At 41.9% G+C, this 249,719-nt stretch overlaps 8 protein-coding genes across 22 annotated transcripts; 3 read left to right on the top strand and 5 right to left on the bottom strand.

Annotated features, from left to right (window-relative positions):
• The first annotated feature begins 1,616 nt into the window (after positions 1–1,616).
• On the top strand, positions 1,617–12,026 carry CUTA (cutA divalent cation tolerance homolog). Of its 2 annotated transcripts, XM_054221038.1 has the most exons (6): positions 1,625–1,842; positions 4,339–4,487; positions 8,107–8,166; positions 9,409–9,454; positions 9,798–9,847; positions 10,419–12,026. In XM_054221038.1, the coding sequence occupies exons 1-6, from the start codon at positions 1,762–1,764 to the stop codon at positions 10,519–10,521; spliced, it is 489 nt and encodes a 162-aa protein (XP_054077013.1). In that variant the 5' UTR covers positions 1,625–1,761; the 3' UTR covers positions 10,522–12,026. The 2 variants fall into 2 exon arrangements, with proteins under 2 accessions (XP_054077014.1, XP_054077013.1); XM_054221039.1 differs by lacking the exon at positions 8,107–8,166 and having other exon boundaries at positions 1,617–1,842.
• On the bottom strand, positions 12,009–21,923 carry PHF19 (PHD finger protein 19). 3 transcript variants are annotated; one of them, XM_054221037.1, is made up of 15 exons: positions 21,869–21,923; positions 20,455–20,655; positions 20,115–20,196; positions 19,908–20,003; positions 19,710–19,810; positions 19,445–19,593; positions 19,033–19,128; positions 18,671–18,739; positions 17,546–17,666; positions 16,422–16,489; positions 16,159–16,329; positions 15,986–16,073; positions 15,448–15,533; positions 15,197–15,292; positions 12,009–14,857 (listed from the first exon to the last, which is right to left on the bottom strand). In XM_054221037.1, exons 2-15 carry the CDS (start codon positions 20,644–20,646, stop codon positions 14,506–14,508), a joined length of 1,767 nt encoding a protein of 588 aa, XP_054077012.1. In that variant the 5' UTR covers positions 20,647–20,655; positions 21,869–21,923; the 3' UTR covers positions 12,009–14,505. The 3 variants fall into 3 exon arrangements, with proteins under 3 accessions (XP_054077012.1, XP_054077009.1, XP_054077010.1); XM_054221034.1 differs by lacking the exon at positions 21,869–21,923 and adding an exon at positions 21,610–21,713; XM_054221035.1 differs by lacking the exon at positions 21,869–21,923 and adding an exon at positions 21,397–21,602.
• A 7,541-nt stretch (positions 21,924–29,464) lies between these two features.
• On the bottom strand, positions 29,465–61,744 carry TRAF1 (TNF receptor associated factor 1). 3 transcript variants are annotated; one of them, XM_054220711.1, is made up of 11 exons: positions 61,573–61,744; positions 46,160–46,381; positions 44,414–44,498; positions 41,503–41,601; positions 39,760–39,921; positions 36,174–36,245; positions 35,329–35,394; positions 34,173–34,610; positions 33,499–33,676; positions 32,769–32,917; positions 29,465–31,615 (listed from the first exon to the last, which is right to left on the bottom strand). In XM_054220711.1, the coding sequence occupies exons 1-11, from the start codon at positions 61,728–61,730 to the stop codon at positions 31,400–31,402; spliced, it is 1,845 nt and encodes a 614-aa protein (XP_054076686.1). In that variant the 5' UTR covers positions 61,731–61,744; the 3' UTR covers positions 29,465–31,399. The 3 variants fall into 3 exon arrangements, with proteins under 3 accessions (XP_054076686.1, XP_054076688.1, XP_054076687.1); XM_054220713.1 differs by lacking the exon at positions 61,573–61,744 and adding an exon at positions 47,874–48,094; XM_054220712.1 differs by lacking the exon at positions 61,573–61,744 and adding an exon at positions 46,494–46,825.
• A 3,400-nt stretch (positions 61,745–65,144) lies between these two features.
• Positions 65,145–93,363, bottom strand: C5 (complement C5). Its single transcript, XM_054220710.1, has 41 exons — positions 93,222–93,363; positions 92,018–92,210; positions 90,904–91,066; positions 90,218–90,288; positions 89,499–89,590; positions 87,331–87,413; positions 86,774–86,864; positions 86,353–86,458; positions 85,476–85,602; positions 85,023–85,138; positions 84,594–84,794; positions 83,798–84,001; positions 83,130–83,339; positions 82,800–82,949; positions 81,808–81,937; positions 81,451–81,516; positions 80,657–80,857; positions 79,904–79,994; positions 79,442–79,518; positions 78,647–78,786; positions 77,745–77,966; positions 77,110–77,170; positions 76,444–76,533; positions 75,961–76,173; positions 75,735–75,810; positions 74,702–74,861; positions 74,129–74,224; positions 73,656–73,827; positions 72,573–72,778; positions 71,638–71,790; positions 71,226–71,288; positions 70,323–70,404; positions 69,614–69,665; positions 69,138–69,240; positions 68,339–68,413; positions 68,137–68,242; positions 67,854–67,940; positions 67,391–67,480; positions 66,791–66,874; positions 65,829–65,967; positions 65,145–65,554 (listed from the first exon to the last, which is right to left on the bottom strand). Exons 1-41 carry the CDS (start codon positions 93,284–93,286, stop codon positions 65,425–65,427), a joined length of 5,037 nt encoding a protein of 1,678 aa, XP_054076685.1. The 5' UTR covers positions 93,287–93,363; the 3' UTR covers positions 65,145–65,424.
• Positions 93,364–94,959: 1,596 nt separating this feature from the next.
• Positions 94,960–130,670, top strand: CNTRL (centriolin). 8 transcript variants are annotated; one of them, XM_054220600.1, is made up of 43 exons: positions 94,960–95,217; positions 96,657–96,900; positions 97,319–97,452; positions 97,996–98,126; positions 99,464–99,605; positions 100,468–100,654; positions 100,751–100,944; positions 102,670–102,789; positions 103,711–103,936; positions 104,405–104,514; positions 105,669–105,863; positions 108,394–108,547; positions 109,232–109,452; positions 110,170–110,346; positions 111,371–111,505; positions 112,337–112,482; positions 112,959–113,166; positions 114,118–114,297; positions 114,604–114,783; positions 115,346–115,462; positions 115,886–116,030; positions 116,278–116,417; positions 116,879–117,065; positions 117,329–117,639; positions 117,972–118,180; positions 118,378–118,570; positions 118,947–119,077; positions 119,211–119,351; positions 119,469–119,595; positions 120,083–120,247; positions 121,020–121,179; positions 121,923–122,038; positions 123,099–123,316; positions 123,728–123,885; positions 124,151–124,224; positions 124,652–124,840; positions 125,836–126,061; positions 126,374–126,579; positions 126,880–127,035; positions 128,163–128,438; positions 128,535–128,597; positions 129,146–129,349; positions 129,674–130,670. In XM_054220600.1, the coding sequence occupies exons 2-43, from the start codon at positions 96,690–96,692 to the stop codon at positions 129,767–129,769; spliced, it is 7,059 nt and encodes a 2,352-aa protein (XP_054076575.1). In that variant the 5' UTR covers positions 94,960–95,217; positions 96,657–96,689; the 3' UTR covers positions 129,770–130,670. The 8 variants fall into 8 exon arrangements, with proteins under 8 accessions (XP_054076575.1, XP_054076568.1, XP_054076567.1 ...); XM_054220593.1 differs by lacking the exon at positions 126,880–127,035 and having other exon boundaries at positions 129,674–129,777; positions 130,190–130,670; XM_054220592.1 differs by lacking the exon at positions 126,880–127,035.
• Positions 130,671–131,509: 839 nt separating this feature from the next.
• Positions 131,510–148,720, bottom strand: RAB14 (RAB14, member RAS oncogene family). Its single transcript, XM_054220591.1, has 8 exons — positions 148,448–148,720; positions 140,046–140,104; positions 138,656–138,709; positions 136,962–137,139; positions 135,811–135,877; positions 134,826–134,913; positions 134,472–134,502; positions 131,510–133,598 (listed from the first exon to the last, which is right to left on the bottom strand). Exons 2-8 carry the CDS (start codon positions 140,095–140,097, stop codon positions 133,421–133,423), a joined length of 648 nt encoding a protein of 215 aa, XP_054076566.1. The 5' UTR covers positions 140,098–140,104; positions 148,448–148,720; the 3' UTR covers positions 131,510–133,420.
• An 8,764-nt stretch (positions 148,721–157,484) lies between these two features.
• GSN (gelsolin) lies at positions 157,485–184,409 on the top strand. 3 transcript variants are annotated; one of them, XM_054220790.1, is made up of 17 exons: positions 157,485–157,505; positions 172,137–172,338; positions 173,300–173,454; positions 174,568–174,729; positions 174,940–175,089; positions 175,359–175,448; positions 176,393–176,525; positions 176,988–177,076; positions 177,892–178,107; positions 178,914–179,047; positions 179,870–179,960; positions 180,446–180,616; positions 181,537–181,711; positions 181,993–182,117; positions 182,664–182,741; positions 183,448–183,508; positions 184,017–184,409. In XM_054220790.1, the coding sequence occupies exons 2-17, from the start codon at positions 172,146–172,148 to the stop codon at positions 184,184–184,186; spliced, it is 2,193 nt and encodes a 730-aa protein (XP_054076765.1). In that variant the 5' UTR covers positions 157,485–157,505; positions 172,137–172,145; the 3' UTR covers positions 184,187–184,409. The 3 variants fall into 3 exon arrangements, with proteins under 3 accessions (XP_054076765.1, XP_054076764.1, XP_054076762.1); XM_054220789.1 differs by lacking the exon at positions 157,485–157,505 and adding an exon at positions 158,124–158,171; XM_054220787.1 differs by lacking the exon at positions 157,485–157,505 and adding an exon at positions 170,721–170,938.
• A 256-nt stretch (positions 184,410–184,665) lies between these two features.
• STOM (stomatin) lies at positions 184,666–198,795 on the bottom strand. The gene is made up of 7 exons (XM_054220791.1): positions 198,525–198,795; positions 192,845–192,948; positions 191,934–192,006; positions 191,094–191,176; positions 189,019–189,222; positions 188,378–188,512; positions 184,666–186,551 (listed from the first exon to the last, which is right to left on the bottom strand). The coding sequence occupies exons 1-7, from the start codon at positions 198,571–198,573 to the stop codon at positions 186,357–186,359; spliced, it is 843 nt and encodes a 280-aa protein (XP_054076766.1). The 5' UTR covers positions 198,574–198,795; the 3' UTR covers positions 184,666–186,356.
• Positions 198,796–249,719: the final 50,924 nt, after the last annotated feature.

Raw genomic sequence — 249,719 nt, forward strand, 5'->3', positions numbered from 1 at the left:
CAGGGGAAACAATTCAGTGTAGCTAATAACACAGCTGTTACGGTACTGCAGAGCTCTGGGGTGTTTCACGCCTCCCTGAGGCCTCCAAGCAGGCAGTGCGTCTTTGGCTTCTTCCAGTGCCTGCCCACCCAGACAGTGCAGGGAGGTACAGCCTTCCAGCCCTCGGCTAAACCCAGCCTCAGGCTGCTGCACCAGAATGCTGTACTCTGCGGGCTGACAATAAATATATAGTGTTTAGCCTGGGGAAAAGGAGACTGAGGAGACCTTATCACACTCTACAACTACCTGAAAGGAGGTTGTAGCAAGGGGGCATTGATCTCTTCTCCCACAAAGAGGAACCGGACTCAAGTTGCCCCAGGGGAGGCTTAGATTGAGTACAAGGAAAAATTTCTTCACCCAAAGGGTTGTCAAGCATTGGAACAGGCTGCCCGGGGAAGTGGTAGAGTCACTATCCCTGGAAAGTATATAAAAGACAGGTAGATGTGGCACTTAGGGACATGGTTTAGTGGTGGCCGTAGCAGTGCTATGTTAACCGGTGGACCTGGTGATCTTAAAAGTCTTTTCCAACCTAAACTATTCTATTATTCTATATTTTCCTAATAGCTTATGAGAACTGACAGTAATGTAATAAAATTACAGTGTGAGGCAGAATGGAGCTCTCTGTTCCTTTGCGCTGGAGTGCTTACGGGAGCATTTTTAGGCCCAAACACCCCAACAGGACTTACCAGCTTTCTAGGAGTTTTGATCCAAAGAGTACAGAGCCCAAATAATAGTAAGTCTGAGAAAAGAACTATTTTATGGATGGGAAAATGGAAGCAAAAGTGCCAAAGGGTATCAGCAAGTGTCTCAGAGCACTTGTCCTCCCGGTGCTTACACTGGAGGGAGAGATTTCTGCAGCAGACAGTGGTGCAGCCGGTGTTGGTAAGCACACTGATGCTGCTGGCAGGATTTCTTTGTCCTTGCTTTTGGCCGTGCCCGGGCATCTGCCCACCCCAGCTCTGCAGGAGGAGGCTGCAGGCAGGCAGAGATGGATGCTGGGGCTGGTGGTGGCAGGGAAGGGGCTGGGGGGAGGCAGTGCTGTCCCTAAATAGGGGTTCTTCACCCCCTGTGCGAGAGCCAGCCGACACGCTGAGTCGAGATCTTTGTTTTTATTTCAATTGTGCAGAATCAGGTGCCAGGCGTTTAACAACAGCCAGCACATCGCATGTTTCCAACCGCCCAATATTTAGAACGAGAAAATACAGCTGATTGGTTAATAATGATTCATTCACCACTCCTAACTATACATATGCATCTAAGCTCATGTTTAAACATTAGGGAGGCTACCTGATTAGCATGCTTATTATTCACAAAGAGGTGAGTGATTTAGCATTACAATTACCCAAGGTTAGTTTGGGATATACTTTTGGCTCGACGTTCTTATCTTGTGTCTAAGTCAGCAACTGCAAAAGCACATTGTTCTGTTTCACATCGCATTCAAGGTTAGGTATTTTCTGCGATGTCCCAACTGAAACTTCTTGATAAAATTTTAACTTTTCTTTCGACATCAGCAGGAGTGCCGTGGGGACGCCGCGCTGGCCCACGGGCCCATCCTCATCCCCATGCTGGGGCAGGCAGCCGGACACCAGCCCGCAGGCAGCTGGGGAGGAAGAGGAGGAGGAGTTAGTGCTCGTTGTGGGCAGCCTTCCCAGGCAGCCTTCCCAGCTTGGGCAGAGCAGGTGGAGGGACGGAGGGGACGCAGGCTTTCGCCCGGCCGAGGAGATGGAGTGGCTGAGCCAGCGTTGTCCGCTGCTGCCTGCTGCCCAGGGCTGCCCCCGGCCGGGCCGTGGCACCTTGCTGCTGGTAAGTGGGAGCCCTCTGGCGCTGCCAGGGCTGGCTGCCTTCTTGGGATGGGGGGACGTGGGTGACCTGCTGGGGAGCGCGGTGGGTGCCAACCCAGGCAACCGTGGAAATGCCTCTGTCTATACTTTCATAAGGGAACCTCTGCAAAATAAATAAAAAGGAAGAAAAAGATGCAGGAGGAATGTACTCTCTGTCTCTGCAGAGCAAAGCAAATTTCTTAGGAGTTTTTTTCCACTTCTGCTGAGGAAGCTCACAGCCTACTCAAAATTGCCACGAGTTGTGTTTGGGGTGTTTGTTTTGGGCTTTTTTTTGTTTTGTTCAGAACCTCATCAAAACTAGGCAAAAAGTCCTAACGTGGTCATTTTAAACCCTAAAGCTGTTTTTAGACAGAAACAAATCTTGCAGAAATCTTATTCTCTCTAAACTCATCTATCATTTTGCTGGTCAGTGCTTTTCAGTGAAATACGTGAAATCTCACAGCAGATTTTTAAATGTTGTTCACTTTAACATTTTGGCAGTCATGAGTTTATTCTGTTTATCAGGTGGGAATCCTGAAGTTTCACTCCTTCACTTTTGTACCATCCCTTGGCAAGTACAATTCTTCTGAAAAAAAAAGGAGGCTTTTATCTTTCTTTTAAAAAAAAAGGGGGGAGGGGACCCTAAAAAAACAAGAGAGTGGTCACTCTGTACTAATATTCAATCACAAATGTTCATAGGGATTTCCTCATCACATGCACATACATCTTCCAAGAAGATTAATGATTGCTGTGCTGAACAGTTTGGATTTTTTTTTCCTGAGCAGGCAGCATGATTACATTCTAATCTGGAAAAGTATATACACCAGCGTATCTCTGTTTGGCTTGTAACTATCTGGGTAGCTTCTGGGATTTGTTGCATAATATTTGCTAAATGGCTTAGTGGAAAAAAAGAGCACAAAAGAAGCTCTAAAAATTATGATGAGAAACCTTGTGATAACAAAGAATATTTCCTCAAATGGATCGGAAAAGAGGACACAACCAATATAGCACATCAGTCATTTTCCAAACAGAAAGAAGCTCCTGTCTTTGTGGTGACAAGAATTTTTAATTCAATTTAATTCAATTCAACAAGAATTTTTTTTTAAAAAAAAAACCCAAACCTCTGACATTGGCCCTGTAATGGGAGGTTTTTCAGAGGACAAAGTAGGGTGGAAATAAGGAACAAAAGAAATATATTCTTAGTCTTATAAGCATTTTTTTATCACTGTGGTTGAATAAGAGCCAGATGCTGTTTATTTCTAAAACAAGACAAAAGACAAAGAGAAGAGCAGCTGTGCAGAGAGAGCAAGCGCTGCAGCCCCGGGTACGGGCACCATCCTTCGCCTATTACTCAGCACGCCAAATTAACCTTGCTATTCCAGCAATGTCCCTGCTGAGATAATTATGTATTTTTATGTGACTGTGTTTATGGCATGTGAGTACAAAGAGCAGCTAAGGGTCTTGCCAGGAATAGCGTCTAATGTACAGCAAAACCAACTTGTTGCCTCTGCACTGCCAGTCCATGGAGAGGGTGTTATTGTTTTCTGCAGCCTCGCAGGACAGACAGCCCTACAGACCTGGGCTGTGTCCATTAGGATTTCTGTGCCCGAAAGGATACGATGTCACTGTCCTATTAGTATCAGATAATTAAGATGAAATGAACTTAAAACCTGCATCTGAGTCTTATCCCCCCTTGCCTGCCATGTGAGTCTGTATCGTAGCCTGGGGGGCTGCACAACATCTGTCAGCATAAGAGAATAATTGTCCCGGGCTGGCAGGGCAGGACAAAAGCTCTCCAGGTCCCGGCACAGGCTGTATTACCCCAGGCTTCCCAGGGCTCCGCTCCTGCATCAGGCTCCAGCCCAAATCTGTTTCCCATGGTCAGATCCCTTCCCCTACCTGACCTGCTGCTCTCCTCCTTTCCACATCAGTGGGGAGGCAGAGGGTCCTTCCCCACTATTTCCCAGAGGGGTGGACATGCCTCGCCTGGGCACACAGCCAAAGGATGGCTGCGAGATGTGTCCTCAGAGGGAAAGAAGATCCGCTTGGTGTGGCGGTTCCCTTCTCGCCCCTTTTTGCAATAGAAATGTATTTTAACAGAGGCAGCCAGTGACTTACCTCCTTATTCTTCTTCGGCAAACCAGCCCTGGCTGCTGAGGCCATGTGGTGGGGTCTGTAATCCCCGTTAGTCTGGGGTGGGAGCTCCTGCAGCAGAGGTCTGGGCACCTCTGAGCTGATACAGCCTCAAAAACTGACCCTTTCCTGCCCCGAGCACTTGGCACAGTACTAGATTGACCACATTGGAGGGGACTGAATCTCCCTAGGAGCATGTTTTCACTGAAATTACGAGTGTTACTGTAATGTTGAAAGAAAGAAAGAAGACTGGAGACTTCCCTTGAGCCACAGATAATGTAAATGCTTAGTTTTACAAAATGCAGTATTTCACCCAACATCATCACTCATATATTTTGCATTTTAGGTGGTGACCCTGTCTTTGCTGATGTACCCAGTGCTGAGGAGCCTCGCTCTTCAGCTGCACTCTGCCATCACCGGCAGCTACGTCTCCGGGACCCACTCCATTGCCTTCATCAACTGTCTCAACGAGCAGATTGCCAAGGATATTGCAAGGTACAGAGACACAGCCCCTGCTTGTCTGCTTGAATTGCTCAAAAGCAGCTTCTTGTTCACGAAAACCTTTCCTTGTCCCTCGAGAGGATCTGTACTTCTCTGTACTTTGCACTTCTATCCTAACGGTGCTCCTTTTCTCTTACACTCTCTCTGTACCACACATCCACTTACCGAGAGCTGTGCTTTCTAAAAGGCTGGCAATTGCCTCTGAAGTCAATGCCACAGTAACATCAAGCCAATTCTCAATTTATTCCCCTGCCTTTCATTTTCAAGGCCCATTTTAAAGCCATGGCCCTAAATCTCTGGGTCCTCAGATGGATTAAGCCCCAGGCCCGTGTTCTCTGATCTGCCACAGTCTTTCTTCTTCTCTAGAACAACAGAGATAGCAAATGCCCGGAGAGGTGTTTATAGAGAGGGACAAAGCACAGTACACTGCCATGAAAATAAATAAAAGTGGTCCACGGCAAACACAGAACAGGCACTTGGGGGATACCACCGGCGAGCCTGCACCCTTCCCACCAGACAAACTTCAGGGAATGAGGGCTTTACCTTGATTTTTTTTTCCTCTTTTAATGTATGAAATACTTTGTGTGATATTTTGCATGCAGAGGATTTTTTTCACATATCCGTCAGTCCCTGACTCAATAGATGGTTTGTTCAAAGTACTGAAACCGTGTTGACTGGGGAAATGTTTATGATGGACCATTAAGTTTCCTGCAACACCTCTTACACTCTTTTCCCTGCTGCTTGCCAAAAACTCTCCGTCTTCTGTAACGTGTTCCTGAACAGTCTTTCAAGAACTGACAGGCTACTGAAAGGGATCTTGTGTCACCTTAAATACTGCAACTGTATTAAGAAATTCAAATAGAATAATATCTGTACCGCTTGATGTCTTCTGAAAAAAGGAGTAACTGTACATGGCCGGTGAAAAGAGCCTCAGTTCCTGAAAATGCTTCATTTTAACAGCTTTGAAAGTGTTTTCCACTCTTTGTTCCTTATCTTGCAGGGAAGGGAGAGGAAATAAATCACTCCCCATTGCTGAGATATATGTACTCTGATTGCATTTTTGCTGGTGGAGTAATTATTCCTTTGTTTCAGAATTTGGATGAATAAGCCGTGGTTGTAGAGATGACACAGGGCTTCTACACGTATTTTCCCACCCACCGTTTTCCTGGTGCTCTCGTGTTTATTCTTCCTTTACGTTGCTCAGTGGAGCACTCACTTTGACGGATCAGACTGCAAGGAAATTTTCTGCTGGTTTTAAGGAAGAGGAGTTCAGGGCAGATTAGCTGCATGTAGAATTCAGCATCTGGCTTGTTCATTGCATCACTTCTAACCCAGCTTATCTGGATTACTATTAACTTAAAAACACACAGAAGAAACCCCAAGTCGACACAGGAGATCTAGTCTCTCCCCTGTGCCTGCTGGGAGAAGTTGACCCCTTTGGGCTGGATGGTATTGCCAATTGCACCTCATATAACTTACCTAACACGCGAGCAGCCTGTCAGCCTCCAGTTCTGCCTTAGATTTCTGCATATCATTTTCTTTGCTTTTCTGCTTATTAATATTTCATCTGTCTCAATTCAGATCCTATTGTGAGGCAAGGACAAAGAAACACACATTAAGTACCCAACCCAAAGATATCATGTATTATGCAGACGTTTTTCCACAGATCACGTTCAACTTCTTATAATGTTTCCCGTTCCCATGGTGGCCGCTTGTTTCCTCTCAGCTTGCCAGAACAAAGTTCAGGATCTCAGTTAGGATCACAGTTTGGGACAGAGCAGAAGCAATTAGAAGGTACTCACCCAAATCAAAAGGTTCCTGCGATAAAGCAACTTGGAAGTTGCAGGCAGCAAAACCAAAATGATTTGTGCCATGTGTTTGACATGATAAACACAGCGGGGATATCTCCGCTCATGCTGCTGCAGTTTGTTGGTCTACAGATTAACTCAAGATGCTCTACAAGCGTTAAATGCCTAGAACTGGCTACACATGGTGAGAGTAAAGAACTCAGAGCCTCCTTGGATGGCTGTCTTCTCAGGCCATGGTCCCTCAGAGTCATGAGCAGAGAGAAGTCCATCTTCATTGCCTTGCTGTGCTTAAACATTAAACCGGATCTTGCGAGTTAACTGGGTCCATGCACTGGTTCTCCAGTGCACTGCTGGAGTGACAAGATGTTGTAGGATCGTCGGGAAGGGCTGCTTTCCTCCCCGTGCCCAAGCTGCTCTGGATTCCTCCCTGCCCTGCACGAGGACAGATTTGCCTTGCACGCATAGTCGCAAGGTATAAACCTCTACAAACAGAGAAAGCAGGGCTGATAACGAAGATGTGCAGAGGAGCTTATGCACATTCAAACAAGAGCACATCTTTCCTTATGGGTCAGAGGCCAGATCACAAGGCGTGATGCAGTTGCACATTAGCGCCTTGGCCGGGGTATCTTCAGGTCGCTGCCGTGGGGGAGGCACCTCTTGTGCTCCTTCTGCTCGTCTTCGGAGTCACACCGGCCAGTTTGTTTTGTAATCGCCTCCAGTCTGTACCATACCCTGGATGCAAGGATGATAAATTTTTAACTTGCTCTGAGCTAAAAAGCATTCTCAAGAGCATTTTGGAGTGGAGTGGTAGTCAATCAGAATGGTTTTAATTTTTTAGCTCACTAAGGGTTAATTTTTGCAAGTTGTTGAATCAACCTTTCCAGCGTCTAATAACTCCTGCCTTCTCTGCAATTCAAGGTCAGCTAGAAGTTAAACATTTGCATTGCCAAAGCACTTGGTACAAAATAGAGCCTGGTGATGCCAGTGTTAAAGAAATCCGAAGGTAAAATCACCAGCACAGCTGCCGGCAAGAGGGACAGGGCTGCCATTTCCATGAGAAGGGCCCAGACATTGCTGTGGTCAGAAAACACAACATTTGACCTAGTTCTTCTAAAAATCCACCCTGAGATTGTTTCGATACTCTTTAATCACTTAAATATCACTTCTGCTGGCAGACCCAGACCAAGCCGCTCTGCAATAACAAATCAGCCCACAACTGAAGGAGGCAGCCAGAGAGAAGGAATTTATTTGGGCTTCAGATTTCTAGGACGTTTTGGGTAGAAAAACCTTGATGTTGTTAATTTAACAAGATTCACATTTAGTCTGCTGTGTGAGGAAGAGGCACGGTTTGACAGCATAAATACAGGACCGGGAGACAAACCCCTTGGTGTCTGTCGCAGCCCTGGTTCTCACAGCCCCACAGCTCAGCCCCTGCCCTCGTGTCCCTGCAGCGAGATGGGCAACGGGGCTGACGCTGGGCAGAGTCCTTGTACCATGTGAGGCGCAGGTCCCATGTGCTGCTCTGGGACAGGAGCAACAGCAAACCTTCCTGCTTGGTGGGGGTGGACAGTGAGGACAGTCCCAGAGCTGTGCCAGGAGGACCTGAGCTGAAGCAGCTCCAGCTGGAGGTCACCTTTGTCTCTGCTTTCTGAGGGTAATGATTAACCCCAATTCCCCCATCTCCAATGTCAAAGCCGGTGCTGGTAGTCAGGGGCAGCACGAGGGAATGTCCCCGTGGATGGGGGCAAGCGCTGAGCCGCAGCAAGCTGGGGACAGGCACTAACTCCCCCTCCTGTCTCACCCAGGGCCATCATGGATAAGAAGCTGGCTGCCTACGTGAACATCCTGCCAAAGAGCTCGGCCTTGTAAGTTGGGCTGAATATTCCCCAACAGAGGAGGCAAACCCAGGCTCCCAGAGTGGGGAAGGAGGAGATGGACACCCCACGGCCCCGGGGGGAGGAGGCAGTTTCCAGAAGGCTGCTGGGTCTGTTTGTTGTTGCAGATGGTAGAGATGATCCTGACCCGTGCAAAGTGCGCTAAGCTCATTAAGGAGTGCAGATGCTCTGACTGCCGGTGGGGACCATTTATTTATTGGTTACTTAGCTACACGGAGATCAAGCAAAGAGCAAGGTGATTTATGGTCCTGAGGACATGATGCCTGCTTTTAGAGGATGTAAAAAGAAGCCAAGATAGGGACCAGAAAAGGCCTTTACAATATTAAGCAGCACTTTCAGGAAGGAAGAACAGTATCTTTGACCTTGAAATATGACCAGCCCTGCTGTGCAGGTATCCTCAGCCATCTACGTGAAGGGATTGCACTTTTTAGAGAGGTTACAGAACAAATCCCCAGAACAACTGTTTGCTCTCAAGAGCACCTGGCCTGGCCCCACATCACAGCCTCCCTTGCAGGAGGGGCTCCTTCATCCGAGCACAGCCCCCCCAGCTCTCCCATAGTCCAGCTGAGGCTGCTGAGACAGGGCAAACCCAGTAATACCCATTTTCCCCTTATACTTGGCCCCCTGTGAGCCACAACACCTGAAACCGAGTTGCTCATGCACAGCCCTGCCCGCTCCAGCTGGTTTCCCCTCCATGCCCCGCTCAGGAGACACCGCAACGCTTACAAATGCCTCCTGGCACAGGAACCCAGCGCACAGATGAAATCACGATGGCCTTCTGTCAACATAAATGTTTTGAAAGGTCATATCTGACTCATGAGAAGTACATCTCCTCTCCTGCAGGGGAAAAGAGGAGGAAAAAATCATGATGCTGCCATGCTCAGCTTCCCAGCTGCAGCCATGCCACGGTCCCTGCAGACACCAACCCCCAGGCACTGCTTGGAGCAGGGCCACCACCACAGAGCCCCCCAGACACCCCATTCCCAGCCCCTTTGCTCTGCCATCCCCCCTGGGCAGCTCTCTCCAGCCTGGCACAGCCAAGGAGGCTCTGGTGTGTAAATCCAGGGTGCTCAATCACATGCGCAGCAGACTTTGGGGGCCGGTGATGCTTCTTGTAAAGGAATGGCCACGTGCAGAAAGCATCAAGCAGGGGAAGCACCATGTCTGCACACAGGGCCATATTTGCTGATGCTTCTTTTCTTTTAAATCTAGGTACTTCTGGAAAGGGGAACTGGAAGAATCCACTGAAATACTACTGGTAAGCGACAATTCCCCACGTCCTGAAAATCCCCATCCCAGACAGCCCCAGCCAAAAGGGGCTGCAGGGTGGTTTGGGGAGGATAGCACCAACCTGCCCGAGATTGGGACAGTATCCAGGGACCCTGAACACCCGCCTGCAGGCATGGCAGTGATGGCTGAGGGTGGGAGTCTGACTCTTCCCCTCATCCTGCCACCACAGGGGGCATTCCATAGGAAAGGGCCCAGGAAGGGCTGCCAGGCACCAGCCATGCTGGATGGGCGCAGTAGAACTGTGAATACAGGATTGCTCCGTCCCCTTTACTGCTCTCCTGGCTTTTGTTTTGTTTTTTCACTCTCCGCAGATAGTGAAAACAAGAACATCCAAAATAGGCGAATTGTCCAACTACGTCAGGTGAGGCTCTGGCTCCATGGGAGCACTGGGTTTCCTATCCAAGGTACGCTGCCATCTCCTGCTCAGGCTTTGGGAGTTAAATTCCTTGAGCCACTTCCTACCCAGGGAGAGCTTAAGTGCTCCTGATGTACCTTGTGAGCCACAAAAACCAGAGATGGTATCAGCAAAAAAAAAAAAAAGTGTCGGTGGGAATACCAACTGTTGGGCTTCAGCGGCCCCTCCGTACTGGGTACAAGGAGGGATTGTCCTTCTCCTAACACAGGTTATTCCCTGGCTGCCTCCTGGCAGGATTTCCTGTGTTTCCCAAGCACTGTGTGGTGAGTGCAGCCAGCTTTGGGGCAGGGCCCCTGGCGGTCAGCTGCTGGCTGTGGTAAACCCCAAACTCAAGCAAAATTCTCACATGGCAGAAAGACGATGCGGGTGCTTTGAAGTTATTGGAGAGCGTGGGGCAGGGCTGACGCGCACGGCTGGGAGCAGAGACCTCTGCTTCCTGCGCCTGCGAGCGGGAGCGGGTGTGTTCTGCCGCAGGACTGTTGGTGACACTGTTCCTCTGTGTCTGTTTCCACTTTAGATCCATCCACCCCTTTGAAATTCCTGAAATCATCAGCCTGCCTATTGACCAAGGAAACCCTCTCTACCTCAAATGGATAGAGGAAAACGTCCCACGGGACTAACTGAAAAGTGCAGAAAGCACCTCACTTTTGGGGAGACCAGGTGAAACATGCTGGGCCACAGTGGTCTGCCCGTGCGGGCAGGAGTTACGCACACGCGGGGAGGCAGCCGATGTCTTCACGGGTTTGCTATAACACAGAAGCTTGGGATTGGGAATTTCATTTGCACTTGAAACATCCCCTCCTTGGGGATACTTGCCCTCGAAGGGCTACATGCACCAAGGGCTGTTGCAGCATTGCAGATGAGGGTACACAGAGATGCTCATGTCAGAACACTGCAGCACATGGCAGCTGTCTCAGGCCCCCAGGAGCAAGTGCCAGCTGGTAGCCATGGCCTGGCAGCCCCCAGCGGCCCCTCCAGTGCCGTGCATCCCCACAGCCAGCGCCTGAACCCCTGCGTGCCCCCCCTGCTCCCCCGCAGTGGCTGTTGCAGCATCCTGCCCTGCTCTGCCTCCTGCTTCCCCAGCCCCGAGGCAGCAGGATGTGGCTGGGCACCCCACGATGCATCAGCTCACGCCCTCTCCTGCTGTCATGCAACGTGCTGATTCGAGACTTACAAAATCCAAGGAAACAGCAAACTTGAACAGGCGCTACAAGCATTTACCAGGAGCCATAAGCAGCGCACGCACTGACCCTGACCAGTCTGCCGAGCTGGGAAGAGCTGGGCAACATCCACTGCCAGTTCCGGGAAATCAAGTGCCGGCAGGTCCAGGGCATCGCCCGGCTGTATGGCATCACCCCGGCCCTGCACCCCTACCCACGCCTGAACGGTGGCTTTCTACCCAGGCCAAGTTTAACCTTGTAAATAGACGCTCATGTTAATAGTTCAATGGGATATAACTTATGGAACAATATTGAGTTATTTATGTGACTGGGAAGGGAATAAACAGGAGCGTTTCTGACCTGGGCAGGCTCACGTGTTGTGGCAGTTGCTGGGGCAGAGTCCGCAGTGAGCTGGGCAGGAGGAAGGGCCTGTTGTGGCCCTTTCAAGCTCTGAGAGTAGGAAACTTCAGTGCTAAGTCCAAAGAAAGAGGGTACCAGTTATGCACCTTGTCTGGCAAAACGGAACAAAAGCAGGTGAAGCGGGCACCAGTGCCCCCAGGTGAGGTCTGCACCGCACCCAAAGCTGAGCTTTGTTCAGTCCCCTCAGGGCTACGTTGTGCAACGGGCAAGTTTTAGGCTAAGATTAAGTGGATGGGGCCATTTGGGACCTCACCAGTCGGTAGGACTGTGAGTGAGGGCAGCCCCTCTCTACAAAACCCATCGTTGCAAGGGGTGTCCCTGTCCCCTGCTTGCTCCTTCGCATCCTTCTGCTGTTCTTGTGCTTCGAGGCAGCATCTCTCCGGCCGAAGGCACATGTCACCCTGGCACGGAGCACAACCCAGCAGCACCAGCTGCATCGCGGGGAGGACCGGCCGCCTGCCTGGGAGCACACACTGACCCCCAGCACCCAAACTCAATCATCCTGACGCTGCAAAGAACCAGTGATGTTAAAAAAACAAGGCTTTTTAATTGTACATCAGACATATTAGTTACAACTTGGGTATAACAAGAGTTGGTTATTACAAGCAGCAACCTGAACTCATAGATCTTTAGAAGGTGCACAGAGTCATTATAACATCTATTACAGCTAATGCAAAATATACTCTGCAACAAAAATATTTTTTAAAGGCTCCACATTCAGTTCTCTGCAAGAAGCCAGGAGAGGAGAGGAGAGGGAGAAGAGAGGGAGAGGAGGGGAACCAGGGCCACGCAGTGCGGGTGCTCCAAGTGCAATGGCCATTGGCACATCCCATGGGAATAACCCTGCTCAGCCGTGGTGCGGCCCTTGGCAGCCCCCCCCAGCCCCAGGCAGCAACTCGGACAATAACACGGACTTCACAGGCACTCGTGAAAGGGAAATACTTTGGTGACAAGCCAAGGCAGGATGGGGAGTGACCCGGCTGGCTGCAGGAGCTGATCCCTCTTTGCAAGGATTGGAGGTCCTACAGCACATCTCCCAAAAGGACGGGACCCCTCCGGATGAGCCGGGATGCAGATCCCGAGGGTGCCACGCACCTCTCCCCAAGGCGCGGCTGACCCCGCTCGGCTCAGACCATCTCGTGGTTGGGGTTGGACAGAGGCTCCTCTCCCAGACCTCACGCCAGCAGCTTCTCCACCGCGCACGCCACCAGCTGCACGGCACCCGGCAACTCCTCAGAGAGGAGTTAAAATGCTTTTACCTGCTGAGCCAAATATTCACACTCTTACTGCGGGCACCAAAGCAGCTCACGGCTGGCCCAAACCATCGGGGCACATCCCGAGGCTGCAGAGAAGCTGCTGCTCTGCACCACGGCCCCGTGCGAGGCGTCGTCGCTGCCACCGGCACCTCACAGCCACGCAAAGGCCTGCTGCCTGCTAGATGAATTACAACAACCAGTAACACCCCCTCCGTGGGTGTCCCACTACATGATTTTAGCCGCAGCTGAAGCAGGAGTTTGTTTTTGAGGACCATGCTTTGGCATCTGGTTTGCAAACACCACCTGCTCCCTCATGCCGATCACACCGCCAAATTTTCCTAGGTACTTTTTCAATGAAACATTTTCAATTCACCATCCGGTCGGCAGGTCCCGCAAACACACGTATGAACAACGACAGGGCTACAGGGACGGGGTGTGCTGATAGAGCAGGACCACACAGCCCCCCCAGCATCGCCCACCCTCCGTCCCCATGGGACAGCCACGGTGGTGATGGGGGAGAGACGAGAAGGACAACATTAAAAATATATATCTCTCTCTCTCTCTTAGAAAAAAAAAAAAAATCTAACAAATATGTCTGATGATACTAGAATTTTTTTTAAAAAGACAACTGCTTTGCTCCTGCACAACCTGGCAGTATTGCTTTAAAGAAAGGGGCTGCTCCTTCTCTTCTGCAGACAAACCGACCCCACGCTCTCGCAGACACTGACGTTACCCCGGTATCAGAAAGCCTGGCTGCCCTCCAGCGAGACACAGCCACGAGGCCACGGGGATGGCCGCGGGGACCTCTGGCCCCACTCTCCTCTTTGGCCTTTTTGGTTTGTCTGCTTGTTTGGCACGTTCAGGATGAGGATTCCTGCGGGAATAAAGGCCTCGGGCTCCAGTCTGTGAAAAGCCCACAGTGGTTTTAAGGCAAGGGCGTAGCTTTTGGCTGATCTCTTCTAAGACCGTGATTGTCAGAAGAACAGGGAGATGAAGCTGGTGCATCACCACACACCATCCAGGTCGCAGGACAAGAGCAACCACATAAAGTCTGCCCCGTGGCCGCAAAACCCGGCCACACGTGGGCTGTTTACGGGGCATCTTCCCCTCATTTAAAACAAACCACATTCTTTTAATGAACGGATTTGGGAGGAGGAGGAGAACCTTGCACACCGGCTCTGGCGAGAGTTGCCCACTGTTCCCTACGGGCAGAGGGACGGGCTGCGAAAGCTCAGGTGAGGGAGCTCCTTTCTGCTTAGCAGCAGGAATCCCTCGAGTCAGCTCTGTAGGGCTTGGACGTGGGGATGAGTCAGGGTGCGCCAGGCACCGGCACGACGTCCATCTGCGCGACCAGGCTGTGGTCTGCCCAGCCATGCCGGGGAGACCCTTCTGGAAAGGCCAGACCCGCTCACTGCTCTTTCCACCACCGTGATGGCGCCTCGGGCTCGGCCAAAGGCTCCATCAGGAAAGCGCGGCTGGGCCACGCTCTGCATACACACAGCCAATAAAATAACAATTGTTAAATTAAAAAAATACAGCGGCAAGGCTGCGGGTTTCACCCCTGGGCAGCACCGCTGATGGCACTGGTGACACTGCCTCCACCTGTGGCAGTTCCCAGGGAGCCGGTCCTAGCCGGGACCCTTGAGCACGGAGGGGTCCCAGCCCTCCCCGCCGGCCAGCATCCCTCCTCCGCTTCGTGGCGAGGGTTTTCCCGTCATCCTGATCTCCTCTGGTTTGGCTCTGGGAGAGGTTTGGGGGCTGGCGGGGCTCAGTAGGGGGTCGTGCCTTCCCACTCCACCAGGTACTGCACCTTCCCCTCCAGCGTCACCCGCCGCGCCAGCACCTGGTACTTCTCGCCGCAGACCAGCCTGCCCGCCGCCCCGAAGTAGCTGCTGATGGAGGACTTGAGGTGGGAGAGCGAGGAGTCGTCCTCGCTGATGCTCTCGAAGGTGTGGCTGTCGATGCCGTCGTCGGGGCGGTCGGGGCCGCAGGCTGCCTCGCTGCCCTCGGGGGTGCCCCCGGCCGGGCGCCCGCCCGCCTCCCCTCCTCTCCTCTTCGCCCCCGCCGAGGCATAGGCTGGTGCTGCCAACTTGCGCTTGCGGCTGCCCACAGTCCTCCGGCTGCCGGGGAGGGGACAGAGCCGGGGGTGAGAGCAGCACCCAAGAGGTGCCCCCCCACCGCACTGCCTGTGCCCACCGCCCTGCGAGCCAGGAGGGAGCTCGCCAGGAATCCGGGAGAGCCCAGCAAGGACCGATGGCTCCGACCCTGTGTGCCCAGCGAGGCAGTGCCGCTTTGGGACCACCAGCCCATGTTGGGAGGCAGGGAGGAAAGGGTCCCTGGTGCAGGACATCCCTGTGCCAGGATGCGAGGGTGCAGCGGGGGCAGAGGGGCAGCCCCTCGCCCCCCTGGCTGTGCCACCAAGACCCCTCTGGAAGGGGGCGAGCGGGCACAGCCCTCACCTGGACTCGTAGGAGAGGCTCGTGGTGGCCGAGCCCGAGGTACTGGCAGCATCCGTGGAGTCCACGTCCGATAGGAAAGTCTGTCCCGAGCTGGCACTGGGGACAGGAGGCAGCATCAACCCCAGCCCAGTGCAAAGGGCACAGCGGCTGGTCCCCTGTGTCCCCAGCCCTGCCTGCACACTTCGGCGTTTAAACCACCCCCCCACACGCCCACCCTTACTGCCCACACCCCCGGGCCTGGCCACACGGACCTTTTCAGGCTTTGAATTTCATCCAGTGTGAAGTCAAAGATGCTGGCGAGGTGGTGGTTGGTGCTCCAGGCGGAGGTGAAGTCACTCTGCCCCATGAAAACAAGGGCACTCGTCACTGCCGAGCACAGTGGTGCTGCCTGTGGCCCCGGCATTGCCACCCTCCGTCCCGGCACCACTACGCTCCCTCCCATGGCCCCCGGGAAGCGGGCTTGGAACAGAACATTTGCAAACCCCAGGGCAAGGGATGGGGGCTCTCCTTGCCCAGGGAAGTGGTGGAATCACCATCGCTGGAGGTATTTAAACGATGCGTAGACATGGTACTAAGGGACATGGGTTATGGGTTAGTGGTGGTTTTGGCAGCATTGGGTTGATCATTGGACTTGATGATCTTAAAGGTCCCTTCCAACCGAGACAATTCCGTGATTCTATGCCCACTGGAGCAGGGAACCTCGTGGGGAGCCCCAGGGACGGGGGCTGTGGGGTCCCACCCAGTGCCAAGCCCAGGCCAGTCATGCAGAGGAGGGGGCGAAGGACTCACACTGGGAATGGCGTCCTCCAGCAGGAATTTGGCCCTCTTGCGCCGTGCCGCTCGCCGCTTCTGCTGCTGGAGCTGCCGCGGCAGCAGGCTGCGGAGCAAAGGGGGGTGAGGCTGCGGGGCCGCCCCAGGAGGACGCGGCAGTGGGGGGTGCCTGGGTGAGTTTGGCCACTCACCTGTCTTTATGCACGTATTTGCTTTTTCCCCTCTTCTTCAGCTCGCAGGAGCTGCTCTCGCCCACGCCGGGGGCTTTCTCTGGCAGCACCTTGCTGGGGGGGTTCGGCGGGACGCGGATCCGCAGGCGAAAGATGCATTTCTTCTTTTTGATTTCCTTCCCACACAGAAACCTGGGCGACAGAGGGGAGGAAACAACCCTCAGCCGGGGCGGGGCGCACAGGAGCATCCCGCATCCCGTCCCGTCCCTTGCCCCGGGGCTCACCTGCTTTTATAGCTGTTGAGTGCGTTGAGGAGGTGGGGGCCCCGCTCGGAGATTGGGGTGCCCGTCAGCTGCGGAGAGACGGCGGAGGTCAGGCTGGGCTCGGCGCCCGCTGCCGTTATGCAAAAACTAAACAGATGGGGGAACCCGAACTCCGGGTTTCAGCTCCCACCCAAGGTCAGGGAGCGAAGGACGCTGGAGCCGCCCAGGTTTGGCACCAGCCGCCCTCGGTGTAGGGGACGGAGGCGGCTGCGGAGAACGGAGCCATCCCAAGGCGGTGACAGGCTTCCAACACGCCTTGCTTTAAGCACTTCTCCCAGCTCTAGCTCCAACTGGGAAACTTGTCACGTACAACACCCAAAAAAAGGGAAATCCCAGCACAGAGGAAGGGGATTACGCTCATTTGGAGCGGGAGCCGCCCGCACCGAGTGCTGCATGAACCGGGGTTTTGCCGAGATGCTCGATGCAGCCGGGCTGCTGGCGCGGGGGCACTGCCAACCCGCGGGCATGTCCCTTTCCACCACCCACCCTCTGCCTGCCCCAGCCCCAGGAACGGTCCCTCAGCTCTGCCCAGGGGCCGACACCATTCCCGGCTCAGGGAGCAGCACCCTCCACGCTGCCGGCTGGGGATGCCCCGCTCCGCTGCCATCCCAGGGGTGGGTGAACAGCACACGGGAGATGCCACGTGTTCCCAGTGGGTGCAAATGCTGCGGGCCGGGTGCTCCTGCCCACCCGGAGAAACCGGGATGGTGTTTGAAAGCTCCTTCCCCGCAGGGGACCGGCCGAGGAGTTGACAGCTCGGGCCGCGGCGAGCGGGCGCTCCCAAAGCTCTGACCCCTTCCCAACAAGAAACAGGCAAACACAGCGTGGGGTCGGCGGCCGCCCAGAGGGGAAGCCAACCCAGCCAAGGGGCAGAGCTCCCTGCCCCACCGTCTCACTGCCACCACCACCCTTCACCGGCCAACCTGCCCCATCCGCGGGGGCTCGGCTGCTGCGGGGAAGGGAAGGAGGATCCATTCCCTCCCAGCCGAGGCTCTGGGGACAGCTGGACATGACTTACGTCCCCGGCAGCACCTCTCCCTCCCCACGGCTGCTCTCCAGCCCGAGCCCAGGCTGCGCGTTTTTACCTTCCCGAGCTGCAGCGGATCCCAGTGGTGGTTCACGAAGGCCAGGATCTCCTCGAAGTCGAAGTACTTCTTCTTGCTCTGTACGCCCAGGTTGTAGAGGGCAAGATGGACGACATCCACCCTGCGGGGGCAAAGGGGTGAGCGGGTCGGCAGCCCACCCTTTCCCCGGCAGGACGGAACCCACCACGACACTCTGCTCTGCCAGCACCACCCGAGCGCAGCCCCCAGCACAACCCTCCCAAAACCTCGCTGGAAGCTGGGACCATTCCCACACCCACGGGGGAAGCAACCCTGGCCCGGACACACATCCCAGTGGATGCTGCCACAGCCAGGATGGCATCCCCGGAGCTCTGGGGAGGGGTGGGACGCTGCCCGAAGCCAGGGGGAACCCCAAACACCGACAGCCCCAAGCCCAGGAGCTGGAGGACATGCTGCTCCCAGGACAAGTGCCCAGTTTTCCACCTTTTAATAAGCCCCAGCCGTGTGCTCCTGCTGCAGTAACGTACAGGAGCAGGACGGCTCTTACTCACATGAAAATACACAGACTATTTTAACAACCCAAGCTATCCAGTGGGATTTTACACTTCTGTCTCTGAAAATGAAAGCCAAGCAACATATCCTGCAGGATTTCCCTTCTTCCAGCCTGCCACGCTGCTCTGTGCAATGTCCCCGAGGCAGCCGCGGCCCAGCATCGGTAGCACGTCTGACACGGCCGAGCACGAGGGGAACAGCAGGGAAAAGCTGGGCTGCTGGCACTGTTTATACACTTTATAAAGTGCTTTCAGACTATCGAGGTACACTAGAAGGTACCACTTGCAAACTTGTATTTAAACTCAGAATTTGATGACTTTGTCACCCGATTGCTTTTTGCAGTTATCTTCTGGCAAACGTGTGCCTCGGCTCCCGGACAGACAGTCGGTTTGGGGCTTATTGAGAAACAGCTTCCCCGGGAAAGAGCCCCGTGGGGCCGGGCGGGAGGAGCAGAAGGTGCTCCGTGAACTCATGCCGCTGAAAACAGCTCTGGGGCTGGCCCCAAGGCCAGGGCTCGGCAGCAGCGGGCACCGGCTAGCCTGGTGCCCCACAGCCACCCCGGCATGTCCCGAAGGAGCCAGCCACGTTTCTTACCATCTCAAGGGCAGGCGCTTGATGTATTCAGGTCCCTGGTTGCATACGGAGCAGAAGAACACATAGAACCTGGAAAACAGGAGGGAGGGAGAGCACTGGGGGTGGGGGTCGTCCCCGCAGACCTGCAGGGCCTGGGGACAGGTTGGGGTGAGGAGAGTGCTCCGGGTGCCGATAGGCACAGCTGGGAGGAGCAGGGCTTTGCAGGATGGGGCCACCCACTCGTCCCCGGAGCGGCTGATCCACACCAGTGCCACAGCTGGATCAGGGAGATACAGACTGGGGATGCATCCGTGCACGAGTGCCCCCCGGAAAGCCAGCTCCGACATCCAGCACCAGCCCAGCAAAGTCCAGCGGGGACGTACCGGTCTCCGAACATCATGGGGTCGCTGAGGCACTGGGTGCAGGCTTCGTGGAACCACTGCCGGCAGCGGTAGCACTGCAGCATCTTCAGGTACCACCTGGGTGGGGGACAGGAGGCGGGTGATGGCGAGAGCAGCGTGCAGCAGCCACCACCCTGGCCCCCTCCCACGCACAGACCCCCAGCCAGGGACAGAAAGTCTGGCCCTAACTTCTATTTTCCACAGATGCAGAGGTGGGTGCAAACGGTGCCTCCGGCAGCGAGCGGAGACCCAGATGGCAGAAAGCCTCCGGCCCCAGGGCAACGCCCTGCAAACTGGGGGGAAAAAAATCCCCACCCCGATCCCATCTTCCTTTTGCGAATGCTTTTCCCCACAAAACCAAACGCGACAACCCCCCCAGCAGGCAGGGGCTTACTCTCCGGGGCCCCCGCAGTAGCAGTAGCACTGCTGCTGGTTGGTGCGGTGGGGGGAGTCCCACTCCAGCAGGTCGGGGTTGTAGGACAGCACCATCTTGACGGCTTGCAGCGTCTTGGCGATGGCTCCCTTCTTCAGGGCACCCCCCTTCTGCAGGACCGAGCGGGATGGGGGTGAGCACAGCCGCCTGGGGGGGACGCATCCTGCACCGCCGTGCCAAGGGTGGGCAGCACAGGGAGCTGGTGACCCCCCGCAGCCCCACTCACCCGCACGGCCAGGGCAAATATGCAACGGCGGCAGAACCACGGCGTCCCCAGCGGGCTCTCACCACCGCTCGCCACCGGGACGTGGCACTGCTGGTGATAACCTGCGGGAGGACTCGGGGTCAGCACCGCTGGGCTGGCCGGACTCTCATCCCCAGGGTGGGATGCGGCAGATCCCGGGGTGACACGTCCGCAACTCACCCAGCCCGCACTTCCCACAGATGAGGATTTCGTTCATGGGGCCTGACGTCTTTCCCAGGCAGACATTGCACTTGGGCTCCTCCCCGGGGACGCCAGCTGCGGGACGGGGACAGCAGTGTCGGAGATGTGCGAGGCACAGCCACATCTCCGCGGTGCCAGGAAGGACCCCCAGCATGGCGTGGGAAGGGAGGATGGGGCGGCACTCACCATGCTGGATGTCCTTCCAGAGGACCCAGTACTTGGAGTTGTCCTCAAACGTGACAAGACAGCTCTGCTTGGAGCCACTCACCTGCGGGGAGAGAGTGGGAAGAACCGCCAAGCATCAGCTCCCATTCCCAGCCCTTCCCTGTATTCCCTACCTTGCGGGGCTGCGGGAAGTTGGGTTTGGGGTGTGATACCCAGGGACAGGACATCAATCCAAAATGCCCTGCTGACCAAACACACAATGCAGCCCAGGCCAGCACCTGTCCAAGCTGTGAGCTGGCCCAGGGAACGGCGCTAGCTACACTTTGGGTGCCCACGTTACCCTTTTGGGTGCCCACGTTACCCTTTTGATCTTTCCGAGGTAGTAGAGCCCATCGGTCCAGCGGCACAGCACGTACTGCCCCTCCGTCAGCTTGACCATGAGCTCGCGGCAGCTGCTGCCCCTCCGTGCCACGGCAGCAGCCGGTGGTTGCTGGACACGGCCGGCGGCCGCGTAGACATCCCGGATGATAGGGTTGAGCTTGGCGGTCTCCATCAGCAGAGCCTGGAGGGGATGCACACGTCTGTCACCCTGCCCTCACATCGCGACACAACACACCCATCGACCGAGCACAGCATCCCGGAGGGTTCTGCCCAGGAGCACCGAGCGCGGGGATGGTTCAGCCCCACCAGTGGGTGCCCAGGACCCACAAAGTAAGTGCTGATGAGCCAGGTCCATCCACGTGTAATTTACGTGAAATCAAAGGGAGCAGCCGCAATCTTTGCTACTGCTGAGCAAGAGCGGATTAATTCCCCAACTGCCCTCGGCTCCCGCGGCACGGAGCCACCTGGCCGTGGGGCACGGGGACACGCCACGGGCCTGCACAGGGGAGGGGCACGTGAGGGATAGCAGTTTTAAATTTAACGTGATTTTTAATTCACAACTTCCTGGCAGCTCTGCAGGCTCCCAAACCACGGAGGCGGCAACGCGACCCACAGCGAGTGAAACCGAGCAGCCGAGTTTGGCTGCCGTTGGGTTCGAAGCGCAGAAGGCAAAGAGACGGTGCCCGGCCGGCAGCGCCGTCCCTGCACCCGCGATCCCAACAGCCAGCAGCAAAACAACTTAAAAAGTTCTTTTTCCCTCCTTTGCGCTCCCCTCACGGCGACACGCGTGACCCCACGCCGCGATCGCAGCACGAAACCTCACCGCGCCGGAGGCGACACAAACTCCCTCTGCCCGGACCCTGCTGTTAATAACCGCCCCCCCCTCCGCTTCCCCCGAACGGGCGGCAGCAATTAAACTTACGGTAAACCGGGTGCGACCGAAAAAAAAAAAAAACCCGGGCGATCTGCCGCGGGCCGGGGGGTGGCAGGAGCGGCGGCAGCGAGCTGCGACATGTCACACGGATCCCCGCCCGGGGAGCGGTTATGAAAGCGGCGGCAGCTCCGCGCCCACCCAGCCCCGGGGAGCCGCCGGCGAGGCCGGGGGCGGGGGGGGACACACACGGGACACACGCACCTCCCGCCGCCCCGGGCGGGCGCTCCCACGCCGCATCCCCCGCCGGGAACCGCCGGCAACCGGCGGCGGGGGGCACCGAGCCGCGTTTCCCTCCCCAACCCCGGGGTCCGGCGGCACCTGCCGGGTCCGTCCCCCCCCACCCCGCCGCGGGCATCCCCGGCCCCGCCGCCATTGGCTCATTCAAAGGCGCTGCGCCGCCGTCCCGCCCGGCCCCGCCGCCCCCCGCGCTCCCGGCCCCCCCCCGCGGCGCTGCCCTTACCGCTGCCGCCGCCGCCGCCGCCGCCGCGGGGCCGGTCAGAGCCCGCCCGCCCGGGGGCCGCGGGGGGGAGCGGCGGGGAGCGGCGGGGGCAGGGCGCGGGGCGCCATCTTCCCGCGCTTCCCCCCGCGCCTCCCGCGGGCATTGACGTTCCCGCTTATGCAATTAACGCGGGGCCGCCCCCGCCGCCTCCCGCCGCCCCCAGCGCAGCGGCACGGCCGGGCACGGCCCCGGGGGCGCAGCTCTCCGGAGCCCCGCGGGGCGCAGGCGGCACCCCCGGTGCCGGGGCACAGCGCACGCGGGGGCGGGGGGTACCTGCTGCCCCCCTCCGTGGGGTACCTGCAACCCCCCCCGCTCCCGTCGGGTACCTGCCACTGCCACCCGTGGGGTACTTGCTGCCCCTCCTCCGTGGGGTACATGTTCCCCCCCCCAACTCCCCATGGAGTACCTGCTACCCCCCCTGTGGGGTACCTGCTACTCCCCCCCCCGTGGGGTATCGGCTACACCCACTGTGGCATACCTGTTACATCCCCCCACCCCATGGGGTACCTGCTACCCCCCCTGTGGGGTATCTGCCACTGCCCCACGCAGGTACCATCACACCCCAGAGCCCCTCCGGGGCGCCCCATGTCCCCACATGCAGCATCACCCCACCCACCCTCTGTCTGCACCCACACACCTGGGGGTCCTCAAGACCCTTGGGGTCACCCAGGGCCGTCCCTGCACCCACTGCCCGTGGGGAGGGCACCGTCAGCGTGTGCCACACACAGGGGACAGCCCTGCCTGTCCTGCCCCTGGCTGGTGGCTGCAGCCAGGCAGGGGCATCCCCGGGTACCCCAGGACGGGGTGCGGGCAGGGGTGCCCCCCCTGTGCAGCACTGTCCCACGCAAGGGAACAACCTGTGCTCGTCGGGATTCCTAGAAACGGGGGTAGCCTTTCTCCGAATCTCCACAGAGAAAATCAATCCCTGCAAAAATGCTTCGGATGATGCCAAGACAAAATCTTAAGGATTTGCTGTTTGTTGAAAAGTGCTGCCAAAAATGAAATGTTTTCAGGCCTGCTCAGGCAGCAGAGGATCTGATTCCTGGTGTTGGGTCTGGGCCAAGCACAAGCAGAGTTGATATGAATTTTGTTGCCCGTAATCGATGAGCTCTGTGCAGCACCATGGGGCGGCTTCCCCCGTGCTGGGGTTCATGGCGCACCTGCAAAAATGAGTGGCTCCCCTGGTCACCAGGAGTGAATGGCACAGGGCTAAATGCCTTTTAAACAACTTTGTGTAATTCTGCAATCTCAGAAATCTTTTTTTTTTAATCAAACTTTTTCATAAAACACCGGCGCCTGAGCGTTCCCCGCACTGCGAGTGGCCCTTGGTGGTGCGGGGGCGACACCGCGCGTGCAAACCTGATGGGAAATGCGGTTCCCCGAGCGATGGGCACCGTAAGGCTCTTCTCCTCTTTGCTTTCCAGCTCTCTGCGTGTACGGCAAAGCCCAGCGCAACGTGAAGACGGTGGCGGGCAGGGGCCCAACATGCCATGCCGCGCCGTGCCAGCCCTGCCAGGCTGTGCCTCTGCCTGACTGCCCAAGCCCGAGCCCGTGTTTGCAGAGGTTTAGGCAGCTGAAAAAAAAAAAAATGGCAGCTCATTTGCCCAGCGTGAAACATCGTCCTTCGCCTTCACGGGAACCTGACGCATCTTCAAAACAGCCGAACGACCAAACGCTGCGGTGAGTCAGGATGTCTTAGCCGTGAGTCACCGCAGGATTAAAATAGCTCTTGCACCATAACTCTCCCCCTGGACAAACACCGCTGCTCACTTCGCCGCCGTCGCTGGTGCTGGGTCTGACCCAAAGCCAGTCGTTTGCTGGAATGGCGGAGCCGCTCTCCCGTCCCAGCCTGTCCCCGCGGGGGGCCGAGCAGCACACGGGGACGTCCCCACACCCTCCTCCCAGCCGCCACCGTTCATGTTTGCAGCATCTTGGTCATTTGCCATATGGGAATGCGGATGACGCGACACGTAAATCAAACTTGGGATCAAGTTCACCATGGGTGTAAGCGGGGGTAACCTTACAGAAAACCCTCCGACACAGAGAGGGCAGCCCAAACCCAGCACCTGCCAATGGAAAGAGCACAGTAACATCGCCCTGGAACAAAAGTCCCAAACAAAAAGAAAAAAAAGAAAGGAATTTGAGATGCATCCTCTATTTCCTAACACAAACAGAGCTGCACGTTCTCATTTAACACTGGTTTCTTTGCGGGTGCTCCTGCCACGCCATCCCCATCGAGCCTGGCCCCAGCTCCTGCTGCAGTGAGCTACTGGGTGCAGCCCTCCTCCTCCTCCTCCTCCTCCTCCTCCTTCTCCTCCTCCTCCTCCTCCGCACACCTGCCCAGCTGTTCCCACACACCCCTGGGGAGCCGGGGGAGCCGCTGGAGACCCCGTTTCTCTGTCGCGGTGTGGAGCCCCATGGCCTCTGGCAGAGGCAGGTGCAGGGCTGCTGGCAGCGCCCAGTGGTCAGACACGGCTGAGGGACTGGTTTAACTCCGGTGGGACTCCAGGGACCTCGGTGGAATGATGGCTGACACACTGGGCTGGGGAAGGAGCACCCACCTGGGACCATGCCAACATTAATATTTCCATGGCGCGCTCACATCGCCGTCTGAAGAGCCCCCGGTGCCCGGGGTGCAGAGGCGGCAGAAGATGCTGCCCTGCTCTCCCTGCCAGATAGGCACGGAAGCCCTGTTTAAATCAAGCCATTGGAAGCACACTGTTCCAGATCAATAGAAATGAGTGAGACCCCAAGCGAAGTGCAAAGCCGAGTGCCGGTGATCCTCCGCTCTCCCGGCCTGGGGAGTGGGGCCAGCGCGGGCTCCCAGGGCTGGTCCCTGGGGCTCCTTCCTCGCCATTGAATTTCCAAACAAAACCAGCATTTGCAAAGCTGTTTGAATGGAGCCCCGGGCAGCTCACTACCCCAACATCCCCATTTGGTCCTTAAAAACTTCCCATTGCTCCTCCGCACCCTGCGCTTGTGAAGGTGGGGAAGGCACTTCCCTGCCCTGCTGGCAGGAGCCCCCGGAGAGCAGGGGCCGGGAGCCCTGGCCGGAGCAGAGCCTGCGGCGAGCGCGGGGCGAGCAGCTCCCGCCGCTGCCTTTCTTTTCTGCTTTGAAAACCGCCCAGAAATCGGGTGGCTTCTTTTCACGGTGTTTTTCTTTCTTTGAAAACAGGAGTGGGAGGAGGGGTTGTATGTTGGCTTGTAGTCTTGGAAACCGAAGGCAAGAAATATTGAATGGAAACCCAAACATGAAGCTGCCTGTGAGCTGCAGGCCCGAGGTGGAGATAGGATCTGCAGGAACGACTCCCGCTCCGGAGCCTCCGGCGGTCGAGTGACGCGGGGCTGCGGAGCAGGGACCGCGGGACCCGGGGCAGCTCTCGGACGCTGCTCAGAACAAGTTGCGAGTGCCATTTCCATCTGGGGATTCAGCTGGTAAAATGCAACACATCCATGCCAATAAAAGTAGCTACAGCTGCAGTAGCTTGCAGCCCTTGACACAATTTTCTCCCTCCTGGCCAACGCTTCCCTCTGCTCCACGGGTCTCGGCCACCTTTTCTCTGAAACCACCCGACTGACCAACACAACCAGGTTCAGCTCAAAGCAACCGCGTGCGAGGTTCTGAGCTCTTTTCCTGCCCTGAAGAAGGGCTTATAAGCCTGAAAGTTTGCCTGGATTTTTTCAGCTTTATTAGTTGATTCAAAAAAAATATTATCTTTCCCTACAAACCTTGTCCTTGATTATTTTAGACGCTCGTAGCTACCGAAGCACTATGACTCTCTGCCAACCTGGCCATTAAACACGGAGCAAGCGGTCCTGACTTAGCTCACTAAAACTCTTTGATTTTTCTGCATCGTTTGATTCGGTCCAGACCAGAAAAAAAAATTCACTTCAGCTCTTTATTTCTGCAACAGAAATGATTTGTGGGATTAGAGAACTCTTGCTATCGCTCCGATTTCAGCTTCTTTCCCGGTAAGTGTCATCCGTTTCCTTATCAAGACGGTTTTGTGGCTGAAGGTTTTGGAGATGAAAATCGGGAGACTGTTCCAGGAACACCAGAGCCCGGCGCAGAGCCCCGTGTTTGGAACGTGTGGCGGCTGGACGCATTCCTCACGGACGCGGTAATGCTCCGGCAGCGCCGCCTGCGCCGCGGCACAGGGGGAGTTCGCTCTTCTTCGAGCCCTTTCGGAGAAAAGTGATATACCAAAGGGCATATTCGAACAAAGGTATGGTTGTAATTAGCATCAGAGTCGTTAAATCTGACATTTGGCAGTTTTATGCCAGCTGTGCCTTTAAAAGGAAGAGCATTTAGGCATTGGGTTTCATTTCTTTTTATTGTTTATTTAGCGTGAATTTAATCCATATCCTTCTTTTTTTTTTTAACGTAACTTTCTTTGCGTGCTTCTATGCAATTGCATAAGACGTGAGGAGCTTGTAAGTGTTCTCACAGCTGTGCACGTCTTATATTAATGGAGCCCTTACAGAATTTTGACAGAGATATGTTATGTACACGTCTGCAGTTCCTGAGCACGGCTCAGAAAAGACATCCCCCGAAGAAAGGAAGAAAGGGAGAAAGAAAAAAAGAGAGAAAGGGAGAAAGAAAGAGAAAAAGAAAGAAAGGAAGAAAGGGAGAAAGAAAGGAAGAAAGGGAGAAAGGAAGAAAGGGAGAAAGAAAGAGAGAAAGAAAGAAAGAAAGAGAAAGAAAGAAAGAAAGAAAGAAAGAAAGAAAGAAAGAAAGAAAGAAAGAAAGAAAGAAAGAAAGAAAGAAAGAAAGAGAAAGGGAGAAAGAAAGAAAGAAAGAAAGAAAGAAAGAAAGAAAGAAAGAAAGAAAGAAAGAAAGAAAGAAAGAAAGAAAGAAAGAGAAAGGGAGAAAGAAAGAGAAAATGAAAGAAAGAGAGAAAGGGAGAAAGAGAGAAAGAAAGAAAGAGAAAAAGAGAGAGAAAGAGAGAAAAGAGAGAAAGAGAGAAAGAGAGAAAGAAAGAGAAAGAAAGAAAGAAAGAAAGAAAGAAAGAAAGAAAGAAAGAGAAAGAGAGAAAGAGAGAAAGAGAGAAAGAGAGAAAGAAAGAAAGAAAGAAAGAAAGAAAGAAAGAAAGAAAGAAAGAAAGAAAGAAAGAAAGAAAGAAAGAAAGAAAGAAAGAAAGAAAGAAAGAAAAAGAAAAAGAAAGAAAGAGAAAGTGGGGCAAAGTGAAAAGCAGCGAGTGAAGATCGGTATTTACGGGGGGGTGTTTGCATTGCTGACCCAGCTACAAAACTGCAATAAGCAGATGCCTCTTAGGGCAACTGTAATTATTGGTCTTCAAGAATTTGGGCAGTGTCTGCGCGGTGCGATGCTGCGCAGACAGGGACCCCCTGTGCCACCAGACCCCTGAGTCCAGGGCACGGCCCCACGGGTGGCTCTGGTAGCCCCTCGCTTGCTTTGGGGGATTTTGCTCCCCCTTTCCTCTAGCAGGGTGTCCCCGACCCGCCCGCCAGCCTGCAGCGTGGCAATGACAGGCTCCAACTCCTTGCTTTTGCTCTCGGGGAGGCAGGAGGAGCCCCCGAGGCATCCCACGGTGCTCCATCCGCTGCTCCTCCAGCCCCTGATGCTCCATCCGCTGCTCCTCCAGCCCATGGTGCTCCTTCAAGCTCCGTGCCGTGGTTTCAGGCTGTGGCCCCAGGGCGCCTCGCTGCTGTCTGGGGCCTCGAGTAATCTCAAGACTCTTCCATCAATTGCGCGCAACACAGAGCCCACGATAAATGAAACTTTCACAAGTTTCACGGCAGTTCAGCTTGCCTCTGCGACCTGCTGGAAATGAGCAACGCGTCATCTACATCCCGTCCCGGGGATGGTTTTACACCAACAAACTGTCGGCCCCACGAGCACAGCCAGTAATTCATGTCCCCCCTTTGCAGACATTCACCATCCAGGCCTGAGTGATCCCAAAATGTGGCTCCCTGCGATGCTGCTCTGGCGACTTCCAACCGAAGCGGGCAGAGGCACCCCAGCCCCGCGCGGTGGGACGATGAGCCCAGCGTCCTGCAAACCCTGCAGCCCCGCAGCTCTCCTCCCGGGATCGCGTCCCCTCAGGGATTTCCCCTTTGGGAATCCGTGGGAGAAAGAAAATGGGAACTACAGCGCTTCCAATAAACTTTTATAATTGATTTTTACCAAGCGGGTCCCTTTTTCCATCCTCAGCCCTGTCCTCCCAGGAGGCTGCCCCGGCGGGGGCTGCGCGGGCTCCCCCCCTGCCCCCTGGTCTCCAGCCCACCCCGTCCTGGTGTCTGGGGCAGGTCAGGCACAGGCTGGTATCGGCCACACCAGGATGGACGGAGCATCCTTTCTCCGGGATATTCATCGGGCCAGTGTGGAGGCTCCTGCTTCCCTGTGGCTTGTGCCCTGACCTCTCCGGGCTCCTGCCGCAGCGAAATCCCGGCTGGGCACAGGATTTGAAGGAAATCAGTGTAATTGTTCCCGGTAGAATCCAGCTAGAGAAAAGCACAAAGGCGTCAGGTCATTCACTCTCCGCTGGATGTACCTCTCACCCCGCGCAGGCACATCCGCACACACGTACATTTGTGCTTCCCTCGGTGCAGACACTTAAACAGAAATATTCTCTCGCACACACATATTCACATCTTCCCTCCCACACACTTTCTCTCTTTCCCCAGCTCCCACCCACGCACGGTTTTACTCATTTTCTCCCACACCTTCTCTCTCTCTCTCTGTCTCTCACACTCAAGGAAAACCCTCCTAATTATTTTGAAGAAATAACAGCTCTACATGGAAAAGGATTTTGCACAGGAAAAGTAAGAGTGGAGCAAAGAGGCAGCCGAGCCGCCCTGGGCAGTCAGTGCCCACTATGATAAAAGCAGCTAATTAAAAGCACCCAGTGGAAAAGCATCTCCACGGCCAGCGAGGAGCAGGGAAAGCTCACACAGGTGTGGAGCAGCGCCCACCCCCCTGGCACCCGGGCAGAGCACACACCGCTAGCTTAATCTCCAGTAATTCTCCCAAAATCGGCCGCCGCCTCCCTCCTGCTCCGGCTGCAGTAGCCAGACGCGGCTGTGGAAAGCAGCTCGCTGTGCCGACCGTGCCACCATCCCTGTGCCCACATCCCCCCACGCGCTGAGCCCGGCCGGCGGGGGGTAGAGCCGCGGGGGTCGGAGTCGTACAACCCTTCGCTCAATTTTATGGGTCAAACCCCCATTTATTGGGCGCTACGTCTGCCATACAAACACCAGCTTCCAGAGGCAGCGACAAGGTGACGCCGTGGCACCGACAAGAGATGCTTTAGGGTTCCTTCCCAAAGTTTCCAGGGATTTCCTGCAGGACCCAGGCGAGGCGCCTCGTCCCCTGCCCGCCGGCACCGCCAGCCCTGCGGGGCAGGGGGGTTATTTCGGGGGCAGCAGCGCCCAGCACAGCCGGGTCCCCCCCGCGCTGGTGAACCCCCGGGTGCTGCAGAAATGAATGGGTTCTGCGGCGCCGCTCAGCTGCTTCTACAGCAAACCGCCCTCCAAGTCGCCCAATGGCCTATTTTGCAGTGAAAAATAACACACAAACTTTTTTTTTAAGTTAGTGAGCTTTATTTAGGAAATAAATAAAATTGTAAGAAAATATGAATGATTGTAATAAATACAGCACTTGTCAAAATTACACAGCCATGAAAAGCAGAATATTTTTAGTCATATTACTCCAGTGTGGTTACAGGGTCTGGAACATTTTTGGAAAAATAAATTTCTGTCGCTGAAAAAACATTCTAAACATGGGAGAGAGAAAAAGAGAGAGAAAGAGAGAGAGAGAGACTGTTTCTGTGCGATGGCAAAGAATATCCAGTTCTTTCCCAAACAAGCCTTGATAGATGTTTGTTTATGGGGTGAGTTTTTCTGAAATTTGATACTTTATCACAACTAATTATTTTAAAGGATGCTGTCAAGATAGAAACGAGAGATTTGCAAAATCTCTTCGTAGGCCAGCCGTCAGGCTGGAGGTTAGTCCCAGCACATGGCATTTCACCAGCTCTGTTAGACGGCGGCGGTTTCCATGGTTTGCAAAATATAAGTGGACAAACAGTTTCTCCTCTCCCTCCTCGCACAGCGGGCACAATATTGTCTGTCGGCTTTGTGTTTTCAGTTGAGCCACGGGAAATACTGCAAAGGGAAAATGAATAAAGTAATTGTGGAAAGGTCTTTAAATACACACCTGCCTCTCTCTGCAAGATCAGGCCCTGGGTTTGCACGCTGCAGCCCGCGGAACAGCTCGCAGCCCAGGACACACGAGCTGTACCGCGGAGAGTTCGCTGGAAATTCAGAAACTGCTGCACCAAACCCAAGCTCATCTCCACCGATTCTGTCAAACAGTGGTTACGCGGGGAATGAAGGGGGCAAGGCTCGCTGCTTTTGGGGATAAAGTGTAGCATTTGAACTTTGCACGCATCCAGACATTTGCAAGCTGGACTTGCTTATAAAAACAAAAAAAGATAAAATCATTCCTTACCTCTATTTTTAAAAGAAGACAAAACGATTTCTAGTAGTTACTTCTATTTTAGCGTGTGAAAAGACTTAAATATCAGAGCACATAAAAAGAATTAAGCAAGAAAAAAAAAATCAATAGTTTCTAATCACTTGCCTTGAAGGTTCAGGAAGTGACCGAACACTTTAAAACAAAGCTACTGAGGGGTCCTTACCGCCGCTTGGACTGGCAGCTCCGGAATTCCCAGGGTTAACGACCCTCAGAGCTCCAGGTCTGAAATGGGAAAGTCAAACGACCCCTTTGGAAATACCAGAGGCGATTTTCCCAAGGCACAGTGTTATCTGGTCACCGATTGCTGAGGCAACAGAACATCTCTTTACAGAGCACATAAATATAGGTCTAAAATAAATAGCAAGAAATAAAACATCCAGTATAAGGAATTCAAGCTACAAATGCTTTCCACAACGCACTGCTTTCAAGGTCATCAATAAGCACAAACAGAGACACCCGATCGGTGCTCCAGGGGAAGGAATCTGCCCTTGTCCCTGGTGGGGGAACAGCCAAAGTCCCCGGTTAGGGCTGCCTGCCAGCGCCGTCGCGCCGGTGCTCGCCCCGCACCTCCCGGGAAAGGCAGCTGCTGGGGAAAGCTCAGCTTCATCCCTCGCACCCCAGAAACACACCGACCCAGGGAAGGGAGCTGGAAGGGAGCTGGGCCGGGCGTTAGGAAGAACAGCGTCTGCAGGGGGGTGACTGCAACCTGCATCTACACCGGGAGCATCGGCTGTTTTGATGAAATAACCACAGTTCTCACTCGCAATAGCAGACTGGCGGGGCGCAGACAGCGTACTCGGCATGCTCGGCAGCAGCTAACTCTAGCAGGCAGATCCCGGCTGACGTGAACTGATTCGGTGGAGCACAGGCTCAGGCTCTCTGCATTTTGTGCACATGAAAACTAATATAAGGTCTCAAGCTGATGGGTTTTTTTCTTGTGAACGGATGAAGCTCAGTAGATGATTTAGCAGATACTCCTATTTCAAGATTCACTAATTTGTTTCTATAATGCATTTAAGGAAAAGCGTGTCTTCTTTCACATAGGCATATTTAGGTGACTGTAACTTGGACAGAGGGAGGAACATGGGGCAGCCACTCGCAACATTCATATCATTCACTGGTCTCTGAAAAGAAGCAGAAGTCAAGTCCGGGCGAAACGCATCAATAATATGTTCCCTGTTATTTTGGTCAAGCAACATAAATGTAACCTGAAAAACAGAACACGGCAATGATGAGTTATTGAACTGAAAAATAAACCAGAAAACATCAGAGACAGAAGTGCAAACCTCCAGCAAAAGCAGTTGGATGCTCTATCGATAATTAAGTACAAATTATAATCAATGTTTTGCAACCTGCAGGTTCTGTTAATGTGAACAAGGGGGACTGTACCAGTTCCCAGATGAAGTATTTAGAACTCTGCCACCCATAAAATAAAATTAAATAAAATAAAGTAAAGAATTCTTTCTTGGTAGAGAACTGCACAATCCAAAGACTTTTTTTCCTCTCTCTCCTGACAACTTAAACAAGCCCCGAGTTTGGTTACAGTCATTACATTCATTCTGTTATTGGGTTTGGAATCAAAAGAAACAGCTCAGTGGCCTGTATGCAAATATGTAAAAGACACAACCTAAGTATCGGTATAGAATCTCCCCATCTCATTACCACTTTTATTAACTCCCTGTTCTTTAGGTTTAAATGTGAAATCCGTGTAATAATTTTTAATACATTGAGGATTCGGGACTTTGATTTCTATTTTTTTTGGCCGCTAAATGCTAGCAAGGCTATTTATATGAAAGGCTTACGGAATTATTACCACACGAAGGCAAGTGCTAGAACAGAGATCAGAAGCCCGTGCGTACTTTCACTGCTTTTTTAACCATTGTTGCCATTATCAGATTACACTTATACGATGAGAAAAAACAAGACCAGGATCACGTAAGACATCTATGGCACGTTTGTAAGTAGAACTCTAACCTCACGTTTCTGACACCTGTGCTTCAGGCAGCAAATCATAATTCCCTCATAAACTGAGATTATCTATGTATAGCAAGGGCCAGGAAAAAATGTGTCTCTGGCTTTAGCCCAGGTGGACGCAGGTTGGGAGATATCAAACAGCAGTGTTCTGGGGCTTGAAAATCCTACAAGGCAAAGCATGGAATCTCGGTAAAAGCAGCTTTCCCTGGGTGTAGATCACTCCATTCAGAGAAAAATTATTACCCAAGATGGCTAATAGCCATCAGAGAGGAAAACGGGAAAACGCTCCAACTTCCACTAAATTCCAGAGAAAAAGTCCCCTTGTGTTCAGTGGGAGAAGCGGTGGGTTTGTGCTCGGATCAGACACCAGAAGGTTGTCCTCCTTACCTTGTGTCTGAAAGGCCACGGGAGCAGAGCATCGTAGTCTCCTTTCATGACAACAAAGAACAGGGACACGTGGGTTCCTTTTCCCGTCCCATCCCCGTTCAGATAAACCCTCAGACAGACCTTGTAGCCATACTTCGCAGTGTAGAAAGCTGAAAATCAGAACTCTTCATTAGCAAAGCCTCCTTTGAAAAAAAGACTTAATGAGTGTTCTGACATATGGGAAAAGATAGCGTATGAGGTGTTTTGCTATCACAGAGATGAGAACAGGCAAATCAGCACACCCTGGAGATTAGAAGCAATGAAAATCCAGTGGTTGAAATACTTTTAGAGCCTCACGCCTCAGTGAAAATTACCTGTTATTAGCCACACAAGCATATTTTACCTAATCAAATTACTTCTCACATGGGAGATTACCGCAGCAGACAGCCACTCGGTACCGCAGGCACCAAGCCGTGGGTTAGACGAGGCGGATCCAGCAGATGTCACTGCAAGTAGCTGTGGCGGAGGGCAAATTGCAAAAGGAAAGCCCGGAACAGAACACAACCCTGTGGAAGAGCACACCACAGCTGCCCTGAAATACAGGCAGGACAGCATGAGGGCTTTGCATAAGCAGCATCTTAGTTTAAGGTGCTATTTTAAAGGATCTGTCCACACGAGCACCGTTGTAGAGAAATCAGTAGGTTTTCGAAAGGACTGGGTTTTGCTAACAGATGCATATGTCTTGTTTTACCTGGTGAATACAAACTGACTGCTCTTCCAGTCACAGAGTCTTGTAACTTCCTGCCAACATCCGTTATTTTCCACAGAAAGACCCCATCATAGGAAGCTTGCTCAGAGAACAGAAGAGTCTTATGAAGACTGCTCAGGCCTGCATCCTTCTGCGTCAGGCACCGGTGCAACTCTGCAATCTAGAAAAAACAAATAGCTTTCAATCAACCCCCCTCTCCAGGCTGTTGTGCTGCAGAAATAGCAGAATCGTTCTGGAAACCTCACGTTCTGGGGAGTCTCCTTTGATTTCTTCTTAAGCGACAGTTACATATCAACACATAAGGCAAACACCTGGAGAGATGGTTGTTTGGTCCTCCAGGCATAATGCTGCTTTAAGAGGATTTGTCAATTAAACAACTGTCGCTGGCTCACAGTACGATCATGGCAAATTGTGAACATTCAAAACTCTCAGGAATATCTAGGTACCTAAACACAGATTTAGGTAACAAATATTAGAGATCCTCATCTATCCAAAACAACAAAAGGACCTGTAGATGTGTCCAGAACTTAACACTTCACAGCTCAAATTCCTGTGCCCATCCCTGTCCTGATCTCTACACCACCTCTCTCTGATATGGGTAAATAGTTGTTAGCTATAGAACAAGCACACAGACAATGCTTATCTTAACTATTTACCTTCAGTTCAAGGCCTCGTATTACATTTTGATCGAGTTCACTCTGTCTCCGAAAGGCTGTGATTTCCAAATTAGAGGTCTCCACCTCTTTATTGAGCACTGCCACAATATTCTCAAACACATGCAGCTTATTTTCTAGCTCAGAAATCACTTTCTCCCTCACAAGTTGTTGCAGAACAGATTCATCTTCAGAAACAGAAGATTCAGGAAAACAGTCTACTTCCAGATCCCCATTGATTTCCAGCCCCCCCGGGATCTGCAGATCAGAGACGCTTTTTCCGGCACCATTCACATTCAGGTCTGACCGTGGGATGAAACCGTTTGCAGATTTGGCAGCAGTGCACAAGCTTGCCTTCAGTTGCTTTATGTGCTGCAGCAGAAGCAGCATGTGGGCCCCAACTGCAGTTTTTTCATGCTCCTTTATCTTCTCTTTGCTTCCCTGTAAGAAGAAGACGCTGTCAATACACTCTGCGTACAGCTACCATAATGGGCCTGGGGCCAAATCAAGCAACGTTCCCGTCCACTTCTTGGGAGAGACAGAGATGGAAGAACTGCGAGACAGAGGTCCAGCTACATAGCAGCCGACTCTCAGAGGAGACACGGAGCGAGCAAAACCAACAAGCCCTCCAACGATCAGTCTAGGCTACGTGTTAGCACATGTACACGTGCTACATAAAAAGAAAACTGCCTACAATTCCTGTGTTAAACAGGGTGCCAGGCAGAGTCCCAGCAAGATTCTCAAATAAGCCAATATTTAATACACCAGACAAGGCATCAGATGCCAACTGAAATGCAGAAAAGACCCGTTACTGTTTTAAGTGGCTTTACCCTGGAGGGAATATCCAAACCAGAGCAGAACAGCACATCTGATAAACCAGCAGAATTGTAATAAACATCTATTTTTATCTGAAGTGAATGCACAGTGCGAGATAAAAGAGTATCACAGGCTGAACTGCACCTTACACCCGCTGTGTAACCATGGCAGTTCCAACATCACCTCTGCTGATCTACTAAAAGTGGGCAGACTTTCTCTCTTTCCTTAAAGATCTATTTAGATGGAAGCCTACTACCTTGAACACAAAGGCTGGCTAGACCGGGGGCACAGTGCGGAGTTGTACACCATCTGAGACCTTCCTGAAGGCGGACATTTCACTCACCCTAAATGAACAGCCAGCTTCAGCAAAACGACATCCATCCTTGCTGATTAAGGGTGTGGGGCAGTTCTGTTGGGAAAAAAAAAGGAAAGAAGATAATCAAATAGCAATTGAAAAGGATTCTTTTATTTATCTGCAAACAACTAGGCCGCAATCCCAGCAGCTATAAATCAGGTTAATTCAACTCAAGGCACTACCGCTGCTTACAGTATCCAACCAGCTTGAAAATTCATTAGTAAATCAATCAAGAGTGTGGTTGATTGCAAGTTTCTAGCATGCAGCCCGACAGTGAAGTGTCCATCTAACAAACTCCATAATGATTTCACAAACCACAGTGATCCCCTAGTAACAACCTCTCATAAATAAGACGTCAATAAGCAAAGCATCCCGCCGCAGTGGATAACACCATGCACACAGCCACTCCAACCCTCTTCCTGCTCTTCCAGAACCCACAGAAGAGCTGTGTCGTACAGCACGTCCTGGGAATGAATGGATCTATCAGACCAAATGCTCTGAGTGATATTCAGATTTAGGCCCCTTCACAACAAAAAGCATGTCTCTTCAAATATGTTGCTATACAGCGTCTTCTTGTGGGTCTCCGTGAATATTTGAAAGGAAAAAAACATTTCCACATTTTTGTAAGATTAATTGAGAAGGTGATTTAATAAAGTTAATTGTGGGAGCAGGGAAGAGACGGTAGTCAGCAGAGCCATACTGGGATGTAAAAAGCATCCAGATACACTGCCATATCTGAAGATGTTCTCGGATGTTCATTTAATCTCAATGAACAAGTGATACTTTTATGAACTGAAATAAAGCCGTATTGCATTCACTCATCTTTTACCTACCTTTTCCTTTGATGGTGTTTCTGTTTGCACATGTTTTTGTTCCTTACACAAATTGCCTTCGCATGAATGTTCCTGTCATTAAAACAAGAAGAAAATAATTCAGTACATTATTAAAATCATTGAGCATCTTTATTTAGGAGTCTTTGAAACAAAGCTTTTGTTTGAGAATGCTATTCCTATTTTAGAGAAACTTGGGGGTTTGGGAGGCTTTTCTAGAAGAAATTCTGTGTTATGGAAGAAAAAGTTTACAATAAATTTCCTACTTTCTTCCTGGAAGGTGTGGATTTAAGGACGAGTAAAGCAAGGAAGGAAGGATAACTTCCCCAGGAATGCTACAAGCCCCACAACACGCAGTGCAAAATCCTGTACCCCTGTCCAGAGAGTGCCCGCTCTGGGCATCACTACACAATGGGCTGCAGAGTTCTCTGGCTTCTTTTTAGAGGAAATAATGTTCCGAAATTTGGGACTGAAGCACATCTGCAAAAAGCGGGTGCTGCTGTCCCCTGTACAATGAATTGCAGACTCGGAGGTTTCTCAAGCTAAGCCTCTAAACTGATTACTCTCCTTCTCAGCCTCGCAGGCGTGTTCAGTGACGGATCTCCAGATGCAATACCTGTTAAGTGAAAGTACAAAGTGTGATCTTTGGCTTATGGGGCCCAAAGCTTTTGGAAACTACTTACAGATGCTCTGCAAGGTCACCCTGGGAAATCTGATACGAGATTGGCAATGTGCAAGTCTTGCCCAGTTCAAACCATAGTTATGCGCGCACACGCACACATATGTACGCACACATATATACACAATGACGTGCAGGTGGATTACAGAACAGAACGCAAATATACAGGAAACCCAAATATAAACTCTTCTTGCACTGACTTCATATAGTTTCCTTAATGTGCAGACCCTTCTTGCATCCTGCTTATTAATATTTTGAAGGCTGGAATCCAAATTTTCCATCATGATGTGCTAATGCAAAATGCATTACCGCTAACACGGGACTTCCTGCCATTTCTGGCTCCAAGAAGGGTAAAGTAATCCTCCTGCCATTGGTTCATACAACGGTAATATGTGTACGTAACACAGCAACTGTCAGCTTTCAATTCATACTGTTCAGGGGAGCTGTCTTTAATCTTTACAAACGCCTTTGCATGCCAGTACATTTCCTATAGCAGTCTAGAAATTTTTTGACAAAGCCGTTGCAGCAACCCTCAAGTCTCCCCTGCAAAGAGTCCTAAGGTTTCTCTTTCCGTCCTCAGAAATACAGCCATAAGTTTTTCTCACTCATTTTTAATAGCCTGTACCTCAGCTATTGCACAAAGTATGCCTTTATTTTCTTCCTTTCTGCTATTTGACTCCTTCAGATCGCTGATTTCTTGAAGGGGGAGAGGGGCTGCTAAGAAGTTTCTTTAAAATATGGAAATACAAAAATCACAAGACCAATAAACGATTGGCTAAGAGGGAGAGAGCAAGAGCAGTGCTCAAAACTTACTATTTGCTCCCAGAAGATTGTGGATACATGGAACACGCACAAATAATCAAAATTTTTATGCCACGTAACTGCAGATTTACTAAAGCAGATCATGTAACCAGCAAAATTCCAATTTTACAAATCCTAACTAAGGCAGGCAGAGAAAGATCAACATCTCAAGGCCAATCCCCTGCTTGGTTGCCAAGGTTTCCTAACCAAAAAATTAATTAGATGATAGCTAGCCGGAATGAGTGGGAGGAAAACAGTTCTTTATTGCAGGAAAATGGAGCCCGCTGAGGTGGATCTGCCGTATCACAGACCTCTGAAAAGAGAAAGGTGCTCAGGGAACGCTCAGGCAGCTCAGGTTTCCTCCTCCAGTCTCCCTACAGCACTTCCAGAAGGCTGAAAGATTAAGTGTTGCCACCTTCTGGTATTTACAGTCTCTCTGAAACATACGCTGAATTTAGCACTGGTAAAATGTGCCTGGGTCCAGATATTCTTCTCTCTGTAAGAGTTAGTAAGATACGAAAAGCACAGGCAAAAGCTTCCCAAGAAGCGTGTTTTAGCAAGAGCACCCTGTTCTTACTCCAGAGGGGCTGTTACCCCCATGTTGAGTCACTCTTACAGCTCAGTATTTGGAAAGGCATAAATTTGTGACAGTTACGACGTGCAAAGCTATCCACTACTACTTACTTCAGGCTAGACTTACTTACTTCAGGCTAGATTTTTGAGATACTCACAACCCTCCTGCCACATAGGTCTTATATCACTATGCCCCCATTCCAGGACAAAACCCCAAGGCTGGCAATTATTCTCTTTAAATCATCTGGAGGAAACAATATTCACTAGGTTACACCCCAAAGGAGTGTTGCCCAACAACATTTTCTGTGTTAACAGAGCCCACAGGGTCAGAAGTTATGTGGGTTTGGGACGAGAACGTTTCAGAGCTTTCAAATGAAAACACGCACAGCAGCGTTAGCAGGTGTGGGGCATCTCTCATTCATGCGGCTATTGCTTTGGTCCAGGGGTTTTTAATCACAAAACGTCCTAAACAACAGATGAGGCACTTGCATCGTGAGGCTGAGAAGTGGTGCCACTGAAGCTCTATCTTTGGTAATCTCTGCATATAAGAACAGATATTTTTCTATCATTTCTCATCTGCCCCACCACACCGCTTCCTCCTTCAGCAACACAGAAGAGTTTCTACTCGCTCACTTTATGCCCTCAGACCACTCCCAGAATTTGTACCGTGCTGCATCTACAAAAATGGGTAAAAATAAAGAGCACCTCTTATTTAAGTTAAAATGAACGTACAAAGGTACTTACAATCTGCAAGTCAGTAACACGTAACATTGTTCTGCTACCGTAATTTCAAGCATTGACTAAGAAAGTCATTACTTTCAAGGAAGAACGCAATAAGTTTAGTAACACAAACTTCAAAGTTTTATGATCAACTACAATCTTGGGGGCAAAAAAGGTTGCTTTGAAGAGGATTTTGAGCAAATGCTGGGGACAGCCCAGTGTTACCCTGTGTGTATATATGCACATACATTTTGCAAGTCCCTGTCACAACCGTGGGAAAGACAACTTAACACAAAAAAATATAAAGTAAATATGTTTAAATAGTCACTGAGAAATTTCTGACAGATTCGGAGTATGCTCTTCCTGGTCTATATGGACACTGCTGCTAATTTGGAGAGTCATACCTGCTCAGATCTAATAGAAATACTATCTGACAAAAGCATGCCTTACAAATTTGTGGGCAGTTTTAGTCTGAATAAAACTCCATCCACTTTCAAGATCTCTTCCCTGCCACTGTCTGTGCTTCTTACCTACCTGATATTGGGACACATGCTTTGAGAAAGGAGCTAGAACCTGGGCTGCCCAAGCCCTGGATGAGCACACAGGTATCTCCCTCTCCGTTTTAACATCACAAGCAGACTATCAAATCCAGCTCATTTTCCCCTCCAACACACGTGTGGAAAAATTCGCGAACTCAGGAAAACGAAATATTCTCCAAGTGCACTAGCATTCATGAAATCAGGATGAAAAATGTCATGATAGATTATTTAAGCCATTAATATAAAGCCCTCACTTGAAACAGAGAAATGTTCTTACTTGGTATTCACTACTGGATAAGCTCCGCTTACACTTCTGACACATTGTCACATTATTAGCACATCCATTTTCCAAATGATCTGCAAGTTTCTTTCTCATCACCATGTGTCCACAACCAGTGTGACAAGGGATTAAAGCATATTCACATAAACTCTGATGCTCCTGGAAGTAAAAAGTTAGAAACCACAACGTAAACTGCAGATACACATTTATCTATCAATGCTCTCCATTCTGCCAGCCCAGATCTTTGCTTTGCATTTCTTCTAAGCTTAGGTAAAGTCCCACTCCACAGTGTTACAGAGATTACTGGTGAAAAATTCACCAACTTTACTGGGGCTTTTTTTTTAATTTTTAACTTAAAAAAACCCCAACAACAAACAAAACTTGATAAATTTAAACATATGGTCCCCCTTGAACTGTTTCTCTCTAGTGCTTTTGTTTGAAAGTAACATGATCCTGGTCCCAGCTTTTTCCCTTGTCTTAGAGGATCCCTAACTTTTAGCCTGGGGGGTTTTGGGGTGGTTTTTTGGTTTTGACTTTTTTTGTGGGGTTCTGTGTTGTTTTTTTTGAGCCCCGAGACCATCCTGCTCTGGCTGGTAGGATGAACGCGGTTCGTCTGCTGCCATCTCTGCAGAGCATAAAAGAATGGACATCTGACAACTTCCACGCAACAATTAGGATGCAACGCTTACCTATATTCAAAATAACTTTAAAACGTTTCCTTTCACTATTTTCATCCTCTCTTCTCAACAAAGAAAAATCTCAGCATTACTTCTTTCATAACTACATCTAATGGGTCTACTTTCAGATTCTTAAAAACACAGTATTTCAATAAAAACTATTTACACAGACCTCTTTACCGAAGCTTCTGCGGGCACTGTGTCACAACTGATTTTGTCGTTAAAGGGAGATGACTGTCCCCTACAGAACAGGCTCAGAAATGCCAATTTGAATCACACGCCCAACTCTCAAATCAATTTTGCCGTGTATTCATGCTGAGAGGGGCTCCAATTCTCAAAACTATGAAGCTAAGCAAACTGAGTAGATTTTTCCTCAGAGGAGTAAACTCAAATAAAAAATTTGTGCAAAATTATCAAAGAAAAGGCAGCAGCACCTCAGATGCTTATTAGATACGCAGTCACACAAGGTACATAGCAGACTCCCTGTTATAAATGCAGAAAGACCCTCTGTTCCTGCACCAGGGGACCAAAATAGAGCTGCTTTAGTATCAGAATTATCTGCATTTTTTCATTATTCTAATTTGAATGGCAGATTCACAGACCTAGCTCATTTAAATATTTTACCTGAGGCACTTCACATCAGTCTGAAAAGAATGATGAACACATTCAATCAATAGGAGTAATTTACGTGGGAGGAAATGATTTCTTCTATAAAAGCACATTAAGGATATTGCCTATAACAAAGTCCTGGAGACTGAAGTATTCTGGTCTGTCAAAATCTACTTGCACTTAAAAAATAAGTAAACCCACAGGGAAAAAAAGGCATAGCTGATGTAAATTTGTGCAACATGAACTTCACAGTCATTCAGGATGTTCTGGATTTGGTCAAAGCCCTACTAAAGTTAATGGCAAGTTTTTAGAGACTCTGTTGGTATAAATCACGATACCTTTGCTGATTCTAATGACACATTAATTTGTGTTTGCTGAGAACCTAGTTTCATTGTCTTTCTGTCCCCATTCAACTAAGAGCACGTTAATTTAAATAATCTGCCTTTAAACGTACCTCAAAATTTTTCATGATACCAGACCAACTGCATCCAAGGGTCACACAGTGTACTTTGAGTTCAGAAATCTCTTTATTAATGGCAGCATCACCAAAAGCCTGGAAAGTAAACACAGTAAGGAAAAAAACACTGGTCAGAAAGTACTCCAGCATGTATTTTTGACATAGGAATAAGATGACTGTGTCAAAATTTCAGATCTTGATAAATCCCTATTTTTTTTTAAATTTACTGTACTGCCATAAGACTCTCTAACCTAGCAAGTTAATCTTAGTGTAGTAGAAGCCCAAATAATTATTAAATAATTTCTTTCTTATGGTTCAAAAATAAACTATTTGATGTGATATAAATTTACTGAAAATATGCCTAGTCAACCAACTACAGCTATTATTTTAAGTTTCTTTTCACAGAAGCCTGAAATATGTCACATGCAATGAACGTGCTGACAGGACCCTGACTACAGGGTGCTGCCATGTGCCACTCTTAATGACTGCATTTCATTATTGGGGTCATTAACACCTCCTAAACGTGCTGCAGAGAGGACTCCAGACTGTTCTGCAGTGAGAGTACATTTCTCAGACCATGGCTGTTTCTATTTAGTATGGCACTGTGCGCTGAAGAAATGTAAACCATATGTGAGCGGGGGTTTTTTGCAGTACGTAGATTTTTTTTATTACGTTAACCACGAAAAATTGTACTATTATTATGTAAATTATGAAACACTACAGACTTTTTAAGATTACATCTTGCACAATCAAAATAGGTACACTGACACAAGAACAAGCCCTACTAAAGTTAAGAGCATGGTTTTAGATACTCTGTTGGTAAGTACTCATCCCAGAGGACTGCAGGTGTCCCACGCAACAACACAGAGCAAGGCAAGAACTCGGGGTGGGGGGAAGCCTTACAAATAGAGAGAGGAACGTATTTACAAATGATGCCCACATTTCAATAAAGTTACTGAAATTCTACACAACGAGCTAAAAAAATAAGCAAACAAAATTATCAGAATCAACATTCCTGGTTGTTTTTTTTTTTATCTATATACAAGATGTTTGTACTTACCTATATTTGTCACATTAAATCACACAAAAGAAGCACAGCCAATTCTACGAATGGGAACAACGAGACATATTTCTGCATGCAGAGTCTCATAGAAACTCATTTCCTAATCTCAGCCTGCAAGCAAAGTCCACAACTTTGCACACAAATTGCAAACAACTCCACAAACAAGGAATTAAAAAATAATCATGTATGTTGCACAAAACCATGTATGGCTCCATCTGCATGTATGGAAGAGTTTATGTAAAAAGCTAGCAATCAATGTACAATTAGTGAAAGCATACCAGCCCCATCCTCTAAAACATTCTAGTCTAATTTATGAGTAAAATCAAAGAAAAAAGAAATTCAAGTTATCAGGCATATGGTGGCTTTTCCCCCCTGTGTCATAAGAGAAAAACTCCAGGAATTTCCTGACGTTACAAAATAGATCATTTAAAATACATTTAACTACAGGGACAGTCCCAGCAGAGCATGGGTTTCTTACAGCTATGTGCATTCCCTGTGCTTTTTGTTTCACATTTGTAGTTGCTAAATCATTACGGACACTACTCCATAAAAGACAAGGCAGGAAATCCACATCTCTTCTTTGATCTGCACAGGTCACTGCTTCGAAATCTTCACCTGCGCCTCTGCCTTCTTACCTGGGAACCTGAGGTTGCACAGAACTTCTTTAGGGACCCGAGTCAGACCCTCATACAGTAAATGGGATAACCCTCACTGACGTAAAAGTGCTCTGGGTCATCTGGACTCCCAACAGGCACAAGAACCTGCTCAGGCAGACCAGGCTGCAGAAGCGGGGCCCTGTTTGCAACAACCCACCCACAGATTTTGCAGAAAGTCCCGGCAGACTTAGTGAGAATCCCACAGCCGAGAAATCCCAAAGTTATAAGAGAACTGACAGTCAACATAGAATAAGTTCATAAGGTTTTAGCTGTACCTATTTGTGGTTACATGATGCATGAACCTGTTACTGGGAAATATCTGCAGAATTGAGGATTTTTTCTGAGATATTACCAAGTTCAGCATCAACTACAGATTCATTAGTTTGCTGCAGCTGCTTTCTAAACTTCACCTTTTACCTCACTGCCAGATGCCTAGTGGGTTTCGGTTTTCCCTAACAAATTTAGACAGAATGTGTGTCTCTTGGTATTCATGCATGTAGTCAGAAAGGCGGGAAAAAGACAAGCTGGGACTGAGCCCTGCGGTCCAGTTTTATTCAGGATATAAAATAGTGCAGTGGTCTGTCTGGAAAACCACACAACATCAAAAGAGATCTGCACTGCTGAATTACAGATGAAACGTTTGCCAGTGCATAGTTTCTATCAATTATTATGTTCAGCTCTATGTCTTCCATGATTTCCTCCAGATACCCTGGCTGTCACAACACTTTCTAGGCCGTTCAGCTGGCCAGCCGGCCGACACTCTTTTTTTTGCTTTAAGCATTTTGCTCCACCTGTAAGTTTGGTAACATCTTTCAAGGCTAGAGAGAACCATGAGATTTGAAAATCCACTAGGATACTTACTGAGGGTAGTAAGTAACAGCTAAAACAAATTATTACAAGTAGGAAAGCACTGGTTACTTTGAGACAATAAAAAGATAATTATATGGAAGAGTGCGGGATTTTATGCTGCAGAACCTGATGGGCTTGGAAAGTCCTCGGGCTGCCATTATACTTTTTTAAATCAAAAACTGTGGGAAATCCGAATGACTAAAGCATAAGTTAGAATGTGTAACTATCACTTGCCATCACATTTTATATTATTCCCTCCCAAACTGTAGTCCAAAAAGGATGATAGAGTTGCCCAGAGAATGGTTAATGATAAATTTATGAACTGTGAACTACAACTTACCCTTTCTTCTGCCAATAGGCTTCCCTCGCTTAAAGTGCTGGGATCTTCCTCTTTACATTTCTGGCAAATCGCATTTTTATTGGTTCTGGCAAAAAGAAAGAAGAATGAAATGACAATCAGTGTACTGTAGTTTAGGATGTCTTTGTATAGACACTGACACAAACAAAAACACGGAAATTGTAATTTCCACTCAGAATCCATAATCCTTGTTCATTAAAGGGCCAATTCTTGAACACACTGATGTCAAAAAAACCCCGCTGTTCTATTCCTCAAGAGTAGGACTAGGCCCATAAATCTTATCTGTATTGCAGCAAAATAAGAGCAGCCTGGGAACCTATTTATCTCATGAATTATGCAAAAACACCATGTAGGAAAGGTAACATGAAAACTAAAGTCTTTTAAAACACAGAAAATGCCCATTTTCCCAAGATAGATATATGGACTTCAAAGTGCAAAGATCTAGTAGAACCAGTGCAGAATTGAGTTCTAGACAGTTAACATCCTACTGCACCTAAAAAAGGTTTTGATCTACTCTCAAAACATTTAGCATAGAGTTTTATATAGGAAAAGCAAAAAATAAAAGTTTACTAGAGGTGTTATTTCATTCCCAGTGCTGTTTAGCATCCAGGCAAATAATAGACCAAGAAGTTCATCAGAAAAGCATCAAACCAACCAGAGCGTAACTAATTTCAAACTGTCCTAATTAGCTTGTTTGAGCCATTAGACTCGTTTGAGTCCAACTATAAGACTCTAGTGGGAAGATGTAACAATTCTGGTTATGTTCTGCTGACAGTTTTCTGAATTTACAGTTTATGGAGCTTCACTAAGGGGCCTTTTTCTAGATTTACAGTAACAGATTTACAGTAAGTTGGTGAAATACATAAATTTCAATACATTTTTACATTAATATACATTGATCTTCAAATCACAAGTGGCCAGTGCATTGACTCAGCTTTTCAGGTGCCCCACACTGTGATCAGAGCTGGGACTGCACAAACTAGCTTACTAATAACGTGAACTGGACTACACAAACTAGCTTACTAATAACACCCATGAGAAAGCACAGTTAACAGGCTTTAGACTTACTTAGCCAGTACTAAAACCCAGACCCTGAATCTTGACAGCTGCTGTTTTCCAAAATTTCACAGCTAAAGTCAGCTCATATTCATGGCACTGTACTGCAGTTTCACCTCTCACCTGCAGGGCAGACAGAACCTTTTCCAAAGGCTCTGGGTCAAGGCATAATTGTCGAAAGAAAAGGCAGGATAGAAGCAGCTAATCAATCACAGCAAATTTCCACCTAGCCCCTGGTTTTGGGGTTCTCCAGGACAATGGCTGTCATTGTTTGTCACTAATGGCAGCAGCACCTTAACATGTAGTGACCCAGCTGAGTTATTAAAAATAAAACTCTAAGATAATGTTCATTAAAATCCTATAACATCACTTAGCAAAGGACTGTAAAGTCCCATGGAAGTATTAAGTCAGCCTTGCACTAGTTCTTCAAGGTTAAATCCGTATCATTATCTTACACTTACACATAGAAAGACTGACATCTGTCAAACCCAGTAACGAAGGAGGTGGAGAGCAGCCTGCCGTCCACCACAGGCAAGTACCACCAGATGGTAAAGTGACAGTGATCCAGCGGGCCAGGTAGCCACAGAGTCATCTACTGAGCACAGTGGCACAACGCAGCCCTCAGGAGCACTTGCAGCCACAGGGGTGTGACCCTCTGTAGCAAGGACCTACCGTACGATCCAGGAGAGGCAGGCTGAGCAGTACCTATGCCCACAGAGCGTTTGCAGGGCTTTCTTCAGAATGTTGTTACAGTTGCTGCACAGGTACTTCTGATCAGGCACATCCTCACAGATGTTAGTGGGATATCCAAAAGGAAATTCATTTTCATCAGGAGAAGAGCCGGGGATGTCCTGCGGGCCTCTGGTTGTTTTCTCAGCCATTTGAAGTAAATTACTGTCAGAGATAAGAAAAAAAAATAATAAATAGGAGCTCAAACAAGCAGGCACACGCTCACCTTAATCTGAGAGAATATATCAGGCATCAAAGTCCACAAGCAGCTCCAAACCTGTGCAGTAGCCTAGTGATCTGTTTAATTGAGTCTGTAGCTGACATGCCTGACTAAATGTCACAGTGGGGTTTGACTATTACCAGCAGGAAATTACTGTACAGATTTAAAATTTCCCTCAAACACAACATGAAAATGGACAATATATTATAATGAAGGGTTGGGGTTTTCTTTCCAGAGTTTTTTAGCTTGTAGAAAGTTGAAGTAAATACTGACATCATCTCAGAGTTACAATCCCAGTGGTCCATACCACAGAGAATTATTTCCTGAAGGGTAAATCCCCAACCACCTTCAATTCCCAGCAGCCAAAATTCACGATTACACTTTATAGATGCAGAAACTAAGCAACCGAGATGTTTCAGTGGCTTTCCTGAAGTCATAAAACTAGTGGTGAAATGAAAAAGGAAAACTCAAGTCCATAGAAAGCTTAACGCTTGTGCTCGAGCCAGATACACCTTGAGCCGCACACGCCAAGGTGTTGTGCACATTCAGTATTGGTTTGGTTAAGAGCTGTGCAGTTGAATATTTTCGGACATACAACCCAAACTGATTCCGGTGTCTCCACAGTCGCTTGTAAAGTTCAAAAAAAGTTTTCACACAGGGACCTGGCGCGGTTTGATCCTTTATAAATCTATTTTTTCCCATAACAGTACTGACACACAATAACCTATCTCAGTGTTGTCAAAAGTGACAATGGCTACCTAGTCTCTCAAAAACTGAAGGCAGACTGCCTGGGCCAGGCCAGGCATGGGGACAGGGGTGTGACTGCCACACGGGGCACGGGGCATCCCCCGCATTTACAACACCCCTCTTTGAACAAACAGCATTTTCTGCCGCCTGGCTTCAGCAATTCCTTGGCTTCTCCAGGCATGTGACGGGTAGCTTAGCAACAAACGCAGGGGCTGCTCAGCCTGCCAGGAACCATAAATTAAAATCTAATGTACGCTCAATGTGCACCCGATGGTTAATGAAGCCATCTCAGAGATGTCGTTGGTTGGTACCCAGGTGAGGACGGGGCAGATGAGAAACCGCCGGCCGGTGTCGGCTGGCCGCGCTGACAGGGCCCGTCGCTCCCGTGGGGCTGGACGCCCCCGCGGGTGACACCCATAACGCCCGGTAAAACGGCCGCCCCGGGGCAGGGAGCGGCCGCGGCGGGCCCGGCACCCTCCATCCCCGTCTCAGCCCCGGGCAGGCAGCACCGTTCCCGGGGCCGGACACCCCCCCTGCCCTCCGGGTGCTCCCCGGGCCGCGCTGCGGGGACCGGGCCCCTGCGCGCGGGGAGGCCGAGAGGGGCCGCGGCCGGTGCCCCCTCAGCAGGCGGGAGGCGCCCAGGCCGCGGGCGGCTGAGGCGGGGCCCGCTCTCCCTCCCGCTCCCCTTACCTGAGCCCAGGGGCGGCCCAGGCCGCGCCGGGCCCCGCGGCGCGGAGCGGAGGGAGGGTGACGGGTGAGCGGGGCGGCGCCGGCCCCGGGGCGCGGAGCGGGGCGGCCGCGGCGGTGCTGAGCGCGTTCGGGGCCGCCCGTGCCGCCGGCAGAGGAAATGCAACCGGGCGGCTCGTCTGAATTTCGGCGACTGCTGCCTCGCTCAGGCCGGGAGGAGCGGGAGAGCCGAAATGCGCCTCCGGGGCACGGGCGATGCGGCCTGCGCGGGCCGCGGGGGAGCGGCCTGCCCCGGGCCGGGGGAGCACAGCCCGGCTCCGGGCGGCCGCCGCGGGCTGTCCCCAGTCCCCGGGAGGGGTGACCGGCACCGACCCAGGGGGATAGGGGTGGGGAACTGACTAAGGAAAGGCCCGAGGGAGTAAATTCCCCCGAGGACAGCTGAAACGGAGAGTCTGCGCGCGTGGCTGGTTCCTGAAAGTGGTGTGATTATGGCTATCCGGCCCTTTAACTCAGACAGAAACTCCTGCCTACCCAGAGCACTATGGCCATGAAAAATGTCCCCTCCACGCCTCTGCCTGCTCGGGGAAACCCGCCACCCCCGGTAAAGCAGCGGGAGGCTTGATTTTCCTTCTGAGCCCTACAGGAACCTCCAGTGAGCCTCTGCCTCCCGCTCCAGCTGCCCTTAGCCGCAGATCATATTTACAACCCAAAGCTAACACAAGGCAAGTTAAGTAATGCATGCAAATCCTTTTAAGATGCTCGCAGAGCAGTGAAGATTTCTGCAAAGGGAGGTTTCACTATCAGAAGAAGGTCCTCTTTTCCCCTGAGAAATTCGCTATGAAATCACATGCGGCAACCTTGTCTACTAGGATTCGGTCAGAAGAGAGAAAGTTGCAGATGCAAATCTGTTAGCTCTTCCTTGTGAAACAAAATTGGGGAATACCACTGGGGGTGAGTCCTAGCTGAAAATTAAAAAGCGGAGGTGGTTCCCTAGATGGTTCGCTTGGCTTGTTACTCTGCTGCATTTACAGGAGTGTTCACATCCAGGCACCTTGTGACTGCGTGAAAGTTGGCGAGGAGGTTATTATTCACCACTGTCTGCCTGAGGTCCAACACATTCCTGCGTTGTGTGTGCACAGATACTAGTTCCACATCTGGAACAGCTGCCCTGGGTGTCTGCACCCCGACATGGTCACAGATTAGCAAATACAACACCAGACAGACTACAGCTATATTGAATAATTGATGGGAAGGAGGGCAGTGCCTGGGATGGAGACATAGCCCTCCTTCACGTGAGTGAAGTATATGCTGTAGTGCTTTGTTGCATTGCTAAGAGAAATGCTGGAATTAATTCCAGAACTTTTTTCTCCTCACATTGTTATAAACAGCTATGTTCATGTTTTCATGAAGAAGCAAAGAATATCCATAAACTTTGTTCACGCAGCTGTTTGTTTGTGTGATTCAGCTCTTTTGTTTGCCTCTGATAGAACATCATTCTTTTTCATGCGTCCCTCTGCTACACACATACTGTGCTTATTGATGATTTCCCAGAAAAAAATATCCATTAAACTTCTAATTTTTTGGCTCATAAAGGACAATGTCAAACAAAGCAGGAATAAACATCTTTCTAGGCTTCAAAAGGGCAGTTCAGTTTAAAACTAAATACACCTAAGGAAAAAACCTCTAAAAAGATAGCCAGGTCCATGGGTAGGATATATATTTATCCTTTATAGAGCTGATATACTCAAAGTCTTTGTAGACACAGTAAAAATTAATCTTGTCAGTATACAGTACTGTGAGGATATTAAAAGCACCAAGCCTGGCACTGTTTGCAGAACAGAGGCTAAAGAAACCCATAATGCTACCAGAAAACAGGATGAAAAATGTTTATACAAAATAATCGAGATTGCAAATTTCAATCATTTTTGCGGTAAATTGAAAATAACAGGAAGTATTAGAAATATCCTCAGAACACAGTAAGACTGTGCCTGGTCTCGTTAAGGCTGCGGAGCTTTCTCTGCCCTTGCCAGCTCTGCTGTCTGTAACAGAACAGACTTCACTGCTGTGCTGCACGGGCAATGGCTTGTCGCAGCCGTTCGCTACTTCATTCGTGGGACTTGGAGCCAAATAATGATCATCTTCTGGTGGATTTTTAATAATAAAAATCCCATTCTTGCAAGCAGTTTATCCCAAAAGTTTCCTACATTTATGTCCACAATTTCTTTAACTGTTTTATTAAAAATTCACCTGTGCATCAAATGCTATTTTCCACCCTGTAGTCCCACAGGAACCAGGATGCAAGACCGTTTCCAAAAGAAGAATTTGTTAGAAAATCCTTTATGTACTTTCCCGTGAATTAGACAGGCTTTTGACAAGTGACAGGATTTTCTTCTGAAGCTTTAACAGTTTAAAAATGCTGATGCAAAGGAAAGTGTGGTTATAGAGGGAAGCAAACATAAGGCTGATGGAGCCAACTGCAGAGTCAGTGTTAGGTATCCCCATCTGGCTCACTGCCATGCATCACTGGAGTGCTGCTGGATAAACCGCTCACCTAGTAAACGCTTCCACCTTCCTCTGTAAAGAGGGAATAACATTTGCTTCCTTTTGTAAAACACTTAGATCTCACCAGATGAAAAGCATCGTGTGCAGTTCAGTAACGCTGTCACAGCACAAGAAAATGACTAATTTAGCAATGGGGGTGTGCGGTTATCTCATCGTGTACAGCCACGGTACCTGCCTGTGTAACCTTTTTTAAGAGCTAGGTTGTTAATATGATTTGGCGATAAAGTTGTGGAAGAGGAAAAGGATGTCAGTTTTATTAAATTTATTATTTTATTCACCACTAAGGGTGCTGAAACCCTGGCGCAGGTTGCCCAGAGAGGTGGTGGCTGCCCCATCCCTGGAAACATCCCAGGCCAGGTTGGATGAGGCTCTGAGCAACCTGATCTAGTTGAAGATGTCCGTGCTCATGGCAGGGGGTTGGACTAGGTGGCCTTTAAGGTCCCTTCCAACCCAAACTATTCTATGATTAGTACAGTTATTTTTAAGGCTTCCAGTTTAAATGTCAACATCCACCTATGCGAGCGAGAAGACGTTCCCTACCAGTACTTGCAGAATCACATGTAAAGTCTCCTCGTTTCCACTTCCTTCTCTCTACTTCTCTGTGCTATAAATATATTTGTAGGTGCTCTAAGTGCGGAGTCATCAGGGCCATGTATTAACTAGAGTTAAAAGTCTATGGGGAAAGTGGGATACAGTCTTAGTAGTCCTTATGGCCTGACACATTTGCTTCAGTGTTTTATGATTAGGGTTATTAAAATTCATGGCAAGTTAATCTGGCACAAGCAGTTTCTGCCAGGATGTGAGTTAACGTCTGAAAAAGTTTTAAAAATATTTCTGGATATGGCTTTTTAAACATTCAGAATATAAAGATATGTAAGTTAATAATTTCAGAAAGATCAGTGTTACACCAGTGGGTCAGTTTCTGTTCTGCACCTATGTGCCTCCTGCTCTCTGTGCTGTTATCTTGCTCCTTTTCTTTTGCTTTGAGACTTCTCGAAAGTATTACACCTCTGTCTTAAAAGGTGCTGAATTACACAAAGAAACTAAAGATAAGTTTTTGGTACTTTCCAAACTAGAGAGATTTCCTCTGGTAAATTTCCCCCATATGAGATCAGTTAACCGAAAACAGGATGTGGCTCAGAGAGAGATTAAAATGTGAAGCTTAACTTTATGGTAGAGCCATTCCCCCAGTGCTTAGCATTGCAGTGCACCGGTTTACTATTTAAGGTGAATGATGATTTTTACATCCAAGAAAAAAAGCTCATAAGAGAATATATTTAATATGAGTATTATCTTTTTAAAATAGTCCAAGAGTTTGATTTTTTTAATGAAACGGATTTCTTAGTACATTTAAATATGGAATTTAGGCTCAGATGCTAAGTGTTTTAAAGATTGTAGTCAAAGCGCAAGTAGTATTTCCAGGGCTCAGAATCTCTTTTCAGAGAGATCCTTGAGATAGGGATGTCTCATTCTATGAAAACATAATTTTCAGTTATTATAAGTTATCTGGAAATGCGCACATGTTCTAGGAAACCCTGAAAAATTGGTAAAACACAGGAAGGCAAACTTGTTAATAAAAGATCCAGTCCCCATGAGATGCAGTACTTCTAGGAACTGGAGCAGAGTGCTCCAAGTCAAGATTCGTGCCTGGTCATAGCTCTGATATTAATTAGTTCTTTAACCTCTAGGCTGTAACTTCTTTTCTGACTTAAGCTCCGCAGGAAATAGGAGTACAACAGAGTAGCTGTGAGATTTCATCAATTCATCTTCAAGATTAAAAAAAAACCATGAAGAATCATGAAATTTGATATATTGTTATTCTCAGCAAACTTGAGAGCTTTGCCAAAATTCAGTCTCTTGTCTACAATAAAATCTTTTAAAATGTTTTTGTTATATCTGCCTGTGCCTACTACCAGTTGTAGCTCTGCTTTGTTATGGTGATATCCCGAGGACCCAGCCCAACTCATATTACAGGAGCTGGAAAGTTTTCCACTAACTTCCACAAGAGTCGGACTGTAATCCTCAAAGAGACATCAGGAATCAATTTTATTTTTTTTCTTCATCCCAGCTCTGCCTCAAGATTTTTTCCAGAGTGTGTTCCCTGTGACATAGTAGTATCCTCAGCTTCCTAGTTAGTTATTTATTTATTTTTCAAATAATAGATGTTCTGGAGCACCTCTTCAGCATTTGTCAGAAAAAAAGCACCCATAAAATGGACACTATATACCATTTATCTTATTTCAGTCACTCACTAAAGCAGTTCCCACAATACAAGCCAAGGAATCACCCTCGAGAGAAGAGTCTGGAGAAAAGTAAAGTGTTTCTCTCTCCCATAGTGGCCTTGATAGTTTCCTACAAGCAACACTACTCCAGAGTAAAATATCAGTAAGAGATTACTGGGCCTGCCTCTGACTTCAGGCAACCTAACTAGGCAGATCTTCTTTACATTAAGAAGCTTCTTGGTGGCATACCTGTCTCGGTCACCCTGTCTCCGTGTCAGGACAAAACACAGGGTACAGACGTGTAAAGCCGACACGGACCAGTTCATGACAGTTTCACCAGATGAAGCTCTGTTGCAGCCCGTCTCCGTTAAGGGCTTATGCTGGTACTTGTGGTTATGCTTCTGCTTCTCTTAACCTACACAGAGCCTGATCTAAACTGGAAAATTCTTAGCTGCTTATTTCCATTCTTAATCCTTTGGAGAGAACGCTGGGAATGGGAGCTGTGCCCACCGGGAAGCCTGCCAAAACACTCTTCCAAAGCTCTGGATGTAACATGAAAAAACAAGGTCAGATTCAACATCTTTTGAGTGTAAAACAGCTGGCAAAATATGGATATTCTATCGATAGCTCAGGTCACTTGTCCGGTGTGCTATAGAAACCCATACAATTATCCATAGAACCCCATGTAATTATCAGAAAACTCAGTATATTTGAGTAGGACTAATTAGTGGAAACAGAAAAAGGAAACAACAGGTTTCTTTAATATTATCTTCATTGATTCTCATTAATGACAAGAACTGAGGGGAGAGTGAAGGCTATGGTAAATTTCCACCAAGCCTTTCAGAAGTTACTCATTTTAGTAATGGGCAAAAAAAATTGAGAAGTTTAGATGTTCTTTTACATGTGATAGAAGCAGAAGGAGACTGACTACGCACTAACTTGCATCTCTCTCCCACTGAGACCATAATTCACTTTGCTATTGTAGAGTGACTAATAGCATTGGGCTTATATTTCCAATAATATTTTTCAGTATGGTTCATAAACCTAAATAATTTCCACAACACGACTGACAATGTCTATTTGTACCTGTATTTTATGGGCAACAAACTCAGGGAGCACAGAAATTCCGAGCGTTACCCAAGGTTTCACAGGAGGAAAATGATATTGTAAAGAAAACCAAAGCCCCCATCAAAACATTGCCACAGAAAGGAAACTCCCGAGTGTTCACAAAAAGAGATGTTTTTAAGGAGGAATCTGAAGGAGAAAGGAAAATATATTTTAAACATAGGAGAAGCCTGTATGAAAAGGATGTGGGAGAAAGCAGGCATAGAGAAAGAGAGGTCTATATTCTGAACCAAGGAAAGGAGACTTAGTGTTTAAATTCCTGAACAGAAAGAGTCTTCTCATGAGGCCAAGTATCTTGGCAGCATTGCCAGTGATGGGACTCCAAAAGCACATCATCACATACAAAATCCCAGCAGTGTCCTTGGAATTCAGCCAAGAAAACAAAACTTGTAACTCCGTGTCGAACATCTGCATCACAAATTGGATGTCGAAACCCCAAAGCAAGTAAATGGGGCACAAAGCGCTTAGGAAATGAATGCTCCCATCTGTTCAGGTTCAGTAACAATGGCTCATCCTGGAAGAAATCAAAATACAGACTGGCTTCATAGTGCAAGAGTTCAGAATTGTGGCAAGTTTTCACAAGCTAAGGTTGTATTTTCTTTGTGGCAAGATAGGCGCAGGAAGGAAATTCAGCATTTTTTAATCTGGTTATCTAAAAATCACATCTAGCGCTTTCCCTTATCATGAATATTTTGCTTCAAAGCCCAGGACTGGCAGGCAGGGCCTTGGGGAGCGTTTCTGGGCTACTGCCCTCTGCCAGGACTTGCCCCGGAGCAGTTTGGGACTGGGCATAGAGATCAGCAGGACCACGGCCGACATGGGGCCAGTGGACACAGAGGGAGGATACGCAGGAGCACGGCTTTCTAAGAATTTGCTTTGAACTCATGTGGGTTTAGATACATTCCCCCAGTTTCTGGTATGAATCCGTGGAAACCTGTTAAATTACATCACGGATTAATTAGACTCCTCATGTTTCCCTGGGAAGTTTTGGATCCCAGCTTATTTTTGAGATTCCTGACCAAAAGAGAAGTTTAGCTGATCCTGCCAGGCTGCTTCAGTGTCACATGGAAACTGTGAAATGGTGAAGTTATTTAGCTTTGATAGGAAGCCACAAATGACACCAGGGACATAAAGAAGATTCCCCCGACAGCCTGGGTTGAGTAATTGTGCATAACCACAAGCTGGGCAAGTTTCATGGAGTTCAAAGTTTTAGCATGAAAATACATCTCTGACTATGTGTGGGTACTTGGTGCAGGAAAAAAAAAACCCGCATGTGCTGCCTTTTCAGTCACTATGTACAAAGAGATTTATCCCAGGAATTGAAATCTCTGTTGTGAACATATCTCCAGACTTCTCTTGTCAATGGGAGCACAGGCCTTTACAAGAGTCCTTGCCCCCTGTTCGAAATGTCACCAAACTAATGTTTTTTATTGGCTGCTTTGAAAGCTCTTGTCTGCCGGCAGACACTAAACTCTGGGGATTAATGCTGTGATTATCACCCAAGGGGGTTCTCCCAAAACCGTCGTTGAACCTGGCAAGAAGGGGAAAGTTTAGTGAAAATCAGGACCAAAACAGACCTCCTGACTTACAGTTCCACTTTATAACTGTGTCTCTGGCTCACCCCCTTTGCACCAAAAGCAACTGCAAATGTTACTTAAAACAGTTATTCAATACATGCTATTCAAAGATATCCCAACTAACTGGGGCTAGAAACAAAACACCTTGTAATATTGCATAGCCTGGTGACTCCAAATTTTTGGAATTACACTAATGGTGGAAACTAATACCTATTTCTACCTAGCTGTCAGAGCCTGGGGCTGAATATTCCCTAAGAACTTACAGCAGTAGGCTTTTATGGAAAATTTTATGATTTGGGCAGTGAAAATGACATTTTTATGGCATATTGCTTTTTATAAATAATGAAGGAACACTGGCTAATCAGATTCTGGCAGAGACAGACAATGCAGGCACGCAGTAAGCGCGAGTCTGCAGTTACAGCTGCAGTTTATGCCCGGTCTGTCACCAACACTAGCATTTACGTCTATATATTGTAAATCACATTTCAGCAGGTATAAACTGGCATAGTGAGATGTGAATTTCCTTGTTTGTGGATACGTGAGATGTTTATACAATATGTTCTCTTTGGAAAGAAATGTTGATATTTACTTTTTGTGATTCAGTTAAAGGAATGCTGCATCTACAGATGTAGATATCAAGTGTAAAAAGTACAGCTCCTCCGCAATAATTGCAACAACGCTGATTTGCATTAGCTGAGGATGTGCTCCATGGCCTCACAGTATAAACTGCAGAGAACATATAATATCCAGTGGAAAGAATGCACTGTTGAGGTTACTCTTGTAAAGCCAAATTAGACAATGCAAGCCCATGACAGGGCTCCTTGAAACCAGCTTGCAGCGTACAAAACCCAGACTCTGAACCTCTCTCTGTTTCTTTTGGAGTACTTTTAACCGGCGCCAGTGGGGCTGCTGTCATTAAGAAAAAATTGATTTTCCATTGTAAACCCCAATTTTCGTGGTTTAATATCTCAGCTGATTCAAAGTGCATCAAATATAACTTTTTGTTTGTTTTACTTGCAAAAGAAATTGCCATTGTAGTTGTCAAGTAGCAAATAAATAAAGGAAACATAGTGTGAACTGCAGCACCTTAGGAATGAGCTACATTTCATGACTTCTGGCTATGAACATGGGTAAATATAACTATTTTATAAATAACCACCCACGTGTAACAAATATTTCTTGGGTTAGAAAAGACAGGGTTGAGTACAGCAGCCTTCACTCAAGATTTCCCTGCTATTGTTTTCTAACCTTGAATGTTCTTTTTATGATAGTTGTGGTGTTTAATTCAGCTTTGTATTTTCCAGGAAATCAGTTGCTGCTTAATGTGTATCCAAATTCTAAGTTCATTCAGAAACTTGAAAAGCAAAATTTAACGTGAAGAATGGAATTTTGTAATGACCCAGCAACTGGCAAAACCAAACTCTTCGTTCCCAGGAGAATGAAAGAGCCAAACCCAGATATTTCTCCTAATTAGAGGTGAAAACATTATTAAATATCTTAAAAATTGGAAGCATATGTAACTCCTATAAGGTGGTTTTTTACTGGAAAATAACTGATGGCCATGCCAAATTTCAGTGTGTTCTGATGTAAGAATTCAGCAGGAGATTAAGAACACATTTTGCTAGGAGACATGCATAAACATTAACATTTACATAGACTGCAAATGAGCCTCTGTAGGCAGGGTCAAGTGAGACAACTCCTGAGGGATGAACACTCTCAGAGAGAGAGTGATTTCTTTACATTACAAAATAATATTCACTCAAAAGAAAAAATGGATTTCCTTAGTATGTTTTCACTTATCTCTTCCACACCCCTACTGTAAATTAATCTACTGACCACTGCCAGTAGATTCCACAACTCTTTGTGGAAATGAGAGTTTGAGATTATTTATGAAAAAAGATTTTTGAACTTGAAAGGAATCTTACTACGGATACAATTCTAGGATTTCGTATTGCTCGCCCCAATGCAGGATCCCACCTGCTGACTCAGAAGAGTGGCTGTGCCTATATTTTTGTCACTATACAAAGACAGAAAATCATTTTGGTGTGATATTCTGGGGTTACCTTTCCCAAATACACTGAACAAACAACTCAGTGTGATGAAGTGAATATTTCTCCGTTTCCAGATGATTTCAGATTCTGAGTGTACCATCATAACAAAAGATGTGGTAAGTGGGACTTGCATTTGCATTCTACCAGCTCACGTTAGCAATTTTCTCTTTCACCTGGTATTTAATATGATATATTTTCAGGTCAGCCAAGACAGAATTATGACAGTGACTTAAAGGTATGGCTGTATTAAAAAGCAAGAATTTTAATCTGCTACAGGGATTTAGCATTCCTCTTCTAAAATTGTAGGATATTCCTAATTAAAAAAAAAATTTGACAGAGCACCCGTCTGGCTAAGGCTACTTAGAGCTTGTGGCATATCCTGAATGATTATATACACAGCATCATTTCTGCACTGCTAGTAAAGCAATGGCCAGCTAACGGCACCATTTGGCGCTCTTCCTAAATTAGTCACAGTAGTTAGATCCAGCACAGCGGCTTTCATGACCAGACCAAAGGAGTGCGAGTTTCATGTGTCACTATGCATAATAGGGTGGAATTTGTTCTATTCAAGTCACTTACTGGCTTGAATCAATAGATTAATTTTTAGTTGCAATGAAGTGAAGACAGAAATCAGTTCGTTTTATGGCACTCAGCTATCTAAAAATCAGTATAATACAAGTGGAAACTTACAGAAATAAGTATTTTAAAAAATAACTAAAAGGTTTACATTGTTTTAACCCTTAGAATTGTTGTTATCTCAGGAATCCAACTAATTCAGGTCTTACATATCTGCCAAGAGTATTCAACGAGAATCACATTAGAATGGCATCTGGCGAATTTTCTTATTCAAAGGCTGATCTGGGAAATACATTAAAAAGGAATAAAAGTATAACGACCAAACTCACTTATTTGACTTTAGCAGGTCCTGCTTTCAGAGATTATCTGTGCATATCACTAGGAGCAGCTCTGAAGTTCACCTCGGAGGCTAGTTTGACTATGATACGCTATTATGCCAATAAATGACATTAAAAATCCTGTTTATACATGGCCCTCGGCATCTTGCCAGAACTGACAGATGAGGCCACTCATCTCTATTCTAGGAGATGCGAGAATAAATTTGGAGTAAAGTACACAGCTTTCTGGGCAAATGCATTAATATGTAGGCAGACCAGTAATCCCACATACAGAGGCTGGCTGGCCTTTGGGTAGACTGCAAAAGTGTAGCAGTCGAATGCCTGTTTTTCTGCAACCACTGAAGCTATTAGCCTGTGATTCAAAGCCTGGAACGTTTGGAGACTTGCACACCATGTATATAAACAACCAAGAAATAGAAAAACACTGTGTACAATTCACATATAAAAGGATCTTTCTGATGTCCAGGATCCCCAGTAAGCATGGAAGTACAGAATGTGTTTTGAAATAATTTCCATTTCATAATACAGATGAGTCATCTAAACTGTGATTATTCCAAGAATTTCCATTTTTGCTGGGATTAATCCTGAGAGTTGCTTAGTACCTCAGAACTCTCCGACTACAAGTCACTAAGGTTAGCATGGCAGCAGATTCTAAAATCAATCCCATGTCATTTCCATCTTGTCTTGTCTTACTAACTAGACCTGCTGGAAATCTGCCAACATAATTTACACGTGTGAAACAGATGAAGACATGGATGTACCTTTCCCCCACGGGGTTTTCATATGAAAGTCATGCCACGCCACATGAGGAAGGTAAATCTTCCTACACTGGTATATATACACACCTCCATACCACACATGGCTAACTATCTGTAAAAATATACACATATAAAATACATGTGTTTTAAATATTTTAATGATCTCAGTGATATATTGGATAGATAATTCTGCATAGAAACCGAGACACAACAAATAAGTTTAAAGACATTTTTTAAACTAATGACTGCCAATTTGATATTTAAGTGCAGCATTTTTATACGTAATTTTTAAATTAGGTTCCCAGGTCTTCAGGAGCAATACAGCCTTTTTGTAGTCTGTCTCACTAAAAATCAATAGAACTTAAATTTCACAAGTCACCTGTGAAAATAAGACATGCCCCTTGTCATTTAAAGTTTCTAAAGTGTAATTTACATTTCAAAAATTACACTTCTGAATAAGCTAACAGGACCTAAGGTTTGTTTTGCACAACCCATGAAGAACATATCTGTCTCTGTGATTTCATCTATTTTAAGACTGCTTGATAAAGTCAGCAGTCTTTCAGATGTCTCTGCTTTGCCATTAGCAGTTAATAGGAAAATGTATTTGGCCCTGCTATGGGAATTATTTTAACTAACTGATATCTTAGAAGTGTGACCCACGGTTACAACATCGGAATATAATTTGATCTTTTTCATACAATGACACCATTGTGCTTTAAAGAAATCTTCAAGTTCCACCTTACCAGGGATACTTGAATCAATATCTCTGTGTTTATAATTAGATGCAAGAAACAGGGGTTTATAAGATGTATCACCCTTGAGAGATAACTAGGGCTCATGATACACAGTTACCCTCATAACAATATTGTACAGTTCAGAAGCAGAAGCGTTTAAAGGTGGGCTGCTAGACAACCTCACTAAGCATAAGTCTGCAGTTTGAGTTTATGTCCAGTTATTATTGTATACAGTTTATCGTCTTACGCTTCTTAGAAAAGTTTGGAGGATTAAAAAAAAAATTACAGAGCCAAAATTAAAAATTGCATCATCTGTGACTATCTTCTTTCCACATATTAAACACTCTGGATCAAGGATGTTCCTAAGAGAGAGGGAAAACAGTAATTTTAAAGTTCTTGGATGTGCTGCTTTTGGGCAACTATTCAATAAAAATAAAAATGTGTGCAACTGTACTTTGTATCAAACTCGCTTCTCGGTTTACTGGGAACCAAGCTGATCTGTGCCAGGAGCTATGAGAAGAAAATTTGGCCCTTCATCTGCCACTTTCCTGGAGGGAAGGCAAGCTTTTTAACTGTCAATGTCAGTCATCAAATACCAAAGTAACATTTGTTGTAAATCTGCCTCAGTTACAGTAGACATTGGTTCAGTCCACTGTTTCTTAAAATACAAATAATGAATGGCACGCATATTATTTAGGATTTTTTTTTTAAACAAGAAAGCAGAGCATAAAAATAGCATCAGATAGTGTCGGGAATGGCAATGCAGGAATTAAAAAAAAAAAAGGTACAAAAGGAAAATCTAGGTGATAAAATAATTTCTTTCACAGAGAGCATATGAAGTGGCTGCATATATTTACAAAGCTGTACAAACAGAATCATAGAATGGTTTGAGTTGGAAGGGACCTTAAAGATCATCTAGTTCCAACCACTGTGTCCTGGGCAGGGACACCTCCCACCAGCCCAGGTTGCTCCAAGCCCCGTCCAACCTGGCCTTGAACCCCTCCAGGGATGGGGCAGCCACAGCTTCTCTGGGCAGGCTGGGCCAGGGGCTCACCACCCTTAGAGTGAAAAATTTCTTTCTGATATCTAAACTAAATCTACCCTCTTCTACTTTGAAGCCATTACCCCTTGTTCTTTTACTACATGCCCTTGTAAAAAGTCAAGTCCCTCTCCAGCTTTCTTATAGGCCCCCTTCAGATACTGGAAGGGGCTCTGAGGTCTCCCCAAAGCCTTCTCTTCTCCAGGCTGAACCCCCCCAACTCTCTCAGCCTGTCCTCATAGCAGAGGGGCTCCAGCCCTCGTACCATCTCCGGGGCCTCCTCTGGACCCGCTCCAACAGGTCCATGTCCTTCTGATGTCTGGGGTGCCACATGCAAGACCCTGCTGTCAGAGTTGGGATCGTTGCTCCAGGGAGACCTTATTGCAGCCTTCCAGAACTTAAAGGGGGTTGACAGAAAAGACAGGAACAAACTTTTTAGCAGGGCCTGTTGCGATAGGACAATGGGTAATGGCTTTAAACTAAAAGAGGTAAGATTTAGACTACATGTAAGGAAGAAATTTTTTACAATGAGGATGATGAAACACTGAGGGTCATTTGGTCAGTTGGACGGGGCTCTGAGCAGCCTGATCTAGTTGAAGATGTCCCTGCTCATGGCAGGGGGCTTGGACTAGATGGCCTTCCAACTCAGACTATTCTATGATTCTATAACTGACGAATACTGGAAATATTTAATACCATTGTTTTGTATAATAGAATTACCTTAATAACCAGATGACACAGGACATACAGTAACTGTGCCCACGTGGTATCTGTGCTGGATTCTGCGGAAACATTATGCACGGAGGACAAATGTATATGGAAGAAGAATTATTTGTGTCCTTTTCCATAGGTCCTTCAGAAGCATGTGAGCTACTCATGGCTTATGCACTGACGCTTGACACCAGATCTTCCAAACAGAGGTGCTGTAGTATGTTCTCTTATGAAGAGAAACTGAAAACTTCAGTCTAAAGGCATCACTGGTTTTGCTGTTCTACTTGTAGTTAAACTGCAGATGTTAAGATAATCCTGAAGAAAAAGAAAGAAAAAAAAAAAAAGATTTAGCATTGGGCATACACTAAAATAAATTGCCAGTCAATCAACATGCACTAACATCATACTTAAATTCAGATCAAAAATTTAAGGACTGCAGTAAGAATTTACCTAACCAAACCAATGAGAAAGCTGGAAAAATAATGACTTGTTCATTCCCAAACCATACAAATTTGAATTGTGAAGTCATGAACTGAATTAAGAGGAAAGATGAAAAAAGCAATAATTGGTATTCTTGAATAGGCATCATTCCATATGTTGCCCTAAATATAGAGCCTCGGGGGAGCTGGCTCAGAAATCTTGTTCTGATAAATCCTCCAGTGCTACAAGTTTACAGGAACAGAGATTTCAAGAGAGAAGAGACAGGCTGAAGGAGTGTAAGAGCAAAAAGAGCATTGCAAACCAAAGACTACTATGGTTAGCGCTTCTGAATTTAGAAACAAGTTGCCCTTCTATGGTTCTAGATTTTGTTTTATTGTTTTTCATTTCCCTAATTTCTGTTCCTCTTATCTATTTCACACAGGTTTTGTTAGTTTACATGTTGTTTCTCTGGGCTGCTACTGCACATATTTTGCTAACAAAACCTTTTAGCATCGCAAGATTTCTTCACGCAAATGAATTACATTAAGCATCCCTACTTGTGCTTCTAGATCAATGTCTTTTACTGCAAGACTAACAATTTGGAGAAACTCACAACGTCATTATCAGCACAATGTACACAGCGGTAAGAAGTTTTTGAAGCGAGCTGACCGTCTAAAATTAAACCACCCAGTAACCTAGAGTCTGCTAAAATACCGTCCATGCTAAAATCACAAACTCCAGGAAATTCTAAAATTAAAACATCTCCTGTTTCATAAAACATGTTTTACCTTGTAGCTTAAGTATCACTCACTACATGCTACCGGGTACGTGATGCACTTGCCAGAAAATGCCCAGGTTAATTCAAGAAAAGGAGGTCTTTGTTAGGCTGAATTTCCTTATTTCTGTGGTTTTAAGCTGCATTTAAGACTACATTATCTCTGTAAAAGGCAGGAAGCAGCACTCAAGTACATTTTCTAAGTTCTCAAATATCACAATTCTCCATGGGCAGAAATGGGGTAATTATATGATTCTTAAAATGAGTAGTGCACCCTGACCAATTGGTTCCATCGCTGCTTGCAGCCTCTCTTATGGCCAGAGCTCCAGACTGACCAGAAGGCACTTTTCATCCTCTGTCCGTACTTTATCACACAGCCCTGACTATGACACCATCTCTGGTAAATCTAAAATTTATCCAAGAATCTCAGAGACCATGGGGTGGTTCCTCTCCCTCAGGCAAATTTCTTTGACAAAGAATTTGGGTGACAACAAGAAAAAAATTTTGCGAGCAAACATTAAATTAATATTATGGCACTACAGATGAAAATATGAAAATGACTCCATCACTTTCAGTAGCTCAGCTTTTGAAAAATGTCTTTTTAAAGATTGGGGGCAGGGGAGGGAAAGTAAAGTACTACTCTGTATAGGGCCTTTATGAAAATAATGTCCTTGTGCTCCCTCTGCTGTTTTGGTCACAGTGGAAAACTGGGAGTGTTTCAAGAGCTGTGTATACTTCATAGACAGTAAGAAATACTCATGCCTAAATAAAAAAGGGAGTTATTTCTCCTGGCAAAAGACTTTTCAAAAATAAAGAGGCATGGTGTAAAAATTAAGGATAAAAAGCACTATCTATCTGGAAAGCAAGGTTTTATGCATGATACAATACCATGGACGTACCTGGGCTTTCTTTAAACTAACATCTGTTCCATTAAGAATACTAACAAAATATTATTCTATGTGAGTTCTGAATATTATTGTAATTTAACTTATGCTATTGTTACTTACTATCGCAATTATTCAAACAAATTTTACCAAGACTGGAGGGTTAACAGCCAAAATATGGTGTTCATAAATACAAGCAGGGAGAAATGTACTGCCTGTTTTAAAATAGTCTATTTTCTCTACACAGATGGATGACATCCCAGTACTATCTATCAGAAGAAACACCAAATCCAAGAACATCAAAAGTATTAAAAATCGGTTGAAATACCTCATATAAGAAATAGTAATTAACAACGCTTGGAAAGAGGACTTACCAAACTGGTTAATGACTGAAATTCTTATCACATCAGCAGCAAGGGGAAACACTAGATTTAATCTCTCTCACAGTGGGATTCCCCTGTATCACATGCTTGTTTTTTCATTGTAGTAGCGTGGCTCTCTTCTTTTTAATACTCGGTTTAACCCTGCCTTCTTTTAACCTTAGACTAACAACATTTATATTAGTGCGACGGGATTTTTCTCATATTATTTAGATACTGAATCAGCTGCAAGAAGATATAATTTTTACTTTTGAAATCTAAAAAATCAAGAAAAGATGACATATTCTTGATAATAGTTTTGCAGAGAAATATATCACCAGCAGTTCCACTTTTACAAATTACAGAATAGTTACTGCATTCTGAATATTGGTATTAATTAAAAAATACCTCTTATAAAGCAGAAGCACATCAATTTTTTCCTCATAACAGGCCTGATTTGGAGGTGACATATAAGCAAAACAATTAGCACTCTTCTAACATGAGCAAGGAAGACAGGGTAGCAGACTGTCCAAGTTGGTTTAATATACATAACAGACTTTGCAAAAAAATCCTTAAGTAAACTAACACACCCCTTAAGATCTTCCTAAGTTTGAGATGAGTGGAAAGTTATTGTGTGACTTCATTATTTGTAAAATATCAAGGTTTTTATGAAAAATACCTTTGCTTTTGCAGCATACCTATGCCACACTTCAGAAAAATGCTTTTTGTTTCATCAGAGAAACTGTCATGGTATGTCCAAATCATTCTGTTGGCTCTTCTCAAAAAAATTCCTTAGAAAACACTATTAATCCTCTAAATATACTACTGCCACTTCACAAATAATAACTGCCTGTACAGATTCAACAAACTTGTAATGAAAGTAAGTTCTCTCTTTCATACACAAGTAATATTTTAAAAAGCTTCCTATTGAATGTTTTACTTATCTGGAGATAAGTAAAATGCTCTGCAAAGGAGAGTATCTTCAACACATATAAGCATTACTTCACAACTGAAATTCCACCAAGTACAGTTAAGGTGTTCCTGACTGTTTTTTAACATCTTTTTTTTTTTTTTTTTGAAGGAAGGGTTATGTTTCAATAAGACATCAGATTTTAATGCTTCTGAGTGTTATTCTGGCACAAGCCAGTACTTTACATGTTTGTTTTTACAGTCAATCCACTTCATCTGACTTCAAATGTCTTTGCAGTATTCTGCATTATTCTCCCATCCAAGCTTAAAAATCATAACTTGAACGTTACTATGTTATAAGAACGTGGCTATGAAATACAACCAAAGACCATTTTTTCAAGATGAACTATTAATGAATGTTAAGTTCGGGAAAGAATTACTAAACAGGTGAGTTTTTTTACGTATATGACATTTAATTGATCTGTATCTTTAATTTTAAAATTGTCCAAGTAAATCAACAGCCACTGATGATGAGATCTTCGGCAAAATCTTCCATTGTATTTAAAAACTCCTGACAAAATGTACACGCTGTATTTGAAGGCCACCACTCAATCCAAGTGCTGGAGTCCAAAGGGTACTGGAATCTAAGAAGACAATAGAAAATGATCACTTGCTGCTAAGAATTGGGGAGGAAGATGTCAAACAGAAAAAAATTACAATATGAAATTGCTTGCTTTGTGTTCATAATCCTGTTTAATGGTATACATCTGAAAACACATTGTGTAACTATTGGTCAAACTAATACTTAAAAAAAAATAAAATCATATATTACATAAGAATTATCACATACAAACACTTGTCACTTCACAGCACATGTTAAGATTAAATCTCTGCACATTCTGATGGTAAGTTACTTACTTGAAATTGTAACCAACGCTTATCTTTAAGGCTTCTTTTCCCATGATCAAATACTGCTCCCCTGGGCTCAATTCAACATCTGTACAGGTCTTCTTTTTAATAAAGGTTATTTCATCATTTTTTTTTGCAAAAGCCTGTCCTGAAGTAGAATGTCAAGAATTGGAAAATTTCACAAAGAGAATTTCCAGTCGCTCATATATTAGACAGAAAACACCAAAATGTTTTACAGTACAGCTCAGCCAAGGGAGCTCCTTGCCACTAGTTATATAACAGGAAAAGTTGAGATATAAAACATATTTCTTGTAAAAGATTTTTAAAATTAAATCTGAATGGTAAATAAGCCTCATGCACATTAAATGATTTTATATTATAGTAATTATAAGGACATAATAGGTGCTTAAAATGAGAGAAAAAATGAGTGCATATCAGCTTCCGTTCCCCAGGACCTATGAGCAGCTGCCTCTCCCAAAGGTAAGACAGTGAGTGCCCAAGAACATTGTAAAGTTCTTTCTCCCAGAAGCAGAAACATGCCCAACCTTAAAAAATCTAAGAAGAGTCAAGGCATGGTATATCCTTACACAGTACCCCACTTTAATCGGTGTATACACAGTAAGGGAGAGCATTCTGTGGAATGAGAGAGACACTTAAACAACACCTCACAACTGTATTAACTGATTATGGAATATGCTCACCTTATTGTGTCACATAACTGCTTCCATTTAACTGCTTACCGTTTACGTTTGTTAGCGACAGCTATAATACAGAAAAGCTGTTTAAAAACATCAAAGACTGTACTTCTCGGGGCACAAAAGAATTCTCAAAGGCTGTATTTGAGACTACGATTTTCTACTCATGAAAAGACTAGGTTTGATTGCTGATTTTTGTCAGCAGCTTCAGTGGTCTCAACCAGACAGCTTTTACTCTAAATAAATTGTTAAATGTATTAAGAACAGGACACTCACCTCTTTTATAGAGGTCCAGAAGAGCTGCAGAATACTTTACGAAAGAACCTTCTTCACTGCGAGACAAGATGTTCACTTTATAAACTGCAGAACAACACAAAACAAACTTTTTGTTATTCCTTGTTCCTGCAATACACCCCAAATGTCTTACAGATGCTCAGGTGGAGAATATGATGTCCCTTTACAATATTAATTTCTGGGAAAATGATGGTTATAGCCATACAAGGTAGGGTTAAGAAACATTAAGTCCTACCCATGCTCTCATCTGATGCCCCACAACTTCCTCTGACCCCAAAGCCACTTAATCACATTAGAATGGTACCAAACAAGAGAAACAGAGTGTTTATTAGCAGAACTCATCAGATGAGGCTCACTGGTGCACTAACCCTGGTTATGTGACTTTTATTCAGCAGAGGGTGTAGGCAGCATTTATTCTTCTCTGCTCCAATATGTCACCATTATATACTGTATGCCACTGCCAAGCCTACTGAATTTTAATCACTAAAGATCTAATTGGAACAAAATGTTTTGCAGCAATAATAAACAAGTAAGCACTTCAGTCAGAGCATGTGAAATAGCTAACGACAATTCAAATATTACCATATGCAATATCATTCTGGCATGCAGCTTCTCTCCTGGTATCTGCAGTTATTGACCGATCTAGTCTCTCTTGCACTTTACTACACTCGGCTACATTGAGAAAGAAAAAAAATGATGATAAGACAATGTTATCATATGTCCTCAAATAAAACATCATGAACCTCTACGTGTTCGGGATAATCTACTGTAACTGAGAAACACCATAATTATGGGATAGCGTGCTGGAACAACAAATATTTAAAATACAAAATAACACCTTCAATCACCTGAACTTAATCTAGTCAGACATCCACGACCATATTGCATACATTTTAAAAAAAAAATTTAAAATGTAACATTTGGAGAGGACAACAGCTGTGTTCTTAGGAGGACTTTTTCATTGTGTTTAGTGTGGTTTTGTCCAAAGCACTACACTGCATTTTTCCACCAAGTGAAATGGGAAAACATCTTAAAAAAAGTTTACCTTCCATGCATTTGCATTCATCTCCTTCACACAATCTCACAAGCTTTTCATTTCCATAGGGATTATAAAATATAGTGCACCTTTTATCTAGAAGATCCAAAAAGAAATAATAAACACATATAGAAAATCAAAGTCCAAGAAGCCACTGAAACTTTATAAGACAAAAGTTACTTAGCTTAAAATAACAAGGATTAAAAAGCTGTTGAAGAAGGAAAAATGTACTTTTTAGGGAGGAATGAAAAGTTAAAAGACAAATATGAATTTGAAGACGTGGAACACATACCTGGTGCGTGATATTCGTATACAGTGAATGTGGCAGGATTTAGCATTCCAACCTGGAAAAGCTCACCTATTCGGAACTCAACACAGAGAAAATTATCAGCCGGCACCTATTAGAAAGACACATGAATTAAGGACCTCTAATGGAAACAAAATTATTCCAAAGAGTTAAAGTAGTGCTTACAGTTATGAAAAGGGTAACATACAGAGTCTATCTGCAGAATAACATGCCCATCTTTAATCTCATAATCTGCTATCAACTGATCAACTCCACTTGCAAGCTGTAGGGGAGAAAAACAGAGAAAAATCTTTTATACAAGTTAAACATTTTTGGATGATCTTGAAGATATTGTAATCAGTAGCTTTAACATAATTCTGAGATGTAAAACCCCCTTGTTTTAGGGTTTTCATAATGCTCATACTCTCACTTGTTTTTCTGGCTTTCTTTTAAGGAAATTATCCTTTTACTCATTACACAAAGATAACAAAGAATTAAAGAGCTAATTATCCTCAAAAGAATACTTGAGTCCACGTACAGTATCCTATTTAAATACTATAACTCTTAACTCTGATTGCCTTTAACTAAAACTCACATGCTTTTCAATAGGAGCTGGATGAACACAAGCACTACAGTTAAGATTCAGTTACAAACTACAGCCAACTAATCGTCAGGTGTGTGCACTAACAGTGTTCCCTTTGCAGTTGGCAGATACAGCGTCTCCAGCGGCTGACGCACACTACCCAAACACACATGACAACCACTCTCTATCCACTCTTGTCTTTCCACTAACACCAGAGGATTTTGACTAGACATCTAGCTTCCAACTCTATCAAAAATCCATAATCTAGATTTAAGTAGGTTATTCTCATTAGCATTGGAAGTGTTTAGAAGCAATGAGGATATAAGGATATGAATCTGCACTACTACTCTAACAGAAAAAGATGTGAATATTATAGCTCCGCCAAGAAAACTTTGGTAAAAGAAAAAAGTTCACTAATACTTACAGTAGATAAGTCTTCTCTATTTGCTTCCAACCCACTAACCAAACCTATGTCCATCACAGCATGAGCAGACCCTGATTGTGGTTCTCTCGCGCCAGGCCTGTACCTAAATAATATTAAACAAACAAAAACATTTTAATCTCTTGAAAAAATAAAATAAATTTAATAGAAACATGTCAGTTAACGTAATATTAAAAAAATAACTAAAAAACCCAAAAGACCAGGAAATCCTTTGTAACATTATTGGATTAATTTCATAATGTAGACCCACAGTGCATTTGCTTTGCACTGCTCCATGTCCTTAACATGTCAGCTGGGAATTACATCTTTGCAAGAAGGAGTGTTGACTGTTAGGAAATCCAGGACATTTAGAACCATCGTTTAGTTAAATTAAAGCTTTAAATGCAAAACATTGGCTCAATCACTGGAGAAAGACAAAAACCAATCAACCAAACAAAAACCCCACCAGCTGTACTTACTTTGCACAAGCCTCTAAGCGCCCAAGTGGCTCCCCATCTTCTTTTCTGTAACCTTTTCATATCAATTAGAGACAAATAAGTAATTTTATAACTCTTCAGATGCAGCAATCCAAAATTCTCATAAAGCCTTTTCATAATTGAAAGATAATTCTTTAAATTGTTTTGGTGGCTATTTTTGTAGGAACTCATTGTTTAGCCACAAACAAGTAACATTACACTTCTTTTGTAATTCAGGTGAGATGACAACTTTAATGCTTTATGTGCTTTTTTGTGTACTTATGTTATTAAAAATACTTCATGGCAAAAAACTTAGAATGTCATTATATACCCTGTTGTAACTGGACTAGAACTCTTGGTACCTTGTAGAACTCACTGTAAACCGCCCCCATCCCCCATAATATTTCTTTCTTCTGCTGTAAGTTTGTATTCCTCACTCCCCCAACTGCAAAAACTCCTCCATAAATGAGTAAAAATACACCTAACAGAAAGACATTGAAAATTACTTCTATTCACAATAAGGCAATAGTTTCAAGAAGGGCTAAAAAGGCTTCTAGCAATTTCTTTTCCAGTTTTGCATTTAGAAAAGGGCAGAATTTATTACAGTTTCATTCTCAACAAGAAACACTTTGTTAAACCAAGTAAGGTTTTTTTTCCTCCTTCCCTTGCAGTGCCCCGATTAGTAATATTTAAAACCATATTAACACTTTACCGTCATCTCTCTTTGGAACAATCTTCAATTTGAAGTTACACGACTCTTCAGAAGTACCGATTGTGTTATACACTGTCCTCACCTACACATGTACAAATGAGACAAAACAGAAGCAGTAAAAATTGCTCAAAACTGGCACAAAACTGTGAAAACTCATAATATGGAGAATATAATACCAGTAAAAACAAGTCTGTACAGCATCATTAGCTTTGATGGACACAAAGTAGAGTAAATAAATGATCTGCACAGAAAGAAATGGGGAATTCTCGAGCAAAACCACACCATTCTTGCTGATCATATTTACAAGACTAAACATATTATCCAAACAACTCCTGATATTTTATAAATATAAATGCTAGCACACAAGAATATGTACATTTCACATGTTATTAATTTTGATGCTAGAAGAGGCCGTGAAAGATTAGAAGAAAATAAATCATGGCAACAGCTTCATATTTAGACACTCAAAATTTTTTTCTGTTAAATATTGCAAGAAAACAGTTTCTCAATGACATTGCTTAATTAACTAAGAGTAAACACCGGAATAACAGAGAATTGAACAATTTGTCAAAATTGATCACTAAGTTGGGTTTTTTCCTGTTTGGCTGTCTAAGTAGAGACACAACAATTGATGAGCATTAAAACTAAGTTGATCATCTATTTGGATTTCTGTAACAGAAAACCTCCAATGAAAAGGAAGAAACTTCACAACTTCTCTCTCATTAGCCATAAGTCATACAATGGCTTGTACTTAATCTAAAATATAGCCATAATGACATCCATCACTTCAGTCTAAAGGTACGGGCAACAAATGGAATAGTTTATGAGACATTTCAGTCTCTTTTTAAATGTTGATGTTAACAAACCAGAGATTACATTTAAGAAAATTGGTTGCATGCTTACATTCACTGTAGCTATGCCAGTGCTGCTTCCAGTGCTTACATATATGTCATCATCCAAAGGTACCTGAAGGATTGATGTTAAACAATAGCCTGTTAGCAACAATTCAGGTCAGATGATCTGCTTGTCTTTTCTACATTTTACATGCATATTAAGGCCTGATGCTACAGATTCTACAAAAAAAACTTCATGGGAACAAGCAGAGATACTTAATTTAAATGAATATTCAAATGCATTAAATTTAGCAGATAAGCAAAGATAAACATTAAAAAATGTTTAACATTTGCTATACCAAATTACTACCAATTCATTGAAAGAAAAAGCTACTTCAGTATCAACTTCAAAGTCAAATAATTATTTAACAAGTTGCTAAGAATTCTGCTTTCACTTTTCAAAAGGAGTAATATTCACTCACTGTCATTGTACTTCCCACAAAATTATCTTCTGTCAGTTTAAATAGATGAAGGTCTCCATAGTTTTTGTATGCCACCTTAACACTCATGTCCAAATCAAGCCGTTTGACAAGAAGGGAATATTCAGTCAAGGCCTCAAGGGCATTAATTGTGTCCTGCCAGAAATCAGTTACGAACAATTTCATAAGAAGGGAAAATGTATTATAAAGCAATTTATCTTCTGCCACTTAAACATGATTACAAATAACAGTAATCATTACTAGATAAACAGCTTAGCGTTGTCTCAGCAGCACACTTAACATGGTGGAAACATATTTAACACAGTGGTAACATATTTAGCACTACACTCACCAACATATTTGTGCAACTTAAAGAAATGCATGCAAGTGCTGAAAGGAAGCAAGCAAATAGCAATAAACAAGCACAGCACTTATCAGTTTCTTCATGGATTTTTAATTATTTTTAAAAAGGGAGGTTGCATGAATTGGAATACTTTACATAGTATGACTAGTTGATAGTGTATTAGAAATCTGGCAACTTTCACTTTACTTTTAGTCTATTCATGCATATTAACATAGTTTTCACAATGAAAACAGGCATACTGTCTTACACTGCGTTCCATTTTTGTGGAAAACAAGAAGAAAAATCATGTCATGAAATGAAATATTCTGGTTTATAACAAAGTTGGGAAAACAGTTTTCCTCCTATGATTCTTTTCATTCAGTGGAATCATCCTGCAAATTTCTATTTACAATGGACTTCATGAAAAGAAATCATATTTCCCAAAGACAAAGAGTATCACGGCAACAGTCATTTGATACTAATCTGATACCGAGGACACTAAAGTTGTCAATGTGGTCATCTAACAATATTAACCTCTTAAGACATCTCAGATTTTGCTACTTGAAGAATGAGAACAAAACACTGAAAAGCTCACCTGAGTTGAATAAAATCCTCCACCATATCTTTGTTCTTCAGACAACCATTTGATGATTGGATTGGCATAGTTTTTGTCCCCTCTTAGCAAGGTAGTAAGCAAGGCATATGCTGTAGTTTCAACCATTTGTGCAGTAGCAGAGCTGGGAGTGTGTTGGTCTAGTGTTTTCAAAGTATCTTTCCAAAAACGATAAATAGGAGGGTCACCTTCAAAAGTACAAAAGGAAGGTTTCAGATTGAAACATAGCAACAGCTCTCTCCAGACTACACAAGGCGAGCTATTGCCTACTCAGGTCAAGAAGAAAAGGAGGAAATCACTCTGCATGTAACAAGAGATGAAGATCTATTTCTCTTAAAGTAGTAAGTCTGATGTTTATACTAGAAACTGATCACGATAAACAAACATGATGCAAAGCATCTGATGCATATCTGAATATTGCTGGTCCTGAACAGTGATAGAGCGGCCAAACAAATAGAATATAGACTTTAGATGTTATTTTTTTTAAGCCACTTTCAACAGATAGGACAAAGCTTTTCTCTTCCAGTAGAAATCGTTACTTGGCAGAGAACAGTCTGAGTCATTTTTGTGACAAAAATACACTAAAAATGAACAACATTCACAAGAGACTACAAAGTCCCTCATGAACCAGTGAGAAATTAAGAAGAAAACCCAACACAGCAAAAGTGAGGGCAATGGCAGATATTTTGAAAAAATTCCACTCAGAGCCAAGGAAGAGAGTGGATGCATCATAAGGGTAAGGAGGCAGACAAAAGTAATCCACTACGGACACCTGCATAAAAGGAAAGCCTTTAGATAAAACAAACGTGACACAATGGGAAGTGACAGATGCCTGGCTGACTTGCGTACTGCTAATGAAACGGCACTGTTGAACAGCTGAAAGCAGGATTCAATCTAGCAAAAATACGAGGCCACACAAGGCTAAAAATTCACTTATGCCAAAGCAAGCGTCACTGAAATTCACTCTCAAAGTAGCGCCATCACATTAGCGAATTTAAAAATACCAAAAGAACAGCCTATCTGAGAGCCAACTACAGTACAGACTCTGAGAGAATTTAATAATACCTATGACAGATGCTTCCTTCTTCAGTGCCAAGAATGCCGATCGTGCAGTGGGATGGTTCAAATCCACAAGAGCTAAAGCATATGAAGTTATTGCCATAGTAAAGGGGCTTTGAGCAGACCGCACATTTTTCATTAAATAATCTCCTGCTTTATTTTTAGCATCATGGATTTTCTGAAAAGATGAACAGGCTACAGCTTACATCCATTTGATTTATTTTTAAAGAAACACATCTATCAAGACAATATAGGTATATATAGTATCTTCTACAATATATCTTACAATAAAGTGATCTGGAATTTCCTTATTGTTCTTTTATTGATTTTGAAAGACAAAGACTAACAAAGTAAAGTAAGTAATTCTTAAACTTCGAAATTGAAAAAAGCCTCTTGATTTCTTTGAAAAATGTTAAAGAAAATGGAAGACATTAGAATCCCAGAACATGACTGCTGGCAGAAATGAAAATACTATTTACCTGAGTAGGACATATTTTAATTGACTTTTCAATTCCAATAACAGAAAATGCTGTGAGATACAAAGATTGTTCTTTAGCTTCTCTGGGTAGTGTACCCTACAAAACCAAATACGTAAACACAATTAAGTAGAAAGAACAGTTAATGTAAATGAACAGAACTTTTTACAGTTTAGGTAAGGAAACAAATAGAAATTCCTGTAAGAAATATCAGTTTATTTTAACCTGAAAATATGTTGACTCTTTTGAAGGTAACAGCATATTTGTAAAAAAGAGACAACATTATATAAAGTTACCGGTAAGCCAGTACTACTATACTGTAAAATCAACCTACTACATATTTTTTTTCTGAATATTAAGAAGTGGCAAGCAGCTACTTTTAGTGGGAAAACAGAAGGGTTTGCAAAATTGTGCATTTCTTTAAATGAATTTAGAAAAATGCAAATTTAGCAAAATTGTCTTGAATAGGTGTTCTGGTGAAATGCAGCCTAAAATGCCTTACATTCCTAAAACACATTATCTCCCAGTGACTTCAGCTTTTACTGTATATGCACAGAAAATGTTTGGTTTTCATACCTGTAGTTTCACTGGCTGGTAATCTGCAAATTCACTGAATGACCCATCTGGCATTTGACAGTTATCAATCAACCACAGAAGTGAATTACAAATAGAAATTTCATCAAGATTTATATATTGATTAACTTGTCCGAGAATCTTTAAAGCAAAAGCTGTCAACCTGCCAAGGAAATTAAACAGATCATATTGGTTTTGATTACCAGATATTGCCACATTACTAGACGGCAGACACAAATTTGCACTATTTATGATTTAGGCATGCTACACACTGTCACAGTTCCAAGAGATACTGCAGGTGAATTTTGAACTTAACAAATGGGCAATGATTACCCATTTTAAACTAGGATCAAATTCCATGTTTCAGGATATTAACTCATTACATCCCCAAAAGATTACTCTTTCTTATGCACAGAACTTAAGGAAGATGCTTTTGCAGCATCTTATTTCTCCCTTCTATAAGCCAACTGCATTCACCATTGCTAAAGGCAAGACAGTGACTATGTAATTTGCCTAATTTGCAATTGCAGATTCTGTTTTCCATAAACAGTACTATCCTCCTGTTTGATAGCCTTTAAATATCATATTCGCGTGAACAAAAGGTATGACTATTTTGCTCTTGCTCATGTGCCTGTACTTAGCTTTCCTTCTTCAAAGTTGGGGCGCAAACTTTGAGCTTATGATTCTGCAGGGAACCAAGGTCTCCACAGTCCTTTTGTAAAATTCCAAGCCCAAACAAGAGGTTTCAGAACTAAACAAAATCCTTCAAATTATTTCAGGTATGTCTACTCCTAACCGTTGGGCTAATATGGTTGTAATGGTGTGAACTACAGACACCAATAAAAGATTTAACAAGTGAAAACAAGGAATCAAAAGATATTATACAAAGTTGTAAGCACCATTTACATCTACCACCAGGTTTACCTCTCCTGCTTATTAGAAAGCATTACACTTTAAAAATTAGTTAAAATATTAAAGCAAAGGAGTGAAACAAGCCTTTTCCATCCATTCTAATCAAAAGATCTTTTTAACTCACCATGTGCTAGCTTGCCCATCCTTCCACACGCTATATGAGAAGTCAGAATTTCTGAATGACAAGATGCTTACAATTCCTAAGGGACATAATTAGGCAGAAAGCAAGTTATGAAATGAGATTTATATTAAAATTGCATTTGCTCACTTAGATATATTATCTTTCTCATTCAGCAAAGTTTATGCATCTCTACAACTCTGAAGCAATAGAAGAAGCTATATTTTTCTACCTTCTTTCATTTTCCTCCTCATTTGAGTCCTTGCAGTTAAGGTCTCAGGACCTAGTACGTGCCAGTTATTTGATTCTTCCAAGTAGCGAAACACATAAAATACTGGGGCGATACTCATAAATTCTGCCTCTGCACTGCCCTTTGGCAGATTAGTAAGAACACTAAAACCACTAGGATTGAGGATTGTGGCAATCACTTCACCCATAAGATGTCCTGTGGAAAGAAAAAAACAAAAATTATTTAAATAAGAGATCATGAAAGTGAATCCAAGAGCAGAATCTGGCTGATACTTATAAGCAAGCATTCTATAGGAAGTATATATAATTCTACATGAAAAGGTGATCTGCAAAGCCTTTTCTCAAAAGCAGGAGAACCTAGGAACAAATTCAGGCAAATTTAAACAAAGGAATAAGAAATAGGAGAAAATGAACAAATATTCAGAAAGTACACATGCAGTAGACTAAAAGTTTTAATGCAATTTACCTTTTACACTGACACTTCTATCAATTTTTGTTTTAGGGACCAGATTTAGTGGGATTTTATATCGAAATTCTTGTCGTCTCTTGATTGAACCTGTAATTGAAGATGTATATATATCATACTGCACAATTTAAATCAATAGGTCACAACTATCTGAGAAGTCAACAAAAAAAAATACCTATGATAACATGAAAACTAGAAATATGCCCAAATGCACACGCAAACATCAACCTTTGAAAAAGAACAGATGCAAACACTTTAATCTTTCTTTTGCCTTTTTTGTTAAAAAAAATAAAATCTGATCTGGACCTAAACTTTGGGGGTTTAGATTCACCTCTGGTTAAATGAGAACATATTCTATTTTCATTATTAAAGGACTTGCTGACTTGTTTTCAAGCACACTGAGAAAAGCTTAGCATTATAGCATAGCAAAAGAAACATATAAAGGTTCCTTTAAGGAGTTAATCCAGGTACTTTTTTGAAAGAATAGCTATTTTGAGATGGATTTGTTAGTCAATGGAAGGGCAGGAAATCCTTGTAAGGGACGTATGAAGACTATTTGGTGAAGGAGAAATGCCAATTTTTTCACATTACAGAAAACTTGATCATCACGAATCAAAAACATGAAGAAATAAACAAAGTAAAGACATATATGATCACTTCTCTTACCATAAACACCCTGTGGATCCAAAGTGAAACCCGCATGAAGTTCTTTCTTAATACCTTCTGGCTGAAATCATTAAGAGGAAAGAAGTAGAAAATGAAAACACGTTTCCTTAATCAAATATATTAACTGACAGAACAGTTAACCATAGTATTTTTGCCTTCTACATCCTTCTCTGTAGTTGAATTTTACTTAACTGTTCTACATCTATTCTACATACATTTAAGCTAGTGTTCTATCTCCCAAAATTCTTGAGAAAATTTAACAAAAGATTTAAATAAAAACTCAGAAAAGTATAAAATTACAAAAAAAGTGTCTTTCAATGAAGCATGCTTAAGCAGTTGAAAATCCAAACCAAGTAACTTAGAACACAGTATTCTTCTTCCTTACTAAGTTATAGTCTGTCTATTGATCTAATCTTTCTGCCAATCCTTATACGCAAGGTTTAAAAATGTGCATACTCAAAATACTCAGTCACGCATTTTTCCACTGCATACACCTCACTGAATTCAATGATATTATGTGATATTTGGATTCTGCTAATATTAAAATAAAGCAATATTTATATATTGATTTAATATATTTTTACTACTTGTGACTGAATCAAAACCACTACAAACATTTTGATTTTTTTTCTTACCATTACGCGTAATGTTTTAACTACAGTTTCACTGTTCTTGGCTGTCAGCAAGGTAAAGTTGATAGTGTGAAGACCTAATTCCAAAGGAAGTATTCTGAATGTAACCGGTGACAAAGAACTGCCATCTAGATTCTTAAAATTACAATTGTGCATCCTCAATCCAGTAGTTGCAGAATCTCCAAAAGAACAGATTCCATTTCCAGCTGCTATTTTAACACAGAACTGAAATGTTGAAAGATTTTAAATGTTTCACTTCCATGACATGTACAACACCAGAGAAATATTAAAGCCACTGAAATACTATAATGAGCATTCTATTACTGTAATATTACTTTTCTATTTACAATGAGCAAGTGTTACTACCTTTGGAATTACTATTACTTCCACTAGAGACACACAAACAAATGTTCATTAGCAACACCAGGGAGCCACTATACTAGGCTTCATACACATACCTGCCTCATATACATACTTTTGCATACTTTTGTTGAATTTTTTCAATAATAATTTTGCACTCTTGTTTGAATGTAATTCCTTAAAAATAGTCCTTCCATATTATATCCTTAGACAATGCGATCTGTGAGCTCTGGAGCAGGTCATTGAATAAAATCCTATCACTTTTTGACTCTGTGTCCAATTGGAATAGAAAAATTGTATTTTGATCTTGGTGAGGCAAAGTTGCCAGGCAAGAGCGTGACAACATTGTAATCAGTGGAATGGCTGGAAATGAAGCAATGATTAGATGTCATTGTTACATAGTTACGCAAAGCATAAATAACACTAGCTGAAGGACTTGAGAAATGTGATCCAAGAATCTGTTTATACTGGATACTCGCGTGGGAAATATTTTTTTAGTTTATTATGTTAATCTTTCCATAGAACTCCCTAAGACCACAAATTACCTTAATTGCAGAAGCTTTGTAGTTATAAACTGATCCTTTAAGCTCAATTTGTTCTCCTCGCACCACTGAATAAGGAACATAAATGCTCAGGAAGACATCTTTTACAACTGGCACTTCCAGCGGCGCAGCAACACATATACCTAAGAAAATTAAAAACATAAAAGCAGACTATCTTATCCACCCTTCTGATAAACAAGTTTGAAAAAAGTCTTTGCATACTTACCACCTTTACTGATTACACATAATTTTTCAATATGTACTTTGAAATTTTCCAAGTTTTCTTAAAAGTGACCAGGCTTTTGCTTCCTGTCCCAAGTTGCTGTCTCCCACTCTTCACACTTACTTGCCAACATACCAACCCTGTGGGCTTCTTCTCCTTCTTCCCAAAGCAAGAAACAAATTTGCTGTTCGGACTACCGTATCTATCAGAAAATTTGTTTGTTCCTCTCCTCAAGTCCCTGAGGCATTGACAGCAGGACACTGTAAATCTATGCCAGGGAAGAGCCACTGATGATTTCTTCTTATATTCCTCTTAGTCATTTATTACAGGCCACTGTCAAACACAAGATAGGCTGGACAGACCTTTGTTTTCCCAGACACTTACATTCATAACAAGAAATTAAGTAATTTCCTTTCCCTAAAAATATGTATTTTGATGTTTTCTTTTCCTGTTTATCAACCAGAAAATGAAGATTTTAGAACATATGTGTCAACTGCAATGAGAGCTTCTGCAAAATCCAAACAGAAAAGCCCCCTAATTCTTTAGCCACAACCTAATCAGGTTGCAGTACCTACCTTTATCAGAAATGCCAACACCTTGTACTTCCCAGGTAGTCAGTGAATCAGGCAAGGTGATAGACAGAGTCTTTGACCTGTGTTTAGAAGTCTTACATTATCAATAGGCATCTCTTAACACCAACAGCTAATCAACACAAAGACCTTGTGACTTAGGTAAGACAAGATAAGGGAGCATATTTAGAAAACAGGACTTTTGTTTGAATAAACTAACTTTTAGCTGACTTTACAAAAGCTGGTGTATTGCAAGATCGAAAGGAAAGGCGACTCAACAATCTGGGCACCAGACAGCATATCCTGCATGGAGAGAAACATGGCAGGAATAGTTTGTTTGGCTAAGACTGCATTTTAGCAGTCTCGGGTACAAGTAAGGCTACCCAGCTTACCTTAAGTTTAGCATTTACTTCCTATAAAACTGATGACTAAGTCAAATGTTGGTAACTGATATGAGAAAAGTAGTACCTTGGAGAAACTTGGTGAACTTCCCATAACCAGCTTTCAGGGAAGTAGCTACGAACTTCTGCCTCATCCAGTTCCAAGAAAGCCTCAAAATCTGAAGAACATAAATAAAGCAATTTAAAAAAAACCAAAACAAAACAAACCACCTGCCAACAGCCTTCCACCAAAGGCTGCAAAATCATTATATTTTTCTTTTGTGATACAGTGTTCTGCTTACTTACCTTTTTTCTTGTATCAGGCCTAACCTGAGGCATCTGAATAACCTCAATCAAAAGTCTGTTAATCCCACCTCATCTATTTACACATGTGAATACCTGTCCGATATCCAGACAGATTAACTTGGTAACAAGCAATTATAGGGAGAGTATGGCAAACAAGAAATTTCATACTCCCACTGGTCTTTCCTGAGATGTTACGCAGTGGCTGTTTTGGGCCTGGGTAAAGGACTCAAATTTAGCATTCAAGTTTAGCATTGCCTTCACAGGCAAAGATGCTCTCTCATTGCGCTTCTGCTTGCTCTAAGTATGGCTGAATAGAATAGAGCTCTTAACAGAATAAAGAATTGCTCTCCTACCCCTCTTTAGGGATATATACAACCAACATCTTTGGAGATTAGTAAAACTCTTTCTGGAATAATCCTGACAGGTAACAGGGAGGGGTTAATAGATTAACAAAGCTATGACCTCTATATTTACCCACATTCTGGTGAAGTCTTTCACCATATGCCCACAGGAGAGTTAAAGCTCTCATACTTACGCATTCTTGCCAATATTAGAAGTTTATTGGGCTCTTCCTCCCGCAGTCTGTTTGCAAATTCACAGCAATCTCTGAATGCAGCAATGCACATTTTACTTTTGCGAATTCGCTGAGCTCTATCACTGCAAGTCTCACTGACCGGATATGCTTTTACTCCAGCCATACAGCATCTTCGAATTTCTGGCTGTACGTACTTGGATGCTGAAATAATAATAAAATAATTCCCTTCCTTGAGATTAAATTTTTATTTCCAAATGCATCTTAACTCCCGATACTGAATGTATTTTTAAAATTTGTGGAATTTCAGAGAAGGTACAGATTTGAGGATGAACACAACCTTGTAATTTTTCAAAAGCTAGTGACACACACTTAATCATTACTATTCTGAATTAAAAATATAAATTAGATAAGAGGTGTTGTATTACATTTTAACATTTAACAGTCAAATGTTCTTCTGACAGGCTTGGTCCCTGGCAGGTGGTCACTGGGTAAGATTGCCATATGGCAGTACTGGGAGTTTTTAGGCTTTTTCTCTTCAAAAAAGGAAAAGATCTTAAACATATACTGTATTTTCAAAGTGTACTTAAATCTTGCCGACTTCAAATTCGGCATACAGCTAATAGGCTTTATTAATGGAGTCCTCTCTAAAGTCATCTTCCATATTTGTCACTCTCTCTCCACTACATGAAGTTAATGACAATAACTAAAAATAGAAAGCAAACACTCAGATCCTTGACATCTAATGAATGGGATTTCTTTCATAATTATATACCTTTAAAGACTTTTTTTAATACCTTCTTTGAGTATGCGCTCCTTGAAGTCCGACCGTTTGGTTCTTAAAACTTCATTGCAAGTTTCATCTGTTCAAACCCAAATAAAAAAGTACAAAAGACATGACCTTTTCTGTAATAGCATAGCCCACTTAAAAATAATTCCGTAAAACAACATTCAAAATTTGGGAGACTTTTTCTGTTTACTATTTGAATTACATAAAAGTATTTTCATTTCAGTAACAATAACTGATCCACAAGTCATAATGTTTTCCTCCCTCAAAAATCATTAGTATATGCATTCCTAATAACTGAGAGCCACAATAGAATATTTCAGAAAAAGAAAATCCACAATTTCGTGCTTAAAACAAAGGAATATACCTGCTTCATTGGAATCATCAGCATTTGCATTGGTTAAAAATGTAAGCCCAGCCATTCGAAATACATCAACGTTGTTCCGTCCTCCTCCAGCACCACACCCAAGGTCGCTCTTTTCCAAACGTAGCATTATCTGAGGAAAAAACACATCAGCAGCTAACTAAAATGTGGAATATACCATATGATGAATGAGAGAGTTAGACTTGCAGAAAGGCCCCTTTAACTGGAGGTGTCCTCACAACACACTGAAGAATACCATTTAGGGATATTTGAGTTAATTCAAGCACCAGCACCAACACAGCCACTTCCTTGTAGCCCACGTCAGAGTTAGAGTCATACAGACAAATCAAGGTGGAATGATTCACTAATGTGTTTATAACAGTTGATACTCAGACTAGCTTGTTTAAAACCAATTCTATAGTGCTGTAAACCAGATTCAAGTGATTCAAGGTTGGTGCAAAAGCATTCTCCTATTCTTCTTCTATGTGTTTTTTATTTGACTGTTCTGAAGTATTAAAAAACCACCATGTTTTCTCATAGGAATGGAATTCTTTCAGTCACAGATGATATGTCGGTTTTACTTACATACACGTGTATCTAAAATTCTACAAGAATCGAAAACCTCTGTAACCCACTGAACATAATAGCATTTGCCATACCATTCTACCAGTATGCCTTAAAAATATAACCTGAAAATATTACAGGAAGAACTAAGAAGGGTAATGCAGTCTCCATGCCTCTTTGATCAAGGAGCTTTCTAACACTGCAACCTATTTTTGGTGCAGTCTGAGGGGTTCTGATGAGATAGTTCAAATCTTCCCTTAAAACCACAATTTTGAACTGGCAGATTTAAACCAGCAACTTTTATCCTGTGTTGAATTGCTCTTTTGCCTGAATTCTTCTTTACTGAATGCATGACACATAATAGCTGGCTGAATATGAACATGAAACAAATAGCAACTTGTTTTTCTTTTGTGGTCTTTCTATTACTTAACTTTTTCCATTGCTCTCTTTCCTCTTCCCGCGACTCCATATACTGCCTTGTCAATAGATGACAAAGCCACAAAGGAGTCGAATTGCGTTTTCATGCTAAGTGATACAACTTGTGCTGGATTCAGTATCTCTCTGCTTGATTGTAGCTTAATCTATAAATTGAAAACAAATATTGGTAATTTTAAAAGCACCATGTTCCAAAATAAATGCAACTGAAGGCAGACACTTTAGTAAGTCAAGGAAGTGTTAAAGAACTTTTGTCATTGCAAGTTAAAGTCTGATCATAAAATGAATGCACACCCACAAATTTTAGTGCTTATTTTGCTACTCACATCAAGACTATTCCCACATTTCTGTTGCACGTTCAGCCAAACTGAATCAGCTACTAACTCGGCAGTTTCTTCTCCCATGACTATGTAGTAAACAATAAGACGTGCTGAAGGAACCATTTCTTGGGTTATCTGAAAAGTTAGATGTTCATATTCCAAATCCTTGATTCTCTTCTGAGTTCCAAAGCTTACTATTTTCCCCTTTGATGTGATCTATAATAGAAAAATGATGGAGAACAAAAAAAGTCAAATTTTATACTTAATATGTTTCTTACATATAATAATTACTTGCATTTAGATATAATCCAACACACACAAAAATGCACTTGGGACCAGTGAGGCTAGGTCAAGGGAAGGTAGCGCTCTCTGTCATCCCTTAAAAAGAAGTGCTGTCTCTGCGTGTCTTGCCGTGCCTCTCTATTTCAACTCCTGACTAGCACTACTTGTTCTTAACCCCAGTCTATGTCAGATGAGAATTCAAAACAATAGAGTTTTTATACATAATTTAAACATGAGACTGTTAACAATTTTTTATGGTAAGACTGACAGATCGTATGTCTGAGCTTTATGGATTCTATGTTGAGGATAATTCTTGATCGTTGAGGTTTTTTACCTAAGACCATATTTTAAATCACAATTCAGTATTTTATGCAGAAGCATCTGTTACTTACCAAATAGCTGTAGTGATGTATTTTATGAATATACCGACTATGTGGATATACATTAATATTTATGAAATCCCCTACTTCTAGTATTTTGTGGTTTGAAGCCCAGTCAATATATAGATAACTCTGACTTAATGATGAATAAGCTTTTGCTTCATAGGTTTTACTTGCTTGGTTTTCATCTGAAAGATGTGGATCTGCAGTTTTTACCTGAAAAGATAATAAAATGTCTGAAAAATTTCTTAGTAAAGCAGGAAACAAAAACTGTGTGTTCTGACGTCTGAATAGTTTAAGTACAGAATTATACTTAAGAAAAGAAATAATTACAATATTAAAAGCATTCTGCAACATTTTATTCAGAAATATTCATAAATTAAAAGTCAACTCAAGACTTCCATGTTTTCTTTAATAAAAAGATCTATAAATATCAAGTCAAATACGAAATGGTAGTGTAGAAGCACATACATAAACAAATAGGTTAATGATATGTCTTCCTACATAGTGGGGGAAGCACCCTCAGAGATCTGTTTTCACACAATTCATTTAGAATTTTTGCTTAATAATTATTATGAAATAAATATGTGACAAACTAGGCTACTTTGTTTCATAACAATTTAATAAAGAATTTAATAGAGAAGTAATGTTTCATTATAGCACGTGCATTTCATAACTGATTATTCGCAATCATCTCCAAGTTTTATAAACTCTTTTGAGTGTAAAACCTTCCTATTAGCATTGTATATTTGCAAAAGTACAGAATTAAACCCTTGAAGAAATAAATTAATGGAATTATTTAACTCACTTGAAACTCCAATGTTTTGCTATCAGATGGGATATTAACAACAAACAAAGCAGTTCCATCATTCATGCTTGTTTTTCTTTTCCCAGATTCTGAACCCTCTGATATCAACTCAGTCTCAGCCATTTGCTCACTAAATGATTTTGCAGTGACAGTTACAGGGATGTTTCCAACAAAGTCGTCTACTGTATCTTTCACCTGCACCTGTTCATCAGAGCAGATAACATTTCCTATAGAGATGGTGACATTTTTCAAGGAGAAAACTTTAAAGCTGCTAAGCTTCTGTTACAATAGCAAGTTAAAAAAATGTAAGAGGTCAATGGAAATTAAAAGCCTGTTAAGATCTAGAGTAATACATACTAAAAAGACTAAGGCTTCTGCATTATGGATTTTATGTTATAATGTGCAACAATACTGCTTATGTTAACTAACCTTAATGAAGAACGGAAGTCCAGGCTTCACAAAGAGAGGAGTAGCAATCAAACTCAATTTGTAAGGAGACACAGCAAATTTGACTCCAGCAAATTCTGCTTCACTACTGAGGCCACCTAATAAAATATTATGCCCCTTTTAATAACCACATCCTAGAGCCTATGTTTTCTCCAATTTTCTTCAAAGTGCAGCATAACCTGTCTGTTACAGTGAAGTCCTTGCATCTAAAGAGTCAACGTCTAGCGCTGTTGCGAAAACAAATAGCAAAAAAAAAACCAAACAGCTTACTCTCTAAACATTTTTACAGTGATGGATGGGCTGTTCTGCCTTATAAGTTTTTGGAAGAAGGATTTCTGAATATTAAAGAAAATCTGATACTAGGAAAGTTGTCCATATAGTTCTGTTTACATTTGCAGATATGTTTAAAAAAAAACTGATTAAAAAGCAGCTTACCTGTAGACTCCAACACTGATGCCACAATATATAAATAGGACCCATCCAATTCTTCTAGACTTTGAAACCCTATAAAACTCACTGCTTTCTTACAATTAAAATTTATCTCAGCAACTCCATTTTCAATCTGGAAATGAAATATAAATCATTACTTAATAGTCAATAGTTTATAAATAACATACATATACACTATATGCAAATTCTAACTTCAACATGTTTCTGTTCATTGTCTGTTTTCAGAGTAAACCAAAAGTGGAGACATGTTAACGAAGAATTCTTTATTCCTTAAAATTATTGATAAGTAATCAACCAATGGCACAAATCACAAATTCTGCATGCAGGCCCAATAATAGGTAGCAATAACACAGAGTTGTCTTCACTAAATGAGGAAAGATAATGCCTTTTATCATTTCTCAATGACTAAATTAAAAAGGCCAGACTAAATAAGGGAGGGATAATTGGTGGAGAACAGACTCCCCATAGTACATCAATGTGATTTTGATCTCCCATCATGATTTGGCATTACTACATTGATCCTATATTTTATTTCTTTTGGTTTTTTTTTTTTCTGTAATAGACAGCATAAGAGTTATTTAGTAGATATTTCAACAACACAGTTTGCTCAAGTGAGTAATTGGACCAGATTAAAATTACATTCTGTCTCAGATGCTGCCTCTGAGTTTCATTTTCAAGTGCATTTCTATGACCACAATGATAGGATTACACAGGAAAAGCTGACACTGAATTGCTGTTGATGCCAACTAGGAGTTGGAACCTATTCTCATCAAATTTAATGGGAAAACTTGAGTGGAATCAGATCAATCCTGAACTAAGCATATGGAACCTACGCAAACTAGATTGGCTTGCTGCTTCTTACCCTAGTTACATGCATTGCACGAGGCATCATTCTTTTTTCAGTTTCTTCAATTATTCCAAAACGAAGAAAAACATCAGCGCTTGCAAGCCTCTTATTATAAAAATAGCTGAGAACAAAACAACAATACAAATGCTTTTAAGATTACTTTAATGGCTGCAACAAAGCATTCATTTTTGAAGAAGAGTAATTTCATAGGCAAGAGATAGAAAACAAATGTCTGTGTAGCTTTAAACACTTCTATTGAAAAATAATCACTTTGTAAGGATTTTAAAAAAGGTGACAATTCTCTTATGGAGCAGAAAGGACTGGGATACAGGGGTTCTTGAGAAAGTAAAAGAGGAGACTTCTGTACACGAGAGAATCATTCTTCAGGTAAAAGGAGATGCACACATATTCAGAAATCAAAGCCAAATTTCCTTACCTAGCTTTCACAACAATCCTGAAGTTCTCAAATTTATCAGAACTAATAAAGTTGCTTTCTGGCTCTATGAGGATGGAAAAGCTTGGCATTGCTGAAAATGGAGTAAAAAAGAAAGCTGCTTAGATGTGCTTTTTTACATTAAGCCACAGGTACTCAGAAAGACGCCCCTGTAGAGCCATCAAAGAATCACAGTTTCAAGTTATTTGAATTACATTATAGCTCCAAAATATAGCTGGCAGCTCATCCACAGTGAAGACCAACTTACAAAGCCCGAAGTTATCTGCAGTTGCCTTGGCTCCACATTTTGCATCAGGGCAACTATGTCAAGATGACCCAGTATACTAAAGAATACCTCTATTTAGAGGCAAGTTGTATTAATACAGTCTTACACCAATGTTTACAGTGGCATTACACTGCATCTCCTTGCTGTGTATAAGCAGGCCAATGTTACCTCAGGCATTTCTGCATTTCTTCCTCTGTGTTGTGTAGTTGTCCTCTATAAATTTCTCTGAAAAAAACATTTAAAACTGAAGGTTCACAGTATGGGCACACCTTACCATATTCCTTAACTTCAAATTTTGCAACAGCTGAGGTTATGAAATTCTTCTTATACTTGGCTTCAATCTTCCAAATTCCATACCTATGAAATGGCAACAATCACTTTTTAAGATGATAAATAATGTCACAGACAAAAGTTAATATTACTACTTAACAATACTTTATCTTAATAATTAGAGAGAAAAATCCTGCACCAAGTTTTTGCACATGTTCAATGCCTATTTTGAGAAGATTCTGCTTTGATATATTAACAATTATTTGAAACTTATTTTAAAGCATTGAAATAAATTGGAAAAGAATATGCCATTATTTGTATTATGACTATTGTCAGAATTATTGTTTTATAGTTACAAGCAGAGACACATTTTGAAGACTGTAAATGTAACTAGGGTCATTAAGACGTTATTTGCTACCTTCTTTCACTTGCCAATTACCACTCCTGGGGCTAGACAAATGCCTGTTTGTGGCTGTAAGTCTGTTTCAGTGCAGTCAGCAGGATGAGTATCTATCACCTACCCGATTTACCATAATTTGGATTATTTTTTTTTTGCCACTAGATGCACTCAAAAGGTATTTGCTTCATTTCAAATTGTTTTACATAAACCCACAGAACTTCTACGTGCAGAGCATATCTAATTGTGTATATCTTCCTATCTTACCATTCAAAGAAATCTGATCCAGTTTGCTTTAATTTACATACCACATCCATTTCATCTTTGCCAGTTTTGTAACATAGGTAAATTTGCTCAATGTAAGTGAAAAACGCAGTCTTTTCCCCTAATAATAGACACATGGCCGGAGGGTATGACCAATTATCAATTGTTTCGTTAAATAAAGGAAAACTCAACACACTTAGCCATTTATAAGGTTGTAAAGCACAGTAATAAAGAATTCAGAAAATCCACAAAAAAAGCAAGTTTGTTATAAGGAAACATTTAAAGTTCGAGTTGGATCAAGGATTGAATAATAATTTGACATATATATACTATAAAAAAGGATTAAGCATGTTAGTTAACTTCTTGCATAGACAATCTAAGTTGTAGTTCTAACATGCAGTACCTTGTACTTAAAAAAAAAAAAAAAATTAAAAAAATGAGTCTTTCAGTGCATCACCATCTTAAATTACATCAAACAAACCAAGAAAGCTCTACTAACAAAACTTTGTACGATGGCCAAAAGCAGATGGTTCACAGTGATTGGATCCATCAGAAGGGTCATCTTGAATGAAGACATACAAGCAGTCAGATCTTGACTGAGAATGGGTATGTGTATCTACATTCAAAAATGTAGATTTTGGCCAAGAAAATGCACCAAAGGACTCATGCAGACTTCAATTAGGGTCCTTCTCTCTCTTACTACAGCACTGAGGCACAACTGCAATTTACATAATGATTTATAGAAAATCAGTTCCTACAATCTTTCGGCTGTTTAGACCATGATAAAAATTATGCAAGTCTACTGATAATGGATACTCGGGTTCAAGAAGGATACAAAATTAATTTTTACTTAGACTGAAATTTTTGCCAATTTCCTAATGAAAAGTAAATCAGTCAAAAATCATTTTTGCAAGCACCTGCTAGCATCCTTCTGCCAATTCAGTGAATCGTCAGCACCCTCTCAAGACTAAAAGGAGAACTGCAGAGTTATTTATTTTGTATGCTGCTGTTTCTGGAAAAATGCTGGTGATTTCTATGAATATATGTATGAAATAAGAATGTGTCCCCTCCTTGAAATCAATACATCTTTGACACTGTTTCTATCTCTACAGTAGAAAGCTTTAGGTTTTGTTAATATTCCTTTTCAATTGAGCACAACAAACCTACCACTAGCTGTTCTTTAATTTCAGTTTTATCACCCGTATTTCCACTCACTACATCTCTTCATTTTCTCTAATTACAGTGAGCATATGTCACCTATTTGAAAACGCAGAGAGTAAGCTTCCCACTTGCCTTTAGGAGACAAATGTTAGTTTGGAAGTCAACTTTAAAGGAGAATACTTGGTCATAAGTTCTTTATTTATACCATGGTTACACACTATGTGAAATGTTAGAAAACTCCAAGTTTCAAGTCATGCATACTCTGTGTATCAAGCAAAAGACACTCTGACAGTCTGTAAGAAAAGTCAGTATTATGTTAATAACTCTCAAAAAGCATTAAATAAATCTACTTAGGATTAGGAGGAATCTTGAAGTCAGGAAAAGAAACTATTCCAGTAAAATCATCTTCTTCTACAATATCCACTTTTACTCCTTCAGGATCCTTTAAAATACAACAGGAAAGAATCAGCAGTTACAGATCATTCTTCTCAAAAGGAAAATCTTAACTCTGTGATTTCAGTGGGAACCTGGCTGTAACATATTTTTCTAAGAGTTTTGCCATGTTCACAGCATGAAAACACAAACATTTTTAGAAATAACTTAGACTGAAATTCCGATAAACCATTTTACTGTGGTTCCAACAATTAAAAGCTGTTACTACACAACGCTTTTAAAATTGCTAAAACGTTATTGTAATAACAAGCCAACAACAAGTTAACAGCAAAAAAAAATAGTAGATACAGATTATTTTTATGTCTTAAACGAAATAGACAACAGTATGAAACCCATATATTATTAAAATTCCCTCAAAAATCCTTTCCCCAGGTATTAAAGATAATTAATATTTTTTTTCTTTTTTTCCATTCTGGAACAACTTCAGATCTGGGACATGAAAATCTCTATCCAACTGGACAAAGTAGTTTTTAGATCCTGTAAAAGATTTCTGGCTATGTGCAAAAACATCTAACAGTTTTATTAAATATTCATTGCGATACTGATCTACCATTTAACCACATTTATTGTTTTTGTGATCTACAGAATATTAATATTAAATTAAATTACAACTTACCACAAACGTTAGGACAGTTTCTCGCCGAGCTGGCTGCAGTTCTTCATTCAGGGAGTAAACCCTGACTTTCACTGTAAGAATTATTACAATAAATGTCAAAGACATACCATTATAGAGATTTAAAAAGCAAACAAGCAAAAAAACTGCCCGAACCCCAACCTTTTGTCCATATTAATTTTTTAACCTTTTGGTATTTACAGAATGCTCTTGACCTTTTGTCAGTATGGTGTCCAAAGAGTATTTATTCGTGCTAGCAACAAGAGACCCTGCACCACCACCCTTTCACATTGAATCATTACAGTGCAATATTATTTTTTACCATCACAATCCTACTATATCCCTTTTGTAGGAAAAGAGCTCAATCTACATGAAACCAATGATTCAGTCATCATTTCTTCACAAATATTTTTAACATATTCTCAGGAAAATGTTTCACTCTTTGGGCCATGGATCAGTCATTTAGGGTGTAGAGGACAGGGACTAAGACAATATTGGGAGAAGTGATAAATTTCCACAGTGTGATCAAATAGTTCAAAATATTATTCTGATGATTAAAAAATTAAATAGCAGCCAATGGCAATACAACATAACCCAAGAGCTCAAAGGACATTTAAATCCTAATTCCTTGGCAAAGTCAACAGACTTTAAAAATTAAATAACAGCCAAGAGAAATAAGCATTATTTACCTGACTGATCAGGAGTATAAACTGGTTTGTCTGTATGAATAAAAAGAAATCCATTCTCATAGGAAACACGCATTTTTTTTAATCTTGTAAAATGTGGAGAAACGGCTTCCAAATACACATACTTGACTGAATCCTCTGTTCTTGGTAAATCTGTTGGCTGAAGCTGGACGAGATGAAATAAAGACTTTTAGCAAATATTAAAAGATTTTTAAAGAATATTAAAATATTTTTCAAGTATATTTCCCTACACATTTGGGGGGTTTGGGATTTTTTTTTTAGAAGAGTATCTGAATAGCAATTACTATCGTGTTGTTAATTATTATTAAATAAAAATATCAATACCCATAAGACTTTATTATTGCTTACATCATAGATGATGGTCTGGAGTACTAAGCTACAAACAGATATTTTGAAATTTTGCATTTTATCTATCTCCAGAACTACAATAGCAAAGTGCAAAGCCCAGTTGAGATTATGAGAGTACATATTATCAGACTTCCATTTATACACATGATAAATCCCGGCCACACCAAAGCTGCTGTTGTGGTTGGTAGTTTGGTGAAATAGCTATCTTGGCTGTAAAAGGAAAACTGGGCAAGAAGGATCTCTGGAATGCATCACTCCAAGTAAAACCTTTTGGTCACCAGCTTACAGTAAAAAGCACTCTTTACTTCAAGCAAATTAGTTAAATAAAGCTTTATGGTGAAATCTGAGCCCCTTTGGAGCTTGTCACTGACATACAAGACCAAGTTTTGAAACTCGGTTTAGTTACTGTTTCAGCTTACTCTGAACACTCAGTTGACATATCTTGTCCATGTTCAAAACGTCTTCATTCTCCCCCTTTTTATTTTTTAAAGTTACGCGACTATGAAGTTTCTAAAATAGTTTGATTATACATTTAACTTTGGTGTCACTCCTTTACACTAATTTTAGCCAACATAATTTCAATTTCAGACAAACTAAAATGAAATAATCTACATGTGGCAAACTGAGAATTGAGGCAATAAGCTTCCCTTCACAGTTTAAACAACAGAAAACTTACCATAATATTTTTTTAACACTTATAACTAGATGTCACAATAAAAACACTGCAAGAAAAGTTTGAATTCCTTACTGTTAAAGTTACAGCATCTTGGAATTTGTTGTCTGGAGTTAAAGAAATATGGCCAGAAGAATAAACAGCAAGCTTATCTGGAAAGCTTCTTAAGGCAATATTGACTGGAAATTCCTTCTCATAACCAAAAGCTTGCACTACAACTTTCTCAGATGCCCCAACTCGGAAGATCTTTGGTGCTGTTAGGACATATCTGTATATGGAATATAAAACAATAAAAGGGTAAGGAACTATATTTTTTTAGGATTTACTACTTCCCTTTGTAATTCACTTACGTAAACACTGATAAAGCAAACAAACTAATCAGGCTAAGTTATTCTAAGACACTAAAACACAGTAGAGCTCCAGTCGGAATAATTTTTACAAAAACTGTAATGTAACATTACCAAATAACAGTTTAGGTGATGTTTGATTGTGCAGACACACAAAAGCGTGTCTACGAAAACAGGCTATTTACATGGAAGTAATTATTCCTTTTGCCAAATTAAACCCTGAAATACTAATCTTCCAAATAGTATACTTGTGTAGTTTTCACACCAGTAAAGTTCTTACTGAAACAGATGGTGCAACTTACAGTGAAGGCAAATGTGAATAATTTTTTGCAGCATTACTCTAATTTCTTCAGTGCTTTATGAACTGAAATATGTATCATTCCACAAAAGCATAAGCCAGGCTTTAGTAACTGACCACTTAGTGTATCTAAAATATGTATGATGTGCTGCTGAACAAAACATTTGATATATGTGCATCTTCTTTGTCTGAAATGCCAAAAGCACTTAGGTTGGCCACTTTCTATACACCATTAACAGATTCAAGAATCAAAAAAGCACTGCCAAGTACAATTGTAAAATACACATTTAAGTAAGACCTTTCAGCAAACTGTAACAAAGTATCTGTCTTCAGAAACTATGAAAAAGCTAATGAGCACCACCCTTATTTCTTAACTTTTTTGCATGTTTATCTTGTGACACGTAAGAAAATGACTCTACCTCTTTCTTTGGCAGCAAATACAGTAATTCCAGAACCATCAGTCCTTTTTCTAGCATTAGTTCCACATACACTAGTGAGAATTTTGTGAGTGAAAACACATCAATTTGGATAGTGCCTTTTGTATTGGCTCTACTTAAATTCTGTGTCTATTTACCTAAAATAGCAGATAACAATCAAGTAACATTTACAGTAAATTGTGTATTTAATTACTTACGTTTTCTCTTGGCCATAAGTTGTTCCAGAAAATAGCAAAACAAAAAAATATACTAAAATTGTCATAGTGTCTATGACAACAGCAAACCATAGATGCTAATGATTCTGGATTAAACTGTGTTTGACTTTTGCTGTAGATGAACAGAAATACCAACACATTTCACACATAGTTAATAATTAATTGCAGATCATGTTTTACTAAAATGTTATTGCCCCCTCCCAAGGAAGCCAGAACAGCTAAACTTAGGAATTTTTTCATTTAGGATTTCAATTTTTGAATATGTCCAGAGCCATCCTATGTCAGTCCTAACTTTTTCTGTTTGACAGCTCCATTTAAAAAAAAAAAAAAAGAAATCTGAGGTAGCAAAAACCCCTCCAACATAGAAAAGTTTAATTCAGTTTGTCCTTCAGAAAATAATTTTTATTTAAATCAAAGTGATTTTAAATTTGCATAAGAAAAAAAAGCATTTGAATTATATCAAACACAACACACTGATGTTTAGACAAGAAGTTTCCTTTTTTTATTTTGAAATAACCCTTCACTTGCAAATTTCTTTTAGCCATTTGTATTCCTGATTATGACAACTTTCTGAGTACTACCATTACAAATAAAACTGCAAAATTAAAATATTAAGGCACAATACATCTATAACATGTACTATTTTAAACAGCATTTGCTAAAAACACATTGGTGACAAAACCTTTGCATGCCTGGTACCTAAGCATAGGACCTCAACAAAAAAGTTTATGAAAAGTTAAACTAAAGTTGTGCAAGACTTCTCCAGTTTAAACAAATACCGTAGTCAACCTTTACGGGAAAGACATTTACAAAACTATTGCTGATCAATAGAAAATTAGGTTACAAGAAGACCAACTTGGGCTTCTCAACAGATGTAATATATTACAAGGGAGGCAACAATATATAGAATAAAATCTTACAAAAGTGTAAGGTGCTTAATATTATTAAAAAATAATGGCCCAAATACCTATCACTAAATACCAAACAATGAGAATTCATAGAGTAAGTTTACATAGGTGGTACCTAAACATTAAGGGGCAAACAGTAAAGCACACTGGAAAACATTTTAAAAGTCTAACAATAGTCTATAATGATGATTTTTAAAGCTAATTATGTTCCTTCCCTACGTTCTTTTTCATATTTGGTATACTAATTTTTCAACCTTATGTTTCACACCTAGTTGTATGAATTCCAAAGCAACACACACAGCCCAAAACCATTACAAGAGATTTATTTCAACAGCAATTGCAGTGGCAATTTAAGCCTACTAAATGGAGTTTCTCATGATCAAATATAGTACATATTTCCAATGCAACATACAATGTTCCAGAGTAAAACCCATCTACATACCGCTTTACGCTGAGACCAATATGTATATACAGATATAGAAAAAACAGACATAAAAAAAAACCAAACACAAACATCAAAAAACCCAAGAAAATCCCTATCACCAGAGAAGACTTTGTTACTTATACAGTGACATGGGCCTCAATTATAACAAAACCTCTCAGAATCCACCCTCCGGCAGCTGAGGGCCGGGCAGAGGCAGAGCGCCCGCCCCTGAGGCAACGCGGCGGTTGGCGGCAGGAAAAGAAACCACCGCCGCGCACGCGCCGGAGCGGGCCAAAGCGGCGGGAAAGCCGCGCGGGGAGGGGCGTGGCCTCGCGAGGGCCGGGCCCGCCCCGCCCCGCCCCGCCCCGCCCCGCCCCGCCCCCGGGCCCGGTCACCCGTCGCCGGCCAACAACCAGACAAAATGGCGTCCGGTTGGCTCGTAGCGCCGGGCTCTTAAAGGAGCCGCAGCACCTCGGGCCTGGTGGCCGGTAGAAACGACGAACGGCCGGCGGAGGAAGGGAGGCGGGAGAGAGGTGTGCTGAGAGCCGGTGCCTTCACGCGGGGTCGCTCGGAGGCCGCCCTGTCCGCTACTGCCCCGGTGGCGACGAGCGGGAAGCGGTGAAACAGCGTTACCATGTCAACGCAGGTAATCAAAGCGGAGGCCTGAGGGGAACCGCCCTCGGCGGGAACCGGCGTCCCCCTTCAGCGAGCACCGTCGCTCCCCAGCTGCCTCGCTGCGGGCGCGGCGTTGCACCACAGCCCGGCCCCGCGGAGGGGAGCTCGGCCCGGGGCTCGGCCGGCAGCGCCGTGCCGCGCCGGGTGGTCGCCATCCTGTCAGGTGTGGGCCGGCCGGGGCGGGAGGGCGGGGAGAGGCCGGTGGCTCGGCTGAGGCAGCCGTTAACCGGGAAGGGAAGGAGGCAGTGGCGGCACCGAGGACTCCTCCGCTCCCCGCCGGGGCGCGGGGTATCCCCGCGGCAGATCGCCCTGCCTGGGTCCGCCTAACGCTCCCCCCTTCCCCACCTCTTCTAACGTGAGACTTTCGTCCTGGTTTTCATTGCAAAAGCACAATCTGTTCTCAAGAACCCGCACTAAAACGTCTAACTGCGCTCCTTAAAATATCAAGAAACTTCCCCAAAGTAGCTTCTCGCTAGCTCCCCACCCCTCTCCTGCCTCAGTTTCCTGTCCCTGAATGAGTTGTGCCTCCAAGTATGGAACAGAGCGGCTCCTTCTTTCTCCTTGAAGATTCAGGGGGAAAAAAAGAATATCCATTTTAATGAAGAAAATCTTCTCAACTTAAGACACAATGTGATCACTCATACACCTCCAAGTTCCCTTAAAAGCATATGTTTCTATCATAAAGAATATCTTAAAAGGTGCATTTTGCTTATTAGGTCTAGGTTTTAGTAAAAACCTGTCCCTGAAGATGGTCACTACAAGTGCTTTTGTGCATTGAACGCGTACATGACAGCTTCTACACTAACCTCTAGGGAAATATATTCGTCACTGGGCGAAGTTTCTGTTAACATTCTCTGGAAGTTCCCAGGCGGTCACGGAATAACTTGTTTGTAGAAAAAGGAACGCTGAAGGAATGCCAGTGCTAGACTGATTTTATTTTTTTTCCCCCTATTGTCTTTTTTTTTTTTTTGCTTGCATTTGCTCTTCTATTTGTAAAGTGGGTAATTTCTAGCTTTAGTAAAAACAATTGGGATCCTAGCCCTCTCTTTCTGGCCTCTGCCAACTATGTTAAGCTGAGGTACGAGTATCTGCAGACCTGACAGACTTTGTGTAAGCCATAAATTGCAGGACAGTTACCAAGATGAGTAGCAAAACAGAAAGCAGTTCAGCCAGTTCCTGGTGTCACGCTGTAGAGTGGTGTAAGCAAACAGGTATACCATTCCTCCCAATATATGTTAGCCCATGAAAACTGGAAGCTGTCACCCGTTGGAGAATTGGCTTAGGTGTAGGGTTTTGGCACCATATCGTTGCTGGAAATATTTTCTTGTGCTAAAAAGGCAATTTTGTTGGCATGCAAACCATTAAGATTTAGACATGTGTACAGACTGATGTTTATTTCTGTTCTTCCAGATATTGGTCATATGATATTCTCTGTTCCTGGCAATGAAGAAGGGCCCAGTAAGACAAGCATTATGTAGAAAAACACAGATGTCAGCTAGTCCAATGCCTCCTGGCAGTTCAAGTACCAGATCGCCATCTCCTCTTAGCCAACAGGCATCTCTATCTCCTTGCAAAAGCATGGAACGGAAGCACCAACAACCTGATATTACAGCAGAAAATGCAGAAGCTGCTTTTGAGTATAGGTTTCATAAAGGTATTGTATAAATGACTGCAGGTATAAAAGTACATACTAAAAAGCCAATGTTCTGTGAACTGTGTGATTAAAGATGTGTAATCTGTTGCAAAGAACTCTGAAAAACTTGCTTTCATCTTTTGGTACTCAAATGTTGAAGTGATAATAATGAAAGATGCGTAGAATAATGAGACTTTGACTCTTTCCATTCTGTGCTGGGTGAAGACTGGCAAAAGGAGATGCATACTGTGCTTTTTTCAAAAGACTATACACGCTTACGTGTCATTTCCTGTAAATGCTTCTGGCATTCTGTTTCTTCTCATCCTTTGTGTGGAGAAATAATTTTCAATGTTTTCCCAGTATTCAGTGTCAATAGAAGACTAGTATAAAAATCACCAATTCTTTTGCTACTAAAGGTAGTTTCTCTGTTTTATTTCAGATGAAAATGGTGTTAGCGCAGGAGTTAGGTACATTACTGACCCCCTTATAAAAGGTCTGTCAAAACAGGAGAATTTGGCATGTATAAGCTCACTGAATCTTTCTTCCCCAAAGGATGGGGACAAGAAATTTAAGGTAAGTTATTGAAAATAACTGGTAATTAAACAAAGTTAAACATTTATTTTGATTTCTTTTTTGGTAAAGTTCTATTTTTAAGTGGATGTAAACAGCTATATTCTAATTATGCTAGCCTAGTTCTACAAGCATGTTCTGTTTTAAAAAAAAAAAACAACAAAACAACCCATCAGTGGAGACTTATGCAAAAGAAAAAATTTTTGATCAGTCAGTCAGACTGAAATTTAGAACACCATCCATTTGTGTAATTTTTTATCTTTTGGATTGTGCTGGTTTGCTTTGTTGTTTTTTTTAATGTCAAGATCCCTGTTGTGCAGATGAAACTGGTCCACTGTAAATTTAAAATCTCGTTTTCCTCCTCCAACACTATAGAAGACTGTACCTAAACCAAGGTTTTAGAATGAAACAGTGAAACTGTGATGAATAAAATGTTAGAATACTTTCTGTTTTTTAATAGGTGGTTGTTAAAAACAGAAATCTGCCTTTCTCTTAAAATAAATTAATAAAGGTGAAGTGCTAATGGATTAATTTTCTATTCTATAGTACATAGAAAACTTGGAAAAGTGCTCTAAACTAGAGACACTAAATCTTAGTAACAACCAAATAGAGAAGATTGAGAAGTTGGATAAACTGATGAAGCTGCGTGAACTCAACTTGTCTTGCAACAAAATCAGGTAAGCAGAAACACTGACGTTTGGTAAACCCTGATACAAGAAAGCTGACATTCTCTCCTGAGGTCTCTCACAGGTGTGAACCGTTAAGGTGAATTTCTCATCAGTTGTATGTCAAGACTAACAGGCTTTGGTGAGATCTTCTTAAAAAGCACAAGGTCTTAGGTATTAGAAGGATAAATAGTTTGGGGAGGTGCTGTTAGTGTACCATGGTTACAGTTAAACTTGTTTCCCTAGGAAACCAAGCCAGAAATACAAGTTTCCAGATACCATAATTAAGAGTATACAATAACCCAATTACATGCATTAAAAATTTAATTAAACTTTTACTGTATATCATTACAGGTAAATAAAGAAAGTTTTCTTTTAGGAGAGGAAGCTGGATAGACTTAATCAGTCTGTAAACTCACTAAATTGCTTTTTCACTTTCACTTTTTTAAGTCTGGTGTCTTTTCTAAGTAGTATAAAAATGCTGAAGGGCAATGGTTCAGGCAACAGCAAAATTCTTTGTTTCCATTAATTTTTCTGTTAGCAAATTATGATCTTTACGTGAGACTTACTTTGCAGTAGAGAAGGTGCGATTTCAGTTAACAATAGGAAGTAAGAAAGACACTGTCATTTCTACACATTGCATTCTCACAACTTCCTCTCAACAGGAATTGAAAAGGTCAGAGTAGCTTTTAGCTACTGCTATATCTTTTCAGACTTTCGTTATATACAGTTGGTTCCTACTCAAAAATAGCATGGTCACAAGAGCACATTCTACTGTACTTTGTTATAATACTCATACCTTTAGGTAAAAGCCCAAATAAACTAAAACTTAATTTGTTTTCCTTGTTAGCTACATAGTGTTTTAATAAAAACACTAAAAAAATGTAGTTCTGCATACTGTCACTTTACAGCTGGCCCTTCCTTTGTACAGGGAAAAAAACCCAACCCCCCCACATCTTTATTCTGGTTCATTTGTGTCCCATAACATTCTCAGGAGAAAAAGAAATAAATTTTGCATATTAAAATGGAATTATCACACATTAAAATAATGTTAATGTTAAAATTAAGATATGTAAAAGTAAAGGTTTTGCCACAGTGAGCAAGAAAGGCTTGCTGTGATTTTTTTTTTTTTTTTTTGGTCTTAATGTAGTACTTGGAAGTAAACTGGTGTAATTTAATTTGAATTGTGAGTCCATGGCAGTAAACAACTCTTTTTGGTAATCTCTTGGGTGGTAATTATTTGAGACAGATTTTGCTGTAGTTTATCCATAATGCCTCAGTTACACTGTAAATTTGCTCTGGTTCATGATAAGTGATGTTTTTGTCCTTTTTTTCCCCCCCCGCCCCAGTAAAATTGAAGGTATAGAACATATGCAGAATCTACAAAAGCTGAACCTTGCAACGAATGAGATTGAGCACATTCCAGTGTGGGTAGGGAAGAAACTGAGATCCCTGCGCATCCTTAATTTGAAACAGAATAAAGTATCATCAGTAAGTGATTATCATTAGGAACAGTAATTGCTCAGAATCTTTTAATGATTTTTCATGATTTTCATGGTACATTTACTTTGACTGACTAACCCTGAATAATTGCTGTGTGTCTTTCCACAAAGTCTGTTGCGAAACACAGCCATTGTGAGCCTAACAAAGTTGTTTATCAGAAAATCTCTCCTTCTGTGCTAGCTATTCAAAGCATAATATAGGTTATATTATGTTGTTCAGGAAATGGTAAGTTTTTGAAAACTTAAGGAAAACTCGGTTACAATGTGAAGAGTTTTGCATGTTACTGGTGGTGTTCCTTATGATAAGTTAATTGTATGGGTTTGGAGACCTGTAAATAATCATTTGCTTATATTTTGTATTTAGGACATGAATAGATTTACTTCTGTGGTCCAGGCTAATTTCCATGTTTTTCAGCTACAAAAGGGTGTCTATGAAATGAAGTCACTTAATAAAATCCCTGAAGGAGTCATGCTACTTAGGAGGAGAGATGAACCAGCTTTGGGTACCCCTCACGATAAAATCTCCCTTTTCTTAGGAATAAGTCTGGGGGAATGGAAGGTTATATATATCCACAGGCCTTGTTATTCTGGAATTTCCAAGGTCAAGCTTGATGTAATTTGCCCTCTTTGCAGTGGTATTTTTTCATAGAAGAAACAATTTGATTTTAGGAAGTTACTTTAGTCATAGTACTGTGTATGTTTCAAGAGATTACACTTTAGCATAAATTTTAAAATTAGAGCCTTTGAGATGGACCAAACGTAAAACATTCTATACAGTCAGAAATTCAGTAATGGGGGTTTAATTGTTTTTGAAAGGATGTCTAAAGTTGTTCCATTTGTCTTTGATTTAGCTCCATGATATAGCTAAACTAAAGCCTCTGCAAGATCTGACTTCTCTGTTCCTTGCTGATAATCCAGTTGTAAGTCTGCCTCACTACCGCTTGTACACCATATTCCACTTGCGAGCGCTGGAAAACTTGGATGGACAGCCAGTGACAAATCGCGACAGGCAGGAAGCTCTAGAGAGGTTTAATTTAGGTAATAGTAATATATTAGAACTCAAGTGAGTGACATAAAACTTCTTAGAAGGAGAAGATTTTCTATTTTAATTTTTCTATTATTTTGGTTTTTCAGAAGAGATAGAAAAATTAGAAAGAGAGTTGGAAAATGCAGTAAAGGAGATAGAGAACCTTAAACTTAACCAGTCCAAAGTGCTTGAGCAACTTCGCCATCAGGATGAGGTCAACAAATCATTAAAAGAAAAGACTTTGCAACAGAAACAAAGCTATGAAGACCTACAAAGGGACCTGGGCACCAAAAATGAATTGGTAAGATAATCACTTGCACTAGGTAAATATTTGGAAGTTTTGATGTCAGAAACAGAGCAGTCAATGTGGGAGTTCAAATGGCTGGTGGTTTATGTTTAAAATTGAGAGACAGAACTCAGGCACTCAACTTTTAGAGATTGATTATTCCTTCATCACTTCTTCGGTATTCTTCCTGTGGATAAAGTAAGTATATTGAGCCAGTAATCAGTATCGCTTTTGTAATATATACTTCATAGTAACTTATTTGTTTGTCTCTAGTAATTTTTTGTTGTTGTCGTTTAAAATTTTGTCAGTTGATGAAAGGTTAAGGATCCTTTAGCTGCTAAATTGCCAGTGTACTGAGTCTCCTGTGTTGCTTGGACTTTAAAGTGCTGCTGCAATAAGGGAAAAGATTAAATGCTTTTACAAAAGCAAGGTGTTGTATGTCAGTAATACCGCTTGATTATTGTTCTGGTAATGTCCATTAGTTTACTTGTACTTTATTCACATCATCCTAAGATCTTAGGTTTGACAGGTGCCTTTCAGTGGTAGCTATAAAATGCAAGAGAAGTCCTGTTGGCTTGAGAGTGCTCCGTTGTGAATGACCTGATTGGAACTTAACATATAGCTTTTATCTTACTTGTTAGACTTGTCCTCTAAAATTTTTTCCTTCAGAATCTCTATATCTAATATTTCTATAGCTGTTTATTCTGTGGACACGCACACTAAACCAGCAGCTTATTTCTAAGATGTAGTTTTCAGTATAGTGAGATTTAGCAGCGTATATTTTGCAACTTAACCCACTCTTACCTTTTGGATGACAAACTTTGCTTGCTTCTTTCCTCCTTTAGCTGGTGTATTGGTTTGTCACAGTTCCCTTTCCGCAGAGCCTTTATTCCTCACTAAAGGTAGCCCTACTGTGCTCCTGGGTTGCATGGTTATTTTTATTTCTAGGATTTATTTGCATGTTTACTGCAGTAGGAGCATTTGTATAAAGCGTTCCAGTAAGGCTGTATATTCACTGTGGGTTTTGGATGCAACTTTCTTGATTTTTTTTTTCGTATTTTTTTTTCTTTGAAACACAGATAATTTTTGCTTGACACATATTGGGTTTTAAAATCTTCCTTTAAGCCTTTCCTTTATTCCAGTCTGTTCTATTTCTTTTCCTCCATTAGTCCTGCTTTCCACTGTCTATTGGAGTTTTGCTGCATGTTCTCCTTCAGGTATTCAGCGTGAAAAGTTGATTTAAAAAGAAATCACATGATGGACTTTTTATTTAAAACAAAATAGCACAAAGTTAAGCCAAAATGAAATGCATAGGCTCTGTACACTTGAGATGTTTTGTTTCTCTTACAGACAGTAAGTGTTGAACTGCTCATGAGTAGCAGAAAATATATTCATTATTTGGCATTGATTTTTCTAAAGGATTGTACCCAAATTATTTTTTTTTATTGTGAGTTAGTGACAAATTTATTTTCAAACCTTTGATACATGTAAACTTAAAAGGCCTTTCATGTGATCATTTGTGTTATATTAATTGTGGGGTTCTTGTCTACTGTTAGTCGTCATATTGTATCTTGTAATAAAGTTGCACTTTGATAGTCTTGATCCAAAATACACCATCTTTTTCTGCTGTGAGCTTTGTTTCAAAGTTAATATCCTTGCCTTGCTCTCTGCTGAACTGAAATGTATGTGACAATGATGACACTTGAATGAACCAACTTACTTTGTTTACTGGTTTATTAGTTAAGGCAGAAGACAACGGAACTAACCCGAGCTTGCCAGAAGCAGTATGAATTGGAGCAGGAACTGGCATTTTATAAGATTGATGCAAAATTTGAGCCATTAAATTACTTTCCATCAGAGGTAATAATTTTTTAAAAAGAATGGATCTTTTCATTGTTGTTTCTCTTGCTTTTCAACTCAGAAAACAGAAAACTTAACAGTTTTTCTATCATTCCAATAGATACTGCTTTATTAAGAGTTATTGTTTATGAAATATAAAAATCTAATTTTAAAACCATAAGTTACAAGATTTGAAATGAATCTGAGTGACACTTAATGTGTTGAATATTAGTATACATACCTACACATGTATGGTTTAGCTAAGTAGAGTCAGTGAAGAAACATTTAATTCTTATTATTAACCAAAGAAATGGTAGTCCATAAATGACAGTCCTTTCTTCTGGCTTAATTCTGGAGGCCCTTTCATGTGGAGAAGTTCCACAAGCCAGAATGTTCTTGAGTTAAACGGTATTAGAATTTCAGTCCTTTTTCTGTTGTTTTTTTCTCATAGTCGAGCTAACCTCTGTCATACTTGCAAAACAATCGCAGAGATGCCTGAAAGAAAGGGGTCTGCACAAGAAATGTAAAGATCAGTAATCATTAACTATGAATCATTTTTTTAAGTTATGTTTGAGTAAGGTTTAAGTGCAACAATATGATGGACTAAGTATCATCTGTATTACTAAGTCTAGTATATTACTAGTCTATACTATCTTACTAGTCTAAAATATTATAAAAAATGCCTCCAGTTAAATATTATCTGGCGTTACCCATTTGCCACAAACTGATCATACCCTAATTGGGTTGGTTTTAATTCCATTATAAAATAATAAGAATGTTCAAGGCCAAACAAGTCAAGTGTAGTCTGTTTTCTTCTAATTATTTGAATTTCATATTGGTTTTCCTTTATATGCATGTTAAGAGAGTCAAATGTATATTATGAGTTGACTGCAACCATATTTCTGAAATACATATAAAGACATATTGCTTCATACATTTCAGGATGTTGAACTTGATAACTTACCTGGTGAAAGCCCATACATTGGTAAAGCTAGGTATAAAAGAAATATGTTTATAGGAGAAGGCTACATTGCTAGCAAAGCTCAGCAGATGGAGATTGGAAAAATGCAGCTAGATGAAAATGACTTCTGTCAGAAACCCCAGATGAAATTGCAGCTCCAAACTCTAGATGAACTACTAGAGGGCAAAGAAAAAAAGATTCACTCAGGTAAAATCTTAATTTTTATCAAATAAAAGTTAAAATAGGTATATCAATGTAGTGTATTCCACTGATTAAATGCTTGACGCATACTTGACATGAGAATAGCAATAGTGTGTCAAAAGCTGTCAGTGCTGTAATTTCTAAACACTGTACTTGATGCATTTTGGGTCAAAACCATTACAATTTCTTTTTGATATTATTTTAATATTACTCAGGATGGAAGGATTAAATATTACTGAAAAGAGAGTGCTAGGGAGGTTTCATATTTGGTGCACTAATTTAATTGTATGAGATCCATTAAAAAAACTTTAGATGTACTTTTTGAGAAACCAGACTGTATTAGCGTTGATTATCACTGTCTTAAGAAAATGCATTCTTATTAATGTTTTAAAAGAAAATATGCGTATTCTGTTATACAGAATACTGTAAAGTATTTTGTGGGGTTGTGGGTTTTGTTGTTTTTTTTGCCTGCAGCACAAAGAAGATTAGAAGAACTGCAAAGTGCAATAGCAAATGCAGAGCAACAGGTTTTGAAAGTAACAGGGGAACTGCAACAACTGGAGGATTCTCTGGCTCAGAAAAAAGTATGCAAAGAAGCTAAGTGAATGTTTGAAGCAGTGTTGATGTAGAAAATGTAACTGTTTTTCTCCCTATTTTTTTTTTTAAAGGGGCCATTGGACAGATGTAAATCTATTTGTCATGCATCAAAAAAAATCTTACAGGTTTTAGATAGCTTGTTTATAAATAAGATGTCAGATTTGTAGTACAATTAATTGTATCTAGACATGTTCCACATGATGCTGCTGCTGATTGTTAATTTTCTCCAGAACGCTCTGAAAGAACATAAATACAGATTTGAGTACTGCAGTAAGTGGGCAGTTAAGGGTCACTGCATTATGCAGCAGGAGATTTAGATTTGCATTTGAACTTATCTTCTCAGTTCCGATAACCAGAAGCTTATAGCTCCTGAAAGGCTTAGTAGACAGAGCAGAAAGTAACAGAGCAATGTCACAACACCGTTAAGCAGTGCTTATGACATGACACACACGTTCATGAGAGAGGAAGTTTTACCTGAACCTCTCAATATAATTGTGTGGATTGAATATATCCCAATTTATCAGAAAAGGCCTTTCAGGAAGGACTGTAACTGTGTAGGTTTAGTTGTGCAGCTAATAATAAGCAATGTAGCTACATAACTGACAGCAATAATTAATTTAAATATTTATAAGCATTAAACTAAAACTGCATCTTCCATTTCTTCAACAACTGTCATAAATTATTGCTATTTTTAGTCTTTAAACTTGCCTTAAAATCAATGACCAGAATCTTCCATTTTTTACTTAAGAAGCCGTAACTGTGGGAAGGGAAAAAAAGGCAATCCGGATAGTCTTTTTAAGACTGCAAGAAGGAATTATACAAGAGACTTTTGAAGTCTTGTTTGGAAACAAAGCACAAGATAATGGTCAAAATGAGGATTCTGGCATTTCCTTGCATGGTAGACTAACATTACAGAGTTTCTAGTTGCTATAAGCAAACTGTCTTTGTATTTTCTAATTTCTTTTGAGAAAATCCTATGAGTTTTTTTTTTTATCTTAAGAAGATTCAAATCCATGAACAGATCATTTTTAGGCAACCTGTTAGGCTAAACTAGCAGTCTGATTTAACTTTTAAAAATGTTCTTGATCAGCTGTGTATTTTCAATTTGGCTTTTTACCCAACCTCCTAACGCGATCTCCAGTTATCACAGGCCAACAAGGAAGGTCTTGAACAGCAACTGAGTGAAAAGATACAAATCCTGCATCAGCTACGCAAGGAAGCTTTAGAACTGGAAAAACAAATGGAGAAACAGAAAAGAGAAATAGGGAAAAAACAGAAAGAGCTTGCAGACTTGCAGAGTTCTCTTGCTTCTGTAAATCCTGAAGATCCAAGACACGTAAGTAAAAACTGAAATCTTTTTATGTTCTGCATATAGTCATGTACTGAGAAATGTAGTAAAGACTATTTTAACAGATTACCACTTAGTTGCACCTATCTTGTGAATTACATATTCTTTAGCTATTTATCAGTTTCCTTAGCTGTTACCATTTGAAAAACATACAACTCCTCATAACTCAAAAACAAACAAACAAACAAAAACCCAACACAAAAACCAATTTTGGTTAAGTGCTTGGGCAACTAATTTTCAGTGCAGTTGCTTTACAGCACGTTACAAACTAGATCTGTATGCTTTGCAAAAACGTGCTGCGCAGACCCTCAGAGACAACTTCTGTGTATGAAATCCTTAACGCATCTTTTTGTACAATCTGGCCTTAAAGATTTTCAAGGTGTGTGTAACTGCAGCAGGCCTATAGCTGAAGCTCTGCTTTGTCAGGGAGCTCTTGCATTGGCACAAAAGTCTGTTTGCAAGAGGTCGGCCTAGAAAAACTGTCTGGAGTAGCAGATGTGGCTGCCCTGGACCAAGTGGTGACAACTTTTATTAATGTTCCAGCCTGAAAACTGCAGACAGCTTGAAGGCAGCAGCAGCTTTGGCTTTCCATGGCAGTCCAGCATCCAAAAAATAGAATCACTTTTCAATAAAACTTTTCATAATTAGAACTATTTGTACTGCCTTTTTGGTGGGGCGTAATGCCCTTTCTCTGCTGTCACATAGGGTCCTGTCATTACTGACCAATTCAAGGTGGTCTATGAGGTCCCATCTTACAGGGTTGGGGCAAGGCTGGATACACCAAGAAGAGCTCGAACTTGACAGTCTCATTTATTTTGAGCTCCAGGGAAGCAGGACCTTTGATTTCTGAGTTATTAACTATGTTTGGGTACAGCAAATGTTTATAGAAATTAAAATGAACTTGAGTTACTTTTAAAATAGTTTTTAAAAAAGCTTGTGTCTTTTTAAATGAGAGCTTTTCAGGCCAGCTTGATGCCTTTCAGTATGCAAAGAAAGAACTTTTATGCTTGGCTCCTGTTCTCTGCTGAGGCCTGCAAACACTTTTAAAAAATGCATTATTTTTTTTATTATTATTATTTTTGACTGAGCAGTTAAGTACCAGCAGGGCTGTGCGCGTTTGGGGCAGGATCCCTAAACTCGGGGCCCGGCCCCTCGCCGGCACCGAGCCCGGCCCTTCCCGCTTCAAATCACAACACAGGAAGCGCCGGCCGCGGCCAACGGCCCGGGGAACGGCCGGGGGGCGGCCCGGGGAGCGGGGAACGGCCCGGGCGGCGGCCCGGGGAGCTCCGGCTGCTGCCGGGGCAGGGGCGGCCGGAGAAGATGGGAGACTCCGCTTAACGCCTTCTGAGCTGAAGATACCGGTTCTGTAGTCGAATGAATTCTAGCTCGGGGGTGGGGCGTTTTGCATGCGGTACCGGAGGAAGACCAGACAAAGGCAAAGCTGTAAGTGTTTGGATTTTTTTAAACAGCTCCCGTGTGACATTCTGCAGCTGCAGCAAAATGACTCAGCAGCAGCGCCTCTGCTTGGGTTTTACTTGTTGAAATTTCACTTTTGAAAGCCGAATGGCTGGTTGTCTTTAACAAGGTGACAAGTTGAATTGTACTAACGGGAATGTTAAAAATAACTTCAGGTTTAATACATTAAAAATACAGAAAGCTATGGTTTTATCCATTACTTTTGTTACAGAAGCAACTTTATAAATTACTTTTTGTGAACTTGTATTTAAAATTTCTACTGCTGGCTTGATTTTTTGATTAGTAAGAAAAAGGCGCTGCTTGTCATGACAGTGTAATTCTGTGCTTTTTTAAGTTTTCTGGCATTTGAGGTATTTGTGAGTAATTTCATACGAGTGAGAAACAGATAGCACTATATTGTGTTGATAACCTAGTTTTGTATAGTGATAACCTAGTTAATTCATATTAAATGCATGAAGTCCTGACGAGAATCTGTGTGAGTTGCAGGTACGGTGTATTTCCCATAAATATTTTTTTTAAAAAAAATACCTTTTTAAAATCTGCTTTAAGTAAATCTTTGCTGTAAAGTTAGCCTGACTTGCTGGTTGTTCAGAGTATTTTTCTTTGGGTGGTGACCTGACATGTTCTAAAGCATCACCTGATGTGAAGGCAATGCAGGATGACAGGATTAAAGCTTCTGTAGGAAATCATGTTTGTTCTTGACTGAAAGAGGAAATTGTATAACAAAAAGTAAAGGCAGGAAGAAAGGTAGTAGCCATGAGTAATAATTTATAAATGCAGGCCTTGTTCATCATGCCTGGGCAAGGGGCAGACTACTAACAATGCTGCTAGTCACATAGATTGCTTGCCTATCTGGGATTCTTTGTGGGGCAGTAATGAGATAAAAAAACAAAAAAACTCCAAGCACCACAACAACACAACATGCTTGTGACTTTTACTGCTGGTGGTAAGACACTGCAGAACTGAGCTAAAATATTAATTTGACTTTTTTTAATCTGTATTGACATTGTCCCACTTTACCTTTCCAACTCTTAATTTACAGGCTCACATGAAAGCTCAAAAAGCAAGTAAAGAACAGCAGTTTGATGTAATGAACAAACATTACAAACAGCTTGAGAGTCGCCTGGACGAAATGCTCTCTAGGATTGCTAAGGAAACTGAGGAAATCAAGGACTTGGAGCAGCAGCTCACTGATGGTAATTTTTTCTTCATATCTTACAGTGTTTCTTGTAGTAAGGATAATGTAACAATTGAACTAAGGATTCAATTGTGTTTATCTTTGCTTAAATGACATAAAGAATGCGTAGGAAAAGGTCGAAAAGCTATTCTTAACTGATCTAAAAGGAGACTTGGTGTAATTTTTTTTTATTTTTTTTTTATGTTCATCTCACATGTACATGGTTGGGGGAAAGTTGTTTGCGGGGTGGGTTCGTGGGGCTTTTTTGTTTGTTTTTTCCTTGAGGTGGAGAGAAGTTTTGGAAACTGATTTAATAAAGTCAATGAACTAAATTTTTGTATACATTTACTATATGTCTAGTTCATATGAAAGTAAATATCCCAGAAAAGAATAAGAATATAAAAACTAAAACAAAACTGATTTAGGTGTAAAGGTAGCAAATGTCATCTTAGGTGGCAGGCAAGAGGGCACAAAGAACTGCAGTTTCTTTTAACTCTTTCAGTGGTCAGGTTAAGACGGTAACATGGGAACTCCTAGCCTTTAAAACACAGCACAGGCGTGTTCTGGTTGAGTTCTGGTTAGTTGTTGTTACTACATATTCCAATAGGTGAAAATCTTAAAGAAGATTAAGAAAGGCAGGTTTTTTATTTTGTAAATAGGTGTGTTTCCTTAACTATCTCAAATTTGTTTTGCATTTCTGCAGGTCAAATAGCAACAAATGAAGCACTGAAAAGGGATTTAGAAAGTATTATCCTTGGATTGCAGGAATACCTGGAAAGTGTTAAGTGTCAGGCAAAACAGGCCAATGATGAATGTAAGGAGTTGCAGAAGGATAAAGAATCTTTGCTACAAAGATTGGCAGATCTAGAAAAGGAAAGAAATAACCTGGAAATAGTTGCCATGGATGCAGAAAATATGAGACAAGTAAGGCTTAATACGATGTTGCTTCCCAAATTCAGATACTGAAGAATAAACCTTAAAAAAAAAAAAAAAAGGGGGGGGGGCGGGGCAAATGACCAAATTGGGAATAGCAAAGCACAGTTTCTTGGATAATATAAATTTTTGATATGGTAACTTCAATTAGATGTGTCCACGCACCTTTAGAACAGAATTTGGCCTTTAAAACCAGTTGCAAGAGACACTCAGTAAATCTGTACTTTATGGAAGATGTCTCAGAAATGCAGGCTTTGCCTTTCAGACATTATTAAAAATGGACTTGCAGTCGATATCATAATGAATTGCATTAGTGAAAACTGTCTGGACACTCGCTGAGGATGTGCATATTATTATCTTGCATCTGTGCTATCAGACAGTTACTGAGAGAGCTGTCTTAGTAGCCTGGTAAGTTTTACGTAAACCTTAGTACCAAGGACAAATGCGTATCACTTCAAGCTACACCTTTCCAACTTAAGTGTAGATTTTTGTACAGTCTGTCACAGTAGTGTCATTGACCTGAGCTTTGAATGTAGTAGCGCCACCTAGCTTTAAGTTTTAATGTTTAGTGATCGGGGTTAGTTACTTCGATCTACCTGCTGTCACGGTGATGGTGAGCTCCAGAGTAACAGAGGAAGAGAGGCAACATACTGTAAGAAATCTTGGCTCTCCTGTGTACATACTTCTAAAATGAATGTAAAATTCCAGGAAATTATAATGCTGGAAGGTGCACTCCAAGAGCAGCGAGAAATAAATGAATCGCTTAGAGATGCACAAAGGGACATCAGCGCCTATGAGGCTGAACTGGAAGCTCAGCTAAGAGACAGAGACACCGAAGCCAATCAGCAAAAAGAAGAATTGGAAAGACTGAAACAACTTAGCCAGGTAAGAACAGAGCTCTTACGCTGCCAAAGGAATAATATACCCTGGGATAAGGGACAACCAAACTTTCCTCCATACCACATCTCCAGCATTGACTTGCAGATAATTGTTGGTTTAGGTGTGCCTCCAAATGGAAGGTGGTATCAGTTTGCTGGGATTTATAACTGTGCATTGAAGGTACAGATCATTTGGGGACCCTGTAGAGAATATTCACTGTATGTAAAGGGAAAATAATAATCTGTGTCTCTTTGGAAAGAGAGAACCATGCACAAGTCAAAGAAACGAAACTAAAGCAGTCCTGTGAAAAGTAGTAGGTGAAAGTAGTAGGTGCCTTTGCTCTTTGCAGGGGAAATTCAGTTTTATAGCAGTCTTTTTTGATTTTGTAATATATTATAAAGTAGTAGCTTTCTGCTGGGGAAAAAAATGTATACTTTAATTTGTGCAGTCCCATTTTATCTTGCTGTTGGGGATCCTCATTTGGATTTATGTATGATGATGATGTACAACTACTATCTCAGTTCAGTTTCCATTCATCAGAAATGAACACGCTGGGGTTTTTTTGCAAGACATATTCCAACTGCATATTCCAGACTGCAGGCAGAAATGAAAATGCAAAATAGTGAAGCGTGATGTTTTGTCCCCAACCCCTCCAAGTCTTTTGGTTTTGATGTTTCAGGAAAAACTTGAAAGCTTTCTGTAGAGCACTGATAAAATGTATGTCTGTCAGTTACCTGGTGGGTGAGACATACTCATGCTAGGTCTAGATTAGAATTTATAGTACCAGTGATGATGGTGATGATCAAGGTGACGTTTTAGGAAAAATTCCGGCTGCCTACGGGGATGGGTTAATTTGGGATGGTTGGGGTTGTTTTCTTGGATTTTGTGGGTTTTGTTTTGTTTGAGGTTTTGTTTTTTTTTTTTAGGAGGTGTTGTCATATTGTTATAAGAAATACAGCTGTTGTGTATTTGGGTGACAGGTTGGGGTTGGGAGTGGGGATATTAATCCGAACGTTTTCTGTGTTTGTAGATGGAACTGTCAGCCCTGCAAGCTGAACTTGAAAAAGAAAGGCAAGCATTAGAGAATGCTCTGACTAAAGCACAACTAGCAGAAGAGAAGGAACAACAAAATTATAAGCTCCTTTCTCAGTTCAAACAATTGCAGGTGAAGTATTTGTTGCCTTTAAAAAGTTACCTGATAACATGGTGTGTTTCCCACTCCCCCAAGGGGAAAGTTGTAAAAATTTTAAAGGATTCTGTATGATCTTGTTTTGAAGTTCAGTAGTATTTATGACTTCTTGATTTCAGTTTTCTTGTCCAGAAACCCTTTACCATAGTCTTAGCTGTCTATTTTAGATATTTAGATTGACCTTTAGAATAATTTTAGAGCTGCTCAGTTATATTGCAGAGGGATTGATAAATTGTTACATAATTTCCCACAAGCTTCATCCAGTACATGTCAGTAAGAAAACTATTTGGATGCAGAAGAAAAAGCTGATCCGATACCTGGAGTAAAGCTTACTGTCTCTGTTTAAACCTGTGGTCCTGAGGAATCTTACTTAATTGCCACAAAACAGCAATGGCATCCAAGTATAATAGGCAACAGAGCTTGTGATCCTTGAGCTGTCTGGCATTTTATGAAGTGCATAAGTGTACAGAGCTGCTGAAGGGCTCAATCAACAGGATTTCTTTAGGCAACAGTAATATACTGGGTTGAAGATCTTCAAAATATGGCTGGCAAAGAAACGCCCTTTTCTCTCACTCTTGCATACTTTCTCTCCCATCTCACACACTCCTCAGAGGGTACAATGACCACCAGAATAGAAGAGCCCGTTTGGAAGGGACCTACAATGAACCCCAGTCCCCCCCAAAAAACACCACCACAAACCCCAAAACACATCTACATATTAAAAATTCTAGCTTTTATCGTTTCTATGTTTGTTTGCTTATGGTTGTGTAGGTGGGTTTTTTTGTCTATGTGTTTGTTTTTTTTTAGGGGGACAACAATCTCCTGAAACAACAGCTTAAAGATCTTCAGAATCAGCTAAACTATGCAGTTGGTAACTTAATTCATCCTGAGGAAGTCTTAGCTTGTATAGATGAACTCAAGCAAAAGCTTCAAACAGGAGTTGGAGAGATTAAGTGAGTAAAATAAAAGTACAAACAGTGTTAGATTTGTGTATGCGAAATTGGTAAGTACATGAGAGCAGCAAGGTACATGTGCCGCATCCTGCTGCGTCCAGCTTGGGGCAGTTCAAACCTGAACTTCAGCACCCAGTGGTTGTTAAGAGAACACCACCTGAGCTCAGTAACTGTATTACTGAGGGGAATATGCAGTCCTTTTGGGTTTCACTGCAAGGGACAGGGTAAACTGTTTTTCCCCTGTTTGCCCCTAGCAACAAAGGATGGTAATAAACAAAGATAGAACGGTATAAATAAATAAAGCCAGGATAGAGGTCTGTCTGTGCAGTCTAACATGTTCAGTGCTGCACCTGAACTCATTTACATTGGATGTCTTAAATTTGCACTGTTGTCTTAGGTTTCATTATTTCAGTATCTGGTATCACAATTTAAAACTGCTATTTTCTGTCTTGGAACTTGGATTGTTTCTCTTTCAGATGTCAGAATTCAGCTGATGTTTTAGGGAAAAGCCTTGCAAATCTGCAGAAAGAAATTAATGACATCCTTGCTGATGCTCAGAGGGAAAAAGAGAAGGCATGGGCTAGACAGAGACAATTGCAGGAAGAAATGGTATCCCAGCAGGAAAAAATGGAAGAAGTACAGGAGAAATATGGACAGGCACGTATCAAAACAATGAAAGCAAGAGTAAGACAATTTCAATATAGCCTAAAAAAATGTAACTTGGAGCCGAAGGATGAAGTTTCACTCTGGATGTGGCTTTGCTACGCTCTGTCTTTCAGAGAGATATAATTTTACTGCAGGTAGACAAATTGAATACATTTACTTGTCAGAAACACACCAACATCTTGCATCAGAGCAGGATGCTGTTACTCGTAATTAGAACAGGAATATGAACTCTTAGAGTTTTGATTTTCCTGTTGTGCACAAATGTATGTCATGTACTAATTTTAGTTATAAAGAAACTGTAAGCCAGAAAAAGCTTTGAAGAGGAAAAACAAATAATTGACTACTTCTACGCTATGTATACTGTGAAATTCTGGTTAAAGTAAAGTAGCGAAATACATCAGTCATCCTTGCTTTCTCTTTTGATAAGTGTTCAATGGGGTATTTGACAGGACACATGCTTTACAACCTTTTGTTGGCTTTTATTATATAAAGCTTGCAAAAATGTTGCTTGGAGGAGAAGGGTTTAACGTACATTAAACCTTCCACAAGCAGTCTCATAGCAAATTTTAGCTGTATGATAACAAGGAGAGACCTGCTTTTTGGTGTTCGTGTAACAGTAGTTTGAAATTTTTTTTTTTATTAATAGTCTTTGATTTTTGCCTGATTATTTGCTGAATTAGAATTTAGACTCAATGATATGTCTTGGAGGCAGCAATGATTTAATTATAGGTACAAAAATATTGCTAGTAATCCCCTCAAAAAATCACTATACATACCACTACCAAAATAACTCGGGCACTTTTAAAACGTAATAGTCGTGGTGGCAAAGCAGTTCTTTTTCCTTTCTCTTCTGGCTGCTGGTGACTACACTTGCTAAAAAGTTGTTTCTTTAAATCATTAAAATAGGGTGGCTTTTGGTTGAAAAAAAAGATATTTCTGGCTACTGATTCTAACTTATTTCACTTACAGGTTAAAGCTGAAAACAGGCAGAATAAGAATAAGGTCCATCAGTTAGAGAATGAAATTCAGCATTTACATGAAAAAATAAAGAGCATGGAAGAAATTCAGGGCCTTGCTGATCAACAGCTCCAAGAGGCAGATGAAGAGAAAGAAACTATTCTTGCTCAACTGGAAGATTTAGAGAAAAGGGTAGGAATGAGTAAGAATAATTCCAGGGACTGTGTTTTCTCCTGAAAAAGAAGATTCAAAAACTTATGAATTATTTTGCTTTCTAAGATAGATCAAATACGGGAGGGAACACAGAGGTTAAATGTAATGTCTTTCTTTTCCTTAAATTTTATTGGTTGTCCCTGCTTTAGTTTTTTATGTTACTCTTATGTATGCAATACAAAATGGGATATGTATGGGTGAAAAAAGTCATACCAACAGAAAGTCTTTTCTTCTGTGCTGATTTTTACTTAAAACCTGTAAAACCTATTGTTTTCCTGGTTTCAGAAAAAAATAGAAGATGCCAGGGCACAAATGCAATTTGTCAGTCTAGATAAAGAACTGAAGGAATTAAAGAGAGCAATCATCACTTCAGATAAACTGGCAGCCACAGAGCTCTCCATTGCTAAAAATCAGCTAAAGGCTCTTCATGGGACTGTTCTCAGAATTAATCAGGAACGAGCTGAGGTAAAACAACATTGATAATTATTGCTTCTATATGAGTAGTGCTTTCTCATGCCATCATAATGGGAGCAGTCCCGGTGACATCTTTTAAATTCAGCTTCAAAGCTTTATTCTGAACTGTCCTGCTGCACCGCTCTTGCTTTGGACAGTCTCTTCTTGAAATATAGTAGATAAATGCTTGAGTAAATTTGGGTATGGAGAGGTGTTCTTGCCATGTGTTAGAAGGTTAGGGAGAGGCACGTTTAATCTCTTATTAACTGAAAGTTAACTAATAGATAATACATTGTTATGTAAGATAGCAAAAAGAAGGGACTATGGAAGTTTGTTCTTACGTTTCAAGCTTTTAAAACTGGGAACCATTTTTGGCTACATTCTAACATCTCCTCGGTAGAAATACCGTAAAGTTAAAAAAGAAGTTAAATTTACATAAACTTTGCCTGGAATTCCAGAACAGACAAGTGCTGATGCTTCTTATTAGTCAGCTTTTCACAAAGCTGAAGGAGACATCTGCAAGATTGTGAAGTATTCTTGCAAACTAAAGCTCAAACTAAAATTTCAATTTTAGGAGATTGAGGAAGCCGAAGAGTTCTGTGCTGAGGCAGCTCGTGCAGCTCGGGATCTTGCCAGAGCAGAAGCAGAAATAGAATTCTTACAACAACTCCTCAAAGAGAAGGAAGAACAAGTAGGTTGCAGATCTGTTTGCTTTCTGTTAGGATAAAATAACAATATATTGCTTCAGTAAGTTTCTGAAAATGCCATATTTAAAGGTGTCTGCCATACCTTTTTTCCTCAGGCTTTCCCTAGTCACAGTGCTCTTCCCTCCCCTGACATATGACAAAGAACAAAATTAAAACCTCACTGACTAGAATAGCTGAATTTTAAGAAAAACTATCACCTGTTCACTTAAATGCCTTTATGTGGCTGTGTCTGTAAGTCTTAGCCGTATGAGGGGATAGGAAGAAGAATTTTGTTGCATCGAAGTGGTACATGTGTTTTGCTGAATGAGCATTTTTGTAGGGACAGATGGGCATGTTTGAAAAAGTTTTAACACAGTCTAATTTAAACTGAAGTGCTTTGCTATGATTTAAACTTATATTTTAAACAGTTTCAGCTTGAAATGGAGAAAGCTGGTGAGAAGACTGTTGCATTAAGCTCTCAAAAGTTTGAAATTGATAAATTAAATGAAGTTATGGAGCAACAAAAAGCAGAAATTGACCGTTTGAGATGGTTGTTGGATAACATCAGGACAGGTAAGTTCTCATTTCTCTCCATTTCTTGCAAATAAGCATGGGTGCATAAGACTTCACTTCCTTCTCCATGTTTCTCGCTGTTTGATCTGAGAAGCTCTTCAGAGCTCTAGAGGCTTATTCCAGGAGAATAAACTGTTCAGGATACCTTCCTGTACAGCTTTATACAGGATACATTCAGTCCTTAAATCACTGTGCTTCAGGACTATTATTTGCCTTATAGTCCTGTAAAACTGTGATTAATTTACAGGCAACAAAGATGAAATTGACAACTTACAAGATGAAATTGCAGCGCTCAAAAATGTGCTTTCGCACCAGAATGATTACATCACCAGCATAGCAGATCCATTGAAAAGAAGGGGATACTGGTATTACATGCCATCATCACAGGTCAGAAATAAAAATCCTGTTATGTGGGAAGCAATTTAATACGGGAAAGTCCATTATAGAACTGCTAGGTCTGGGAGGAACTTAAAAAGTACTGGCTGGCATATAAGAGAAATACAGAAAGAACATATGCACAAATGTTCCCCGATAAAGCTTATTGCTGTGTAGTAACAGGATTCTAGTTGTTTTAGACAACTATTCAAAATGCAGTACTGTAAATTCATTTAGGTAAAGGTTTAAAAGAGGACATTACAGGCATACGTTTATTGCAAAACAGTGTTTGTCTGAATTTAAGAGAAATACTGTTAAAACATATTCAGTGTTCTCTTTAAAGCACTTCTTTGAAGTGCAAGCAGAGTATGTATAGCCTGTTCGTGAAAAATCAGTGCTTTGGAATGTCTACAACAAAACTTATTTTACATGATTTGTTATTTCTAGATTAACGCATATTATTTTTTCTTTAGGCTTCAACTCCTGTTTCCCGCAGCACAAAGGATTCTGGAGTTTGTTTACTGTGTTCTGGCACATTTTCCCCCAGAAAAGGGGGTGGCCAGGACAGGCAGAGCAGGAAGGAAGACTTGCCCGCTCAAGGAGGATGTTGGGTTTATTCACCAGTCAGAAATAGGTTGTACGAAACAAATTCTGGTAAAGGTAAGTCAGTCTCACGCTTTCAGAATGTTTAGGAGCATCCTAAAGATGGACTTGCTTAGAGTTCATAGTGAATATTTTTGATGTGCATGAATGAATTCCAAATGTTTATTACTGTTGAACTCATTATTCAATTTAAGTAGTGGTTATAGATTTTTGTATATTACATAAAAGGTGTGTTATTTTAAAATGTGCATTTGCATAATATCTTTTTCAGTAAAAGTGATTAAAAATAACTTAATTTTTCTTTCTTTCTTTTGGTAAAGATAGGAGAACGAAAGAAGATAGTGAAGGAAATGAAGAAACTCGTGTTCCCAAAGAGCCTCCTTTTGTACCACCACCGGGTACAGTTATTTACACAGTCCTTCCAGATGGTGCCCCTGTACCTCAGGGAACTGTGGTCTATGGCCCTCCTCCTGCATCAGCAAACGGAGGTTCAGTTGCTCCTGGATCTGTCATCTATGGCCCACCTCCTGTGGGAGCCCCGGTTGTTTATGGCCCTCTTCCTCCAAACTTCACTGTCCCACTCATTCCTGTTGGAGTGCTTCACTGCAATGTGCCCGAACATCATGCTTTGGTAAGATACAGAGCTGTAAGCTGCAGGTTTAACCACGGGCAACTGATTTAGGAATGGATTACGAGCATCTTTTAACATAGCTTTCTCAAAAAAAAAAAATGCAAAAACCATAAGCGCATTTTCACAGATTAGATTAGTCCAGTGTTTGTTTGTTTTTTAAAAAAAAAAAGTCTCTGCTAGGAAAGTTTTGAATCTGCAAGAGCTTGCTGATAAGAATGCTCTGTCTTCAGTGCTAATAGTCCAGCCTTTGCTAGCTGTAGCTGCTCTTGTGTCTCAGGAGGACTGAAATAGAAAATAGGTCTTGATTTTGTTGTTCTGTTTCCTGTATGTAGGAGAACGAAGTCTCAAGGCTAGAAGACACTCTGTATTATTTAAAGTCTCGGAAAGACAAAGAGAAATGGTCAGAGGCAGCTGAGCATAAATGCAAAAAAGAGGTGGAAAAATTGCATCAAAATGTTGAAGAACTTCTGCATGAAAGAGAAGAGTTGGAACGTGAAGTAGAAGAGCTACGAAAAGCAGCTCAAAACCATAACAAACGCAAGTAAGAATATTGCACTAGACTGCATTGAAAGTAAGCATGTAGAAATACCTAAATTTCTTCCAATAAAAGTCAATTTTGATTTGGTTATGATTAATATTCCTGTCTGTATAGTGTGTGTAATGGACTAGAACTTCAGGAGGCTTGGGGTCTCTGGTATTTTTTATTTTAATTCCGTGTCTTTCTTCCTGATCTTTTAGGGACTTTATTGAAGGCTACACTGACAACCTTATTGCAGAAATGCAGTTAGAAAAGTCTCTTAAACATCACAAAGATATTGCAGATGAAATTGAGTGTATAGAGAAGACACTTCTGAAACGACGAGCAGAGCTTAGAGAGGCAGACAGGCTACTTTCAGAAGCTGAAGTGGAACTTGAGAGCACACGGGGGAAAGTAAGTAAAGCCGTAACTCTTAAGTGCAGAAGGATTTGTGTGTTGCATTAAGATTGTTTTAAGCAGAGAATTTTTGTTTGTGTAAGCGTATTTTCACTTGGATAACCTGCAGCCTCTTAAAATGCTTCTATTTGAAAACAAGTCCTGGGGTAACCTGTGCTAAAAGAAAATGTTTCAGTCTGCCAAAGAGGAGGAAGCTTTTCTGCTCTGGACAAGAGAGAAGAAAAGGCTGTACTTCATGGTATACAAAGGGAGAAAGCTCAGGTGGAATATTCAATGCAGGAGGAGTGCATCTTTAGACAGCTAACCTGCAGGTTATGGATGTGGAAAGCATAAGATGGGAATGTATTGTCTCAATCTTCAATTTTTGCTCTAGACTAAAGACACCATTCAAAAGTACAATCATGCCAAACAGCATTTATCCTGTACTGAAGCTGAGGCAAAGGAGCTGGAGCAAAGGGCTCAGGAAATGGCCATTAAACTTGTGAAAGCAGATCAGCAATTAAGGTACACTCTTCCTGGGAATTCCTGTCAAATGGGGATGAGGAGAAGAACAAGATTCTTTCAAATATCAAGATAGTGCTTTTGGAGAGGGAGGGCTGTTAAAATGTTAATATGTAAGGCATAAATGCTTCTTTAGGTTATTACAGGCAGATACAAAGGATTTAGAACAGCATAAGAGGGAACAAGAAAGTATTTTGAAGGAAATCAACAAAATGCTGTCTGCAAGAGACTCTGAGTTCCAGTCATTAAACCAGAAAATAGGAATGCTAACTGAAAGGTAAGTGTTTTCAATTTACTGTAAACTATTAGATAAAATAAAGATGTCCTCCTCCAATAAGTTACTGCCTGAGGCATTCTTGTTTCTTCTGACTCATGTTTTTATTCTCCCTGTCAGTCTTCAGAAACTTCAAGGAGATGTTGAAGTTGCAAAAGGTAATGAAGAACATCACCTCCAGATCCTTAAAGAAGCAGAAAACCACCTTCAAGGCAAGAAAACTGAACTGGAAAGATTAAAAGATCAAGTAAGGCTTGTCTTACTAAGTCTGGACTATCAATTTTGTTATTTTTGAGGTAACTGAAAGCTGAGAAGAGTCTAAGGTTCTGAACTGCCTTCTCTGAAGAATTTAATTCTTAAGTTTATTTTAATGTTGTTAATTCAAATTCTCCTTGTTTTGTCTCATAATTGAGAATGATCCCAATCTCCCTGGCATTTCTGTGTAATAAGCGTTACTGCATTCTCTATGACAAGTCTTAACTGCGTTTCAGAATGAGACACTTACCTCTCTGAGGTACAGGACTGCACTGTCCAGATCAGAACTTAGTCTTTAGTATTAATTATATTATACGGGTTTAACAAACGAAGCTCATTGCTCTGATGGGATCTTTGTGTTACGCAGTTCGGATGAATCTCTGGCAGGGAAGAGCGTACTGCGCTTGTTCTTGTGTATGTGTGTAGCTACAAAAATAAAAGCCTTCAGATACTTCTTCCTTTGAAATTCTGCATTGTAGATGACCGCTCAGCAACGAGAGCTCTTGTTTCTGGAGCAACAGTTAAATCAAAGAAGAGAAGAGCTCCGTGTCCTTCAAGACTGTATTTCTCAAAAGAAAGGTGACCTCAAAGAAGCTCTTCGAGATGGAGAGACTGAAGCAAATGAAAAGCTGCGCCAAATAAGAGTAACTTTTCCAAATGAGTTTTCAATTCATTATATCTCTGAAGAAAAGCAAAAGAATAGAAATATCAAAAACATCCCATAAAGTTTCCACAAAATCAGTTTTGCTTCCTAGAACCTCCCAAAACCCACTGAAAAATAGAACAAGCAAGTTTACAGTTTTGCGTAGCTAAGACCTTGGTCCAGAAGGACAAATAAGAAGTAGAACTCCCTAGTTCCAGTAATACTTAGAGAATTGGTATCTTGAGAACTAGATTATATTAAATAGAGGTCTGTGAATGATTTACAGTTGCTGAGACAAGGAGCTTCTAAAGCAAATCAGTCTGATCAGTGTACGTAAAACAGAACAAAGCTGGTGTACGTCAGCTGTCTGTCTCTGTCCCCATGTACTTAGGAAGGATTCTGTACTTCTTTTCTTTCCGAAGTAAAAACAGTATCAAGGATCATTATATTTGGGGAGGGCTTCTCGTCTGATTTCCTGTTTTAAGGCCTACCTAGTGTTCACGTGAATGATGGTGTTCTGGTCAGACTTGCAGATCAAAATATTTGTAAGATCATTACTTTAAACTGTCAACAAGCAAGACTAATACAAATATTCCCTATTTTTTGTTTGGTTACACCATTAACTGTAACTATCAACTCTGTAATTAAATTGACCCTAATATTGGTGACAGACTTCTTTAATTTTATAAATATTTGGAACTTCCATTTAAAGGAAAAATTTATTTAAAATGGCAAATAATGGCATTCCTTGTAACACTGATGTATTTCCACAGGAAATAAAACTACTTCTGGAAGAGCTTAATGTTGAGAGGAAAGAACTAGATGTCCAGATCAATGAGAAGAGAGCAGAGCTTTTGATCATAAAGAAGGATATTGGAAAAGAGGAAGAAAATCTTCAAGGAATACTTGGGCAAATTACCAGGCATAAGATAGGTATGTCCCTGGCTCCGCTAGATAGTATTTTGTGTGGATTGGAAAGACGCTCTGAGCTCGTAGTTGTACATCACTGCAGTCTTCTGTTCCTCACTCCTTTTTAAACATTGTGAACAACTGCCGAGGAGGAGTTCTCTGTAATTCTCGTAGTTTATGGAGAGCTGACGAGATACCCTCTGCTTAAGCTGAGGCAGTGCTTGCCGCTGCTTTGTATTTGGGACGGGAGTTTTTTGTGCCAGAGAGAAATGTAAACAAATCTGCTGTCGGGACCGCGCAGTTAAGTTCACACTCAAGCAGTGTGTGGCTGGGAGACATGAGCCAGTTGTGCCACATCCACAGAAGAATTAAACGCTGGGATGTGGGGAAATGGAGGAATCTCCTTCCAAGCAGTTACATCTTGTCAGACTGTGGGAAGTATAAGCAGCGGCAGTTTGTAACTGTTGTACTTTTTCTGAAATATTTTCCTTCATTGTTTATCAGTCAGATACTCTGTCCCAGACTTACTCCCTAGGCAGCAGGAAGAGCAGGAGACTTGAGGACCTGCAACTTGCTGGTAGAACAGCATCAGAAATAACGCCTGGTGTGTCTGACACAGCAACTGGAAACGTGAAGAGTTTTTACGGGGATGATACCAATATAGTATCTCTTAATTTTTCCTTGGTGCCTTTTTTTTGCCAATAGAATGCATTTAACGTGCTTGTAATAACCTTTGATTTTTATTTTATTTTTTGCATCTTACCTAGAACTGAAACATGTTCTGGAAAACCTGGAGCTTGAAAATAATGAACTTGAAGGTTTGAAACTACAGCATGACCAAAAGGTCAATGAGCTAGAAAAGATTCAGGCTGCAATTCTAGAAGTAAGTATGTCTTCTGTAGCTGATACAGTAACTGGAAGAAGAGCTCTGCATATTGAGTGCTTCTGTTAAGTTCTGGGTAACAGAGTCCCTACACTTCTAAATCAATCAATTTCTAGCCTGATTGCAGCTTATCGCAGAAAAGTCTTAAGTCTGCTCACGCCCTTTAAAAGAATGGGATTTTTTTTGTGCATATGATGGAGAGAGGGCAAAAACCGGAAAGCTCTTCTGTGGCTGTTTTCTCAGCGTTAGCTACCAGAGTCTTTTTATCTGGATTCTGTTTGTGTCCTCACTTGCAAAGAGTAAGTATGGAAGACAGCTTAACTCGGCTGAATGATCTTCTCTGCCATTGAAAAGGTATTTTAGCTCAGCTAGTCTCTTTTCTTTTTGACGCAGACAGACACTCAACTTTGCTACTAGTGGGCAGAGATCAGCAGCATCCCTTTGGCAGTCTCATCGCAGCTACAGGGTTGTTAGGTCAGAGGCCGGGACAGCCCGCCTTTACTCAGCTGTGCAATTCCAGAAAATCTAACATGTGTTTGCTAAGACAGCATTTATAAGCATATGTAAGCAGATATCACCTGCTGCTTTTAAAAGACTTTACCTCTCCTCTCTGTACTCTTTCTGTGAAGGACAGGGAAAAGAAGGGACTAATTGATACGCTTGGTACCTTTCTGTTACCACACTCTAAGTGGTCACCTTACTACGTTACCTGAGCATCTCGCAGCCCTTGAAGTGGTGGTTCTTTCCAAATCCCTGCGGTGAAGGGATGCCCTGCCCTTACAGATGGGGGGAAACATGGTGGTTAAACTACGATGGAACAAAGAGTTGCACCCCTATCTTCCAGTCCTCGTGCTCTTAATTATCATAATAAATACACTCAAATTAACTGGCACTTTAAGCAGGTATCCCTGTTAGAATGCGGTAGTTGTAGAGGGTTCTCTTGCCTTGCGTATGATCTCTGTGAATGAAAGGTTTTTAAACTGCTGCAGCTACAGTTGTTAGTAACTCGTTCTACTCCTTGACTGTATAAGTGTGTTGTTCACAATGCCTTCTTTTGTAGGAGAAGTTAAAATTGGAGAATATTCAGAGATTATTTCAGTGTCAGCAAGGGGAAGTAGATTGGCAGGAACAACTACTTGAGAAAGACCGTCAGGAAAATGAACATCTGGTTTCTCAAATGCGCGCTTTGCAAAATAATATCGAGTCTTTGCATAAAGAAAAGGAAAAGCTTGAAGACGACTGTCAGAACTTTGAAAAGAAATTGTCACAAACCAGAAGGTGGGGGGAATATTTTTTTCTGCCAAGATCAGAAGTGATGGGAAGTGCTTTGAATGTCTGTTTATCATAATTAAAAATAGAGCTATAACTTTGAGGTGTCCAGTTATACAGAATATGCTGTTTCTTATATCCTGTGGAGGTTTCATTTTAAGTGTGTCTACAGCAGCCTTACAGAAAATACTCAGCAATGAAGCTGATAAACGCAACAGCATTTGTTATATCATGGCAATGCAATGAGAAACGTTATGAAAAGCAAAACGTTAAGTCTTGGAACAGGACAGCTGTCTTGCTCCCATGACTACTCGGTACCATCCCCTTGAGCTGAGAAAACCTTAACTGAAATGCAGCTGGTTTTTAGAGTCCTTGCCAAGTACTTCCAACAAACCGAGAATATACATTCACATTTTACAGAGACTTAACCGCTACTGAGGATAGCAGCAGAGCTGCATTATCCAGTGTAGAAAAATTGGAATTGGATGTTAAAAACCTGCAGCAGGAGGTACATCTACTGAACAAACAAAAAAAATCACTGAATGGAGACATTATTGTTGTACAGAAGGATCTTCAAGGTAAAGAACAATTTTTGGTTTCAAACTGTCATATATGTAAGAGAAATGTTTTTAAAAGACACATTGCAACTGTACTGTATGATATTAAATATCCAACATACTCAAATATCTACAGGCAGAAAGTATTTAACGTGTTGAAGAGATGGAGGTTTTAGAAATTGTATTTCTGTTGTTCACTTTTCATTTATGAAAAGAGATAATTTATTTGTATAGGTATTTCAGATTGCTGACTGAAAAAATCTCTTGTTGGCAAATATTTTTCTAGAAAAAAAGGAAGAACTAGAAACACTGAAAGGAGAATTAAATTACTCCAGGCAACAGCTTCAGCTGGTAGAACAGGTTAGTTTGGGTGAGATATGTATTTATTTTCATGTAGTGAGTAGATTGTTGGGGTGTCATTTATCACAACAACTGACATGCCATCACCTGGTTTTCGTCCAGGCACCCTGGCTCAAAACCAGACACTGCAGAGCTAATAAACAACGAATCGCTTCTTTCCTTGTTCCTGCTGAGTTTGGAGCGCTTTGGGCTATAATAGGTGCCGAACCAAATGAGACTTCTGGTTTGGGTTTTCTGTTGAAGTGGCAGCTGCGATGACTCTCCTGGTCAGATTGTTATTACCAAATTAGAGTGTGTGGCTTTTTGGTTTTATTTTTGGGTTGTTCTTTTTGGTGGTTTTTTTTTTTTCTGTGTATTTGTTTGGGTTTGAATTTACCTTCTTTCTAGAAAGCAATGCAGACAGACATTTTATGTCTTCATATTGCAGGATTTGAAAAATAATACAAGGCGTCAGGATGAGTTGCTTAGAGAGCAGGCAGCCCTGAAAGAAGATATCCTACAGTATTTAAGGAAACGTAAGGATTGCCAAGAGAGACAGAAAAAGAGGGAGAACCAATTGCAGCAGCTCCAGAAAGAAATTGAAGAGAAGGAAATGGAACTGGCCAAGCAAGAAGCGGTAATGAGCCTGCTGCCTTGCCTTGCTTTTGCCTGACCTCTAAAAATAATGCAGGCCAAAAAGATTGGGTGCAAGTTTTCAATTAATAAACTTTAAGAAATGCTTTAAGAAGTACTTTAAAGCACTTTAAGAAGTGCCTTAAGAAACATGAAGCCTCATTTTTAGAGGAATAACAGTAAACAAAAAGCTTCAACATTCAGTTGTGGTTTAGTGAAAACTAGTGTGTCACAACGAAGGACTGTGGCTTCCCAGTTAGCGGGGTCATCTTCTACTGAACTGGTAACAGAACTGCTGTAAAATCCGCACTGGCCAGGGTGCGAGAAGGGTTAGTGTGGTGGAGGGCACTGTGCAGTGCGGTGTCTCACCTGCCGAGGAGGCGGCGAGGAGATGGACTAGCACAGATTATTCTCTGTAATGCTGTTCTGTCAGCTGCCAAGATAAAGCAGCTGGGTACAGAGAGCTCGGAGAACTTCTTCCCATGCTCGTGATTTCTCCTGGGAGACGAGCAAACTACGTAGATTACCTGAAATGATACAATGGATTTCAAATGAAACTAAGCAAAACTTAACTCCAACTGCATTCCATAATTCCAAAACTAAGCGGAAAAAAAATGCAGGGCTTTTTATTCTGAAGTTTCTGTTTGATCTTGAGTGGATCGCTATGGCAGCTAGCTCTTCTTCTTCTTCCCTACAGTACTTCTGTGCAAAGCCCATCAGCTGTTCATGAAAATCAGGGCTTAATCATAGATTCCTGCAGTAAAATTCACTTATGTTGGCTGGGCAGTTTCAACAAAGTGTTAACCAAAAAGAAGAACTTGAGGGAGCTGTACTGAGAACGAGGGGCGAGGAAAAACTGATGAACTTTTATGTCAGTAGGGAATATTAGACTACGGGTTTTTCCAACTTATGCTGCTTTAAGTTCTGTAATGTCTTTTGGCGATGGTATTTCTCATCGAGTTGGTACTAGTTAAAGCTTGAGTGGTGTTTTTTTGGCAGATTCTTCATCACCTCAAGCAAGTTTCAGAGCGTGAAGGAAAGAAACTGGAAGAATGTAGTGCTAAAGTAAAAGATCAGAAAATACTATTGGAAAAGGAATTAACAGATAAACAAAAGAAGCTGGAGCAGGCAATAGCAAAACTAAGGCTGGCGGAAGAAAACATCAGGAAACTGGAAAAGGAGGAGTCACGATGTGCAGCACTTGAAGAAACTGTCCGAAAAAGCAGTAAGATTCAGTGCACAAATAAATTGTTACCATTTAGGGGTTCTAAGTCTAATGAAACCAACAAATATTTCTGTTAATCTGGCTGGGTTACTAATGCAGCGCCTGGATTGACTCACGGTTAAATTGACTTTTCCAAAGAACTGAAATTCTAAAGCCAACTGGTGTTCCGTCCCCTCTCACCTTCTGTCGGTGTTTTTACAAACCACGGCTCAGCACATAAATGTGTTTGAAAAATATCTAATGTGTATGAAATATACCGAGATACTTGCTATTTCTGCTAATCGGGATTGTTTTTAAAAATGTTAATTACAGAACATCAGGTCTCAGAAAAAGAATTACAATTGCAAAAAAAAGATAAAGAAATACAGTCTCTTCAAGAAGAACTGGAAGTCTCCAAGTCTGAGCTGAACCATCTCCAAGATCAGATAGCGTCAGAGAGGAAAAAAGCAGAAAAACAAATCTTGAGCCTGAAAGCGGCAATGAAAATGCAAAGGATGCAACTCGAAAGACAACTTCACGTAAGTCCTGGCTGAGATGAGGATATTTGGGGATCTAGGTTATTTTTAAACAGCAAAATGATAAAACACTCCTTTTTATCATAGGAGGAACAAAGTAATGCATGAACTTCATGACTAGACAAAACTTGAGGTGACCAAACTCTGGTATTTCTAGATTGTGCTGCAGAACCCCTCTGGTTACACCTGTTTAATGCTGTTGCTGCCTTTTAACTTGAAGAAACTGTGTTCTGTGGGTTCTCTTGACCCATCTTTCCGAAGTGGATGCTTACAGTAAAAGGCAGTCCTCCTGCGCGTTCCTAGGAACAAAAGCGTGAAAATACCTGTTTGCAGAGTGACCCAGCAGCTGCTGAACAAGTAGCGCGCGGTAACTCTGAACGAGCCAAGCACCTCGGAAAGGACATTGGCCAGATCCGACAGGATCTCCAAACCCAGCTGTGGCGGAGTGGCCAGACACAGGTGGTTTGAGGGAAAGACGTCCCTTCCAGACAAGTTCATATTGTATTGGTTTTGAATCCCTCCTGTCTGCTGTATCACAGTTAGAAATGGACTACTTAAAATTGCTGTGTGATTTTCCCAAATCTGGGAGAAGTTAAGCTTTGTTAAGAGTCAGGAGGATCAGGCAGCTCGGTAATCCTGGTTTAAAAGTGAACGAACCAACTCCAGCCAGTCAGTCACGTGCGCAGTTCTGGGTGCCGGGCTGCCACGCTCTCACGCAGTGTTTCATTTGTCAGACCCTGAAGGCCGTGGCAGCGCGGTGCGGCTGCATCGTTGCCGTCCCAGCACGAGGGGAATTACAGGCGCAGTTTAGGTGTTCGAATGGATCAACGCCTCACCCAGTGAAATGATGCCTGAAAAAGAGACCCTTTTCCTTGGAGGTGGGCTGAGGGTGGAGGGCGTAGGCCTGGCTGTTCGTAAGAGCAATTGGATTTGGGTGCTCCCACGATACGTAGCGAACGCACCATAACATTTGCTGTCAGCTCAGTTCCAGCAATGCTTCAGTCAAGAATTAGGACTCCGGCTCCTGTTTACATTAAGGTTTGGTAATAGGAACTTGGCATAATTAGGGTCATAATTTATGCAAATCACTAAATGTTATCAACACTCAAAGCTACTCAGTAGGCACTTAACAACTTGTTTGTGCCAACTTGGGCCAGCATTTTCTGCTCTTAATGCTCATTTTGAATTAAAAGGTGATTCTGTGTTGTCTTGGCTCCCTCTAGTCCTTTAAGAAATCGTTTATAAATGGTTTCTAAGCCCTTTAAAAATAGTCCTTCAGAGAAGAGTGGTGTTGGCAGCTAGAAGGCATTCAAGGAAGACTGTGCAAGACCAGAGTATGAACAGGTTTAAGTGAACAAGTTGTGTCTTGGTAACTTTAATTGCCTTTTACCATCCGAGGGGCTTCAGAGGCCAAGTTCATGTCAGAATTAGGGCTGCGCCTGTTCAGAGGTTTTGTGATTTCTGACTGCAGCAGTCAAAACGTAAACATCTGGGGAATAAGCCTTGTTCGGTTATACAGGAAAATCCCTCTGGGTTGATGCATTTGTAACGTGACAGCAAAATGCTGAGACTGTTCTATGATGTAGGTTAAAACTCCAAACGACCTGGAAAAGAGACAAAGGGAAATGGAGAACACAGCAACGCTGCTTAAACTGGAGGTTGAAGATGAAATTAGGGCGGGGTTTAAACCTTCGAGCCCATCTTCTCTGGAACCATTGGAAGACATGGAAACCTCTTCTGAAGCAGAGGGCTGTCTGCACTGTGAGTCTGCTAACTCAGGGGAGACGGGTCCCTTTGCTGCCGCTGACAAAAGACTCTTCTCATTGGAGGAAAAGTTGGATTTTTCTAAAGTCTTATTAATGGTAAAATGTTTTCAAAAAGTAGCTGCTACTCGTGCTGCAGCTGAGCACGTCGGTGTCGGTGCCTTTAGCTGTAACGCTCTGTTTTGTCTCCAAAAGGATGAACAGTGGCGTGGAGAGGCTCTGCGGGAAAAACTGCAGCATCGTGAAGATCGGCTGAAGGTGACACATCTCTTCCCCTCACACCGGGATTCCCTCGGGTCCCTTTGGAAAGTAACCCAAACGCCCCGGGAGCCTGGGGGATCCTTCTCCAGCTCCGTCCGTTATGACTAGCTGCAGAGTACCTTTGGGTGGGAACAGTAAAAGCCTTGCAACTGCATGCTATATCACGATGAATAATTCTAATTAACAGTTAATTGGATTTTTGAGTATTCCAACACGATTCCCTCATTTACGTCGCACTATTTACATACAGATTACAGTTTGGGAGCACACGTGATCATTTCACGTACAGGTGATGGCCAGGTTTAGCTAGAACATACCTGTTGCGCTCTCTTCGAGCAGTTCATGATAAGGGCCATGAAAATACAGCTTGTTTTTGGCTTGGGAGGAGGGGAACTACTTAAAAATCATTCACAAACCCCTTGCCATCTGCATGAGAGTCGTGACATCCCATCCCTTACGGCTTGACCATAAGGTCACCAGACTTTTTAAATACAGTCTTGAAAATTACCCTGGCTGGCTATAAACAGCAGCGCTGCTGTGTTCAGGCCCAGCTCCGGCAGTGCATGTCCAAGCAAGTGGAAGTGTTAATCAGGGGAAAGCAGCAGACGGAGGGCACCCTGCACAGCCTGCAGCGACAGGTGGATGCCCTGGACGACCTCGTCAGCAGCACTTCCTCGGATTCGCTCTTTCTCACCCAAACCTCAAGTCTGGTTTCTCTTCGTGAAACTCTGAATTTAACAAAAACACAGGTAAGGCTCTGCTGCGCACAGGAATTCTGGTTTGGTGTTTTCTATAACTTTTAGCTCCCTGGCAGTCTGTTCCAGCCGTATGCTCCCCATCTCGGAGGCACCGCAGGGGTTTTCTGGAGGGGGGGATTGTACCGCGCACCTCGTTACTCTGGCAGCAGCCAACTTGTCTGAAAAGGCCGCTTTCCTCAAAGTTGTTTGGTTTTTTACTTTGTCTTAGTGTTTATTCTTTAAAATTCAGATTTTTATTTTTTTAAAGATTAACATGACGCCACTAATTGAAGACGTTAATTTATGACTCAGACTTGTTTTTACTGCTTTTCCTAGGCTACTCTGACACCACTGGCGCACCCCCACAGGCCCCCGGGGATGCCGGTGGTGGCTCAGACGCTGCGTTCCTGCTCGGGAGGAATTTCTCAGTAAGGCCAGAGGTGAGACGTGACCTCAGCCCAGTTCCAGCCTCGTCACGAGTGTCCCCAAGGCCGAGCTCGGGGGCTCAGGGTGGTGGTGGGTTCTGGGACCGTATTGTCCCTTTCCAGTGAGAGCATTCCTGGGGCTGGGATCCTCGCACTTTTGATGCTGTTCTGGCTCTTTGATGTGTATTTTCAAATTGTTGGCGGGAGCTGCTTGTAACCTCTCGTGGCACAGAGAAATCGCCACTGCACTGTGTTAGCAACTCCGGTGTCAAGTTACTGCCATCCTTTGTCTTCCAGTAACACTTTTCTGGTTTTAGTAAGTGCATGGCCTGCATCTCCGTTTCAGTTACAGCTGCCTCCAGCGCTGGCCTGGTACTTAAGTGTTCTTTTGTAATGATTTAAGTTAAAAAATACCTTACTTCAACAGGTGCCATACATTAGAAGAAAAGCCAGAGCTGGCAGCAGGCCTTAAGCAGGGTCAGGGCAGCACAGGCTCCCCCCGGGGAAGCTCTGTTGGGGGTGGCGCAGCTCCCCACACCTGAGCTGTCAGATACCACCCGAGATTTCTACCTCACCACTTCACGCGCCTTTTCAAAAGAGGCATTTGCCACCACTAACCACCAGCAGGCTGCGGGGCCTGCTCTACTGTGAAGGTTTTGTACGATTAAGTAACTGGGCTTTATGTATATAAGGTTGGTTGGTTTGTTCATTCTTAAATATCTTAAATGTGGATTTAAATGTTTCCAAAACAATTCCTTCTATTTAAGTGTTGGTGCTGGTCAGTTTCCACTTTAAAGAAAACCAGGACAGTTGTCCATTTACTTGTTGATAAATGCATGAATGTTTTAAATACAGTTATTTTTGAGTACTTCCTTAAAATAAACGTGAGTGACTGATGTTTACTTTTATCTGTGGCTGGTTTCTTGTATGTGTTTGTTTGGTTTTAAGTTATTCTCCAGCATTATTAGCACACGGGGCCTCTTTGTCTGGACAAGTTTCACTTTCTGCAATGTGGGTATTTTCCGGCCGCTGGTGCGAGCTCCCTTCTCTGGGGCCTGAGCTGGATTCAGCCTCTCTTCATGGTTAATGGTTTCATAAACAAAGTTCCAAGCAACTTCCTCTTAATTAGTAGTGGAAAAACCACCTTGTAAAGCCTTCAGGCAGCAGAACAAGGGCCCATGAACACAGGAGATGTCCTGCACAACACCTCTTCCCCCTCCAGCAGGGAGCCAGGACAGGGTGACTCCCAGCCCTCTGCCCTTCTCCTGGGGACAGGCTTTGACGTCATTCTCCAGCCTGCCCTTTCTCATCCACATTATAAACATAAGCTTTTTCCGTGTACCAACTGTCACTTTGTCCCGCTTCCCTGGGAGTGAGCACCCCCAGCTCCAGTGGCTCCTTCTGGACTCAGCCCTGGCCTGTTACAACTTCATTTTTTGGGCTCCAGCAGAGCCAGGCAGTCTCCTCTTCACACCACGCGAGGTCCATCGGTTAAAGCACAAATACCATCACTACAAGGAATTCTTGCGTAATCTTAGGCCGTGCTCACATTCCTCCTCCACCAGTTCAGCGAGAGGCTTTTCCCAGGAAGCCGAGCCCTGGCTGGAGGCAGCAGAAGCACGCGTTCGGCAGCTCCTGCCAACCAGCTGCTGCGGTGGATGGAAACTGCCTCAGGAGAGGAGCGAGAGCAGCAGCCGCCCCTCTGAAATGGCTCCGAGGAACCGAGCAAAGACCACAAACTGCTGTAGTTTATCTAGATACAGGTACTTTATTTACAAATATTTAGATTAATAGCATTGTTACATCAAATGAGGAGTACAGCAGTCCAAACAGATCCTTTCTGTGACAGAAACAGTAAGACCTACTGGAACTTACTCCGGGAGTTACAGGTATTGCCCCTCAGCGCTGCAGGCGTTACAACAGTCACCTCTCGGCAGCAGCAGGTCCTGGTCCCTGGGCAAACCCTTTGTGGGGCAACCTCAGTTTAAGCAAGATGCATTAGCGGTAGATCTTCAACATACCCATCTACTTCAGAATATTAGTTAAAAAAAGGACTAACCAGACAAAACAAAGGGACAGTGCACAAGTTACCCAAATCCTATTGTCTGCACATTCCAGTTTTGGCTTGTATTTAACATTGACTGTACAATACTCTGGTACCACTGGTTACTTACAAGTCTGAACATTGTATAGTTTTAGTGTCTAGAGAGGGATTTTAGGACTACTTTGTATTTTAAACACTGTGGTAAGACTAAAGTTGGACACTTGATCATGGTTAAGCTGCTTACCCCCTTCATTTTTACGCCCTCTGTGATGTTCCCAGGTGCAGCCCAGCACCTGGAGCCACACGCTGTGGTGGGACACCCCAGCAAACCCCCCCTGTCAGCCAGCAACACCCACACGTGCAGCCACCCCCCACACCTCCCCTCCAAAAAAGCCTTACGGGTCGTGTCACCCACACAGGCTTGATGAAAAAGCCCAAAGCTTAACAGAAACCCTCGCAGGGGACTGTTAAAAATACAACAGTAGTTAAAAATCCCTAGAGAGCACACGCCGTGTTCTGACTGTCCAGTTCAGCCTCCGACCATCCAAAAAGTTAAAGGTATAAAAGCGTAAGATGTGCAAGAGAACCAGCCTTCGTATAGGATGCAAGGCAGGTGATGAAGCCCAATAACGCAAAACGCTTACAGAAAGAGAAGCGGGTTAGCGCGCTGCTGATTGCACAGAACGGGATTAATCAAACAGCATCGACAGACCACAGTGCAATGAGAGACAGGTTCCACTAGTGTTAGTTTCTGCAGCGGGAGCAGAGCTCCCCCGGCACAACGGCCACTGGCAACACCAAGGAGTTAAAGCCTACGGTAGTGAACTGCGGTTACATCGATTTCGGTACTAACGGGGCAACGTGGTCACATATAGGTCATACTGTACAAACTGATATTTTCTTATATACTGTTCTAATGCCAGTAATCATTTTCTTCATTAAAATCATATACACAGGATGTATTTAACTGTTAGCTCAGTTCCTTCAAATTTTATACATATTTACGTTCTGTTAACAAATGTAAAGGATAAAAGTGGCAAAAAAATGACGTAAAGCTATGAGCACAATGGATTGTTTCCCTGTGCAAGTTGGACGCTCCTGCGCCAGCCCACCCCGACCCCCACCGCACACACCACAGGGAATTCCTTCCACAAAAGCACATGGTTACAGAGCCCCTCGCTACCATCCAAAGTCATTTCACAGCAAAAACTTATCCTTTACTAGGGACAGCTCTACACAGTTAGAGGTGGGGAAGAAAGGCCAAAGAACCATAAAATTAAACCGTACAAGACAAAGCCCTGCAAAAGTGTAAAATCATGAGTCCAGCATCAGTGCTCGGTTTAAATTATGTATCGGTGACACTATCACAAGGACAATCAAGGAAAAAAAAAAAAACTTCTAGATTTACCATGCAGGAGAGGTTTTATTACTCTACTTGCCTTTGATAACCTGATTACATCTAAAGTTGTTTAGCAGTTTAGTACTGTGTTAAACTTGTCTCAGAGTTTTAGTTAAACCCAGTAAGATGTACAGAAGACAGGGAAGCGGTCAAAAAGCACCGCTTCCAGCAGACAGAGGTGAAAGGTCAGAAATGGAGCCAGGGAGCAGAGGTCACTAGCAGCCACAGCCTTCTCTCTGGGGCTGGGGTTCGCTGGTTAGCCGCCCCCCCTGCGGAGCTGACGGTTTGTGCTGTACGCCCGATTCTGCAGCGTTCAGATCCAGGCTTCCGTCTTGGATGTTCTGGTAGATTTTCTTGGCAGCCTCCAGGAAAGCATCCTCAACGTTCTCTCCGCTACGAAGAGAGTAGCAGGAGTTATTTAGGCTACACTTCAGCACAGCCACGCAGGGTACGGAGGCGGCTGGCGGGACACCCTTGCTGGGATTTGACAGGTCACCAGGTAGCAGCAGTTGCTACCTTATCCTCTAATGTGCAAGAGGAGCTCACGGTACTTAAAGCAGACACAGAATTGCGATAACCTGTCCTTGGGACAGCCTTCGGTAGGGCCATTCCCTCCCTGGCCGTCACATCTGTTAGGACTAGACAGGAATAAAACCTACAGGCCAGAACACTGAGTAGCAAAAATAATCCAAGGCACCAAGCCCCCCACACAGCACCGTTCTGAAAGAGGCTGAAAGACAGGGGAGCTACTATTTCTTAACAAAAAGGTTTTGATAAGTTCCATGGCGACAGGTGCCAGCTGGAACCACATGTACTGCTGTCACTGGAGGTCCGATCCCTTGCATCTGGGCAGGCTGCCCAGCCAACCACCAGTACAGCGCCGTGATTCCTCTCAGTGACCAAACGGATAGAACTTGCTTGCAGCTCGAAACATCCGAGGGAAGGAACGCCTAACTGGGAATAACTCTTACCCACACATACACATTCTACACTCAAACGATGTCTTAAAACCAGATCAGTTCATTTGAATTCAACAAGTCTTTACCTGAAATATAGCAAGAGGTCTGATTTCCAAGTTACCTTCAAGCCAAAGCTGACATGACTAAAACCGCTATTATATACACCTTACGTTCCAAGAGAAATCAAAAATAACACTTTTCTCATTTGCAAAACCCAACTATACCTGGACACTACAGCTATAGTTAGTCATAACCAATATATTCCTTTTAAACATCCGAATTGTTAATCTAGGCAAAAGTAACTTACGTTTTTGCACTTGCTTCAAGGAACAATAAACCTGTTCGGAAACAGAGGTTTAACAGTCAATGCATAATATACTTCAAATAGCCCTAAATCAGTCCCATTATGACCTTCAGATTACATGCAAGACGCTACTTTAGTACTAAATGATATTTTATGACTAAGTTAAGGCATCAGTACTCAAGCCGACTCCTAGAACTAAGTGCAGTTAGAGTTACGCCAGACTATCTGAGGCACAGCAGAAGTTTGTACATATAATTACATTATTTCAGAAGTGTAAGCTTGCAGCTATCAGTGCTGAGGATTCACTTTAACATCACTATCTTGTAGGAAACGTAACAGCTCAAGAGAAAAACACACCATTTTCTTCAGCAAATTGTTTGGCTTCTTCATATGTAACATCCCTCTGTGCTTCCAGATCTGCTTTATTTCCTATGAGGATTATCACCTAGTTCAGAAGAGAGAAAATTAGTCTGTGAAAAAGCTTATTAGCTTTTTTGCTATCACCCTCTTCATTAAAAAGATAAAAAGCCAAAAGGAAAAGTTTAACGGCAAAGCCCACGCATTTTCAGGCACACACTGCTGTGGCAGTGCCCCTTCTGTAACTTCAGGAACAGCGTCTCCAGCTGTCCCTTTCCAATGCTTTAGGCCGTTCCCATGAGAGGGGGTCCTATACAGCAGTAATCCTACTCTTTATTCATGCAAGTTCTACTTAGAACCAATCCTTGTATTTGTTTAATCATCTGCTAATCCAGCCAGAATCTTTATGTTTTCTTTCATCGCAGCAAAGAGTCTTCCCATGAGCTTGGTGCTGAAGTATTTTAGGAGCATTCAGAAAAAGAGTGAAGGACAATGGTTTTGTGGTATGGTCAAAGAGACACAGACAAACCCTCTTCCCCCATCCCTCCAGAAGACCTGGTCAGCTTTAAGTGGAGATCCAATTTATTTTCCAATCTAAGATGAGACAGCGTTCACCTCATTACTAACACAAAGCAAGAAGCAGCAGTAACAAAAGCTAAGGTTTGTTCAGAGTTAATCACAATTTTGTCTCCAACTGCTGAAAATGGGTCCCTGAAAGGTGAGCAGCGCAACCAGACTTTTAGAAGAACCCGCTGCTTTCCTGCACAGGAGCCTGCGCTTTTCCTCCAGTTGCAGTAAGGGAAGAGAGTCGCTGGTATATGCAAAATGGGGACATCAGGGTAACTCAGAGCTCAGTAGGTGAGAAAACACAGGCAGGTTATTTAAGTGAATGCTGCTACCACTGCAGATGCTTTGGCCCGAGCCTTCCAACCTCTTGCCTAGAGATATGTGATCTTGCTTTCAAGCTAAATAAAGTCCAACTTACAGTATTTGGATTGGTGAGGTTCCTTGCATCTGTCAGCCAGCTGCTTAAGTGATTATATGTACTTCTTCTGCAAAGAATCAAGCGAGTACAGTCTTAGCCACAGTATTTTTTTAAATATGTAAGTGCCAACAGCATAGTCAGCATCCATTAAGCACACAGACATCAGCCATCCCTGTTCTTCTCCCCACCCTCAAGAATGACAAAGCAGCAACATCTTGTTGAAATCTTGGTCTGAGTCCAAACAAGTCAACTTTAAATCCCCAGAGCAACGCTCACACCACAGGTGGACAGAGCAATTTGCACTGTGGTAGTTCTACTGCCTTCACAAGGACAACACATGTGTTGTTTCGTATAGAACACATTAAAGGATTTCCTACCAAGTACTCTTACAGAACAGTGCACAGCAGAATAGCACTTTGGTAACAAAAAGTGCATAAGATCATTTGGTTTTTTACTCAAGATTTAAGCAAACAGGAGATATACCTATATATGCAGGAAAAAAAAAAAAGGTGCATAAAGAATATCAAGAACAGCCCCAGAGGAAGATGGGGGAGCCAAAGTATTTCATGTTGCAAATCTGACTAATTATTCCTTTTGCAGCACCTTTTAATTTTCGTCTATAAAAAGAAGGCAGGATAGCTTCTGTGCAGTCCATTTTGTTGGAGGACCAGCCCATGAAGAGGCCCAGAAGTCAGACGTGCCCAACGCTCTCATGTATAGAGTCTGTTAAGCACATTTACACAGCCCACTGCCACAGAGGTAATATTCTCCCCTCTGTCTACTCTGAGACTATTCCTGCCAGGTAAGCAGCAGTATCCATTGCCTCCCAGGAAGAGAAAACAAAGCCAGTTCTTTAAACAGCTTCAACACAGGCAGTCAAAGCCTGAAGTGGCAAGATCCTCAGGTCTATCTGCACTGAAGCTTTCCAAGAAAAGCAGCCCACATCATTCCCTATGTTTCATTTTCAGCTTTTTAAAGACTTAAAAGTATTTAGACAAAGCAGTGTGGTAAGCTTCGCACAACAGGATACAAATCCATCCATCCAGAGTCCTTTAAATCTAAGTCAAGGGGACAGCCAAGACAGTCCGTGTGAGGCCGTGGTACCCAACAGCTTGTCACGGCACAAGAAGCAGCGGCCAGCGCCACCTTACCTGGTAATGTCGTAGACCATGAGAGCCCCCGCTGCTCCTCTGTAGTAGCTTCGTGTGACAGCCCTGAATCTCTCTTGTCCTGCTGTATCCCAAATCTGTAGTTTAATTTTTTGGCCACTAACTTCAATTATTCTTGTGCCAAATTCAACACCAATTGTGTGGGGACAGTCCGCCATAACTGCCATGAAAAATGAGAGCAGAGATCAGCTCTTTCTAGCACAAGGTCTCCTTGCTACAAAGATATTACTAATTTTCAGTTATCTTTACTAGATTTTCAGTCTCTAAGAAAGCATTTTTACAGCTACAGTACCCAAACTGTATCACTTAACCAGAAATAAAACGAAGTATTTCCTGAACTGCTGTTAATTCTAAAAACAGTTATAAAATTCCTTGCCTTCTCTGATGCATGCATACTGATGCTGTTTGGCCATATATATCAGAAGGTATCAAGTCAGTTGATTCTCAGTCTATCCTTGCAGAAATGGTTAACTATGTTAATGCAGTAGGAAAAGATAACTTCAGGGAATTACCAAGATACAGTTAAAAGTCTGTAAAACAGCTACAAAACCAAATCTCTAAGTTGTTTCAGAGAGGGTAATAGCACGACTGTCCACATGAAAAAGCCAGTTTCACAAGCAGCTATCAACACAGCAGATCAAAAACAAAAAGGCACCTTACAAGTTTTAATAAGCTCATCTTTAAGAACAATAAAGAAAATAGAGAAAGGATGAGTACCCATTCAAGCTATCTACAGTTAGTGAGTGCCTTGTAGTAGGGGTGCTTGGTACGTTAGTTTGTTCAGTTGTCCTGCTTCGGCTTAATGCTGACAAACCTGAACAAGACACAGCCACATCAAGAATTTTGACCATATGCAACACAGTATCCAAACAATTGGCTGATACTAGATTTTAATTAAAGCAACAATTAAATAATCCTATGTCTACTAGGAAACAGAAATATTTTAAACTGTAGCTTCTACCCACTTATTGTCACATCTTGAGTAGCGCACGGCAAAGACTAACTTTGTACTAATAAATCCCTAGGGACTTATCCACTGAGTGAGCTACGTGGAAAGCTGTAAGAGCCAATAGCCACTGCAAACGCCAATGCAACACACATTATCAGGAATTGAAGCTAATTCCAAGTTAGTCATGATAGCATACATGAGAAAACATTACAGCTGAGACAGACAGCAGTAAGGCTTAAACACCATCACACAGGGCAGCCCAAGTGTCATGAGTCACAGCAGCTACAGAGAACGACAGTGCTACTTGAGTCTGCAAACAAAGAGTCAAATTGAATCTTTTTTTTTTTTCCTCTTTGAAGTGCTTAAAAGCACCAAAAAACTTCAACTGCTTGTGTTCAAGCTATACCAATACTGAAAACGTGCAAGTTTCACACAAGAAATTTCACTTTGTTACATATCAACGTTCCCTGCAAAAGCCGTAAAAATAGACATGGTATTCCCACTCATGACAGGCAGGGTTGACTGAGGCAGCAGTTTGGCCATTACTACATCAACATTTTGTTTCTACATCTGCAGGGGTCAAAACAGAAGTCTGACCAAGTACCATACAAACCCACACAGATTAAGACAGACACCACATCGAGCTCACCCATGATGGAAGCAAAAAGGCAGGAAAGAGGGCTGAAGCATACCAGTTAGAGTAAGTATTGTGAACTGAAATACTCACACTTCTTTTCTGTAAATTGATGAAGCAAACAGGACTTTCCTACACCCATGTCCCCTGTTACAGAAAGAATAGTTAAGGCTGACACCACATCATTGTTGCAACAAGTACATTTTCATCATCCCACACAACAAATGGTACAGAGACAGGCAGCCATTCCTTTCTCAGGCCTAGCGGGCAACGTTCTATACCTGGCTACAGTCCTTAAATTTATCAACTTTTGCACTATAGTTTTGGTAACAGGTACAGGGTTGCAAGCAACCAGAGAACTCAGAAGTTAATATGATTATTGATTTCTATTTCACAAGGCTCTACGAGAAGCAGTCCTGTAAGAAACTGGGATGTAAAACACACTTTTTGAATGTTTGCCCTGCTCCTGTCTTACTTGCAATTACTGATAAAGACATCAAAAATACTGACAACCAACTGGAACACAATGAGAAATTGCTTCATTTACACTGATCCACTTACACAATGCCAATAGTGAGAAACAGTAAGATCTTTTAAGAACCAACTTTTCCACAGGCTGAGGCTGCCACAGCAGCCTGACTTACAAACCATTACAATAAGATTGCAGATCACTTGCACCTACACAAGATCATTAAGAATTAAACAATTAACAGCAAGACCAGTTCTTCCAGGACAGTTATAAATGCAATCAAGTCCCTTACTCTAAACAGCCAAGGAAGGTGCAGTTAAATGCAACACTTAAACAGAAAAATATAGCCTAACAGAAGTTTATAAGCCTGTGTAAAGCAATGGATTCCAATTAGTACCTGTGTCTTCAACGTAGATTCTAAAAGTCTTTGAGACTAATGATGCAGAAACAATCAAAAGTGCTATAAGCCTGAATCAACACAACATCTCAGTTGTGTTGATTCCCATTACAGTTTTTTCCCCCCCATTTCCAATGCATTTAGCCATTTTTCTAAATGCAAACTTGATTTAGGGAGAAAGGGACCACATGTACACATTTTTAGAATGCTTTGTTTTCTAGTGCTATGCAGAGGGCTAAGCATTATGGCCCTAACAGTGAAGATATTCAAGAACACTGAAGTATGTATGTAGAGAAGAACAGGTATTTTTAACAGTGACTCAGCACTAAAGCTAATTCAATACTGGCACTGGTACTTGCCCTCACACCCAGTTCACCTGTCACCAATCACACAGCTCTAGTTCTGTGGCACACACAGGCATTTGCCTTTAAACTGTCAGCTGCTAAAGCTTTAGAGCAAGTGTGGTGACCTGTGAGGGACTTAGGCTGGACAAGAATCACTACTATATGGCGAGTAGCATGCGACAGGAGTCAATGACAGCACAGCCCCAGGGTTTGTAGGTCGGCTGGCATGCAGATACACGCAGACATGAACAGGTATGCACCCAGGATACTTACCAATAATGATGTACTTAAAGATGTAGGAATAGTTGTAAGGTGCAGTTGCCATTGTGGCACTAAAACAAAACAAAAAAAAAAAAACACAGAACACATCAGAACTGCTACCTGTTCCCCAAACTCAACCCAATTCATCCAATTTAGTTCACAGAAGCAAACAAACCCCCCCCTTCCTTCCCCCCGCCCGCCCCTGCCAACTATCCCTTCATTCACAGTTCACTTTGTGTACTTCCACACAGGCACAGAATTAGCGTCAGAGACATTCAGCAAAACTCCCACATCATTTGCTCTGAACCCTGTCAGTAAAACCTCTAAGTAGAAACACGCTCTGCGTAGTACTGATACTCATTCAAATTTTATGCAGAAAGACTTAAAGCTGCTGAAAAGCTGCAGTAGCTTCTTGCTTTGCACGGAGTCATCAAGTGGACCACCATTCACTCGCCAAAGCGCTGATACGTGAACTGAAAATAAGATCTGACTCCAAATGAAAAATCTGAAAAGGTTTAACAAAACCAGCAATTTGGAACTATTACCTCACACTTTCAAGACTTGCAACAGGAACAAAGGAAACAGCACAGCTTGCATCAAACAGCTAAGAATTACTTAAAAGAATGCTGTAGTAGCCTTAACTGGGGTCTGGACTGCTACATGCGCATGTCAGAAAAGCGGTACAAGCCACAAATCAGATGTTCAGGAAATTAGTTAACATCTCTGTGGCTTTGTCAGCATAGTGGCATTACAGCAAGGCTTTGCAGTTTCTCTTTTTAAAGATAGTCAAAATTAGATTGGGGTAAGTACTTCCAATATTCCAGAGTTCTCCTAGATGCAGGAGGAATTAGAAGTGGCTTCAGCTGTGTAAACCTGCAAGGAGTAACAGCTGGCTTACCAACTAATACATCAGTTAACCAGGATGACAAGTCTATACAGCACAGATATTGCCAGTTAACATAAAGGATGCAAAATGCCTGCCTTTGTCCCAGATTTTAAGTTAAACTAGACACAGTGTGATCACTTAAGCAAGTGGAAAATTTCTACTAGGAATTCACTATTTCCGTTCCTGCTCCTGCATGGCAGATAGCCAGCTATTAGAAAAACATGGTACTTTTATAAAGAACATTGCTTTAGCCTACAAAGATTTTCATTCAGTCATGTGTCATTCACATGACAAGTGAAACCGGTACTGTAAAGAAATAAAAACGCAGAAAAGCTTACAAGCCTGTAACTTTTTCAAAAGCAAAGTATTGTTTCCTCAACCACAATTAATCCATAACAGTGAACTGTAGTCATAAGAAAGAAGGTGAGTGACAACAAATCTCATTCACAGTACAAAGCCAACAGCCACTGCTTAACACAGCAGAGGTTTAAAGCAAACGCTCTTATCTAGACCTTGGAGGGCAAACAACTCCAACAGGCAGTTAGGAAGGGTTTACTGTGTGCCAGTCGCTGATCTGCACCTTGCCTTTCCTTCATGCTTGGCTCTTGATATGGAAACTCTCAAGCCCTTCCAAGCAGTATGCAAAGCATCTACGCTAAATCCTATATATATACACACACACAGTTGTATTAAACCAAGTTTAATCCCAGATAGTAAACAAAACATGATTTTGGACATTAATTCTTGTATGTGTTGGCAAGACAGAATTCCACAAGTGCTGCACAGGTTCCACGAACAGTAATTTCAATCAAGAAAATTTTAGAGGAAACTCTTCTGCCGTAGTAGAGGGAAATCTGATGCACCCAGCCCACAGCACCTTTGTCTTCCTCAGTCTTTGGCAAATAACCTCTCAGTGGACAGACCACTTCTTATTGCTGTACTGGATAAGAATTCACATTCACGACTGAATATTCATTGCTTTTCACCAAGCAAGGCAGCAACTTTACTGCCTTATTTCCTGGAGTGGAAGATTCTAGAGTTATAGTATCAGCTTCAATATGCACACTAATTATTTTCAACACCAGCAAATAAAGACAAGTAAGTGCTCCATATAGAGTTCAAAATTAATGTGTCGCTGTGGCAGCATCCAATACTTGAATTTTCTGAAGACCTCTTCACACATTACGTTCTTACTCTTCCCCAGCTCGTCCCAATAGCAGTAACATCCAAGCTGAGCATCTTCTGATCCAATGCACTTGTTCTTACAGGATACTTCACTTGGCACTTGCGGTCTCAGTAAAGCTGGGAGGACTGTGTTCACAGCTCAATTCAGTTTGATAGCAGACAAGGTTAAACTGGAGGATTACAAGGTATGTAAGTGGAAGTACAAAAAAAAAAACTTGAAAAGGCCAATTTATACTTGCAAGTACTTCAGGAGGATAGCATGAACTGTACTATTTTCCACAGAAAGCTGGTGGGTGCTACAGCTAAAACAAAGAAAGGCAAAGACACCAAGAGCAGTAATACACATCTAGTTCAAAAGACCTATGGTGCATTCTGAAGATGGTAGTAAGTTACATGGTTGGTTTTTGAAAACAAACAAAAAACCCCCCACAAAACAAAATACAAACCAGTACTGTAAACTCCATGACACAGAACCACTCGCATGGCTATGAAATCTGTCCTGCAAAAACCCAGGTGACCCTCTCTTCCTTCACACCACCAGTTGGCTAAGGAATGTTAAGTACTCAGAAATACTCAAAGAAGTTTCATGCGTCTGAGCACATGACTTTACCATATTGCTATTATATAGCAAGCAAAGGGAACACACCCTACTATCCACGCTTGTAAGCGGCCTCACTGGAAGGTGAGGAAGACAGACTTTTTTTTTTTTTTTAAAAGAATGGACCAACTGGGAACTCTGGGCAGGCAATATCACAAACTGAATTTGAGGTGAGTCTCTTAACTAGAATCTTTACTGTTAAATATACATTTCTGTTTATTTGTCAGACTGTTTTTGCTTGCTAAGATATGTCAGTTTTCATTAAACTCTTTAAATAACACAGTCTAACGATGCTATCTCAATATAAAAGAAACTGTCACTACTTTGCAACTTACGCATCAAATTCAGTTCCCACTTCAAAATGAGAGTTAGAAAACCAAATTCCGTGCTTGGCAACGTCTGCTAAGAAATGGGTGGGAAGGGAGGACTAATGTCAAGCCACGCCTATTTGCCAAAACCTCACACTCATTCTTACAGTGACATTAGGCCCCTAAAGGAGGTGAGAGATACCACACACCCCACCATGTACAGCCAGACCTAGCACACATGCACTCCCCACAGTTTAAAGAAACAGATTATTAACAGCAACATTGATAGAGAAATTCACACATATGATGAGTCTAGACATTCTCTCAAGTCCCAGAGAGTTGTTGGAAAAGTCATTGTGTCTGACAGAAATATATACCGAAAGCTTGCAGAAACACAGATATTAAGTTTAAAAACAATTTCTGGAGTTAAACTGAAAAATAAAGTAACACTTCGGTATTACACTTATTCCAAGGGTCACATTACAGAAAAGATTCTGAAATACCCCAAATTATTACTAAAGGTCAGGAATCTTTTCTGGAGAACAGATGACTTTAAAAAAAAAAAAAAACCACTACACAAAACACCCAACCAAATAACCTTTTAAACACTCAAATTCCAATAGGGACAAGCAGCAATCCAAACTGCACTCAGACCTTGGAATAAAACTGATATTACAGAAGGACTCTGGTGAAGTCAAAAAATAAATGCAACAAACTAAACACAGAAGTCGTGGCAAGAATTCAGCTCTATAAAACTTACCATCTCAGCATCTACTACAGATGAAAGGAGGAAGTCCAGGCAAGAACAGTGCACAACAGGACTCAGTAAACACAATAATATTAGCTACATGTTAATGCACGGGGTTAATAAATGCTGATAGCATCAGCCATCTGTAGGAACTGGAGTTCTGCATACACTTCACAGCCCACTGTTCCAGACACATGGATCTTAATAACCCCAATATGGGAGGGTTTAGCGTTTTCCTCTTGGGAGAGCAAAGGTGCAAGGAACTGCAGGACTGAGAAAGCTGCACGTAAGTATACGCAACTTACCTCCAGCCACTGCTGACACTGTACAATATGACATCAAAGTTAACCAACTGTGAATTTACTGTTAACAGAAAGTAAAAGAAGTTTAGTCTGGAAGCTTGGTCTACCTGCCATCTTTCTCCCAGGAAAGTCTGCCAACTTAAAAGATGTTTTGGCTCCCTTTTCTGAGGTAACAGTTTCCCAGAGTTTAGAGCATTATTTTAGGATGGCAACTAGCCAGAGGGTCATGCTTCACTATACACAGATTTCTGCTAGTTTCAAAGCCTGTACAATTAATTTCTGTATTACAGTTAGGACTAGAAATTTTATAGTGAACAGTGTCACCATAATCTATGTATCTACTTCTCCGTTAGAGGCTTTTTATTAATAAAAAAAAAAAAAAAGGAAAAGTTACAAGGTGATCTTACTTAATGATACTAGTACACCTACATTTCCTCCCCTAATCAACAGCACTACACAGGTATTTTGACATCTCACTGAAGCCTTATTTCATGTATCAGCATACATCTGTACAAACTGAGCTACGGTTGTTCTAGGCACAGTGCCGTAACATTCTTTATCAGAATAATGTAACTGTAAATATTATAACCATACCAGCTTTCATGAGACCCATGCAGTTCCTTCTAGCTCAACTCAAGGACATGGTCAATTTTAACCTCTTCACTGGATACAAGCAACAGGTATTTTATTAGAAGAGACCAGAACCTGTATGCACAGGTTTTATTAGACACTGTGTGTGGTTAATACCATCAGCTGGTCAATCCACACACAGATGATACCTCTGAGAACAGCTATCAGCTTCAAACTCAGGACTGTAACTATTACAGGTTGCCCTTAAAAACACACCACTCTGGAGCCAGAGGACCACTCCTCAGTCTGAAGCCAGAGGCAATTTGTATTTCATCTGGTCATCCAGGTGTTCTTTCGGTCATTCCTCAAGGATATGCAACAGGAAAGGATCTCACAGTTGAAGTCCAGTTCCCTTCTATAAAGTGTAATGCCATCATATCATCGCTTTCATAAATTCAAACAACTTTTTAAGAGCTGTTAGTTTTTTTAATTTGGAAGAAAATATTAGTTGCGTATAAGGGGAACTGTACGCAACCAATAACTATTATTTAGAACAGCTTCTAATTCTCTACACAAAATGAATTGCTAATTATCCTCTTTCCTAGGGCATAATCTTCCTTCTCTTCCCTGCATATTTACTTGGATGCTACTACAGTGAACACAGAGACAAGTTCAATAAGAGGGGCAGAACTGCGAAGGGGCAGAACTGCGAAGGGGCAGAACTGCGAAGGGGCAGAACTGCGAAGGGGCAGAACTGCGAAGGGGCAGAACTGCGAAGGGGCAGAACTGCGAAGGGGCAGAACTGCGAAGGGGCAGAACTGCGAAGGGGCAGAACTGCGAAGGGGCAGAACTGCGAAGGGGCAGAACTGCGAAGGGGCAGAACTGCTTCAACTCATAATTGCACTATTCCCCGATGAAGACTTTTGTCAGGCATACAAAACAACACAGTCTAACTGGTACCTTACTTTAGAGGGCTGCTAGAAATAGAGTGTAATTGCTTTGATTGTGGTCTACTGTAGAAATTACACCATACTAGAATGTAGTAACAGTTTTTTTATCAATTAATAAACCCAAGCGATAAATTCCCATAAATCTGTTGTCCACAGCAAGCTATGAGGTCTATTGCAAATAAATTTCATTGTGGTTCTGTGACTTCCACACCAAGGACATTTAGATCTTCCTAAACATATAAACATCTCAGCCCTCTTTAAGATGATGGCCCCACAGCCTCCCTGGCTTGTTTATTTATTTATTTTTGCAGGCTTGTCTTTAAAAAGCCCTCTTCTGAGACTGCTCCCTGAGGGGTCTCATTAGCAGCCTGCCAACAGCCCAATACTGTCTCTTGCACATCTATCTGACATTACTTGTTGCTGGCCAGTTCCTTACTCATTCTGCAGCTCTTCAAGGGTCACCCTCTCTAGCTTTCCCCACTTGGATTTGATTAGAACAAGACAGTAAATTTGGCTGAACTGACCTTTAATCGGACAGCAACCTTCTTATCATCTGCTGTCGAAGATCACTTTGCATTTCCTTATTATTTTCATGTCCAGTTATTCCTTCTCTGAAAGCACACAGGGCTGCATGCTGCTGGGCTCAGACTAACAAGCTCCAGCTGCGCAGAGCCCTGTTTCAAGCTGTTCTTGAAGAAATGCATTTGCTATATTCTTTAATCATGTAAGATATCTTTGCTCAGCCTGAGGCCTAGTAAGTATCTCTAAAGACTTCACAGGCCTTCAATTGTCTTCCTATATAAGAACTTTGACTTTGCTTATTTTTAAGTCAAGGCTATGTATCATACTAGCTTCACTTTTTTATTTCCCTCAACAGCTATCCAGTCATACACAGTGTGTTGGTTATCCTTTTAATGGTTTCACATCCTGCTCCATTAAGTTCCTCCATTTTGTTTCCTAAGCTTCCTGCATTTATATGCGCACACCTCATTTCTTACTAACCACACCCTAGCACCATAGCTAAATTAAATATTGCATACCTGTCATCAGAAAGAGCATTTTCTCCCATGTCCATTCTCTCAGCCACAGTTCTTTATCTGTTTGTATATCTTCATTTATCCTATTTTCCTCTTCCTATAAAACAGTCTAACCTGTAGCACACCGCTGCATTCCTAGCAGGAGAACCAAGTTCCAGAGATATCTGATAAGTTCCGGGGCAGTATATACAGAAATCGGAACAGTTTTGTTGTCAGTCTAACAAATCAGAACAACATGTGTGGAGTCACCACCTTGGAAAACACAAGTCATAAACACATTTTGGAACAAAATTAAGCAAGGTCTACCTCCTTTGTTTCAGAAAGACACAGTAAAATGGGAACCAATCATAAGCAGGTTCCATTAGATGCACAGGAGTAAGCAAGTAATTTTAAAAGATCTATTTACATTTTAAATCCTAGTACCTCCAGTATAACAGGTTTGTTTTCAAACTGCTGTCCTTCACAATAACTTTTTGTTGTTGTTGTTATTCATAAAATGGAAAAGGAAAATAGAAACTTCTTCCTTCCACTCAGATTTATGACATTTTCAAGTCCCTACAGGAAGCTAGCAAATTCCTTTTTAATCCATATAAAACTATGTGATATTTAGTTATTAAGTCCCCCAGGGTGGGATTTTCTTCCCATTCCTGAGTAATGCCCAAGCACAAGAGGCCCTCTATCCAAACCATGATAGAAATCAATCCCCAAAACAACACATTCCATGTGATAACATCTGGCTACTGGAAGAGTTAAGACTTCTGACTTGGGGTTTAAAATGATTTAGGATATAGACAGCCTAAGTAAATCTCCTTCACAAAGGGGTACTTTTACCTCTGTGAAAAAGTGCCATACAACCTCATAGAACCACTCTGTTTCAGAGGCTGAGAGGGTGCAGTCCACATCAAGTAACCTCCAAAGGAATAGAGCCATTGCCAGAGAGACCCCAATGCTGACAGACACCTTTTCCTGGCTTTACTGCAAGGATAATTCAGTACAGTTTTAATTCAAGACAAAGCTACCCACAGACGTTATAGAAACCTTAAGAGTGTACTGCAAACAGGCAGCAGACAGCCAGGTGAAAGAACAGAACTTCATTCTTCCGTTTAGCCCAAATAAACATTGACAAAAGAAAACTAGTCTAGAATACTTTTGTTGCTTTCTCGAACAGGAAGTGGCATTCCCCTGAGCCCTCATGAAAGTTATTTTTCTGTCCAAGTTCATGACAGCACGGGTCATAAGAATCAAGAGTAGAGAGAACCCTGCACATCGGCCACATACACAGTATGATATATACGTGCAGTAAACTCCCTACAAGCAACTGCAACGATTAGTAAGGGGCATATATATATACACACACATATATATATACCGCATGTGCGGGAGTACTTGACGGTGGCATGACACACAGGGAGTGTGCAGTGCAGAGGAGGAACGGGAGGCGGTGGCGACAAACAGTGCAGCAGCGGCCTAGCTCCTGCCCAGCCGGCCTAACCCTCCCCGGCCCCAGGCAGACTACCGGCCCCCTCCCCTTCCTGCCCGCCGCTGGGACCGAGGGCGGCGAGCCCCGTCGGGGCCGGGGGGCAGCCCGCACCGCCCCGGAGGCGGGCAGCGGCACAGCGGCGGGCAGCGCGGCCCGACTAGGCCCCGGGCAGCAGCGGGAGGAAGTGTCGCCTCTCGAGCCGAGTGTCGGCCGGGAGTCTGCCCCGGCCTGCCGGTGAGGGGGCGGCGCGCCCGCCCAAGCGGAGCTCGCTGGAGGCCGGGCAGCGGCGCGGGGCCTAGCGTTCTAGGCCCGGCCGGGCGGAGGGCCGCCCCTCCCCGGCTCCTCCGTACCTGGGCTCGGGGAGCGGGTGGCTGTGCAGCGTGGCTCTGTCGGCGGCAGCCCGGTCCCCCCTGCGGGCACTGTGGCTTTCTGGCTCGGGCTGGGCGACGGCCGGGCCGGGTCTCCGCCTCTCTCCGGGCTCCCTCAGGCTCGGCTCCGCTGGCTCCACTGCGCCCCCATCACCCCCCTTATCCAAGATGGCGGCGCCCCTCGCACGGGGTTTCCCCTCCCACTCTCGACGGGCGCCGGGGCTGCACAAAGGTGGGCGCGAGAGGCCGCGCCGCAGCCAATGGCGGAGGCCGCGTGCCGGGGCCACCCCGCCTCCCGCCGGCGCGCGGGGCGGGGCTGGGCTGGGCCGGGGCGCGCGGGGCGGGGCCGGCGCGAGGCGGCAGGTGGGGCTCTGCGTCCCTCCGGGTTCCCGAAAAACTAATGTAGTGTCTCGGGCCCTCGGCAGCGTCCTGGGAAGCGCTGTAACCAGCTCGTCAACCTTGGCTTTGATTTTTTTTTACATAGGCTGTTTAAACACTTGTGGCAGGCAATACAAAAGACCTGAAAATGCGCAAATCTCACAGCTCTCAGGATTAAAAAAGAAATAAATCAGTGGTTCAGGAGATGAAACGGATGTAATAAAAGTAACATTATGAAGGATTCCACTTATCTCCAATTCAGTAAACTTTCCCAGATTCTCAGCTCAACACACAAAGTTTCCCCACTTGAACGCAGACATTACAGAAAGTTAATGGGTCCAGACGTTCACAATTAAGACTCCTGCTATGCCAGATTAATACTCAGATTTTCATTTTTATATTGTGTGTCACCAAAACTCCTTTGAGATGTTTTTTTGGGGATGCTTTTGGGCCTACAGTTGGGTGTCCACGCAGAGAGCAGTGGCCAGGGAGCACTGGGGTTGGGGCAGCGCGTCCCCACGTGGTTTGTGCTTTGGAGAACCAACCGCTCCAGCAGCTTCAGTGCCACGGAAGCAGAGAGCTTCAATTAAGTAGAGAGATTCTACTTATTTTAGAATTGAGAGTTGATTAGGGCTCGGGTGTGATTGAAAAGAGCTGATGGTTCTTCCTGCCCAAATACATATTAGACATTGACTCTAAATAATGTGATTTCCTCACCCAACAGGGTGGCAGAGGGCAAAAAGGATTTTATTTCAGTCACGCACTTTATGGAAAGCATCAAATTCTGTTGTGTGTCAGTGTCTGAGATTCACATTGCCCCTTCCCATCAGGCAGCACACCACTGATATTAACATTCCTATGGAAATCTCTTCCCAGAATGGACATGTCCCTCCTGCGTGACTATGACATTACTAATTCCATGTTCTCAGCCTGGCGATGGACGGGAATCCTCTGCTTTCCCTGAGTCACCACCCCCTAGTCATTGCCCAGCCCCTGCCAGGGAGGGACACTGCACTCCACGTCACCTGGGCAGAGGCATCCAACACAGGGTGAAAAACAATTAAATATTTCTTTTCATCTACATAATAAATAAATAAATTTCTGAGTAACAAAAAGGACTCCGTAGAAAGATCTAAAATCTGCAATCTACTACAGTTGTTACGACTACTGTCATTGTCAGGCTTCTGACTTTCAAACGGATAACACCATGCAACAGAACCGTTTTCAAGTTTTGCAATACCTTATATGGAGTGACTTTTACTAGAAAAATAGGTCAAAACAAGTCAGTAAGAATGATTTCCACAAGAGGGAGTCTTTAAACAGAAAATGATCTGACTATTTTGACCCAGTTACAGTCTGGTTTACCCTCTTGAAAAAGATACAGTTGCTTTAAGCACTTGGTATTACCCCAAATATTATTCTATTAAGATAAACACTGTAACATTCACTTAACAGGTTTTAATATTCAAATTTGTTAAAATATTACACAAAAATCCATTGACTACTTTTTTATTTGCTGTTCAGTCCTGGTGGAGTTAGCCAAGTAGTGTTAGCTCTCCTGTTTTTACAAGACGGAATTTGTGACCGGTAACCGTCACGGCCACCTGCGGAGCCCTGGCCAGGCCAGCCGACTGCACAGCCTGGAAAGGGTGTCAGGAGCCGATCTGAGTCAGATCTTCTTTTCCAGTGAAAATTCTATCAGTCCTGGCCCTTCACTCCGCAGGATGAACCCAGCGGCTGACTCTGCTATAGGGCTCAGACCCCCACCGTGCCGGTCGGAACTGCTGGCCCAGCACAGCAGCGGAACATCGGCCTCCGCAGCCCCGCTACAGGCCAGCGCTGCTCCCCTCCCATGGCCACAGACACACCGCCAGCATTACCCAACAATTCTCAAAATCACTCTAACGGTTGCGGAGAAGATATTTTAATCCCAAACAGAAATGAAAAGCAGTTTTGGAATATAATTACTGTTATTTCTTATCTGCAACAAAGAAAATTAGAAGCCATTACCTAACTATAACTGAGATCGGTCTTTTTACTCTGAAATGGCTATTTCTGTGATTTACTCCCAAACATATTTTATATAAAACTGTCTTTGTTTGTCAGATGAAGTAAAAAGAAACACAGATTTGCTTTAAAGGTTCCAGTTTTGAATTGTTTTGTGTGCTTTTATCAAATATTCCTATAAAGTTTAAAGTACACAAAAGATGTGAGCAAGGCACAAGATTGGGTAACAGCATCTAGATTTCTTCTTTGATTCCTTTATTCTTGTGAGTGCTTGAAAGCCTGCAGCAGTTTTTCAGCAACAGTTATTGAGAAAAGGCTGACTTCAGCCTATTCATTCTGAACATCTGGACAGAACCTAACAGCAGTAATTAAAACCCACTAAATTGGTAACAATACCAAATTGCTAGAGATGGAATCCTGCCTATCGTCCCACCCTTCTCTGTGGATTTCTGCTAGGTCAATCCAGCCTGCTCTTGAAAAGCCTCTTCTACGTGTCTCTTTCTGAAGTCTCTGTCAAGAAAGAACGACGTCCAAATTTTCTGGTCACATGAGCATTGCTCTTGGATTTGTTTTACCACAAACCCCAGGAAAAGTAAAGACTCAGAGTTAATCCAGATGATAGAAGGTTTGAGGATTCTGTTCTTTTCAAATAAATTACATACAATGACCTATAATGTCTGTTTCCTTGTTTTAAAATGCATCCTTGTAAAATACTTTTAAAATAATGATTAAATGACATGTCAGCATCCATGAAGAACGTGGAATTGAACGGTACAGAAAGTTACAGTTTTTTTATCCCAAACATTTTCTTTGTACTGAGGGCAGCAGCACGAAGGCTTGCTTTAACCACTCCACTTGGCCAGAGACATCTCCAGGCCCTCACCCAACCCATTCACCCCTTGCCAAGGTCTGCTGTCAGCCACCTCGGCGTGATCCTGCTACCCCCAATGTCACCAGGGGCAAAACACAGCTCTCTCCATCCCTGGCCCCAGGAAACACAGACTGGAGGGATATCACACAGCTGGCTTAGCACACGGACACTGGAGGAAGAGAGTCACCATAACCTTCCTTCAGGCCTCCAACACTCCTTTTCACCATTGCTCAGTGCAAGGACCAATGGACAATGACAAATGAAGGGGACTAATATCTGCTTTCTAGCTGTTCCTAAGAGAAACCCTCAGCGACCCCTTTGCAACAAGCTGCTTTAAAATTCTCCAAACAATCAATTTATTTTTGCAAGACTCTTCTGCATTTCATATCCCTACTGGTAAAAACTGTCAACACTCTATTATTTTAATCCTACAATAGGCTCCTTTCCTAGTATTTTTCCAGACACTCTCTGAAAACATAATATTACTTCTTATATTTTCAAAATTCTCTACCTTCAATATAATAAAATGTATTGGATCTACCTATTACATTATAATTAATAGTTTTGCCAGTAATAGGATTTATTATTATGTAACTCCAAGTAAGCGCTTTCAAGACAAAACAAAACATAATCCTCACAACATTCCTGTGAAGGGAAGTATTCTAATCCCCGTGCTACAAATACAAAACCTGAAGATCGGTGTGATTGAGAGCCTTGCCCTAGGACACAAATACACCAAAAAGACAGAAGTAGGAGCCAGGCGTTCTGAGTCCCTGTTCAAACCATGGCTACATTCCCACTTCAGTGGGACCGCTGCTTTAAGCAAATTATTTTATCTCAGCCAATTTTTACTTTCCTTATTAAAATAGAGTTTTGCAAAAAAAAAAATGAAGAACAATAGCGCAATAACGTATAACATTGTTCACACAAGAAGCTTGTGAAACTCCATGATAAAGATCTTTAATGCCCCTGTGAAGGGGTTAATTTACTCAGTTACTTTGTGAATCTATAGACCTATAATTCCTTCACAGCTCAAAGTGCATGTGCACAGATGTAAAAGCAAGGCTCCGTTAAACTGGCGAGATTTGCTTTCCATCGCAACCCAGAAATTTTCACACACTCATCAGCAGCTGTAAATATCAAGAGGTGACAACAACACAGAAATGCAAAAAAAAACCAATACAGAAAAATATATTTGAAATCACAGAGGAACCAGACCTCCCACCATCCTGTATGCATGGAAAAACCAGGGAACATTGTGTGTGGCAACTTAGAGTAAAAGCAAATGACAAACAATTGGTCGCTAGTTCCTTATTTGCAGTAACAACAGCTGCTGTGCAGTCATAACGCAGGTTCTCAGCATTGCTACCACTAACACAACTTCGCTTATCCTACAGGAAATATTACTTCCTTCAGTGCAGCAGAAACCTTATTATGATAGAAATGATCCATGAAGCGCAGCTACAGAAAACAACCACTGCTGGAGCTTATAGGGCAATGTGGAAACAGCAATTAGCAACAGTTGGGAAAATCTGTTACCCAGCAGCAACGATGTCCGCATTATCAGAATTTAAACTGTCACGTCACAAACACGGTCAATAAAATGGTAACTAGAGCAAGGTATGTTTGCTCAGACTTGATTTGTCTGTCTGTCTCCTTCCCCTGAACCCCAACTTCTTTTTTTGGCTTTGTTCAAATTTGTGTAGGCAAAATATAGAAAGAAGAAGCATGGGATATTTCAGGAAATATTTTGAAATATACTTCTGTGAGACATGATCACATAACACCGGATTGGTCTGAAATGACTAATGGGTCGTCGCTTGCATTGTAATTTTAAGTTGCTAGGTTCTTCTTTCACAGCTAACCATTTCAGTTTTGTGGTGTCTGTAGAAATGTCCTTGTGGGCAATTGTTTTTTAGTTCCTTCTTTATCTTTTTTTTTTACTTCCTTCATCTGTTGTAAAATAGGTAGCCCAAAATCATATTTTTACCAGCACTTATAGAATCTCAAAGCTTCAAGTTAAACTTGTTAATAATACAAGAAAATTTGGGGGTAAATAGATGCAAATCAGCTGGATTCTCTCTGATGATGCTTTATTTCACCGAAGGCAGGGAATAGAAGTACAAAATAGAAGTATACCCCTTTGCCCGCCTGCGTTTCATCACTAACTTTCAAGCATGGCTCTCACGTACATATAGCAGTGACTCCAGTTGACGGGGCCAGTGCTCAGCATGACTCCTTTTATCCTGACTAAAGATAAAGCTGAGCTGCATTGGCTTTATTTGACTTATTTTGAGATTACATTTCAACTCTGATCTCTGGTTCACTTCTCCTTTAGCTTAATCTTCAATGCTGCGTTCAAGCTTGTATACATCATTTAGCGAGTAGCTTAAATCTTAGCATCAAAGAAAAATTGTTACAGCAACAGGACTGCCTGCAAAATACCAGCATCAGCCTTTCAAAGACATACAAGTTGTGTGGTTTTCCTGGTTGATATGACAACATGCCCATAGACCAAATCTTAAAAGTGGTGAAAGAATGTATGAGTCAATCGTCTTGCACAAATCAAGATTAGATCCATGCAGAGCTTCTCATGAAGAGAAAGCAATGTTTGAAGCTAACAACAAATACCTTTAGATATTTGTGCCCCCCCATTTCAAGGTATTTTCTTGCCGAATGACCATTATGTAGCAGTACTTCGCAAGTGCAGGACATAAGGCTGGCACAACACAACAGTTTGCCTCAAAAAGCTTCTGCCCTTCTCATTTACAGTGATTCGTGAGGCTTTTTCTACATCAATATACTATCTTGATTCTACTTTAGATATGGATGTAATTCCACACCCCACTCTCTCTGTAGCAAGAGGGGATTCTTCCTGAAAAGCAACTATCTCATCTGTTTCAGCATGCCAAGCTCTCTTTTTTATATGGTCAACACCACAGCTGTAGCTGCATTTCCAGTTGAGTAGGTTTGTTGTGGAAACTAGGACCTAAAATTTCCATGGAAACAATACAATTTTAACAATGCCTTTTTTTTTTTTTTAGAATAAATAAATAAATTGAACACAAGGTTTTGAAAAGGTCGAATCATTTTATATTAATCATATCTGACTGACAATTAAAGAATTTTTGGTTTAGGTGTGTAATGATTGTATTTTAAATGCTATTCATACTATGCATTATAATATGTCTCTATTTTTACTTAAAAACAAAATTTAACATTAACATTTGGAATGAAAGCCCATTTTGAAAGAGCAGAATTTCCCATAGTTATTAGCTCAAATGAGGAGCCTGTCCCTTTGTAGGTCTAAATAGCACTTTTGCTTGATATGAACATGATGCAGAACACCAAGCAGAAAATTTAAGTTATGAAAACAGAATCCGTGTGAGTGGGTGATAGTGTTAGTACCTCTTTGTAATGTATGTTCCTGATTTAATGAAAGGCTTACTATTGCCCTGGTTATGTACAGTTCTAGCAGGAAGTAGAGTCAAAATGGCAGATAGGTTTTAGCCCTTCTAAAATATTCTGCATAATAATGTTCTCATAAAACAAAAGGATAACAGCAATCTTCTTCAGTTACAGTGATGACAGAGGAGAAATATTGACCATTGGCGTTTATAATTAACCATGTCATTGTTAAATTTCCAATGCAATTCCAGCAGCAACTGAAGGCATTGTTGATGGCATAGAAACTGGTTTTGTAAAAACCCATACCAGGGCGGCACTGTCTCGGTACAATGCTTCTCTCAGGAACACAAGACAGTTCTCTGATTACATGATGCAGAGAGAGAAAGAAAAACAACAGCCGTCTGTGGCGTGCCCGCCTGTCTCAGATTTACCACAACTCACTTGTAGTATCTAGGAAAAACTACATAAAAAATGCAAGTAGTTAGCAGCTTCTGTTGTTTCTGAGTAATATTGAAACTATGTTACTAGCTGTCCCCTGTGTTACTCCATACCACCTTCCACAAAAAATAGTTAAATTGTAAACTTAATGTAATATGATTTTAAGGATCACGTTCCTTTCTAGAGCTTCAACACAACCATGGGAGGAATGAATCTGCTCTGTATGATACACAAGCCAAGTACGTGAGCCATAAAGTCCATGTCTTTGTATGTGCACTGTTATAACTCATCTGCTGCTGATAAACTTCGGAAATAAAATGTTATGTTAAATTTCTTAGGAGCTTAAATGGGTTATCTAATCTATAATTATAACTTCTGTTACCCACATCATCACAATTTGTTTGCCAGATTCATATACACACCATGCCCTGGGCATATTCTGGGGTACGTTGTAGCTAGCAAGCATCAAATGTTATCTTCACATGGCTCAGGGCCAGGAAGACATGTACATATACACACACACATATAGCTGTGCATGCATATACACCATAGCTTAGAGAACTGGCTGGAGGGAGTGGGTTTCTATGAACAGCCTTCCAGACCGCACCACTGGTTTATTAGACATTAAACCACTGTATCGTAGAACAACGTTTGATTAATGACTGTATACTCAATGAGGAGACTGTACTACAAGTTTCTTGTATGTGTGCTTTTGTATGGACATATCAATACCTGAATGAAAGTATATAAAAACAAACAAGAAAACTCATACAACAAATTAAATAATTAAAGCAATATCTGGAATTGAAGAGGTGGTAAAATGTGGCAGAAGCAAACCCATTTAGAAGAACCTAAAGTAATATATCAAGAAACAGGGAAATATTTGCCAGTTATTGCAAAGTTTTCCACACCACAAGTGAAAACTCAGCTAAACAGAAAAAAACCCAATCCATCTGACTTGGATGTAATTCATGAGACAGGGATAAAGCCAGGAAAAAACTAGTAACATCCAGAGAAGCGAACAAACCTCAGCATTATCTTAACACGCTCAAGCTAAAGGTACGAAAGACACGTGGAGAAGGATGAGTTGGGGAGAGAGGCTGTGGATATCTAGAGCTGGAGCGGGGTGAACCGGAGTTCAGAGACAAGCTGCTTATGGCCCTGCCATAGCCCTGCAAAGAGGCACTGACCCCGTGCGCGCTCGCAACCCAAATACTCAGACATGTCTTCAGGCAGAGCCTCCCGCGACGTGAAAGCCATGGCCTCACAGCGCTTACTTTGCCTTCATCTCCTGTGTTGTCACCCGGTCTTGGGTGGAGAAGCAAGTCTTCCAGCACCACTGCCTCGCCGCAGGGCCACACAGCCGCCAAGCCTCCCACGGAACCTAAATGAAGGGCTGCTTTGTTGGGCAGGCTAAGGCACTCCTTGTTCCTTTGGGAGCAGAGGGGCAGCCTGGACAGAGATGAGGAGCGTGGGAGCACCAAGCTTCCCCCAGATTTGCAGGCGACTGTTTCTCCAACCAGGCCGCGGGATGGTGCGCCATGTCACCCCAGCGTTGCACTGATGGGGCGGCCTGCTGTGTGTGAGGAAGGGAGTGAAGGGACAACCAAGCCAGCCCAGCTCCAGCGGGAAGGCAGCAGGAGTTGTGGGCTTCGCGGCGGGGACGCCTCGGCGAGGGCGGGGGAGGCCGGGCGGTGCCGGGGCTGAGGTAAGACGCGCCCAACAAAATGGTGGCCGAGGGCGCGGGCGGGCTGAGGGGGCCCCGCCGGCCGTTACCGGCCGTTACTAGCCGTTACCGGCCGCCGCGCCCCCTGGCGGCGGGCAGTGGGGCGGCGGCGGGGGCGCGGTGCGGCCCGCCCCCAAGGCTGCCCGGCCCCGCCCGGCCCCGCCCGGCCCCGCTCCCGACAGCTGCCTCCACCCGGCGAACGCCAGCAGCAGGTAGGGCCGGGGGCGCGGGGAACGGGCCGGTGGGGCCGCGGGCTGCCCGCCCTGCCGTGGCGCTGAGGGGGCCGTGAGGGGGAGCCCCCTCCCCGCGCCCCCGCTCGCCTGGGCTGAGGGAAAAGCCGCGGGATCCTCGCCGGGAGCCGGGGGGGTAGGGAGGGCGGAGGTGGCCGTGGCCCCCTGAGGCCCTCAGTCCCTCGCGGGGCGGAGGTGGGCGGCTGGTCCCGGCTCGGTGCATTTCGGTGTCCGTGGCTGCCATCAGCACAACTTTGCGGTGCTTCGAGTGTGACAGAGACCGTCTTTCAGCGAGCCTGGCTCGGCCCGTTAAGCCCGCCCACCGTGTCGGTGGCATCCCCCGAGGAAAGAAGGGGCAAACACCCCGAGCAGCCGGGCTGGGCCCAGGGGACACCGGAGAGGAGCGGGGCCGGGCGGGCTCCGCCACCCCCCGCGCCCCGGTGACGATCGTGCAGGTCCCTGACGGGACGGGGACAGCGGGGCTTTTGTTTGTTTTGTTCTTTGCCCGGGGGAAGAATGTCTGAAAGCTCTATTTGGATAAAAATTCCAAAAATGTAGACACTTAAAACGTATTTAAAATGTTTCCTAGGAAGAGTGTTTAAAAAAAAAAAAGTTATGGGGATGACTTGTTTCAAGGAGGCCTCATTAGTAAGTAGATCCTCTTTGAATGAAACTGCTTTGAATGTTATTTGCTTTTGGATGTGAAAAATCCGACTTTGCTAACAAGGATGATACTAGCATTGTTTCCCCTCAAGTCTCATTTTTCTTACTGATCATTACAATTTCCATTTTCCACTACCAACTTTCTGCATGACGCAAGTTTATCAGCAAAAAAAAAATTTCCTTTGCTGGGGAATGGCATGGCTCAGCTTAGGGTGTCCTACTCTGGAGTCAAATGGGGGTTGGGGGTTCCTTAAACATCTCTCGTCCTTTGGGTTTCTCAAACTATTTTACAGAATAATAATGTATAACATCTGTCTGGGCAAATGAAGCGAAACCCGAGTATGAGGAGTAGGTCTCGCACAACCTTGGCTATTGTAACTGGTTTCTCTCATCTTGTCCATGAGAGAGTTTATTCCATAGTCCCTGCTACGGAGAGGTGAGAGGTGGAAGTTTAACCCATACCACTACCAGAAGGAAGTCCCAGTTTAACACCTGCTCTGCAGGGCGGCTGCTGTTGGCATCCCTGCCAGCTCCCTGCCGCCCCGGGCTGGGTGTGCTAGGTGTGGTTCCAGGCTCTGGATTGAACTGGGCTGTTCATCCTCGGAGAGAATAATGAGAATGCTGTTCTCTGTGCTTCTGCAGCAACCCCGGGTGTCAGCATTAGCTTATCTGTACCATCGACGGGCCCTGTTGCAGGACTGACTCGCTGGAGTGGTGAGAAGTCCAAAATTCAGCAGGAAGATAGAGCTGGAATTGTAGTTACACCTCATTGGTGACATGGGTGGATGGTGAACTTCTTAAACGTAAAGTGTTTAAATACGGGGAGGGATTTTCCCGTGGTTGCCTGAGTGTTTAGATAACAATTTGTTTCAGTGAGAGCTGAGGACCTGCACCGTCCCCAGGAGAATGTCTCCTGCTCTCAGAAGGGTGGAAGCTTTCTCCAGCTGGATGAAATTCCAGTGCTGTGGGGAAAACGCTGGGGAAATTGAACCAGCCCTCAATCTTTGGCTGCTGTCTGAAAGGGTGACAAAGCAAAAATGCTACTGCTTATTTCAACTTTGATTTTACAGGCACAAATCCAACACATTTGTGAATTTGTTCCTTTCATCACCAGAGCAGGGATGTGAGATAGCGCTCCACAATCAAGTTTCAGGGTTCTGATAACATTACCAAGGGGGATTGCTGCCAGCCCTGGCTAAAAGACTGGCTGCCTGACATTTTCCGTTAAAAGGCCGTTTTTGTAGATACTTTATATACTTTTGTGAGGGGTTCAGCCACTTGCTGAGCTGGTAGTGTGGTCAGCAGTGTCACCAAGGGGGAGGGCTTCTGTGGAAGAGCAAAGGCAAGAGCCTTCCTACAGGACAAGAAGCAGCAGCTAGCTGCTTTCAAAGACCCCCACTGAGGCAGTGTTTCCCCACACCCCAAGTTCAGATAAACCAACTTTTTATTGTAGGTTGGGTATTTTACAGAGTCCCAATGGGAACTAAATCATTCTCAAAATAGCACTGTGACGTATATTATTACTCAGGATTTATACCTGCTTTCAACTCACTTTACAAATACAAGCTTTCCATTTTAATCCCAGTCTCAGACATTAGCAGTCCTACTGAGTAACATGTATGGGAAAGAAGATGTTGGACAGGAATATACACCTTCGCAAACCAACCATTTCCCAGTTCTGCTTTGGAATCCTGACACCAAAAGAAATAGTTTTTTTTCTTTTTCTTTTTTTTTTTATATGAGCTGAAGTGATTAAGTTGCGGACTGGTTGTAGTACAGCAGAACATGGTTAAACAGATATAAAGTAGCTTGGGCACAATAACTAACAATGTCTAGGAAGAAGCAGCTACTTTTGTTTATTGTTTGCTTTCACAGCACTTGTGACTTGTCATGTGAATAAGATAGTTCTGAATATGTCTTTGCCTGATCGCTATCAGAAATGCCTTTTAATGAAAAGGCAGAAAATTCTGATATGGGCAGTTTATCAGTAACAAGTTGTGTATTATTTCTGTTGATTAGTGGTTGTCTGATTCTCCAAATGAGGTATTTGGTATCCCTTCTAAAAATTTAAACTGAAAACAAAATTTTATATATTGTTATTTTATATGTCCACTTGCAATCTCTTTTGAATCCTTTTAAATTGAAGACTCAAAAGATGCCTTGTGCCATGGCTTTCAAAGGTCACTGAGTTTTTACATTAAGAAGAAACCCTCAAGTTATCTTTTTTTTTTGGTGCAGCTTATCACTTTATGTACCTCTGTCATGTCATTTGTTCTGCTTCTCACAGCATTAGCTCAAGTCCTTGTCTTTTCAGCCTCTTAATCATTAATTAATCGCTTCAGACACTAAGACGACCGCGGGAACTGAAAAGAAATGCTCTGGATGATTAATTCTTTTCCCATAAAAGCAGTAAACTTGCCAGAGTTCTCAGCTATGGGCCATTCTGGAACTATTTTTCCCAAATCAGCCACAAACTCTCTAGGTGGGGATAGTGCACAGCAGTTGAGCCTAAATCCGTGGTTTGTTAGTTTGTGAGGTATGTTTCCGTAGGAGGCTCCACAGAACAATGGCCATGTAAAAGGCGATGCAGTCAGACACAGTCCATGGGGCACAGGAGTGGAGAAGCTGTCACACTGGTTCACCAGTATCTTGTCTTTGGCAGCTCAGGGCAGATGTTTAGACAAAGGAACAGAATGGAAAAAATCATGGAGAACTTTTCTCAGGTCTGTCCTTGTGACTGTTGGCAGTCAAGAACTGTCGTGATTAGGGATTTCCTGAACTGAAGGTTGCATTCAGATTGTAATATTTAATAGTTGCTATTCAAACCATCCCTTGTGAATTTATCTCCTCTTTTTTACCCTACTTGTAGTTCTGTCCTTGTGAGCACCCTATGAAAATGATTTCAACTCTGTGCCTGCAGAGGAGTACTTCCTTTGGTTTTCTTTAACATTGCGTACATAAGACAGGAATTAGGTTGCACCTTTTCATATAGAAACACCACCTTAATGTGATAATTTCTGTGTTTAACCTGCACTGCTGCCTGTGTCATTATCATGCCCAAACTGAAGTCCAGAGCTGGTTTTCTTCAGCACCCAGTCTATCTCGCATCCTTCAATAATTTGTCTCATAGGAGAATCTGTGAGGATTTACCAAGGAAATAAGTTGCTGCTGGTTATCTCCTGCCCCTATATCCAAACTAGGGGCAATCAGGAGGCTGCTAAACCACGAGACAGACTGCAGAACTGCCAAGTAGAAGATTGCCTTCAGTGAAGCACTTTAAAAGGGATAGAAAAAGAGTAAAAATTGGAGTGAGACCCTAAAATGGGCTGTGACATTGACTTGGTCTTCTCTAGTTGTTTGCTACTTGCTTGTCTGCTCAGAGCAGGCCCAGGGAATAATGGGTGAGGAATGGTGGTGATGGAAGGGTGGGTTTTTGGGTGTTTGTTGTTTTGGCTTTTTTTAAGTAAGGAGAATAAAAGTAAATGAACTGGTATTAGGAGCGTCTGAACAGACTTTATACACGCCAGGCCTGGATTTCAGCAGATAGGCTTTTTCTTCCTAAGAAGACACGGATGTTGGCAGATTTCCAGTATTTACACTACATCCTACAGTCTTCAGCTCCCTGATAGCAAAAGTACATGGATTGCCAGAGTAGATTCATCAGGCCTCTTATTAGCTGCTTGGCACACTGCTGGATGACGTTTTTTGTAGACATACCGATAAGTTCATACCCTCCAGATACAGCCACACTGCTGGTGTTTGCCTGATCGTAGCAGTGAGTGCTCTTCTTGCAGTAGCACAAGTCCTGTTATGTCCCTCACTGTTCAGAGATGCTCCAAGTACAGAGTCTGCTGGTCCGGGTGTGTATCCAGGGCAGTGGGAGAGAGATGCCTGATCGTATGTCACTGTTAAATCCCATCATAGGTGAAATCAGATCAGACAGCATTCGTAAGATGTCAGCTTCCAGTACTTCCCACCAGCTCAGTGAAGGAAGGTTTGGTCAGGAAAGTTAGGAAAAGAAGTAGCAGCCTTTAACAATAAGCGTTTGACTCTCAGCAGGATTGCCAAGTTATTTATCTCCGATTATCCACTGATGATGCATTTGCAAAGTTAAATAGAGCGCTGACATTAGTGGAGTTAAATAGAGCTCCAGCAGCTTTTTCCTGGGGCGCTTTGCAGTGCTTGGCAACCTGCAAATGCCAGACTGGAATAGCCATGCCAGAGCGCTGACACTCATCCGAGGGAGCCTGGTGATGCTGCTGACGTTGGAGTGGTTGATTTGCTTGGTATTCTGGGGATTTCTACCTCTTCACACACTTCCCCCTGGAGAATAACCTTTTGTCCGTTTGTTTTTCCCCACTTTGGGGTGGACTGGGACTTCGCCAGTAACTGCATAGTCAGGATATTCAGGTTGTCAGGTTTTTTAATCAGAATTTGGGATGTGGTGGTGACTGGGTGGAAGGGTTAGGTGGTATAGACTCTGAAGGTTTGGGGTTTTTTTCCTTTTGCCCATTTCAAAATGTTCATTTCTGACTACAGGCTGTGGTTTTTGGTTTTATCCTTCCTCTTCTCCTCTTTTGTCTCTCATTCACCTCCCACCGAGAACCTGAAGAGCTGGAACCGCTCTCAGTTGATGTCCCAGCACAACTGGGAGAGGGACAAACAACTATTTGCCTGTATTAGGAGCTAGTCAGTCAGTGGGACGCCATCCAAAAACAAAGTTTAAACATATGTTATTTACTGAATGTTTCCACACACAGTAAAAATACAGCTACAATTCAAAACAGCATCTCTAAAACTCTGGAGGAAATGAATCATCCCGGGATCTTTCAGGCTGGATGGAGGCTGCTGTGCTGAGAGCTATCACAGTAGGACTTTCCTTCTTTCAGGCTGTCAGCTTTGAGAATACTTGTGGTTCCTTCATGTCAAAGCCTGAATCTTGCTAAAAATAAAATAAAATAGAAAAAAACCCTCCGTTAATCACCAGCGTCAGAGCTACAAACACTTTGCTACGAGGAAGAAGGGAGTGTTTTGGCCTGTGTGTTTATAGCGTTGCCCTCTGGTGGCTGTGACAGCAGCGATGGGAGCCGGTGCTCCTGCTGCCAAGGATGTGGCAGCAGCTGGTTTTGGAGCTGACAACAGCCTTCATGAGAAAGTCTGTCTCTTCAAGCCAGAGTCATTAATGCAGCGGCCACACCTGCACACATTAGGAGAACTGGTAGCAAAATGGAAAGGGGAACTCTAATAACTTTGTGTGTCTCCACATCGATTTCCTCAGAAGTGAGCGTCTGACGAAAACCACTTTGTGTGAAATGGGGAAGTCCTGTCTCCTCCCAGGGCAGAGCTGCCTGCACTCGTATGTGCTGGCCAGGGCTGGAGGAGGCTTTGGGTCGTAGCAGAAGGTCTGTCTTTTGCCTGTCAGCAGGTAAATGCAGGTACCAAAATACTACAGCACTTGTGACTCTCAGCTGTGCCTCATGTTCTGATCACTGTCCCTGATCTAGAAGAATGTATATTAAGTAAACTAATTTCTGTTAATTCTGAGTTGCTTCATGTCTCATGCAGAGGTTTTTCCAATGGAAAGATAAATTCTGTGTGGAGCTGAACTGGAAGGCAGGAGCTCAGGGAGGCAGTTTCTGTGGGGGGCTTGCTGTGGAACACGGACGTGCTGTGCTGCATCACAGTGGCGTAAGACAGAGTTTTATCTACGTGCTTTTTAGTCACAAATCTTTTAACTCAACCCTGATATTTGCATGTACTTCTCTTGTCCTTGTCAGAACGTGTAGCAATGGTTATTGTGAGTCCTTTCACCTAGTTGTGTCTGATGCTACACTTACACTGCAAGACCATGTTTCATGTTTTCCTTTTGGACTCATTTTAGGCTGTCTCTTCTGGTTTCCAGCCCTTCTTCTCTGGAAATAATGTATTGCTGTGTTCTTCTTTGGGTTATGGATAATGGATTGAACAGGCTTCTGTACTAGAGAGGAATGTATTGGCTACTTCTCAGGGGAGAACCAGTTTGCATAAAGTTGCAACTCATTTCCCCTGTACGCGGTCAGGACCTGGTGAGAGAAGGAAGAACATCTGTGTCATTTCCCTGGAGGTGACCACAGGCCTGGCTTCACAGCCTCTATTAATGTGTCTTGGCTGTCACCACCAGATCTGTCTATGGGACATAATATGGGATGGCAGTCATATTTTAATGTTCTGGATTATGTCTTATGGGTTACATAAGTGCTCCTTTAAGACATGTTTTCAGCACTGAACAATGATTTGTGTTTGAGTATAATTCAGGACTCAGTTTTGCTCACAACTGAATGAAAGCAGTCTGCGGTTTCCACTGAGCCAGACTTACATATCCCGTGTGTATTTAAGTGCATGATTCAGCTCTCACGTATGCTCTTAAGGGAGGGCTTTTAAACAGTTGATTGTATCAGCAGATTTTCTCTGGGTGTGTTTCAGATGGGAGACCTATATATTCTCCAAAAGTTTCTCCCGTGTAAGTAATAATCTTCCCAATTCACATCAGGGCAGCTGAGAAGAAACTCAGGGGTTTGCGTTGAAGTTTTTAGCCTTGTGCATTGAGCTGAACCCTCTGTGTTTACTAAGTGGATCATATTCAAAAGGTAGAGAGACCAGAATAGAGCTGACATGACTCATTATACAAACAAACAGCTGGAAAAAGTGAACAATACTCAAATCATCTGGGTGTTCTAATTTGCTAAAGTGGTTTGGTAGGAATTTTAACTTATGAATGCAAAAACCTATTTGCCAGCGGCACAGATAATGCGGTACTTTGTGTCCAGGACTGTTGATCTGAGTTCTTCTTGGAATCAGATGCATATTTTATATGAAGGGGGAAGCTGCTGAAGGGACAATGCCAGTTTGAATTTTTTGGATTTGTGGCTGGCTGCATCTGTTAAGATGTAGCTGCTAGGAATGCCATTAGTGATGCTGCTCCTCATATAGAGAACTGAAATAGTTTATGGAGTCACTGTGGCTGGGGTGGGAGGAGGCTCTTCCATGCCAGTATTTTTCTTGTCCCAAAGAAGCTTTGTTTACTAGCTTCTTCAAGGCATGGAAGGAAAGGGATTGTTTTTTATTTTTACGTGTATATGAATTTAGGGCTGTCTGGAGACTGAAAACTGATCTAATCTATCATTTTAGGTATTTTTCAACGCCTATCAACTTGGCAGCAAGGGTGAAGTCCCACCAGATTTATTTTCAGTGGCTTAGTGAAGAGTTAGTCATAATATATACCCTTTTGGCAAGGAGGCTATATGGAATAGACAAGTATTTTCATTTTCAGTATGTATTGTCATCAGCTGTTAATATTGTGCTGAACTGTCTTCCTTTCTCTGTTTTATGCAGCACCATATATTGAGGGTTTTGTTGTCAGAATCTGAATGATTCCTTAGTGTTCACTCTCACAATCTTTGTAAATTCCTTGGAGTTTTTATGGGTTGTCAAAGGATCAGAGAAAAAGAAAGGGCTGCGTGGGTAGTCAGAAAGTATAGATTCTCTTCAAAGTATAGAAATAGCTACCTAAATCTGAAGCGAGCAAATAATTTTATTTGTGATACGTTTGATCTCTTCAGTGTCATTATTTCAGACAGTGACCTGGAGAATGCAGCTCTTACTCTGGGAGCGTTACTGTCACAAGTACAACCTGTTGGTTTCCCTGGGATTGGTCATGCTCGGAGGATTGTACAACTTTGCTGCTTGCAAAACACAGTGACTTACGGTTTTCCTGTTGTTGCCGCAGAAATACAGTGGCAATTTACTTCTGGTGCTCGATATAGGAGGTCCGGAAAGCTGTGAGACAGGGGAGTCTTTCTTTTCCTGAGGAGATATATTATTATTTCTTTGGAGCAGTCCATATTGTCCAGGCAATTTTTGGCAAGTAAATAGAGGGGAAAAAGAGAATTTGCTGGGTCAAGTGCAACTGTTTGCCCCCAAGGTACAATAAGGATTGGTGCACAAGAAGCATTTTTGCAGCATGAATGTTGTGTGGATACAGACTCTACTAAGATTTACTGTTCTCTGTTAGAAATTCAGTCTGTATTTGTGAGTTATTTTGATGCTCTGGAAGTATTAACCATTAAAATAAAAAATACAGCCTTTGCCATCTAGAAATGCAGAAATTGTTCCAGAAGTAACCAGCAGGTGTTTTACATACTCTGTGGTGTAATATTATGTTGGCTGCAGACCTTCCTGTGTGGGCTTTGTTTATGCAGCAAGTTTAGACAAATTAACTGAACCCATCATGAACTAGGCACTGGAGCTGTAAGTGAGAACAACCACATGGTGATCTGGCCGACCACCACTTATTTCAGTCTCATTTAATTCAGCCAAGCTTTCCTGAGCAGCTCTCTGCAGGTAAGTCCTTACTATATTTACAGGTGTATACGTGGGTCAATTGCCACAAATTAACTGTAGCTCCAAAAAAATGTTACGCTCATTTTTCTCTTGTAAGGGGCCAGTTCTGAATAAAAGCTGCAAGGAGAGTAAACTACTGAACAGGGGGTTTTCAAATGTGAGGGAGACGGCGTTCTCTCTCTGATGCATTGTGAGACAGAAGAAGATAAGGCCCCTCACTCCCAGAAGCGCTGCTTCTTTTAAATCAGGATGCCGATAATGTAGTCATCAGACCTCTGGGTTTCTCTGTTTCATGTAAATACTCACTTAAAATGTCTCTTTCCTTTGCAAGACATAGACCCCTTTACAGCTGCGTCTATTTAAATGAACGACTGACTTCTTTTCTCACCCACTATTTTTACCAGCAATTTTTCACCTCCTCTTTTCTGGTTGCCCATCTTCAGCAAGTGTAGAGAAAAAAGAACATCTGGAAGCATCACTGGCTGAAAAATATATGTGCTCTTTATAGTCTTAGAAACACCAGAGTACAAAGTGTCATGAGGAAAGCCCCGTAAGCTAATATTTGCTGTGTCATACAGAGGAACTGGCTACTAAACATTTACACCCATTCCATTATATTTAGTCTTGTTTTAATAATTATTGAATTTAAAAACTGTTAAAATGTTATCATTACTGTCTTGTGCATTTTGTGTTCTGAAATGCTCTGGCAAGACCAGAAGTCAGACGATGTTTTGATTGTGTGCATTCCTCCAGCTTTGGTAAAGCTGCTCGGAATGTTTGAGGTTGAGTCAGGATCAAACTGCAGCCTAACAGAAAAAAGACTTTTTACCTCCTCTTTTCCCCCCCGTCAGTATTGGATGATACTGGCTTGTAGAAAGATACTTTAGATAGCATCGTTAGACACTTTAGACGGTGGTAGGTGTGAAGATGTGTCAGTATATTTGATGTGGAGGAACTAGGCATTAATTATTCCCTGTAATGGACTTTGCAGTGTGGTGAGATGGAGTAAGAGATTCCGGGCTCTGTGTCCACAGGTTTTTCTTGAATGGAACAGGACATTCCCTTCAGTGTAGTTGTGCTGGGCCACATCTGAGCAGTGCAGAACTGGGCACCTTCTTGGCAAAAACAAGTTCAGAGGAGAGTAAAGACAAATGGCGAAAGTGCTGATGGCATCAATTTATGAGGGTGTAGAGTGACTCTGTAAGAGGTGAGTGGGAGGCACAGCCTCAGAGATTAATATAAAGAGCATAAATGGAAGTATTTAGGGAGGGAGACAAAGAGAACTGTTTATAACAAGTTGCAGGGCGGAAATAAGAAAGGTGTTTTGGGTTGGATGCCAGGAGAGAAAACTACTGAGTCCGGGGTCGAAGGTGGTGGAAGCATCAGGTGCCAGGGCTTCCAACAGCACCATGGCTGAGAGGGTGCTCAGCAGGGCAAGAATGTCACGTCTGCTGAGCAGAGGGACTGCGTGGTTTCTCGTACTTCTTTGGCCTTTCCTCTGAAACAAGCAGCTTCCAGCCTCAGGAAAATCATTTAATGCTTTCTTGAAGAAGCAATCTCTAAATTCTGCCGTTGGCCTGAGAGCCAGACAGGCTTTTGCAGTGTCAGCTTCCCTCACATACCAAGTCTCGTATTTTGTGTTTGGTAAATAGGGGGTATATCCCTATAAGGGATATATATTATTCTATAGGCCACTCTCCATTATACGGCATTCTCAGCTAGGCCTGCCGTGATTGCGTTAACTGCACATCTGGACACCATAATAAGTTGTTGTCTTCCACTGTTTGCTCAAGTCATTGGACTTCTTTTCTTAAGTTCTTGTTTTTATCACTATGCAGCCAAGTGTCATTTAGAGGATCCATCTGCACTGAAATTCTGTACTCCAAGCCCTTTCCTTGTTTTCCTTAAATAACTTTCCTTTGCATAAGCTGTTGGCTCTGCCTAGCACCCTTTCTGTGACTAAACTGGACGGTTTTATTAACACCAGCTTGAAATTTGCCTTTTCCCCATGTCTCCAGCAGGTCATCCTTTTTGGTAAGGTCCTGGCAATCTCATCTGGCATATGCCCTCAATAAAACATCCAGAGTACAGATTTCTGTGGCAACATTTGCTGACAGCAGTAATAAACCATACCACATGTTGGAGTGTGTTACACTTATTCACTTCTGACATGTCAGATTGATTTTTACCAAAGAATAGTATAATATACCATTTATTTGTTGTAGCCCTCTTTCCCTCTTTTGCCTGTATTTACATTCTGAAACCATTTGATGATGCAAGTTTGGACTGAGGAAAAAACTTATAAAATGCCAAGCTAATTAGAAGACCAAATAAATTGTTTTTCCAAAATATTGTATATGCTTAGGAGCATATATCTGCGGATTAGAATATACCATAAGACGGGATGCTAACAAAGAAGATTATCCTAGGTCTTTTTGCCTTCAGTCTGTGAAGTTTGGTGAAGGGTGGCACTATACGGGTTTTTGTTAATGAAAAGTGCAAAGTATTTTTCCATTTGGAAAGGACCCATCTCTTTCTAATGTTGTGCAATCCACTCATCCTGATTTGGGTACGCTGCAGCTGCAGAAGCTTTTCACAGCTGCCTTCCTTGGTGTCAGGGATCCAACATTTTTGTCACTGGGTCTTAGACCTCTGACACTCTGAACTTCCTTCACAGAGATCAGAAATACCATCAAGACTAAGACATTGTTTTTATTATCTATCTCAGTTTGAGAATTTCCAGTGAAATTTTCAAAGGTACATTAACTAAATGAGAGTTTGCCAAGGTGACGTTTCCAAAATGCATCATCTTGGACAACAGAGAACCAGAGTGTTCTCATGAGAGAGACAGAGAGAAAGGAAATATTCTCATGGAGAGTGGAGAAAGCACAAAGTGGAGTCTGATCTTTCCCGCATGTAAGTTTTGTTGTGGACTCCTGTGGGTGGAGGAATTGGACCCTTAATTTAAGCATCTTTTGAGAGATTCTGAAAGTAGAACCTCAGACTGTCAGTAATTCATCCCTGGGTGCGTTAAGAGCAGAAGAGCAACCAGCAGCACAGCCACACGTAGGCATTAGTTACGTTCCTCCCAGCATGCTTGTTTGACCTTCCAGGATATCCATAGCCATGTAGCAGAGCGCTCATCCCAGGCGGGTCTTGGCGCAGCCCCTGGGCAGTGTTTGGCAGACGCTGTATCACAGACACTGCTGCTTGCACCTCCAGGAGCCATCCCACCCTCTGGTAAGAGCATAGGGCCGCTCTGTTCCTGGGGTGCCGCAGTGGGATACAGCTCTTTCTGCACAGTTCACTTGCTGCAAACACTTGGAAAATGCGGTAGATTGTCTTGCTGAAGTGTGAGACAGTTGGAAGAATGAGCTCTTTACTGGTAGCAGATCATTGATAAGCTACAATCAGCCACACTGGGTTGTAATTCCATTGAATAGCTTTGATGGCTGTTACATTCCTGTCACAGGGTCTTGCTACACCCTCAGAAATATATGGTTGTGAAATTATTGAATTAGCTCTTGTTCTGTGTCACCTACCAGGCTGCTAATGCCCTTTCGCTAACATGTGAGCTGAAATACATTGGTCCATCTCAAGCCCCTCCAGAGTGCATTACTCTGATAGCAGCTTGTGAGGAGGTTGCATTTGGGTGCAAGACGCACAAAGCACATGCTGAGTTTTGCATCTTGCTCCTCTGACAAATTCAGAGAGACAAGGGCAGTTCCCTCCATCCTCAGGTTATTCAGTTGCGTCCTTTCAGTGTTTCTCTGTTCTTGTCGTCCCCAAAATCTCTTTTGCTACAGCCCTTGCCATCTGGAACAGCCTTTCTGTTCCTCTGCGTCTCATCAACTTTCCATTTATTTGTCGTTTTCAGCTGACAAAATGTTGCCTCTGTTGCTGATGTCTCTTAATTTCTTCCTCTCTTGTTGGCCTTATGACTAGATACTTGGCTTGTTTGAAGGTAATTGCGGTGCGGGCTGTAATGGATAGCATATCGGCTTGAATTATTGCCTGCTGGGATTAAGCATCTGTAAAGGCTGAAGGAGTCTCTGAGACTTCCAGAGGACTGTTTGCACAACCACGTTACGCCCCTGTATTGCAGAGGGGGTGGGTGTGTTTGTGCTTGATAAAAGATTGGCTTCTGCACTTCATCTTCACTAGCAGCAAGAGGAGGAGGGAGCTGGGAATCCCTGCAGCTTCTGCAGGAGAAGGGAGAAGCCCATTTGCTGTTAGAAATGGGCAAACAGGACTTAAATTATATTTTTCTCACCGTTTTTTGCACAATGGCTCTGAAGCTGAACTGTGTTAGCTCCATGTCTGTTGCAGGGCTTGGATATGTTGTTACAGCAGCTGTTGTGCTTTCAGCTGTGGTAAGTGATTAACATCACAATTAAACATTGAAAAACTTTTGTTTTTCAATTACTTATGAGGGTCACACTCTTTTAACGCTTTGTGAGGAGTTTGACCAATTTTATAGTGGGAATTTGGGAGAAATGAAGTCAGGCTGGCTGGAATCATGACGATAAAGTTCATTGTTTTCCATTTTTGTTTGATATCTGATTTCAGCATAGGAATCACTTTGGTACCTAACTTGCTATTTTGCTTTCTTTTCTTTATTTCTGCCTTGAAAGCTGAGTGTATTGTACTTTTGTCCATCAGCTGCTGTGAACTATCTTCTTTGTCAAAATACTGTATGCTTCTAATATAACATTTTAATTTTTTCTTCCCTGTTATCTGATACCACTCAAAGGCATGCTGTAATATATGGACAAACTTCCTTTGCCAATGTGACAGAAATGTTTTATTTCCTTTCAGTATTACCAAAGCGAATTATTTTATAATATAGTTTTAGAAAAGTGTTCATTATATTTGTTAAAAGAATGGATTGCATATTGTTAGTACATTGCATTAGTATGTCAATAAACGTATTAAATCAAAATTGCAGTGTCTTTAGGCCAGGATGTTGTGTATACTGGTGTAATTCCTACAAGGGAAAGCAGTTACCCAGAAGTACTGAAGTAATGTGGCAGAACTGAAAAGATGTAAGAAACCTGTTAATTATCTAACTCTGATGATATTCACAACATTCTGGATAAGATCACACAGGTTTTAGGAAAACTGTAAATAATGTTTGTGCAAGATGTACAAGCTGTAGAGTTAAAAGGGGGTTATTTCCTACACCTTGAACGTTATGCAGCATTTATAGAAAAGAACGGGCAGCAAGGGGATTAGTCTTTCCCTCATGTGCCATATTGAAAAGCTATAAATTAGTAAAGAAAATACGTAGAGTAAAATCAAGAGAGGTAGACAAAAACCAGAAAAGAGAGTCTAGGGAAGAAGTCAGGAATAAGCCAGGAAGTAGAGTTGATTGGAAATGAAAATTAACAGTGATCAGTTGAGAGAGATTCCCCCCTCCCTTTTTTTTTTTCTTCAAAACTCAGTGCAAGAGAAAAAAGGAAACTTTCCACTTGTTGCCTGGAACAATAGTTAAGATGTCAGAAGCAATGTAATTAAACATGCGCTTCCTTGTACTATGCATATTGAACAATATTCTCTGTTTGTCCCTAGCCTGTCAGCATGGTGGAACACGCTGAGTTTTCGAAGGCTGGGAAGGAACCTGGCCTTCAGATTTGGAGGATCGAGAAATTTGATTTGGTACCAGTGCCAAAAAATCTGTATGGAGACTTCTTCACAGGAGATTCCTATCTGGTGCTGAACACCATCAGACAGCGGAGTGGGAACCTCCAGTACGACTTGCATTTCTGGTTAGGTAAGTCCGATGGGAGTGCCCCTGCTGAACTGGGAGCCCAAAGTGAACTCTGTTCCTCTCACTACCCCAGCCTTGTCCGGTCAGTGTTCCCCAAGCAAATAAAAAGCAGAACTGGCAGCACAGTGAGAATGCCGTTTTGGGTGCATATGGTGCTACTCACCTTAAATATTTGAAATGGTTTCTGCAATAGTGAGTACAGCCATCTCTGTACCTCAAAATAGCGTTTTCTGATCAACATGACAGACTAAGTCCCTGTTCTGCAGAGGCTCACAGAGGAGACAAGATCTCAGATGAAAGGAGTGGCTGAAATCCTTTCGATTTGAAAGGATGGAGGTTGGTGGTTATCCTCCTAACTCAATGAGTGGAATTTTTTCCCCTGAAGCCCAGAATTCCTAACTGGCCTTCTGCAGTAAATGTCACCGAGTAACATGGCAAGGCTTTCTCCACATCCTGCAAAACTGAGACTCTTTGACAATATCATGGTTAAAGCTATGTAAAGTAGTTGCATGGTGGCTTGTCCTGTCTGCTATCTGTCAATAGGTTTTGCACACCAAAGAGCTCCAGAGAGGCAAACTGCTTTGGAACAGGCACCCCACTAGTATCTACAGCCTTCATAAAGCCTGGTAACGTCTTCCTGCAGGTTCATCTGTCTGCGTGTTTGTTCCACAGCAAGTTTCTTTCCAGGACAGGGTGAAATGGCAAAAAAAAAGTGAATGATACCTATCAAAGAGAGGTGAAGCAGTGAAGGCTGCAGTAGTTACGATGGTATTGTAAGCCTTCCAGAAAAATACACAGTTTATACCGTTTGGAGTCATTAGAAAAGTTTGGAAATGGCTATTCTGCAGACCTTCCGGGAACTAAACTTCCCAGGAATCTGCTTTCTCCACAGTGGTTTTGCACAGTTGAATGTAGAGCCAGAAATCCTGCATTCCCTCCAACTTGTTGCCTTTTCATTTCTTAGGAGATGAAAGCTCTCAAGATGAGCGTGGGGCAGCTGCCATATTCACTGTCCAGATGGATGACTACCTTCAAGGGAAGGCTGTTCAGCATCGCGAAGTGCAAGGCCATGAGTCCTCAACTTTCCTGGGGTACTTCAAATCTGGCATCAAGTACAAGGTAGGTGATGACTGGGTCTTTATACTGCCAGGCTGAATCAAGTTTGCAAGAAACGGCATCCTGCCCACTGCCCAATTCTCAGAAGAATGAGAATTGCCCTTTTTCCAGTTGCTTAAAAACCATTCTCAACCAGATGTTTTCAATGAGTCGGAGCTGACAGGGTGGAGAACAGCAGATCCCAGTGGGAAAGCTTTGGCTGAACTAGTAATACACAAGCAAAGCCCCAGGAAACTTTAGGAATCGAGGTTTTGTTTTTCTTCAAGAAGCAGAGGAAAGAACAGTCCCAAGACGTCTGGAATGAATTTAAGAAACAGCAATCGGTGTTATTGGGAAACGCCTACCCAGTAGATTTAATTTCTCCCCACTTACATAACAGAGTTTGACCTTCTCAGTCTCTTTTTCTGTGCTTAGTTCACCTAATGTTTTGGTAAAGTAGACGAATAGTAGTGGGAGTTACTCTTCCACGCCATTGTAGTAAAGTGGAATAGAAATGAAAACATACAGTCAAAACCAGTTATGTTTGTTACGAATCCAATGACACAAAGAAAGTGATATCAGGTCAAATGCTTGCAAAGTGCTTACATTTCCTCACGTCTGAGACTTTCCTAGTCTTTCTGTTTTGCTTATTTCCCACTCATTTGTTGTTATTTTCATTCGTTTGAATTTGGTTATGCTTTTTTTGAGGATAGCTGATGTGAGTCCTGTTGCCTACATTGATAAGTAATTCCAAGTATCTCTTTGTCAGCAGAGAAGGTGAATCCTGAGGTTGGGATAATTTCTGGTAGGCAAGACATGGAAATACACTCTTCACCCCACCAGCCCTATTAAATCCTTTTAATATCTCAGCTTACTGTGATCTTCTTCAAATTTGGAGATCTCCAACTGTATTGTATCAGTGTCCCTTAGACGCCATGGGAATGGATAGCTGGGATGTATCGAGAGATGGCTGCTTTACAAAAGCCCAGCCTGGGCAAGCTAGCTCTCCCTGCAAGTTGCTGCTGACCCTCTTTCCTATGGGACAAAAACTGCTCACCATTAGCAAATCTGTAGGATTTTCATTTTTCCTGAAGCATCAGCATAAGTGTGAATTGTTGTTCCTTTGTTTTCCCTTAGGCTGGTGGCGTGTCTTCTGGCTTCAAACATGTGGTTCCCAATGAAGTAACCGTGCAGAGGCTTCTGCAGGTCAAAGGCAGGCGAGCAGTCCGAGCCACGGAGGTCCCTGTGACCTGGGAGAGCTTCAACACAGGGGACTGTTTCATCCTTGACCTTGGCAGTGTAAGTACCGTGTAAAAGACAGGTTTAGCAGACTTTCAGGGTCAGGAAATATCTGATTAGTTCATTAGTCCCTGCTCTGTTGAAGCTATCTCAAGTATTGAGCATTCCGAAACACTGTTTAGCCAGTCTAACATCTTTCAGTCCCAGCCATGCTGCCATCTCATCTAGAGAGGGGGCTGACACCTGCATGGCCTTTCTCTTTTCCCCCAGAACATCTTCCAATGGTGTGGCTCCGACAGCAACCGCCAAGAACGGCTGAAGGCCACTGTGCTGGCCAAGGGGATTCGGGACAATGAGCGGAACGGTCGCGCCAGGGTCTATGTTTCGGAGGAAGGATCAGAGCGGGAGGAAATGCTTCAGGTTGTTCGTTTTGTCAATTTGTCTGTGCTGGAGAGGAAAGGGTGGTATGTGGAAGAATGGGTGGGGTGGGTAGATAGGCTCAGTAGTGTGAAGCATTAATAGTATAAATAATTCAATGCAGACTTGGTCCTCTTGGTCCTCGCTGGGACATCACAGTATATTTTCACTGTTGTTGATCTAGAAGTTTCTTCTACTTGTTCTCGTGGCTGGAGCATCTGGGGAACAGAGATCCTCTTGGATTGGCTGGTAATGTTTTCTCTCTCTCACAGGTCCTGGGACCGAAGCCCAGTTTACCACCAGGAACTTCTGATGACATCAAAGCCGATACCGCCAATCGGAAGCTGGCCAAGCTCTACAAGGTAATGAGAAACCCTGACAAATACCTTGTGGAGAATGGAGTGATCTTTGGACAATTAGATGGAGCTGGAATAGCAGAGAGGAGCTGAGATGAGCTGAGTCCTACTTCTGCCTCGCTCTGCTGTTAGCTTTTTATGGATGAACCTTGGTTGTGTACACGACGTGCTCATCTGCTTTCTGTTGTCTTTATCACCACTGACTGTAGTGAGACAGCTGAGACTTTCTAGGAACTTTGGAGAGTGTAATGAGTGGGGAAAAAAAGGGAGTTTTCCTTTGTGTTATCAGGCATTGTATCGGGAATATGATGGGAAAGAACTAGAAATAGTGAGCCTAAGAACCAGCCTACCCCTTTCTACATGCAGTGAGAATGATGGAGCAATGATTTGTAAGGCAACATTTGCCATCAGTTAGTGTAAGCGTAGAATAATGTCCACGACTTTTTGGGAGGAATCTTGTCTCCAGCAGTCACTGGTATCGATGTGGTGAATATCTGCCAAGATGGCTTGTAACATGGACCTTTATCCCTTAGTAAGTACAAGAACTCGGACTGTTAAACCCACTTGATACAGGGAGGCCCATTCACAGTTACCAAGACTGACCCCTCCAGTTTTGGAGTGCAGTTGGTTTCCTTTAGAAGATATTAGAAATATTAGAAGATATTTCTTGGCTGCTTGTGCACCAAGGATATTTACCATTTTGGATCAATCTTTCTGTGGTCCCAGCAGTATCTGGTTTGCTAGAAGTACTTGAAATCTTCAGACTAAGTGTTATGTTTTTGTCATACTGTAGCTGTGTCAAAGGTATCCTGTTTGAAAAACAATAGTGCCTGAAGCAGCCAGTGCATTCAAATTTATTTCCCTTCCACTCCCTGAGTTTTGGACTATTGCCATGAAGCTGGAGGGGAACAGAGGATGCCTTATCTAATCTCCATGCCGTGTTATCGCAGGTCTCCAATGGGGCTGGGAACATGGCAGTCTCGCTGGTGGCAGATGAGAACCCCTTCTCCCAGGCAGCCCTGGCTACAGATGACTGCTTCATTCTGGACCATGGCACAGATGGGAAGATCTTTGTTTGGAAAGGTACCATAGAGATGCAGGTGAAGCTGATCACGCATGCATAGGGTCTTCATCCAGTTACCAATACCCGTTTTTTCAAGCTGGGCAGGGGAGCATATGCTTGATGGTGGTGGTGCTTTTCAGAGCAGGTCGGATAGTATTAACAATCTCAGAAAAGACCCCTCATCTGAAATGTCAGGTGCTGAGGTACAGGGTCTTCAGTGTAGAGAAGTAAAGGGAGGTTCCTGGGAACTGGGAAGAAAAAATTAATTTATCATCATAAGTAGCAAGGCAGTTGTGCTCTCTCAGCTGTCACAAAAGGCATAAGAGAGATCAAAAAATTGTCATTTGCTATTTGGCATCATCTAGCTGGAAGGCTGGGCCCTTCTACTGTTGCAAAATGTGGAAGTACCTGGGACAGTTTCTTCTCTGGGTATGCAGAATTTTTTTGAAAAGTTGACCACTTTCTCTCTATTTTCATTAAAGGCAAGAGTGCCAACTCTGAAGAGAAGAAGGCAGCACTGAAAACAGCTTCTGAGTTCATTGATAAGATGGGTTATCCGAAACATACCCAGGTAAGGACGTGCAGCCCAGCTGTGGCCAGCCCCCAGGCACCACTGGGGTTACTTTTCTGCCACACAGGCAGAAGTTGGACTCCAGAGCACAGCTCATGTGAAGTGTCACTAGAGTCTTTCAAGTAGCTCCTGGTTTGGGTGATCTGCTCCTCTGCAGGGAGATTGTAGTGTTGCTCCTGGGCTAACACTGGGCTAACACTGTCCTAAAATTTAACATTTCTTCCTCTCAGATAGTTTTTTACCTTTTCCATGACCTTCTCCAAAGAGTGAAGAAGAGAAGGCATAGATAAAGCTGCCCTTCCTGTTCTTAGGGAGATGTTTCTAAAGGCTTCCCATCCCTTCAGCCCTCCTTAGAACTCACCTGAGGCTGACTGTGCATCCTACAGCGTATTGAGACCCATGTTGTTGGTTGTGGTAGTATGGATCTTCCACGTGTTTAAAGCACACAGAAGCTTAAAGATTGAATAATGCTGGCTTGAAAGAAACAGATCCCTTCAAACTATTAGTCACAAGCAGCAGAAAATAGGCGGTTTGTGATGTGTCTTTTCTCTTTGAAAAGATCTGTCCCATATGGTAATAGCTGGAGGTACTGTTGATTGCTCTGTCTCTGATTATGGTGTCAGTGAGACTTGCCGTTGTGTTTAATACCGCGTCTTGGCACCAAGCGTTTCACCGCTGTGATCGCAGAAGAGCTGTACCAGGCAGTTCTCTGTTAGCCAGAAAGCAGGGCTCGCCTGGAGCAAGGAGCAGGCAGAGCTGGAGCTGTGTGGGATGGGGGCCAGGCTGCTCCTGATGGGCTGCCGCATTTGTTTCAGATCCAAGTCCTCCCGGAGAGTGGTGAGACACCTTTGTTTAAGCAATTCTTCAAGAACTGGCGGGACAAGGACCAGACAGAAGGGCTGGGGCAGGCTTACGTTTCTGGTCATGTTGCCAAGATCGAGAAGGTCCCTTTCGATGCCGCCACTCTGCACACCTCCAAGGCCATGGCTGCCCAGCACGGAATGGAGGATGATGGCTCTGGCAGGAAACAGGTGAGCAGGGTCAGAATCCCTTTGGGGAGGTTTCTAGAATTTTCTTTGCTATGTGATGGCATTTCCTGCAAGAGCAGCGAGACTAATGGAGGCCTGAGGGTCATCAACACTGCAGTTTCGTAAATGCTGGGGAAATTTTTAACACCAGAAACACCAGCAGGGTCTTGAGAGCCCTGCTGCAGGTATAGATGAGCTGTTAATTTTGACCCAAAAATTTCCCTGGGGGCAATGCTTCACCCAACAGCGTGGACCCAGACTTTTGCTTCATTCCTCCTCCGTTATTCTAGCTGTTGCCATCACACGTGTGATGAGTGATTATCTCAAAGCACCTATCTCACGCGCCTGGATGCGTGCATTTGTGTGTAGAAGCAGTGGTGGAGGTGGGCTTGGAAGAGCTGAGTACTGTCCAAAAGCCCACAGAGCTCCTGGCCAACATTAGACTTTTCAAAAGACCCCGTTAAAGCCTAAAAGCTCTATTCCTGACCGTCTGAATGGCAGCAATGGAAATGATGATGTCAGATACAAAATGGGCATCGGTGCTGGCGGTGCTCATAGGCCAACTCGCATTTTGTCCTGTGGTTCTGCCGGTGCTGATGGCTCGGATGAAGGTTTGGGAGCTCGCAGGAGGAGCCGGCTGTGCCCTGCGGCTGGGGCTGCTGCAGGCCATCCCCGGCAGGTGGGGCTGCAGGACCGCGACGTCTGGGAGAATGAACTGGGGAAGAAAATGGAACAGGAGCTCTGTCAGGAAAGTGCTTATTCTGCTGTCGCGTCGGACTCAGACTGTTTCTGCTCCTTTCCTGTTCTAGATTTGGAGAATAGAAGGCTCAGAGAAAGTGCCAGTGAATCCTTCGACGTATGGCCAGTTCTACGGCGGGGACAGCTATATTATCCTGTACAATTACCAGCATGCGGGAAAACAGGGACAGATTATTTACACTTGGTAAGAAAGTTTCCCTGATGCAAGTCAGGAGACACTGGGGCTGTGTGCTGCTGGGAGACCACTTCTTCAAAAATGGATCGCTGCTGGTTCCCACTTAACAGAGGATCCTCGGGGAATAAAATTTCACCCTCGATAACCTTCCCTTGCAAACAAAACACTGCCAGAGTCTGGAATGTTTTGTTTGAAGTGGGACAATGGGAGGAATTACTGTGCTAGTATTTTTTCTCTTTTTCCTTTTTTTTTTTCCCCCCAGTAGTAGTTACTCCCTTTTTTGGATCAAGCTCTAGTTCTTTTTGCAGAGTTCCTACATCTTTCAAGACCACCATAACTAACTCTTGATACTCTGCCACTGCAGCTGGTGGCTTGTGACTGTTCGAGTTCCCAGACCGTGCCCTTACAGAGGAGTTTTTCAGCAGGCAGGCTCGCAGCGATCTTCCTCCTGCTCCTCAGCAAGCAGAGAGGGAACAGGCTGCTTTCTACCCAAACCCAGAGCGGGTGCAGTCTGTAGAGGGGCTGCATGTGTAGTTCCTGATAACGGTACCAACAGGCATGTTTTTGAACTAGCTGCTAGGAAGATAATGGGAGATAGGCATGAAGATACTAAAGAATCTGTGCTTATTATCTAGAAAATGTTCCTATCTCCCTCTGTAATCGCCATGTTACAATACAGGGTAATGAATTTCTCCTTCCTGTTGAGTGAAGTGCTGCAGAGGTTTGGTAACAAAGGTTTTCCTTATCTCTTCTTGATCTCTGTAAGGGGGGGGGGTGTGTTTTGGGGGAAAAGGGCTGAAAATAAAACTCAGATTTTGCCTCGTCTTTCAGGCAGGGTGCTGATTCCACTCAAGACGAAATTGCAACCTCTGCATTCCTCACAGTACAGCTGGATGAGGAGCTGGGAGGCAGCCCTGTGCAGGTAAAAACACACACAACACCGAACAAAAAACCCGAAAAACTGACACTGTGGAAATAAACAAGAGAGATATATAGTTATATGATACCAATTGGTGGTGGAGAAAGCTACTCGCGTAGTGGCAGCCTCCAGGGCTGGTGTAGGTGTTCGGAAGAGGCTGTGTGCCGAACCTACATGCCAGCTATATTGTATCACGCAAGAAAGTCTTACAAATGTCCTGTAGGAGACAGGAGGGTTTTTACGGCTGTTACTTGTGTGCCAGTGGATCACTCATCAATTAAAATGAAATGGCGATTGAGAGCGCTCTGTTTCAACACTGGTCTGTTTTTGTGCGGGAGGTAATAGCTATAATAGCTAAGCTCCAATGACAAGCTCCATATTTTATGAAGATTCCAGCTGTAAAGTTGGTTGTAAAGGCCATTTCTAGCATAACTTGTGCTACCTTTTAGCAGTAGCGTAAAACTGACAGCAAGTTTCTTTTTCTCTAGAAACGAGTAGTGCAAGGAAAAGAGCCGCCTCATCTGGTGAGCATGTTTGGTGGAAAGCCCTTGATTGTTTACAAGGGTGGAACCTCCAGGGAAGGAGGCCAGACGGCACCTGCAGACACGCGGCTGTTCCAGGTCCGGTCCAGCACCTCGGGAGCTACCAGGGCAGTGGAGGTATGTGGAAAGAGTCAACTTCCATGTTGACTTCACAGGCTGTGAAGGGAACACCATCCCTTTGAGCAGAACAAAGGCCAAATTGAGCTTTCTTCTGTAAACTGAAACACACTTGGAAAACTTTACGAACTATCAAGAGATTCCTCCTTTTCCATAGATAAGTAGTGATAATCATTATTTTCTAACTGGTTTATAAATATCACCTTGAATACATTTAAGCCATTTTCTCTTAAGTCCCCACTAGGATACTTTTCAAACTGTTGAAAACCATTCGGATCTGGCCATCGTAACTTGTTCTAAGCCTGTGTCACGACAATGCTGAAGACAGAAAGTGCTAAATACCCTGTATGCAAATAGAACGTGTGCCAGGACATAGGTTAAGAGCCCTGCTCCTTTGAAAGAAACCGCACACAAAAATACCCCTCGGGCAACAACAAAAGAGAGACCAAATCCTGGTCGGTAGCTACAGGCGAGGCAAGAGCACTGGTTTATGTCCGCAGCAACTTTTAAGTTTCTAGCTTCAAGACGGCACGTCCTTGTTGACACAGAGGAAGTTACGTTAAGGATTGCTCAGCCTCAGCAGCAGGGACGCTGCTCTGCAGCCGTCTCCCCAGCGAGTTCTTCAATCTCCCGTCGTAACCGTAAAGCCTGGCAAAATGACAGATCCCAGCATTCTTGCCGTGGGGCGTATGTACCTGTAGATTACACACAGAAATGCACATCTATTTACTCTTCTCATATGAGTCTAACTCATCACTCAGAAACAGGCAAATGTACAACATATTTTATAGCCTAATGTGCTTGTGGGGAATGTCTTTTTGGCAGTTTATTCAACAATAGGTACTGATTTTTATTTTGAAATAACGGGCTCTCTGTAGAGGACGATTACATCTGACACATGCAATGTTCTTTCTTTTCAGCTGGATCCCACTGCCAGTCAGCTGAATTCCAATGATGCCTTTGTCCTAAAAACTCCCTCTGCTGCTTACCTTTGGGTTGGCCAAGGAGCCAGCGACGCTGAGAAATCGGGAGCACAAGAGCTGCTGAAGATACTGGGAGCTCGCCCAGTACAGGTTTCTGAGGGCAGAGAGCCAGGTGAGGGAGGCACAAGGGAGCCTGAGATCATTTCTGTGTAGCTGCATGTTCTCAGTAATTATTCCATGGATATTTTCTTTTGTCTCCCAGAACAATGAAATATGGACACAGGCACAGAGGGGCTTCTCCAAAGTATTTTTATTACGTGTAACAGCACACTCGTGTTTGCAGGCCTTTGGCACTTTCTGACATGGAAGAGTGCTTCAAGTCCTACCCAAACCACCCTGCTACTGTGGTTTCCATGAACAGTTGAAGCACCAGCATCTCTTTCTCTTTTTCAGATAATTTCTGGGCAGCTTTGGGTGGAAAAGCCTCTTACCGTACCTCTCCCCGGCTGAAGGACAAGAAGATGGATGCTCACCCGCCTCGTCTTTTTGCATGCTCCAACAAGAGTGGACGCTTCACTGTGAGTACCTAAGATAACAGTCAGTTACTTCAACATCCATCTGACGAAGCTGGGAGAAACTCAGTCCCTGTCTGCTCTGAGCCAACCGACAGGCTGTCGCACCGTCTCTCCCTTGGCAGCGTCGCCGCCAGAAGGAAAGCACAGGCACCGTTCTTCTGCAGAGACAGCAGCCAGTTCTATTGCACTGTTGTGTCACCACAGCAACTTGCTGAAGCATCAAACTGGTCTTCCCTTGGTTAACAACCAGCACTTAGGCTCCTCAGATTTTAACTCATGAATCTTTCAAGTAAAAAGAGGCAGCGTTACAAGTCTTGGGCACGAGTGAAAGACAGTTTCTCTAGGTACAAAGAGACTGATTTTGTGTTCTGTGCTCCAAGAACACTTGTGTGACACAGCTGGTGTTGCATGGTCAAATGCCACACCAGTATCTAGCTTAATGCGTCCCACCGACGAGAGGTGAAACTAGAACCTGTGTCAACTGGATTTCTCCTGTAAAGGTGAAACGGCGATTGAAGTACAAGCTCATCTTAACCTTATGTTTTCCAGATTGAAGAAGTTCCTGGAGATCTGACTCAGGATGACCTTGCTACAGATGACGTTATGCTCCTTGACACATGGGATCAGGTAGGTCACATCTGCCCAGTGAAGAGAGGAGCAAAGAGTAGGCACAAACTGGCTCTGGATTGAGACCCAAATTACAATGGCTGCAGGAGTTATTGTATTACAGAGTCCTTTCATCCTTCCATCTTTGGGCCTGAGACAACTCACCTCATTAGTGACAGTGAAGGGAACTTACACCCGGAACTTGAGAAACGAGTTGGTGTCCTGCCGCTCCTTTGACAAGCTTACGGGCTGAAGGAAACAGGCTGTTTGTTGTGTGTCGTATGTGTTCCCCCGGCCTGGAAACTGCTGGGGGACTGTGACCCACGGCCAGGATTCAGCAGTTGAACACACTGACACATTTTCTGTTATTTTTCAATAACAAAGGGCTTGTCAGTCACTGGGCATAAATCAGCCAAAAGGCACCTTAGAGGTGAATTTTGTATGTTTTATGTAAAAACGTTCAAACACCTGCTAGTTTTTCCTATGTTAAGCTAGTGTATCATTTGTTCACTTATCTAGAATTTATGCAGATAAAACACAGTCAAAAAGCTTCTAGTTATTTACCAATAGCTTTAGTCACATAGGCCAAGCAGCCAGGCCCACCAACACGAGCGCGGTCTTGTTGCGTGTCACACTCCATTCACTGAGACTCTGTCTAAATTAGCCTTTCTTTCATAAAGAGACTGACTGTTGCTGAAATAATGCATATGGGTTTTTTTATCTTTAGGTCTTTGTATGGATTGGGAAAGATGCCCAAGAAGAAGAAAAGACGGAGGCTTTGAAATCTGGTAGTGTCACTTTTTCCTCTCTGAACTAACCATTTTTTATTTCCCACTATCTGCTCATAAGGCAGGCAGTTTAACGTACTGAGAAACATACCTTAACCACAACATAGAATTCAATGTTGTGACCAAAGAGATCCCCTCTCTCAAGAAAGGAGGATCCCCAGGATCAGCGTGCAGAGGTGTGCTGTTATTCAGCCGTGCTGCGCTCGGCCCCTAGCAGTGAGAAAGTCCCCTTGTGTGGGTAAGCGGGCGCAGGCTGCCACTCTGTTACAGCCTTTTAGAATCCTAATGTCAGTTTTCCACAAACAAGTGCCAGTCTTCTAACAGGTGCTGATAAAACCATGGAGTGAAAGCTTTTGTGGTTTTTTGGTGGTGGTGGTTTGGGTTTTTTTTTGGTTTAAATGAGCAATCTGCTATTGTCTCCATTCAGTTAGCTTCAATGAAGCTGTTTCAGCTGTTGCTCCCTACAACTTGTACTCTCTGAGATTTCCTTCTACTTGTGTGTTTTCAGCTAAACGGTACATTGAAACGGATCCGTCCAGCCGAGATAAGAGAACTCCCGTCACAGTCGTTAAACAAGGGTTCGAGCCGCCAACCTTCTCTGGCTGGTTCCTGGGCTGGGACGACGACTACTGGTCTGTTGATCCTCTACAGAGAGCAATGGCAGACGTGGATGTCTGAGTAATGAGTTTTTTCTTTTTTTAAATGAAGCAAGTTTAGTGCCTTCAATGCCTTCAAGAGCTACTTCCTCCTGCAGGATGCACGTTAACAAGGCAATGATGTTAATAGCCAATTAGCTGTGCAATAATTACCGAAAACAATCATGATCAGTCATTGACCCTACTCCTTGCTTTGATTATATTTAATACAATAAAGCTCGTATGGAATATGTGAAGAATAGAAATGGTGGGGTTTGTTACGAAGAAAACATTAAAGAGAAGCTGTAGATCCCACATTTGAACATGTTTGAAAAATACACCTTAGAAAAGTAAACCTTCTTTGTGCCATCTTTTGCACACGTGCTTTTTACTAAATTGGTTACAGAATTATTTTGGGGGCTTTGGAATTATTTTGCTTTCCCCTCACCAGAAGTATTAGCACTCAAAACCCTGATAAATAAACAACATTCTGCTTTCAGAAAGTCACTCATAACTCAGGAGTAAACAGCATGTTTTTTTATTCAGGATGAGAGCAAAAAGTCTGCTCCTGGTGTCAACAAGAATTCACAGGGGTGGCCATCGAGAGAGCCCAGTGGGAGTTACAGAGTCACTCATCTTCCCCAGGGAACCACCTCAAGCTCTGCAGTTACTCCGTTTCCCGCTTTATGTGCATGAGCACAGTAGCGCTAATTATTACATCTTTGTTAACAATATTTCTCCCGCCTCTCCCAGCAAAAAGTCAAGCTCAGCTTACATTAACTGAAGTAACCGACAAACCCCTGCAGACACGTACACTGCTTTCACGATGCAGAGGGGGAAAAAAAGATCACAGCAAAGGGGCAAAAGGGAAACGGCGCCCACTGGGCATCTTGTCCTAACGGTGACAAAGGCACAGCGTATCAAGGCACAATTAAACAGACCTGTCAATACAGAACTGATCGGAGCAGAGAAGTGATAAAAAACAAATTAGGAACTTTATGCTGGCCAGCGCGAGAAGGGCACTTGTAGTGTTTTCACTGATGCCTCCCAATAACTAAAGACCAGACGCCAAACTCGGTGATGGTGGTAGCCTAAAGACCACCCCCTGCCCCATGTAGGCTCTTAATTCTTGTCATTTTAATCTCTAATTACATCTACTAAACAGGTACAAAATAAATACAGTTTAACACTTGTAGCTCAAGACTATGTGAACTGAAGATTACATGCTTTTGTGGAAGTATAAGCCCTCAGTGTCACAACAAACACCACGAGTCTGCTCAGAAGCAGCATCAACAGGTAAATCACTAATTTGTCAGAACAGATACATAAGCAGTACAGCATCTTCTGCTAAGCATCACCACCCCCCACTAATTACAGAGATCTTACTTCCTGGAGAAGCAGGTTTTAGACCTGGATAAAATGCAGGAGTCAGTACTTCGGCTTTTTAAAATCCTTGAGAGAGACAGATAAAGGCATCCAACAACTTACTTTTCAGTGCTTTAAAGAAGCGTAACTCTATACAGGCACACCACCATCACAAGAGAACAGCCCAGTGGTGACTGCAAGTGTATTGTATCCACAACTATGGCATGTTTATCCTATTGCTGTGTGGCAGAACAGAGATGGAAAGTTCCACCAACAACTGTTTCTCATGAATGGGGGATTTTAGGGAGTATGAGCCTGATTTTCAGAAGAAGCCAGTAGGTATTCTCACTCCTGTATCAACTGCCATCACTTTTCCTTGTGTAAGCCGGAGAACCAGTCCCCATGACAACAATCTGACTTCATCACATATAGCTACGCTTCAAGAGAATACAGTTAGTGCTGTTCCGCTTCCCTTGCGGGGCTACAGAACCATTTATTTATGATGTTGGATCATCTCATCTTCACCACAGATGGTTTTAATATACTATTTGAAAATCGGAGCTTATAGATTAAAGGTGTCCCATCCAGGACAGTATAGATACACGCTCATTTGACATCACAACCTGCTTGTACTCATTTTGAGAGGTTTTCAAATTTAAAATATTTTGATTGTCCATACTCAAAACCATTACATATAAGTTTTATAACACACTTGGTATAACAAAAGTGGTTCCTCAGCAAATCCACTTTGTTAACACCACCATAAGCTATAATACACAGGGAATTCAGCATTGCAAAGATTCGCTGTAGCAAAAAACCCCACCCCAAACTCTGTCACCCTACACTACCTAGCGATTTACACCTATGATGCCCTGCAGCATATCGATGGGCAACGGGAAGACGATGGTAGAGTTCTTTTCCGCAGCAATGGTGGTCAAGGTCTGCAAATAACGAAGCTGAAGAGCAGCAGGGGACTCTGTAATAACCATGGATGCCTCTTTCAGGGCCCTGGAAGCATTCATTTCACCCTCAGCTGCAATTACCTGGGGAAGCCAAATGAACGAAATTTAATTAATTCAGGCACAGTAATAAACTAGAAATCTCCAGGATGACTTCAGCCCTAAGTCATAAACCAAAGACACCGCTCATCACTTTGATGGAGTGACCTCCCCCTTACCATGTTCTTTCGCTGGTTCTGCCTTTTCTCTCACTCAGACATAAGCGACTCCTGTCTGCTCTCCAGGCCCTGCGAGCCCATTTGCCTCCCACTCAGCATGAGGATGCCAAACCACAAAAGCTGGCACCGTGTCTTGAAAGTGCAATGGGTGCGTATTTTCATAAACTTCTTTTGTGCTTCTACCAGCGCTCCCTCTCAAGAAGAGGGCACTCCCCATATAGATCTGAAAATACTTTTTACTTAAAGCTGTATTTTTTTGTCTCTACAAAAGCTTGACAGGTGAATGGCATGTTTCTTACTGGGGAAATACCTTTTTATTCCCTTTCTTTTTCATTATGAGCTCATTAGGGACAGATTTGTGGCCATTCGTTTCTTTACAAACAGGGGTCTTCAACACTGAGACAATATACATATTTTCCAAGTATTTGTAAAGGATGGCTGGATTGAAGAATGACACTGTTTTAACAGTTAACTTATTAGTGAGGCAATTTACGCGTGCAACAGCACAGGCAAGTGCATATTCCCCTATAGAGTTCTATTGCAAGGCCACAATATTCTTTTAAATGCCAGAATAAATAATAATTAAAAAATAATCACAAAGTAATCAAAGTTCAAAAAAAGATATGTAGAAGTTAATACTCAGAGCAGTAACGTAGGCTTAAAGATCTTTTCCTATGTGCACCACCAACTTTACATTCAATAATTGCTAGCCCCGAAGTTTAATGAAATTCAGACTGGCATTTACTTCCGATGCAAGTAAAAACCAAATTTTATACTTAGAACCTTAAGACAGGTTAAAGTTAATGGAATTGCTAATTAATGGCAGATATGAAAATCAATCATATATACGTGCATAAAAGTCGCTCAGATGTGCGTGTGTGATGAACATCATAAGATTAGATGAACTCTAGTAAACCTCCCTTTGCCAGGACAAATTCTTAGTATTTAGAATGCAAGTTTAACGTTTCTACTGGCAGGCAGCTCGACAGGCCACTAATAGCTACCAGAAGCCCTCATCTATCAGCTTTGTCTACCAAAACCAGGCCTTTTGGACAGCTAGGAATTTTGCTTGTTTGTTTGTTAAAAACAGACTCTACAGTTGCATCTATGGAGGCCAAAACAAGTTTTCAAGACAGGATTAACAAACCACCAGAAGAGACAAATTGCAGAGCACAGAACACTAAGGGAGAAAGTTTAACTTGCCCAGTCCTAGAAATAACTGCCACTGAGGATTTTTACTCCAAACTTCAGTATTTGGTATCGCCTTCCCCAACCTCAGAAGGGAGTAAGACCAAACTGATGACCAGTGAGCTTAAGGGTGACAAAAGTTAAGTATTACAGCTGTTCTATTTCCATATGAAGACTCAAACAGAAAACAAAGGACTTGCCTAAAATCAGGGCTAGTCAGGAAAAAGCTGGAACTAAGTTTGGCTTCTAATTCACTGCAGACTCCAGCTAATAACCTAAAAATTTTTCTGTTTACGATTTGCTCTTGGAGTGCGGTAAAAAATTGAGCTTCTGCGTTTCTGAAGGAAATCTCACCTGCACAAACCACAATGAAAGAGAGCAAGCATTCAGACGCAAGAATCCTGCCCTGCACTCCTATTTGCTACAACACAATCTGGCTGAGAATCTTCATCTTCTACATCACCTCATTAAATTATTCATGAAGAAAAAACCAAATGTTATTACCTTAGCTCTTGCCTCCCGGGCAGCTTCTGCTTCTGCAGCCATTGCTCTCTGCAGCTGGACAGGTAATTTCACATCCTTGATCTCCACACGTTCCACCTTAATGCCCCAATCATCTGTTGCCTCATCAAGGGTGGCCTATATAAGGCATGACAATTAGTTAAGCATCTACCTTGGCTGCAAACAAACGTTCAAATTTGAAGAACGACCAATAAACCAAATTAATTATCTTACAATACTTAGACTTTAAGGGCTTTTGTATTTATACTATGATTTGATAATGATAAAAGCATAACTGTTGTAAACTAACAAGAAAACCTCAGAGCTTGATTAATATATGGAAGGAATTCTGTGGCGTAATTTCCTTCAACAGCAGAGTGCTGACATAATGACCCAGGGGAGCCCTCCTCTCCTGTAGCCCTCATTCCCACTTGCTAGCCTCACTGGTCCATTACTACTTCAGTCACTCATTTTTATTATATGGAATGCCATCCCAATAGCCCTGGATAAGGTTTTGCCTAAAGCTCCAAATCACAATTTGGCTTATCGCTTGGAAGGTAAAATAAATCCTGACCTGGAGGTTATCCATGGGCTTGCTGCTTAACTGATTGTTTGATAGATTGCTTGGGTAAAGCTGCTCATACCTGCATGCTGTGCGCAATTTCTTCACGATCAGAGAGAATCTGAGAAAGGTTTTTGGTCCCCAGAACATTCCTCAAAGTAGTCTGTGCTAAAAGACGGGTGGCTGAGTCAGCATTTGTGATATTTGCTACAGCAAGGGTGGCATTCTGAACTCTGTAATAAACCACTCCATCCACGTTAACCGTCACAGAGTCCTTGGTCAAGATCTAAAAAGCAATAGGGAAAGTATGTAATAATTAAGCATATATTTATTGAATATAATGATAATTACATATTTTACTAGACAAAATCCTAGGTTTTCCAGGGTAAAGCAATTGTCTTGAAAACAAAAGGTCTTATAAATGTATGCTGCACATGTCTATGTACAGATAAACAGACTGTCCAGTATAGCTCTGCAAAGCCAAGACTAAATATGGGATGAGAACACTTCTCGTTGAAAAACATTCCATTAGCTTTGCCATAATGTCATTTCTAACTCACTTCTTCAAATTCAGAGGGATCTGCAATACATACAGGTGACAAAAAAAACCTGGAAATAATTTACATGTAAACACATATGCTCTTTCATCTGAGAAAGTTTAACCTGTTATTCTGAAACTAGCAACGTATCATAGCCAGGCGGGTCCCCCGGCTGTATTTCAATGAGACGTATGATAACAGATGTGTAAGAGGCAGACTGATTGCCCAGGAATGCAAGAAGTATGCTTAAGAAAGAGCGAAGGTAGCAGAAAAGGCTCAAAGAACGTTAGTACTCAAAGTTGTTTTGTTTTAATGCAGAGGTAGGAACATGGGACCACTACATTCAAAATGGGTTAAAACACTCTAGTGAAGAGCACACACTGGAAGTGTGAGTTAACCTTCAAGACTTAACCTGCTCTGCCCTTTCCCAAACCACCTATTTTAGCAGGCTTTTCGTAATAGCTTAAGATAAGCAAAGAATGAGTAGCATGCCCAGAAATCACATTGTACAACTAAAAATGTATTTCTGCTTTTACCTACTGAAAACAAACCAACCTAAAATCCATAAGCATAATTTAATCATGCCAAAAGAAAAACCATAGAACTGATGGCTTCACTAATGGCACATCAGCAGCTGCAAGCACATTTTGCCTGCCAGTGATTAGGTTTCTACCAATTACCCTTTAGAGCGTACCGTGACAGTTGCCATTTGTCTAAATCTACAACTAATGATGAGCAATAAACAGACTAGCAAATATGACAGAAAACAGACGCACCAGACAGGTTGCATCAAGCATCTTTGTCTTGCAAAATACACCAAATACATGAGGGATACAGTTACATTCATCAACATACAATTGTTCACTAACTTATTTTTAGAGGACTCGTTTTTTATTCTTTTGTTACCCATTGAGTTGGCGTCACTGAGTTCAGTTAGCTTAATGCTGTGGGGAGATCCTGCTAAAAAAATTAAGACGTCCAAGGAAAAACAGACTAGAAATAGTCTTTTCTAGAGTCTTCTAGTCTTCTCTAAAAAGAACTTTTGTTCTTTAGGACCTTCAAAATGAAAGGCATCAGGTGACATTAGCTGTGATACACCTTCATAATGTTCCTGGTGCACAGCAGGACACAGAAGCAACACGTACACAAAACCTACATAAGAGAGCGGACCATTACCCTGAATTGCTATTAATAGCATTTGACGTATATAATAATTTCATCCCATTATTTTAGCTTGTTTATACATCTAGATAAACCAGCATGGGAAAGATCACTGCTGCTTCTGGAAATCTTCCAGATTGCACAGAAATAGAGCATGTTGCATGAAGTCCATCAGTCTTCATTCCAAACCCCTCCCATTCCAGCTCTTAGGCAGAATTAAGTTATCTTATTTGGTCCTTAGAGGACAGCATAATCGGTTTTCTTTCAGCCATCTTCTCTTATGTAATGACATTACTAAAAGATACATGTATTCTCCACAATACATTGAAGCTGCACAAGAAATGTACATTAAAACTACACGCTACCCAAACTGAGAGGGCAAAAGGAAAAAGTTGGGGGAAAAAAGAAAAAAAAATAAAAGAATCTTTAGCAGACAGAGAGGCAAGTGCAAACTCACCTCTTGGGGAGGAATATCAAAAGAGATAGTCCTCATATCAACCTTGATGAAGCTGTCTGTGCAGGGCAGGACAAAAAACAAACCTGTACAAAAAAAATCCATTCAAGAAAATGTAAAAATGTCTCATTAAAACACATGAAGTATCCTGAGAAACTTCAATTTATATGGGTCTATACTTTTTTAGAGAACTTTAGCATTTAGAAAAAAGCCTCAGAATTGTTAACAGCTACATTTGAAAATTTGTCCCACATAGTCACTTGTGGGGTGTAATTCTGGCAAGCAGAAACTATCAACCTCCTTTTGTTCTGGTGAATCACTGTAATTCTCCAACTTTACAGCAATGTGGAAGTATTGCAAAAGCTGGACAAAAATGAAGGAAGAAGCTATTGCCCCTTTCCATCACTTTGAGCAACAGCTGAAAATAACATACTTTCAGATCTCATCAGAATTTCTAATATACACAGGAATTTTTTTAAAAGCTATCAAACAATATAATTCCTTGCATTTCTTTTGAAGAACATTGAGGCTTTCAAACCATTTGGGTTTTAACTGACATACTAAACTTCTTTTCCAAAATGGCACATTTGATGCCATTATTCCTCCCTTTACATTCTGTGCTTTTGATTCTACCTAAGACTACGCATTAACTAAGGAGATCTGGGAAAGGCTCACAGAAAATTAGTTTACTATCTTGTCCATATAAAGTAACATACCCTCTTACGGGAAGTTACAAAATTCTTGAGAAATCTATTTGCCAGTCTAATGCAATGTCTCTAGACAGCTATTATTTTGCTGATGACTTAATTAGAACAAATATTAAGAATGCTCTCCACTACATACCCGGTCCCTTTGCTCCCCCTTTTAGGATGCGTCCAAGTCTGAATATGATGGCTCGCTCATATTCCTTTATAATCTGTAATAAACAGTTGGATGTCATGCAAGAGTTTCCAGAAGCCACATGATGGATTCCAAACTATGTACACACTAGTCTAAGGCAGTCTTGAGCCTCAAATGTGACATACATTTCTATGCTGTCTGCTTTTGAGAATTTTAGTCTAAACTTTATTGTCAAAAAGCAAACAGCAGAAGGAAGATGACAATATTCCACAGAAATATTCTTCATACTGTGGCACCATCTACCAACAGCAGAAGCAACAGCATGTCATCTGGGAATACCGTGGCAACAACAAAACAAAGCGCAGTCTATGTGACCCAGCAGACATTTTTCCAGCTCTAATTCTGATGCAGTGTATTAGCCAAAATAAAGCAGAAGTTACTTCCTCTGGTCTAGAAACTGAAAAAATCAAGCTCAGAGCAGTCTCAGGTGACAGTCTCTGTGAATCTGTCACATACAGCCACATATATGTATATGCTTAGATGTTTATATTTACATAATTCATATTTAGAGATCTTTCAAAAAATTTTAAAATATCAGTAATTATGCATTCTTGCAATTATTCTGATCTTCCAAACTAGCTTATATATGAATGACAACTAGATAGACGTAGTAAGGACGTCAATGCAAAAATAGTTTTGACTAAATACTTCAACAGCACTTTCTTTTTGGTTTGAAGATTAATGCACTGAAATGCTGCGGTCTGCTATATACTGTCTGCTATAGTTCAAGAAAGAATAGAGTTAGATTAATTTGTCTTTAAAGACAAATTAATAAAATAGAGAACAATAATAACCACTAGGAAGCATCTTCATTGCTTAAAGCTTTAATCCAACTTAGCAGTGAACAATTTTACCTTTATGCACATCCAGATTGATATAGGAAATGTAATAACAGTGAAAATAAGTGAAGTGATCACCAGGATCCATCCACACACACCGAGGCCAGTATCAGGGTCATCTGCAAGAAAAGAGCAGAGATCTTCAGATTTTTAAAACAAAGAGCACCTGTTGAACAAAGCGCCTACAATGATAGTTGTGTTGAATATTCCTTGAAATAAGCCACTGTTAGCACTACTCCTCTGGCCGAACTCATTAGGTTTAGATCAGAAGTCAAAAGCCAAATTCTGCTTTCATTTTTACTAGTTTCTAGAAGTTGCGCAAGATAGCTTAGGGTAGAAGGTGATCCAAGTAACATCTATGCAGAATTAAGTATGCTAAATTTTAAGTATAGACTCTCAAATGCCTCCCTCTTCCCCAATTTTGTCTAACAGAATAACCAATATGCAGCAGTAGAAATCCTGTTCTTTTATAGTCTGAGGAAGTCAGAGCAACACTTGCTTAACGAGTGAAATGCAAATACCCCATAACCTATCAACTCTAACGACAGGACATTTAGGAATTGATTTATTTTCCATCTGTCATAGGTGCAGATCTAAGAAAATCACAATTCTCAGAACTGTTGTATCTAGGAGGTAGGATAAGACGTGGTGCAAGATTAGCCGGACATGAAATAAAGTCTCTATAAAGCATTTCTTGGCCAAAGACTCCTAATGCTTAGAAGGCAAACATGACCGTTCTCCATCATGAAACGGCACCAACTGAAGGTGCAAGTAGTAAGAGCTAATGGCTTCAAATGCTACACAGCTAAAAAAAGCAACGCACCATGACAAAATGCAGACATGCTGGGAAGCATTCCTAAAGCTACAGGAAGTTTCTTATCCTGCCTGCTAAGGCTCCTACAGGCTGCCAGGAGCCCACTGCCAAGTGGGGATATCCCAGGGTGAAACCGAGCACTCACAACCACCACATTCCTACTCTGGAGATACCGATATTAATCTTTCTCACTCCACCCTTTAAAAAGCCAGAAGTATGAAATACCAAGAAGCACCCACAAAGCTTAGAAAAACAAAATTCTCACATTTAAATGAAGAAGGTTGCTTCAGGATCACACTTCCTGATTTTGCTGAACTGCAAATACACCGTTACAGTGCTGCAAATACGCAAACGTTATTCAAATTTCATCAATGCCACAGATAACAAGACTCCAGTCCTTTAAGTATCTAATGGACTGCATTCAGCAGCTTGCTTAGAAAGAAACTGCATAGAAAAAAAAACCAACTTAGAAACTGCTTAGAAAAAAACTGCAAAGAATCTAGAAGTTTTAGCTTAGTTTTAGCTTCAATTATATAATGAATTGTTTTCTGTATTCACCAAACACAACTATAATTCAAGTTTGTACAACAAAACTGGCCTGTTATAACAAATAAGTCTCCGAGTCTCCACCCTAACAGTTATTTTAAGTAGACCCATTATAAAGGAAAATCTTGATTTTTGAAAAATATCTATTGACTTTAACAACTCCAGATACATGAATAAGCATTTTATTGTGCCCACAACTGAACTCAGCATTAGCAGTATATGCCTTGGATAAAGAGGGAAGTGAGACAGATCACTAACCTTCAAAGTGAGTAACAGCAAATAATAATATATACTTTGCAAATTTAGATCCACAATATTTGACTAAAGTCACAGAAGTCAGAAAAATAACTGGGAACCAATACTGAAGCTTCCAGTTCCCATTTTCACTGATTGTGGGTCTTAGAGCTACTCCTAGCCTTTCCAGTAAGATGGAATATGGAGATGGTGGAGAACACTAAATTTGCGTCTCATACAGTAAATTGAACTTTATGAAGTCACTCAAAGCTGCTGAAGCCACTAGAATTTGTATCCCTGTCACATGCCAGTATAATAACCCTCAAGGACATGTCATATCACGTGTCATTTTCAAGTTCCCTAAAGATATTCCCCCATGGGTTTATTACTACATAGTGGAAATATCAGATTAAAGGAGTAATTTCCAGGCCTTCTGTGAAAGTCAAGGAAATGCATTACCTACACATATCGGTATTAAGCAGCTGTCAGCATTAAGCAACATCTGCAAACTCATTAGTGAAGGAATTACCTTTTATTCAGCAATAAGGTATTAGTCAGCCTGAAACCATAAAAAGTATTCACAATCTATACTGATAAGTAGCAAAAAGTCTCCCTCCCTCTTGCTTTTACTTAGTAACTTTTATGAACCTAAAGGAGCTGAGGATCCTGCTTCAGTTCTACCCTACAGTTTAACATCAAGTCTTCACCACCAACCACCTACCTGCTCTTACCAGAACTACAGCATAGTAAAAAAAAGTACCCATTTGCTTCCCTGTTGAACACGAAGGTAGAAGTCACAACTCAAATAATGTAAAATTTCAAGATTAAGTAAGGCACACTTTATTTAGCAACAATGATTGTCCCATCACGTGTTACATTTCACAATACGAAAAGCCAGAGAGGTGCTGTCTCATGAAAAACTATATGAAATACAGGAAACATGCTTGACATCCGTGGAATGAGCTTTCTTTTTGCAATTTTTGAGCACCTCGTTAATGGGGCTTGCATAACATCATCAACAGGCCACTCCTGCCAGATTTCTCAGTCAGGTTCGTTGATACTGTATTCTAGATAGCAGCTAGTTCAAAGGCACTGAAATGAGACTGACAGAGCTGGTGCAGGTTAACACTCAGCCTCAGACGCACCTCCTGCAGATGATGCATATCCCTGCCCACCCAATGGGCTGAAAAAAAAAAAAAAAAAAAAAAAAAAGATTGTACACCACAATAAGTGCTGGCTCCAGCAGCCCGCCTCCTAGCCCTCCTTCACCCATCACATATGTGCACCTTTTAACAGAGACAAAACGGATCTTTGTTTTTGGCAGGCTGTCAAGGAACATCTCAAAGAGAGATTCTTTTCACTAAGTCCCCACAAAACAACTAGGGGACTATCGAAAACAAACTTTCAGCATATTTTGTGATCCAGAGGCAAAGCAAGAATAAAGTTTGTCTTTTATTTCTTAGCTGCATCTGTAGCATTCAAGATTAGCTAAAGAGAACTAGAGCAAGAAATAAGGAAAAATTGTTTTTGTAGTGAGAGTTCTGCCTGGGAACAATAGAGAACTGGGTTTTGCTTCTCCCTTACCCAGACTCCCCATATGACATTTCTGATACCATTATATAATCAGACTCAAAAAGGAGAAATGCAATTTACTCCTCACAAAGAAAAAAACCAAACCTCGTTCATACAACAGATGTATGATCATGAACAATAATTGCTGGGGATACATATTTAAATATTAATATACTCTGATGTATACAGCTGCTGAACAAGAAAAACAATGTAATAGCCTCAGAAACCAGACAACACCAAGAAGTCAGATGATGGTAAAAGTACAGAGTACATTGCCTTTGCTCCACTGCTACTGCTGTCCCTCATTTTAAAGGCTTGCAGAGGCAAGGCCTAGAAAATACAATCATGAAAGAAAAAGACAAATCGATGATTGTATTACTGATGAGGCACCAACAGCAGAAAGTCTGTTTTTTTAACTCGCAGTAACTCCAGTGACTCATCTTTGGGTCTCTCTTGCTTGATTTTCTAACGTGCCAAACACCCTGCCATATACCCCTACAGCTTCAGTTCAAACACTTGCGATATTCTTGCTCTTTTATTACCAAGACACAAAAAACCCTCACACCTGGAATTTAATCAGAGAAACCTTATTTGTGGACAATCTGCAACAGATTAAGTACCTCTTTAAAAAAATAAACAACAAGGAGAAAGAATATTAAAAAAATTTTAAATGAATCAGCCTTCAGTCCCTTTAACGCTGACTGGAACAGTTACCGCTACTTTAGCGAGAAATTATCACTTGGATCATCAAAGAGTATTAACAATTTATAATAAACACTGAGTGCTGGAGGCTGAGATGGAAGGGGGAAGTTCTCATTACCGCTTGAGATGTGGCATTCACCTCACTTGTGACTTATTTTCTTCTGCAAAGACTACACAATCTGAACATTACTGTCAATTAGCAAGAATGTGCCAGACTCCAAGGTACCATAAGAGGAAGGGACCTTCCTCCCGACCCCGCTGTACAAACAAGCCACCAGATGTAAAACAAAATGTATATGGGAGATCAACTGGACTGAGTACAAGGCAATACAACATAGAGATCTCCACTTTCATGCTTTCAGTCAAATCCAGCACAGTCTGACTGAAGGGTTTTATTCTATAACAGTTATTCAACTGTTTGCTAATTAGCAAACAATCAGGAATAATATGGAATACTACTTTCAGTGAAAACTAAATGTCTTTTCAGATGCTTCTCAAAGCATTTCAAACAGGAAACAGGCAAAATTATTACATCTAATAACCAAAATTATGTCTAATGCCATTTACTCCATAGATATTTTATTATGGCAAAAATAACTTGTAGTCAGCTTTAGCCTCCAAAACCACGTATCACACGGTAACTACAGAAGCCACCTCTGTAGCACAGGAAGTGAACGGCTTGCCGAGTGCCAGACAAGGTTAGCATCAGTGACCACTGTTAGGTATTAATAACTAACAGACTTACAGAATGAAATGTAGACCCTCTCCGAGGATACAAGGGCTAGCATGTGCCATTAGGCATGGGGCCCAAATAGATCTACAGTTATTTATACAACAACTCAGATTACCTACCCCAAGCCTTTGTATATAAAGCGATCTTATAAATACGTTTCCTCCTCCAGTTGCAAATGACAAAAGCGTAAAATAAATCATGACTTTTCCGCAGTCTGTTTCTGAACAACTTGCGTAACAGGAAAATGCTCCAGCTTTCAGGGACAGAAACTGTTAGTTGCGCTATTTTAGTGCATCATCTCCGAAACATCCTGACCCAGGTTACACTCATGCCTACTAACTGAAAGGCTGAAACACACTAGAACAACGATACCAATAAGTAAAAGTTAACTACAGCTTCATTGCCCAACTTGAGGAAATATAATTGACTTTTATCACTTCCTCCAGTCACACCTATCTAAGGTGAAAAGCACTAACGGTGTAAACAACCACTTCCCAAATTCTTTTTGTTCTTAATTTACAGATGCAGCGCCTCGGGGATTACTTCTGTTGACCCTGCTCTTAATTATTTGTTTTAGCTTTCCCCTTAGTGACGCGAGTTACCGTACAGGAAAATAAAAAACACACACAAAAAACCCCTCAAGTCACACAACTGGGGCCAACTCTCAGCGATGCTCTTCTGCCTTCCCGTGCGCTATTTCTAAAGGGACGTGAAGCGGCGAACCGCGGCCGCGTTGGGCAACCCCACGGCCGGGCTCCGTCCCACCGCCGTTAGCGGGGCAGCGGCGGAGCGGGCGGCGGGGCCCGGCCTGCGCTGCGGACCCGGGGGGGCCGCTCCGGGGGAGGCTGAGGAAAGCGGGAGGCTGCCCGGGAACCCAGGCAGAGCCGCTCCTCGCTCCTTCAACGGGACTAACTTTGAAGGCTCTACAAACTTTCCTCAGCGACTAAATAAAATAATAATGAAAACCGAAACAGAAAGCCGGACAACGCCTGGAAGGCATCCCGGGCTCGGAGCCCGCGGGGAGCGCCCGGCTGAGGGGCCGTGCCCCCCGGCTGCTACTTGGGGAGAAGCCCGCTCCCCACCCCCCCGGTTACCTTGCACCCGCCGAGACTTAGGCGGGACCCCCGCTTCGTGGTCTGCCATGGCCGCCGCCCCCTCACAGCTGAGCCCGCGCTGCCCCGAGCCTCGCGCTCCGACCCCGAACCTCCTGCTCCCGCTCTGACCCGCCCCGCGGGGGTGGGGCCGCGGCCGTTACGCTCCGCGCGCACCCCCCCACCTCCCTCCGCCACCTGAGGGGACGAGGTGGGGGCGGCTGCGGCCACCCGCCCCTCAGCGGCGGGCAGGCGAGGGACGGGGCAGCAGCTGGAAAACGGCCGCGGGAAGCAGGCAGGGAAGGGGGCGGTAGTGAAGGCAGACGGGCCCGGAGCGGGAAGAGGGACGTGAAGGGGGGGAAGGCGAGGGGGTAGGAGTGGGAGGCCTGAGGCGAGCAGGGCCCCGGCGGCCCCTCCTGAGGGGAGCGTCGAGGAAAGTACGACCTGTGCCCTGGCCTCACCCTTAGTTCGACGTTCAGACCAAAGCTGATGGTTTTAATGGGTGAGGTACGGCCTCGTGAAAGAATGAATGAGGAGCAGCTTTCAAACCGATAAGATTTGCCTTTTAACCCCTCTATTTGAGGAGTAATATGCAAATGCACACCATATTTCTTTCTGTATCATGCTGAAGTATGTGTCCAAAATGGGAAGGGAATTAAAACAATCCTGAAGAAAAAAACTGCTTTTAAAAAAGTCACCTCAAGCTTAGGTATTACTGCTTTTCTTCCTAACCTGTTGCAGGGCACTGATGGAGAGTTTGGAGCTTTCATCCCTTTTTGAAGACACCAAAGTTATGATCTCTGCTGCTTTTCTACAAGGTTCATCCCACAGAAACAAGGTTTGTGTAGAAAGATGTCATTACACATACAGTCATTACGTGCCAGGTGTCATAAAGACTGTCACATTTGAAAAAAATTCCAAGGTTGAGTTTTATGTTAGGCTGGATGATTCATGGCTATTCTTTAACCTTTATTCACGTATGAGATGTTGGTAATTAATGAGAAGGGACGGGCATGGGCAAACTCATATTTGTTATATTGCTTTACTGTACTGATAGTGTGTAATTACTGGCTTTTTTATAAAACGCATTGCAACCTGTGAACAAAAAATGGTGTTAAGACTAGTAGAATACACAGAAATGTATTTCAAGTGTTGGTATTATAATTCTGTGGTTAGATTCCTGCTTGGCAGTAGCCTGGATTTTGCTTTCAGTTGTGTACCAGAGCAACAAAGTTTTTGGATAGGGAGCATGATTGATTGAGAAGAATGTGTGTGCGAGTGGAGCACCGAATGCTGAAATGTAGTCCTGTTTCTTCAAGTCTCCAAGTGATATGAACAGCATCAGTGGAAAACCAACCCTTTTTCCCCGTGACAGTGAAATACCTTGTGAACAGTCCTTTTGTTGCTGGCGTGAACTCCTACTACTACTGTGCTTCTGCTGGTTGATTTCAGACTGCAGGCAGGTCAGAGCACTCATAGCGCAGTTTTGATCAGAACACATTTACAGTAGAATGTAACAAAACAGTAGAATATATAGTATTGAAGCTCATAATATTATAAGAAAATTGAGAGTGTCTGCAGTTTTATCATTCTTTTTTGCTGACCTGAGGGTATTTTGGCAAATAGATTGCTTAGAGTGTCTCAACATTGATTAAGAAGGAAGGAAGGATGTGCTTGAAATGGGAGGAACAGGTTCTGTGAAAATATAGATAAGCTATAATGAACCCTCATCACCCAAAGCAAATTTGTCACTAGAAATATCTAAGCTGGTGCCAATAATAAGATAAGTGCTTTTAAAATTAATATGAATTGAGGATTAAAAAATGTACTGCATTGGTTTACCTTATTTCAGCAAAGAGGAAACATCTTGTTAATTTGCCCTGTCATTAAAGTAAAAAATATGCAAAAAAATATGTAAAAAAAGACCTTTACCCTCCACGAAGCTGGCAACCTTACTTCATCTAAAGCTTCTCAGCAACATGTTGTGTACTTATGTAAAAATTTATGTTGGCATTTTGCTCAAAGAAGAGAAAGCCTTCTGTCTAATTTTAGATGGGCCCTCATTCCATTTATTTTCCTGTCCTTGGGTGTTTGCCAGTGAAGTTGGACAAACCCCAGGGCGGTGGTGGGCGGCGGTATCTCTCTGCTGTGGGTTATTGCTGCCATCTGCTGTTTTCTGTTGTGTGCTTTGCACAGGTAATTGCTAGAAAGTTAACCAACGTGGTAGGTCCCCACTCCTTTCTTTTAAACTGTGTGAACTGAGTGATGTTATCATGTTATTTAATACCATTTTAGTTTTTCCTTAAATACTGAAGTTAAGAGTATCAGGTTTAATAACAGGTAGCTGGTAAGTCCTTTACCACACACTGGTGGGATGTCTTAAGGGATCTGAGTTAGAGTTAAAGCAGATGCATTGTGCAGACTGTGAAGGCTCCTGAAATGCTAAAAGACTAAGTATGAAAAGAGTAAAATGAAAAATGTAACCTTTAATAAATAATAATATCTGAATGCCTTCACATTCTAATTTTTGGTTCAATAAATAAAGGAATTAAAGAATTTGATTTTTGTCTGGCTAGAAGGCAACAGTGGACTTGAAAATTGATTTATTAATCTCTAGGCCTTATGAAGAGAAAAATTTAATTGGATTTTGCCTTTATTGTTTACGTAAGTCAGTTTGATTTCAAATATGGAAGTTCCTGTCAACAATAACTCCTCAGTATTACTCTGTAGTAAAGCCTGTATTTATTTAATCTTTCCTCGAATTCTCATGTGTCTGGTAAGCAGTTAATTAGAAAGAGCATTTGTGTGAGGTGTGTCAGCCTTGGAAACACCTGTTCTGTTTCTTCTGTGGACAGAATAGCTGCAGCTTTCTGTTCTCTCTCAAAAAGGAAATAGTCTACAATCAGTATATTTATTTACCATATGTTACCAACATGTCATTTTTTTTCTTACATAGAAAAAGCTGAGAGCAGTATACAAAGCTACCATTAGATGTCAGCATGATATTAACCACAACTACTGCCACTGACAGTCTTGTTTGAAGCATGTATTAAGTATATTGATCTTTGCCACCTTGTTCTATGTCTTAAAACCCTTTCTTAAAGTAAGTTGTAGTCCATCGTGATTGTGGAATAATATCAAAGGCTATTCCTGAAACTGTCTTTGATTCTTACCTTAAAAAGTTCCTGGATGTGGAATGTTTAGCTTCTGAATACTGTTTGGAGCTGGTTTTTATATTTACTGTACTAAATTTTATGTGAAACTTCAGTTATACACGCACTCTTCTAAGTTCATAAAGCATTATGTGTTGTCAGTTTCCCACAGGGATTCTACATGACAATTTGGTAACAAAATGTATTATTGTGCTTTATTTTATTGTGCTTTCCCCAGTTCAAAATGAATTTTAAGAGACTCTCACAAACATTGTTTTCCGTTGCTGTTTACCATTCAGAGATTTTTAAGGGTGAATTTAACTTTGTTAGGAAATCTACTATATTCTTACTATATATGTGTTTAAATATTTTGTTGAATTTTGGATTGGACCTAGGTCTCTCTCTGTTTTACTTAACATTGTACATTTGCAGTAGGTCTGTCTACATATATTTTAGTTTTATTCTTAAAAACACTGTTGTGAGTGAGTTTTGCCTAAAATGTCTAAAAGTAATCAAAACCAGAATACTAGTTCAAGAAACATTTCCCATGTTATAAAAATCTGCATTTCATTTAGTTGCCTATTTTTATATCATGGGATTATTTGTTTTCAGTGGAAATAGAATATGTATGTGTTGGAATCAATAATCCCAAAATAGGAATGTTTTAAAATCCACTTTCTTTAAACAGAATGAGTTCTCCCACATTAAAAGATACATTGTTTAAAATATCTTTGAGTCTGGGACATTCATTATTTTTCTGTTGTACTCTTACAGAAAACATACAAAAGACCAGTCAGAGCAAAGCTTGTCCTGAGGGAAGACTGAGTCCTTGTGATTGCTGTACATGCTCTGTAACAGGGAAGAATAGGGGTCTGCAGCAGTCTGTCCCTCCAGTTGTTTGCTGCTGCTGGGGACATTTGAACTTTGAATCGCAGTAGCATGTAAGATAATTCGTACAATTTTTTTTTTCTGACATAGCATGCTTTCATTATTAAAAATATAAGGAAAATCTGGTCAAATTTTCAGCAAATTATTTTACTTCCAAACTATCTACGAGCATTATATGTAATTTAGAAATCCAACAAATTCTACAAAACTAACTCCTTTAAATTCTACCATACATCCTGTTAAGCGCTATTTGGGTCCACAAATACAAATCAAATTCAAATTAAACTGTCTTTGCTGATGATATTTGCATACAGAGAATATATTTTAAATAATATTTATTTTCTGAATTATTTCTTATGATTCAGAGAGGTAGAGGACTGAGTTTTCGTGACTTGTTCGCAGTCTAGGATATCTTTTCATGGCCCTGGAGCCAGGTTAGGGTGATCTGTTGCTCCTAACGCCACACTCCTCTCATCCTTTGGCTAGATGCTGTGGGGAGAGGGCTGTAGGAACCAGCTTTGTTGTCATTGTGTTGAACTTCACCTTCAGAAGGAACTGTCAGAAAAAAGAAAAAAAAGGGGGGGGGGGGGAGAGAAAAAGGGATGTAACAGTTGCAAATTGCCCAGTACTCTCAGATAAGTTTCTTGTGAAACCGTTTTCCTATTCTCCTATTCCCTCTGCCATTTCATATGCTAGTCGCGTGCGCAAAGGTTTTACTTGTCATTTTTGGTCTTATCCAGAATTCATCTGGCCAGCCAGTGCTCTTTTTGATTTTTCAATATAATGATTTCTTTGCTTCTGTAGGTTTGGCAAAAGAGAAAATTTGTGTTTAACAAAACCGAAAAAGCCTTAGGTAATACAAAAAAAAAAAACCAAAGTAGACCTACGAGAACAGGTCAAAGTCATCAAGGTGCCTTAAAGCAGCAATGGAATGTCACTTTACTATTCAAGCAACCCAGTCTCAGAAGAAGTCTTCCTGTAGTATGTCACTGAAATTGCAAGTTTGTCTCACACTTAGATAGCCTGGAGGTTTTAGCACTTGTAACTACTGCATCCCTAGAATTTAGGAGCAGAACTGCATTGCAAGACACTGGCATGCTTGAAAGAGTTAGTTGTAGAATAAGAGATTATATTACTGAAAAAAATAGGTATTAAAGTGCTGCACATTTCACTCTGTGTATTTAATAGTTCCGTATTTAAAAATAGAGTAACTGTGTCAGATATTGAAAGCATTTCAGGACAAACGGTACAATCTAAATCTGATGACAAAAGTAACAAAGCCTCTGAGGACATTTTCTGTTGCAAATACATTTCTGGCAGCAGTGATTCAACTATATTGGATTCATAAAAGAACTAAAGGAAACTTTAAGGAAATAAAGACAAACATTTGTATTACTTCACTTGTTATGTACAATATAATTGACTCTGAGCCAGAGGTCAGTGGCAGTAGACTGGTATTAGTCATGTTAATAGACTGCAAAACCGTGCATGTGGCGGTGTTTATTTTCCATACTCATGCAAGTCTCATGACTTATAGAAAGGGAAAGTGCCAGCTCAACTGTAGGGAACATGGATGCTACTCCTTCTAAGCCTGTTGCCTATTGGAAGGTGGTCTGTAAATCCATGGGTCATCCAAATAACCATGGATATGCAAAACAGGAGAAATGTTATGAGCCAAAACAAGGATTCCATAATATTTGTGTGCTTTTGTGGAAGGAAACACTCATGGCAACAGCATGCAAAATGCAGCTTTTGAAAGGTTAGGTAATCCTTGGGTTTAAAGTAGAGATTGGTTTCAAACCTTTTATAAGCATAGCATTGTTCTTTGTATAAAAATATTGTAAAGGTGTTTTTATACAGAACATGCTTGTTTCAGAATGTTCATAAAATGTTGCAGACCTGCGTTCATCATTTGTATGGCATTACTTTCTTCATAATTAGGTTCATAGGAGGCTCAAATATCTATAACAACCTTTGACAGGACATTTTAAGTGCAAATGGGACTTGACTGACAGAGATTTTACTAGATTACCAAAAAATACTATTTTCCCTGTTGACAGTAATACAGATTTTTTTACAAATAAAAGCTTTTATCTCACTAGAACAATGATGACATAGTTCAGATAATGTCCTTAGAATTTGAGGAGCGTTAATTCTGCTGTGACAGGCTGTGTGTGGGTGAATGAAGTCACTGCCCCTTATTCCCTTTCTTTACTACCTTTCCACCTCAGAGATGCACTGTAAGGATAAACTTAAAAGTGAGACACCCCATGTAACAGTGATGTGGTTCAGCTGTGTCTAGCTGTACTTCCTTTATTTAAAGTAAGCTCAAAAGACTGGAAGAACACTAAATAATGAAAGAGCTAATTGGTGTTTTTGAAAATCTAGCATTAAGTAAAGCTGAAAGTTTATGAACAGGTTTGATAGAGAAACTGGGAGACCCGTGATGTGTTTCTATGGAAACTACAGTTTAGGGTTTTATCTGATGAGATTCTAAAAAGAGTACAATCTGCCTCTTTTTTCTCATTTGAGTAGACAGAGGATAAATACAGCAAAATCAGTATTGCAAAGTGATCTTTGGCAAGATAGTTAATGAAGTGCTTCAGGATGAAAACTGCTGTATAAATGTAAGGTGACATTTCCGTCTTAATCATTGCCTTTAATGATGAGATTTTTGGGACAGATTGCTGGTAAGAAGCTGCAGCTCAGCAGTCAGTGTATTGCTATATGTTTCCAATCAGCTGCTGCTGTTGTTGAAATATTTAATTATTTGTACTTAGTCTGAATATGAGAGCATTACCATCCTGCTTAGAGTTGGTCATAGGTTGTGGAAATTTCCTGTGCACCTCTCTGGTGACTTCCAGTCCTGACTCGTGACATTTCTGCTTTCCTCATTCTTCCCGGTCACCTCTGCTGCTGGATGCCTCCCCTCACCTCCCAAGCCACATTACTCCAGTCCCACATTCCCACACAGCTCAGCCAGTGGCCTTCTGGTAGTCTGCAGAGCTGACCTCTGGCTGTGTGATGCTCAACCATCCTTTGTACAAATATTGTGATACGGACTGTTGTGCAATGGTGATGAGGCTGTGGCTGCACAATTTATTCATCATATCATAAGTGAAATGCGCTGGTCAGAAATGAAGCTATGATTCACTAAGCCATTGTGCTGCTTCTGCCCATGCTTCTATTCGATTTGATTTCCCTTTCTTAATCAACATAGAGCAGTTCACAGCCTCAGAATTCATTATGTACAATCTATTCATCCCCACTTTCTACCAGATCTTCCAGTAGTTCACGACAGAAGCTGATCCTCACTTAATCAAGTTTTTGTTCAGAAGTCAGCGGCACCTTGTGCTAGCTGTGATTAATTCCTTCACAATTCCACGGACCATACAAATAGCTTCATTATGAAAATAGAGCATGGTCATGTTTAGAATTGGCTGAGGCTGAAACATTTTCATCTTTGACTGTCTTCTAATATTGACTGTCAGAGCAAATGAAATAACATATGTATTTTTACTTTCACTCTAATGAGGAAAAATACTGAATTAAGGCTATCTGAATAGTAATAAATGCTGTCTCTCTTCTCTCACACAAAAGGAATCCTACCCTTCTGCATGCTGATGGTTTCTTACCAAGCAACAGATGGCCCTAGCAGCCAAGAACAAAAGGCCCGGGCCTTGACTCTCACCTTTTATATCTGTTGCACCTTCTGTATGTATTGTAAATTCTCAGTACAGCTAAGGTGTTTGTAGAGATTATAGTAGTGGAATAAATACTTTTGGAATGCAGTGTAGGTATGCAGAAAATAGCCTGTTTTACTGTATTGCTCTTGTATAGATATGAGTAAATTATTAAACAACCTGACCCGAAATCTATAAGAAACCTTTTTCTAAAAAAGCATTAACTTACATTTTTTTTGGAGTCTCAAATTAAAACAAGAAATAAGAACATATTGCACAAAAAAAAAATATGTGTGTATATAAGCGAATGGAATACTTGGAATTTTAGAATAACTATTCTTGAGATTTGAAGACCATTGTTACAAATCTAGAATGATGAGGATAGTTTTGGAAGGCACTTTAAAAGCCTGTGTGTCTGTGATTTGTCATTTGTTTTTTACTGAGATAATTAAAGCCACTATTGTATTTGCACTCCAGTTCAGCAACTACTTAGACTGTTCTACACTACGTATAGATTGTCTTCTGAATTGGTGCTTTTAAATCTAAGAGCAATATGGAAAACACTAGAAATTTGTTTCCAATTTAAGGAATTTTCTTTCTTCCCACCTCCTCAGAAAACTCAGTTACCTGCAGTATTTTTCTTCTTGCTTTGGCTCTTCATCTTTTATTGAACTATTTCACATGTTTGCTGCTGTTTTCCTTTGGGGGATGCATGGAACACTGTTTCACAAGTATAATGTGGAAAATACCGTAGAGAGCACTGTTTCCAACAGCAGCTACCAAGCAACCCTGAAGTTCAGGATTTTTCTTTCTGACAGAACTTCTTGATATTGGAAATGAAATATTTCTGCTTTGACTAGTCTGATTTGTTACTTTAAATGGATTGAGTAGAGTACACCACGTGTTTGAAGCTCTAGCACAAAATAAAAGGAGTAATTAATATGAGTTTAGATAATTTTAAAGATAGTGACAGTGGTTTAATGGGAGAAAAATTTACTGTCTCCATTGTACAAATACGCTGCTGTGAACAGTTAAACAATGCAGAATAATGAGATTGCTTTAGCTCTATGAGACTGTTTAAGCTAACTGACTGAAATGATCCCAATGACATATTCACAGTTCAAAAGAAAAAATGAACATAGGCATTTCTGGCCTTTGTAATTCCACTTCTGTATGCATTCTTTCCAGAATTTGGGATACCAGCGCAGGATTCTAGAAAGCTAAATTGCTGGCAGGGGGCTTGAAAAGGATTAATTATTACCATACCAGGTTATAAGAGATGTTTTTTTCCTTCCCTGATTTATAATGTGATTGCAGAGACAGAGAGCTTAATCAGTACAGCATCCTATATGTTTGTGAGGATACTGAGGACCTCAAGTAATTCTTAGGAAAGAAGAAACCAAAGAGCTAAACTAGAAAGTAAACATATGCCTTTAAATCTGACCTAGTTAGACCACTGACAGTCCCAAAGATTTTTGTATTCTTCCATGCTCCTTTCTTTCTCTGTCCTGTATCTTATAAGGAACTGTACACGCTCATAAACATTCATCTTTCCAGAGTTTGTCTGCTAAATCTTTCTCTGTAATTAGCATCCTTGACATGTTAAGACAGAGGGAGAAATCTGTCACGTGAGGCAGTCCCTTTTCAAAAGTAATTTGCTCAATTACTTCTGCCAAATGAGTTAAAAAATCCAATAGGCCGGAAGTGGGGATCATGAGTTATTTAATGGCAAATGTAAAGGAGCAGCAAACAGTAGAATGGCTGGTTGAGGCGTAGTGAGATGTTTCATTAATGTGCAGAGAAACAAACCCTCTTGATCCAGTTTTATCTAGACTACACGAGGATACATCCTGTATCACAGCATGCAAATCTGTTGATAGAAGACAAACAGGATACGTGGTATTTGCAGGAAATAGACCCTTTTTAAAAATGTGAATTTTGAAACTAGTCAATAAGGGCTTTTTCTTTCCTGTAGCTTCATGTGCTTTTTAGCCCTGCTGTGAAAGAGGAGCCACTGACAGATTGTTTGGGGCGGGGGGAAAAGAGGGATTCCTAAAAGTAATTAAAATGCCGTGGCTCGTTCCAGCATTTAAATAGTCATTGCAGCAAATTTAAATGACTTTAAGCAAGAAAAAATTCTTCTCTGGATAATTATCTTTGACGTCATAACTTGGTAGGATAGAAGAGGGAGTGGATGCTTCTAGGCAAAATACAAGATACAAAAGAAAAGCCTCCCTTAACTACTGCAGAGTTGTGACTTTTACAAATTCTGAATGAAGGCATCTGAAACCACCGTTGAATCACTGCTGATGAGATTATCCACTTATTTAGGCAGTGGCAAGGGAGACAGTCCAAATGTGGATGAAGATACCAGCTGTTTTCAATGTACCTGTTCATTTTACAGCTTAGTCTGAAATTGGGAAAGGAGGGGAATGTGCCTGTCTGTCATGGTGCAGCGGTTTCTTCCCACCCAGGCTTAACCAGCGAGGCACAGACAAGACAATATGGCACAAAGTCCTTTTCAGCCAGGAGCAGTGCTTTTTGCTTTGTTCATTATGCAACATGTTCTGGGATTTCTGCTGCTGAGTGAAATCTCCTACATCCCCAGAGAGGTTAGCTTTATTATGCCCATTTTACAGGTGGTTAAAGAAGGAATTTACATTGATTTCAGGCACATACTACAAATTACTAAGACTGTGTATTAAGCATAGGGTCACTGATTTTAACGATCACCCATGCTTTACACCTAGCAGCTTAGACTCTCTCCCTTGTGATGGAGGGTAGGGTTCCTTAGCATCTAAATGTTATGTGTTTACCTCCATATATTTTAGCAATTGTATCCACACTATCAATATGGTTAACTACAAGTCCTGACTGAGCTGAAATTGCGACAGTAATTCCAAATATATTATATGCAGTATTATAGAGTAGAACAGGAGAGTTACAACAAAATATTTACCCCACAGGGTCAGCAATAACGTTATTTAGAAAGAAAATAGAAATGATTAAACTGTTATGGCCTCTGACTCTCTCACTTGGTTGACAATGTCTAGTTGGTTAGAAGGTTAGATAAATTGGATGACTACGTTTAAATTACTAGATATGATGATAAGCTTTTTAAGAGGATATTGATATATTTAGTAAATCTCTCTAATAAAGCACTGCTTCTAGGAGCTTTTACTCAAGCTTTCTTTAGAGCTGTCAAGATGGCTCTTTAATCAATGACTTTTATTGCTTGCCTCTATGCAATGTTTGCTGAGCAGCTGATTATCTGGTAATAGAACAGTTTCTGGTATGCTATGTGATAGAAATATTTTACTTTTATTTCTACTGCTTCAGCAGGACAATTTCATATTGAGTACATCTGTTCTTATTAGTCATAGCTAAAGTAACATGAGGGAGCCTCAAGAAGCTATAGAGATTTTGTTTTGAAGTTTTGTGACAGATATATTGCTTTATGACTCCCCACTGGCCTGATTTTTGTCATATTTTGAAACTTGTTTAGCAAGAAGCCTTTTTTAGGATTATTACTGTTAATTATTTTATTTAAAGTAACAAGATGCTTTTTTCATTTACAAAATGAGAGTAGTTGGGTATATACATAAAACAGAATAATCTGACTTCGATGCTATTTTAGTATCTCATTTATTTTTATTTTTTAATTGAACTAGATGAATTAGGAGCAATTATTTTGTGTATAATACGCAGTGCGGATGTGCCTGAGAAGGGACTGTTTTTCTGTGTATGGTTTCTTCCCTTGCATTTAACTCACGTCAGTTTCCATATACTGGGTGGGGCCTGGTTTTAGGAGAAAATCTCTAGGGAACACCACAGGCCAGGAGGAAATGGTGCTGTGATTTCAGTAACTGCAAATGTTTATTGGTAGTCAATACAGAGCTGCAGTTAAAAAACTCGCAGTGGAAGCATAAAACAATCCCTGGCATCTTATGCTCCATTCACGATCCTGTGACATCTCCTTCTAAACTTTTGGCCTTTGTCTTGTCTGAGTTCAGGTCATGAATAGTTTCACTGTGCCTCACTAAATTATCTTGCCGTGTCAAAGGATTGATCTGTCTGTGCTCTTGGTAGGAGTATGACTGTCAGTCACACGCCTCAAACCATATCACAGGATATGGTATCTTGAGTTAAGACTGAGATATATTAAGTGAATATGGCTAATAGGGACGATAGAGCCCTCTTAATCTGTCCTGGTTTATCTATGTCTCATGTCCCTTGGATATAGTGATTTTACTACAGGCATTGTTACTACTTGCTAAGCGGTTGTTGCAGTGCGCCCCAGTGGAGGATGAAATTATTCCACTGCAGCTCATATGTTGCATTAAATCTGCAAAATACTGTTGAGTTCTCTGGATAACAGTGTGTTATTACATCATGTTGTATTTTTACTTTAATATGTATATACCTGCTGTAATGGTTAGTGTAAATTAGCAGTATGACCAGCATATGACCAGATCATTGCTTCTCTCCCAGGCTGGATCTGTGCTGTACACAGAAAACTGCATACTCCTACCAAAAGTCCATTAAACTGTGAATTGTTTGGCCCTTACTGATATTCCCACTTATTTTTGTTCTTTACCTAGGGAGCGAACATTGGCATGCATGTCTCTTCTTATACAGCGCCTGAAGATGCATTTCCTTCTAAGCCTGCAATCTATTCCCTAAATGACTAGTTTAGTTCAATTTGCAGAACACTTGAGGTCTTGTTCCTTATTAAGTTGTTAGTAAAGCTCCCTCTGACTTTGGTTAGAATGGAATCAACATGGACAATGGGTGAAATACCACTGGTTGCCTCTCCTTTCATCTAAAGGACTGTGTCTTAATGGGTTGCAAGCTTTCTCAGCTGAAGTCATCTTGTGTTTGGAAGGGATTTATGTTTCTATTTCTTGCTGTATGGATTTCTTTTGACTTTTTCATGTAGGTTTAAAATACACTGGAAGTGGCTGAACAGTCTGTCCACAGAGATGCCTGTTAGACTGAAGTAATTAAAGTTGTGCCAGTGTTTCCACTATAAAATGCATTTCTCCAGGTTTTATTACTCAGCTGCAGTAGTTTGTTCTTGTAAGCAAGATGTACGCTCAGACACAAATTGTTTTGAAATGTGTTTTAAATGTCCGTTTGCAAATTTTTGAGCTATAACACAACTGGGGAGAGACCTGAGCAGTCAGCTGCCTTTTGGCTTTCATAAATCGTAGAGAAATGTATTATTTTTCTTAGTGAAAGGTGCAACTTGTACCTAATGTCCCTCACTGCTACTGGGGATATTAGGCTTAATATTTGTTTCTACTGCGATTGCAGAGAAACACAAAAATGAGAAACATTTCACATGGACTTTCAGCGTTTGTGCCCCTCTAAGCAATACACATACTAGGACATACTTTACAGTATGAGTTTCTTTTGCCCTAACATGCTCAAAATCAGTGTTCGATACACATTTTCCAATTCAGATTTTGCAGCTGATATTTTTTGCTTTGCTGATGGTGTATCACGTATGTGCAATCAAATTTTCAACTACTTCCTTTGAGCGATGCGCAGAAGGTCTAACAGTCCTCACCCAGGATTAAATGTGCCAAATTCCTCGCCAGTAAAGTGCTTACAAGCAACATGTTCATACTGCTGCGAGAAGTTCTCTTGGCTCTGGGCACTTATGCAGTGAGCTATTTTGCCCACTTCTCTCTGGCCAGGAGTGAGAGCCGTTCCTGTTTAGCATTGGCTGCACGCATCTGTGCTCAAAATTGTACTGGTAGTCTCCCTCTATCGTTTTTCAAGTACTCTTGCCTATGACAATAAATTACTGTGTACTTATTCCTTCTTTGCCGAAGAGTCCCCCAACAGTTTGTTTCCTACCTCTGCACGTTCATGCATTCAACTTCTACTGTTATGCATAGGTTAACAATTGCATCTAGACTTAGCTATGGGGTATGGGACCAGCTGATCAGAAGTTACACAAATAGGACATAATTTTCAATCATGTCCTCATGCCATTTACATGTAGAGATTTCAGCTTTCCAGTAGTCATTTACGCTAAACATAAAATATAATCTCTGTGTTTGCATCTGCTATTCAGCGATTCCAGTCTTCAAGTTTGCATTACTCACACATTGTGACACGAAGTTTTCACCAGACCACTGGTCATCTGCTGTTTCCCAGGGCTGTATGACACACTTTCACCTGAATTTCCCCCATTCTGTTCAACAACACTGTCTCCTCAGAAACTGATGCTGGTTTTGGCTGTAGCAACAGTAAGCAGGTTCCTCCTCTGATCAATGTTCCGTGATCTGTAGATCAAGAAGGAAATTGAGGTAAAAGGCAAGTGCAAAACACATTAGTAGGAGAAGGAATCAAAGCATGGAGGAGAACTCTAACCTAAACTTTCAGGGGATGACAGAAAAGAGGGAGAAGAGATTTCAGTCTACTGTATACACACATACATAGCTTTGGTGTGATACGCTATAGTTTGCTAATTTGAAGGTTTGAAATCTCTTTTTTATACTTGTGCTATTTGTACAAGAAGCAGAAAGTCAGGAATGGCTATCAATTAAGGCCTGTCAAAATGGAAGAATAACTGTTTATTTGCATAGACCAAATCACTGAAAGGATGCAGTAGAAAATATCTGTTAAAAAAAAATTACTCTTTTCAGCTGTCATTTTGGTATTCCAGATCCTAGCAGCCCATAAGCCAAGTGTTTAATCAGGCTTATGTGGAGGAGATGGTGACCTGTAGCATGGAGTGGGAAGAAGAGGCCCAGGAATGAAGAACTCTGGAGCAGATGGCACCTTCAGAGTTGGTATTTTCTGTGTTTTCTGTGTTTTGAAAGCTGGCACAGGCCTGCAGTAAGTACTTCTGAAAGTCTCAGTATCACTATGGAGTAAAATACATTACTTTTTCTGATATACAGGAATTATTTCCTTTACCTTCTGTAGACCACACTATATTAATTCACTCTTGATATATTATTTCTATTGGGCTATTGCCAATACTACCAGGAAGAGACATGAGCTACCATCTCTGATTTTACAGTTATTCAGGCTTCCTTTCCTTAAGGGTAGATACCAACTTCATAAGAGAAGACGAAAGTCTAATGCAGGCACTTCAAAATAGAACTATACAAATAACTGAATATATGTTCAAACTATAAAATGTCCCCAAAAAAGCCAACTTCTATTTTTTGTGGAGAAACAAAAAGGTGGGTTGAAACAAACACATATTGGTTGTTTCTGCTGTCTGATACCAAATTGAATGTTTCTTTTGTTTTATTAATTTTCTTCTAAAATATTTTAAAGTGTACTTAAATTTAATCTAAAAACATTAATTAGTATGGAGAAAAAATGTTTCACCTGGTTATTAAATTATTGTCATCCGTGTTCCCATTCTGTGGCCAGTTTGGTCTACCTGATATATGCTGCCGCAAAATACTATTTGTCAGAGAAATTTTGTCCCTTTCACCAATTATTTGAGCCATGTTTCTCTGGCTGGCATTGATAAAATTATTTCATTAAAACATAAAAAAAAAGGAGAGACATTCTGCAGTTTACTTGGGAACATATTACTCTAAATTGTGTCATATAATTCACTCTGGGAAAGTAAGGGGAAGGAGTGCAGGGATGAGGAAGAGTCTTGCCCTTTGGTATAAATTATTTTATTACTTCCTTCTCCCAGTTTTATTCTGTGTCCTTTTGCTTTTTCCCTCTAATGTGGCAAAGTTTGGCAATAAGCCTAATGTCAGTTCTCCTCTCATAGCTGGAAATGTCTAATGAGGCAGCGCATCCCAGCATTAGCTGCTTTCCTCCCCTGTGCTCCAGTCAATGTTTTCAGGGTTGGCGGAGTTCAAAATCTGAACAGGTCCCTCTTTTGCTCTTGAGGGACATACTTCTCTGGGGGTTTAATTACCAGTGAAAAGCTCTGTTGATAAGGGAAGAGGACCTCAGTTTTTCACCTAAGCGGCTGTTTATATGGAACTTCAGTCTTTGCAGTCTTATTTCTTCTTGCTTTAACAGCTGCCTCTGTGCCAGCACTACTCTGCCAGCTGCTCTAGTGCTGTGCTGAAGATTCAGAGGAGGCTCAGTTGCATGCAGTGCTCAGAACAATTTTTGCACAAAGTTTTCAAACAAGGATTCCTTTCATCACTCTTATCTCCAGGCACCTTCTAACACACCAGGATGTAGGTACGGTCAGAGAGGCCCCCTATTGTCAGCACGTTCGCTGCAGATTTTTTATCCTCTTATTACCTCTGCATTTATATGTAGCCAAAACGTCTCTAACTGTTACTTAGCTTAAGTGCAAATGACACATTAACAAATAGAAGCCAGAAGACAAACTCTTCACCTGATAGGGCTTCTGTCCTTCTAGAAAGATGTTAATAGCCAGCTTCCAACACTCAGTGATTTTGATGGGTGTTTGCTGTACGGAGAGGACAGCTGCTTCCTATTATACAAATTTGGTCTTCCCTGTTGAGTATATGTATATTTCCTATGGCCGAAAAAGCAGCATTTCTTTGTGCCACTACATACTGTAAGCAGGTGCTTCCTACGTGGTTTCATGCATCCATCCTGCATGATGTAACATAGCTTTATGTTTCAGGGTACAGTGTGGGATCCCTTGTGCTGACACACTAGTGATCTTGTTCAGTCTCAGGTTTTGTCATGAACTTGGAGCACCACTAGGCCTAGCCAAAAGTAATTAACTCTGAAAAATAACAACAACAAAAACTGTTATAAGACTTTATGACAGTAGTGAAGTTTGAAAGACTTGAAGGAGAAAAATAATTTCAGTAGGTTAGATGTTAATGACTCTAATGCTAATGATAGATATAGCCCAAATAAACTAAGCCAGATGAACTTTTCCAGCAGGTTCTATCCTGCTTTAATGGCTGGGATTTGCTGTCAGCAAACTCCATCTCCTTGAGATTTATATCAAATATAGACATAAAATGTCAAGCTTGACAAGTAGCATTTCATGTAAGGGACTGTCTTGCTCACTGTATTCTCCAGTCACTGATTGTCCTTTAATACCAAATTGTAAATCCAGCTTTTCAGTCAGTTTCAAGCCAAATGTTCTGCATTACACTAGAACAACCTCTTCAATAAAAAAGATTTTGGTTCTTCTGAGCGAAGACTTTGCACTATGCATAAAACTCCCGCATCTTTGGATTTCATTGTTGATTTTAAATATAATTTGTCATTATGGAGATTTCTTCCAGTTTCTGTTGCTCTTGGGTGCCATTATAACTTTTTGGAAATGATAAATTATTTTCTTGCTTGCAATTAAAAAAAATTCTATAAATAAGATCTATGTCAGTAGGTAGTTTCAACCTGTACTAAACTTCTAGTGTAATTTAAGTATGTGCTTGTAAGAATTTGAGTTTTAGGAAGAGGGGACGTCTCCAGCTAGTATAAATAGCCATACCTGGTTTAGATTATCAGAACTCTGTAAGGGAAAACTGCCCAGTTGCTGCATTATGGAAAAAATTTCAAACATAAGCTGAAATTTCTATGCCTCCTGCAAGATTTAACCACTGTGTGGAGGAATGTGCTGTGTTAATTACCAAAGTGAATTTTGGAAAGAACAAGAGGTGGAGGAAGTGCTTCTGGACGTGCTTAACCTCCACAGGGACCAATGCACCTACTGCCAGGGGTTTTATGAAAGGAAGGTCATTCCCTGGCTGCTAATGGCACGTTTCTACCAGTCAGAACTCAGCTGTCTGTCAGCTGTGTCTGACAGTGTATTTGGGTGCATTATTAGTTGTCCAAAGTGGCCTTAATGCTGTGTAATCATCAGAGCTGAAAGAAAAGTATATCACATGTCCCAGGAGGTCACATCGTTATTTTCTCAGGAGGAATTTCTTACTCTCATGTGAAACGGCAGGTGTATTTGGTGTATTTCTGACATTTGTAACGAAGACTGACTGCTGTGATGCAGACTGAACGGGGATAGGGGGACGTTAGAAGACCATGTTTTGCATTGTGTTGTCTGAGTAGTTCTGAAGCAGGAATAATACCTAACATTACCTTTCCCTAATGTTTTATAATGCAAGCCTGGAGCTTTTTCTTAATAGCTATTGTCTGTGATGGAGGAAAAAAAATAATGTTTTTAAAATAAATTTGTTCCCTTCTGTGTAACTGAACAATCCAGCAAAAAGGGGTGCTGCTTTCAGTAACTGTGGTTTTCCATTTAAGATTCAACCAAAGTAGGCTTGGTCATTCCTATACAATCAACCCATCTTTCATAGATGTTAGAAATAAAAGGGAGAAACCCCTGGAGAGTAGGTCAAATATGCTGTCCATTTAGGGAGTGAGAAGATTTATTAATGAAGGGTACCCAAAACAACCATAATATAACACCTCACATGGTGAAAGGACAAACAGATGATATTAGAAGTAGAATAGAAGATCCTTTCCTATGAGAAAGAACGTATGTGCCATGAAGATGCACATTATTTGCACTGGAGCTGGATTAGGTGACTAAATTGCCATAGAAGGTTTGACAATGGGAATGCAGTTGAACAGAAGGTAAGAGCATAATCAAGAAACTCTGCAGAGTAGAGCAAGGTGAGGAAACTGCAAAATCTAGGTCTGCCAAAAGGAAACATTCAACACTATTACCATTCAACATTATATTAAATAGCTTTAGAGGATGAAGTCTACGTTTAATTTATGAATGGCATACGGTCTAGAAGGATTTGGATGTCTTCTGTTCTTCTTTTATTTGTTCACATTGCAGAATTTGCAAGCGTGCGCTTATAGTGCCCTTTGCCCACAGTTGAAATTACTGCTGGGTTGTTAAAAAAAATAAATTCAAGGACAAGCAGTTGACTCCAGTTAAAAATGTATGCAATGAAGGGGGTATAGCTGTACTGGGATAACTTTTTGACTACCATGGCCTTGATATCTTGTTTATGATGCTATAAAGCTTTATTGTAAGAAATGACTGAAATGCTCTTTTTATTTCTTGAGTTTATTCTTATACATAGGGTTTGGATGTGAAGATTTCCTGAGTGGTAAATTCTGTTTTGCCTTTGTATCTTCTGTATCCATCTCTGCCATCTCATAAAATGTTCATTATGTTGCACCCAAAGCAACTGGGCTGAACTTTCATTAGATGATTTGAGCTCAACAACAAAGAACAAGATCCAGTGCACTTGCCTGATCTCAGAACTTTAAGCAAACAGTTGTGACCTCTGTGGCTCTGTAGTCCTCCTCTGACTTTCTAAAGTGCTTTGGGACTTGTGGGTGTAAAACATTACGTAGATGTATTGTTTTATTTATTTTTAGAAAGTAAATATTGATGCTCAAAACCATGCTAGTATTTTAAGAATTAGGCTGTGGTGAGTCAAAATTGTACTTTAGTGTACATATGCCTGAGTTTACAGTTTGTGGTTACTTTGGGGTATCTTGAGATAATACTTCAGATGCGGCTGTCAGTGTGTTTCATCCCTATCCTGTGCATTTGTTTGTAATTCTGTTTCACTGTTAGCCTCTCTTCATCTGTCTTGGGAATTAGGACAGTGAAGTACATTTCCATGTTCCCTACAGTAATTTGCCTAAAATCTTCAACAACAGATCGTGACATCAACTACATTTGTAACTAATGAAATAAAGAGTAGTATGAAGTTCCTAATATGCTTCCATACTTCTTCTTTTCTTCTTCTGTAGTGATTGTTGGGTTCTCTTTAGAGTATGCTTTCTCCTTTTTGTGCGTATAGGATCGTAAGAATATAGGATATAATACAGGTTGGAGGGGACCTTGAGGTCTCTAATCCAACCTTCTGTTCAAAGCAGAGTCAGCTGTAAAGTCAACTTAGGTTGCTCAGGGCTCTCTCTTATCTGGTATTGAAAACCTGCAAGGATGGAGACTGTACACCCTGTTTTGGAATGGTCAGGGGACATAGTATGGGAAAAATAGAAGAATTAAAAGAGAGATATTAATTTCTCACAAACTCTGCTGTGGTCTTTCTGCTACAAAACGGATTTTCTCAAATTACCCACAAGAGGGAGTTTAAGCCTTTTCTATAGGGAAACAAAAGGTAGTACTAAAATGCGCCATCAAGCATTGGTGCCGAAACTGGTTTCTTCAGACAATCCCAGTTAAAAAGGGCTTAATACTTCGATATCCATTACCCCAGATCCCAGGCTGAGGGAGTCACAGGTGTTCACATCATTGCTGCACTTTGACCACAGGGTCTTTTAGGAAAAGCTGTTTTCTTTCGTGTGTCTCCATGGCATATATTTAGGTGCTCTGTTGTCACTTAATTGTACTTGTTGGTAAGCTGTGCATTAAAGATGATGAGTCTCCCTGCGGTGCAGGCAAGGAGCCTTTGGAACCTTAGCTCCAGGTTTGCTGTAACCTTTGGTTTGTGTGGTAGATAGGTAACTACATGCCAGGCATCTGCTGCATGTCAGGTCAGCACTTCTTTTGTCATATGGCTGGTGAAAGGGGTGTTGACATCCTCATCCTCTTCTCTGAAGAGAAACCGTATTAACTCCTTCACTGCTGATCTACCACTGCAACTGATCTGCTGTTCCTGTTCCACTGAGGCCAGCTTAGTTCTACTTTCTCTTGCAAAGACTCAAATTAATCCCATTGTCAGTTATCTAAAATGGCTCCTTTGAGGAATTGTGTGTCTCCACAGAAAAGCAGTAGGATAGAATTCTTTTTATTTGCAAGGGTTCAATCCACATTAGTGGTTACTGAGATTTTTTCATAAGGTACCTTCTCAGAAAATACTGAAAAAAATATAAGCCTCCTGCCAGACTTTCAAAAAAGGTGGACATTTCACAAGGTAAATAATCATGATAAGCACTAATATGCCTCAGCAAGTTCATCAGAGAGGCCCCAGCGCAGGTGGAGTCTGGAATTTGTGTAGTAGCTTCAGAGTACTGTTTCACTGTGTGAAACTGAACTTGCTTATACTGAAGAGCTGTGAAAAACTGCTGCTTCTGACTGTCCTGATGAAATCTTTTTTGCCTGGCATTTTGACTAGAAATGAAATGAAGAATTGTAAAGTGCCTTGCAGCCATTCCATAGGCTCCCTGCCTTTTCCTCCATTTTTACATTTTTTGATACACAAATGCAAAATGCTCTCAGTTAAATCAGTCTTGATAAATCTCACCATGTGTAGTTCTATAGTCATTCTCTTAGGAAATGCAGTGTAAGAGGAAAGGTCTTTTGGTGAGAGTGTTGGTCTGCAAATGCTAAGAAGCCTCAGAAAACATTGGTCACTTCTGAACTTTTACATTGGAGGCAGATGCATACACCATCTGTTGTTCAGGTGTGGTTTTCATCCTCTGACTAGAGGGAATTAGTCCAAAGGCTTAGCTTAGTCAGAGGGAAATACAAGGATGAATATCAGATGGGTTTGTGGCCTTGAACTGACAAGCCGAGTAAATGATGTTGATTGATACTGAAAGGCTCAGCTGCGAGGAAGCCAGGAATGGTCTTGCTCTTCACCCTTTAGCTGCAACTGTTCCCCACTTCTGGGTGCTTCCAGAACTCAGTGTGCTCGGGAAGGTGAAAAACGTAAGGGCAGACTTTGAAAGTTATTCTGAGCAACTGATTATGATAATAGGGATGTTACTCTCCTTGCTAATATTATTTATACAGAGAACAAGACAGAGCAGAGTTCTATCATGCCAGCCAGCTTCTCTGGTTCTGAGCTGCAAATTGTTAAAAATAAAATAAAAAAATTAAAGATCCTTGAATTTTAGTGAATTTGCAAAACCTCTCCTGAGGATGAAAGTAAGGAGTAAAGGAAGAAGTCTGTCTCTACTGAACTTCTCTGAAGCACTAGATCCAAAAAGGGGTTTGCATTAGTAAAAGCTAACTGCATTACTCTATTGTAAGACTGCAGCGTTATGAAAAACCTTCTGGCTGAATTATACATTCACTTATGTTTAACCAGAAAATCCATTAGAGGCACAGAGGCCACAGAATAGATCTTAATTTCAGATTGGATAAAAGAAAGCCAAGGATGAAACACCAAGAATATGTGTCAGAAGCTTAAAAAACTAAGTTAAGGGGATCAAATTAAGGAATTCAAAGAAATACAAAATAATTCAAAGGCCGAAGGAAGACTGTTATGAAAACGTTGTATTTCTGATGCCGGTGAAGAGAGATGACCCATACACTGTTCTGCATTCACTATTTTAAATTATCAAATGCATTATTTTCAGGTAGCAAGTAAGATTTTGGGAACATCACCCACTGATTAGTTTTGACCTGTGTCAACTTTCCTGCTTTCTTTTCCAGAGAGAAAATACTGCCTTCCTGGACGCGTTAACACATGGGGAAGAGCTCTTTCTATGGGCCCTTCTCCAGGGCAGTCTCTCTGGAACTCCTACATCATGAAGGGAGATTTATGTCCTTAACACTGTGTATAGTCTGCACAGTTTGATACAACTGGTAGCTGTACGCTCAGGAAGGTCTCCACAACAGACACTTCTGTTTCAACGTGGAGACAAACGCAATTACTTTCAGCTAAATGCCCTTCCTGCTTAAACAAATCACTTAATGTTGATTTAGGGGAATGGATATTATTTATCAAATGCATACTCATTGAGATCAAAACAATATTCCTTTTGGCTGAAGATGAATGAGGCTTACTACAGGATAAATCTCACCATTGGTACTCCTGTATTTACGTGTGGTTCTGCTCTGTGGGAAGGAATTGGGTCCTTCTCTGAAGAAATCCACACTCCATGTGTTTATGCAGTGGGGTTTGTTGGCGTGTTGGAAGGGTATGGCCCGCCTGCAATTTTAGCTTCTGTTATATGGTTTCTTTCAACAGCATAGTATCTTTTATTTTGTCCATCTTCACTTTTTTTATAAAGGCAAATAACTTCCCATGTTTACTGGTGATACATACACCAACAAAAATAAGTGTTCCAAACAAATTTTAGGAATTCTTGTTTTAAAATACAAGGTATCACTGCCTTGTGAGTTTAGAGGAAAGCCAGCACAGATTCTCTGGTACATCAGTTTATGAGATCTGTCCAAAGCATTCTGTAACCCTGCAGTCAGTGTAACTCAACATCTTTTCTCTTTGTTAAAGAGAATGCTCAAATCCATTAGTTAATTCAAGCTGAATAAACTCTGTGGTGTTTTCCTGCCAAATACTATAAAAGGGAATATTGAATTGTTCCTTGGAAAGGCCGCTAGGATCTGTCACGTCTATTCAGTATTTTTTTTCACTAAGATGCGGATACGCTCCTGTGTCTTTACAAACCATCATAATCTGAGGTTTGTTCCATATGACAGAGTATGAGCCTAATGCTTCTTCACATTACAAAACTTAGAGTGTGGTGAATCCAATGGTAGTGCTTATAAACTGCGAAGTGCTGGAGTTTGGATTCAATCTTATGGTGATATATTTCCTGTGTACAGATTTCGTTTTGTGTATTTTCTTTTTGCATTGCTAGCATCTCCTTCAGGTTCCTGGTAGCAGCTGCTTTGCCAAGAAGGGAGTGGTGATGAAGAAAACTTTATTGAATTATATTGTTAGATGACCCATGATACAATTGTGCTTATTTCCTCATAGACACGCTACAAGAAAATGCTTGCCCTCCTTTAGTGGGAGTCTCCAGCAAGAGTCACATAACATGGGCTGACTTCTTTCGGAGAAACCTATTGCAGCAGTTTGGAGGAATTCATTACCATTTGAGTTATTAATGACACTATCACACTAGCTTATTTGCATGTCATTTCAAAATTATGCAGCGCCCTTACCAGTGAAAGGTGAACATATGAGAAACTAGGCAGGAGAAAAGAGAGTATCATTGGAAATGCTGAAGTTTTAGAGGGTTGCAGCACTAAGCGACGTAGCAGCACTCTTGTATGCTTCAATACACAGGTCTTGGCATCTGCTAGAAGGTCAGAAAACAGATTACCCAAGCTGTTTTCTCTAGCTAGTTAAAATATGGTGAATGGCTGGAAGATGGGCCAAAGAAACATTACAGGGCATGCACGAAGGCAAATCTTGGCAGAGGCTGTTACAGTGAGGCTGTCAAAAGCAATCAAGCAAGAGCAGATTGACACTTCTCTATGCAAAAGGCAGCAGAGAAAAAGCAAGTGCAGTGAATACAGGAGAGCGTGCCTGTGACACCTGTAACCCCTGGTATACTGTGAAGCCCAAAAGATGAATATTCACATTTTTCGAACTCATAAGAGACCCTATCATGTAATCTATTTGTAGAACAAATCCATCTTTGCTTAGTGCACCTTCTCTTGTCTGTATTCTGCTCAGCCTGAGTAACAAGTACATCAGAGCACAAAAGTTTTCCTCCAAAGCAAAACATCGGAACAATAAACAATAGGTCTTCTTTATATGGTAGTAATGTAGAGGCATTGGCACATATATGGACTCAGAGCTATTCAACTGTTAGAGAGTAGTTACTCTACAATACTGTATATCATTTGTAAGCATAGCTGCAATGAGATTTTACAGACATGACTTCTCCATATTTAATTTATTCTGTGTGTATTCAGATAATGAGAGATCATCCAGGGAGACCTTTTTGCCGTTGGAACAGCAATGCCTTTTCTTTACAGCCTTCTTCCTCTTTGTCCTGTTTTGAAACTTTATGCTATTTTTCTATAACTGTATGCTATCTTTATATATAACCCAGGTAATATTTCAGAAGCATTTCAATGGACAATGGTGCTGTCAGGGACTGTGGTGCTGCTTCCCACATTACATTGCTAAGCAACATACAATATAACAGCATGATATCCTCCTGCAGTTGGTAAGAAGTCAAGCTCCAATATTCAGTAAAATTATTCGGATCTACTTTTCTGTCACACAAGAATCCACTTGTTTCAGTACATAAAGATTTGTATTAATAGTAATAAGCTCATACAAAAGTTGGACTTCTTTTAAATTCCCAAGTGCTAAATACATATACATTAATATTTTTTCCTAATTAACCCCCAAAAAGTTGGTCCTTGCCATTTTGGCAGTTGTGTAGCTTTCACTGACTTTGACAATACTTTCTTTTATCGAAGCGTCAGTTAAGTAAAATGCTCCAACTTTGAAGCAAGTTTGTTTGCTTACCTGCTTAAAATTACACGTGCTCGAATACCTTGAGAGCAGAAACAAGATGTCAAATCTATGTTCAGAAGCAAACCAGTATATTTTCATAACATCTGCCTGAAATGCAAACTATAATATTTAATGAGGTGAAATCTCAGTTATCTCATTTATTCCAAACTCCTCTATTTAGAGCCAAGTTAATTATGAATTTGAAAAAATCTGATCTGTAATCCAATTTGTAAATTCACATATGACATTTCATAGTGGAGATTGCTTTTGCCAGCTGATCTCATCACTATAGAAACAGATGCATATTTCTGTTCAATTTTTGTTTATATATGTGTTTTAAATAATTCAATGGGATCATCACTCAAAATGTTAGCTCCCTTTCTAAGGGATAATATGTCTCAAATATGTCAGTAGATCATGAGAGGAGAATTCTGGCGCTTGCAGATTTAATACAGCCTTTCCTATTAGTTGTTTCTCACTGGCTTTGAAAAAACATTAATACCAGTTGTGCTTATTGTGCCTGAGTGTGCAAAGCTTTCACATCGTTGCTATCGAGAACTGTTTCGGCATTTTACTGTTAGCATTAGCCACTCTGATAGGGATCAAAGGAGACTTTGAGGTCAAAATCAGTGTTATTTTCAGTAAGGAAATTGGGAACTGCGTAATATTGAGCAAGTCAGTATCAGCAAAACCAGCAATGTGAACAGTAATTACTGAGCGTACTTCAAGGAGTTACTGCTACAAATGGCTGGGATATGGTGGAGTTGAGGGATTCCGGCCCACCGAGCAGCTGTTTCTCAAGAAAAAGTTTGTTCCGCACAGAGGTGGTCTCCCCTGGCTGGGTGTGGGATCTGTGGGTTTGAATGCTGCTCCTCCGATAGCCAGAGTGGTGTCAGGACCTCTCCTTCCTTTGTCACGTGTGCCAGCATACCTGCTGTTCCATGGCTGCTTGGGAGCGAGGGAAAGCCTACATCTGGACATCTCTCTTCTTCCCCATAGATCCATGTCTTACTTTTAAAAAGAGAGACAAAATTTTTGGAAGATCTGTACCTCTGGAGGGGTGGTTAACTCTCTAGGTGGCATACGGAAGAAAATACAGGCTTTGCGGATAATAATAGTGTGTATGGGAGTGAGACAGAGCAGCTCAGTGTGTGAGAAATGGTCTTCATTTGAACAAGAGCAGAGTAAACAGATTGGCTGATAATGCTGAATACCATGCAATTTCCTTTTAAATTAGCAGATGGGGAGGGAAAGGAATATAAAAGGAAGTGAGAGAAAAAAAGAAGCTAATGATGAATGTTGAACGGGAACAAAATGTTGCCAAGACATCATGAGAGAATGAAGAATTGATGAAGAAAGGGAAATTAAATTGTTGCTTCACATGGGAGCTCAAAGTGCTTTGAACCCCTGGCTCCAGTGTCCAAGGTGCACTTTATATAATCCTGTGAGAGACTTATTTTACTGACATGCCCATTGTGGCTAGAGAATCAGACATGGGGAGGATTTTGTTTGATGATGGCAGAGACCTCAGCAGAAGAGAAGCCCTATAGAGGATATCATAGCCTGTGCAGGCTGCAGGGCATTTCCTAGAATCAGGCAAAGCTAGTTTCTTCCGACACTAAAATTATTCTATCAAGTGATAGGAACTGATTATAGAAATCTGTTGTATCTCCCAGTCAGAATAAGAAGGCAAACGAGGACACTGCTAAATCAGATAAAAGTAGGCTGCCGAAAAGGAGAAAAAAAAAAAGTACTTTAAATTCTTCCAACTGTTGTAATAATTTCAGTCACTCTGACAAAGCTAGAAGAGAAGACTGGAGAGTCTGAAGATGATAACAGTGCACAGGGAGAGAAGTACACATTTGTCTGGAGATGATGCTGAACAGTTAATAGGATCAGCAACTGAATCTTAATGCAGTTATATACTGCAGTAAGTCAACTTGGTAATTCCAGTTAGTTACCCCCCAGTTACAGAACGTGCAGTATTCACGAGGTCGTGTGTTCGTGGAAGTAGAGCAGAAAAGCTGACTGGAAGGGGTTTGGTTTTGAATATGCTTGAAACCACGCGCAGATCTCATAGCTAGTTTCTTAAAGCTAAGCCACCTGGAGCAGAGTTTCCTAACCTGTGTGCTCTGTGGACTGTTTGTGGTCTGTAAATTAGCAGATGATGTGTGAAATCGTAGCAAAAGACAAAGTTACAGGAAAAGTGACATGCACCTTCTCCTGTATGCGAGTTTGGAAACAAACAAATGAGAGGGAAAATAAAATAATAAATAAATATTGAAAGTTTAGATTAAGTTTTTCTTGCTTGTACATGAAAAGCATGTTGGTTAGACTACGTAATATAGTCCATAGTTTTTTCCAGAAAGGTTACTTCTTCCTTAAATTTCAAATGGCTTGTGAAACAGTGACCCGGGGATTCCTTATGTAGCTAAACACTGAAATTATTTTTTTAACTGAAATGTTAGCAATTTATGTTTTCAGTGTCTCTGGTAACTCATAAGATAGGTATGTATGTGTGTATAAACATAAATATGTATTACATGTGGCCAGCTCTCCCTGGTGGTAGGTTACGCTTGTTCCTGGCAGAGCAGAAACGCAGGCACAGGTAAACCAGGGTGCAGCGCAGACAAGCTGTAGCTCTGTTTCAACTCCAGCCCAGGCACCTCAGGCACTCGGGGTGGAAGAGGACGTGCCAGTCCCAAAGTTGGGTAGCCCCGTCCTCCCCATCTGCTTTATAGCTGTGTGCGGCCTTATAACCACACGCTGGCCTTCGCATAGGTCTGAGTTATTTGTTTGCGTGTTCACAGGAGGTCCTTGATAGAGGGAGATTTGACATAAAGTTATAGAAAAATGAATGGCGAAAATTAACTGGAATCAACTGAATGGAATTTTTGATTATTTTTCTTTTAAGAAAATGAGGCAATTTTCGAAATAAAAACCCAGATGGGGATGATACACTCTATTATCACTGAAACAAAATGAAATTGTCAAAACAACAAGTGAAGCTTCTGCAGTTTACCAGGAACCATATGGGAAAAAAACAAAGGGAAACCACAGATAAGCAAATTATTAAATATAGGTGAATACAACTTAAAGCTAATGAGAAAAAAATATTAGTGTGAGCAATAAGCAAAACCAGAGTTACTAAATGTGTGTTACATTTGAAAGGATTGTTCAGATTCTTCAAGAATTGCAGGAAAGTTGCACCTCTGTAAACTAAGTCGGAAGGGCTAAAATCCATATAGCTTCATTTACAAATTTCTGGTTTTACTACATCATGTTATAATCCATCGGTTTAAATGATAGTTGTGTTTACTAAGAAGGTAGCAGTTTAACAGAGCAAAATAGCTAGAAGGTTGGGGGACAGGAGGTAGCAGAGAGAGACAGAAAGAATATAAAGGGCTAGAAAAGACTATGCCTCTCAAGAGACGATCTTTAGTTGCAGAGACCTGATAATCTTGAGCAAAACAAACTGTTTATCTTTGCAAAGGAAAACATCCCAGGGGAAGATAAAGTTAAAAATGAGGAATTGGGGCAGGAAACGGGCAGAGCTCCTCGAAAGGAGATGTTCTTTCTCATTATCCTATTTTTACGCCATTGAAGGAAGTGGTATGTCTCAGCTCTCTCTGTGAGCGTTGGCAGCTCCAGCATACCCTGCGCAGCTGCCGTGCTGTGAGGCTTTTTAAGTTGGGGCTGCTGGGGAATGGGGAATAGAGTTAGGTGAGGAATTAGACTTGGTTAAGAGTGAAATCCTTAAAATATAAAGAGACCTGGTCTAATACAGAAAAGAATCCTAGAAACTGAGATGCACTAGAAGCAAAGAAAGGCAGAGCATCCAGGAGGAGATGAACACTAAGTTAGGAAGAACAGAGCGAAAGGTTTGGGAAGAGGCAATTGTTCAGCTCCTGGGAAACGACAGCTGAAAGATAAATGGGAGGGATAAGGACGGAAGTGCAGAGGAGACGCTGGCTCATTTGACTTGGCTGTGGACAGGTTTAGGAAACCTTGGAAAATGGAAAGAGCGTAATGAACAGCTCACTTCTAGGTTCTTCACAATATCTGCATGATGAATGGCAAAAGTGCTATTCATTATTTAACAATTCAACATGCATTTTTTTTTTTGGTTGGTTTGGTTATTATGGGAACTTCATTTCATGGTACCCCTAAGTTAGAGGATAGAGTGTCACCCCAGAAGGGCTTCATGTCTGATTTAAGTCCAAAGGTAGTAAAGAACTGAATGCGTTTACCCTGTTTACGTATTGTATCAAGTGTATGTGTTGTTAGGCAAATCTAAAATAAAAATTTGACAATGAAAATGATGCACTGATTCTGTAAAGAGGAGATGGAATTTCTCTTCCTGACTTAGGCAGGGAGTTGTTAATTTGCCAGTTGAGCATAGGTAATGCCTCTTGGTCTACCAAAATGGTATTTAAATCTCCAAGAAAAGGAGATAGTATTTAGCTTACTTAGAGGAGCATCAAGATTATAACCCAAACATACATATTTTGTGGAGGAGGGGGAAAGGCAAAAAGGATTAGGAAAATCCTCAAAAAATGAGGAAATCCGGGAAAAGATGGAGAAGTAGTATACACCTTACTGGAGCTTCTAGAAGAGATAAGCTCTAAAAGAAGATGAGTTATAAAACTCAGCATGCTCCACCAGGAAAGGGTGTCTTTAATGAGTGGAAGTTGTAATGTAAGGTATGCAGAAAGACAGAATGCCTGTATGTGAGAAAAACAACTGTATCCATCATCTACATACGTGGGAAGAGGAACTTTTATATTTAATTTTGGTTTAGTAGATTAAAATATTTTTCTTTCATTTCTTGTCTTTGTGTTGCCTAAAATGCTGTAAATAAACGTTAATTCTATTTTATCTTCATCTGTGCTGAGTTAAGACATATTTAAGGGTAAATGGAAGAAGCATCCCTCACCTGAGGGCACATCTGTGGCGTGTCTATAAACCAAGATGGTGTGATTCCTAAATAACTGTTAGGGATTCCCATCATACTCTGTAGAAAAAACCAAAGGATAACCCTTACAGTAGCAGCATGGACTAATCAGGGAAATATTGCAGGGGTCAGGAAAGGAAGAGTGTGACAGATGATTGATTATTCAGGATTTTTTATTCATCAGGGTAATGAATAGCAGGTTTGAACCTTGCAGTCTCTTGTCACATGCCAAGATGAGTGTTTATTTTCTGTCTTTTTACCCTACCCTTCCTCTTCCTGTTGGCTTCAGTGAAGTTTCTCATTTTCTATCCAAGACTGAAATGAGATTTGCTGTATGTACTTCATACCCACAGCAATATCTCAACAATTCTATGGAAACATTGGGTTAAAAATGGTTTATCTATGTCAGATAGTTAGATCTATTTCTGAAGTCTTAGCTCAGGCAAAACTAATTGACTAGGAACAGAGACTGTATTCTCATACTTTTATTCTGCCTAAAGCAAGAGAGAGTATTGAAAAAGTGAATGTGAAATCAGAAGTTACTGGACAACAAAAAGGAAGAATGACAGTAATATCCCAAAGAAGAGACATTATAGGCCTTTTTTATCGGAAGCAGATTAGAAACATGAGGAAAGAATAAGACATCATTTATCTTGTGTTTCACTTTTCAGGTGACAGCAAAAAAACAAAAGTTAGTTCAAAATCTTTGCTATTTGTTGTGTGAATTTCACATAAAGCAAGAGACCATATGGAGCAATTCAGCCTAAAAAAGCTATTAAAATGAAGAGATTGCTTGATCTGGAAGGACAACGATTGGCTGAATCTCTAAACAACAAAGGAGAGAGGGAGGAAAAGACAGGTAACAATAAATGGAGGAAAGAAAAGATCGAGCAGGCTCCGAGCAAGCAGACTGACAGCCTTTGAGGATTCAGAATATGTCATTCTCTCCGTGCAATAGCTTTGTTCATGTGCCTAACCATTGTCTGGAATTTTTTCTTCTTTCTAAGTTGCATGTATTTCTGTAGAGAACTTGCAAACGGAAAGAAATACATATTTTGATACAGTATTTCTGTGCTGTAACTATGGGTGTATGGGAATAATCTACTGATTTGTGGTAACCAAGATTTCAGAGGAAGAGATGTAAATGTTGGTTTTCTCTCCCGTATTTACTCAGTATGACACTAGCTTTCATCTGGACAGGTCTGTTCCCATACAGAGTGCAAGGCCTTATTCATGTCACTTACCTTGCTTCCATCTGTTTTGGAATCACATAAATTAAATAATGTCAGACACATCTGAACCTTGCATTTGCTTTTTGCAACCTTTCTTATTTTTCTTAAATTTTACAAATGTAAAAGAATGTACCAAAAGCTCTGGGTGCCCCGATCCAGGCTGGAGAAACAGATACAGTGAGTCTTGGTCCCATCATGCCCCATCAGCAATGTGCAGAAATAGGAGCAGAATACTCTATATCTGGAAGAGGGAAGAAAAGATGATTTTCAATATAAAAAACAGATTTTAAACAGATTTATATATTACAAATGCTCCACCAGGGCTGTTTTCTTCCAGCAGATGTTTTTAGGGGTATCTTAGTTGATTGGGATAGTACATTATTTTTGCCTGAACCTTCACAGAAACCTCTGATGGAAGGTTTCAAGAGCCCATGTTTCAAGAAACTGCACTTAATGTTCCCCATTTTGCTGTTCAGTAAGATATTCTTCAGGAACTACATTCATTATGAATTTAGCTTGATGCAAGAAGGAAGTACGTGTAACTTCAGCATCTAGTCTGTTCTTGTAAGATTATTAATCCAGTGTTTGGATAACCTCAGGAATCTGGTTAAGTATCCAAATGTTTGTGTGGGTATTTCTTTGAATTGGACTTTCCATTTCTACTTTTTGTCCAAGTTTTTATTAATGATACATCATTACGCCAGTTGCTATTTTATTACATTTACATAACACGGTATCAACAAGCAACCCATTCGTTAAGGCTGTCTATTGATTAAGGAAATAAACATTGATTACTAGGGCATCCCGAATGTGAAGAAAGCTGTTGCAGAGGTTTTCAAAAGAGCTGAGAAAACAGCAAATGCTTCTTGTTTCTGTTTCTAGGAGACAACTGCAGAAACATAGTTAGGAATCTGTAAAGTCAGCTAGGGTGGAATCTCAACAGACAGCTCAGTAAATTGTGCACAGAACTCTGCGTGTTGCAGACCTTTTGTTATTTTTGCCCAGGAGTCAGTTTAGTTTTATTTTCCTCCGTAAAATTGCCAGTAGGATTTTACTAAAGAAGTTCAAAGACACTTTCCTCATTCTGAAGTGTACAGTAGCAAGAGGTAATGTTCTATTCTAGTTACCCTGAAACAATGTCCTGACAGTAGTATTAAATTTTTGAGTCTTAAAAATATTTACTACATGAAATAGATTGTTGGCGTTTTTCATGGTAGAATATTTAATGTGTGCTCCTTTCATAGTCATAGTTGTCATTTCTAATCATGATTACTACAGAATCTGTAACTCTGAAGCATTTTGTTTGGTTTATTCTTTAGAAATTTGTTTGTTAATGATTACAAGATTTAGTAGTTTATGGCAGAGATTTGAATAGAGCTATAAGGCTCAGTCTTTTCAGAAACTGAAGAACTGGTCTATTTTAAAGTTCTGAAGTCAAAGATGGTTCAGTAAGTTAGATGTTTTGGGCACGTATCAGATACTGAAATGCTCTTACACCAGAAAACCTTTTTATAAATCAAAACTCCTAATGGTTCAAAAAGCCAGAAAGCACTGAAAGGAAAGATGTGACAGGTGCCAGTGCTTGCACTGATATCCTAGGGAATGTCTTTCACATAGACTCTTTCTCCAACACAGGTCTTCCAGCTTTTCACGCTCCATTTAATTGTCACACCTTTTTTTTGCATATACTTTTTCTCTATGGTGGAGCTTTGCTGAGCTCTGGATGAAAAGCTGCCACCTCAGATGTGTGATTAGAGCATCACCGTCTTCGGAAAGTTACGATAAAAGTCTGCTGATTTAATAGTATGAATTTCCACATCCTCAAATAAAAGATCCTTTGAGGATGTCTGTCCTATTGCTGCAGGTTATATGATGCATTTTCTGAAAGGGGACACGATTGAGAATAGAGGCTTCCATGTGGCACTGGACAACTCGGCAGACAGATCACCCTTGTGAAAGTTTTTGAGTAATAAGCTTAAATTAGGTTATAGTCTTCTCTTAACCAGCCTTGTGCTTGCTAGCAGGAGCATTTTCACAGATAGAATCTTAGTAACTGTGGCTGCTCTGCAGCTGGCGCTTCCTGGAGATCCCAGTTATACTTGAATTTATTAAATTAAATGGTTAAATTGCTATCAGTATCTGCCGAGGCAGGGGGATTCTTCTTACCAATATGAAGTAACCAAGGATGCGTCATTCTTCAGTTTGTGCTTGTGTCATATTCGAGCACATTTATGATAGACGCAGTTCAGTTCAAACAGAAAACCAGCACAATAGGGCTTTGGCATGAACTTTTGGAGTCGGATGATCCCTGCGCTTGCTGTCCAGGGCAAGATAAGCTGCATCTCAATGGGAACAGACCCAGCCATGAGCAGTGACTTTGAAAACTTGCCAGGTAAAGCCAAAGAAACTGTGAAGCGGGTTACTTGGTATGAATTGTTATTCAGCCCTCACAAAAGAGGAGGCTTTGACAACACCCCCAGTAACCTTGGCAAACTGTTTTGTTAAGCAGGTCTGTGCTTCACTGGCTTTTCAACTTGCAGGCATTCATTGCTCCCTCCTACATATGAATTTATGTTTCAAAGAAGGACTTTGTGGTGGCGGGCAGCTGTGGCATCATGCTGATCTTTTACACTGGCTAACAACGACCGCATCCAACAGCAGGCAAAATAATGTACCACTCTTCCGTTTCTCAAGGGGAAAAGCAGCTGAACCTCTTCTCACTCATTTCTGTAGATATGCAGCCTAAAATGTTTTCTTCTTATTTTAAGTAATGGAGATCTTTCCATCTCCAACTTGGTCTTCTCACATAGTGTGACGCTACTGAGGTGGCATGCTGAGAATGGATCCTCAGGAATCATTTTTGCACAGATATTAGCAACTGAAATGTAATTGCTGAATTTTTTTACCTGCTTATACTGGTAAAGACTCATTTTAGGGCCATTAGAACTTTAAATAGTTAAAGCTCGTCAAGTTTTTATGACTTTCAACTATGTCACATTCATGATTGCAAAGAAGGTGTCCTGCAGCTCTGTGCTTCTGTGTCTCGTTACAATATGGAAATGGTAATGTTTTCTTGGTGTGAGCAAGGCCCGATTAATGCTTGTGATGTACTTTGGCGTTGTTCTTAGGCTGTTAAAGATAGGCCTTATGATAGCAAAACGATATGTTATGAGGAACAACACCAAGGAACATAGACTTTTCATAGTCTCCGTTGACCGTAATCCATTGCGACTATACATAACGTAGCAAAACCTTGTTCAAACAGACCTATGAAGCAAATCCTTTCTCTGGAAATAAATCCAAGACCAGTTGTATCACCACACTTCTACTGCTTCAAACCTAGACTGTATCATTTAATCTGGAAATATTAAATTACTTTATGAAGAATAACAGGTTCAATGCAGATCCGTGTAGCTGATAAAAAAGAGGTGAGGTGATTTGCCCAAAGTTTTAAAGAAAACTAAAAGCAAGTGCCATCTTTCCTGTTTACAATTTCACGTTACAGTGTGAATTAATGGACAATGTCAGCTATGATTCCCACCTTTTATGAAAAGAAATAGGAGTTAAGAAGTAGTAGCTACCAATTCCTCCAAAGTAAAGTCTTACTCTTATTGAGAACAACTGGAATCTGGTATGTTAAAGATGTTGAGGCAAACATCACGCAGACATTAGGCATTAGATATAACCTTTTTTTTTTGTCTCAAAGCTAGCCATCTAGGGCAATGTGGAGATGCTCTGATTAGACAAAAACAGAGTACGTTTAATTTCCACTTCCTTCCAACCATTTCAAAATTCCTTCCTTGAAGAGTCAGCTTTCCAAAACGCTAAATTTTGTGTTCTACTTAACCTCATAGGTATTCCAGAGAATATGCTAGCTAGACTTCTCTTTCCACACTCATTAGTTCAGTGTGTTTGGCTCATTTCCTAGGATTTGGTCTAGCATAGCCTCTGACCATTCAGGCCATTTGTCTGAAAAGCATTTCCCTCTTCACTTCTGCAATTTTCCATTCAGTGCCTGAGCAATTAAAATCCCTTGCGATCAAAGCCCTGGTCTTCCAACTGTCCCTTGCTTTTCAAAATCATTGCATGAGCTACTTTTCCTAACTGTGTGAGCTGTGCTCAAACGAAGAATGGATGACAATTGCTCACTTGTTAGAAATTGTGAATAGTGTCTTAGCCAAAATATTGACATCATTCTGACTTGCACATTAAGGATTAATTTTTACTAGGGCTGTAAGTACAAATAAGCAAATCATTTGGATGACATTAAAATCAAATCAGTTGTCATGCAAAGTCATTGAGGTCTAAATAACTATTATTTTTCACTTTCCTATCTTGATTTCTTGATCTTAGCTATTCTTTAGCGTTCCTGGATCATTCCTGACTCTCCACAAGGGGGGATTTCACAGGTGTTTATTATTTTCTGTCACTAAATTGTCTGGAAAGTATGTTATGTATATGCAGCATCTGTTTCGGGGAAGAAAAGAAATTCTTTATATAGTTTATCTTGGTTCAGATGTTCATCACAGAACTGTGTATTCCTTTACATTGACAATCGCCATTCTTCAGGCATTTCTAGTCCCCTGTGGTCGAGGTGGGCTGTGTTAATGAGTCACTCTGTGTGTCTATGTGTGTGTGTGTGTTCATCTCCACATCCTGGGATACAGAATAGACAGATGGTAGCTGTTCAGGACTCCCCACCCCCAAAACTTCTCTAAATCCCTCCTATACCTATTATTGCCAGCTTTTGTTCATTCAGACTGGAGGGATGCAATATGTGTCAGTCAAGAGTTAACACACTTTTTTCTATCATATACTAACTCCTAGACTGTATACACGACCCAAACCAGGTGGAGGGCTGTTAACAGGCAGAGTGCCATGTTCCTGTAGTCACAGAGTAGGTGGTTTTGTGGGGAAGGTGGAAAGAGGGAGGGTATTTGTTTTGTCAGTGAGTGGGAGAAGCAGTGAAGTTGTAAAGAACATAGGGAGCGTAGGGTGCGAGGGGAGAGAATATAGGGTTTGCAGCACTGTAATTTAGACCAAGGCAGAGATCTCAGAACATTATTTAATAGGGGCTGTATACTGTGCAATACTTAAAACAAATAGATGGAAACGAGTTTTTCTTCTATTAATATGGCATAATCCTCAGGAACAGTACTAAAGTGTTTTTGCAAGGTACAATTACAGTAGAGTCATATCAACCTGCTAGGTTAATTTCTCCACACAGAACTGCATGTTTTTCTCCCTTCAGCCAGCCATTCATTTGTCCGCCTACGGCTTGTAGCACCAGGCATGAATATTCGGCTCCAAAGCACTAGTTAGATGACTCTGTAGAGAGTGAGCCAGTAAGGCAGAAGCATTACCCAGGAGCACCAAAATAGAAACCCTGCCTGCCTCAGAATCCTGTGTCATCAGACATGACAAACCCAAAACGCACTAAATCTGTTGTAGATGTTTCGACTGATCCTTGCCTTAGGTTTAGACAAAAGCTTTCTTTTTAAACAAGATATGTTTTAATGCTTTAGCTGGAGTATTAAAGAAAGAGTTTGAATTGTAGGTTCAAAGTAAAATTGATCCTGAAAGTCTGGGTTTTGAGAATTTTTTCAGGATTGTTGCAACAGCAATATGAATTTACCTTTCAGAGACACATCTTGGTTTATAGTTGCACATTGATACCTTTTTCTTTTATTTTGTGGAGATGCCTTCAGAGAAAATAACATTTTGTATTCCTCAGCTAGGTGACGGGGTCTACTTCCTCAGTCCCTGTACCATATCATTTATCCAAGAAGTTCAAAGCACGTAAAGCTGGGAAGTTTCAGCTGTATTCCTGTGAGATAAGTCATATTTCAATGTCAGTATCATAGAAAATTGAGGCACAAAGAAAAGTTATGAATTATGTGAGGTCTCAGGGAGTTAGTGGCAGAGCCAGCAGCAGAGTGAAGGTGACCTGACTTCTAATACTACGATCTAACAGTCAGTTAATATTGTCTCTGTTGAGAGAGTCTGCAGTTGCAGACTGATGTAATTTGCCATATGATTCTAGCAAAGCTGGTGCTTCTCCCCCCCAGCTCATGTGCAGAAGGCTTTTTAAAACGCCGGCTTAGCAGCAGCTCCTGGCTCAGCAGAGGAGGTAAATGTCGGACAAGGTCTCCAGCAGAAGGCTGTTGCTGCAGCAAGTTACAACTGCCCAGTGCGGAGTCGTTGAGTTGCCTCCCTGTCAGGCAGCGGCTGGTCTATTCATTCTGCAAACAGCCTCTTTCCTTTCCAAGACAGCCCTAGGGACACAAGGGAATGGCAGAGTTTATTATAAACTGAGTAAAGGAACAGACTATTGCTGGAGGAGATCCAGGGTTATAAAAGATTGTAGCGGGGGGAGGAGGAGGAGGGAAAAGGACATAATTTGTTTGTATGTGAGGGGGTGCGCACTGGTGGCTTCAACGAGGCATTCCCCAAACCCTCAAGACCTTTGCTGGTTTTGGTGCGATTTTCTGCAGTGCATACCGTACTGTGTCAAACCCCACTTACTTTTTATTGTATCAATCATTCTCTTTATGCAGCAACACGAATCGGAGAACGCTTGCAGGTCCTGTTCTGAATGAGCTCCGCTCTCTGCCAGCTCAGCCTAGTTGCTGCTGTAACTTAGTCTGGGGGATGGGAGAAAAAGGTTGCTGCTACTTTAAATATAATGCATTAAGAGGATGCTGGAAAAAGGCCTGCATGCTGTAATACCCAGCCATCTAGTTGGAAAAGGAGCCAGATGTAATACAAAAGAAGAAACACAGCCTCTTATGGATGCAGCACTAATTCATAAATCAGGTGAATCAGCTTAGGCAACTGCTGTGTTTTTATGCCTCTGCTGCATGGAGAACTGCATGTTGGATGCTTTTATTTGAAGTAATGGAACCAGATAATCCTTTGGACCAGGACAACTCCAATGGTAAGAAGTCGAAAACATAGAAAAGAGAGGAGAAAAAAAAGGATCGTGAAGGAGTGTCTGAGTTACACATCCTGCTAAAGGCGCAGGGTTAGGCATGTGTTTTTACTGTCTTCTGCATGGATAAGTAGAAATGAATGTGGTAATGTGCTTCACATTATCTTAGAAATCACTCTGTTTACAGGTTTGGAGATAAACATATAGTAGACTGATACATACAGTGTATTGCAAGGAGCAGTAATCAGGCAGAATTAACCTATCTCCTGGGCAGTTTGCAGAGAGGAGAGGAACCTAAGCATTCTACATTATTCAGTTTGGGGGTCTTTTTTGCCAGTGAGAAAAGAATGTAACTTTATGCCGTATGTGCTGTCAAACGTAGCATTTGGAAACAGTTTCTTTATCTGCAGAAAGCTTTCCTACAGGCAGTTGCATGAGTAATTTACTTAGAAGGATATATTTAGCTAGGGACCACATAAATTCGCCCTGGAATTGAAGTCCACGGTTAAAACTGCAGCTATTCCCTGGATTAATAGCATTCCATGTGCTGATGTTCAGGTATCTAGTCTATTGGAAGGCATACAAAAAGCATAAATTGGGTTAAAAAGTTGTTTGCAATTGCAAGTCTTATTTCTCTATTAGTAGAGTGGCTGCATGGAGGACAACAAATTGTTTACATTTTTGAAAACAATGCAAGATGGTGATTTTTAGAATAAATTGAATCTCAGCTCTTTAATATGTATTTGGTACTATTCTGGATACAGTTTGAAATCCGCAAAGTGTTCCATATCCTACATACGTATTGTTCAAGAACTACTTATGTATTTCCCAGCATATTCTCTGCTGATAACCTAGACCTTCAAGTACCACATAACTGCAGTGTTAATATCACAGTAGACCTAAAACTGCGTGGAAGGAATGTGGTTAAGGGAATGAAGTAACATTTAAACTATGTGAACAGTTGACTGGGCAGATATAAGTGGGCAGCACTGCTTTACTTTGGGCTCTGTGCCCTGCTGTTGAAGTTGAATTATATAAAATAAGGACAGATTTCAGTGTTGTTTCAAATGATAATTTTTACATGAAAAGATCAGGAGGGGAGGATCTCACTTTTAATTTCAGTTTTCTATTCTCTTTCATATGTAGTTATATTAATTTCTCTGTAGAAAAACAGCGTCTACCTCTCATGTCTTATACCTCCTCTTAGACCACTAGGACATAGAATTAAATCTTGTTTTTTTCTTCACAGCAGGAAGCTTTAGGATTACCAGAGGAGTGCATGCTTATTTTGAGCTGATGTTAACAAACATATAAGCAAGTATTCTTGCCTGTCCCAACATTAGAATCCGGACTTTAGGAGTCACAGAGAGACTGTGTCGATTCTGTGGGAAATTTAGGTTTACCTTTGGTTTCTCAAATATGTTAACATGGCTCACTAAATTTAGAATGCATATTTTAAGATATACAGGTTTTTCATCCTTTTCCTTACAGATATATAAAGTATATTCTGTCACACTGTGTAGAAACTTGCTTTCCTAGAAAATACTTGAATACATAGGCAGACACTGGAAATGTTAGTAAACTGGGAAATGAGAGACAAATAAGCACTCATGGTACCAAGTATCCTAGAAGAACCTTCACTGCTTCCCCTTCCTAACTATGTAAAGCCCCATCTTCCTTTTAGAGTTTTTTTAAATCGATTTAAACTATCCCATTGTAAAACAAATGGGTTGAACCATTTCTTCATCAGGAGGTTGCTTGCCTACGTGTTATGCTGCTGGAGCAATATGCAGGACTGAGGGATTAATCTCTTATTATGATATACCATGCCTTATTTTGCATGAATTCAGTAAATAGAAGGCTCTCAAAAATATGCCGGCAGAATGGTGTTAAGAAAGATTTTCTCCTTTGAGAATGTTTTCTTGTAGGTGTCATTCTCGAAGCAGCCCTTTTGTCCCTTTTATTCTCAAACAGCTAGTGAAGTGCTATGAACACCCTGATAACTGTTGTGCTTATCTTGCTGTATTGCTCATGTGACAAATACTAATGCTCTGGGAAGTGACCATGACTTGAAACTTCTGTGCTTACTGTAGAAGTGCCTTTTTACATTCAAGAATGTCAAATCAAATTCTTTTTTCTGCTACCAGAGTGAAAAATGTTATTTAATCTTTGATCTACCTGGTAGTCCATATTAGTTAACCATCTACCTTAAAATTGAGCGTCAGGTCATTCTTAGTTGCTTATTGCCAGCCCAAACAATAGATCACTAATGACAGTAAAAGCTGTTCCGAAGAATATGTGGCAATAATATACTTTAAAGTTGCTCTTTTTGCCTCCTGCAGCCCTTTCATTTGCTTACAGAGATGTATGAAATCAGCTGGAAGGACGTTAGTGGAATATTCAAGACCGAGAAGCTGCATGTCTCATTTCTCAGCACAGTTTGGTTTTTTTGTTCTAACCAAATTAGGTTGCCAGCTTTTCATGGAGATGTCGCATAGATTTATTATCGCTTGTAACTGGAACAGAGAAGGACCACTTATTTATTTTGGGTCTGAAATGAGATTTAAGCTGTGTTAGTTGCCTTGACATAACAGACCCTGGAATAAAATCATAACCTGTGGATGAAATAGTTATTGGATTTTTTCTCTATGATTCTTCACTGAGCTGTAGTGCTTGCACTGCTCTGAACACAGGCTTGATAGGTTGCTACCCATTTTCATGTTCATGAAAGTAGACGGAAGTTCTGTAACTCCTCTCCAAGTGTGCCCAGGATAAAGGCTCCTATAAAGCTATGGGTTCTTGTAAGGATTTTAAAAGTCATTAAAGCACCCCCTGGCCCACACCATGCCCCCAGTATTTTCTTTCCATTCTCTGAAATGCAGGAATAATATTGTCATTTTACGATGTCTCACAGTGATGACTTTTCGATGTTTTCTTTTTAATGTACGGGCATGGTTTTACTTGATTCTTTTCACAAAAAAATTTCTTGGAAGAAAAGTGCTGAAGAATGTGCTGATTCTAAAACCATAACCCTAAATTACCCATTTCAGAGGGATGACATATCAGAGCTACAGATTTCTCTTTTGTACTATAGCCACTTGCAGCCACAAGAATAAAAGACAACTCAGCAGCTTTTTACGAGCTGGTGAAGATTTATAAGATGTTGTATTTGTGTACAAACTCTTGTGTACAAAATATCTGTGACTTTTGTATTCATTGTGTCCCCTAATTGCTTAGACCACAGTTTGTATAGCTATAGTGAACACTGGTACCGCCTCTGAGTTCATTCTCCAGTGTGTCCTAACAGTATTTCTTTATTTCTTTTCTTCTTTTTAGTTGTTAATCTTTTAAGGGCACAGTATTTTTAGTGGACCTTCTGAACAACCTTGTAGACCAAATCCCAAGTCCTCGTTGTAGTGGAATCATATTCCCTACACAATAAGTGTGAATCACAGATGCAGATTTTGTACCACAGAGAAATGAAATTAAACCATTGTGCTTTAATAACACAATAATTATGGCATATTTTTTCAGTCTCTGACATACACATTCAACCAGGCAAATTACATGGATGCCAGCCAGGCTTGAACTTTTTCAGCTGTTGGTAATTTAGATTCTCCAAGCAATGTTCTAGGGCAGTAATGAAATCCTAGCCTCAATGACACCTTGATGTGCATTAAATATTGCACTTATAGAGGAAAAGAGAAGCAAGGACTGGGAAAACAGATTTTTTTGTCGATTAGATATGAAGTTTGTTAGCAGAGTCGTGTGGAAACCCAGGGCCAAGAAATTATGGCTGCTGCAGGTGAAAACAGAGGTGTTTTATTCAGAGAGATAGGGTAGATCTGCCTTAGACCAGGAAAAGGCCATGAACATTTCTACTGAGCTGGACTTGGCAGATGATGTAGTTTGGGGCACCTCATCCAGAATCTCAGCAGACAGAGGCAAAGGCTCATCAGCATTCCACGCTCTTTACTTTCCTGGACTTGAAATTTATTTTCAATGTGCAGACAATATATATGTATTCTTAACCTTATATGATCTTCTTTTAAAGATGATATGATAAGCTCAGAGAGAACAATGATTAGATTAAAAATATGATGAAAAATAGTGAAATCTTTTGAAGTGTCTTTTTGAAACTTCCACAGAAAAGGCTGTGAACCAGGAATTGCCATGCAAGAGGAAATTCTGCTGCTTAGCAGTGAGGCAGAGGCCAATAATAGGGGAGCTGATTTGGCATTTCTTCTTCAGAACTGCATTTTAGGCATCTAGTAATGAGAAAAAGAAAGAAAATAGGATGACAACATTAATTTTCAGTGCAGTACTCTGAAGCCCCTGCCTTCTACGTAGAAGTAGTACTGAAGATGCCATGCAGTTATGTTTTGAAAAGCAAACTCCCCTCAACTGCCACCAAGTATGTTAAAGTATAAGACTAAGTTATTTACATGTTACCATTTTAATTAAGTTATCTTGTTCTGGGAGAAATGGGTCGCTGTGTATTGGGGGGTTTTTGATAGACTTCCACAAATTGCAAAGAGCTTCCTGGAATCTTTGAAAGACAGAGCACTGATCTTTTTCCTTGTGTGAGAGGAGAAGTTTTGTCTAGGAGCAGCCGTCTTGCAAAACCTGTACAAACACATAGGTGAACTTTGGCATTTCTTATGCATGGTACTGTCCTGCCCTATTAAGTCTGAAAACTTGGTTTATATAGAGAGTGAATGTTGGAAAGTAATGAGATCTGGTGGTAGTAGTTTTTGAAAGTTAATTTCTCATTATTGTCCACAGCACTGAAGAAAAAACAGCAACAAGTAGGTTGGCAATTAAACATATTAACTATCATTAGGTGATTAAACAGTGCTGTACTGTGGCCTGTGGCATAGATCCTTAAAAAATTATTTGTTGTTTCTCTGCTTACCTCAGCCCACATTTATGTGGTTTGCAAAGAACTCTTTGGGTTAAATACATTAAAGAGACAAAATGGATTTTATTACTAGAAGTATTTATTCTAGACATCTGTGAGTAGCCAGATTATTTAACAAAGTCTGCTATTTCATGATATTCCATTAGAAAAGTGAGATCTCTCTTTTGAGCACTTTTAAAAAATCATAGTTTTTTAGTGAATGTCAGTTTTCAAGGCTGAGCTAGCAGAGGACTATAGAGTGTTGAGACAGTTATGCTTCATTCTTTTCTTCTTTGTAATAGTTCGTACACCATGTCTATCGTATGGCTTCTGACAAAAGAGAGGGACAGAAACATGTGCTTGATGGTTGGAAAAGTAAAAAAGAAAAAGACAAATGGCAGTGTAATACCTAGAGAAGATGAATGCAGACTGAATTCCTGATGAATTGTGCATAGAAGTAGGAGGCATATTTTGTCCTGCAACCTTTTTCTTTATATTTTGCTGTAGTTTTCTTAATTTTACCTACACTGTATTCAGGTACTATCTATAATTCGTAGGAAAGATGTGTTGTACTGAAAGGTAAGTCTGAAGCAGCTAATAAATTTTTCTGGGAAAGAAGTTCTAAATCTTGGTGGGCAAAAGCAAAGTGAGGTATCTGCACATAAGAAATATTGGTGACAAAATCAAATGAAATATCCTACCCGAGGGCATTATTTATTGGTGAACATCTGAAATAGTGACAGATTCGTCCTGTGAATTAGGCCACTGTTCCACATTATTTTCTGAGGTTCCTACAAGTTATATGATCAGTATTGGACGTACTCCAAAGAAATGATCCAGGTATGTGTAGTGACCGTTGTTCGAAAAGGATCATAAATAATCTGCCTGAACTGGCAGTGACCGTGTGGCAAGTAGAGCAAGCATCAAGAGTTTAAAGTAGGTGGGCAAGTGTAATGGGGTTTCTCTGTTGTCACCAAAACTTTTTGGCAACAGAGAAAGATTTAAAAAGACACAAGCATTATCTGGTAAGTTCACCAAGCAGTGAAACGGAAAGATCCAATATAGCTTTAATAAATTGTCCAACAGTATCCAAAAGGCAGAAAGCTCCAGGGGAATGTGAGACCAAGAATTAAGAAGATTACTATGTAATGATTTGTAGAATGCATTCTACAATTTCCAAGTTTGTAACTGAATGATGAACAAGCGTTGCATGCAGTCTCTTCCTTTCTCTCCCTGCTGAAGTCTGTAGAAGAGGGTAGAGCCAAGCAATAAGGCAGAACCCACCAGATAATGAGGGCACAACAAGGGAGAACCATCTAGATGAAATCGTGAAGGAACATCAGATGAATAGACTGTGACCATCCATACTCGGAGGTACTTGGAACAGTCAAAGTAGTGTCTTCATTCTTTGGTAAGAAAAGGGTCCTTTCATAGTCAAGCATGTTCAAAGCTTCTTTTATTTTGCTTCTAAAAGAGAGCAACTTCACAGCATGGCGTTGTGGGGAAACCTCCCAGTTCTGTCTCTAAAATGCAGCACTGCTACGAGTCTCTGTCAGAACTTTCTTATGGCAACAGCGTACTACTGGAAAGGTGACTTCAGTATCGTTAAATGGAATGGAAGAGTGTACTCTGTTAAACTGTTCTTTCTTCTGTGGTTATTGAAATCTGTCCAGTCAGAACCTGGTATCTAAAAGTGGTCATTAATATTAGTGAGGTGTATCAGCTGTGTGAGGATGCTACATCGGAAAGTTCCTCAGAATGATGTTGCAGGCATAGTGAAAACAAGAGAGTTTTAGTGTTTTGTTCGTGTGTCTGATTTGGAAAATAGGGGACAAGGGATTTCATAAGAGTAGAGATGCTGAGGAATTAAAAGCATACATCTGATGTATCAAGGTATTTATAGTTCAGAAGCTTTTACATTCATAAGGCTCTGGTAGTAGATAACAGAAACCGGAAAAGTCACAGAAGAAATTGTCAGTCCTTATTGAGAGCTGAGGCCCACATTTTGACAAAGGATCGGTCAAGTGGATTTTTCTGAGACCTCTAATCAAGGGTTATTGTGATCACATACATGTAACTACCAACATGTTGGGCAGCAGCCTCCTCTTCTGGCAATGCCCAGAAAGATTGACAACTGCTGATGCTTTATATCTGTGTCTAACAGATGTACTGTACACGAGGGATATAAAGAATAAATAGCTGCTTACCTTTAGCCACTTCACTGTAATATTCTTTATTGTGTCCGATTGGGATGTTTGCCAAGGAGGTTTCTCAGTGCATACGTGTGGTTATCATGTGGGGTAGAGCATTATGGTAATAAATAGATGTGCTTCCCCTCGGAGCATCTCCAAGGAACTAGCACGTGTAAGAGATTTAATTGCAAAGCATTGCTGCTGCTGCTATGGGCTCGGAGCCCACCAGATGCCTTGCTAAGTGAGTCAGGAGTCAGCGATTGTGGCTGCTTAGAGCTTAATGCAATGATCAGAAAACGTCTGCCAAAACGAAGTTTCAAGAAATGTTTTTCTTACCGGATCTAGATATGCTTCTAGTTCTGTTCCACACCTTTAAGTACTTCTCTAGAAATGGTTGGGAAGTTGGCAGGCAGCTGTGGCAGATGTAGTAACAGAAGCCATTGTTCTTGTCCTGGAGCTGTATGTGTGGGTTTGTTTTACTTAACCATTGGGTGGGCACAGCATGGCTTATGTCACAAATCGATGCCTCTGAATGTAGGTCCTGCTGTTAATCCAAGCTGGAGAAATCCTGACTCTTGGTGTTTTGAAAGTAGGAAAGTAAGGCACTAATAGAGTTCTCTTATTTGTTCCAGAATAAAGAAAAAAAATTGACTTAAAATAATAATGGTAAAAGTTAGACCCGAGTTCACGGTATTTTATTGTCTCTGCAACTGGTCTTCTGTTTTGCAGAAATGCTATTAGAGCATTACTCATGGCAGAGAGAATATCCCTGAAGAGTTTTTCACAGTTCATGTGTCAGACAGGAATGCAAAGGATCAATTTACAGCCACAGACAAAGATCTGAAAACGTCCAGGGGGACCTGGGAGAATGCTTCTCACCCCAAATAGTTTTACTGATTTAACTGATTCCACTTGTCTGACTGCAGTGTGTTTTCAGCTAACCCAGAGTTCATTTCTGAGTGGCAGCAATAAAAACATTGTATGTAGACTGCAGCGAGAGCTGGTGTAGGAACATTAAACACGGCGTTACCTCTTTGCAGTCTTTTCTGTTATAAAACTAAAGAGAATTTCAGTATGTTTTGGAATGCTCACGGGTGCAGTACTGTATTCCAGGGAGAAACCTGCTGGTGCTGTGGAACTCTGTTTCCGTGAGTAACTTGCTTTGTTTAGCAGATCCTCCTTTATGACTCGGTCGCAGCTGTCAGAAGCAGCCAGGCGTCGGGCTGAGGAGTTGTATTTAAACGTGCGCGCTGGCTGAGACACTTGCAATGGTCTCTAAGCAAAGCAAAGCAGTTGGCAGTAGTTGGCTGGTTCCGTTTGGCCTGCTTTTGGGTAACGGTTGTGCTTCCCCTGAACGTTAGTAGTTGTTAAGTCATTTCCTTCTTAGATGTATTTGTTGTATTTTCATTTAAAGTTTCCTGGTAAACTTTAGAAAAAAACAAAGGATGTATTAATCTGTTTAGGAGACACAGTTTTGAAATTACCCTTTCTTCTTTTCATATAATTTGCAACAGGATCTGTAAAATTAGGCCTTAATCTTAGAAATATTTATGTATGTATTCAGCAAGAGATGGCATGAGGAGTTTCCCTGAGTTGTCTGGAAATTTTTTGCCTGGAAGAGCACACACGCAGTTATCCTTTTTTTGGCTCATAACAAATGTTTGTTGGTTTTAAGACTGAAGAAGAAAAGCAAAAATTTAATTCTTATTGTGACTTCTAGCCCAAGATGAAGTTGAGCACACGAATCAAAGATAGGGAAAATGTAATCAGCATTTAGGATTTAGGGAAAAAAGGCAGGTGCATTGAACTTGAAACCAATGCTCAGCACACTCAGGGTTGCTGCTCTGGCTGCCGGTGCCTCTCACTAGGAGAGAGGCGTGTTTTATTTTCCCTGCTTATTCATTTTCTGAGTCATTCATCTTGTGCTATAGCTATTGAAAACTGTAACAGAGTCTGGGAAGCGCTTGGCTTTTGAGTGCTGCCTCCTGATTGGAGCAGGGAATGCTGCTGTTCGGGAATAATGTGTGAATACCATCTGCTCCGAGGAGCTGGGAGTCTCCCTGAATTTTGCTCGGAGAGGCACCTTTCGCCAGGACTACATGCAAGGGGAGCAAGCTTGCGTCTCCTCTTTCTTATCCAAACTTTTAGTTGTTGCTGGATTTCCTTTCTGTTTCCCTGTTGAACTTTTTTGTGCTTTGCTCGAGGGCTGAAGTGCTTCTCCTGTGGGTTTTGGGGTTGTTTTTCCTTTATTTTTTTTCCTGCGTGGGATTTCTTCTGGGGTTCAGCATGCACACCAAATGGGGAAATAAATCAGCAAGTTTTGCAGCTGTTTATTGCAGCATAACAGTTAACATGGAATGTCTGAGTTGCTTTGAGAAACTACTTCCAAAAATTTGACCTGCTCATAAAAAGGTAAGCAGTTAAGGACTTCTGAATTTCAGGGACTGACTTTTTACTTGCATAGAGGTTTTGTTTTGTTAGGAATGAATATGTCTCATTTGAAATGTACAGTTGCCTTGTAGCAATGCCTGAGATCAAAGACTGTTTTGTCTCAGAATTTCTTTAATGAGGTTGAAGAAATGAGCAGAGTTGGAACAATGATTTGTCTTTTGCTCTTTTGTACAGAAATCGTCTTAATACAAACTTTCCGCAGTGTAAGTGTAATTGTAATTCAAGATAGCATATATTTTTCGGTTTGCATCTTTATGAAGAGAACTCTCTCAACTCTTGTTTTCCTGATTATGGAATCTCTTTTTCAGACTGTTATCTCAGACGAAACACAGCTATTTTTCAGCAGTCCGGATTTGCAGTCAAATGGTGCATTCCACTTCAAGAAGACAAGATGTAGTTTGTGAGCCCATTAAATCCTGCTCACTAATGACCTGCTGGCGTAGACTCAGTCACTAGAGAGAAAACTGTAGCCATTCCTTTAACCTCAGAACAACAGGCCTGACACCAACACGATTGATAGCCACCACTCTCTCCCATTACTTTTAGCACATACTTAACTTTTTGATGTTACTGTTTTAAAATGTAGTTAGAAATTTTTTTCCTGAAGGTTACATTTCAATCAGGCACTTTTATCTACACAAGGGAAAGTTAGCAAAGGCAGGACAGGAACTATTGATGTTTTACAAACCCTTAGCCTTCCTCCCAGTGAGTCAGAGTATTCAATTTACTGTTGGCTGTTCCAAAGAGAAGTCTGCAAAGCATATTTCTAAGAGTTTGTTTGCTGAAGGCTTCATTGTAATTTATTTTTGGCAAATAGCTGTTTTTTACCTTTCTCTTGCATTGGTATGTTAATTTTAACTGTAAGTGTGTAAGTTGCATGTACTTATCTGTATTCTAAGAGAAATGTTTAGTACCTGTAAATAAGGGAACCGTGGATTTATGTAACTGATATTTGATCTAACCTAAACCCTTCATATTGAATGAATTTTAAATAAACAAGAAAAGATCTTACATCTAGTATGCTTTCTTACACTCAGGCCTTTTGAGCTAATGTTCTTGTAATACAGAAAAAAGCTGCTGTTGTCTGCAGTTTCACTTTAAAAAAAAAAAGATTAACAATTAGACATCTTTTCACTTAGTCATTTGTGTGGCAAAATGCCAGATCATCAAAAGCAACTCTTTTAATGAGAAAAAAGCTAACTTTGCTGAAGCCTGAATCAGGAAAATTGTTGCAGGCCAGAGGAGGAATGTCTGAATCACGCAGAGGTGCAACACCGGTACAGTCCGTTGGCTGGCGGTCACTGTACTTGCTTAGAATATAGGATATATGGATTAAGGTCTCACTGTGCCTGGTGCAAGCCAAGTGTGTGTCTCTCATTTTATGTATGTTAAAAAACCTTGAAAGGTCATGCATTTACTAGTACAAATGAGGTTTTTGCAGTAATCATCACATTTCTGGGGCTAGAAAAACTATTTCTCATTCATTGCTGCTGATAAGAATAATAAATGCTCACTTAGGTCTTTTTTGGTGGAATTATATTGTCAATCGTAGATTTCCCAGGTGCCCTTTTTTAATCTGTCATTGGGCCAGACACAATGATTATAATGAAGTAGCACGAGGAATAAAATTTTGACCTTCGAACTCCAGAGGTGAAGATAACTTCCATTCCAGAAATAGCAGAAGGTTTTTTAGCTGTTGGCAGTAGTGACTGAGTATCAGCAATAACTGACAGTATATGGGACAGTGGAATCAGAGGGTTTTAATTCAGTCGTATGTATACATGCACACTCAAATCAAACATCAGCTGGTTGTAACGTGTGTTTATTTTTTCTCAGAGTGGACAGGCTTTTTATACTTTCCCTTTATGAAATACAGTAGGTACTTGGTTCAGTGGTCTAACTGTGATATATGGGTTTGCATGGGTAGAGTTTATTTTTTAGGGACTTAACACACAACCCTTCTGGAGGGGGTTACTGCTAGATCCCTCAACAAAGCTCTCCACAGCTTAGCAGTAGCTTGCCCAGGGTCACACACAGGAAGCTTTTATCATTGCATTGTAGTTGCAATGGATCTTCTGCGTTCCTAGTTAGCTCTTCAGCCATTCCTCTTCCTCCACGGTCTTCCTCCTTGCCCATTTCCCTTTCTTCACTCTTCTCTTCTTCACCCGCTGCCCATGGAGGACATCTGTCATTCTGCTGTGGAGAGCATTATCCCCCTGGTATGTCTATATGAATTCGGAAAATCACAGCGCTGGGTTTTTTTTCAGCAGACCAGGGTATCTGTTGCCTCGAAGATGAAGAATTGTCATTTTCACTACAGGAAAGGGTACTTGCTTGCTAAAGTGGCAACTCTGGTAATGCAACAACACTATTGTGCAATTACAGCTTAATGTCAGGAATCCACATAGATTTCTTTTCTCCTCCACCTCCTCTCTTGCCTCACTTAGTTGCCAGACTTTCTCTGGAAGTTCAATCTCACTTAATTCACAAAGAATGTGGCTCCCTCTGCCATACTTTGTGCCTGGAGTCTAAATCAGTACATTTTTAGTGAACTTCATCTTAAGACAAATCTGACCTACCTAGAATATAGGTCTGCAGATTGCAGACGTGAACCAGAGTGATGAGGCGCTACCATTAACATTAAAGTACTTTGCATGTATCTGTGCTAGCTATTTCTATTGCCTTTTATATAATCTACTATTCCTTTGCCAAGGAGTAAGATGTAATAAGAACTATTTTTGTGTTCTTGGGGGTATGTTTGCTGGCTCTGAGCTCCTCTGAATAGATGCCGCCTCCTGCTATGATGTCATCGCTTCTGGTGCTTGCCAGTAGACTATCAAAATTTTTAAAATCAAGATAATATCAAGATAAGACAACAAAATCAAGATAAAAAATAGCTATCTTGCTCCCATTTAGGTCAGATGAAGCATAGAAGCCAGTGTTTTAAACAGAAGGGAAGCATTAATGGAGAGAGGAGGACTTCAGAGAAAGTGGGACAGTCTAGTGGCAAGCACAGTAGACCAGAGAATTCCTGGTTTCTGTTTCAGACGACGTGAAACCATTTTGCAGAGCAGCTGTGGAAGTGACAATCAGCAAAGTAGGTTTGATTTTGAATTTCCTCATGGAAATTCCTTCTTCCTCTCAAGGTGTTTAAGCACACATCTGCTCTTTTCTCACAGGAGACTCTGCTAACTGCCTTCCTGTGGGGTGGGTTGTCTTTCATTTCCCTGCCCCGGGGTCCCCAACCTCTTCTGCTGTGAGCAATGTGTGGTGGCTGGAGCGGGGACTGAAAATGAACAGCTTCTCTTCCCGTCAGTCTTGGGAATTTAGTCTTGAAAAAACGTAGACAGAGCTGTATGGCAATTATGTGAAGGGCTTCTGAACGATCAAAATGAGATTTTCTACAAATTATTTCCCAAAGAAAATTCAGCTAATTTCATCTTTCTATGTCTTTTTCCTCCAAACGTGTCTTTTTAGATGGTATTTCTTTACAAAATTACAATGTCTGACTTTTATAGTGTCCAAAACAATGCTAGTCCTACTACCAGGAAACAGTACAAAACAAAATGTATTTTGTACTGCTAAAAGAATATCAGACAATGATGATATTTCTTCGAATTTATTAGTTTAGCATTTAATTCCTTAGAGTTAATGCTTTAAAATAGTTAACTGCCACATTTAAATCACACTTGGTCAAAACTTGAGTGGTTTTGTCTGTTTTTCTTGGTAATTTGCAAAAGTATACATTGTACTGTGGGCTGAAA

Source organism: Rissa tridactyla, chromosome 14 (genome assembly GCF_028500815.1).
Source record: "Rissa tridactyla isolate bRisTri1 chromosome 14, bRisTri1.patW.cur.20221130, whole genome shotgun sequence".
Taxonomy (NCBI): Eukaryota; Metazoa; Chordata; class Aves; order Charadriiformes; family Laridae; genus Rissa; species Rissa tridactyla.

Excerpts from the sequence above, each read along its gene's own strand:
- PHF19 (XM_054221034.1), bottom strand. The coding sequence starts at position 21,645 with ATGCGGCGTGGGAGCGCCCGCCCGGGGCGGCGGGAG. Across the intron at positions 16,330-16,421 it reads CTCAACAGCTATAAAAGCAG|GTTTCTGTGTGGGAAGGAAA; the intron begins GTGAGCCCCGGG and ends TCTGTCGCCCAG. Across the intron at positions 15,534-15,985 it reads TGGAGGACGCCATTCCCAGT|AGTGACTTCACCTCCGCCTG; the intron begins GTGAGTCCTTCG and ends TTCATGGGGCAG.
- RAB14 (XM_054220591.1), bottom strand. The coding sequence starts at position 140,097 with ATGGCAACTGCACCTTACAACTATTCCTACATCTTTAAGTACATCATT. Across the intron at positions 134,503-134,825 it reads ACAATTTGCTGAAGAAAATG|GTTTATTGTTCCTTGAAGCA; the intron begins GTGTGTTTTTCT and ends GTTTCCGAACAG. Across the intron at positions 133,599-134,471 it reads CTTGAAGCAAGTGCAAAAAC|CGGAGAGAACGTTGAGGATG; the intron begins GTAAGTTACTTT and ends CTCTCTTCGTAG.
- CNTRL (XM_054220600.1), top strand. The coding sequence starts at position 96,690 with ATGAAGAAGGGCCCAGTAAGACAAGCATTATGTAGAAAAACACAGATG. Across the intron at positions 103,937-104,404 it reads AGAAAAAAAGATTCACTCAG|CACAAAGAAGATTAGAAGAA; the intron begins GTAAAATCTTAA and ends TTTTGCCTGCAG. Across the intron at positions 116,418-116,878 it reads ATTACATGCCATCATCACAG|GCTTCAACTCCTGTTTCCCG; the intron begins GTCAGAAATAAA and ends TTTTTTCTTTAG.
- C5 (XM_054220710.1), bottom strand. The coding sequence starts at position 93,286 with ATGACAATTTTAGTATATTTTTTTGTTTTGCTATTTTCTGGAACAACT. Across the intron at positions 86,865-87,330 it reads ATTTGAAGTTAAGGAATATG|CAATGCCAAGCTTTTCCATC; the intron begins GTAAGGTGTGCC and ends CTCCATTTTCAG. Across the intron at positions 72,779-73,655 it reads GAAGGAAGCATCTGTCATAG|GTGACCCTCCTATTTATCGT; the intron begins GTATTATTAAAT and ends GTACTTTTGAAG.
- CUTA (XM_054221038.1), top strand. The coding sequence starts at position 1,762 with ATGGAGTGGCTGAGCCAGCGTTGTCCGCTGCTGCCTGCTGCCCAGGGC. Across the intron at positions 1,843-4,338 it reads GCCGTGGCACCTTGCTGCTG|GTGGTGACCCTGTCTTTGCT; the intron begins GTAAGTGGGAGC and ends TTTGCATTTTAG. Across the intron at positions 4,488-8,106 it reads ATTGCCAAGGATATTGCAAG|GGCCATCATGGATAAGAAGC; the intron begins GTACAGAGACAC and ends TGTCTCACCCAG.
- TRAF1 (XM_054220711.1), bottom strand. The coding sequence starts at position 61,730 with ATGAGTAGCTCACATGCTTCTGAAGGACCTATGGAAAAGGACACAAAT. Across the intron at positions 36,246-39,759 it reads TATCCAGTAGTGAATACCAA|GAACATTCATGCGAAGGCAA; the intron begins GTAAGAACATTT and ends TTTTAATGACAG. Across the intron at positions 31,616-32,768 it reads CGTGGCCTTTCAGACACAAG|GTTACATTTATGTTGCTTGA; the intron begins GTAAGGAGGACA and ends TCTGTTTTTCAG.
- STOM (XM_054220791.1), bottom strand. The coding sequence starts at position 198,573 with ATGGCAGACCACGAAGCGGGGGTCCCGCCTAAGTCTCGGCGGGTGCAA. Across the intron at positions 192,949-198,524 it reads TAAGTCTCGGCGGGTGCAAG|ATGACCCTGATACTGGCCTC; the intron begins GTAACCGGGGGG and ends CTTTTCTTGCAG. Across the intron at positions 186,552-188,377 it reads CCCGGGAGGCAAGAGCTAAG|GTAATTGCAGCTGAGGGTGA; the intron begins GTAATAACATTT and ends TGGCTTCCCCAG.
- GSN (XM_054220787.1), top strand. The coding sequence starts at position 170,804 with ATGGGCAAACAGGACTTAAATTATATTTTTCTCACCGTTTTTTGCACA. Across the intron at positions 173,455-174,567 it reads AATCTGGCATCAAGTACAAG|GCTGGTGGCGTGTCTTCTGG; the intron begins GTAGGTGATGAC and ends GTTTTCCCTTAG. Across the intron at positions 174,730-174,939 it reads TCATCCTTGACCTTGGCAGT|AACATCTTCCAATGGTGTGG; the intron begins GTAAGTACCGTG and ends CTTTTCCCCCAG.